The sequence below is a fragment of the Dysidea avara genome, chromosome 3 (genome assembly GCF_963678975.1).
Source record: "Dysidea avara chromosome 3, odDysAvar1.4, whole genome shotgun sequence".
In the NCBI taxonomy this organism is placed as follows: Eukaryota; Metazoa; Porifera; class Demospongiae; order Dictyoceratida; family Dysideidae; genus Dysidea; species Dysidea avara.
The window spans coordinates 48,989,229-49,237,467 of record NC_089274.1 but is presented as its reverse complement, the minus strand read 5'-3'; the positions used below and the strand labels follow the sequence as shown (position 1 = coordinate 49,237,467).

Below are 248,239 nucleotides of genomic sequence, written 5' to 3'. Positions count from 1 at the left end.
GGTGTGCATTACATTGTACGACTTATTTCAGCTGTGTCTACACTTCCTTGCTACAATTCCAGCGTGTATTTTTTATTGTGCGCTTGTTATACTTAGCTCATTATTACTTGGCGTGTACAATCCCTAGCTCTCTTGTTGAGCAGTATACTCGAATTCAATAACCTTGGTTGGCCCAAGTTGAAAGTAACCTGGGACAGTGTGAATGCATGGGGTGAAAGCTATGGTCTGACTATAACTCAGCGACCAAACTCAAGCCACCAACCTATGGCTACTTGATGCCATCTATGCTAGTATAGTGAAGGTATAGTTGCATGGCTAGCTTGCACTTGTCATGTACACAGATACAGTGCAGTGGCAGATTCAGTGGGGTTTTTAAGGTTTCCAGAAAGTAGTCAAATATATTCAGGCAAGTTTGCATTGGTTTACAAAGGTTCCAATTGAAACACTCTAATAGAACAGTCACATTTTGTACTTTTAATTAGTTTACCTGTACCAATGCTATAATTATAATAGTACAAATACACAAAAAATTGGAATTTTCCACTAGAATAGGGACATAGTACATTGAGAAAAAGTACTGAAACAAGCTGTAGTAGTGCTTCCAGTATAGTATCTTGAGCACAGGGATACAACACTTCTTATTGTTTCACTGTGATTTAATATCATGCACTATTCCAGCTTGTTTCAGTAATGTGTTATGGTCCCTACTCTAGTTGAAAATTCCAAAATTCTTTGTGTATAATACTTGTTTGTTAATTTAATAAAATTATTATGACTGGTGAACCCATGTATACCGCATCAAAAGAAAGAAATGGTGCTGTGCACCCCAGCTATCTGAAAAGTGAAGTATCCATTATGCTTCATTGTCAGCTATGTTCAACCTGTTACACAGCATTACAAATCAAGAACTGTTTGAAAAGCACCTCTGCAATCAAAGTAGCCATGCACTAAGAAAAATACAGACGATTTCTGTTACGAAATGCAGCCATCATGTGCTACCGCCAAATTGACACCTTTCACTGTCAGCAAAGATAAATGGGACGCAAAGGAGTACACTGGTAAGTCCATGAAGAATGTATTGTACGTACTGCGGTATGCTAAAAGGCATGTGTCCAGCTGAAGTGACATTGAACAGTGAAAAAATCAAGCCCACATAGCCTTAGCCATTGTCGAGTTACGCTTGTCTGAAGACATCAGTCAGTCAGTCCGTCACTAGAAAATTCTGTTTAATAAATGTTTTTTAAAAATTTCATAGCAACTTGTTGAAAGCATTTCAGGTTGATCTGAAGGCTTGTTTGGGCTTAGTTTTACTTAACTAATACTGTTTCATCGTCGTCAGGGAAAAGTGAGGCTGGTTTTGGGTGATGTTTTCTCATGGGCCATCGGGGGGTCAGCAACAAAGTAAAATTGCCTACGAGATTTTAAAATCTTGAGATTTTTAAAGATTTTGAGATTCTAAGGAGATTTTGAGATTTTAAGGAGATTTTGAGATTTTAAGGAGATTTTGAGATTTTGAGATTTTAAGGAGATTTTGAGATTTTGATAGATTCCGAGATTTTCTAAGATTTTCTCTCGAGATTTTTTCGTTGTTTCAGCGTGAGGCGATGTTCAGTAACTCTCCTTGTATGTAAGATCTCGTTCAATATTGTTAAATATTTGTTTAATGTCACAGGGCGAGGTCCAGGAGGCGAGAGAAGCTATTCAGTATACTCAGCCTAGTGATCAACGGTTATGATGAAAACTGAAACTGAGCTGTACAGCTGGTTGTAGCTCACCGACGCTAACTACAAAGCCAGCTAGTGAACTATGATGCTTGGAATGATCAATCATTAACTATCTACTGTAGCTATATACATCCAAAGCCGCGAGAAAAGCCATGGAGGACCGCGACTGTGTTATTGTTATTGTTATTATCTACTTTACCAGTTAGGCACTGGAGGGTGTACACAGAAGGCAGAGCCTGTTCGAGGTGTTTACCCATAGCCTGTGTCCGTGGACCCGGCGAGACCGAGACTGCTTCGATGGTTTGGTGGCTATTACTGCTTGTGAAGTGCCAAAGAAAACCATAAGATCCTTGTTTGAGCAGGCAGCTCGCATTGCTGTGTCCTGTTCTTACAGAATTTTTAATTCTAGAGCCTCCCCGGGCTGGGATCTTTTAGACCACCTTAGGTAAATTTTAAGTATTACGTATATGTAGATATAGATTTTTTTTTTTGGTGTATTGTAATTTAATTTACTTTTAGTTAATGTAAGTCTTGCCAGGGCTCCTGTACTGATCCATCAACACATGGTACCCCTGTGTCTAGGCCCCTGTATGCTTGTAATGTATATTTTGTCTTAATCATTAAGACGTTTATTCTCTCTTTAAGTAATAATTAAATCTTCGTGCTTATTCTGTGCTATTGAGTTGTATAATTATTATAGTTATTTGCATGCCACTGTATAAATATTAACTCTAAGTAGAGCTACGTATAGAGCTAGAGGTGATTGTAGCTAGCTATTCAGCACAATTTTTAACTTGTGCATGGATTAACATTAATGCATGATAGCTGTTTTAATAACATTACTGCTCCGATAAGAACGGCTATGCCGATTACTGTGACCATGAGGTTAAATAAAATAACAAATGAATAAGTGATGTGATCATTAAACTTGAGGCTACATAGCCTCTGCATGCTACAGCATATAGTTCAAAAATACAGTCTTGTTGACAGAAATTAGTGTACATAGCTATATAAATACCCCATCGATCAATTTTGACAACTCTTACAGTACCACTTCTTCCCTTTCTGAACTTGAGTATTGATACAGTTAAAATGAAACCACTCTTTACATTCTTCATTGTCACAGCGTACCATAGGAGCTCCATCATCTACACATCTGCAATAACAATAAACACCGATGTTGATGAGACTAGAACTTCCAGCTCTTCTTGCTCTAATAACTGGAAAGGGTTGAACCATTCGTTCGTCAAAGCATTTGATTAGGTGTTTTCTCATCACTCCTTGGTTATAAACATGGCAGCTTGGATCCTGTCCATAAACCAGAGACGTGGAGTAAGCAGCTGCAAATAATCCGCAGTCATCAGTACCAGCCTGCTTGTTTGTACTAGCAAATTTGACAGTGATAGTTTTCTTTTGTGATTTCAGCAGTTTGGCTAGCTGAGCTTTAGTGTCCTCAGAGATGGTGAAATGTAGAGAATCATAAATGGTGACATCAACACTGGAGTCAAGTGTGGAAACCGTAACCCAATGGTTGCCATTCACATGTAAGACCTGAACACTTCCTGGTAAAATTTTATTGCCTTTTTTCAAGACTAAAGCAGTGTCCTCTAATCCATTGACTAGCGGAAACTGCTCTTTCAGAAAAAACTGCATTGCACTTAAGTGTGTTCCATAGAGCCATTTGCCATCTGCAAGTATTCTTCTGTCAGAATTGTACAGACACATTCCTTTGATTTTGAGCCATGCATTTGAGACATTGCTATCTTCATCTTCACCTTCATGGTCTATGACAACTACATCCAGAGTTTTGGTAACATCATTATCACCTATAACAAAAGGCTCAACCATTTTAATTCCAGGTAAACTCTCTGAATAAGGTTGCTTACTTCTAACTCTGAATATTCTATCAGGGGATAGTCGCTCCCCTTCTTGGAGCAACCAGAGGGCAGTAGTTTTTCGAATTAAAACAGATTTGTGATTATGAGTCAGTACTTCAACAAAAGGATTAAACTTGCTCTGACCTGCACGCACAGATTTCTTTTGATTGTCATTCTGTACTTCAACACATTGATACATTGGTATTGTTGAAGAAGGCAGGCGCTGAAATGCTAATCTTTTCTTCTTCTGCTCAAGCCTTTCCTGAAGGGTGCTATCAATACACCCACTTTCAATACATGCTCCTATATCATCTGATATGTGTATAGACTCCTCACTAGTAGAGTCATCAACAGTCTCCTCTTCTGCTCTGTTGTCATTAACATCGTCATTTTCAGCATCGCTATCATCACCATCATCATCAACACTGCACAAAAAATTTTCCTTGCCACCATCTATTCCAACAATAGTTTTATCGGACCCCCACAATGTATGCTTCTCAAACAGCTCAGCCATGCCCAGCTTTTCAACCATTAATTTTGCTTTGTCCTTGGCCTTGCCGATTGCTTTATCTATTTCATCATTGGTGAAATCAAGACTATGAGAGAGCCTTTGAGCTTTACGTTGTTGTTTAATCACTCTTGGGAAGATTATTTCTTTATCTGAATTAGCCTGAAGGGCTAACTGAATATGCAAACGATGTAACCTTCGTAGCAATCCGAGCATACCAAAATTGATCATCGTTGAAAATATGCTACTCATACTTCTTGCAGCTCTGAAAGTAGCTTCACAGGATTGTGATCCAAGAAGCCAAGGTAAAAAACATTTGCTGTTATTGACATGATCTCGAATGGTAATCAGGAACACAATCAATGCATGAGCATTCAGCTCGATGCACATATATGCATTTGATGTAATAAAATTATCTCGAAGAGTAAATGATTTATTTAATATCAACCACTTTCGCCAATATCTCATAAAAAATACAACATACCACAGATCTTCGATTCGTTCAAGTGGGCCCAGCTGCTGATCTAAAAAGCTATTTGTGGCACATCTCATAAGCTCAACGTAGCATTTTGTGGCATCACTCTGTGGTACCTCAGACAACAAATGTGAAGCTGCTGTAATGTTTATAACAGCCTGAAAGTTCTGCTTATCTTTATGATTAATGTCTCTTAATCGCAATCCATGCTGATCTTTCTGGAATTTTCTTGTCAAGGCTTGTAGGTGACTTCCTGTTGCTGTATAATCTCCCATCCGTAAAGCAATATTTGGCTTCAGTAAACGGCTTTTCAACTTGACAGCAAGGTGGACAGTGTCTTGAACGAATGCTATATTTATTGGCTGAATATGAAACCAATTCTCCCAGGCGGTGGGTATAGTTGAAGATAAGTTATTGGTTGGCAGTGAATGAGATGATGGTACAAACGAGGAGGATATCTTCATACATTTCATTAACCTGCTATCACCATCAGCCCCAAAGCTTAATACCGTAATGCCACGCTTGGAACATTCATTTGTGATGTATGTCCACCTTGGCAGCAGATCTTCTGCACAAAACTTATTATCAGTACCAAAGCACACTAGGCAAAATGGTGGCACATTTTGCCACAATGGTTGTGCCATATAGACATAAGCATATTTTGCCACTGAAACTTTGCGAAACATGTTTTCCATAGCAGGAAATGACACTGCCACAAAAGCATCTATTACTGGCAAACCATCACTATTCAGTGGTAGCACAAATCCTACACATCTGTCAGTTGCACAGTCATATTCCACTCGTCCTACCACTCTTGTGGCATCTTCACCTATTGAAACAAATGGGGGTGCTTTGTAGCGGTCAATGTGCTCCTTCAGTTGATCAAATCTAAATAAGCCTTCATCAATAACTTGGTACTCAGAATAAATGGCAGTTTGAATAGTTCGAACACATGGTAATGCCTGTGGAATGTTTTGATGAATAAATTCATATGACAAAGGTCCAGCAAAAAGAAACAGTGCAGTTGCAAACTTTCTCATAATTTCTGAATGCCTTCGATGTGTGGGATATTTATAATGATTGCGCTCTGCATTCTTTATCAATTCTTGTAAGATATTGGAAAATGATATTGTGTTAGCTGAATTCACATAAGGAGTTGTCTCCGAAGATTGTACCTGTTGTAGCAATGCAGTCAGTGTGTCATTTTTGTGCTCTAATTGCTCTATGGTACTCATGATTTTCCAGTAACCTGTTATAAGAGATTGTGATGGATTAGAAGCAGCTGCTTCAAGATGCCTTTTCTTTCTAGAAGACCATGACCATTCTGGGGGGCATGGTTTTTTTTCAGCCCCTCTTTCCGTATGGAAAGAGGGGCTACCTAAAAAACCTGGTTCTCTGATTGATCACTGCTGGCTAAAGCTTGAGAATAATTATTTTTCAAGGCACTTACAGCTGTCAAATCAATTAAGCTATTATCAGCATTACTTGAATGTGTGCTTACTCTACTGCTAGAAGAACCATTGCCATCGCTAGCTGAAGACTCTGTAAAATAGCCCCCTAAGGAAGTTTGACTGAACTTTTTCTTATCCTTTTTCTCGCTTTTGTCTTTATTTTTATCCATGCACGAATCGACATGCCGGTAAAAATTGGAATTGGAAAATTACTGATAGGTTTTTTGCAGCAAAATGGAATTTCCACAATTGAGACACCTAATAGATACTTCAAAATCTCCAGGGCAACCTTTTGGTACAATATGCAGTGAATAATGTTCACCTTCTTGCATTTCCCGCAAGTAGCTCTTTTCTTGTCTTTTTGTCCATGTGCGTAAATTATGCCTCACCTGCTTAGAAACATCAACAAGTGTAGGAACTGTAACAGTTGAGTCATCAGAAGTAGTCTGCTTTTCTGTTATTTTCCTTTTCTTGTTTACCTTAGCAAACTGGGAATCCATTTTTCTTTTTGAGTAAACGTTGACATCACTCTTATTTCGGCATAATGTTTTCACTTCTCTGATAAAATGGCAAAGCCTGATTCTGTGCCCAGGTGAAAATTCAAATGGACTAGAAGAATATGGATTATGGTTTGGAGAGGAAACAAATTTTCGCTCTATGTATTTCTCAATCTTCTCAATAGAATTACCTGGGTTTTCACTAGTATCCATTGAAGAGAGAACTTCTATTTCATCAAACCCTGCTGACACAACACAGTTTACGATGTATGGTGGAAGCTTCTGTTTCATTAGTCTCATGACTCTTAAATTCATTTTATTTCTCTGCACCTCATCTGACGAGTCGGAGGACGAGTCATCAAGTGTATCACAATCAGGTACTTCACTTTGCGAGTCACTTCGTCTTTGATGAGAAATCTTGGAGGAAATGGAGTTCGTTGAAAGCTTACTAGTTTGTTGATGTCTAACCAACAAAAAATGTAATTATTACAGCTTGAAATTAGCTATTGTGCTCTTACTTTTGAGATAAAGATTCATTAGCTTCCGAATTTAATTCAGCTTCACATGGGGCTTCATGGGGTACCAAGTGATCTCTATTTGAACTTGCAGTACATTTTTGAGTCAGGACTTGATTCAACCTCGGATTCAACTGAATAATTGATGAGCTACAAACAGATAATTCCGCGGATAATTGAGTTGCAACCTCGCAGTCAAGACAGCGGCATGCTCGACTCAGTGATGGCATGCGTACTCACCTTTGTTCAGTTATTAGTCCTGATTGGATTGTTGCTTCATTCGGCCCGGCTTCACTGACTGCAGCTCCACGCTGAGTAGTAGTGGGTCCTGGGGTGCTAATCGAGGTGCTAATTGGCTTACTGCTGATATCACGCTCCTCCTCTTGTTCAGAAGGGAAGCTTGACGATGTTGAATTAATATCCATCTTAACCCCGATCTTAAGGGAAACTGATAGCCCCGTTGATAGCTAATGAACTCGATAACGAGATTAGCACGAGGTGAAACCGTGAAACACGTGGTCCCGCACATGTCACCACGATTAAACATCACGTGATACATAGTAAACAAACATTTACGGATAAAATACGGAAAAATAGGTGAAGATTTTAAGATTTTCGTTCAGATTTTCGGCAGCTCCTACGAGATTTTCAGCTTGTTGCTGACCCCTCGTGGGCCATGTACAAACCTATATGGTCCCAGCTATACAGTACTATCATAGTACCGTATGATGTATGTATCTACAGTGTTTAAGTAATAGTTAGACTTCAGACCACAGGGGTCTAAGTAATTTAGTAACCGATGGCCCTGTGTCGTGGCGCCTGAGCGAAGCGAAGGCGCTACTACAGGGCCTGAGGGTTACTAAATTACTTGGACCCCTGTGGTCTGAAGTCTAAGTTATTTAGACCCTTTATGTAGTTGTTGTACCTTAACATTGTTGACAGCTGCTTGTGACAGAGAAATGTAGCGTTCATTAGTAGAAACAAGCCATTACTCCACCCGTAACAACAGTTACGGGTTTAAAATTAATTTTCAGGTGGCGATGCGTTGCCAACGCTACCAGTCCGGGTGCGCGTAATAAACATGAAAAGGGTCTAAGTAACATGAAAGGGTCTAAGTAAACATGAAAAGGGTCTAAGTAACTTAGACACCTCCAAAATCCACCAAATTCACCACAAAAAGGGTCTAAGACCTGAAAGTTTCCCTGTGGGCATATATGCCCCCAGACCCCTAGGATGGCATCCATATCTGTGGTATGCTTCAAACTCCACATAGCCTGCTCCCAATACTATGCCTATCCCAGAATACAAATTTCCTGGGGGAGCATGTATGCTCCTAGACTTAAGTGTGTATGCAACAGAAAATTTGGAAGCCTGTCACCAAAATTCCTGGAGCTGCCCTTACACTATGTGCTAAAACATAGGTGGATCTAGGAGACATGTAGGGGGGTGGCACATGAGGGAGAGCAAGAAGTTTTAGGAAATTTATTCCAGAAGAATAGAACTTGATGGTTCACAAGTTAGCTATATTGTTTCTCACAACTTTGGTTGGTATAGCTTGATAAGATAAATGAGGACACTTACATTCTATGACTCCAATATTTTCTGTGTTAACGTAAACTTCTTAAGTTGTTTATTCTGACAACATTTTTGATAGTCAATTAACAAGTGGTGTATGCTTTGAAAAGCATGTGTTAACCTAGATCATACCGTAGAGTTGGGTTGTTAAGCGCATGTATCTATTAAGTGCATATTATTTGTTAAGTGCATGGACATTTCTTGTAATTAACCATGGATGATAAGTGCACATGGCAAAGTGCGATGATAGAACTACACACAGCAAGAAAAGCTGAAAGTACTGAAACATTAATGTCTCCTCAAGCACTTACCCCTCCCTTGAGGTCTCTCTTTGCTATGTATACAGCAAATCAGTCATCTGGATAGTGATAATCTAGTTTATCACAGAGGATTTCACCCAGAAATGGAGTCGAATAGTGGAGTAGTGACCGGCACAAACGACTAACTACTCTATTACAATGTAGTGATTCCGTGTTGCACTCACCATTATGTAGTATGATTTTTACAAAAGGTTTTCTCCGAACAACCCGACTTTACAGTAGTGAGGTGGGTTAATTGAAAAATACATAACAATATCAAGTATACGTACTGAAATAGCGAAGTGGCCATTACACTTCATTTCAGCTACTAGTATGTATGTTTGGCCCGTTAAATTGAAGAAACAGTAGGAGTTCTGCAATCAATCAGTCACAATGGAAAACTCAGACGATTCCCATCAAATGTAGGGAAGTCATCACACGGTGCTACCTCAAATCAACACCTTGCGCTGTCAGCAAAGATAATATAATTGGGACACAAAGGAGGACATAGGTAAGTCCATGAAGCATGCATTGTACATACTGTGGTATGCCAAAAGGCACCAGTTGGGCTGAAGCGATGTCAAACAGTGAAAGAATTAAGCCCATAGCCTTAGCTTTTATCAAGTTATACGCTTGTATGAATGCAAAGTTTTAATAAAAATTAATTGGAAAATTTCTAAGATTCGTAGCAACTTTTTGGAAGTATTTCAGGTTGTACTGAAGGCACTTTGGACTTGGTTATACCAAACTAATTAATACTGCCAAGATTCCATGAAGATATTGTGATGCTGATTTTTGAGTGATATTTTTAGCCAGAAAAGCCCAAATTGATCCCAGTATTGTACAATATTGCATGGTGTAAAAGTGTTAAAGCAGAGCACAGACACCGTAATGGATACTGTATATCCTAGGGGGTGTCTATTCAATTTTGATGTTGCCATTTCAAACTTTGCAATGTATTGAGTATACAGTGGCACAGACAAACCAAACCATCGTACATTCAAAAAATATAAAACACCACAAGCAGTCATGTACGTATGCAGACAAGCAAAACTGTGACCAGATCTGCAAGAATGGGTCTAGAGCCTTTCCAGATTCTCAAGCATAATTTCTCTCATTTATCTATTTATTATTACTGGGCAGGCAGCTCAGCTGATGTGCCCAGGAAAAAAAAGAATTACAGGTGTTAGCTAGCACCAATGATTTAATTAATGAGTCTGTAGTAATTCTAGTAATTTATTAGTAAATAAGTTCAGATCATCATGTTCAATTATTGCTGAGTGATTTTATTTTTAAATTGTTTTTGAGTAGAAGCTCTGTTGATATGCTACAGTGGACAAATATAGTATGATAAAATGTAGCGTGCATGTGTTTTGTTTGGGGGATGTAGTAGTGTGGGTAGGGACCCGCCGATTATGCTGGCATAATTTTGAGCATAATAGGTACCTAAAAGCATTGAGCATAATGCCAGCATAATAGGTTAAATATTTGTACGATAGTGTAAATTCTTGCTGGAAAAATGACAATTGCAAAATAAGATCGATATACTCTAATAGAGCAGTCAGTAACTCTAATAGAACAATCATCAAACTGACTGTTCTATTAGAGTATATCGATCTTGTCTCTTACATGCAGGCATGCAGCAAGAATTTATTATTTGCGTTCCAGCCACTCATTTTTTTTTCTATATAGTGTTAAACTAGTAGCAAAGCATATGAACTAAGGCATGAACATTGAACATAATCGAGCACAATAGGTAAATATTGAGCATTAATTTAAGCATAATAGGTGAATTTTTGAGCAGTGCAGCATAGCATAATCAGCGGGTCCCTAAGTGTGGGATTTTGAGTGTATACACCAACTAGCTGACCAGCTCGAACTACATTACTCTCATGCAATCTTTGGACGATCACATCTACATGTAGCTACGTACATTTTACAGATGTTATTGAAAATGCATGACACGAGTAGTTACCTAGTTTCTCAGCCTAACTAAAGCACAGAACAACACGTATAGTACCTCCAATTACCTTACAGTACAGCATAGCATTCGTGTTGTTTCGTACAGAAATGATTGTGGGTTCTATACGTACAGTATCACGTGTGTTGACAGTTGGCATTTATCTCGTGTAAGGCAGGTGCCTTCTTTGATTCTAAACCAGCACACTTATATCACAATTCAATCTTCATAAAATAATCATTAGCATTCCTTGGCTTGTCTCCTTTTACTGGGCGAAGGGCTGGCAGTGACAAACCAGACGACTCATTCTGCGGCAAGAAGCTGCACACCCATACATTACATGGTGGCCATCTGGATGAGATGTTGAGTAGAAATCACTCCTCTTCAACTACCCACTCGTCCTGTCGAGATACTGAGCAAACTCTCAGTCTCACCCACATCGCGCCATTTTTGAATACTGATTAGTCTCGTGACTGTCCACCAGTATAAATTATTTACGTGATGATCCGTTCACTTCATACAAGCCAGTATAGTAGTATACCGTATTTTTGTAGCTGTGTAGCTTTTTATTGTAGCTGTGTGAATTCACTGTATAGTAATTATATCCTAGCTAAAGGGGGCCATGCTGCATGGGTTCCCTGAGAAATTTGGGGGGAAAGTTGCTAGCTAGTTTTACTTTAAAATTTAGCATCAATTTTAAATTTTAAGGCATTTCAAGCCTTAAATTGCAAAAATTCTGCAGCTCCTGGGGGTTGCACCCCCAGACCCCCCTTGAATTTCTAATTGCTAGCTATAACTAAATGAACCATACAGCAAGCTTCATGCTGTGTTCCCTGTATGTCAGGTCTACATATAGTATAGAAAGTCTGAAGAACAACAGATAGGTTTGAGCATATTTATATAACTAGCTAGCAGTGAAATATCACTAAAATTGTATATATGAGTGTCAGGCTAATTTTCAAAAATTTCCTGTGGGGGCATGCCCCCAGACCCCCCTAGAACGCTCGTGCTTCGCACAATGTGCAACAGCTCCTCTCTCATTGGCATGCATATAGTAGCAATTTCAACATTATAGTCAATGGCCTGACCAACTCAATTTTCCCTCCTCCGGCCCTGCCTAGCCAGGAGAGTAGTTGCCTGGTTTTGATTCTTTTCTTTTTCTTGTGAGTTCATAGCTAGCTAATAGAGATATAAAGGCTACTTAACTCATCCTTTCGTAGGTTTACTAAATGAAGGCATTATTTGGAGTTAACTGACCAGGTTAACTTGACAGGAATGGGCGGTCCACTGAATCTGAGATTAAATTACTCAGACCGTGCTCAGACACAATGGTACGTACATTATTGTTACAGAGCAGACAGCACAGGTGGTATGGCTAGGGAAATTACAAAACAAATTAAATTTTATGTAATTACAAAATTAGAGTGCATTTGTAGATGGAAAGTAGCTCTTAAGAGTAGAAACTTTGCTGGTGTGAATAGGTAGATGAGTTTGGGAGAATGAAACAATGACATTGATGGTATAGCCTGGTGGATCTTCAGTGAATGAAACTATTCATCGTGCTCTGGTGTCTGGAGGTGTACCTGCTGTTTTGGAACCAGTCGGCGTGTGTTGTAATGATGGTAAGAGGCCAGATGGTATGTCATTGATTCCTTGGTCACGGGGCTTACCCTTGCTCAGGGATTTTACCTGTTCAGACACCCTGGCCCCATTTAATTTATCTACTTCTGCTAGTGGTGCCAGCTGGCTGGCAAACTCTGCAGTCAATTAAGTTCAGAAAGTATTCTTCTCTGACTCCATCATTTCACTTCTCCCCTCTATGTGTTGAGACCCTGGGTGCTTGGGGATCATGTGCACGCTCATTAGTGAGGCGGATAGGTTCCCGCAGGGAGGATCCCGGGTAATGGAACAGTCTGGTGATAATAGGGCCACCCAATTTTTGATTCAGAAGGTTGCTATTGATGTGCTACGTGGAAATGCTGCTTCTGTAATGGCAACAATTTCTTCATCAGACGATTGGGCAGAGTTTGCCTCTCTGCCCACTGTTTGAGCATTTATTATTGATTTATATTATCTTTTCTAAAAAAAAAAAGTATATATAATCTATAACATATCCAAACAATAAACCACGAAAAACTAGCAACATGGAAATATTGTACAGCGGCTGGTACAAATATATGGCGGTGGGGGTCTGTCCAAAACATGTTTATTATGGTTACTATGGAAATGCAAACACTCTATAGCCTACGCTATTCTATTTCATTCACACAATGCAGTATATTACATTTCAAGTGACTGTTACAAAACTTAGCAATGTATGCCATCTACCGAAGAGAACAATACATTGCATACTTCAGCAGGCAGCTCACATTGCCATCTCCTGTTTGTACAGGATATTTAATGCTTGGGCTTTAACATCATGTAAGGGGGTGACACAATAGTACTCACCATGGTCAAACTCTTAAGTCAAGGGTCAAGGCCACTATTTCGTGCCAAGTCAACAACAACAATTCAAAAGTACTGAAATGTCACAGGTCAAAGATCGAAAAAGGCTCTTAGTCAAAGGTCACAGCAAAATTTTGGTGGGTCAAGACTTTGACTGCAGTTGCAGATCTACCTACAGTGCGTACCTATGTGACACCTCCTTGATCATAGTCTGGTATCCAGACCACTTTAAGGGGAAAAAAGCGGTCTGGGTACGAGACCACCTTGATCATGGGACGTAGTTGATATATTATTTAGTGTTATAAGTAGCGCTACAATTCTATCTTGCTAGGGCTCCAGCTATTATTACTTTTTTAACAACCAGTTGGTAACCCTGAGACTAGATCGAGGACTAGATTCCTGACCCCGGCCTTGTTGTACATATATTAAATTGTCATTATAAGGAAAAAACAGAGCACTGGGATTAGACGGCCGGCCGTAACAAACACACAAACACTCACGTTAACGTTGCACTAAACGTTATTCTGATGGCTTTACTCGCCGCTCTCATGCCTACTTCACGTGCTTATATTGCGCGCGGGAACATTTCACTATGGTTACGATTATTGTGGGCTGTCACTGCTGCAAGAATACAGTCCGGCTTCCGTATCCTAGCTGTGTGAGGTATAGTAAAGCAATACTTTTAAAATATTACTTTTCCTCCCTTTAGCACACCTCGTGTAAAATCGCCTGGAATGGTACCCACTGAAACCACAAAACAAATTCACGAACGCCACCACTAAAGGTAAGAAAGTTTGTTTATTTCAGTATTTATCCCGGCCCTAAATAGTATAGCGGCGTAGCTCCCAAAATTGGCAATATTGTGCACTTTTTCATAAAATCATGAAACTTTCCACATAAATAGTACTCCTCGTATGCTTGACATGTAATTTTAGATATAGTGCCATCGCTGAGTTGACTTGGTGACTTTTACGGCCATTTTTGTACAGAAAATTGATCATTTTTGTCTTTAACTCCCTGAGGCAGTAATTAACTTGTTAAAAACATGATACCAAACAAAAGATCTTGTTGATAGAAACAACTTGGTTTTCAATAGGTAATTTCATTACAAAGTTATGATCATTTTTACTAGTTGCAAAATTTGATAAATTTACCTGCCCTTGAGGTGTGAATTACCTGTGGGCAGATAATTATGCATAAATTTATCAAATTTTGTAGCTAATAAAAATACTCATAACTTAAGAATGAAATCACCTATTGATTTCAAATAAAAACACATTGTTTTCTATCAGCAAGATCTTTTGTTTAGTACCATGTTTTAACAAGTTAATTACTACCTCAGGGAGTTAAAGACAAAAATGATCAATTTTCTGTACAAAAATGGTAGTAAACATCACCAAAGGTCAAATCAGCGATGGCACTATATCTGAAAATACATGTATTGAGGACTACTATTTATGTGGAAAGTTTCATGGCTTTATGAAAAAGTGCACAATTTTTTGGTTGTGCCGCTATACTAAAAGGTAAGAAAGTGGTTACTGAACCGAGAGTTTTTTATTTTCGCGTCTAGTAATTGCCCCTAGCGCGGCCCCTAGCATTCGACTTTAGGGGACGCGTCTTGTAGTTTCCCGACTTTAGGGGCCACGAAAAAGCGATAAATAAATGGCAGTGGTTACTGAACCGAAAGTCGGTTCAATAAGCTGGACTCACTATTGAACCGACAGTAAAACTTAGACAAAAAATGGTCACTAAACGAACAAAAACCACAAAACTCAACCTGGGTCGAACCCTGGACTGCTGGAACTGTAGGCAGTGTGCTAACCACTGTGCTACGGCTGCTAGCTACCCACTACTAGGGCTGAGCGATACTGCCATTTTAGTATCACGATCGATACTAAAGCCATTATTCACGATACTGAATAGTTCACGATACTTACAAATATGTAAATCATAGCTGGTGCCACATAGTGTATTCCTCAGTATTCCTGCAGGAAGTCTTTAAAAGTAGCATCAAACTAGCCACTGTCAACCTTGTTTACAGTAACAGTTATTGTAACACAAGCTTTGAAGTTATGTTATGGTGTTCACACCTCTCTGCAGGGGTAACCAGGTTTTGACTTACAAGGATTCTTGAGCCTAGTACAGCATAACAAATGGATTTTTAATGACAGTAATGTATAGGCATGGTATCACGATAGTTAACAAAATATTGCGATATCGATACTTTCAAAATATCACGATATATCGCTAAAACGGTAGTATCGCTCAGCCCTACCCACTACCCCTACTTTTCTACCTTATAAATGCTACTCACGTAGTAGTCTCACTATATACAGTAAGAAGAACGTAACCTAAAGGTGAAGAAGAAACCAAAGCTGAACCCAAGCCTAACCCTAATGCTATAATTCTACTTTTCGCATCCTCTAAAGTCAAATGCTCGGGGAAACTACTAGACGTGTTTCCTAAAGTTGAATGTTTGGGGAAACTACTAGACGCGAAAATAAAAGCCTTTCGGTTCAGTAACCGCTTCCTAAATAAATAGCACACTTGCTTGCAGTTCCAGTGAGTCGTCCAGGGTTCGATCCCTAACTGAGTTTTGTTGATTTTTTCTTTATTTAGTGACCCTTTTTTTGTCTAAGTTTTACTGTCGGTTCAATAGTGAGTACGGCTTATTGAACTGACTTTTGGTTCAGTATCCACTGCCAATATAATATATTGCTTACCTTATGTTATAGTTAAAGCGCCGCCGCACATGTGTATGAAAAATACAGCATGAGGGTGTGTGTCGAGAGGCTAGTACAGCACGAGGCGAAACCAAGTGCTGTATTTGCCTCGAGACACCCCTGAGTGCTGTATTTTTCCTACACACAAGCATAGGCAGTGCTTTAACTGTTATATTGTACTTCCTGGTCGTCTGGCTCGGAGTGATTTCTCTAGTACTCAAACCGCTGTGATTTTTGGTGATCAGGATATCAGTAAGTGTTTAACTAATCTATTTCTAGTTGTAGAACGAACCAATAGGATTAGTTTGGCTAGTTTTAGCGACTTACAATGTCACGCAAGTGATCAATCGTGCTGTCTTAGTGGAGTTGTGTTTAAAAAGTTTCATGATCAGACGATCAGTAAGTGTTCATACAATCTATTCCTAGCCATAGAACGAACTTGTAGGATTAGTTTGGCTGGTTTTAGCGATTTACAGTGTGTTGTTTACGTAACATTCCTTAAATAAATTCTCCGCATAACTGTGCTGTATTTGACCAACTAAGCACATAACTGTTCTGTATTTTACCAGTTAGCTGCATAATTGTACTGTATGACTCATACAGTACAGTTATGCAGTTGATTAGTACTGTATGGACAATACGATACATGGCATCGCTTCGATCCTCCCATGCAAAGTACAATATGTGATAATATATTAAACTGTATATTTAATATTAACTGTGTGCGTCTATTTGATGTTGTACACGTGATATAATAATAAGATTTGGGCAAGATTTGGGGGTGTTGTGTCATGTAGTGTCTGTATTGTTAACAAGCCAATATACAAAAACCGCTACATTTGGGGGCTTGTCCAGGGAGAAGAAACTGTACGAACAACACAGGAACAAGTCAGAGCGAGTAAGCAAGCAGATGACCGGAACTTGGAAGACGCCCGAACAGAAGCAGAGCAGAGCGCACTAATGGCCACTGAAGTGCTTAAAATCCAGCTGGAAACCCTGCAATTAGAATATCAAGCCTTACAAGTAGAGAATGCTAAACTACGTGGTGAAAACCCACAGACCGCACAGGAAATTGATACGGAAAGGGAGGAGCTGACAGTTTTGAAGAATGAAGTGGACGAACTTCGTCAGAACTTACACGCTAGCAGGGAAGTGGAGCTTCAGCTGAGTCAACAAGAAGTTGTTGAAGAAGAATTGAGTGAGGCTAAGATTAGAATTGAGCAGGCGAATAAAGATTTTGGAGGGAAAGAGGCGGCCGCGATACAAGAGATTACGGAGCTCCGGGAAGCAAATGGTAGGCTTCTATTAGAGTTAAAGTGTGCTAAACAACAAATTGAATTGTGTGAATTTCGTTTGTCTGCTGAACGTAATAAAGTCGAAAGACTGCAAGTTCAGTGAAGCGCTGGGCGTAGTAACGAGGCCTCGTTGCGCAGCGCTGTTGAAGGTACCGTCAGTAGTGGTAGCTCATCGTTTGTAGAACCTAGCTGTTGAACTTACTGTGGGCAAGAGTTCGTCTAGTGAAGATGTTACAACTACTGTGAACGTGGCAAAGTCTTCGGACTTAGTCTCTACTTTGAACTCGACTGTGTTGACGACGCCCAGTGTACAGTCTGCAGTGACGCTGCTACACCCTTCTCAAGTCCCGCCCTTGTCCAAATTTAGTGGGAGTAATGAGAACGAAACCTTCAAGGAGTGGCATGAGCAGTTTGAGTTAGTGGCGACTGTTTGCGGATGGGACTCTCACTCTAAGCTCGCTAACCTAGCGACGAGACCTGCAAGGACAGGCCTATTCCTTCTACAGAACTTGCACAACTCAGCAACGATCCACATATGACAGTTTAATGATAGCTATGTCACAAAGATTTACTCCAGTCCGAATACAGTTGATACAAAGTGGATTATTCCACAGTCGTAGGCAGAAGGTTAATGAGAAAGTGGATGACTATGCACAAGACTTGAGCAGGGTATATCAGAAGGCTTATCCCCAAGCTAACTAAGGTAGTCAAGAGACTGAAACCATGGGTAAGGCAGTATTGGTTTACCGGTTTGTGTCTGGACTCCTACCCGAGATCCAAGTGAAGGTGGCTGGTATTGAAGGATCATTTGATCAGTTGTGGATCAAGGCACGTTTTGAAGAGGCCAAGTTAAGGGATTTATCATCCCGAGACAGTAATAGTAAGTCGATCCAGTTGAAGCCTGACAATAACCACTATCGTTGCTACAGCCATAGTGAGACACTGAGTCGTAAGTGTTATGTGTGTGCTAAGGTAGGACACTTGGCTAAGGACTGTTCTCAGCAGAGAAGAGGGAAACCTGCAGAGTCTCAATGTCATCAGCAGAAGTCACAGCAGCAGTCTGGTACTACCTCTGGTAATGGTGCTAATCATCATGTAACCTGTGAATTGAGTGAAGTTAAGGGTAAGGTAGCCAGCCTTTGTAAGGAACTACAAGCTGCAGAGATGGAAGAGGCAATGACTGAGAAGAGCACAACAATGCACGTGCTTGAGCCACATGGTTCCGCTGATGGGCCTGTGCTCGGACCTACTCTGTTTGTTGATGTTATACTAGAAAGACAACCAGTCAAGGCACTGGTAGACACTGGATCGCCAATCGCTATTGTTTTTGTGAAGTGTTTGTTGGATACCCTGGAGAAGTTGAGGACTCCAGGACAGTCTGTTGAAGAGTAGAGGAAATGAGTAGAGAGTCGTTACAGTCCCCTAGCTTGTCAGTGAATAATTATGGAGGTGGTGGAGTGAATGTTATTAGTCAGCTATCTGTGCATCTAACACATGAGGGCCAAGAGTGTCAATCAACTATACTGGTACAGAAAGGAGCATCACTGGATTTATTGTTAGGTACTGATGTATTACTTAAACCTGGTTGTTCTGTAGTTCTACCACAAGATGATGGTAAGATGACTGATTTGTTACAAGGTCAAGTATGGGACAAGTCTCAGTGTTTGTCCCAGAGTAGTTGTTTGCGAGCAGAGGCTCCTAGTTTCATTCCAGCTGTTGTCCAAGGTATGGCATAGTAATTTGAAGTCTGGCGAGTCCAGCAAGTCTCAGCTGTGTGCTGAGGTTGAATCTATTGAGAGCAACAGTGAACTGAAGTCCAGTGAGTTGCAGCTGTGTGCTGAGGTTGGGTCTATTGAGACCAATAGTACACTGACATCTGGAAATTACAGTGATTCTCAGCTGAGTGCTTGGTTGGAGAGCAATAGTTTGAAGTCTGATGTTCCTAATGAATTTCAGTTGAGTACTGATGTTGATGAACAGTGATCCCAAGTCTGGTGAGTCCAGCGAGTCTCAGCTGTGTGCTGAGGTAGAGTCTATAAAGACCAATGTGAAACCTGGTGAGTCCAGGGAGTCTCAACTATGTGAGCCGGAAGTGAAGTTGTTACGGGTCACACGTTTGCCAGCCCGTCATGCTAAGGTAGTACAAGCTCAAATTTCAGCTGGTGCTGTTAGTAGTGGAACATATTTGTTTATGTTGGAACCTGGAAAGTGTCAGAGTGGAGAGTCAGATGTGATTGTATCTACCTCCGTTGTTCAACCTAACAGTGACGGATATTTTAAGGTACTTATAGAGAATCATGGTGTGTGTCCTGTTCACCTAGAAGCTGCACATGTTGTGGGGTCATTGTCATCCGTTACTGAAGTACCTAATGAGAACTTACCAGGACTGTGGGATAGGCAATTTGAGCCAGTGTGTGATGACAAAGTAGATGTTACGTTGTGTAACCTGCAACCCAGAGTTGAGTCACTTCTCCAGTCTGTGTCTGTGGATTGGCAGAGCTTGGATGAAGCTGATGCAGTCCAGTTACAGTCACTGATTAAAGACTACGCTAATGTTTTTGCAATGGATCACCTGGAGTTGGGAAGGACTGAACTAGTTCAGCATGTGGTTGTTACGGGTAGACGTATCCCGATTAAGCAACCTCCTCGCCGGATACCGTTTTCATTGCGTCCGAAGGTAGAGACTCTTGTGGTATATCTTGATGATATTTTAGTGATGGGACGGAGTTTTGCCAAGCGCTTATCGAATCTCCAAGAAGTGTTTAACAGGCTGCGAGATGCAAATCTTTGTCTGAAACCCAAGAAGTGTCATTTTGTAAAGAGAGAAGTACTGTATCTTGGTTATGTTGTGTCAGAGTCAGGGATCTCAGCTGATAAGAGTAAAGTTGAAGCTGTTGAGAAGTTTCCTGTCCCTACTAGTGTTAAACAGGTACGATCTTTTGTTGGTTTGACGTCCTATTACAGACGTTTCATTCCTGGATTTTCTAAGATAGCGGGCCCATTGTTTGCACTTACTAAGAAAGACTCCCTGTTTGAGTGGTCCCCAAGTTGTTAGCGAGCATTTGAGAGGCTTTAGCAATTGTTGACAACTGCCCCAATCTTAATCTTCCCAGATTTTACAAAGAGATTTATTCTTGAAACTGATGCCTCAGGAGTGGGCCTGGGTGCTGTGCTTTCTCAGAAGCAGTTGAATGGACAGATTGCTCCAATTGCTTACGCTAGTCGAACATTGCAACAGCATGAGACCAAGTGTGGAATATCAGAGTTGGAGGCTTTAGCAGTGGTCTGGGCTAGCTACCAAGCATTTCAGAGCTTATTTGTACGGACACCCATGTGATGTGTATACTGACCACGAAGCTGAAGCTTTGCAGGCTCAACTGAACACCCCACACCCTTCTGATAAACTGGCTAGGTGGGGAATGGCACTCCAAGAGATGGATTTACACTTGCACTATCGACCTGGTAAAACCAACCAGAATGCTGATACTCTGTCTCGTACACCCATTGACACTCAGTCAGAGATATTTGTGGAACCTGATGAAAAGTTAGTTGCCACACTGTCAGTCCCTGAGGTTTCGATAAGGATGGGGAGAGGATTGGTTTAGCGAAGAGTCAGATGGATGATGATGAATTAAAACCAGTCATAGAATTTTTGAAGAACGGAAGTTTACCTACAGATGAGAATGCTGCCAGAGAATTGGTGTTAAACAAGAAACAGTATGTTTTACTAGATGATGTTCTATATCATATGGTTATAGGTGGTACGCTACGTGTGATACCCCCAGTTAAGTACAGACGTGACATTATCATGGAGGCTCATGATGAAAAGTTTGGTGGACATTTGCGAGATTCGAAAGTCTTTGGTCAAATAAGCAAAACTTACTGGTGGCCTGGGATGCGTAAAGAGGTAACACTATTGTAGATCTTGTGAGAAATGTGCTTCACGTCATGTAGGAAAGGCTATTAAGCCACCACTAGCACCCATTCCTGTCAATGGACCGTTTGATCGAGTTGGTGTAGATGTGATCAAGTTCCCCCGGAGTTCAAAAGGAAATGCTTACGCTGTTGTTTTTATGGATTATCTCACTAAGTGGCCAGAGGTCTTTACCACCCCAGATCAGACTTCTCTGACGATTGCAGAACTGCTAGTGAAGAATGTTATTAGTTGTCATGGGGTACCAGCTGAACTCCTGTCAGACCATGGAACAGCATTTTTGTCTAAGATAATGAATGAATGATTGTTGTGTATAAGCTGTTAGGCATAAAGAAGGCCAACATAACTGCCTACCACTGATGGGCTGGTGGAGAGGTTCCACAGAACACTTACTGATATGTTAGCCAAACGTGTACAGCGTTCAGGGAAGGATTGGGATGAGCAGCTCCCTTATGTACTATTTGCTTACAGGAGCAGTGTACAGATGTCTACACAAGAGAGTCGTTTTTATTTGTTATACGGGAGAGACCCCCGTCTCCCTGCAGCTGAAGTACTTGCTGCCCCAGATGATCGATGTACTGTAGACCTGCGTGACTATAAGACAGAATTCTGTCATCGGTTTACCAAAGCTTGGAAGCTGGCTCAAAGTGAAATACAGAAATCACAGAAGTCCCAGAAAGAGTACTATGATCGGAAAGCTACACCTGTAAAGGTACATGTTGGTGATCGAGTGTTTGTATATATACCTGCTGAGAAAACAGGAAAGGCTAACAAATTTGCTTGTCCTTACGAAGGCCCCTACAGAGTACTTAAGCTATATGACAATGGTGCTCAAGTGAAGCTTGTTAGCAAGCCTAATTCACAGTCAATTAGAGTTGCACTGAACCAGGTGTGTTTGTGCCCTGCTGAGATAGTAGATGTGGAAAACGACAAGTCAAATGTTGCAGAAATGGAACATGTAGATCAGCCAAAGAGACATTGTGATACTGAGTACCTGACAGTCCATAAAGAGAGGACCTATAGTCCAGAAGACTATGTCCCAGAGATAAAACTGATCACCATGAATGCTGATCGGAAAGGATGGGGAATTGTGATAATATATTAAACTGTATTTTTAATATTAACTGTTTGCGTCTATTTGATGTTGTACACGTAATATAATAATAAGATTTGGGCGGGCGTTTAGTCTCGCTGACAGCTGGAATTTGGGTGTCATGTCGTGTAGTGTCTGTATTATTAACAAACTAATATACAAAAACCGCTACAAATATTTGTCGTTATGTGTTCTCCTTTAGTGTCTAAAAGGTGGTAGAGGATAAGAAGTTGTTAGTGAAGTGTATTTTTATTTAGGAAGTGGTTACTGAACCAAAGGTTTTATTTTTGCATCTAGTAGTTTCCCCAAGCATTCAACTTTAAGGGATGCGAAAAGTAACATTAGCATTAGGGTTAGGCTCGGGTTCAGCTTTGGTTTCTTCTTCACCTTTGGGTTACGTTCTTCTTACTATATATAGTGAGACTAGTACATGAGTAACATTTATAAGGTAGGAAAGTAGGGGTAGTTGGTAGCTAGCAGTGGTTAGCACACTGCCTACAGTTCCAGTAGTCTAGGGTTCGAGCCCAGGTTGAGTTTTGTGGGTTTTGTTTTTGTTTAGTGACCCTTTTTGTCTAAGCTTTACGGTCAGTTCAATAGCGAGTCTGGCTTATCGAATCGAAGTAACCACTGCCCATTATATTAACCAGTGCTACCATAGTGCTTCAGTTTTAACAGTGTGTGTGTGTGTGTGTGTGTGTGTGTGTGTGTGTGTGTGTGTGTGTGTGTGTGTGTGTGTGTGTGTGTGTGTGTGTTAGGTTGAAGCTACACCATATATGAATGGTATTTATGAAGGGTTTACATTATAGAAGCCCTGAGATTGAGAAAATATTTTAGGTGATTTTCACTATGTTATTACAAATAACAGTTTTTAAAAGAAATGACTGTACTACCTATTAAAAGATTAACTGGGCTGACTGCTATGTTAGAATATCTCAATCTTTCAAGTTCTTGCAAGCATTGTCCAGTGAAAGGGTGGGACACTTTTTACACACAGACTAAAATCAAGAGATAGCTACTTTCTTTAAAGAGTTGTCAATGGTGATAGCAATTTTTGCTACCACCTATGTTAGAATTTATTCACAACTGTATGCTATGTACTATTACATTAGCTGTTTGTGTTTACTTCTATGTGAAGTTTGACTCACACACGTCAACAGACATGGATGCCATTCTGGGGGTATAGAGGCATATTGTAAACACTAGGATTTTAGACAATTTATTATTATTATTATTGATGTACAAACCACAATCACGAGTATAATGTACATGATTAGTTAACAAACTAAACGTTAATAAACTTAATAAATTACATTTAAGTAAATTATCTATAATAGTAAATATTTAAAAGTATCGACATTATCAGTTTCCACAAGGTGATCAGGTAGGTGATTCCATAGTCGAATTGCTCTAGGAAAGAATGATTGCATGTAGGAATCAATTCTTGAGGGTAAATGTAGGTATTTACTGCTGGTGGTGCTTGGGACTTTATGAAGGATATGATCATAAGGGATATCTACATACTGATTAATGATTTTGTGAAACATAACTAAGATTGAGTCATCTCTTCGCTGCTCTAATGACTTCCAATCAAGTTCATTTAGCATTGCTGTAACACTAGAATGTCGAAAATAATTGTTGAACACAAACCTAGCAGCCTTCCTTTGAATCATCTCTAATTGGTGGATGTTAGTCTGTAAGTGGGGTGACCAGATGACTGCGGCATATTCACAGATGGGGTGGATATATGTTTGATAACATTTAGTTTTGATGGTTTGTGTACACTGACCAAAGTTCCTTCGAAATAATGATGGTAGAATTAGCTCGGCCAATGATTCCTGATATATGTGTGGACCAAGATAGGTTACCTGAAATTGTTAGAGTGCTTAGCTGATTGTACTCTCTGTATTTTGTAGTCATTCAACTTGTAGTGATACACGAGGGGAAGACTTGTTAGTAACTATGAGATATTCACACTTAATTAAGTTAAAAGGCATTTGCCAGATCGTGGACCAGTGAGCTAGTTTGTTCAGATCATTTTGTAGGGCTTGATGATCACTAGGATCCTTGATTTTCCTATACATCAAGACATCATCAGCATAAAGCTTAACTACAGAGTCAGTGCTGCGAGGTAGATCGTTAATGAATAGCAGGAAAAGTAAAGGGCCTAGAACTGACCCTTGAGGAACACCAGAAGTTACTGGGGTCGAGTCACTAAGCTTATTCTCAATAACAACCTGTTGAGTTCTACCAACTAGAAATTACTTAATCCAATCTAGGTAGGTTTCATGGATGCTATAGTAGTCCAGTTTGTGGAGTAGTTGATTGTGAGGTACTTTATCAAAGGCCTTTGAGAAGTCTAGAAAAGAACATCGACCTGTTCTCCATAGTTAAGACATGTGGCTAGGTCATGTATTGTTGTGATTAACTGTGTTTTGCATGAGTAATTCTTTCTAAATCCATGTTGAGCAAGGCCGTACGTAGTACATGGTCAGGCCAGTCAGGCTTTGGCCTGACTACTTCTGACATATCCAATGTATTACTGTATTATAAATAAAGCAGCGTCACATGCCATACAATATTTAACTAACCATTACTACACTAAGTGTAATTCACAGCCTGGTGTCACTATTCTGCTTGCTGGTTCGCAGCAAAAACTTCCTTGTCACATGATCCACGTGAATATATTAAAATACATACTTAATGAAGATCGAGTGGCAACGCGTGAGAGCATGGCTTCAAATTCAAGAACAGTGTTCTCTTCTGTTTCCCTTCCAGAAGTTGGGGACATGCCAAACCAGCCAAAATGCTGGGTATTTCTACAACATCAGTTTGGAAAGAAAACTGTAGTGAGGCGCTCCTTTCAACAGCACTGGTTTAAGAAGTCGTAAGAAGTGGCAGTGCAATTACCAGTAGGTGGTTGGACAACCTTTATTACTACATATACTCATCATAAAGTAAGGATCACTTGCATCTATGCATAGCTAATACAGACATTAGTTGTTTACTTAAATATGGCTATTTGAAATCACTCCAGATACCATCTTAAGGCATGTAAATTTCAAAATTTTCCTGGGGGGCATGCCCCCAGACCCCCCTAGAGGGAGAGCATGCTTTGCATGTTCTGCATGAGTGCGCTTCACACATTATGTGTGTCCTCCAAACCTTTATACCTTCCTCCACTACTGAATTGATGCTGCTACGGCCCTGTTGAACAATACACAAAATTCCATTATTCTCAAGGTGTTTATATATTGAACTATATATTATGTGCTCAAAGATCTTGCATGGAATGCTTGTCAGAGATATCGGTCTGTAATTAGCAGGATTCTTGAGTGATCCTTTCTTAAAGACAGGAGTAACATGGGCTGCTTTCCGATCACTGGGGAGATGTTGTTGGTGCTGTGATGCCTTAAATATTAATGTAAGTAGTGGAGCCATATTGTATGCAGTTTCTTTTAATAAGCGAGCTGGAATTTCATCAGGACCATGGGCTTTATGGCTCTGTAAATCAGCTAACAATCTAGCATCACCCTCCATGGTTATGTCTTCTGTGGTGATGGAATTGTATGGGGAAGTCCCTAGGTCAGGTAGAGTAGAGACATCCTCCTCAGTATGGACAGATAAAAATTGTGCGTTGATAGCATTAACCTTCTCTTGTGAATCGCTTACTGTTAGCCCATTAACATCCAATGGTGGAATAGTCACTTGGTCACGTTTTTTTGCACTTCACATAGGACCATAGATTCTTGTAACCTCTGTCAGAGTCAGGATTAAATATATTACATAAGTATCTATTGTGAGCTCTTCGGCACTCTTTCTGCATGAGTTTTTTTAGCAGCACGTTATTCCTTCCAGTCCTCAACTAAGTCACTCCTCCTAGCTCGATTGTGTAATCGTTTTTTCTTACTTGAGAGATGCCTGATTAAAGGGGTTGCCCAAGGTTGGTTGGATTTGTCTGAAGGGGCAGTTTTGGTGGGTACTAGTTGTAAACAGTTCATACACATTGACTTATACGCATCCCATAAATCTTGTATTGGGGTATTGATGGTATTATCAAGAAAAGAGTTGGCAAATTCTGTTACTAGGTGATTGATAGATGTGAAATCTGCCTTGTTCCACAAATGAAGTTTTCTTTTAACAGGTAATACTGACTTTACAGTTAGCTCACATTCAACACACACAGCCTCGGGATCACTTATTCCAGGTATAACTTTGACATCAGAGCTGGATAATTTGTGAGGAAAATATCTAATATGTGATTATGTCTAGTTGGGTGTAGATTCATCTGTGTAAAACTGTGGCTTGTGAGTAGGTCTAGAAAGATGTTACATAGTGAGAGTGGGTAATTAGTGCCGCTGATGGTGTTGTCAGCCCAGTTTATATTTGGTAGATTAAGGTCACCACCAAACTATATAGTGGAGTTCTTGTAATTATTTGCAATATAATTGATAGTATATATGTGACCGGATCTGTGAAAACAGGACATAATCGCATTTTTTTTCGAATTCCTGTTTATTACATATTTATAATCTACTTAGCCAAGTGTACCCACTGGCAAAGTTTCAGCTTCATATGCCAATAACTTTGGGAGTTACAGCCCTACAAAGTAGCAACAACAGAAAAATTGATATGTACAGCAAGTATAGAGAAAATAAATTACAGGTGCTTACAAAAACAGTTGTAACTTACCAATGGATTGATGACGGAGCTACAATTTTCGCCATCGTGTTTGCCATGAACAGGGGAATCAATTACTGGGTAAGTTTTTCCTTTATTCGCCCTTCTTCACTGCATACAAAGACAAAATTTGTGAAGAAAAATCGATCATGTACAATTGTTTTGACATGACGTAAACAAACGCTCATAACTTACGTATCCTTGGGTATACTGCAGCGAAACAAAGATTTTCCAACTCCTCTTGAGCAGGCGAATACGATAATATCCAGGTTTTTATTGTTAGTCCCTTCCTTCACTAAGAAAGAGGGGTTTAAAAAATTTACGGAATTTTTTCAATAATATGCAAGTATTTCACCCAATGTATTCAATGCTTTATACTGTAAATTTAGGCTTGTGCAATTATGTCCCTTTTTTGCAGATCCGGTCACATGTAGTGGCGTAGCCCCCAAAAATTGGAAATTTTGTGCACTTTTCATAAAGCCATGAAACTTTCTACATAAATAGTACTCCTCAATACATGTATTTTTAGATATAGTGCCATCGCTGAGTTGACCTTTGGTGACCTTTACGGCCAATTTTTGTACAGAAAATTGATCTTTTTGTCTTTATTTCCCTGAGGCAGTAATTAACTTGTTAAAATACGGAAAGATCTTGCTGATAGAAATAACTTGGTTTTTATTTGAAGTCAATAGGTGATTTCACTACAAAGTTATGATCATGTTTATTAAGGTTATGGAATAGTTTTAAAATGCGTGGGCAGAACAAATTACAAAACTTTCTTTAAACCAAGCAGGGATAAATAATTTCAACAACTGGGTTGTGTTAGCAATACAACTAATTGTACTTGTTTGTTTTTACTACAGAAACAATGACTGTTCTTGGGTGTGTAGTATGTTTTATAAAAACAAGCTGCCAAAAACCAGACTAACAGATTACTGAATCCTTATAATTTCAACACAAGTGACTGAACAACTAAAATATCTAGGTCCTGTCGAAGCAATTTTTAAAGTTATTGGTTGTATAGACGTTTTATTGAACGTTTAGTAGTTTTTTTGAGTAAAACAAGCTCTTTGAAGGCTTGTATCCGAGTCACTGGGAAGAAACACGCCAAAAACGCTTCCACAGGACCTAATAAATTTAATATACAGTATCACTATTCCCCAGAAATGCCAATAGAGCCTACAGCTTTTGCTGTATTTGGTGGAAAAACATGGTAGTGACAGCTGGAGCTCAGCAATGTATGGTCTGGCTTACTTGTGTTACTACAACAAATTGTAGTGTTCCACCTGCCTCAAACTACACTGTAGTTACATGAAAACATTAAATATGAAGGGCTTCACCTTTATTTAAAATATTTTGCTGCTAGACTGGTTCAATGGGCTTCTCAAAAAGTATCGATAGGCATTCAAAATTTTGAATGATTGCCCGTGACTATACCGTAACCTTAACTGCAAAATTTGATATATTTACCTGCCCTTGGGGTGTGAATACCTGTGGGCAGATAATTATGCATAAATTTATCAAATTTTGCAGCTAATAAAAATACTCATAACTTAAGAATGAAATCACCTATTGACTTCAAATAAAAACCAAGTTGTTTCTATCAGCAAGATGTTTTGTTTGGTACCATGTTTTAACAAGTTAATTAATGCCTCAGGGAAATAAAGACAAATATGATCAATTTTCTGTACAAAAATGGCCACAAAGGTCACCAAAGGTCAAATCAGCGATGGCACTATATCTAAAAATACATGTATTGAGGAGTATTATTTATATCGAAAGTTTCATGGTTTTATGTAAAAGTGCACGATGTTTTGGTTGTGTCGCTATACTATGATAGAGTCAGTGAGATTTTCCATGATCATTGTATGGGGGACGGTACACAGATATTATGACAAATGGGGGGGGGGGATGGGGTGACTGAACTTCACAGGCCACTAGTTCACATTCTGTGAAAATTTCAATGGGTTGCATTAAATATTAGATCTACTTGCTATAAATACCCCACCGTATCTACTGTCTCTATCCTTTCTAAATATTGTAAAGTTAGGGGGGAAGACTTCATTGTTTAATGCAGAGTTTGATAATCATGATTCTGTCCCAATGATAAAATCAGGATTGTGTTCAGAAACTAAGGAAGAGAAGGAATCTTTCTTAGAAAATAGACTTTGACAATTAATTATAATCAATTTTCTACTAGTTAAATTATCAGTACAAGGAGCCTGACTTAGGCCCTTCGCACTATTACCCTGTTTTTTTATCTTGTATATCTTATTGTCTTTGTTCATTTCAGCCAATTTCTGTCTTAGGATTTTGTATTTCTTTTGTTCTAAAGGAGTTAAATCAAGTGTGGCAAAAATGTATGTAGGGTTTTTACTATTTCTCAGTTTGTAGCAGTTGGGAAGGATGGTGGATTTTTCTTGAATTGTAGCAACAGAAACTTTAAGGAGCCTGGGTCTATCAGACTTTTTCCCCTGCATTAGAAATTGTAGGATTAAAATCAAGGTATTGATGCAACAAGCCATTAACTGTACTAATATCGTCTGCCTTTCTTTCGGGACCCATCTGCTTTGCTGATTCAGGCACGTTGCAGAAGATTAGCTTTCTTTTGTCTCGTTTTCTCTGCTCATCTACAACACCAACGGTGATGGTATTTACTGACTCGCTTGTAAGTGAGCTAGTAGTATCAGTTAAGACACCTTCCTCTAATTCCATCGTTGGACTTTCTTTATGTAATTCATCTAGCTAACTTTTCAGTGTCACGAGCTGGGTGCTATTGGAGGTGATGTCTTTTGCTAAGGCGTCAACCGTAGCACTGAGGTCAGAAAAAGTAACTTGGTGTTGCTTGCTTGATTCCTTAAGTTGACACTCAATAGTTTCAAGCTGATTGTTCTTTGCTATTTGCTGGACTTGATCAGAGAGCCTGTCTAACTTATTAATTAGGTTTAGCTCAAATGATTTTAGACTTTTATCAATTGTGGAGTTAACTTCATCAGTTTTGTCAGAGGCAGCTAAAGCACCAGGCTCCACAGTTAAATCTATTGCCTATAGATGCGTTGTCCGCCCTTTGTTGGAAGATGGATGTCAGCTATGGAATCCTTTTACTCAAAAGAACATTCAGCTTTTGGAAAACATCCAACACCGTGCTGCTCGTTGGGTATGTGGTAGTAGGTGGGATCCCTCTGTGTTTTCATGGACCAAGTCATCAGATCAATGTTTGGAACAGTTGAGATGGCCATCTTTAAAATCTCGCCGTGATTATCTTTCAGTTAATCTCCTTTATGATATTATTAACAATAAAATTGCTGTCAAATTTAGTGACTTTTGTTCTTTTGTGTCCTCTTGTATGAAACGGCATTCACTTTCCATTCTCCCACTGCAGTCTACCATCAATGCCCTCCGGTATTCTTTTTTGGGCAATACACCATTTATATGGAACAATATTCCTTTTGACATTTTATCGTCATCAAATCGTACTGCTTTTCGTCATGCTGTAAAGCACTACTTTTTTGATTCTGTGTAATAGTTTGTCTTGTGTGTGCATATGTTGTTTTCTTGCTATTTGTACATGTTCTCTGTGCAGTTATTCATTTTTTTGTATGCTGTATAGTAACTTATATGTATACGCATATGTGTAATATTTTGGGGAAGCACCTTCGTGCAGGCCTAGCCTTTTTGGTGCCATCCCTTCCTATTTGGATGAATTAGATAATAAAATAAAAATACCATGCAATTTGCAAAAGCGTGGTGTACAGAAATATACAATATTTGTGGGGAGATTCGCTAGTATACAATATTGGTCATCACTTATCTTAACACAACTCCTGTGCTCCAGACGCTCACACCAAACACATTCCAGCGAGTCACCTTCAGTCACTGAATTTTTGCATGATGTACACACACATTCGATTCTGGTTTGGTTGGCGATGTAGATTCTCCTCTAGGTCTTTTGAAGGGCAACATGATGTGCTTTAGCTTCGTGGATAGCCTGTTACAACAGATAACAACAAATGGCTCTTTAATTGGAAAAAGTCTTGCCTTTCCAGGTACCGTTTATGGTTACGTGCGTTTGAAAAACTGCACCACGGTACCAGGTATCTCGTTTGTGATTTCCAGACAGTTCTTGTTGTAGTTAATAGGACTACTTCTCTACCGCAAATTACACTACCATGATCACGTGATATTTATTGTGCTGAACAAATATTTTCTGTGTTGTTACAGGTAATTTTTATTTATAGATACCAGATATTAAATGAGACTGCTCTAATAGAGTATCTCAATCTGAGTGTTTGTACCTTTGTAAATCAATGCATGAAATTGCCTGAATACACTTGTTTCTGGAAACCTCATCCCCATCCCCCGCAGATTCCTTACAATCTTGAAACTTAATACAGTGGATCCTCAGTTATCTGAACAGCTTTGCTCTTATAGTTAGCCAGAAGTGTTCAGGTAAGTGAAAATGTTTAGATAACTTGATTTATATACAGAGCTTCGTTCAACTACTACTCTAATAGAACAGTCATTTACTGTAATATAATTCACACTGATGACACAATACTCTAATAGAACAGTCACATTTAGCATTCGGATAATCGAGGTGTTCGGATAACTGAGGTACGGATAAGTGAGGATCTACTGTACATGCATATATTCTTCACAATGGCTACTCTAGAATGCCGATTTTGATTATTCGTTCACCAGGATATTAAACCACAAGATGTTGGAACAACAGACCAGGGACAGAGAACAGTACTCCTTTTTTTTGTAGTTTATTTGTATAACTATACCTTTCGTTTTGTAGTGTGTATGTATATGTGTATACTCTGGTCTGGTAAGGAAGAACGGCTGCCAATTACTGTAAGGCTAAAAATCAAGTGGAGGGTAAGTAGTCTCATGTAACCAGACCACTTTTCTCCACACAGTGCATATCGATTGGAAATTATAAGCACCTGCTCTGGAACAAGTGCTAATTTCTAATTGATAAGTGCTGTGCAGAGTGACAGGTAAATAGAACTCTAGGAAAACAAGCAGGAACGGAAATGACCAACGGAAAATACCTGATAACAATTAATTGAAACTTGTGTAATACTGTGTATACGTACAAATTTTCGAGGAACATGTTTTTCACAGATTTTGTGGTGGCTTGGCTATCTACAAAATCTCTGTCCTCAAAAATTAACAATTGTCAGAATTAACTGTATAATGTACAATAGGTAACCTGTATGAAAAACGAGTCATCGAAACAGAATTGCAAAAATTCTTAAGTGTTTTAATCTACAAAAATTATGTACCTTGAAAATTAGTATGTATAATATGGCAAATGTTTTTTATGGAGGGGCTGTCTTAGGCCAGGCAAAGATGATTGATAGTTTTTCATCACTTTCCTGTCCCCCTGCTGCCTCTAAATTCATTACTGCTATAATTGATCACATGTGGGTAGCATTTTGATGTTTAAGATAGTTCAATATTAATTAATTATTGCAATATCAGACTGTTTAATTAGAGCTGGCTAAATATCGTATGTTCTATTGGAGTATTTCAATCTGTCTATCCTGCTATCTTCAAAAGTGGAAGGGTTAAAACGTCATCCCCTGACATTGAAGTCGGTTTTTAGCCCATTTTTCCTGCCTTCCTCAATGCCTAGCTATGTATATGACTTACCATATGAGCAGAAATGTTGGTGTGGAATTAAAATTGGCATCGCCAAATTAAAATCTTGCCATTAGTGTTTTTAATATTTTAACAAGTGCAATTGCAAGATCAAGCAAGAAGTCTAAATGTACTGGAGGTTAGCCTGCAGTTAATCAAACAATTCTATGATTGTCTATATAAATATCACAGATTAAGGAGGTCCTATACTATTTCGCCGTAAGTATAGTGAAACAAAGATACTACTCGCGAGGAAGATACACATCAAGAAACACGCAGCGGAGATCATAACTAGCTACTTGGCATGGAGAATGTTCCCAATCTTGCGGCCCTTGGGCGCATGCGTATATATCAGGCAAAGTACTCGTGCCCATGGTATAGTTCACGAGTGCTTTGCCTGATATATATGCATCCGCCCGAGGTCAAGTGCATTTATTATACAGACAAAACACAAGTGGCTGTGGTATAACTAATATCAGTGTTGGACCTAACACGCTACTTTTGTAACGCGTTATGTAATATTATTACTTAATGCAGTAATGAAATAATATAGTGCGCTACATTTCTTATGCTAGTAATATCCAACGGATAGTTAGTTTACATAAGTAATGCATTACTAAAGTAGCATGTTACTACTCGTTACTGTAATATTATTACCTAACGAAGCACTAACGCGTTACTTAACCAGCTCATGAAGCACTAACACGTTACTTAACTAGTGTGTTAGTGTATATTATTACCTAACGAAGTACTAATGCATTACTTAACTAGCACGTTAGTGTAATATTATTACCTAACGAAGTACCTTTATACATTGTGTAATATGTAATATAAAACTGAAGTAATATATAACTGTTACGTGTTTCATCACAGTGGTAGTAACGAGTAATATGTAATATACTACTTTTTAAAAGTACAGGCCCAATACTGACTAATATGTTCTACTTTAGCATGCAGGGGACTTACCTAATTGGCAAAATCTTTAGTTTTTATGTCCTTCTCTTATATAGGGAACCAAGTAAGCTGTGACTGTGGGATTGAATTTTAATACATCAAACTGTAGTTTGATTTTACTTTGGCTAAAATAGTAACTTTAAGAGACTAGTGTTTATTATGTTTCTTTAATTACTACATTTACAAAAGTAAAAAAACTACTGTTGATGTATTAAAGTTGAATTCTACAATCACACGTTTTTTGACAAAATTCAATCCCACAATCACAGCTTGCTTGATTCCCTATATAAGAGAAGAGGTTAACGAGATACCGTCCATATAGAGGGAAACTTTGGCAGGGAAAAACTTTGGCGAATTTGCTTTAAATTTGCCATAGTTTAATTTGCCAATTAGTTACAATCTTGCCAGCTGCAGAACCACGTTGTTAAGTTGTCCACTAAAGAAAATGTCTATTTTCAACTATTTTAGGCTCAAGCCTGGATTAAAAGTGGCATCGGCACCAAAGCCCTCTGATGATGTTCTCAAGAGTTTACCAGATCCTGATGGGACTTTGAGCAAGAGAGTTCCATCGTCAGCAATAAGAATGGCTAGCAGGATGATGAAGTGCTTAAACTAGGAAGAAACTTGGGTATATCAAGTGACACGGCCAGCACACACAGTGGTATATCACGAGGTAAACGACCGAATGGATATTTGATGTTATCATCAACCCAATGATGCGAGATTGGTAAACGAGCAGCTGCGCATGGAGTTACCACATCACTTAAGTATTACGCCAACAAGTATCAACGCCTTCCACTAACAGAGACCAGCGTAAGAAGGTTTAAAAACCTTTACAAGGAAGCAATGAAAAAGAAACTTGACGAAGTTGAAAAAGCTCAAGCTTCCAGTGTCAATAATGCATCAGGAAACCCTGATTGTGAAGTTCATGAGTTGCCTCGCATGACAACAGGTAGGCCATTATTGGTGAGGGACGAATTAGATGGCCAGGTACAAGAGTATATCAAAGAATTGCGTTGTGGAACAGCAGTGAGTAGTAGTGTGGTGATTGCTGCTGCTGAAGGTATTGTTATGAATAAAGATGCAAATATTCTGTGTGAAAATGGTGGGATTAAGTTGACTGAAGAATGGGCGAAATCCTTGCTGAGTAGAATGGGCTATGTAAAAAGGAAAGTGTGTAGCAAGGCAAAAATTGATGTGGATCATTTTGAGGAGTTGAAAAGAGTATTTTTGATGGATATTACAAACATAGTAAGTAAGGATGAAATCCCCCCTCAGTTGGTCATAAATTTTGATCAGACAGCGATCAACTATGTCCCCACACCATCTTGGACAATGGGGCAAAGAGGGTAGAGTTGATGGGGATAGATGACAAGAGACAGATGACAGCAGTTTTTAGTACATCCCTTTTGGGTGACTTGTTGCCACCTCAGCTGGTATATGAAGGAAAAACAAAGAGATGCCTTCCAAGTTACAGCTTTCCCTTAACATAGAGCATTACTTATTGGCGTTCGTTAAAACCCAGAACGGACTGGACCGGACCGGACCAGAATTTTATTGTTGAAGAGCGCGTATCCAACTAAAATAAAGTTAGGTGCGCTTGAAAGGGATACAGGACATGGAGTCTGCTCTTCATTTGTACGTTTGTACTGAGGGCACAATTCTCCACTGATCGCCAGAGTGACTGATGGTGATTTCGAAGCAAATATAGTCGTATATATACACGTTTGCGAAGCGGAAATGTAGTGTATTACACGGACTCAATACTGTCACCATAGCTAACAATGGTGGCAAGATAGCTAGCTAAGACAGGTCATAGACAATATACCTGGACTGATCTACATACCGTATGCAAGGAAATCAAGATGCAAGAAAAATTTGATTAATCAAATTGATATGTCAAATTCGTAAATTTTTTCTTACGTCTAAATTTCCTTTCGTACGGTAGCTATGTAGATCAGTCCAGGTATATTAACTGTGACCAGTCTTAGCTAGCTTGTATCTCGTCACCATTGTTAGCTACGGTGAGAGTATCGAGTCCGTGTAATACACTACATTTACACTTCGCAAACGTGTAGACTATATATTGTACGACTGTATTTGCTTCGAAATCACCATCAGTCATTCTGGCGACCAGTGGAGAATTGTGCCCTCAGTGTAAATGAAGAGCAGAGTCCATGTCCTGTATCCCTTGCAAGCGCACCTAAATTTATTTTAGTTGGATACATGCTCCTCAACAATAAAATTCTGGTCCGTTCCGTTCCGGGTTTTAACGAACGCCATTACTTATTCAGCCAATCACTGATCGAACAAAGAAACAATGAAGGAATACATAGAAATGGTCATTTTTCCATACATCAGTAAAATTAAAGAAAATCTGCAGCTTCCTAAGAACAGGATGCACTGTTAATTTTTCATAACTTTAAAGCACAATGTACGTCAACCATTTTAACATTGCTGGATAGTCACAACATCAATGTAGCCCTAGTTCCTGCCAACTGCACCAACTGGTTAAAGCTGTTAGACCTCAGCATTAACAAGCCAGCAAAAGATTTTCTTTGTAAGCAATTTGAAGGCTGGTATGCAAAACAAGTTTGCTTACAATTAGACGAAGGAAGGCAAAATGAAGGTGTTGATTTGAGGCTCAGCACTATGAAGCCTTTGGGTGCAGAATGGATGGTGGCACTCCATAGCCACATCAAGAACAATCCTGATCTTGTGAAGAACGGATTTAAAGAAGCTGGGATATCTGAAAAGTATTTTGTTGATTGCAATAGTGATTGTGATTAGTGTATTATACAAATCTCAATGAAAATGTACTGACATTGACCATATAAATATAAATAAATATTGAAACAAACACCATTGTTGATTATTTACAAGTATTTACATATTTACCTCAGTTTGTGCTGCCTTTATTTGCGAGGGAATAAAGACATTTCTCCTTTATTTAGGCATGTAACTAAATGGCTCCTTAGCTCTTCTTGAACAAACTTCAGTTTTGCTTCCCAAATGCTATGGCTGTAGCAAATGCAATAGCAAAGAAGCCACAATTGACACTTCCCTTTTGCTTTTGGCAACGGACAAACTTCAACACTACTTCTCTAGAATCCCACTGGAGCAAATTCATGATGACTCTTTCCATTTCCTTATCAGGGTAAGTAAACAAAGAATTGTACACTATTACTTGCTATTCACAGTTGAGGTGACAACCCAATGGTGTCTACCTTTACAGTGGATTATCTGCACATTATCTCTGATTGCTTTCTCTGTTAGTGCACACCTTTTTGTCTTGAAGCAGTGTAGATTTAAACCCATTCAGATTGGGAAACTGTTTCTTCAACAATTGTTGAGCCAAATTAATCTCTGTGTCGGTTAATTCTTCTCCCATTATGATACATTCTGCATTCTGAGTCTACTACTTTCATTCTACAGCATCATGTTCAGCAGCTTGATCTAAATCCAAGGACAAATCTATCAACTCAGCTCCATGACCTTGTACTTCAACAACTTGATCATTTTGGACTTGAACAAATTGATCATTTTGGACTTCAACAACTTGATTGTCACTAGTACTGGTATCCCCTCGGGTATCCCTAATCGAAAGTGTATCCATTGCAACAACAATGGATAAGGTTGCTTCGAGATGCTTTCTGGTCTTTTTTACTTCCTGTTCATTTTCAGTAGAGAACACCAACTTGCATGGAATCTCAAGGCTGCCTTGTTCCAAATCTGATGAGCAACAGCAACTGCCATTCATACGACTAATAATTGATCCACCTCGTCTAATAAATATTGAGCATATTGAAGAAATATCAAAAGGGACATGTCCTACAACAGCTGAGGCTCCTGAAATTAATTTCGTCGTGGCCACTGCGTGTGGATCATATGGATTGCAGGCTCACATTTACAATTCAGTTCTTCCCCGATATATGGATTACTCCATATGGTTTGATAAACGTGATAACCACGAATCTTAGAATCAATTGAAAATCTAAAGAGAGACATGACGCGTCACCTTGGAGATCAACGGCAAATAATTAGAACAACATTAGCTACGTTTCACGGAAACTCGTACTACAGTACTGCAAATTTCAGCTGGCGATTCGTCGAAGTTTAACACCACTAAAGTTTCCTCTATACGGCCGTATACAGGAAAACTTTGGCAAATTGCTACAAATTCGCCAAAGTTTATTTCGCCAAATGCAATTTAGCTGGCTATTCGCCAAAGGTTACCCTCACCAAAGTTTCCCTCTATACGGTATACGCACTGGTAGCAGTGCGTATATCTTGATAATATTTTGAGCCAGTGCAATATGTGATTTATGTGCACTGGCTTTCCTTTGATCTGAGGTGTGAAAGTGGTACATAATATAATACCATGGGCATGAGTGCTTTTTCTGATATATACGCACGCGCCCGAGGGAAAGTGCGTATATACAGGCAAAACACAAGTGCCCGTGGTATCACTAATATGTTCTACTTTAGCATGTAGATTACCTAATTGGCAAAATCTTTAGTTGTTATACCCTTCTATTATATAGGCAACCAAGTAAGATGTGATTGTGGGATTGAATGTTGCTAAACAAGCTGTGATTGTGGGATTCAATTTTAATACATCAAACAGTAGTTTGATTTTACTTTTGCTAAGATAGTAATTTTAAGACACTAGTGTTTATTATGTTTCTTTAATTACTACATTTACATAAGTAAAAAACAAACTACGTAACGAGATATATGCACTGTCTTAACGAGATATACGCACTAGTAGCAGTGCGTATATCTCGTTAACATTTTGAGTCAGTGCAATATGAGATATATATGCACTGGCTTTCTTTTGATCTGGGGTGTGAAAGTAGTACAAATAAATAATACATATATATATATATCATAAAACTTGTTTTTTACCACCATAAACTCACCTGAATCCAAAGTTAAAAGAGCAGTCAAAATTTCACCTGGCATCTTCATAATACTAAAGCACCTCTAAAAATAATTATCGTATTGCAGGTGTTTCAGAGTTTCATACCTTTTAACCCCCTCACCGCCAAATTTGTAGAGGCTCCAATCTACTGTTTCTAAACTGCTATATCTTACACACCATACTATATAATCCTATAAAACTATATATCAATTTACTTGCTATAGAACAAGGAATTCGATTATGAAGTTGTTGTTTACACAAGAGCAACCACAAATCCATTATATAACTTTAAAGTACGAAAATTGATCTAAGTGAAACCAAACGTGAAATTTCACCACTGTACAGGCTAGCACTGTTTATAATAACAAGTATAAGAAAAAATTGGGAATTTAATAAATTAGATTAGGGACAATGTATAATGCTGCAATAAAAAGTACTGAAACAAGCTGGATCGGAGTAGTACGTAATGTCCAAATACTGTAAAACAATAAGAAGTGAATATCCCTACTGTGCATTGAGTATGTATAATGCTGCAATAAAAAGTACTGAAACAAGCTGGATCGGAGTAGTACGTAATGTCCAAATACTGTAAAACAATAAGAAGTGAATATCCCTACTGTGCTACACTCAATGCACAGTAGGGATATTCACTTCTTATTGTTTTACAGTATTTGGACATTACATACTACTCCAATCCAGCTTGTTTCAGTACTTTTTATTGCAGCATTATACATTGTCCCTAATCTAATTTAAAATTCCCAATTTTTTCTTATACTTGTTTGTGAAGTTTTTTTGCCAGCTCATGACCACTAAATATCTGGTGAGTTACTCACAGCACTATTATACTAGATTATGACTCATACAATAACAACTGATCAGTGGGCGTGGCTCTACTTAAGCCTGCAGACAATAATGGACGTAGATTCATGCATATCTACATGGGCGTGGCTACTATATGTCTACAGACAGTAATTTACGTAAGTGGGCGTGGATTCGTGCATACCTACACACTGATGAATGGACGTGGCTACCATATGTCTACAGACTGTAATTTACGTAAGTGGGCATGGTTCACAAAAGAAGCAGATCTACGCTATGACGTGTGGTAATACATCCACATTTAGTTTAGCACGTAGGGTCAGACCCAAATAATCTGTAAAGCAGGACCTGGATGATCCGACTCGGTTTAACATTGTTACTACTTAAACTATATTTATTGACTTACACATTGCTATATAGTAGTTCGCCGTGAGTTGCTCTCTCTGATTGATATCAACAGCGAGTCTGACGTACGCGTGTGTTTTTGGTACAACCGGCGACCACGAGTATTCGAATAGTTTGATGCAATATACACTGGTATGGAAGCCGTACTGTAGTCTATTAACACTCAGTGGTAGAACCTTGACTGATGGCCATGGTAAAGAAGGATAAAAGGTAAGACAATAGCACAAGCATTGTATGTTTATCAATATACCAAAGGTTTTTTCTTAAGCGATCTAGAAACGTTTCTGCGAAAGAATTAGGGCTGTAGCTGTAGCCAGTTTTCCGCTACGCTTGACTGAAGGCGTCAGGCAGGTAGGCAGGCACATTCCATTGACTAAATTTTTTTTTAAATTCTGTAGCAACTTGACGGAAACGTTTCGGGTCGATCTGAAGACACTTTTGAGCTTGGTTTTACCCAACCAATACTGTCATGTCGCTGTGAGGAAAAATTGCGGCAGGTTTTTGGGTTATATTATATCATGGATCGCCCCCACACCTTCGATGTCCCTAATATACAGTACTATCGTACTGTATGATACAATAAACATCACTAACCTGTTTACAGTTGAAGCAATAATCTCTAAGTCTGGTTTTTCAGCATTTGAGCAAGTGCGCATGCACGTACAAGCACGAGGTCACTGTTTCGAGACATACAAAAGTAGCAACACGCCACTCCAACCTACTGTTTCTCTTTATTAGTAGCGCCATTATTATGTCGAAGAATCGTCTACAATGCTTGTTATCGACATTCCGAAAGTATGCGATTGCATCATCTAACCGCGCAATAGTGCGTGAGAGACCGGTTATCCCTGTTCCCGTTCACTTAAGGGCGTGCCCACTACAGGATAAGTGCAGGCAGGGGCGTAGGGAGGGGGGGTTCCAGGGGGTTCAGGAGCCCTCCCTGTAAAATTTAGACTTCTGCAAGCAGGATCCTAAGAGCAGACATGGGGCCAAGTACATGAGTACTTATACTTAAGTACACTTAAGTACAGATTTGAAAGTACTTGTACTTTACTTAAATACTTTCTTACTTTCCCAAATGTACTTGTACTTATACTCAAGTACTTTGCTAAGTACTTGTATGTACTTGAGTACTTAAAGTACTTGTAAGTACTTGTAAGTACTGCAAACATTGTACATAGTTTGTACACAGTGGGTATACAATGAAAATATCAAAATTGTATGAAGGTGCAGTTTACAACTTCTTGCGATTCTTCTACTGCCTTCCCCAACCTTACTGTGTATCATGTTGCCACGATTAACGATGTCGCCAATGCTGTTGTTCAAGTCAGTGCGTTTTAAGAGTTTAAGAGAGAGAATAGTTGACAAAAACCAACCCCCCTAGGCACACTTACATACTACAATACACTGAATACAGCATATATTTTACTACAGCAAAGTGTACTTGTACTTTACTTAAGTACTTCCAGCATGTACTTGTACTTTACTTAAGTACTCTCTTGATTGCTGCTGGAGTACTTGTACTTGTACTTGGAAAATTCAAAAGTACTTGTACTTTACTTAAGTACTTTTAAATGTACTTGGCCCCATGTCTGCCTAAGACACCATTTAGTGTGGCAGGACAAAATGAATGAGCAACATAGTGTAATGGCACAGCACAACAATTGATAAAACTTACATTCATCTCTCAGGGAAGGATTTACAGAGGTAACATGAGCCCTCTTCAAAACTTGTTAAAAAGATCGATATACTCTAATAGAGCAGTCAGGTATATACTCTAATAGAGCAGTCAGGTATACTCTAATAGAACATGCATGTAAATATCCATGTCCATATGAAGTTTTTCAGACATTCCAACATTAAATGCAAAACTTAGCCTGCTATAGCTTTGGTGTGCAGTGTTTAAAGATATAGATCACTTGTGTTATGCAAAATGAATTCATGCTATGCATATTTGTATAGTTATATTGTTTTGATCGTCATTTGTATCGGTGGATTCATGGCTCCTATACCACAGTGAGATATAACCATCACTTACAGATTACTATATATGTGTCTCTATGTGTTATGCTGTCTGTTTCCACTAGGTGACTTTATCTAGTACTACCTTCATCCCAGGGGCACTTAATGCATCATAATTAATGTACTTTTTGCATAAAATATAGTAATTTGCTGAGTTTTGATTTATTAAAATATTGAAAGTCTCTCAGTGGCTGGGGGCTGCACCCCCAGACCTCTGCTTCTAGTAACTCAATGCTGGTGCTGGAACCCCCCCTTCAAAAAAATCCTGGCTACGCCCCTGGCAGGGGCTACTAAAACACTTGACTGAAGTTTCAGAGTGTTTAGAGTGTGGTGCTACGGGTGTTTATAATCTAAACCGCCATATGGTGGTTGTGGCGGTGAGAGGGTTAAACAGTTTTTAGGACTTCACAACCATCATAATGACAAAGTCAACCTACTAAGGAGTGATCATTGCTGCTTAAAAAATATGGCAACTAGCAAGAGAATCTACTCTCTCCACTCACCTACAACTTAACCTGATTGTGCCCCTCCCCTTGCCAGCTCCTGGATCCACTCCTGAGGTCTGGCTTTTCATTGTAGATGGTGTAACCTATAGCTATGACATTGAGAATAATTTTTGTGATGCTGCAATCCTGTACAAACACTACAATCAGACATTTTCCCAACATTTTCCCATTACTGTTTGTTCAGCATAACTCACTTTAACAATGTCCAGCTGTCAAGTTCAAGCCACTCCTTGTAGCAAATCAGCTATGTAGTTACCCAACCAGAAACATTGACTTGTACCATTTTTTCTCTATTATTGCATAATGCTTATCAATTACATGTGCTATTATATAAATACCATGTCTTTCCAGTGTTTACTGATGGATTCTATAGTGACTACTATTGCAGTGTTGTTGTGCTGCATTCAACTTGCTGGTATGTTGCAGTTTATGATCATATATAGTTGCTAATAGTTTAACAAACTGAAATTGAACTTAATAATAATGAATTGGTAAACAGTTGAAATGCATTCAAACATAGACTGGGCAAACTTATGTGTATGCAAATTTCTTTTATCATTCAGTATGGTATAGTATTGTATATTAGGGATCATGAAGATTTGGGGTTTTCTGCCCAAAAGATCTCCTTAAAATCCAGTTAGTATAGCGGCACAACCAAAAAATTGTGCACTTTTTCATAAAGCCATGAAACTTTCCACATAAATAGTAGTCCTCAATACATGTATTTTCAGATATAGTGCCATCGCTGAGTTGAACTTTGGTGATGTTTACTGCCATTTTTGTACAGAAAATTGATCATTTTTGTCTTTAACTCCCTGAGGCAGTAATTAACTTGCTAAAACATGGTACCAAACAAAAGATCTTGCTGATAGAAAACAATGTGTTTTTATTTGAAGTCAATAGGTGATTTCATTCTTAAGTTATGAGTATTTTTATTAGCTACAAAATTTGATAAATTTATGCATAATTATCTGCCCACAGGTAATTCACACCTCAAGGGCAGGTAAATTTATCAAATTTTGCAACTAGTAAAAATGATCATAACTTTGTAATGAAATCACCTATTGATTTCAAATAAAAATCAAGTTGTTTCTATCAACAAGATCTTTTGTTTGGTATCATGTTTTTAACAAGTTAAGTACTGCCTCAGGGAGTTAAAGACAAAAATGATCAATTTTCTGTACAAAAATGGTCGTAAAAGTCACCAAGATTCAACTCAGCGATGGCACTATATCTAAAATTACATGTCATGAGGAGTACTATTTATGTGGAAAGTTTCGTGATTTTATGAAAAAGTGCACAATATTGCCAATTTTGGGGGCTACGTCGCTATACTAAGTCTCACATTATCTTCATAGCACCTTGGCAGTATTGGTTAGGTATAACCAAGCCCAAAAGTATCTTCACTGTGTCACTTTGCTAATTCAGTATTTGATAGTTGGGGTGCGTGTTCATGCAGACGAAAACAGTACAAGCCTGGCACTATTCCTTCTGTTCAGTGTGGTATGGATGGGTTCACCAGTCATAATAATGCTACTTTCAAACAAGTATAAGGAAAAATTAATGGAAAAAATGTAGTGAAACAAGGGACTGGAGGTTTCCCAGGGGCATAGCCAGGATTTTTTGAAGGGGGGTTCCAATAGCAGCACTGAACTGAGTTACCAGAAGCAGGGGTCTGCGCCCCCAGCTGCTGTCAATATTTTAATGAATCAAAACTCAGCAAATTGCTATATTTTATGCAAAAAAATAGTACATTAATTACTAAAATGCATATAAGTGCCACTGGGATGAAGCAAGTGCTACATATGCATAGTGGAAGCAGACAGTATAACACATGTACATAGAGACACATGTAGACATCTGTAAGTGATAGTTATCCCACTGGTATAGTATCGAACCATGAATCTACTAATACAAATGAAATGACTTACAATCAAAATATATTATAACTACAAATATACATAGCATATACCACTTTCACACCTCACTTCAAAGGGAAGAGAAGGTGTATAAGTGGTATAATAGCACTGCTAGCAGTGCTCAGGAATGCAGTAACGAGAATAGGAAGTAGTATATACAAGTTATATCCCTCCCAGGAGTGATATAACTTGTATATACTACCTCCTATTCTCATTAATGCATTCCAAGCATTCTCAGAAATCATTTGATTTCTTTGATGAAACTGTGTGATCTCCTCTCCTTTAATATAGCGACACTTCACAGGATCGATAGTGGGTTTTAGTTTTTGTAAAGTGAGCCAAGGCATAGATCATGGACTTGGGGAAGAAGATAGTTCATTGTTTTACTGAATGAAGAAGGTCACAGGTTAGTTTATATTAAACATGTTACATTCAATAGTCACATGGGGATGTCCCACAGACACTGGGTGTAGCGCTTAATTGATTTGGCCATTAGTGTTAATAGTATTCACTACTTTAGTTTATTCATGGCTAGTAAAGTAAGTACTTTAGTGTAGTTGAATCGTCTTTACATTGCCGTTTTGACACCTGGCGCGATGTCACACACGCGCAGTGACTGGGCGTGGCGCTTAATTGGCTAGGCCATTATAGCGTTGTAAACATATTCACTGCTTTAGTTTATTCATGGCTAGTATAGTAAGTACTTTATAGTGCACTTAAGCTTCATTATGAGCTGTTCAGCTTGTATTTGGGCCTCCTGTGTTTAATTGCGTACCCACAATCGAAGCGATCTGCATGCTAGTGATGATACACTTACGTTCGGCCTCTCAGCAGTGCCTTGTCATTGCTCTTACAACGTTACCCACAATCGAAAGTCACATGGTCCCATATAAATACACTCGCAAAGCATTCCTGCAGTTTCCATGTACACTTGCAGGTGATTCACCCAAGTGGAATATATTAGTTGTAACATGGGCACTTGTGATTTGCCTGAAATAACACACTCGCACTCGGGCTGCGCCCTCGTGCTCGTGTGTATATTTCAGGCAAATCACTCGTGCCCATGTTACAACTACTACATAGATTCATTTTGCATGCCCAAGTGATAAATTACTGGAATTCTTTATCTTTAAACACTACACACCAAAACTATAGTAATATAAGGTCCTGCTCAGTTTTGCATTTAATGTTAGAATGCCTGAAAAACTCAACTATTGAAGCATGTTCTATTAGAGTATACATGACTGCTCTATTAGAGTAATTACCTGACTGCTCTATTAGAGTATATCAATCTTTAAAACGGCTCATGTTACCTCTGTAAAGGCTTCCCTGAAAGATGAATGCAAGCTTTATAAATTGTTGTGTTGTTCCATACACTATTACTCACTCATTTTGTCCTGCCACACTAAATGGTGTGTTTATAGAGTCCTGCTGTAAACTCAGAAGTCTAAATTTTGCAGGGGTATGGGGTTAGTATATCTTTAGGTATATGCGACCTCCAGTCCCTTGTTTCACTACTTTTTTCTATAATCCTTAAAATTGACTCTTAATTTTTCCATAGATTAGGTTGTGCAAACTTCTTAAATGTCATACTTTCAAGCAAACTGAAATGCCACATTTATACAAGTATAGGAAAATTATTTAAAGTTCGATTAGGGATCATAGAAATGAAAGGTAGGGAAGTAAGGGAGGTTGCCTATTATTATTATTTTATTATTATTAACACTTTACAGTGACCAGCACTGAAGGTCTACAACAACACTATCTTTAGGTATAGGTGACCTCCCTTGTTTCCCTACTTTTTATTTCTAATTGAACTTTAAATTCTTAATTTTTTCCTTATACCTACTTTTTTACTTTTTGTGACATTATTTTGACTGGTGCATGAACCAATGCATATCACATTAGAATGAAAGGAATGACACCAATGGTTTTGAGTATTTAGTGTGTTGTAGCTCGCCAATGGTTGAAGCTATGTGTACCAAATTTTCACACGTTTTACACCAATTCCTTACCTTCCACAGCATCCACTGTGCAAGTAGCCAACAACTAAGTTTTCCACCATTTTAGACAGTTTAGACAGTTTTTAAACCGAGGTTGACTGTATCAGGTGAGCTGCAAAATGGGTGGGAGGCAGGGGCCTGGAAGGCAGGCAAGATGGTGTTCAAAAATTGAAAAGGAAGGCGTAGGGATGAAGTACGCCAAGCTTTGGTCACTGTGGTCTCAAAATTGGCTAAAATGAAAGGAAATTCACAGCAAAGGTACTTATTCAATACCATAGAACTGTACAGCCACATACAGTCATCCCTAGAACTGTACAGCCACATACAGTCATCCCTAGGCTAACCAGAGCTCCCCACACCGTATGTATGGATTGCCACTGGGCTTGGGAAAAGCAGCCAGCAAAACCGGACCACTCAAGTCTAGCTGATTTTGATTGTGGAATTAGATAGTTTATTTATGTAGCTTAGTGTCCTGGGTGAAAAATCGAATCTGCTGACATGGGCGATAAGACCGGTTTTCTCAGACTGGGTCACATATATTTTTGAAAATTAATGTTACATTTTTGTGGTTTGACCTTTTCCTTTGAACAATTATAAACATTATTTAGAAAATGGTGGTATAATATCTTTGATCTTTGGAGGATAATGAGGTCTTTAAAATCCACCAAGATACCTGCTAGCAGGTTCTTAAAATGGTTACAAACCTGCTAGCAGAAAAGACCTCAAGCATCACAAATCTCACATTCGATCATTGATTTGCAATGCTCCCTCCAAGCATGTTCAGGTTGATAGCCTGCAGTGGGCGACCAGTCACCCAGGCCAACATGTGGTTAACCACTCTATTCATTTTACAGCCATGCCTAATGGAATTTGATTATGGGAGGTGCAATCTAACGTTGTACATACGTTTGTTACGATGAACGGAGAAATCCAGAAATATCACGAAAATTCTGTTTAGTGCCCATTTGATTCTAGAGTGTTTTTAGGCTGTTTTTGTCTTATGGATGGACTTTATTATTACCTAAATGGGTAAGCTTCCTTGTAGAAACGTTATTTTTTGCTACGTGTAATGTGGGTGTGTCCATATTCAAAACCTCGTGCCTGTTATAAAAGCTACTGTGGCGCTGCTGAAGGCACAACTTGTGACAACTCATTTCCATTGTATAAATCCACACAAGCTACTTCTTCGACACATGTGTTCTTTACACTGCTGTGACGCCATAGGTACTGGCTACCGCTACCCGGCTCAACATTATTATCGATCGCTGCAGTTTCCCAGCTGTGCCAGATCCAAGTCTAACTTGTGAAAGGAAGTGGTGCGAGTTTTGATTTTTTCAACACTTCGACAAAAACACATTCAGTCTTCTGTGATTGTTTTAACATTGTGTGACGATTTCAGTATGACATATAACTCAATCCCACTATGACTCCACCTATATGCCCATATAAAATGCATACATTTTCTAAGTCAGTTAGAGACCATGCCCTCGGATCTTTGTGGATTGTAAAATCCATGAAGATCCTTGTGCTAGGTCTCTAACCTACACATATCACCTGAAAGAGACTTAAATGAGCATTTCAAAAATCTAAACCAGAAGTGTCTATGTCAGTCACAAACAAAGTTATGGTCATTTTATTGAAGAAATTTTCAATAGAAACTTTGAGTGGTCATAACTTAAAGGCAGACCGATGAAATGAGCCAAATTTTGGTGGGAAAAAGTTTCTTTATAGGGTCCATGTTTGTGCCAAATTTCATGAAAATCGAAAGTGGTCCAGATTTTTTTTTTGTTGATTTACGTAATATGGAATGGCCCAGATGTGTGTGTGTGTGTGTGTGTGTGTGTGTGTGTGTGTGTGTGTGTGTGTGTGTGTGTGTGTGTGTGTGTGTGTGTGTGTGTGTGTGTGTGTGTGTGTGTGTGTGTGTGTGTGTGTGTGTGTGTGTGTGTGTGTGTGTGTGAAATCTGTGTATAGACAGCTTTCTTGTTGTGTTGTACATGTCATGTTATACCATTGTAGCTGGACAGATTTGTACAGATTACATCTACATTCAGCAAAGAGGAGATGATCAGTTAGGAGAAAATGATATTGGCAGACTGGGGATTTTTCCACGTCTCAATTTCACTTGTAACGGAAGAATCACTAGCATTAGAGCTAGAGTGTCATTGCAAAATTCTGGTAGTAGTATTAGCTATTTTCAAGTGTGGCGGCCATCGTCTCCTAACTCTCCAATATATAACAAAACTGCTGAAGTAGTGATATTAGAGGACAATGTATTTACAGGCAGCAATGGCTTTCGAGAAACGAACATTAGTCTGTCAGGAAATAATAGGACTAAGATTCAGTCAGGAGATGTTGTAGGATTCTATCACCCTCCTAATGTACGATATGCATTAAGAGACTTAGAAACTGATGGATATGTGCTATACGGTTTCACAACAAATCAAACAGACTCAGTTGACTTAACTGATGCTGATGATACTATAAATAGACGACAACCAATAATCCAGTTCACAATAGGTAAGTGTGCTATCACTGTGCAGCTATCAAAAAGATTATAAAGCACAGGTGTGGTCGTAGAAGTTAGTTATCATACAGTACGATTGTACTGTATAGTAGGTACTCCAAAGGTTTGGGCGTAGCACATGAAAAAACTTTACCCAAAAACCAGCCTCACTCTTCCCTGACGATGATGCGGTAGTATTTGGTTAGGTAAAACTAAAACCAAACAAGCCTTCAAATTATTAAATGAAATCTTCTAGTGACTGACTGACTGGCTAACTGAGTAACTGATGCCTTCAAACAAGCATAACTCGATAACGGCTAAGGCTACGGGCTTGATTTTTTCACTGTTTGATGTCACACGTGCCTTTTGGCATATCGCAGCACGTACAGTGCATTTAATCGTGGACTTACCAGTGTCCTCCTTTGTGTCCCATTCATCTTTGCTGACAGCAAAAGGTGTTAATTTGGCAATAGCACGTGATGGCTTCCCTTCATAATGGAAATTGTCCGTATTTTTCATACTGGATACTTTGATTTCAAAGATGCTTTTCGAACAGTTCTTGATTTGTACTACCATGTAACGGGTTGAATGTAGCTAATAACGAAGCATAATAGATACTCCACTTTTGAGATGATAATTGATAGCTGGTGCGCACAGCACCATGTTTTTCTTTTGATGCGGTATGCATCGGTTCGCCAGTCGTATTATTTTATTTTACAAAAAAAGTTAACAAACAAGTACAAATTTTTTTTTGTAATTTTCAACTCGAGTAGGGACCATAACAGATTGGTAAAAAGTACTGAAACAAGCTGGAGTAGTGCATGATATTAAATCACAGTAAAACAATGAGAAGTGTTGTATCCCTACTGTGCATTTCCATTATGGTATCTTGAACACAGTAGGGATATAACAGTTCTTATTGTTTTTACTGTGATTTAATATCGTGCACTACTCCAGCTTGTTTCAGCTTGTTTCAGTACTTTTTATCGATGTTCTATGATCCCTACTCTAGTTGAATATTACAAAAAAAAAATTGTGTGCTTGTTAGAAAAATCACTAGAGGTGGGGGAATCAACAGTATTAACAGGGAGCTGAATTTATAATTTAATCTAGAAATGGATGAAATGACATTTTCCTATATGGTGAGCAAAATGAGTAGGAATCATCCAAATTTAGTCATCCACTTTTGGATGATATTTTTGCTGTAAAATAATCTCGAGGGGGGACCCAACATGGGCTCCTGTGATCTGCTAACAGCACCATATTAAAAGGCAACGTTTCTTTGATGTGTATACATTTACAAATTTCTCCAAGTGATCTGTTAACAGATGGCACTACAGCTCATCTCCACTTGTTCACTGACATCAATTTTCAAATTAAAGTATTGTGAATGTATATGCACAGTACATAACAGTGTGTTTGGGGTTTGGGGGGGAGGACACTTATGGATGACCCCTAACAAGCATTTGTATTTTGACTACTAAATACACTTGCTCTTGCAATTTAGGTCTTTGTTTGGAATGCCCCCACATTCATTCAACATTGACAAACAGTGCTGCGTTAATTATAAAACATTTTGCTGAGCTAACTAACATTTATTGGTAACTTTAGTCACCAAATTTTCACCACATATATACAGAATTACCTTTCAATGTATCCAGTGTTCTAGAACTCCCTTCAGATTTTACCAACATTTTAGATAGTTGCTTCTTCTAATGGTGTTGCTATATTACAAGTGCTCACATAGAGATGAAGGGTGGGAGCAGTAGCACTAGAAAATGGCAGAGATAGATGATGGAAAGCACACCACCAAAAATTTCCAGCCTTCCAGATGTGTAAAACTATTGAAAATCTACTTACTGACAAATTCAAAGATATCCCAGTCATTCCCTCCCAACTTGGAAACCCAAGGGGATTTTTAAAGCCATGCTTGTCTTCACAATTAAGCTCTTAGAAATCAAGATAAGAAAAATGCAGACTGTATAGACTAAGTTATACCCATGAAGAGATAGTGTCTGGGTGTAGCTAGCTACTTGTGGAAATATATTACTAGTGTAAATTATGCAAGTTTGCATGGGACAGTCACATATTACCCAAGTGAATAGTTGTGATGTTGTATTATTGCTTCATTTACCCATATAGATATTCGATGTGATAATCTATCCAATGGAGAGATAATGTTATGCAGTTCTGGTAGAGTAGGAGTGGGTTATGAGGGAGACACTTGTAGTTTCACATGTAACACTGGTTATGAGCTAACTGGTAGTGACACTAGGACCTGTCAGAGTGATGGGAGCTGGAGTGGTAGTGATGTGTGTAGAAGAGGTATGTTTTAATACTTTAATACTACCAGGTATTTATCAACTTTTTAGTTCCTTGTCCACCACTTACTGATCCTAATAATGGAATGATCACTTGTTCACTGGGAGATGATGGAGTTCCTTCCTATGAAGACACTTGTAGTTTCACATGTAACACTGGTTATGAGCTAACTGGTAGTGACACTAGGACCTGTCATAGTAATGGGAACTGGAGTGGTAGTGATGATGTCTGCAGTAGAGGTACATATTAATTGTTTATCAATCACCTTGCTGTAATCCAAGGTGCAACCGTTAAATATTGTGCATAGCAGTAAACAGAGGTTTCTTGGAATTATGAAAGGATGTCCAGTAGTAGTAGATCTTAGTCAGGGATCTGCTTAGTGCCAACATTAAAAATTATATTATAAAATGCAGAATCAGTATAACCACAATATACTTATTTATGCCCCATCCAGAAGTGGACTGAAAATGGCAGATATGGTGCATGGAGTGCTGTGTAGCTTTTTCTCAATACCATTTGCAGAGCTTTACTAAAGCCACACCAGTTTATTGCTAGATGGTTACAGCAGTACTTAATACCTAATTTATACCAACTGTAGCAGAAATTTGCATTTTATGCATTTCTTTAAAAATCACTTTCCAAACCTATTATGTAATTGATGTTTCCCAATTTTTGTTAAACTCATATGAAATAATGCCAAGTGCATGTGTAGTTGGGTAGGTAAAAACAGGGGACCCGGGGACCACAGATCCAACTCTTCTTGGAGCTTTTTACACTTCACAGTATTCTATACTTGTACTAGGTACCTCTGCAAGCAGTCTTGCATAGTCAATCCACTTTTTTCTCCCTCGTGGCGTCTCGCACGATGTTTATACCAATTAGAAATTATAAGCGCCTCTGAAAAAGTGTCTGAAGCTGACTGCATTACTTACAGGTCACTCGTTATTTTCCCAGAGTATATGTTTGCACAATATTTCTAAACTTTAGTAGCTAGGTGACATAATAGACTAGCATGCTCATTATGCAACAGGCGAACAATTACCAGCTAAGCCAAGCTAACCAAGTTCCAGCAGCTCTTCATACGTCATGATGCATTTGCACAATGTTACTAAACTACTCTAGTAGCTAGGCAGCAATGGGCATAATAGACTAGTATGCTTACTGTGTAGCAGGCAGTGGCCTATACCGTATGCAAGGAAATTAGACGTAAGAAAAATTTGACGAATTCAGACTTCAGCAGATTTGACAAATAAAATGTTGATGAAAATCAAGAAATTGTAGGCAAAACCTGTACTTTTAAGGGCGCTTATAAATATTTGACGAATTTAAATTTGACGAATTAAACCGATTGGTCAAATTGGTCAAATTTTTTGACATCAAAATTTCCTTGCGTACGGTAAATGCAGTCAGCTTCAGACACTTTTTAGAGGTGCTTATAATTTCTAATTGGTGTAAACGTCGTGTGAGACACCGTGAGGGGAGAAAAGTGAATTGGCCATGCAAGACTACTCGTAAAGGTACCTAGTACAAGTATAGAATACTGTGAGGCGTATAAAATTCCAAGCAGAGTTGGATTTCCTTGGTCCCCGGGTCCACTGTTTTTACTTACCCTGTGTAGTTAGCTATTGCTACCTCTAGTAGAGAGTTACACTCATAGTCAATGTAGTGATTTGGGGTCCCCAACAAATTGCAACAGAATTTTTTTCTTTGGGGAGTGGACTGAGGGCTTGATTATAGAACTGCCAGATCTGTTTTGCAGGCTGATAGCCTACTTTGAGTGAGTAATCACTCTTTCTGGCCAGTAGAATCAACCAACCAAGCCAGTGTAGGCTGATAGCCTGACTGCACTGCTGACCAGTCAACCCAACCAGTAAGAACAAAACCACTCGATTTAATTTATAGGCGCACTTGAAGATTTCAATAATGGTTGCTTGTGGTCAGTGGCAGTAAACGTTCTTACTACGTTTTGCTAGCATAAACGGACGAATCCTAGGAATATCACAGAAATATGCTTATTAAAGTACCACAATTGAAAACTATTAGTTGTTGAGAAGACGGACTAGACGCACAAAACAACTAAGGAAGGCACAGCATAGTGCAACACAGGCGAAACACAGGCACAATGCCTATTCTACTAATGATAACACTACTCTGTGAGTTTCTAATTGTTTCATGTGACTTGTGTGTACCTAAAGTTGACAGTTCTCTATGCCAGATAAAGCACTATCTTCGCTCGTTCACTTCGTGCTATATTTGTCTCTCGCCCACTCTTTTTGTGCTATATTTCCCGTATAGCACTCGTGGCAGTGCTTTATCTAGTACATGTATATATATATATGTGAGTGTAAATCCAAATTTTATTGCCACTTTCCAAATTTCATTTTTAATGTTTAGTGTTTGATCAATGTAATATCCGATATCCGATATATTTTTACCTATTTTACCGATAGTTAACCGATAATTAATGTCGGTCGTTTAATAGAGAACCACAAACAATCAGCCTTTTGTTCCAAGCTGATATTGTTCACTTGTCAACCGCCGTCCAATGATGGTGGTTGTTTTGGTAGTTGTGCAGGGTTCCATGGTTCTCCTATGCAATTTTTCAATAGGACCATTGATATGATCAGCCACAAATTGTAGCTCCCAATTGCATGAGGCTTGAGGACGAAATACCTGGAAGTTCCCAACTTTGAAGCCACAGGGATTTCTAAGGCCATCCTAACAATCCTAATGAAACCCTGCACTATCACACCCCAAGCTAGTTTTGGGATGGAAAAGCTACTCTTGGAATGTGGGAACACTGGACTTGAGTCTACCACACAAGACTCCCTTCAATAACTGAGTCTACCATACAAGACTCCCTTTTAATGTCTGTGCATTTCCTCCCCTGCTAGAATAATCCCATACCATAATGTTAATTCCCTCTTCTTAATCCTTTTATTTGGCAACAGTAATGTAATTGATTGTTTATGTACTAATTTCTGACATAGTTTCCTAGTTTAAGGGTGGGCTATGGGAGGGGACTTTTTGTTCCACCTGCTTACACATTTGAAGTGACCCATAGATGTGGTATTTTTCCTGCGCATGTGTTCGTAGTGTTTTCCAATTAATACCTACTATTCCATACTACATCTAGCATTGTGATGCAGGTGTGCTACGTACCTATCTAATACTGGCTAGCTGCAATGTGTTGCTACACCGCCGAAACACACGTAAATTATCTCCCTCCGTTAACTTTGTTTACAAGTTAAACTTCATTTAATGTCGGTCGTTTAATAGAGAACCACAAACAATCAGCCTTTTGTTCCAAGCTGATAATGTTCACTTGTCAACCGCCGTCCAATGATGGTGGTTGTTTTGGTAGTTGTGTAGGGTTCCATGGTTCTCCTATACAATTTTTCAATAGGACCATTGATATGATCAGCCACAAATTGTGGCTCCCAATTGCATGAGGCTTGGGGGTAAAATACCTGGGGGTTCCCAACTTTGAAGCCACAGGGATTTCTAAGGCCATAGAAAAGCTACAGCCTTTCCCTCCAAGCCACACATACATAGGAACCCCACACTGCACCACTAGCCAAAACACTGATCCCTGCATTGATAACAAGGCAGAGATGGGATGTAACCTATAAGAATGAATGATTGTGCAAGATGATGTGATAGAGGATTCACGAACCTGAGTCCTAGGTAGAAAATATCCATTCATCACTAGGCCACCAAGAGTAGGCAACGAAGTATCGATTCTTATTAAGGAGGCATCATGAACTAGCTAGGCCACAGACAGAAAACAATAGATGGGAGTGTTGCAACTATTCATTTACTGTATATATATATATATATATTGGGAGGGGGAATAGGATTGATGACGGGAGTTAATGAAATAAAGATAGGAAGTCCATGTAATTGTGTGCAATGTGTTGTAAGCACTGCACAATGGTGGCCAATATATATTATGTTTTATGCAAGAGTAAATATAACTTGCTGCATGTTTTTTTATTATATTTTATTTTTTGACTAAAATACTAATATGCACCCTCTTAACCACACCATGTGAAGGCTATGATAGTGAAAGTCCATCCAGCTAGCTGAGGTCTAATTCAGCACTGCCAACTGACAGTGTGCACTACTGACCACCAAAAGTGCCGTAACAGAGTTCCGGCCTATGGAGCACTAACAATCCCAACGGTGGACAGTCTTTACTGCACATACTAGGGCCGAGCGGTATTATTGTTTTAACGATATATCGCGATATTTTGAAAGTATCGTTATTGAAATATTTTGCCATCAACCATCGTGATACCATGCCTGCACACCACTACTACTAAAATCCATTTGTTACGCAGTACTAGGCTAAAAGTCATAAACTGCAGAGAGGTGTGAACACCATAACATAACCTCAAAAATGTTTTACAATAACTGCTACTGTAAATAAGGATGATAGTGATGTTACTTTTAAAATCTTCCCGAGCAATACCCTATGTAGCACCAGCTATGATTGACTTATTTGTAAGTATCGTGAACTATTCAGTATCATGAATAGTGGCCCCAGTATTGATGGTGATACCAAAATGGCAGTATCGCTCAGCCCTAGCACATACTGCATGTGCCTGCATCCCTGTCAATAATCCCAAAGACAAAGACAGGTATAGTTCATTCCTTAAATATGTCATGTGTCTTTGCATCAATGTGGTACACCCATTAGGACAATATACTAGCGATGTACTATATACTGACTGCTGAGATAATATTTGAAGAGGTATAATCCCAGCATTTAGTAACATTATTTAGAGGTATAGTGTATGTGATATTTTAAGCAGCCAGCTACAGAGAATATATTTGCAGTGGTGACTGTCAACTGTGTTTGTCTGAATAAGAATGGAAATTTAAACAACTACACAATACTCAATAACAATAACTGTGTGCAGCAGTGTTATAGCCTATTCCTGTTGGTATTGCATAGTGTTAAATAGTAGTGTATAATGTGTCAATTGTTGACCAAATATACTTTGCATACTCAATTGGCACCAGAATTCTACATTGGGTGTACACACACCAGCTGGGGTGCTTGTCAGTGACACAGATTGGTAATGGTGACAATTATTGAGCATGTATCTTTACTTAAGGAGTGTATGTATGTGCATTGTTTGGAGAACATGTTGACAGTTCCTGCCAGTGTCGGATTGCAGGTATCAATATATATTGTTAGGTATTTATGTAGGTACATATGAAGTGACCTTAATACATTGATTATGGTAGTCACACTTTACATATGCATGCATCCCCTCTGGGTACGCAATGTATGTGTCACATACGTACAAAGTGTAACCAGCGTTTAAAATAGAATGCTCACTGACACCAATGGCCAAGTGGGACTTTGGGTGATTGCTTTCATTCCTGAGACATAATAATGATTGTAGCTGTGCCTCCAGAATTTTTTTATAGTAATCCTAGAAGGCAGCTCCTTATTTTACCTAGATGGTACTAACATAGATAACCACAAAGGCGAGAGCTTTCTTCAAGTGTGTATGTGTTTGGGACACAGAGAGAAAGGGGGGAAAGTGGGTAAGATAGCACTAATTCATAATCCATGTCCTTGGCAGTCTTAGCCAACTAAGTATGAATAGTATGCAATAAGATGATAGTGGATAATGTCATACAGCAGTTATACGTACCCAGTGTTAAGCGATACTTGCAATACTGTAATATTGAGTAATAACTACAGATACTGTTATATATATCTTCTTCTTTTTTTGGCTCACCTTGGCCCTCTAAGTGCTACTAGTACTTTTACACTGTTGTTATATCCTTGCAGTAATACCCGTGTTGTATCATGTAGTGCTGGGTGGTATTGCATTTTTGCTCCCTGTATCTGGTATTAAGAAAATGATACCCTGATATCCTGGTAGTCAACTAATGTACCTTTTAAATCAAGCTGGTAATGTTTATTCATGCCCAAAACAGTCAGCAATTACTCTGTAATTGAGAGCTACCACAAGTGAAAGCTATCTGCATCCAACAGGTTATAAATGTATTTTGCCAACTGCTATAGTAGGCTAGTGCTACATTGTAATCAGTTCACTTTTTTGGCAGGGCTTGTGGTCATCAACACATAACCAATCAAATTCCAAAAACCTGATGTCTGGCTTCTCTCACAGCATAACACACCTAATGGCTTTCATATCAACACACCCGCATGTCCGAAAGTAAATACCTTCGACCAGCTCAGTGATAATACCGTGGTATCCTGGTATATGTATATATCATCCAGCACCAGCGCAATGTACCATTTTGTGCATAATTGTTGCCCAGTCTTATGGCCTCTACACTGAATATGAGTTATTCAAATACAGTTGACCTACAAACTGGGGAACCATCGAACTGGAAATGGACAAGCCAAGTAATATATAACCACTCATTACATGTGAAATTGAGAAACTGTAAATAGCTAGTAAGGAGAAACTTCAGATGAAGATAGCAGACCCACAAACTGTTGTACACACAGTATCTTTTGAGTCTGCTTGTCATTTATATTAAATCTGGCTCAAGGAATAGACCCATAGATAACTGAATACCTACTACTGTAACAAGCCACCCTTCCAGAACCATATGCACTACATTGTTAACGATACTTTATGGGTACGATAACTTATGGATACAATAATTATATTGCAATGAAAACCTGAAGGACCTCACCATTGTTGGACCACTGACACTGCTCCACCAGTGGTACTAACGTTTGCCATGCAATCTAAAGACCAAAGTATACTGAAAACCATTTCAACCGACTTCTCTAATAGAACATTCGCTCACTGTAATAGAACCTGCATATAGCTGAACGGTTTGAGTGGGAGACTGTATTATTCCCACACATATGGTACAAATGTACATACCAGCCCTGTTTCCTGCACCATTGTTTATGTTTGGTATGATACTGTACATATAGAAAATTGTAATTAAACAGTGGATCATATACAATGTAACCAGGTGGAGAAGGGGGGGAGAGGGAAGGGATATTTATTTACTTTTTTGTGGAAGGAGAGGAGTAGGGATAGGCTGCTTCATGACAAAAGGAATTGAAATGAGACCCCTGGAACACACACCACTTGCTTAATATTCTTTACTAACCCTTTTTAATACATACATATATATATATATATATATATATCAAGACACACGGTAGTGTGTCGTGCGGCCCAAGAAGCCGGCGCGCCACACCGTGAGTATATTGACAGGAAGAACGAAAACGTCATTTTCACACCTTTGTATCTCGGTGATCACTTATCTGATTGGAACCAAATTTGCTACACAGTTGCCCGCCAGCCAAGGGAGTCTACATTCCAGATTTGAAGGAAATCGCTCCAGCCATTTCCGAGATACGAGCTGCCAAAGTTTCGTTTTTTTTTCTTCGTTTTTTTTTTCTTCTTCTTTGTCTTTTCGCACACTTGCAAAAATTGCTATAACAAGCAAACGCGTACTCCGATCGCCTTGAAATTTGGCACACAGAAAGGGAGTCCAAAGGCGAATCCTAGCATCACATTTGGTACAACTCCGATGAATGGTTCAGGAGTTATGACCGATTATTCGCGTAAAACAAGATCGATTTGTTGTCACGCCTACAGGGTAAACCGCTTCATGGAATGAGTTGAAAATTGCTATGTAGATGGAGTAACCATCGTAGGAGTGCCTTTTGGTAGTTTGAAAGGAATCGAGATAAAGACCACGGAGATATGACACAAAACCCAACCTGTGTCACAATTACGCGATCGATTTTTATGAATAAAAAAGTATTAGTTTTCACGCCTACTAGGCAAACCGCTTAGAGCAATGAGCTGAAAATCGGTATATAGCTGGAATAATCTTCATAGAAAGTACTTGCAGTAGTACAGAAGAATCGGATTACAAACCACTGAGTTATGATTCGAAAGCCAACCCCGTGTAGCAAATGCGAGATCGAGATACTCTAATAGAACAGTCACCCTAATAGAGCATTCGGCTAATTTATTTACTCCATTATAGAATTTTATTACATCACAAGTTATTCTGTAGGGAGTTCAGCTGCAAACAGTTAATCTTATAGACAGTTCAGCAAGAAGACAGTCACCATGAGGAGAGTTAAGCAAATATATCACTATAGAGATTCAGAACATTACAAGTCACACTGAAGAAAGTTCAGCTATAAACAAGTCATGCACTGTGTAGAGAATTCAGCTACAATTAAGTCACTCTCTAGAGAATTCAGTTACACAGAATTCAGCTACACACAAGTCACTGTTGAGAGAGTTCAGCTACAAACAAATTACCCTTTAGAGTGATCAGCTACAAACAAAACACTTTTCAGGGTGTTCAACTGCAACAAATCAACCTTTAGAGCGATCAGCAATGAACAAATCAACACAAATCTACCTGTAGAGAGATCAGCTAGAAACAAATCACCCTGAAGAGAGTTCAGCTACAAAAAATCACCCTGTAGAGACATCAGCTAGAAACTAGACACAATGTAAGGAGTTCAGCTACAAGCAATCACCCTGTAGAGAGTTCAGCTAAAACAAATCAACCTGCAGAGAGATCAGCTACAAACAAATCACCTTATAGAGAGTTCAGCTACAAACAGATTACCTGTAGAGAGATCGGCTACAAACAAATCAACCTGCAGAGAGATCAGCTACACACAAATCAACTTGTAGAGAGATCAGCTACAAACAAATCACCCTGTAGAGAGATCAGCTAGAAACTACACATAATGTAAGGAGTTCAGTACAAACAAATCACCCTGTAGAGAGTTCAGCTAAAACAAATCAACCTGCAGCGAGATCAGCTACAAATAAATCACCTTTTAGACAGTTCAGCTACAAATAAATTACCTTGTAGAGAGATTGGCTACAAACAAATCAACCTGCTGAGAGATCAGCTACACACAATTCAACTTGTAGAGAGATCAGCTACAAACAAATCACCCTGTAGAGAGATCAGCTAGAAACTAGAAACAATGTAAGGAGTTCAGCTACAAGCAAATCACTGTGTAGAGAGTTCAGCTACAAACAAACCAACCTGTAGAGCGATCAGCTAGAAACATATCACCCTGAAGAGAGGTCAGCTACAAAAATCACCCTGTAGAGATATCAGCTAGAAACAAATCACCCTGAAGAGAGGTCAGCTACAAAGAATCACCTTGTAGAGAGATCAACTACAAACAAAACATTTTGCAGAGAGTTCAGCTACAAACAAATCAACCTTTAGAGCGATCAGTAACAAACAAATCAACCTGCAGAGAGATCATCTAGAAACAAATCAACCTGTAGAGTGATCAGCTACAAACAAATCAGCTTGTAGAGAGATCAGTTACACACAAATCAACCTGTACAGAGATAAGCTAAAAACAAATCAGAGTTCAGCTAAAACAAATCAATCTGCAGAGAGATTAGCTACATACAAATCACCTTATAGATAGTTCAGCTACAAACAAATTACCTTGTAGAGAGATCAGCTACAAACAAATCACCCTGCAGAGAGATCAGCTACACACAATCAACTTGTATAGAGATCAGCTACAAACAAATCACCCTGTAGAGAGATCAGCTAGAAACTACACACAATGTAAGGAGTTCAGCTACAAACTAGACACAAAGTAAGGAGTTCAGCTACAAGCAAGTTACCCTGTAGAGAGTTCATCTACAAGCAAATCAACCTGCAGAGCAATCAGCTAGAAACAAATCACCCTGAAGAGAGGTCAGCTACAAAAAATCACCCTGTAGAGAGATCAGCTAGAAACAAATCACCCTGAAGAGAGGTCAGCTACAAATAAATCACCCTGTAGAGAGATCAGCTACAAACAAATTGCCCTGTAGAGAGATCGGCTACAAACAAATCAACCTGCAGAGAGATCAGCTACACACAAATCAACTTGTAGAGAGTTCAGCTACAAACAAATTACCCTGTAGAGAGATCGGCTACAAAAAAATCAGCCTGTAGAGAGTTCAGCTAAAACAAATCAACCTGCATAGAGATCAACTACAAACAAATTACCTTATAGAGAGTTCAGCTACAAACAAATGACCCTGTAGAGAGATCGGCTACAAACAAATCAACCTGCAGAGAGATCAGCTACACACAAATCAACTTGTAGAGAGATCAATTACAAACAAATCACCCTGTAGAGAGATCAGCTAGAAACTACACACAATGTAAGGAGTTCAGCTACAAATAAATCACCCTGTAGAGAGTTCAGCTAAAACAAATCAACCTGCAGAGAGATCAGCTACAAACAAATCACCTTTTAGACAGTTCAGCTACAAATAAATTACCTTGTAGAGAGATTGGCTACAAACAAATCAACCTGCTGAGAGATCAGCTACACACAATTCAACTTGTAGAGAGATCAGCTACAAACAAATCACCCTGTAGAGAGATCAGCTAGAAACTAGACACAATGTAAGGAGTTCAGCTACAAGCAAATCACCGTGTAGAGAGTTCAGCTACAAACAAACCAACCTGTAGAGCGATTATAGCTAGAAACAAATCACCCTGAAGAGAGGTCAGCTACAAAAAATCACCCTGTAGAGATATCAGCTAGAAACAAATCACCCTGAAGAGAGGTCAGCTACAAAAAATCACCTTGTAGAGAGATCAACTACAAACAAAACATTTTGCAGAGAGTTCAGCTACAAACAAATCAACCTTTAGAGCGATCAGCAACAAACAAATCAACCTGCAGAGAGATCATCTAGAAACAAATCAACCTGTAGAGTGATCAGCTACAAACAAATCAGCTTGTAGAGAGATCAGTTACACACAAATCAACCTGTACAGAGATAAGCTAAAAACAAATCAGAGTTCAGCTAAAACAAATCAATCTGCAGAGAGATTAGCTACATACAAATCACCTTATAGATAGTTCAGCTACAAACAAATTACCTTGTAGAGAGATCGGCTACAAACAAATCACCCTGCAGAAAGATCAGCTACACACAATCAACTTGTATAGAGATCAGCTACAAACAAATCACCCTGTAGAGAGATCAGCTATAAAAAATCACCCTATAGAGAGATCAGCTAGAAACAAATCACCCTGAAGAGAGGTCAGCTACAAAAAAATCACCCTGTAGAGAGATCAACTATAAACAATCACCCTGAAGAGAGGTCAGCTACAAACAAAACACTTTGCAGAGAATTCAGCTACAAACAAATCAGCTTGTAGAGAGATCAGTTACACACAAATCAACCTGTAGAGAGATAAGCTAGAAACAAATCACCCTGCAGAGAGTTCAGCTACAAGCAAAACACCCTGTAGAGAGTTCAGCAACAAAGAAACCACCATGTAGAGAGTTCAGCTGCAAACAAATTACCTTATAGAAAGTTCAGCTACAAACAAATCACTCTGTAGAGAGATCAGCTAGAAACTGGACACAATGTAAGGAGTTCAGCTACAAGCAAATCACCCTTTAGTAAGTTCAGCTACAAACAAATCAACCTGCAGTGAGATCACCTACAAAAAAGCACCTTGTACAGAGTTCAGCTACAAACAAATGACCCTGTAGAGAGATCGGCTACAAACAAATCAACCAGTTGAAAGATCAGCTACACACAAATCAACTTGTAGAGAGATCAGCTACAAACAAATCACCCTGTAGAGAGATCAGCTAGAAACTAGACACAATGTAAGGAGTTCAGCTACAAGTATATCACCCTGTATAGAGTTCAGCTAAAACAAATCAACCTGCAGAGAGATCAGCTACAAATAAATCACTTTATAGACAGTTCAGCTACAAACAAATTACCTTGTAGAGAGATCGGCTGCAAATTAATCAACCTGCAGAGAGATCAGCTACACACAATTCAACTTGTAGAGAGATCAGCTACAAACAAATCACCCTGTAGAGAGATCAACTAGAAACTAGATACAATGCAAGGAGTTCAGCTACAAGCAAAATCACCCTTTAGTGAGTTCAGCTACAAACAAATCAACCTGCAGTGAGATCACCCACAAAAACGCACTTGTACAGAGTTCAGTTACAAACAAATCACCCTGTAGAGAGATCAGGTAGAAGAATTCACCTTGTAGAGAGTTCAGCAACAAAGAAACCACCATGTAGAGAGTTCAGCTGCAAACAAATCACCCAGTAGAAAGATCAGCTAGAAGAAGTTACCTTGTAGAGAGTTCAGTTACAAAGAAACCATCATATAGAGAGTTCAGCTACAAAGAAATTACCCCGTAGAGAGTTCAGCTAGAAGAAGTCACCTTGTAAAGAGTTTAGCTACAAAGAAACCATCATGTACAGAGTTCAGCTACAAAGAAACCACCTGTACAGAATTCAACTACAAACATATCACCCTGTATAGAGATCAGCTAGAAGAAGTTACCTTGTAGATAGTTCAGCTACAACAATTCACCCTGTAGAAAGATCAGCTAGAAGAAGTCACCTTGTAGAGTGTTCAGTTACAAAGAAACCATCATGTAGAGAGTTCAGCTGCAAACAAATCACCCTGCAGAGAGTTCAGCTACAAAAAAATCACCCAGTAGAGAGTTCAGCTAGACGAAGTCACCTTATAGACAGTTCAGCTACAAAGAAACCATCATGTAGAGAGTTCGGCTACAAAGACACCACCATGTAGAGAGTTTAGCTGCAAACAAATCACCTGTAGAGAGTTCAGCTAGAAACAAAATACCCTGTAGAGAGATCAGCTAGAAGAGGTTACCTTGTAGAGAGTTCAGCTACAAAGAAACCATCCTGTATATAGTTCAGCTACATTTCAAGTCACCCAGTAGAGAGATCAGCTGCAAAAAAAATCTTGTGGGGAATAATGCGCATGAAATAAATATATGTATATAATTTGTATAATTACTAATGAAATCAAAAATAATTGAAGTACTAAAATTCTTCTTTAAGTTCTTTTCTTCTTCCTGTGTTAAAGAAAAAAACACATGGGTTAAAAAAGCCCCAAAGCCAGCCATAGGCCGGCTTTGCAGTATACAAATACAAAAAGAAGTGATATCTAATCAAAAACAGCCAAGCTGTAAAAAAAGGTGCGGCCCCCAAAAAGGCCATGGTGAAAAAAGATGTGAAATCCAAGGTGGCGGCCAAGAAATGGCTGTGATGGTAGGTTAATGGTTACATTTTAATAACGACAATTCAGGTGAATTTTGTGCCGCTTGGTCTTGGCACCAAATTCACCTGAATTGTTGTTATTAAAATGTAACCATTAACCTACCATCACAGCCATTTCTTGGCCGCCACCTTGGATTTCACATCTTTTTTCACCATGGCCTTTTTGAGGGCCGCACCTTTTTTTACAGCTTGGCTGTTTTTGATTAGATATATATATTTAGAATATTATTCTGTAAACCGACTCACTGGCACCTGAACTACACAAAAATAAAATGAGAGTCATGCCAGTGCCAGACTGGAACAGCATTGTGCCACACACTATTTAATGCTATGAAGACACACACGGGGTGCCACAAAGGTGCATGGTGGTTCATCACAATGTAAACCCCAGGGGGTCCCCAAGACCAAGGTGTGTTAACTTGTCAATGGGCCCTTTGGTCACCTAAGGTCGAGTACCACTGTATTACTCACAGTATCTTTAGAGTCTGTTGATTGATGTCATTTATATCGAACTCAGCTCAAGTCATACCCCCATAGATAGCTGACTAGCAAGCCACACTTCATAGTATACGCTACATTGTTATACAAGTGGTACTATAATGGTATTACAATGAAAACCTGAAGTACCCTCCCATTATTAGACCACCCACCACACTTCGCCACAGGCATTAACATTTGCCAGCACATACCGACCTCATTGTCTGTACCTTAATACAAATGACTATTGTTTATATTTATTATGATACTGTACACATAGAAAATACGTAGTGATTCAGTGGTGGATTGTATACAATCAATGTAGCCGGTTGGAAGTACAGGAATATTTATTTATTTATTTATTTTTATTTATTTATTTTTTGTGGAAGGGGAGAATTGATCCGAAAATTAAAATGAGGGGCCTTGTCAATGCCAGCCAACTACTGAAGCACCCACCACTTCCTTAATATTCTTTACTGACCAACATTTTTGTCCTTCAGTGAACCAACTCACTGGCATCTGTACTACACAGAAATAAAAAAAAAAAAATTAGGGCCGTGTCAGTGCCGGCCAACTACTGGAGCGCTTAATATTATTTACTAACCAACATTTCCCCCTCAACTCACTGGCACCTGTACTACACAGAAATAAAAGAGAGCAATGCCAGTGCCAGCCAGCCAACTACTAGAACTCACATAGCACTTGCTTAATATTTGTTGCTAACCAACATTTTTTTCTCCTCAGTGAGCCAACTCACTGGCACCTCCAACATTTTTTCTCCTCAGCGAGCCAACTCACTGGCACCTGTACTACATACTATTAATGCTATGAAGGCACACACAGGGTGCTACAAAGGTGCACGTGACCATCACAATTCAAACCCCAGGGGGCCTGCGAGACCAAGGAGTGTTAACTTACCAATGGATCCTTTAGGCACCTAAGGTAAAGTGGTAATTGCTACAGCACAAATGATTCCTGGGTACACCCATTAACACACCTGTTGGTCAGCTAGACTTATACTGTCAAAAACATATGTAGCTTGATCATTTGTACTGCACATAGTAAATTCCAGCAGTTTATTTTATCTAATCCAAAACAGCCAAGCTGTAAAAAAAGTGTGCGGCCCTCAGAAAGGCTATGGTGAAAAAAGATGTGAAATCCAAGGTGGCGGCCAAGAAATGGCTGTGATGGTAGGTTAATGGTAAAAATTTTAATAATGACAATTCAGGTGAATTTTTGTGCCGCTTCACAAAATTTACCTAAATTGTCATTATTAAAATTTTTACCATTAACCTACCATCACAGCCATTTCTTGGCCGCCACCTTGGATTTCATATCTTTTTTCACCATAGCCTTTCTGAGGGCCGCACACTTTTTTTACAGCTTGGCTGTTTTGGATTAGATTTCATATCTTTTTGTATTTGTATACCCCAAAGCCGGCCTATGGCCAGCTTTGGCACTTTTTTAACCTATGTTTTTTTCTTTGCTACAGGAAGAAGAAAACATGAAGTAGATGTACCTTAAATATTTTATCAGTACATGTACAAATTATATATACTGTATAATACATATGTGACCGGATTTGCGAAAAGGGGTCTTCCACACACATTCAATTTGCCAACCTTGACAATTGATAACTTCAGATTGGAAAGAGCTATTGCCTTGAATTTTGGAAAGTCGTGAGCACCACTATAGCTGAATACGTGGTGAAATTTTCAGGTTAATATGTTACTTGAACACTGAGTTATGGTCTCCAACGGTTACGGAATTGGATGTGTGTGGAAGACCCCTTTTCGCAAATCCGGTCACATAATATTATATTGATTACAGAAATCTCCATAGTGGTTTCTTTGTAACTGAACACTCTACAAGGTGACTTCTTCTAATTGCTCTCTCTACAGGGTGAATTGTTTGTAGCTGAACGATCTACAAGGTAACTTCTTCTAGCTGATCTCTCTACAGGGTGATGTGTTTGTAACTGAATTCTGTATAGGTGATTTGTTTGCAGCTGAGCTCTTTACAGAATGGTTTCTTTGTAGCTGAACTCTCTAAAAGGTAACTTCTTCTAACTGATCTTTCTACAGGGAATTTGTTTCTGGCAGAACTTTCTACAGGGTGATTTCTTTGCAGCTGAACTCTCTACATGGTGGTTTCTTTGTAGCTGAACTCTCTACAAGGTAATTTCTTCTAGCTGATCTCTCTACAGGGAGATTTGTTTGTAGCTGAACTATCTACAAGGTAACTTCTTATAGCTGATCTCTCTACAGGGTGATTTGTTCGTAGTTGAATTCTGTACAGGTGATTTGTTTGCAGCTGAGCTCTTTACAGAATGGTTTCTTTGTAGCTGAACTTTCTCCAAGGTAACTTCTTCTAACTGATCTTTCTACAGGGTGATTTCTTTGTAGCTGAACTCTCTACAAGGTAACTTCTTCTAGCTGATGTATCTACAGGGTCACTAGTTTGTAGCTGAATTCTCTACATGGTGGTTTCTTTGTAACTGAACTATCTATAAGGTGACATCTTCTAGCTGATCTTTCAACAGGGTGATTTGTTTGTAACTGAACTCTCTACAAGAAAACTTCTTCTAACTGATGTCTGAACAGGGTGAATTGTTTGTAGCTGAACTCTCTACAGGGTGATTTGTTTGTAGCTGATCTCTATACAGGTTACTTATTTCTAACTGATCTCTTGACTTCTGTTCAGGGTGACTGCTCTATTAGGATGACTGCTCTATTAGAGTATCTCGATCTCGCACTTGCTACACCAAGTTGGATTTCGTGTTATAACTCCGTGGCTTTAAGTCTGATTTTTCTACACCATTGAAGTGCCTTTCTAAGATGATAACTCCATCTGTACAGCGATTTTCAAAGCATTACCCCAAGTGGTTTATCTGGTAGGCGTGGCAAGCATAATAATAATAATAATAATAAAAATTAGCTAATCTCGATTGCGTAATTGTTACACACTGTTGATTTTTTCACTCTATCTTCCTGGTTTTTAGCTCGATTTCTTTCAAACCACAAAAGGTTTGAGGTTCAATAGTTAACCTATTCACCCACCGATTTTCAGCTTCTTCCCATACGCGGTTTACCCTGTAGGCGTGACAACATATTGGTGTTATTTTTCGTGCATAATCGCTCATAACTCTTTGCCTGTTTATGGTATTCCAGCCAAAGTTGGTACCGAGATGTGCCTTTATACCCCCCCTTCTGTGTGCCAAATTTCAAAGCAATCGGATAACGCGTTCGCGTTTTATAGCAGTTTTTGTAAGTGTGCCAAAAGAGGAAGAAAAATAAGAAGAAAAAAACGAAGAAACTAAGCCAATTTTTGAAGTCGCATATCTCAGGAATTCCTGAAGCGATTTCGCTCAAATTTGGAATGTGGAGTACTGAAGTTGGAGGGAATGTACACAGCAAAATTTGTCTTGTTTCATCAAGGCAGCACAGAGCTACGGAGGTGCGAAAATTGCGTTTTCTTTCTTCCTGTCAATATACTCACGGGGTTGCGCGCCGGCTTCTTGGGCCGCACGACACACTACCGTGTGTCTTGATGATGGTGTTCAGTTATTACACCACTGCAATACAGTTAACACTATGTTGATTGCTAGCAAGTTTTATATTGCTAAGGATACCAGTGTCCCCTAATTCCAGTTGCCAACCTGGGTGGGAAACAATTACTTCCAATATCAGTGTGACTGCTCTATTGAAATCAGTGCTTGTCATGCAATATTAACTTTGCTCCCCCAGCCCAATTATTATTTGTGCATTAACTACAGCAGGCACATCCAGCTTAGTACCCTGTACCTAAACTAAATGATAACGTGATTTTCGCATCCGGCCATGCCCCCACTCAAGCCAGTTCAGCAACGCACGTGTAGACAAAATCATTTATGGTAATTATTGTCGAAGATTACCTTATTTAATGCCTAGTACACAACTCAAGACAAATAAATCTATCCTCTGCATGTCTACACTGAGTATCCCCAAATGCGTGGGGTGTTCCACACGGAGGTTTCGTGGCTTTTACAGCTGAGACGAATAACACATTGGTTTGCTGGCATACATACAAGTCGCACACAGCAAAGCATGGAAAGAACTCACCAGGCAGGCATTAAGGTAATTGGTTAATCTACCGTCTGAATAATGAATTACTTCATCGCCCACCGGCCACGTGTCTTGCCACTCAGGCCTGCTCCTGCCCACAACGCCGGTGGTGGCACAGCTTCCGAACTGAACTCTCCAGTATTCCCGTGACTTTCCCACATCACTGGTCCTTTCAGCATCCTCAATGAGACTGACTTTTTGTTCCACCTGCTTACACATTTGAAGTAACCCACAGACGTGGTATTTTTCCTGCGCATGTGTTCGTAGTGTTTTCCAATTAATACCTACTATTTCATACTACATCTAGCATTGTGATGCAGGTGTGCTACATACCTATCTAATGCTGGCTAGCTGCAATGTGTTGCTACACCGCCGAAACACACGTAAATTATCTCCCTCCGTTAACTTTGTTTAACAAGTTAAACTTCATCCGATTGTAGGTGTCTACAAGTTACATTTGTTCATACTCCACTAAAAGTAGAGCTAGTAAAGCCAATGCTGTGAAATTCTACACTTACCTCAAGTCAAAGTTGCTAGTCAGACAAGTGGGCTAGGGCCTGGACCATCACTGTTTATCTTTGTGGTTACCACATAACATAAACAAATTACCTAAGTACATACCAGAGCCTTTGACACCAGCCCTCCAGTGGACATGACTAAAACACTGAACAGACTGGAAAACAGACTCACAAACGGACTGGAAGGAATTTGCCTGAAAACATTTTTTTCCATAGAAACTCACTGTATTGCTGCTAGATTGAATGTAACATGTAACAACGGCCTGAAACCAACCTATGAACTCGAACACAAACCTATGAACTCGAGCTCAAGTCGCCATTAAGCCCTGTGCTTAAAAGTAGTCTTAAATTTAGTTCATTTTGTGTTTAATTAGAAGCACACTTCACATTTCACATGTAAAAAAGCTCGTAAACAACAAGCTTCAAGCCTGTTAAAGACACAATGTTACTTGGTTTCGTGGCCTGGTTAATTGCTGGAATTACTTCAGCGGCTGCTCTTCAGTTTTACAGGTGACAGCTCGTGACAGGTAGGCTTTGTGGTGAGACCACATTGTATTTAATCAGCTGGCAAGACGCTGGCTACTACAAATATAGTATGTGTTATTTTGTTTGTTAAAGTTGTTTGCAGCACTAACAGAGACGACTTCGCTGTCACAGGCGCTCACACTGGCAGACTGGCGCTCTGTGAATGGTAGCCCAGGGATTAATGGCGGCTCGACCACGTGTTCAGATGTTTGTTTCGGACTGTTGTTACATTTCTAGCAGTGATACAGTGAGCTTCTATTGTTTTCAGGAAAGTTTCTTCCAATCTGTTTGCGAGTCCATTTTCCCAGTCTGTTCCGTGTTTTAGTTATGTCCCCCTCTAGTGGTACTGCAGCTGCTGAAGCTGAATAGATTAATAATCTGCTGGTCACAGCCCATTACAACCGATTCTGATTATGGTAAAAACAGCTAATTATCGGTTTCTACTGATTACTGATCCGGGTATCAGTACAACTCTAGTTTATAGTCATGAATATCTTGTTTTATGTACTTTCTGTGCTGCTCACCAAGTTGGCACAACTTCTCATCTGACAATTTTGTTGGCTCATAAAATATTGGATCAGGTATACGTAGGTTATTTTAGGGTTTGTAGTTTGATAACAAATTATAGTCATCTCTGAAGCACAATTTGCGATGTGAGACTGTGACTCATCCAGACTTCTTGGAAATGGAAATGTCATGTGTTTCAGAAATTCCTTGAATTCCTGAGTACTTTTATTTTAAAGATAAAGATGCTCTCCATTGTCTGACTTGACTTGAGGTAAATACATGGCTCACTGCATATTGTTGTACAATATTGTCCAACATCTCAATGCAAAAGACATCTGAATTGTAAAAGGTCTTAGCAATAGAGGCGAACAGACGGTCTGGTGCAAACTTGGCGTAGCCCACTGTAACATAATAAAACGTACAGTATCAAACTTCTTCTGTTGCACCATTTCAAAAGCCCATGCTATTTAGCATTGATTTTAGTGTTATCAAGACAGAAGCAAATATGACTCACCCAATCATCAATATGTGCCTGGATAAAGTGTTGAAAAAAGGTGATAGTATGATCAGTTGATTTGGACCCAGCTGCCACTTTGTCACATAAGTAAGTTGGATCCATAGTGAACAATCCCAAAGACATTACAAACCAGCTTCATCATATAATAGGTCTTGGGGGGGTTGTGCAGATTCACCCCAGTAAGGCAAATTTTTCCCATCATATAGTCTGCAGTTACAAAGCACAGAAACTTATCTTGTGTTCTTCTAGGTGGGTTAATTGCTCGGTATCAAGATTTTGTTGCTGCAGCAAGCTAATTTGCATGTACACAGCTTTACTATCTGAAATGAGCTTTTGATAATACTCTAATCCAGCTTGGGCTTCTTCCTTGTGTTCCTAAAGAAGAGTTATGTAACATTTCATAGACTTCTCTTGTTCACATATAAATTCTTCACTAGAATTCCACTCTGTTTCAGTCGGTTAGCTATTTGTCATGCTCTCGCAATATCTTCATTGTATTCTTTGCATTTGTCACAATAATCCAACTGTGTAGGGCATATCCCAACGTATGGCCGATGTTGCTTTAGCCATAAATGAAACATGCCAACATATATTGTGGTCAATTCTTTCTCCTCTAGAGTACGGTTCAACTCATAGAAGACATTGTGATTGCACTTGTGTTCATACTGCGCATCATTAGTGTTGGGCATTTACAAAAACGAAAATTTCGTTCAGATTAAAGTAGTAGGTTGCTCCATGACTTCCTTCTTTCCGACCATTTGGAGATGAGTTGGTGTCTACAAACTCCAAGAATTTTTGTAATACAGCTTCACTTTTGGCATTGTTGGGTCTTTTCCCTTCATTTCCATGCCATGTTGGATTATTGCGACAAATGTTTTCAGGCTGAGAAAGAAGCCAAGTTGACGCTGCTGTGTTGCACCCTGGTGATAAAATCACGTCACTGTATCATGTAACTTGTTCTTTTTCCACTTGTAAAAAAGATGAGAATGCTGCTCCTGGACAACTTTATGAATGCGAGCCAGTCGTACTGTACCAACATTGAAGGCATTTTTAATACATTTGCAATAATAAATGTAGTTTCCTTTTCCATCAAAAACAGTCTTCATTAAGAAATTGTTCCTTGACAATGCGGTAGACGAATCCACGATACTTTGGATATGCATTTGCACACTTTTTCAAATCATTACCAGAGAGATACAAAAGAGTGAAATATATCATGCAAGTCTGTTAAACTGTCATAGTCAGCACAAACGCCATCAACTTTTAAGTTCCCACCCTTTCTTCTAGTTCCTCTGCCTTTGGACAAATCCAAGCCCTTAGGTATATCAAAGCCAACTCGTGGAGTTTTTTCTCTTCTTTAGTTTTTTCCTCGCCCTTTAAGTCTTTTAGTACCTCTGACCAGTCACGGTTACAGCGCTCTAAAAGAGAAGAACTGTTAGATATACGAGCAATTGTTTCCTCTACGCGTAGCTTATCATCTTCTAAGGTCTTCTCCTCCACTTCGGTGGATAAAAGGGTGGCAGCCTCCTCCAAGTATCTTTTTTCAGTCGAGTCCTGGTAGGGCCTATTAACTGTCGTATAGGACCAGACATCGCATCCCTGAGACCAGAACCCTGCTCACTGCGCCAACAATGTCACGAAGGAGACGCCGAGCCTCGTTGAAGGAGCCGTTAGTGTCGCGAAGAGTCTCTTTGCCAGCAAGTCAAAGCACTTATCGAGTCTTATCATTGACAAAGACTGATTTAATAATGTGTTTACAGCACCTTTATACAATTTAACATTACGTAATATTAAATAATGTCCATGATGCAATGTGACATAAAAATAAGTGTCAATGACTTAATTAACATCATCATGACCACGACAGCACTCGTACCCGTGGTGTAACGATATGTATATATACAAATGCACAGTAGGGATATTCACTTCTTATTGTTTTACAGTATTTAGACATTACGTACTAGCTACTCCAATTCAGCTTGTTTCAGTACTTTTTATTGCAGTACTATAGACTACTGATCAGTTGTTAATGTATGAGTCATAATCTAGTATAGGGCTCAAACGAATATTCGACTATTCGGAACCGAATCGAGTACTCGAAGCTATAATAATGTCTTCGAGTAATCGAAAGTACGTGGGATCCGAATTCTGTAATTAATAAGTTATCACGAGCTAAGCCGTTTGTTTCCTTTGTTCTGCGCTGAGTGACTACACGTGGCAATGGATAGTTCTAGCGACGACTCAGGTGAAGAAAGAATAGATGACGATGATGAAGAAGAGACTCATGAGACTGGCACCGTTGCCAGTATTTGTTCTCGAGGTAATTCTTCAAGACAACGCTGACCTCATTCAGTGGTGTGGAAGTTTTTCAGTGCCTTGCAAGGCAGAAAATCAGTTCAGTGTCAGTTGTGTCCAGTTGGAAATAATGATGGTTTACTTGCATATCACGGAGGGACATCATCAATGCGTGAACATTTAAAGAGACGCCACTATACTGCATTTTGTGAAGCGACCACGAATGATTCGAGTGATACTCCATCTACAAGTAAGCAAACCAGACTAGATAGTTTTACCCGTAGTATTGTGTGTTCTCGGACCCATTCAAAGGCTATTACAGACCGTATAACTGGTGTTATCATCAAAGATTTAAGGCCAATAAATTTCGTAGATGGGGAAGGTTTTCAAAACCTCATGAGCTTTGTTGAACCAGGCTATCATTTACCGTCTGCAACTTACTTTACGAAACTGATTGAGCTCAAATATGAAGAAGCTGTAGCCAAAGTTCAACAAACTCTTCAAGCAACAAATTACATATCAATCACTTCTGACATGTGGACCAGCCTTGCCAATGATGCTTACATTAGCCTAACTACCCACTTTATTTCTGGTGAGTGGAATATGGAATCAGTTTGTTTGGGTACCATGCCAGTATCTGAACGGCACACAGGTGATAATATTTCATCATGGATTGTACATAAGCCTGCAGACAATAATGGACACAGATTCGTGCATACCTACACACTGATGAATGGGCGTGGTTATCATATGTCTACAGGAAGTAATTTGTGTAAGTGGGCGTGGCTCACGAAAGAAGCAGGGATACGTTATGACGTGTAGTGACACGTCCACATTTAGTTCAGCAAGTGGGGTCAGACCCGAATAATCTGTAAAGGGGGACCTGGATGACCCGACTCAGTTTAACATTGTTACTAAATAAACTATATTATTGACTTATACATTGCTATATAGTTCACTGTGAGTTGCTCTCACTGATTGATATCAACAGCGAGTCACGTACGCGTGTTCACCTGGCGACCACGTGTATTTGAATAGTTTGATGCAATATACACTGGTAGATGGAAACCGTACTGTAGTCTATTAACACTCAGCAGTAGAACCTTGACTGATGGCCATGGTAAAGAAGGATAAAAGTTAAGACAATAGCGCAAGCATTGTATGTTTATCAATATACCAAAGGTTTTTTCTTAAGCGAGCTAAAAACGTTTCTGCGAAAGAATTAGGGCTGTAGCTGTAGCCAGTTTTCTGCTACGCTTGACTGAAGGCATCAGGCAGGCAGGCAGGCACATTCCATTGACTAAAATTTTTTTTAAATTCTGTAGCAACTTGACGGAAACTTTTCGGGTCGGTCTGAAGACACTTTTGGGCTTGGTTTTACCCAACCAATACTGTCATGTTGTTGTGAGGAAAAATCGCGGCAGGTCTTTGGATTATATTATATCACGGATATCCCCCACACCTTCAATGTCCCTACTATGATATATATATATATATATATATATATGTGTGTAGTGTTCTAAAGACCTGTTCAATAAATAAAGAATATTGATATTTTATTGACAGCAATATCAGTAATTAGAAGTAACAAAAAATAGTCAATTTAGTCCAATCTTCTGCTAGCTGCTGTATCTTCAGCCTGGCTGTACTGAGTCCTATCCTTCTCTAATCTCTATTCTGCAACAACAACAAAGCCTTTTACTCAAAGAACTATTCAAACAACACTCTTACCACTGGCTATAGACAGACTGAATTCCTGTTAAAAAGGTCCTTTTATCCTATCTGTTGACCTGTCATATGACATCACTTTTGTAGATTCTAGGTCATTTTATAAGGTTTCATCTACACATGTTGATGACTCAGTTTCTGTAAACAATTTAATGTTACCCTTTTCTTCATCCTCCCCCTCATTGTCATGATCCACATGACAAGTTTTTAGGTTAAATTACAACTTTAAAGTTAATTGACACATACTGAATTTATCGATTAATGTTCATAATTTTTAGATATGGCACAATATGAGGTATTTAGATGTTGTGAAAATTTATCTTGTAACTGGCTTCAGAAGTTACTAGGTTACAATGGAAATGAACTGAATGGCACAACAAATTGTACTGGGAAATTACAAATATTTGAAGTGATTAAAGCTGATGACAGTGGTCACAACAAATTACAATAGATTACAATGGGTAACAGTGGATTACGGTAGGTAACAATGGGTTACAGTAGGTAACAATGGGTTACAGTAGGTAACAATGGGTTACAGTAGGTAACAATGGGTTACAGTAGGTAACAATGGGTTACAGTAGGTAACAATGGGTTACAGTAGGTAACAATGGGTTACAGTAGGTAACAATGGGTTACAGTAGGTAACAATGGGTTACAGTAGGTAACGATGGGTTACAGTAGGTTACAATGGGTTACAGTAGGTAACAATGGGTTACAGTAGGTAACAATGGGTTACAGTAGGTAACAATGGGTTACAGTAGGTAACAATGGGTTACAATTGGTTACAGTAGGTTACAATGGGTTATGGTAGGTTACGATAGGTTACGATAGGTTACAGTAGGTTACAATGGGTTACGGTAGGTTATAATGGGTTACGGTAGGTTACAATGGGTTACGATAGGTTACAATGGGTTACGATAGGTTACAATGGGTTACGATAGGTTACAATGGGCTACAGTAAGTTACAATAGGTTACAGTAGGTTACAATGGGTTACGGTAGGTTACAATTGGTTACGGTAGATTACAATGGGTTACGATAGGTTACAATGGGTTACGATAGGTTACAATGGGTTACGGTAGGTTACAATGGGTTACGATAGGTTACAATGGGTTACGGTAGGTTACAATGGGTTACGATAGGTTACAATGGGTTACGATAGGTTACAATGGGTTACGATAGGTTACAATGGGTTACGGTAGGTTACAATGGGTTACGATAGGTTACAATGGGTTACAGTAGGTTACAATGGGCTACAGTAAGTTACAATAGGTTACAGTAGGTTACAATGGGTTACGGTAGGTTACAATGGGTTACGATAGGTTACAATGGGTTACAGTAGATTACAATGGGTTACGATAGGTTACAATGGGTTACAGTAGGTTACGATGGGTTACGGTAGGTTACAGTAGGTTACAATGGGTTATAATAGGTTACATTGAGTTACAATAGGTTACAATGGATTACAGTAGGTTACAATGGATTACAGTAGGTTACAATGGGTTACAATAGGTTACAATGGGTTACGGTAGGTTACAATGGGTTACGGTAGGTTACAATGGGTTACGATAGGTTACAATAGGTTACAATGGGTTACAGTAGGTTACAATGGGCTACAGTAGGTTACAATGGGCTACAGTAGGTTACTATAGGTTACAATGGGTTACGGTGAGTTACAATAGGTTACAATGAGTTACGGTAGGTTACAATAGATCACAGTAGGTTACAATAGGTTACAGTGGGTTACAGTAGGTTACAATGGGTTACAGTAGGTTACAATGGGTTACGATAGGTTACAACGGGTTACAGTAGGTTAAAATGGGTTATGATAGGTTACAATGGGTTACAGTAGGTTACAATGGGTTGCGATAGGTTACCATGGGTTACAATAGGTTACAGTAGGTTACAATGGGTTACGGTAGGTTACAATGGGTTACAATAGGTTACAATGGGATACAGTAGGTTACAATGGGTTACGGTAGGTTACAGTAGGTTACGGTAGGTTACAATTGGTTACAGTAGGTTACAATGGGTTATAATAGGTTACATTGAGATACAATGGGTTACAGTAGGTTACAATGGGTTACAGTAGGTTACAATGGGTTACAGTAGGTTACAATAGGTTACAGTGTGTTACGGTAGGTTACAATGGGTTACGATAGGTTACAATAGGTTACAATGGGTTACAGTAGGTTACAATGGGCTACAGTAGGTTACTATAGGTTACAATGGGTTACAGTAGGTTACAATGGGCTACAGTAAGTCACAATAGGTTACAATGGTTACGGTAGGTTACAATGGGTTACAGTAGGTTACAATGGGTTACGGTAGGTTACAATGGGTTACGATAGGTTGCAATGGGTTATGGTAGGTTACAATAGGTTACAATGGGTTATAGTAAGTTATAATGGGTTACAGTAATTTACAATTGGTTACGGTAGGTTGCAGTGGGTTACAACAGGTTACAGTATGTTACAACATGTTATAATGGGTTACAACTTGTTATAATGGGTTACAACAAGTTACGGTGGGTTACAAGAAGCTACGGTTGATTACAATAGGTTACAACAGGTTATGATAGGCTAAAATCTGTTACAAACAGTTACAGTGGTTTGCTTCCAGAAATTATCTAAACACTGATATAATTATAGTGCTTGAATGTTAACATTGCTATGGTGGGTGCAGTTACAACTGTTGCAGAGATAGCTACTAGTTCAGTAGAATGACTAGTTTAGAGATACTTGTAATATTAAAAACAGTACTATAGCAGAATACAACTAGCAACAATTTTATAACTGAGCAAAATCAGAGATAACAGCATACAAATGACAAGTCCTTTTGTACAAACTAAATCATCTATAGATACTACTGTTCTAGTACATTCTGCAATAACTAGAATGATCAAATTTTCTCAAAGTTCTAAATAGTTCTACAGAGTTCTAGAACATTCTGGACACGTATTCTTCCTTAAAAACAACTGCATGTGTTTGGTAAATAGTTCCATTGATTTAATAGCAAAAAATGTGTTGTCTAGCTGATGACCTAGGCATAAACTTTAGCTGATGCCCATGGCCTCTGGTAATGGTTGAACTACAGGGGTGCAAATAGTAGGTTCCATGTCATAGTAGTTATTCAATATTTTGTAGGCTTCAATCAAATTACCCCTTTGGCATCTATAGTAAAGGGATACAGACCTTATTTTTAAGCGGCTTTCATATGACAAATGTGAGATCATGAAGGTATTGGTGGCTTGTCTCTGAACTTTTTCTAGTACTGTATGTTTATATCTTTGGCCAGATAAGGGTTCCAAACCTGTACACAGTACTCAATATGGGACGTACATACATTTTGAATAAAAAGACAAGTATATCAACTAACACCTTCTGATAAAACAGAGAACCTGAGAAGCTTTAACTACAGCTCTCTGACAGTGTAGAGATGGCTGTAAGTCACTCCTACACATACGCCAAGATCTTTCTCCTCACTGACTACTTCTAAATCAGTACATAAGTTGGTGGTAATGCCCTCAACCATTCTAGTTGCTAAGTGTACGGGCAAGTGGGTTGAGATTTTTGGCAATTAATGCCTTGGAGCACCAGAGACTACAATGTCATTTTACCTTTTGTGTAAGTATACAAGGAATTCCTTATCACATCACAAATTCAAACAATCTTGTTGCACCATTTTACACTATTTCAATACTTATTGATATCAGAGGCGGTTGGACTCGATACAAGTGCTACTGAAAATTATTAGCATTAATTAAATACTTCAAGACTAAAATAAAGTTGATACAAGGCCCTAAGACACTGCCCTGTGGAACACCACTGATTACAGTAGACCAGAAAGAAGCTGATCCACTGACACAAATCCTTTGTCTACAATTACTTAAGAAATTTTGAATCCACTTAAGAATGTCTCCATTTACGCAATGAGCTTCAAGTTTGCAAATCAGTAACTTGTGGGAGACTTTATCAAAGGTTTTCTGAAGATCCAGGTACATGCAAAATATCAATATCTTTACCAGCATCAAAACAGTCAGTATATAATGGTTTACCACTATCAGTAGCTGCAGTTCACAAGATCTTCCAAAACGAAATCCATATTGTACATAAGATTACAACAAATTTGACTCCAGGTGTTCCATTAGGTGAATTTTTGTGATGGCTTCAAGCATTTTGCATATCACAGATGTTAAACTCACCAGAAGGTAGTTGCTGGGTTTGGCCTGCATCCCTTCTTGAATATTGATGTAACATTTGGCATCCTTACATGAGTTGGGATTCTTCAAGTGATTTATTACAAGCAGTGTCAAGGGTAAAACTAGACCATTACAAATGCTAAACAAAACATAAGGTTGACAATTGTCAGGATCAGCTGCATCTAACTTATTTGTTTTCAATCTACATATTTATTTTTGCATGGTTGAGAGCATATATACTTCTTCAGGTGTTACTGTAAATTTATCAAAAACCGTAAAAAATTAATCTGAAATTAAACGGGGGCATAAATTGGTAACCTGTTGTAACACATCGTAACCCGGTAACTTATCCTAACCCACTGTAACTTATTGTAATCATATGTGGTTTAATTGTAACCTATCGTATCCCACTGTAACCCACTATAACCCCATTGTGACCTACTGCAACCCATTGTAACCTATTGTAATTGCTACCCCATTTCAATCTACTGTAACCGACTGTAACCCATTGCAACCTACAGTGACACATTATAACCTAATGTAATACATTGTAACCTACCGTAACCCATTGTAACCTATTGTAACCCATTGTAACCTACTGTAACCTATTGTAACCTACCGAAACCCATTGTAACCTACTGTAACCCATTGTAACCTATTGTACCCTACTGTAACCCATTGTAAAACCTATTGTAACCCATTATAACCCACTGTAACCTATTGTAACCTACCGTAACCCATTGTAACCTATTGTAACTCACTGTAACCCATTGTAACCTATTGTAACCCATTGCAACCTACCGTAACCCATTGTAACCTACTGTAACCCATTGTAACTCACTGTAACCCATTGTAACCTACTGTAACCCATTGTAACCTACTGTAACACATTGTAACCTACTGTAACCCATTGTAGCCTACTGTAGCCTATTGTAACTCACTGTAACCTACTGTAACCCATTGTAACCTATTGCACCCTACCGTAACCCATTGTAAAACCGATTGTAACCCACTGTAACCTATTGTAACCTACCGTAACCCATTGTAACCTATTGTAACTCACTGTAACCTACCGTAACCCATTGTAACCTATTGTAACCTACCGTAACCTACTGTAACCCATTGTAACTCACTGTAACCCATTGTAACCTACTGTAACACATTGTAACCTACTGTAACCCAATGTACCCTACCTAGCCTATTGTAACTCACTGTAACCTACTGTAACCCATTGTAACCTATTGCACCCTACCGTATCCCATTGTAAAACTTATTGTAACCCACTGTAACCTACTGTAACCTACCGTAACCCATTGTAACCTATTGTAACTCACTGTAACCTACCGTAACCCATTGTAACCTACTGTAACCTATTGTAACCTACCGTAACCCATTGTAACCTACTGTAACCCACTGTAACCTACTGTAACCCATTGTAACCTACTGTAACCTACTGTAACCTACCGTAACCCATTGTAAACTACTGTAACCTACCATAACCCATTGTAACCTACTGTAACCCATTGTAACTCACTGTAACCTACTGTAACACATTGTAACCTACCGTAACCCATTGTAACCTATTGTAACCCATTGTAACTCACTGTAACCCATTGTAACCTACTGTAACCCATTGTAAACTACTGTAACCTACCATAACCCATTGTAACCTACTGTAACCCATTGTAACTCACTGTAACCCATTGTAACCTACTGTAACCCATTGTAACCTACCGTAACCCATTGTAACCCATTGTAACCTACCGTAACCCATTGTAACCTATTGTAACCCATTGTAACCTACCGTAACCCATTGTAACCTATTGTAACCCATTGTAACCTATTGTAACCCATTGTAACCTATTGTAACCCATTGTAACCTACCGTAACCCATTGTAACCTATTGTAACCCATTGTAACCCATTGTAACCTACTGTAACCCATTGTAACCTACTGTAACCCATTGTAAACTATTGTAACCTACCGTAACCCATTGTAACCCACTGTAACCTACCGTAACCCAATGTAACCTATTGTAACCCATTGTAACCTATTATAACCCATTGTAACCTACTGTAACCCATTATAACCTACTGTAACTTATTGTAACCTACCGTAACCCATTGTAACCTATTATAACCCATTGTAACCTACTGTAACCCATTGTAACCTACTATAACCTACCGTAACCCATTGTAACCTATTGTAACCCATTGTACCCTACTGTAACCTACCGTAACCCATTGTAACCTATTGTAACTCACTGTAACCTACGGTAACTCATTGTAACTCACTGTAACCCATTGTAACCTACTGTAACACATTGTAACCTACTGTAACCCATTGTAGCCTACTGTAACCTATTGTAACTCACTGTAACCCATTGTAACCTATTGCAACCCATTGTAACCTATTGTAACCCATTGTAACCTACTGTAACTTATTGTAACCTACCGTAACCCATTGTAACCTATTGTAACCTACCGTAACCCATTGTAACCTACTGTAACCCATTGTAACCTACCGTAACCCATTGTAACCTACCGTAACCCATTGTAACCTACTGTAACCTACCATAACCCATTGTAACCTACCGTAACCCATTGTAACCTACCGTAACCCATTGTAACCTACCGTAACCCATTGTAACCTACCGTAACCCATTGTAACCTACCGTAACCCATTGTAACCTACCGTAACCCATTGTAACCTACCGTAACCCATTGTAACCTACTGTAACACATTGTAACCTACTGTAACCCATTGTACCCTACCGTAGCCTATTGTAACTCACTGTAACCTACTGTAACCCATTGTAACCTATTGCACCCTACCGTAACCCATTGTAAAACTTATTGTAACCCACTGTAACCTACTGTAACCTACCGTAACCCATTGTAACCTATTGTAACTCACTGTAACCTATTGTAACCTACTGTAACCTATTGTAACCTACCGTAACCCATTGTAACCTACTGTAACCCATTGTAACCTACTGTAACCCATTGTAACCTATTGTAACCCATTGTAACCTACTGTAACCCATTGTAACCTACTGTAACCTACCGTAACCCATTGTAAACTACTGTAACCTACCGTAACCCATTGTAACCTACTGTAACCCATTGTAACTCACTGTAACCCATTGTAACCTACTGTAACACATTGTAACCTACTGTAACCCATTGTAACCTACCGTAACCCATTGTAACCTATTGTAACTCATTGTAACCTACCGTAACCCATTGTAACCTACCGTAACCCATTGTAACCTATTGTAACCCATTGTAACCTACCGTAACCCATTGTAACCTATTGTAACCCATTGTAACCTACTGTAACCTATTGTAACCCATTGTAACCTACTGTAACCCATTGTAAACTATTGTAACCTACCGTAACCCATTGTAACCCACTGTAACCTACCGTAACCCAATGTAACCTATTGTAACCCATTGTAACCTATTATAACCCATTGTAACCTACTGTAACCCACTATAACCTACTGTAACTTATTGTAACCTACCGTAACCCATTGTAACCTATTGTAACCCATTGTAATCTACTGTAACCTACCGTAACCCATTGTAACCTACTGTAACCCATTGTAACCTGCTATAACCTACCGTAACCCATTGTAACCTATTGTAACCCATTGTACCCTACTGTAACCTACCGTAACCCATTATAACCTATTGTAACTCACTGTAACCTACTGCAACCTACGGTAACTCATTGTAACTCACTGTAACCCATTGTAACCTACTGTAACACATTGTAACCTACTGTAACCCATTGTAGCCTACTGTAACCTATTGTAACTCACTGTAACCCATTGTAACCTATTGTAACCCATTGTAACCTATTGTAACCTATTGTAACTCACTGTAACCCATTGTAACCTACTGTAACCCATTGTAGCCTACTGTAACCTATTGTAACTCACTGTAACCCATTGTAACCCATTGTAACCCATTGTAACCTATTGTAACCCATTGTAACCTACCGTAACCCATTGTAACCTACTGTAACCCATTGTAACCTACTGTAACCTACCATAACCCATTGTAACCTACCGTAACCCATTGTAACCTACCGTAACCCATTGTAACCTACCGTAACCCATTGTAACCTATTGTAACCTACCATAACCCATTGTAACCTACCGTAACCCATTGTAACCTACCGTAACCCATTGTAACCTACTGTAACCCATTGTAACCTATTGTAACCTACCATAACCCATTGTAACCTACCGTAACCCATTGTAACCTACCGTAACCCATTGTAACCTACCGTAACCCATTGTAACCTACTGTAACCCATTGTAACCTACCGTAACCCATTGTAACCTACTGTAACGCATTTTAACCTATTGTATTCCATTGAAACCCATTGCAATTTGTTGTGGCCACTGTCATCTGCTTTAACCATTTCCCACTACAATTTGTTGTGCCATTCAGTTCATCTCTACTGTAACCTAGTAACTTCTGAAACCAGTTATAAGATAAATTTTCACAACATCTAAATACCTTTTTAACCAATTGTAGTAAGATATTAGGAGCTAAATTATATAAAGTCATAAAAGATTACTGAGATATTAGTAGTTAAAGTTGTAACTTGTGTAACTGGTTACAATGATTTTTTTCAGGATTTTTAAGGAGAATATTACCTCATATTAAGCCACATATGATAATTTTGGTCACTTTAGTACTTACGTATATGTAAATATTCTTAATCCAGCTCTAGTGGGCAGACCTTTACAATAGGCCTTATGTACTGTTTGTCCCCAACCTGTAGCTTGAGTGATCGAACATGTTGGTCTTTACTACGATACACTTCCAATACTCTTCCAAGAGGCCACTGACCACGAGGGGTATCTGAGGACACTAGCAACACTGTATCTCCAGGCTTGACATCTGCTTTTAACCTGAACCACTTCTGTCTAGGACTTAAGCTGGGTATCCACTCTTGGAGCCACCTGGGTCCAGATAAAATGGCAGTAAATGCACTTTTGTTCCTATATATATGGGCAAGATTTAGTGCCACTAAGCACTAAATCTTCCCTATAATACATGTGGGATGAAGCACTATACTCAAATATTATTTCTTGCCCTTATATGTAGGAAAGATTTAGTGCTAAGGTGCACTAAATGTTCCCTACAATGTAGTAGGCAAAATATTGTTCAATGAAGCACTAATTATTCCCTACATTGTTGTAGGCATAAAATAATACTTCATAAAATGATACTTCATTATTAACACTCCACCTTGTTTAGAGCTAAAAATATTTCTCTGTGTCCTGTTTACTCCTTGAATGCTAGTTGACATGTCTGGCAGAGAAAGGTGTTGGTATTAGCTAAAAATATTTCTCTGTGTCCTGTATACTCCTTGAAAGGTGTTGGTATTTTACAATTGGCAATACCAGTCCACTATCCAGTTGTACTGGTTTTAAAGCTAGTCTTACAAGTATGCCCAGCGTTGCATATAAAAGCAGGTAGTGCATTGCTACTCAGTCTCCTACCTTGGTCAGTTGCTAGCGTGCAGCTTCATGCTGCTTACGAATATTAAACAATGCACGACCAGAATTGGTAAAAGAAGCAGAAGAGAAGTCTTTCTTTTTTCACCACTTTTGTGAGCATTGGGCATTATCGCACATCAGAGATAACGTAGTTTATTTGTACGATTCTCTTCAACCTAAAAGCATCAACTCAACTCTTGCCGAACAACTGCATTCATTATATGGGAACCGGATTGTGAAAATTCCACAAGTTCAACTTCAAAAGGGAAACAAAGACTGTGGCTGCTTTGCGATTGCATTTTGTGTATCACTAATGTTTGGAGACGACCCCACCACTCTTTGTTATGATCAAAAAGAAATGCGAAAACACCTGATGCAATGTTTTGAGACTAAATGTTTTTCCCCGTTTCCATCACAAAGCAAGAAGTCTCAAATACCATCACCATTGGAAATTAAAATCTCTCTTTCCTAACTGGCGCATCTAGACTAAATCAAAAATATTGATTATATTGATTATTTTGCCTAAAGGTTTTAGTACAATAACTCAATTGAATTTATTTGAGGGTATTATCGTAGGTTATCACCCATAGTCTCAGACTTGGGTGGCAATTAAAATATGTTACTGGGATACAACTGCTTTGTATTCATAACTTGCTTGATTTTTTTTTCTATAACTTTATGCATGCATGTATGGAAGAAATTATTTAAACAATTATAGCTACAGCCTATACCAGCAGATACATATTGCAATAAAAATGTCTAGGTGCCTTTCGACTGATTATGGTTTTTGTTATAATTACCATATCTGTTGGTTAGAGCTTGCCATCTTGGCCCAAGGTGTGATTGTTCTTCCCTACTGTTCCCCGTGCAATTTGCAGGCGTGCACCTGGCACTGCAGGCTGTCAAGGGCGCACGCCTGGTTTACTATAATTGTTTCCAGAAAGAAACGTACATGCGTGTACATGTGTGTCTGTCTGCACCCATGTGAGCTAATGGTTTTGTGTCAAAAGCAGTCTATGTGTTAGAAATGGAGGCAGCATAAGAACTATACTGTACACCGGCAAACTTTGACGAGGGTAAACTTTGATGAATCTGTTCTTAGGCAAAGTTGACGAAATAAACTTTGACGAATTGTTTGAAATCACCAATAAGAACCTGGGCACTTATTTTATGTTGACGAAATAAATTTTGACGAATTCACTTTGATTCGTCAAAGTTTCCCAGTATACGGTATTAAGCGCCTATATAGTCAGGTAAGTTTTGCTCTTGCTCTAAGGCAGTTTAGGCATGGCAGCTTTCTAAAACTTTGTGAACGTTTTGTTGTGGGTTCTATGGGTGTTTAAAAATGACAAAACTACACTACCAGCTTCCTGAGTTACTAGGAATAGCGTAGCACTTTGAGTTGCAATTGAGGGCGTGTCCAGCTAGTATGTGTATGAAAACCAGGGCTGAATAGTTTTCTTTGAAAACACGTTAACCAAGCTATACTTCTCTTCATGCATTTGTGGGTTTAACTATATTGCAAGTTGAGCGTTCCTTAGTAACCATTTCATATTTTGTAGTAATTACAATTATTATGTAATTAGTATTATTATGTAATTAGTATTTCATGAAATGCTAATTTGTATTAGTTAATTTAAATGGTTTCTATGTAACCGTAATCCTGCTGTCCCAACTATGTTGGCCTTTATGTGTCTTGTGACATCATGGATAAGGTCCATAAGTGCAACTCATTTATATTTGTATGTATATACGCATAGCAAGAATCAACCATGGGATTCCATGCAACATTAAATTATGTATCCAAGAAAGAAGCAGACCTATATGCAAAGAAGTTGCTATAGTAATAAATATGCATACTTACAAGAAGTACTAAACTCTCATTTTTAAAACTAAGTAAACTACTATAACCCATAGTCACATGTTTACAATATGTTATACCAGGAATCAAAGGGTACTACTGCCTTAGCATCAAAGGTAGAAGGCTGTTATGAGGTTGTATGGAAAATAAAGTACAAGCAGTTGAAGTATTGCAACTAAAACAGCAACAATTCACTATGATCACTTCAATAGAATTTAGTGCCTGAGCACAATATAGTTCCTACACTAATGTAGGGAAGATTTAGTGCCTGAAGCACAATATAGCTCCTACACTAATGTAGGGAAGATTTAGTGCCTGGAGCACAATATAGTTCCTACACTAATGTAGGGAAGATTTAGTGTTGAGCACAATTCATCTCCTACACTAATGTAGGGAAGATTTAGTGTTGAGCACAATTCATCTCCTACACTAATGTAGGGAAGATTTAGTGCCTGGAGCACAATATAGTTCCTACACTAATGTAGGGAAGATTTAGTGTTGAGCATAATTCATCTCCTACATTACTGTAGGGAAGATTTAGTGCTTGTGGCGCTAAATCTCCCCTATAGTAGTGTAGGAAATGAACCCCTTTTAGTGCCATTTTGTACGGAACCGAGCCACCTATTCCAAAAATGTCTCACTAATTCTTGTATCCGCCGCCAATGTTTCTTAGGATTAAATCCCACTTCATCGATTACCTCTGGAGCAAATTGCCCTCCAACTTAGCCATGCAAGAAATTGTTTGGCGTGAGGGGAATGTTGTCCTTAACACTGGCTGACTGTTAGGTCAGTGGTCGTGAATTGATTAGTGCTTCTGCTCCACAAAATGCTGTCATCAGCTCTTCATCATTTACCTCAGCATTTTTCAAAATTGCTGTGATGGCTCTCTTTGCTGATTTTATCATAATTTTAAAGACACCTCCAAAATGTGGAGCGTAAGGTGGATTAAATGTCCACTTAATTCCCTTATCAGCTACAGCTGCTTTAGTTTTTGGATCCTTGTACAACTCACACAATTCCTTATTAGCTGCCACAAAATTTGTTCCATTATCTGACAGCATTTCCTCTGGGATACCTCTTCTATTAATCATTCTGCTTAAAGTATTTACAAAAGAGTCCACATCTAAACCATATGCCATTTCTAAATGTATGGCTCTGGAAGCCAAACAAGTAAACAAACACAAATACCTCTTTTGTCGTGGCCTTCCTCTTCCTTGCATTGTCATGAATGGTCCCCCAAAATCAACAGCTGTCTTGGTAAAGGCTCGTAACGATGTAGTAAGTCTGTTTTGTGGTAACGGTGCCATAATCTGTTGAGCTACCTTAGCTTTTCTCCTTTTACAAATGGCACACTCTCTTTCCCACTCTATAATTTCTTCTCGTGCAGAAATGATCCAAAATCTAGTGGACAATAAAGATAAAGTTTGATTTGTACCAGCACAATGATTCCCTAGTTCATGATGGTGCTTGACTATGAGCTTCGTTACCCAATTCTTGCGAGGCAGAATTATGGGATACCGACTAACAGATGCTTGAATTTCTCCAATCCTGTTTGCTACAAATGGCTTAAATTGTCGGCTGTGCCCTTTTATCCACCACAACACACTGGTACTGTCTGTCCAGAACGTTATAAACTGTTTGTCAATATTCAGTGCTTCTGCCACAGATAAAGCCAATCTCTTCCCTGTCACTGCCCCCATTAATTCTAAACGGGGAATGCTTGTTGACTGTAAAGGAGCTACTTTGGTTTTAGATGTTACAAATGAGACTGATACCTTTCCATCACTGTATTCTGATTTCATGTAAACAACTGCTCCATAAGCATCCTGAGATGCATCAACAAACACATGTAATGAAACAGATACAACATTTCTACTTAACTGAAGGCTTCTAGGAACCTTGATCTTAATCAACATAGTTAACTCACTAAACCATGATATCACCTTGGATGACAACTCATCAGGTAGGGTGTCGTCCCAATCTAAACCACAAATTCAAATTTCCTGTATCAAAATCTTGACTCTGATAATATATGGAGACAAAAGTCCAAGGGGACCAAAAAGGGTCGCTATTAACTTTAGAAAACTTCTTTTAGTTGGTATAATTACCCTGTCATTGACCTGTGACTTAAAAGTAAACACATCATCATTAGCTAGCCACAAAACACCCAAAGTTTTTACTGGTAAAGATTTATCACTGTCCAAATTCATTTCAGATGCTCTGCACTGTGTAGAAATACTTTCCAACACCTTCAGAGAATTTGATAACCATTTGTGAGTGTGCATGCCTGCCTTATTCTACAATTCAGACAATTCCTTATAAAGCTCAATCCCTTCTGTTTCACTACTTACTGAGTCCATACTATCATCCATGTATGTTATTTTAATATAACTTCTGCCGCTCTAGGATACTGTTTTTCATAAACCCTTGCATGATGCTGAGAGACAAGTTGGGCTTAAAAAGGTGATGAGTTTATCCCAAACACTAAGCGATTAAATTGGTATTCAGTTGGTTTCTTCTTAACATCCATGTCTCTCCATAAAAATTGATGATATGGCCTATCCTTAGGATACAATTCTACTCTTAAATACATTTCTGCGATGTCGCAAGCCAAAGCAATGGGATACCTTCTGAACCGGAGTAAAACATTAAACAAGTCATTCTGTAATTTGGGACCTTGGTGTATAACATCATTTAGGGCAACATTATTGTACTTAGCTGAAGCATCAAATACTATTCGTACCTTTGTGGTTGATCGATCCTTCTTCACAACAGGAAAGTGAGGTAAGTACAATCTCACTGCTTGGTTATCCTCCATTAAAGGTACCTTTGTCACATATCCCTTTTCAAGATGTTTACCAATTATCTTCTTGTATTCTTCAGCAATTTCTGGTTCTCTAAACAATCGTCTCTCCAGGTTGTATAGTCTCTTCTCTGCCATCTCGTAATTGTTTGGTAAGTTAATAAATTCTTCCTTCCAAGGAATAGCAACTGTATATAACAACCATTGTTGTAGGCTATAGATGTTTCTGTCATATTTAAAACCAGATTATCCTCAGCTTTCAATATTGAAAATTCTTCTGTCCCACTAGTATCAACTTCCCAAAACTTTTGTAACATCAAATTTACCTTTTCAGTATCTGTCTGACCTACAGAAAAGAAGGTACAAGCAAAGTTATTACTCAGTTTTGTTTGTTTATTGTCATCCATGGCACTGATACATGTCCAACCTAATGGGGTAAGACGTGCCACTGGCTGGCCAGGTGCTCCACGAATATCTTTGAATGAAAAATGGAGGTCTGCACAATCAAGGCCAATCAACACATCCACTGTTGGTTGTGATCCTAGTTTAGGAAATTCCAAATGTTGTAAATGAGCCCATTTTGCAGCACATGATTTCCAATCAATGGCCTTCAACTCCCCAGTAACTCTGTCTGCTGTAAGGGCAGTAATTGTCACAGCAGCTCTTCCATCCAAACTTTCAATAGTACATTCCACAGGAGATGTTTCAAAAGCTTCAACATGACCATTTAATACGCTAACATTAACCTTTTGTAACTGTCCTTGTAGACCAAGTTCTGCTGCAACATCTGAGTTGATGTAAGTTTTTGTACTAGCATCATCCAATAATGCGTTCACCTTAATCTTTCTATTACCATTTCTCAAATACACTGGAATTGTCCTCAGAGCAATGGTACCTGGGTTTGTTGTAATTGTGGTGTATGATTCGTTTTGACCTGGGTCACTAGTAGCTTTTGGCTCCCCCTCATTTGGAGCACAAATCGTCTTCTCACTGGCCACATCATGTTTACTCAGTAACTGTAGTTCTTCCTTCCCATGTACCACTCCTTTATTTTGACTACTGGAACGAGGACCTCGATCTTTGTGTAGTAATCTATGATGAACTTCTTTGCAGTTGTCAATTCCACATATTCTTGTTCGGTTACAATACTGTCCCAAGTGACCATCGCCTAAACAACGGAAGCACAATTTACACTGTTTAGCACAGTCCCACCTGTTCTGTAAATCCATCTGTTTAAAGTCAGGACATGCCCATGCTCCATGGGGTTTACTGCACACCCTACAGACTCTTGACCTCTGTCTGTCTTCACTAGTAACCTACTTGACATTGGATTTACCAAAGAAACTATACGGTACATCTTTCTTAAATTTCTTAACTTCATACCTTCCTGATTTAACTGGAAAATCCATGGACTGCTTCCAGGGCTTTTGTTTGAAACTCTACTTCCTGGATAACCCACTCTCTAAAACTTTCAACTGACTCTCGTTTGTGGTTTTCAAATATCCACCTATGATAACCTGATAACATTGTTGTGGGTAGTTTCTTCTGTAATTTCAAATATAACAGGCCATCATTAAGTTCTTCAAAGCGATTGGCTTCCTTTAGGTTAACAATGGTAACATCTAATAAATCTGCAAACTTTTCTATATCCCTGTGACTGCCTGGATTAATAGGCCTGAAGTTATCCACTTCTTCCAAATACAAAGCTATTTGGCGATGCTATCCTCCGAACTTTCTTTCTAGCCTCTCCTTAGCAGTGTGGTATGCTGTTGCTGAATGTCCCAAACTATCAATGGCCTTTAGTGCCTCCCCTGCCAGACACTGCCTCAACTGTAGCAGTTTGTACTCTGGTGTAGCAGGAGCATTGTCCACACAAGCTGTAAATGCAGCTTTCCAATTTTGATAAGTCTTTTTGTCACCTGAAAAAAACTGGGATTGTTACTCTTTTTAGCTGTTTCCACAAATCTAACCCAATAAGCCAGGGGTCTGTACAATTATTCTGACTAGCATTACTCACGGAAACTGACTCAGGACAGCTTCTCTCTTGTGGTGGCTGGTGATCTGGAGGAGCTTCTTGTTGAGGTAGCTCAGGTTCCTTTCTATATGGCTGTTGTCTATCTTCTTTTTGTTGTTGTAATCTATTTAGGAACTTGTCATACCTCCTTGGTGTGCTTAGTGAATCCAAGACTTCCTGCGCCCGATTCTGCACGTTGCTATATTCTATTTCAATCTTTTCTATTTCATCACTAAGCTTGTCTGCACTCTTACTATCTTTGTCTAACTTGTACCTATCATATAACCTCTCCATAACATTCATAGCACATCCTAAAGCTACATCTAACTCCTCACAAATACCTTTTATTTCTACACTGTCTGTATCCTCTCTCTGAATTACTGTCAATAAACACCTTCTAACCGTTGTAAACCCTGTCTTTGCTGTTGCCTTTTCCCTCTTTAAGTCACTTACTGTTTGTTCAAGCTGTGTGGTCTGAAATCCTCCATCAGAAAGGCCATTCTCTGGCAGTAAAAAAACTTCTTCTTCTTGACCTTTTTCCTGACCTTCACTCATCCTTAACCATCCTCTGCTACCAGAAAGTTCCTTGTTCTAAAGACCTGTTCAATAAATAAAGAATATTGATATTTTATTGACAGCAATATCAGTAATTAGAAGTAACAAAAAATAGTCAATTTAGTCCAATCTTCTGCTAGCTGCTGTATCTTCAGCCTGGCTGTACTGAGTTAGTCTCGCGTGGCCAGACCCTTTCTGCGCAGCCGCTTATCGATTGGAAATTATAAGCGCCGTGCTATAAGGGTCTGGAATAGTTCATGTATTTAAAAAAATCTACAATCCCCAGTGGTTGGGGAGTGTTAATTAGCTCACGCGATCCTTTAAGCACCTAAGAATTGGAATTACTGAAGAAGATCCGCAACGAATGACTTCTACCGACCCGTGTGGGTTTTGCCTTGAAGCCACCAACACAACAAGTGAGTATTTAAAAGCCAAAGGGGTAAGTTCAGTTTTATTTTCGTTTGAATATAGGAAAGAATAAGCGAAAGCTTTGAATCGACCTGCATGTGAGGTAGAAACAGCCCTTCTGAAAAATGTATTGTCACAATTCCGTGGTGGAAGGAATTTCGGTTTGTTCTGGGACGTGCTTATGCGCTCGTCTACTTATCTGTGTGATAAGTGTCAGAATCTGTTAAAGAAGCAACGTTCCTTAGAAACAGATCTGGCTGAAGTTGATGCAAATATTAAATCCAAATGTGAAGCTTTGTTTAATGCCAGAAGGGATGTACCACCACCACCACCACCATCAGGGAGATCTTTAACAGAGGATAGAAGACCTAGATCTGAATCATTAGTAGAGGCTACTACACCAACCAGTTCTTCATCACCATCAGATTCTGTAGATGTGTCAGTAATAGTTCACAATACTAATTTCTAGGGTAATTTATTGTTTATGCATCTATAGGTAATTATCAAGCGAAGGGCAGGGCCAGGCCGTGTAGCGAAGGTAGTTAAACACACCATTACTCCTAGCAGGAAGAAACCAGTAGTATCACTTGCCACTGGCCGGTATAGACTAGCTGCTAAAAGTGTTTTTTTCTTTACCAAGACACACAATTATCTAATAACATCAATGGCTAGACAAATTCGACTTGAGATGAAGGAGATCTGTGGCCTCAAAAACAAGTCTCTTCTGCGTAGTGGTCATGATGGCATTGAGCACTTTTGTTGGTCAGCAATCTGGGAAGAGTTTACTCTTAGAGTCCCAACCCTAGTGTAGATTTTGCAGAAGCTTTTGCCACAGTCTAGCAACATGTTTTTGTCCTGTATTATCTGCCTATTGCTGAAGGAGAGATGCAAGCACATGTCGTTGCTGCAACAGGTTATATCTATACTTCTTTATGGACATGGAACAAGCCAACAGGTATTCATACTTTTAGCCAATCTTCATGTGTAATTGTGTCAATTTTAGGTATATAGGTATCTACAACCACTAATGATGTGTATGTCACCATCTTCGACTGTGGATATTATTACAAAGATATCGAAACAGTATGACAGCAGAGTTTTAAACTGGGCTAGTGAATTGAAAATGGTGTGTGACTGCATAATAAACGTTGATGCAATTATCCTTTGTTTGATATAGAGATTGGTGCCGACACAGCAGTCGCAGAGTACCATGTGCACACTTGTAGATCTGTCAGCAGATGAGGACAGTGACTACTCTGTTGGTGATATTTCATTAATTACTGAATGCGAAAGTGTACAAGTCGGAGATCCTGAGGATGACGATGATGATGATATGAATCTTGAGGAAGAGGTGGACATTTTTCAACTTGGTGCTGGTGATCAAGGGGTCAGCGAAGATACTGGAATCAGCGAAGATACTGGAATCAGTGTTGTGGAGCACAGCTCAACTGATATCCCAGATGACATCATAATGCAACTGTTTGAAGAAGTGGACAATCAACAATGCACAGAGGTAGATCTGACACCCACATTGCCTAATGTAGAAGGAAATGTACAAATGGAATCCGAGGCTCCTGTAGAGCCTGTGGCTATTGCTAATACTGACACCTATGGGTATGTGTTGGCCATCGACAATCTGGATATGAATGTGAGATGCAGTTTCCAGAGAGTAGATAGAACAACTCAATCAATGCACTTGTGCCATGCATATGCTGCATTAAATCGCATCGATACATCAGGATTGGAAGATGGGTCCATGTCTGGTATATTGTCGCCTGCAGTTGTCCTTCCAAATGCACAGGACTTGCAGAGATTGATTGATGATTTTAAAGTGTTTATATCATGTTAAGCCCAGGTTATAAGTTGATGTATGTTGTTATTAGCTCCTTAACTGTCACAGGATGCTTGTTAGACACCATCCAGATTTTGCTGTGCATCAAGTGTTTGTCGATTGGTACATTGACAGTGAACACAGTGATAAAATGTCAAAGAAATCTGTGGTGGTATGCTCAGCAAATAATATCTTATGCTAATGCATAGTGGTAATTTCTTTAGGTGCCTTTGGGTGTACAGCTACATAACGAGAATAAGTTGAATGAGATGACTCAGATCTTGCTTGCCCTCAACAAGTATGTCCCTTGTAATACTGTGGAAACATCAGTACATGTGGATGGAGAAAAATACACACAAGAAGAAACACAGTTGGGGCCCCGTTTGATCTTTGCAGATCAGCTAACATCAGCTCGTGTGCGTGGTGCTACTGCTCTATGTTGTTTCCATAAAACAAGCCTGACTCATTTGGAGGGGTACATACCTGTTACAAGTGACTGGCATGCAAGGCTTTGTTATGTCACGGTAAGTATGGTTTAGCATTAATGCTGGCTAAACATTGTTTTGTCTTAGGTTTTGCAAAACAGATTTTATTCAACTACACCCCAGGACAAAGGAACCTTATTTCAGTTGAAGCAAATCATAAATAGAACATCATTTGGAAAAGTACCCAAACAAAACATGAAGGCAGCTGAGGACTTCTTGGATGTTGTGTTGTGTGCCCATGTTCTAACAGCAGCTGAGCAGGTGATGGAATCACCAGAGAATGGTAGTGTTCATTTGGATTGCAAGGCTGTTGCAAATTTAATCACAGAACAATTTGTGAAAATCTCCATTCCTCAACTTGAGGAAGAATCAACTGATGCCACTAGTACTACTGGGAATGATGAAAACCCAATATCTGTTCCTCTACTATCCACTGATGCAACTCCTGGAGACTCGGTTTATACATATGCTACAGATTTTCTAACAACGGCACTACTGTGGTATGGGTTCCATGATGCCATCAAAATGGGTGATGGCAGTCGTATTACTACCTACTGGAAGTTTCTGACTGCCATTTTCAATCAAACAGGCCATTGTAACTATGCTAAAGAAGGTTTTCTGATGTTGGCTCAGTCTTCTTTGCTTCCCCCCGAATGTCAGCTGAACTGAAGTGGTCAAGGACCATTAACATCCGTGGCCGGAGTGGTACCAATGTGCCAGTAGATCTCCACATGGAACATTTGAATAAACGATTAAAAGGCATGATGCGTGGTCTTGGTTCCAACATCACTCCAGAAAGTGTCCAGCGAGCATCTAAGGCATTAGGAATCATTGAAGCAGTATGCATCAATTTTGAAAACATTTCCAATGTTACTGCTACAAAAGACTACCATTCAATGCCATCATTTGAAAAGGACTTGCAAAAACTGAAAGAACAGTTAGTGGCACAGGAAGTCTTCTCTTTTAAACAAGACAGGCACCACAAGGGGTATCGAAAGCATAAACAACTGATGACGTCCATTAATTGGGAAAATGTAAAAGGGATGTGCCAATTTTTCCGGCAAAATTTTTGGAAAACTACGTTGGTAAAAGCAAAGAGCAAAATGCTGGAAAAATAGGCAGAAAATTGGAAAAATGGGCACCAAGGAATGGCAACTTGGCACATTTTGTATGATAAAGATCGAGATACTCTAATAGAACAGTCACGCATGGTATTAGGACAACATATGCTCATAGGAAATGGTGACTAAAGATCGAGATACTCTAATAGAGCAGTCACTACGTACGAAATATTCTAATAGAGCAGTCACACATACTTGTAAGCTAGAGATACTGCAATTAATTTTTACTGATGCTCAGCAAAATAGAAAAATTTAGAGCAAAATATTGAGCAAAATACATGTAGGTAAAAATAAAAGAATTGCTGGAAAGAAAAATAGGTGGAAAAAAAGCAAAATAGGCTCATCCCTAAAAATGTTAAGGAATGGGTAAAACAACAGATACTAAATTATGACACTTACTAATTGTAGATACTTTATTAGTGACATTGTACATTATAATACATTTTGTTTACAATTATTGTAATCACATAACAAAACACATAAATCACAGCATTTGCATGCAGTAATATTTGCATGATTGCCATAAAATAAGAAGTCCTTGAATAGCAAAGACCTACGGCAGACACTTTTGTTTTCTCCATATTTCTTGGCAGATTCAGTGACATTATTTCCAATTATTTTGTGGTATAAAATAGCTTGGGCATTTTCACCATTTCTTCCTGCTCAACCTATCTCTTGCACTAGTTCCTCGAGTGTGTTTGGCGTGCCATAATTGATCACCCTCAAAATATCCTTGTAGTCAATTCCAAGGCCAAATGCAGTAGAAGCAATTATGAGTCGTAACTTTGTGTCTGACTTACAAAACTCCACTATGATTTCCTCACGTAGATCCGTATCAGACGCTGCAGTGAAAACATCAATTAGTCTGAAGGGCAAAAAGCTATCTGGAAGGCCAGGTGGTTCAGTAATATGTTTCCCAGTAACTTTTTAAGCATAATGCACATATTACCACAGTCCTTTAATGACCTGCAGAATACAACTGTCTTTATAGTATTGCACCTCTTCTCTAGCAGCTCTTTCGTTAAAACTTCACAAAGTTTACGTAACTCTGGGCAGGGTTCCGTGATCAGTTTGATATTTGGTCTATCAGGAGGCAAACCTACAATCACAAGATCCTGCATAGCAAGTCGCTTCTTTACACTAGCAAGGGTGTCTTTGGTGGCTGTTGCAGTTAGTGCCATAATAGGAATATTGGTTGGTAGTAAACTCCGTATGCCTCCTAAGTCTGCAAAGCAGATCTAAATTCATCTCCCCTAAAGGAGAATGTAACAGTCACTGTAAACAGTTATAACATAATGCTTACCATAATTTCACACAATGCGCTTCATCTACAACAAGTACTTTTAATCTCTCCTGGTAAGGTACGGTTGTCAACATTCCATGATATCGTCGATTCAGTAGTAAGCTCTCAGGACTGATGTAAACTAATTGAATATCACCATTTAGCACCCTCGTAATAGCATCATCATCTTCTTGAGCTTCCCCCAGAAATTCTACTCTCAAACCCTTCTGTGAAAACTTCTCCCTCTGGTCAATCATCAATGAAATCAATGGTGTCACCACCACAGCAATGCTTCCTGTAATTCCTACCATAAAAAAGCACAATAATACTATTCCCAACTTAATGAAATATGGCCTAGGAACTTAATCAAACCAATCACTTACCGAGCAACAAGTCAAAGAGTAAAGGTAGTATGGCAAAAATGATGGACTTGCCATACCCTGTTGGTAAAGACACAAATGTATCTTTTCCAGACATAAAACCTTCCACTGCTTTGAATTGTTTTGGCTTTAAGCCTTGAACACCAATTTGCCGAGTAACTTGTTCCAAAGCACGTGGCAAATCCATATTATTCGGGTAGGTTCTATCACCACGCGACTAATTCTTAGACAGAAAGTATAGCGCATATAGCATACTTGAGCTTCACCACAATCGTCACCTATGAGGTGTCGCTACAAAGTTTAGTCCATGAACTATTCCAGACCCTTGTAGTGTGGCGCTTATAATTTCCAATCGATAAGTGGCTGCGTGGAAAGGGTCTGACCACACGAGACTAGTACTGAGTCCTGTCCTTCTCTAATCTCTATTCTGCAACAACAACAAAGCCTTTTACTCAAAGAACTATTCAAACAACACTCTTACCACTGGCTATAGACAGACTGAATTCCTGTTAAAAAGGTCCTTTTATCCTATCTGTTGACCTGTCATATGACATCACTTTTATAGATTCTAGGTCATTTTATAAGGTTTCATCTACACATGTTGATGACTCAGTTTCTGTAAACAATTTAATGTTACCCTTTTCTTCATGTAGTATTAATAACCAAATTGCAATTCCATGCACTATGACGCCTGATGTGAGGCTCTAGCTTCATACTAAGAATCTGCAGAATATCACTATCAAATATTCTGCACAATGATAAGATGATTTCCAGAGCAGAGTCCAGGGTAAAAATAATCAGTGTAATCATATCTAATCCAATACAGCCAAGCTGTAAAAAAAGGGTGGAGCCCCCAAAAAAAGCCATTGTGAAAAAAGATGTGAAATCCAAGGTGGCGGCCAAGAAATGGCTGTTAATGGTAAAAATTTAATAACGACAATTCAGGTGAATTTGGTGCCACTTGCACACCCATTTTTTACAGCTTGGCTTTTTGGATTAGATATCACTTCTTTTTGTACTTGTATACACCAAAGTGGGAGCTTTTTTAACCTGTTTTTTTTCTTTACCACAGAAAGAAGAAAAGAGGTAATTAGATTTTTAATACTTTGATTTTATCAGTAAGTATACAAATTTTATATAATATTTATTACATGCCAATTCTTCTCTGCAGGATAACTGGTTTGCAGCTGATCTCTCTACCGACTGACTTGAAATGTAGCCAAACTCTCTACAGGGTGTCTTGTTTGTAGCTGAACTCTCTACAGGGTTACCGTATTGCCTCTAATTATGGGCGGTCTTGTATAAACACCTGGTCCCGTTTAGTCGCCGGGGTATAAAGCATCATAGCAAAAATAAACGCCAGGTCTTGAATAAATGCGGGGTCTCAAATAAACGTCTAGTGCAGTCATTATTTTAAACAATTCCAGGCAGTGTTACTAACGATGAAGTGAAGAACATTTTATAGAGTTCTTTGTAAGCTTGAATCTATGAAATATGCTGAGTAATAACAATCAAGCACCAAGACCACACCTCTTAGCTATCTATCATGTTGACACACCCCATTATGGCCTATATAACTGTATTCATAATGCTAGCACAATGAAAGTATGAAACAGTGACACACCCCCTGGTAGGTGAAATATGACAATCACTCGGGCATGCTATAACAAAAAATATTAACTTTAAAATCAAGTAGGGATCCAAGCGATAAAAAAATAGTATAAATGATGATATTACAGCATAGCTTGGTGGGAATTTCCTACTCTGGAAATGATTGTTATAAAATGCAAATGTAGGGTATCACACCGAGCTATGCTGTATTATCATCATTCATCTCTTGTTTCGCTACTTTTTATCACTTGGATCCCTACTTCATCAAACAGTACGATAGTATCGTTTAAGTAGGGATCGCCTCGAAAATTTCACAAGCCGCCAAAAATCTTGCCTTCAAAAATCATCCTAGAGACATTTCACGCAATGAAAATCACGTAGTACTAGTTCATATAATACATAATATATAACAAAACACTTTATAGAATTTTTTTTTAAATTGCCAAAACTCAAATTTTAGTCTCACTGCCGTACTTCCTCACCGCCTGACCACAGTCGCAAGGCTAGAGGCCAAACAAAGCAGCACATGGTCACCATTTTATGCCACAATAACAAACTCACCAGTGGGATGTGCCTTTTGGGGTTCCGACAATATTATTGCTAATTTCCAAATATCAGTCATCTAAATGTTACCATTTTAACAATTTTGTTGTTCCACCAGTGAGTCTATCACTATAACAAAAATGAGTGATATCCACCCCAAAAACACCTTCGCTGTAAAAAAAAGGCACGTCCAAGAAACTACAAGTACCTATAATCCAATATAATTAAAAACAGCTCAGTTGTAGGGAAAGACTTCATGAAAGTAAGAATAACTGGTAACGTAAAGAGCTAATATCTGGAGCGTCCAAGAATCAATCTTAATCCAACTACTTATACTAATTTTTTTTATCATCTGTGCAAAAACACCTAGCATTGGCTATAAAAAAAGTGTACCCATGAAAGTAACTGGCAATTGAAATAGCTGATATCTGAAGCGGCCAAGAATGAATGCTGATATGCAACTAATTGGAATTAACAAAAAGTTTAACATCGAACCTTTATCTTTCAGCTGTGTTCTACATTCACTCTTGCTGCATCATAAATTGATTTCTTTTAACTCTAATTGGCTGCTAATTTGGCCGCCTTTTTTTTGCTCTATACACTGAATATTAAAAAAGGCGGCCAAATTACCAGCCAATTAGAGTTAAAAGAAATCAATTTATGATGCAGCAAGAGTGAATGTAGAACACAGCTGAAAGATAAAGGTTTGATGTTAAACTTTTTGTTAATTCCAATTAGTTGTATATCAGCATTCATTCTTGGCCACTTCAGATATCAGCTATTTCAATTGCCAGTTACTTTCATGGGTACACTTTTTTTATAGCCAATGCTAGGTGTTTTTGCACAAATTAAAAAAAATTATTATAAGTAGTTGGATTAAGATTGATTCTTGGCCGCTCCAGATATTAGCTCTTTAAGTTACCAGTTATTCTTACTTTCATGAAGTCTTTCCCTACAACTGAGCTGTTTTTAATTATATTGGATTACAGGTACTTGTAGTTTCTTGGACGCGCCTTTTTTTTACAGCGAAGGTGTTTTTGGGGTGTATGTATACAGTGACAGAGGAAGCAGTTGATGTGAAGGGGAGCTAACCAGAGTATAGAATCTTTAGCAGCAAATGAGTCTGGGGGCACAGCCCCCTAGAAGCTGTAACCATTTTAGCTTTTACAATGTCTCAAAGTTCACTAGGATTAATTATTTGGTACAATTTGAAGCATTTCAACTAAAACACCAAGTTTTTAAGTCAAAAGTATTTAAAACAGGTAATTTATAGTTAATGAAACTCTTTTGGCAATGTTGACCACCGGGTTAATCAATATACAGAATTTGTTAGTGGTACTAAACATCTGGAGACATTTGGCACAGTGGTAGTCAAGTAAGAGGTCAGTGGCTCCATTCCTGCTGGAAGTAATTTTTTTCATTTTTGCCTCACTCCAAGTAGGATTATTTCAGTGAGATATCATTCTAAGGGTGGACTAAGCCCCCCCCCTCCCCCTTTCCACCACCTGGTAAGACTATACATGCAACTACAATTAGCCAGCTATACAAGTGTTACTGTTGCATGTTACACAGTATGTTTATTGCTATGACCATTCCCTTTCCTCTATTTATTAATTCTTGCCACTACTCAACTATATATATTTTTTAATTTTACAATTGTAACAATCAGTAGACACCATAATGCTGTCTTCTAATATAATACAATTACAAGTGCATAAAACTAACATTTGTGATTTGGAGTGACAAAAGAGTATCATTTCTAAATTATATTAGCACTATCAATTATATATACAGTTCCTTGTAATGAGCTATCACAACCTGAACATGGAATAATCACCTGTGACTATGGAGATGATGGAACAACATCATATCAAGATGTCTGCCGATACACTTGTGTGGATGGTTTTGAACTAATAGGTAACAGCTCAAGGACCTGTCTCAATACTGGGATGTGGAGTAATGATGAACCAATGTGTACAAGAGGTGTGGTGAAACACCTGTTGGTTGTAAAGTAGTTTATCTTTATTTGTGTTATGTTATTAGTGTCCTGTCCAACCCTCAATCATCCTGCTAATGGAACTATTTCTTGTTCAAGTGGAAGTAACCAGGATGTTGTGTATGAAGTGACATGTAATTTTACATGTGATACTGGATACCAGTTGACCAGTGGTAGTCATAGTAGAACTTGTTTGAGTGATGGAAGGTGGAATGGTAGTGAAGCTACTTGTGGGAGAGGTTTGGTGATTATATAATGTACACTGTAGTTAAATAACAACTCAATAGTTACTTGTGTTCCACTCTCTCAACCTACTAATGGAGCAATCAGCTGCTCACTTGGTGATGATGGGGTGGCTTCCTTTGAGGACATATGCACATTTACATGTAACAGTGGTTATGAAGTTAGAGGTAGTAATTTGAGGAGTTGTCAGAGTGATAGAAAATGGAGTGGCGTGACAACAACATGTGCAAGAGGTGAGTGTTGAAGAAATCATTTTTCACCTGTGATGTAACTTTACTAATAGTATCCTGTCCTGACCTCCATCAACCTGACAATGGAATGATTGATTGTATGTTGGGAGATGATGGGGTGGCTTCATACCAAGACACCTGCAGATTCAGTTGTTCTGAAGGTTATGATCTGAGTGGTAACACATCTAGAATGTGTCAGTACAATGGAACATGGGATGGTACATTGGTCACATGTCATAGAGGTATGTAAAGTGATAGATGTGTCATGGGCCTGAGTGATTCCCTCAACCTAAGCTTGGTTGTAAGCTCAACAGTGAGGGTGTGCATATCAGGCAAATCATGAGGACATGTGATTCAAATGATATGTACTATGCCTATTGCAAGTATAATATGCCTGGGGAAAGCAACCAATCCAATATGTGTGTATCCACTGGATTCATTATATGGGCATGCAGAAAAATTTGGGTATCAACTGTTGCTACGTACATTTTGCTAATGCAATGGACAAGTCCTAGAGATATCGCATAAAAAATGCTCAGATTAGTGATTTTAAAACTGTTTTAGTGCTGTTATTCAGAAAAGTTTTTTGGAAGTTCTTTGCTGAGTGACTTGTAATGCAGCTGAACCTTCCACTGGGTGACCTGTAACATAGCAGAACTCTCTACTGGGTGACTTGTAGTGTAGCTGTACTCTCTACTAGATGACTTGTAATGGAACTCTCTAGTGGGTGACTTGTTTCATAACTAAACTTTCTACACAGAAAGTAGTAATGTAGCTACGTTCTCTACAAAGTGACTTGACACAACTGAACAGGTTGACTTGTGATGTAACTGAAGTCTTTACAGTGAGACATATTGTAAAGCTGATCTTTCCACTGGGTGACTGGTAATGTAGCTGAACTCTCCTTCAGGATGACTTGTAATGTAACTTTCTTCAGGGAAACTTGTTCGTAGCTGACTTCTCTATAGGGAGACTTTTGTAATGTAGCTGAACTCTCTACTGGGTGACTTGTAATGTAAATAATCTCTCCTACAGGGTAAGTTGTAATATATAGTTGAACTATCTTTAAGGTGGCTTAAAACATATAGTATAGCAACAACGCAAAAAAAAAAATCATGCAACTTTTCACAAAAGCATGAAACTTTTCACATAAGTAGTACTCCCCGTGACATAAATTTTTTGATATAGTGCCATCGCAGATTTGACCTTCAGTGACTTTTATGACCATTTTTTCCCAGAATGTTGGTCATTTCTGTCTTTATCTCCCTTAAGCATTAATTGGCATGCTTAAAACATGGCACTAATATAAAGATCTTTTTGAACGCTTAGTTTTTATTTGAAGTTAATAGGTGATTTTATTCCAAAATTATGATCATTTATATTGCCCGTGAATTTTGAGATAATTTGGGAGATACTGTATAGCGGGTTATTTTCAAAACAGAAATTTTTGCACAAGAAGCAAAATCTGAATTTCGAAAGATTTTAATTTTGAAGAGTGCATATTTCGAAGTCCGGATGGATTTCAAATAAATGGAAATTCGTGTCACAAATTATGAAGATGCATGAATATTTGTCGAAAACTGACTTACTGATGGAATAATCCCCATTCCTGTGCACTGGAGAGAAGACTGAAAGAGTCTCGGGTGGAGTGAATTCACTGGCACAATCACGCTCGATCATAGCTATAGTCCTACCATAGATTCTAGAGCAGACGGCATCAATTCCCATTCTGGATCACCTGTTTTCTGGATATTGGTACAGTAATGATACAGTTTACCCATTATCATCAGCAATACTGAGCTAAAACTCGAGGAATACACGAACGAATCGCCGAAAGTTGGACGGTTGCTTTCACTTGTGGGAATTTATTTTCGAAAAACAACCGGACGTGGGAATTTATTTTCGAAGAGAAGGGCCTCTTCAAAATATCCTAAAATAAAAACCTTTCGAAAATTACCAGCTATACGGTAATTTACCTCTCCATGGGTAATTTACACCCCAAGTGCAGGTAAACTCAGAGAATTTTGGAGATGATGAAAACAATCATACCTTCAAAATGGAATTACCTATAAACTTCAAATAAAAACCAAGTTGTTTCGTTCAACAATACCTTTAATTTTGGTACCATATTTTAGCATGCCAATTAATGCCTCAGGGATATAAAGACAGAAATGATCAAATTTCTGGGCAAAAATGGCCATAAAAGTCACCAAAGGTCAAATCTGTGATAGCACTATATCAAAAAGTACATGTCATGAGGAATACTATTTATGTGGAAAGTTTCATGCTTTTATGAAAAAATGTACGATTTGGCTAATTTTGGGGGCTACGCCGCTATACTAATAGTTGAACTCTTTACAGGGTGATCTGGTTGAAACATAGCTGAACTCTCTACAAGTTGATATGTTCATAGCTGAACTCTGTACAGGTGACTTGTTAGAACTCTCCACAAGGTGACTTATTATTAGCCTCTACATTGTGACTTGTACTGTAGTTGAGTGCTCTAATAGAATGCATGGCTGACTGCTCTGATAGAATGACTGCACTATTAGAGTATTTCAATTTGCACATTTGCTACAGGTAATTGGTTTTCACATTAGCATTTTTTAAAATAATGCCACTATACTGGCTTATGTGCCTTTAAGGAATGACCAGCAAACCAGTGATTTAGTTTATTGACATCAACAAGGAATATATCAGCAATTTGAGCAAGAGAAACAGTTGGTCCTTCCTAAGATAATTAATCTACTTATAGTTCAATTTTTGGCTTATCCCCTTCAGAATCTTGTCTGGATCTGGTAGACATGACATAAATTTATTTTATTTTATGAAACTAGATAGCACGCATGATTGGTGTTTTTGTTATCACTCGATGGTCTTTACTTCAATCATTGTCAGACCACCTAAAGGTACTCCTATGATGATTAACTATACAAGTATAAGGAAATCTTAGGGATTACATGTCCACTAGTATATCTGCAAGTGTAGGCGACCTCCCTTGTTTCCCTACTTTTTTCTATGATCCCTAATCAAACTAATTTTTCCTTATTCTTGTTTGTTTACTTTTTTTGTAATATTATAAGGTGCCCTCTGCAATCAATCCGATCACCATGAAAAATACAGACAATTTGCGTGCCCCAACTATCAATTACTGACTCAAAAGTGAAGTGGCCATTGCGCTTCGCTTTCGGTCATGTTCAGCCTGTTACACAGCATTACAAACAAAAAACAGTAGGAGAAGCACCTCTGCAATCAATCCAGTCACCACGAAAAACACAGATGATTTGCATGCCTCAACTACCAAGTACTGACTCAATGATAATTACGCTTTGTTTTCAGCTATGTTCAGTCTGTTTCACAGTGTTACAAATGAAGGAGAAGCATCTCTGTAATCAATCCAGTCACCATGGAAAATATGTATGATTCAAGGATTTTCTGTTTGTTCGAACATTGCGTATTGCATGCTGCATTATTGTCCATGGAGCACTCAGTACGCAATGTTTGAAAGGGCATAAACTCCTCAGTACAAACATAGGGAAGCCATTGGGCTGCCGTGAATCAACACCTTGAGCTGTCAGCAAAGGAATTGGGACACAAAGGAGGACAAAGGTAAGTCCATGATGTGTGCATTGTAGGTACTGCGGTATACCAAAAGGCACATCTCAGGATAAAGCAACGTCAAACAGTGAAAAAATCAAGCCCATAGCCTTAGCTGTTATTGAGTTATGTTTGCCTGAAAGCTGGCAGGCAGGCAGATTAGTTATTAGAAAATTCCATTGATAAATAAATTAAAAATTTTGTGGCAATATATTAGAAGCATTCATGGTTGTATTGAAAGCACTTTTGGGCTTGGATATACCTAACCAATACTGAAATGCCATTTCAAAGTATCAAGACACATGGTAGTGTGTTGTGCAGCCAAGAAAACCAGTGCACCACACTGTGAGTATATTTACAGGAAGAAACAAAACATTATTTTCACACATACGTAGCCCCATGCTCCCTTCTCGAATTGGAATCATTTTATATTACAAATGCCCTCCACCTTCAGCATCTCACATACTAAATTTGGGCAAGATTGCCTAATACAATCATGAAATATGAGCTTTCAAAGTCAACTTAATTTTGTTTTTTCTTCGTTTAGGGGCTTTAGGGCTTAAATTATTCTTTTTGCACACTTTACAAAAACCATTATAAAATGCAAATGCACAGCTTGATTTTCTTGATCTTTGGTACACTTTAAGAACGTATTGTGGCACAATTACATACCAAGTTTGGTGCAAATCTGATTAACAATCACAGAGCTATGGATGATTGTTTGCATTTTTAAAAGCCGGATCGTTGTCACGCCTACATGGTAAACCGCTTATGAAAGTGACTTAAAAATCAGTATGCGTATAGGCTAACCATCATAGCTCAAACCTTTTGTACTTTAAAAGAAATCACAGTGACAGCTATAGAGTTGCAAGGCAAAACCCAAACAACTGTAAATCGCGGGGTCGAAATACTTTAATAAAACAGTCACCGCTGGGTAAAAAAGGTGCATGAAAAATGTTGCCAGCGTTTGAACCAGGGACCTCCATACTGAACATCCAAATCCTTAACCACTTAGCTGCTGCTATCATGGTTGTTCACCTCACTTAATTTATGTTTTATACTGCTTTATAAATGAAAATTGTAGCTAAAATCTACTCAATAATAAAAGCTCATAGTTTCATAGATCTACCAATGGAAGTGTGTTCTATTAGAAATCTTCCAAAACAAGTTGATGTTGTGCTACTTCTAAAAACCAGGCACCCATGCAATCAATATTATCCCATTCTAACTAAATTAATCAGCCATGTATATACTTTAGTTTATATTCATGTTATAAGTATTATTAATTCAGCTAGATAATTAGAATTTGTAAATTCTGTAATTCAGCGTATTTTGTAATTCATGAATTACTTTGTAATTCATGAATTACTTTGTAATTCGGTAAATACATTGCTATGCTCTGCTAAGGAAGCGTAACTATAACAAACCACTTTAAACCGCACAGAAGTATCTTCTCAACTGTTTTATAGAGTGTCTATTGTGTTTTCTCGTGCGAATTGTATAGAGAAAGCCTCGAGGCTGCCCTTCATTTTTGTTCGCGTAAGTACGGGTAATGCCCCCCTTTCAACCCGAAGGATACGCTACCTCTGGTAGCCTAAGAGGCATTCAGTGTTGTTTTAAAGTTGTTAAACGTCTACAAAACCGAAAGAAAAGACCGTTTAAGAAGTATATGAAGAGTTGCCATACCCGTATTTCAGACCGCCAAGAAGAAACCACCTCAGAGCAAAGTTTATGTGTGTGGAAGTTTACTACAGACTTAATTTAGCTCTCAATTCTTACGTGCTGGCTGCTTTTTATTTTAAACGTTTTTGCTCACGTGGGTGCATACGGACAAACAAACATAAGTAGGTAGGTACACACACACACACACACACACACACACACACACACACACACACACACACACACACACACACACACACACACACACACACACACACACACACACACACACACACACACACACACACACACACACACACACACACACACACGTTTTTACGAAAACAATTTCAGTAAACCAGGCGCACGCCCACAACCGGCCTTCGGCCAGCTGTGGGCACGCGCCTGGTTTAAAAATGTGCACTCTATCAACTTCTACTGTTAGTAGCTTGTGTTTAAAACATAGGCTAACTTTTGGTATAATGGGTGAGGAGCAACTTTAACATTAAAAGTTTCAAAGAGGAGATTGAGGCATACAGCAGACGTGGATGACAATTCTAGGAGAGAGAGGCTTGGTGCATTTCCTTGTTGTTGTTTTTTAAGTATAAATAGGATAAGTTTTTTTTCCCCGGGCTGGATGGACTGCCCTTGCCTACCACCCCCAGCACAAAGAAAGCACGTGCTGGACAACTGAATAAAAAGGACCAGATTGCTGAAAGTTTAAAAGTCCCTGTGCTCATCAATGCGGCCCATCTCAGGAGAGGCATCAGAGGAGCGATGCGAGATGGACCTACTTCCACGTATGCACATTGTAGCTGACCAAAGTAGAGAAAAAGACAATTTGCATCGGATAAAAGCCAGAGTCTGACTGTAACTAGTAGAGCCGTGGCGAGATAGATGGTCAGCCAAATGACGGTAGAAAACTATTGCCTCCCTTCCCATACCTCCAGTGGTCGCAAACACAAAGGGAGTGAAGGAGGCCTGCTCAACCTCTCTGACACGGTCACCATACTCACGTTTCTTCTGTGCCTCGTGACGTCGATACAAAGAGGGGACACTGGTGTTGCAGTAGCTTGGTGCATTAGGATGAAACACCCTTACGTCAAAAAAGGCACTTTGCCGCTGCCCCCAGAATCCCCTAGCATGTATGTCTGCCCTAGCCTCATCCTGACGGTTGGCAGTCTTAGGTGCAATGATCTCCCCAGTAAGTGGCTGTAAAGGTGGCTCAAGGGCCACACCATGACATGTCTTGGAAAGCAACGCTGCAGTGATGTTTCGCAAACCATTGTGGCGAACAAATGTGAGGCCTCCATGTCTGCAAATCATAGCATGATCCGCAGAAAATGGGACCCCACAAACACAGTGACTGGGTATGTTCAGGAGCTTCCAGCCGTATCTAAGATGCAAGGAATCCCAAAATTCTTGCTTCATCAGATGGAATCCCTGCTCTGCTAAAGGCAATGCTGTCAGCCAGGCAGAAGCACCCGGTTCACTGTTCAGGTCTAAAACTCTTTGGGATTGTGACAAAAGATTAGATTTGATCATAGAAGCCCTCCCCCTCAAAGTAGAGCAACGATCCTGATGAATCTGAGCCTTGATAGAACTAACGTCGGGTAGAGGAGCTAGTAGATTCTGAGCAACAATCAAAGATCTCAGAGAGTGTGTGATTTTGATAGATGTAGTAAACTGAGAATCAGCAATGTCTACAGGATTGACAATACCCAAGCCACCTAGGCGGCAGGGTAGAGAGAGCACATCACGCGCTAAGGCAGAACAAGCACCATGGCCAGTGAGGGCAGGGATCAGCTTCAAACGGATGGCATCCTCTAGAGGCTGAAACAGGGGCCCGACATTGGGGATGGTCCTCATGATGTATACCCACCGGCCTATCATCCCATGAGTGAAAGCACAAAAAGTCGCATGAGGACAATTTGTAGCAATCTCAGCCAAAGCAAGCACTTCACTGGACCAAGAACAAACCTTCTTGGCCACAAACCCCTCTGCAAATTCTCGAGAGCCCAATGCAGCCCCAAGATGGCGCTGGCCCTGATCAGTAATCTGCATACCAGTGTCAGCAAAGATAGATTTTGCAATAGTTAACAAATGAGGCTTTACAATCAACACTGTATTAGATGCATTAGAAAAATACCCGAAATTAGGTCCCAAAGAGGATAGTATCTGCCACCATTTATGCAAAAGTTTCAGTTTCCCCACCGCAGTGGCATCATCTGCAAACCATACCTGCCCAACACTGGGGACTGCCACACAGAGTCTTTTAATTAAGGGGGGCATACATTGCCATTGCGAGAGGATCTCCTTGAGTTGTTCCTTCACAAGATGGGATTTCACCCTCTCCAACTACAAACAATCGGACTGGCTGAGCATAAGTGTTTTTCAGGATAGTAGAAAATGCAGGACAAAAGATGGATATATTATGTAGGGCAGCTTGGCGATTCACACAATTGAATGCATTAGTAGCATCCACTAAGAGTGCAGCTTCACAATCACTGTCATCAAACATATTCTTCATAGCATGTACAGCAGCCTCACAGCCAGCTGATTGTCCCGCACAGGTCTGTAATGGGCCAGCAGCCAGTGCAATATCATCACCTATAACATAAAGGATTCAATTGCATTTCCTTCATATAATTTTTACATTTTAGCTATTATAGTATTGTAGATCAATTTTACCACATTGTAACAAATACATAAATGATAAATGTGACTGTTCTATTAGAGTATCTGATCTTAAGCTACAAGTATTGGCCAATAAAGTGAAGGGATCATGGCCTATGATTTGATACAATGCACAAATCACTAAGCTAAAGATTTTACAAAAAGGGATAGTTTACATGTTTGTGAAAATGCAAAGTGAAATAATGATAGTAATGTTATACATAATGTATATTTAGTTCCTTGTGATGAAATACCACAACCTGAACATGGAATGATCACCTGTGACTATGGAGATGATGGAACAACATCATATCAAGATGTCTGCCGATACACTTGTGCGGATGGTTTTGAACTAATAGGTAACAGCTCAAGGACTTGTCTCAGTACTGGGATGTGGAGTAATGATGAACCAATGTGTACAAGAGGTGTGGTGAAACACCTGTTGGTTGTAAAATAGTTTATCTTTGTTTGTGTTATGTTATTAGTGTCCTGTCCAACCCTCAATCATCCTGCTAATGGAACTATTTCTTGTTCAAGTGGAAGTAACCAGGATGTTGTTTATGAAGTGACATGTAATTTTACATGTGATATTGGATACCAGTTGACCAGTGGTAGTCATAGTAGAACCTGTTTGAGTGATGGAAGGTGGAATGGTAGTGAAGCTACTTGTGGGAGAGGTTTGTTGATTATATAATGTACACTGTTGTTAAATAACAATTCCTCAATAGTTGGTTGTGTTCCACTCTCTCAACCTACTAATGGAGCAATCAGCTGCTCACTTGGTGATGATGGGGTGGCTTCCTTTGAGGACACATGCACATTTACATGTAACAGTGGTTATGAAGTTAGAGGTAGTAATTTGAGAAGTTGTCAGAGTGATGGGAGTTGGAGTGGCGTGACAACAACATGTGCAAGAAGTGAGTGTTAAACAAATCATTTCACCTGTGATGTAACTTTACTAATAGTATCCTGTCCTGACCTCCATCAACCTGATAATGGAATGATTGATTGTATGTTGGGAGATGATGGGGTGGTTTCATACGAAGACATCTGCAATTTCAGTTGTGATGTAGGTTTTAATCTCAGTGGTAGCACATCTAGAATGTGTCAGAATAATGGAATATGGGATGGTACATTGGTCACATGTCATAGAGGTATGTGAAGTAATAGTTGTATCATGTACCCAAGTGATTTGCCTGATATGTACACCCAAGCTCGAGGGCCGTTAGGCCCGAGAGCGTGGGTGTACATATCAGGCCCTCGAGCTTGGGTGTACATATCAAGCAAATCACGAGGGCACGTGATACAACAGATATGTACCATGTAGGCTAATAGCCTACTGTGGTGGGCGACTAATCACCCAAGCCAATACGAGGCAGCCCGCTGGATTTATTATATAGAGAGTCTTGTAAAATTTGATTATAGGTCAGCAGCAAGTAACGTTGCAGTTACGTTTGTTAACATGAACGGGAAAATCCTATGAATATCACAGAAACACTCAATTTTGCGATTTAACAAGTGTTTCAAAGTTGCTACATCGTTTAACAGCTGTTTACAATGTTTTCTAAACATCCAGAGGGGTAAGCTTCGCTGTAGAGTGGTTACCTCGTGATATACAAAAAGTGGGCGTGGTATGTAATCAAACACGCGGACATGCGACTGTAAATTAACCATGACACTAGTTCTCACCTTAAACTTCCGTTTGTCAACTCATAGGGTGGTGAGGATGTCGAATCGCCTTTGTATGAGTGCTGTAGAATGCAAAATCAAGTTCATGGTTTTCATCACGTGAGCAATAATAAACTCCCACAATCGAATACTGCCAGGATTCTTATAAAAACAAACAACGTTACCTCATCAGATATCAAGGCCATGGTACATTTAAATGTATCATGGCCAGCCATGGTTTATTTTAAATGTACCATAGCCAGCCATGGTTTAACTTAAATGTACCATGGCCAGCCAGGGTTTATAAGATATGTACCCAGGAATTTGCCTTTGAAGTTAGGTGGTTTCATGGTACATGTGATAGTTATATCATGGGCTCTGAGTGATTTGCCTGATATGTACATCCAAGCTTGGCTGTATCCGTGTTCAGGAAACCTTCTTTTGGAATAGTAATTCCTGAACTTTAAAACAGTAATCCTATTGCCCAGTGTGCTTAAAGTAACAACATTCAGTTCAGTATAACAATTTATAGTTTCATTCATCTGATCTACAATGGAAACATACACCCTCTTTGAAATTTTTTTATGAACGATTGAGATATTCTAATAAAGCAGTCAACAGTACTCTAATAGAGCATTTAAATGTATTTATTATAGTATGGTGGCATAGCCCCAAGTAATAGCCAAAGTGTGCACTTTTTCATAAAACCATGAAACTTTCCACTTATGTAGTACTTCTCATGACATGTAATTTTAAACTCAAAGAATTTTTCAGCTAATAAAAGTGATAATGGAATTACCTATTGAAAATCAAGTTGTTTCAGCAAGACATTTACTCTGGGATCAAAGTTAATAAATGCCTCAGGGAGATAAAGATAGAGATGGTCATATTTCTGTGCAAGAATGGCATAAAGGTCGCCAATTGTCAAACCTGTAATGGTGTAATTTAAGGATAATCATCTTTAATTTGGAATAAAATCACCTGTTAACTACAAATAAAAACCAGGTAAGTTGTTTCGCTTAACAAGACCTTTTCTTTGGTACCATGTTTAACAAGTCATCAAGGAGATAAAAATGGTTAAATTTTTGTAAAAAAAAAATGACCATAAAGGTCACCAAAGATCAAATCTGTGATGACACTATATCAACTAGTGTAAAAATATAAATTAAAACATGTCCCTATTTATATAAAACTACTCTTTTTCCTTAGTCTCTAGCTATACCATACCCATTGAGTCCAAATAGAGATCTCTGTGTGTTTAACATACTGGCTTTTTTGACCCTTGTTTCTTTACTTTTTTCAGCGATCTCTATTCCCAGATAAGTACTGAAAATAATCAGTAAGCACTGAGAATGCTTCTTTATAAATGTTTATTTGAGTCCAAATAGAGATCTCTGTGTGTTTAACATGCTGGCTTATTTGACCCTTGTTTCTTTACTTTTGTCAGCGATCTCTATTCCCATGTTTTAATTTTTGAAAATTGTTTTTACACTAGTTTGTTTACTTTTTATGAATCCATTAATGGATAGCTAACATGATAATAAGAGGTGCTGGTGGTGCTTGATATTACACAGTACTAAACGTGTATATCAAGCTAGTCATCATGTACAGTAGCTATTAAGTAGTCAGCTAATATTATCAGTTAGCAAACATGTTTCCATACTATTGAATGTACTATGTACTATACAGCTTTGACATATCCAACTATAGGCAGTGTATAGCATGTTGTGCTCAGCAATAGTATGGCTTCTGATTTGTGCAGTTATGTGATCACAATAAGTCAAGTACACAGTGGTACGCAACAACATTGTTGTTCTGGCATGATGTGGTTAAACATAGGTAATGATGTAGGGTTTCCATCACACATTTGGACTCTTGTTTCTTTACTTTTTTCAGCGATCTCTATTCCCATATTTTAATTTTTAAAATTACTTTTTCACTAGTTTGTTTACTTTATATAAATCCATTTATGGATATCTAACATGATAATAAGAGGTGCTGGTGGTGCTTGATATTACACAGTTTAAACAAAGTCAGTCATGTACAGTAGCTGTTAAGTAGTCAGTTAATATTATCAGAGTTAGCAAACACCAGTGTATTGTTTCCTTACTATTGAATGTACCTTGTACTATATCGCTCTAACATATCCAACTATAGGAAATGTACAGCATGCTGTGGTCAGCAATAGTATGGCTTCAGATTTATCATATAGGCATGCATACTTGTGCAGCTATGTGATCACAGTAAGTCAAGTACACAGTGGCACACAACAACATTGTTGCTCTGGTATGAACTTAATATACCGTGGTTAAACCTACGTAGGTAATGATATAGGGTTTCCAAATGAATCTGTTAACTCTTCAAGGACCAAAGCCCAATATATTGGGTGCAAGTACATGGGCTATAGTACATTCGCGTTGAGCTGAACCCTCAAAAACGATTAATAACTTACGATTGCTACATCGCATGGGCCTCCTGTATTGCTCGATACGTAGCGCTTCTCGATCCGCTAAAAATATATTAAAAGCGCTTCATTCGAATGTAAGACACTCCAGTTATGACACTGTAAAGTTTCGCCATACATTTTCAATGGGGAAGCCTCTAAAGCGCGGCCCTTTGATGGTCATGTTGACACATGTTTGTGGCCAAGCCAGATGTCACACACCCGCCCTCAACACGCATGATTTCACCATCCGTTATGTAAGAGGCTGTAATACACTTTTACAAGAAAAATAAAACAGATTTTGTGTGTGTAAAACAGGAGCTGGGGCCACTGTTGCACTATTTAGAAGATAAGTGGCCTGCTTATATTCAGATAAAAAACTTCTTCAGCCTCAAAAGAGAAAAAAACCAAATTATAACAGCTCAAAATCTGTTATTCTGCATTGGTGTTCCTGCAAGTGAGCCAAACAACGTGTATTTTATTTCACATTCACCACAGCTGACTATCGTTTTCTGTTCCCATTTAGTCAATTTGTCATTTTAATCCTTTTCTCATCACTTCACCACACATGTACACAGTTTTTACAGCCAGCAATTTGTTTTTGAAGTTACATTCCCAAAAAACTCTAAAATTTTCAACAAATGAAATAATACTGTTTGTATGAATTTGGGCTGATAGTACCTGTAGTGACTTCCAAACACTCCTGCACTGATTTCATATACAAGGGATGGTATGTTCAACTTCTGCTAGCACAATAAAGCAATGGTATTTTTTTTATTAAAGTGCACACACTTACACTTCATCTGTATTTTCATGTACTTCACAGAGTTTAATCCCAGCTACCCGATGACTCCTGGGGAACAAAATCAAGTTGTAACACCAATGCTGCAAATATCAAACAATCTTACATCAGATGAAGTAAGCCCAGAAGAAGACTTGGACCCGTTGCTGCTAGTGGAAGATTCATTAATACCACCATCACCATCTTCACTATCACTGCTGATTTGGATGAGGAATTGCTCTAGAAGTTCTTCATTACCCAAGTCTCATCCAAATACACAACTGGTCTTCCTTCAGTTCTGTTGCACCTTGTTCGTCTTTAATATTTATGATGCTGATGGACTGTGCAGGGCTGCTCATAGCATACCCTGCATATACGTGTAGTGACATTAAAGCACAAACAGTTTCAATTCTAACCTCTTGTCATTAATCGTCTTGTACTTTAATCCCATATCACTCAACACTCTTTAAAGCAATGTTCTACCCCCAGAGAAAACACCATCATTCTTAAGTTTGGCCTAAGACGGAGTACGTGACAAAGTTCCAGGTTTCAAAATTTAACTTACCAAAATCTTTGAGAGCGATAGATTTCCTTCCTTCCGTACAATGAATGGATCTTGTCTGATAGTATCTGGGTCAAAACTGTCTGCATCACCATGGACTTGTGAACATTTGTACCTGACGATTACAATTGAGCGGGCTTGTGCAAAGTGCATTTTGTACCTTTTTCTTGGCGTAAATAAACCACCTTTCTTGCGGTGCTCCATTCTAATAGATGTCCTTGAAATCCCTGCATGGCGTAATGTATGCCAAAACCCAGCAAAGAAGGCATTACATACAATACCGGTGGCCTTCGAGATTCTCTCCGTGATGTTGATAGAAATTTTACATTTCTTCGCTTCTTGCTTAAAGTACTCCCATAGTTTCATAAGTAGATACTTCGTTTGGCTGTTTAACTTCTTTCCAAGGGGGGTTCGCTCCGCACTCGCTGACGGTGCACTGGACGCCATATTCACAACAATTAAGTGCGCGCCCGTAACATGGGCTTACGAATAAATGCGTCATAAACATTATGTTTAAGTCTTTGATCTTGTATGGCTTCTTAATCAACAACCCAGGATTCAGCTCAACGCGAACGTACTATAGTATAAGCCGTTATAACAACTTATCAGTGTGCAGTAGAAAGAATTTGCTAACACCACGATACTCACCATGAAATTTAGAACCACGTGATTGTGGGATTCGCTGCATGATTTTTCGCGGATTTTTCCTACTCTATTTCCTCCGTTTTGTACGCTATTGTGATTTAAAATCAATACCTAGACGATTATTCTAAGGTACAAGAGTTCTGGTTGACCACAACACGAGAATGGGGAGAGGTAAAAAGAGACCTATCCCCGTGACCTCTCAAGATGATACCTCGGATGGCACTGTTACATCGAAAAGAACTAAAAATCTCAACTCGTCCTGTCCTATCTGTGAACGAGCTTTCGAACCTGGGCAAGAATCTATTTTCTGTGATGGCGACTGTCAGAAGTTCATTCACCGGCAATGTGCAAGCCTAACCAAACATCAATTCAAGCAAGTTGGTGAGTCAGACTTACCTTATTTTTGTGTTCATTGCACTTTGTCTAATCAAAACTCAGAAATAACTAATCTCAAACAAGTTATCACCGAGCTCACTGACAAAATCAATTCCCTTACACCGATGAAACCTGTTAATGTACATTCTGCTGTACAATTACCTGTACGCATGTCCACAAATCCTGCTAGCCAACCTCCAAACACTGCTACCACAACAGTGCAACCAGCTGACCGTAAATTTAACTTGGTCGTATATGGAGTTAGTGAGTGCCCTAATGGAACCAGTTGGCCAGACAGAATGAAACATGACATAGACAAGTCTGTTTCTGTTTTATCAAAGATTAACAATGACATCAATCCCAACTCAGTCAGGGACTGCCTAAGATTGGGCAAATACAACAAAGAGCAGTATCGTTCTTGTCCACTTTTATTAAAACTTAATCGAGCTGTTGATGTGATTTCAGTCCTTTCAAACCTGGGTGCCAACCAGGACAAGTCAGTTTCCATCAAACCTGACATGACCCCAGATGAAAAGCAAAAGGAAGCGTTGTTACTTAAAGAAAGGTGGTCACTATTGCAGTCTGGTGTCAACAAAGCTGATGTCAAAATCAGGTCGGGTTCTATTTACGTTAAGGGTAAGAAACATGGGTATGCCTCCAATTTAGTCTTCCACCTTGCAAATGCTAGTCCACCAACTATGTCTGTGGACAGTGATTCTACGGACAATGCTAGCCCACTGACTGTGTCTGTGGACAGTGATTCTACAGACAATGCTAGTCCACTGACTATGTCCGTGGACAGTGATTCTGCGGATAATTCTAATTGACCAAAAAAGATCTATATTTGTGTTTGCATAATTATAGAAGCCTTGCAAATAAGTTGACAAAATTTCATAACTTTGTCTACACTTCTCACTACAATATTATAGGAATAACTGAAACGTGGTTGAATTCTACGATAGCAGACAATGAAATTCTTCCTGCTGGCTTTACAATATACCGTTCAGACAGAAACACTAGAGGTGGAGGAGTACTACTAGCTATCAGGAATTCTGTTCCCAGCCAACTTGCAGACTGTCCTGTGAACTTAGAACTAATCCTTGTACATGTTGGCCTAAACAATCCAATTCGAATTTGCTTACTATATAACCCTCCAAATACTACTACTAGTCATAGACAAAACCTAATAACATACCTTGAGAAACTTACTGCTGATCCCAAGCCACTTGTCATAATGGGTGATTTTAATGTCCCAGATGTAAACTGGGCCACTTTAACTGCGTCAACTAGTTTTTCATCCCAACTGTGTGATTTAGTATTCCAGTCCAATTTGTTGCAGATAATTGACTGCCCCACACATATCCATGGCAACGTACTCGACCTTGTTTTTACCAACTGTAATGATGCCATCAATTCATTTTCTGTTTATACGGATAACACAATATCTGATCATTATTTAATAACCTTAAAAATGTCATTTAACTTTACTCATTCCGATCGGCAACCATCGAATTATGTATATGATTTTTCAAAGGCAGACTATGATGGCTTTTGTCAATTTCTCCTAAGCTGTGACCTTACTAGTTATTATAACTGTACTGATGTCAACGAAGCATGGACCTTCATCAAGCAACTAATTATTACAGGGATGAATCAATTTATTCCAAAAGTTAGGTTGAGATCCTCTCAATATCCTAAATGGTTTAACGCCATATAAGACACTAAATTAAGTGTCTCTGAACACTACGACGAAAGTTAAGACGACGCTTTTCTATACCTGCCCTTAATCGCTTGATCTGTGCAGAAGATAACTTACAATCGGAGTTACAAACTGTTAAATCTAATTACGAGCAAAGTTTATTAGACAATTTTGCCAAGTATAAAGACCCTAAAATATTTCACTATATCAAGAGTCTGTCTAAATTGAGATCATTGCCTACAGTCCTGAAATACAACTCCATCTCAGTGGAGACTGACAAAGAAAAAGCAGATATGTTCAACAACTACTTTTTCTCCGTGCTTACAGATAGTACTTCTGACTTACCCATGTTGCCTGAGCTAAATAGCTTAATAACCGATATATCAATCAATCCGAATGAAGTATTTGAAGTGCTAAATGCCCTCCAGATGAACAAAGCGTCTGGTGCAGATAATATTGGCCCTTCTGTATTAAAGAATTGTGCTGCTTCTCTGGCTCAACCATTACATTTCCTTTTTTCCTTGTCTCTAAGAAACGGTGAGGTGCCTTCACAGTGGAAGCACCACACAATTATACCAGTGTTCAAAGCTGGTGACAAATCCAGTGTTAATAATTATAGACCAATTTCACTTTTAAGTAATATCTCAAAGGTCCTCGAACGGATAGTTTATAATAAAATAATGGAAGTTTATTCAGACTTAATATGTGACAGGATTTCATATAACAAGGCTTCCACACACACAAATCAAACTTACGATTTTACCAGAAATGGATTGCTGGTCTAATACACTATCATATTTCGCACTGTACTTCCTTCAGCACTGGCAAGTCTGGTTTCTGTAGCAGCTTTCTTTCGACCCTGTCAAAGCCACGAGTGTGAGATTGGCACCATTAAATGGCCATGGCTTTGTGATAATGGTGTGTAGTGAGCTGGGACTTCACAGAGAGCTCGCCAATAGTGTTCTCAGTCAATTTGGAGTAATTTGAGGGCCATGGAGGGCCATGGAGAGCCCAAACTTGGCCTCTGGATTCCAATCGTCTTCTTACTCCATTTTATACCCGTATATTAAGACCACTGTCCACCCCCACCCTCCCACCCTATTACTACCATCTGTGATATTATTACCCGCTCGAAAAAAGCTGCTCAAAACAGGGCAAATTTTGGGTATCAGAAATGTATACACCCACTCAGTGATAGCTAGTGAACAGATGAACAATTGGTGCAAATTTTGTTTGCACAGCTGTAGGCACTGGGAAGTTATTACACAATGATTCCTTAAAATCGCCATATCTCCTAACAAAGCTTTGTGCATCGAAGCCTTGTTTTGTCAAATTCAGTCACATATCACATCATCGGTTTGGATTTTGTAGTAACAAGTCCACGTTACAACAATTACTGCTGTATTTTAATGATCTTTGCTCCTCTAAAGCACAAAAGGACTGTATTTATTTAGACTTTTCTAAAGCTTTTGACAGTGTCCCACACAATAAATTGTTATCAAAGCTATGGTTTAATGGGATCACCGGCAATTTATGGTCTTGGTTTCGTTCATATTTGACTTCTCGTTACCAATGTGTGTCTGTTAATGGCTGCCTTTCCAATGTCCTGCCTGTTAAGTCTGGTGTTCCACAGGGCAGTATACTAGGACCGTTACTATTTTTAATCTATATAAATGACTTATCTCATGTTGTAGTACATTCAACTATATTCAAGTTTGCCGATGACCTCAAGTGTTATCTACCTATAAGAACTCATATGGACTCCACTCATCTCCAACATGACTTGAACCTATTATATAAGTGGAGTACAGAGAACCTTCTTTCTTTCAAAGTTAACAAATGTGTTGTCCTACAGTGTTTACCATCATCAACTTCAGCTATCACTGTTTACAATCTTGATAATTTTGAGCTATCTAAAGTACCTCAACACAAAGATCTTGGCATCATATTTACAACAAACTTAACTTGGCAATCCCATTACGAAGCCATTACAGCTAAGGCTTATAAATCAATTGGTCTGATACGGCGAACATTCAAAAACACTATATCAATCCAACCCAAAAGAACTCTTTATTAACCTTAGTCAGATCAACCTTATTGTATTGCTCTCCTTTGTGGCGGCCCAATCTCATTAAGGATATTTCGATGTTGGAAAGCAGCGACGTGCCACCAAATTTATTTTAAACGATTTTACTTTGGATTACAAGGAAAGACTTATGAATCTCAAACTATTACCCTTAATGTACACATTTGAATTACTAGACATTCTATTTTTCATCAGATCATTAAAGTATCCTACTCCTAGTTTTAACATCTCCAATTATGTAACCTTCAATAATTCTAATACCAGATCATCAAATATCAAACTACATCACAAGATTTTAAGTAATTCAATATGTGCCAATTCTTATGTTTATAGACTTCCCAGATTATGGAATTCTCTGCCAGTAATTGACCTTACCCTCTCCTTCAACACAATTAAGCAACAGTTAAAGAGCTATTTATGGGAACATTTTTTAAGTAATTTTAATTCAAATAATAAATGTGACCGGATTTCACATAACAAGGCTTCCACACACACAAAATCAAACTTACGTTTTTACCAGAAATGGATTGCTGGCCTAATACACTATCACATTCCACACTGTACTTCCTTCAGGACTGGCAAGTCTGGTTTCTGTGGCAGCTTTCTTCCGACCCTGTCAAAGCCACGAGTGGGAGATTGGCGTCATTGAATGGCCATGGCTTTGTGATAATGGTGTGCAGTGAGCTGGGACTTCACAGAGAGCTCACCAATAGTGTTCTCGGTCAATTTGGAGTGATTTGAGGGCCATGGAGAGCCCAAACTTGGCCTCTGGATTCCAATCGTCTTCTTACTCCATTTTATACCCGTATATTAAGACCACCGTCCACCCCCACCCTCCCACCCTATTACTATCACCTGTGATATTATTACTCACTCGAGAAAAGCTGCCCAAAACAGGGCTAATTTTGGGTATCAGAAATGTATACACCCACTCAGTGATAGCTAGTAAATAGATGCATACTTGGTGCAAATTTTGTTTGCACAGCTGTAGGCACTGGGAAGTTATTACACAATGATTACTTAAAATCGCCATATCTCCTAACGAAGTTTTGTGCGTCGAAGCCGGGTTTTGTCAAATTCAGTCACAAATGTACTTTCCATTTTGCATGTCCTTGTTGTAATTGTGCTAAGCTCCCCAACCCTTGTAACTATCATTTATTGTAATAACTAGTTTCATAGGCTTTTGGTAATTAAGTTAAGTATAAGTAGTTAGTTTTATAGGCATCTGGCATTGATTGTCATTTGTCCTTCAGATCACCTTTCCAATCATACTGTCTTATTATTGTACCTACCATCCTTGTAATTTTGCTGTGTATCTGTAAAGCAATGAAATAAATAAATAAATAAATTCTTGACAAAAGTATCACTTTGTTTGAAAAGAAACTTCGCTGCTAGGCTGCCAAGAAAAGTAGTTTTTCTATTATCGTCTGCCATTACTCTACACCTGCTACTTTGATTGACCATATCTCATTGGTACTTCATCGTAGCGCATACAGCTATAAACATCATTAGACTCAGCACGGGATGGCAATTCGATTTGTAAACAAAAGATCACGTGACTACCTCATGAATACATGATAGAGAAATAACAAAGCAGACATTCAGTGGAGATGACATCACCCGTTCTTTGCTTCATATCACAAGTACTGTTTTGTGTAGAACAAAACTGTTATGGTATTATTGTTGTGTATGAAATTACCATTATATTTTTTAATGCATATTACAATGACAACACCTATTCTCAAGCAATTTTGCTTCTTGTAGGTTCACTTTGCCATTGATCTTCTGACTTAGTTTCTGCAAGGGTAACCAACGTGTTAATTGTGTTAATAAGTATCCAATCTATTCATGTTGATTAATTAATTAATTAACCCTTCGAGGACCAAATTAATTTTCAAGTATGGAGTAACGCGTAACTTTGTGTTATAAGGAAGGCAGTGGCCTTCTGTAAAACGTAGACAGATTATTGTTTGGCATTAACTGGCTATGGACGTGAAGAAAGACATAGGAAGGAAAGTTATGTAGTTTTTATCCCCAAAAAGTACTCACATTTTGCTGTAGCCCAGTGAGAAAAAATAATATATATAATATGAACAAAATGACTGAAAATGGCAGATTTTGGTTCTTTAAAAGTACTTTTATCAAGTCCTTTTGGCTTCATCTTTGCTAGTGGACCTAAACTTCTTCCAAGTTAACTTCTAAGGCTTCTTTTGAAGTTGGAAAAAGATTCTAAGGTGGTGTTTAGTTGAGTGTTCTATTAGGATTTTGGAAAGAACACAGGCAATCTCTATTATGAACCACTACCGTGGTTCATGATTACATGTACAACTTATGTGGAAAGTTTCATGGTTTTATGAAAAAGTGCACAACTTTTGCATTGTGCTGCTATCCTTTATTGTTGGAAATGATTCAGAGTGTTGACTTTCAGAGTTTTTCATTAAAATGAATATCTGTAGACCAGACATTGTAGTATTAATAGCCATACATAAATGTGGGCAACACAAAACTGAGTGTGAGTTATAGTTTTTAGCCATGGGAATAGATAGACCTCATATATTTACATCATGCACTTAGGTAGGTGTATGAGACATGTTGTTAGAATTCAAAATAATGTTTTGATTGACCATAAGTCATTCATGTCTTATTCATGTCTGCATGTATGATTTATGTCAGTATATGTAATATGTGTATCCCTACGACATCAGTGTACTGATTCATCCATGGAATATAGCAACCTGTTGAGTTTTGAACCATCAATGTCTCTAAATGGCTGGAGGCTGCACCCTTCAGACCTGCTGTTGGTAACTTAATGTTGCAGTTGGAAACCACCCTTATCTACATCCCTGGTAATGTCATTTAAAGGATATGTTTATAAAGTTTACTAAAGACCATAACAGGTAGTTCTAGATAATCAAAATTCAATTCACATATTCCTAGATTTTTGGACCTCACACATGAATTGTGAATAAACTTATGATTTAAGAACTGATGCACCATCAAAAAGCCACTTGACTTCAATTACATGGCTAGCTATGGTACACATTTTAATATACCATGGCCTTGATGTAGGAGTTACATGTTACTGAAATTCTGTAATTAAGTAAACATGCAGTGTTTTGTCCAACTCATTTAGATTTTAATGTTTAATTATATCAAAGCACATGTGAAAGTATTGTTTGGTTTACACAGGTTTTTCAATGGTTAGAAATTTTCTGTTGAAGCTTTTGGGTTATTTGCAAGTTTAAACTGCACAGACACAAAACCTACAATATAGTAAAGTGCCATCTCAGAGTATCGAGACACACGGTAGTGTGTCGTGCGGCCAAGAAAGCCGGCGGCCAAGAAAGCCGGCGACCACACCGTGAGCATATTTACAGGAAGAAAGAAAACAGCTTTTTCACGCATGCATAGCTCCATGGCCCTTTCTCCAAAGCACATTATTTTTGCATTATAGCTGTCCCCCAGGTAGGGTACACCACACAGCAAATTTGATTAAATTCGCAACAGCCATTTGCGAGATATGGGCGTCCAAAATTTCGCTTTAATTTCTTCGTTTTTTTCTTCTTATGCCGTACGGGGGCTACGGGGGCTTCGATTTATTTTTGCACACTTTGCAAAAATTGCTATAAAATGCAAACGTGTAACTCGATTGCCTCGATCTTTGGCACAAATGAAGAGCGTGTAACGATGGATTCACGTACCAAGTTTGTTGTAAATCTGAGTAATATTCAAGGAGTTATGGACGTTTATTCATGTAAAAAAAGATCAAACTTCTGTCACGGCTACAGGGTAAACCAAGTATAGAAATAACTTGAACATTAGTGTGTAGATAGGTTGATCATCGTAGCAGTGCCTTTTGATAGTTTGAATAGCAATAGAGTTACAACGACAAAGTTGTAAAGCAAAAACTAAGCAAGTGTAAAATCACGGGATCGAGATACTCTAATAGAGCAGTCACCACGGGGTAAAAAAGGTGTGCAAAAAATGTCGGGAAAAAAACTTACCAGAGTTCGAACCAGGGACCTCTATACCTAACACCTGCATCCTTAACCACTGAACCACTGCTACCTTGACCGATCACCTTACTTAATTTCTGCTTTATAAATGAAATTTCTAGTTGAAATCTGCTTATAATCAAACGTTTGTAATTTCATAGATCTACCAATAGAAGTACTAGATTGTTCTAGAACATTCTGTGTATGTTCTATTAGAAGTCCTCAAAAAAATGTGCACTCTATTAGAGTATTACAATAATAATTATCAAATATTGAATTAAATCATGCAATGAAATACATTTATAAATCTGTCTTCAATAATCATCATTGTATCTACATAGAAAAGAAGAAATGTGAGTAAAAACAAACCTCAAAGGCAGCCATAGGCTGGTTTTGGGGCCTTATAAAGTACAAAAAGGAGTGAAATCCACACAAAAACAGCCAAGCTGTGAAAAAATGGTGCGGCCTTAAAAAGCCTGGGTGAAAAAAGTTGTGAAATCAAAGGTGGTGGCCAAGAAATGGCTGCAATGATGTTAATGCTAAAAAAATTTAATAATGGCTGTGTGCATTGTTAAAATTTATTAGCATTAACATCATTGCAGCCATTTCTTGGCCGCCACCTTTGATTTCACAACTTTTTTCACCCAGGCTTTTTAAGGCCGCACCATTTTTTCACAGCTTGGCTGTTTTTGTGTGGATAGTAACTATCAATTATAATAGTTGTTGCACAGGTTGTTATTAATAGATGACACATTTACGTAATAGTTAGACTTCAGACCACAGGGGTCTAAGGCACCTGAGCAAAGCAAAGGCACTACTACAGGGCCTGAGGGTTACTAAATTATGTACTTAGACCCCTGTGGTCTGAAGTCTAACTTATTTAGACCCTTTCTGTGGTTATTATACCTTAACACTGTTGACAGCTGCTTGTAACAGAGAAATGTATAGTTAATTAGTAGAAACAAGCCATCACTCCACCCATAACAACAGTTACTGGTTTAAAATTAATTGATGCATGGATTGCCAGTGTTAGCTACCAGTGCAGGTGCATGTAATAAACATGAAAAGGGTCTAAGTAACTTAGACACCTCCAAAACCCACCAAATCCACCACAAAAAGGTCTAAAGTATGGTAGAAGTTTACTCATTGTTTACAATTTTGATTGAGGCACTTCTACTCATAGTAGCTTGTGTTTGGAGCATAGACTATCTTTTGATACAATGGGTGGTAGAGCAGGCCAAAAACAACTTTAACAACAATAAAAGTTACAAAGAGGAGATTAAGGCATACAGCAGACATGGATGACAATTCTAGGAGGAAGTGGGGCATTTCCCTCAGACAATTTTCAGATTTTAGCTCAAAAAGTATTTTAGATCATTTTCATTGTGTTGTAACAGAGATAATATTATTTAGTAGATACTTGCAGTTTTTATGAAATGTGACTGTTCTATTAGAGTATCAGACCTTAGTTACTAGTATTGGCTAATAGTATAACAGTGTAGCCCCCAAAATTGGCAATATTGTGTGTTTCATAAAACCATGAAACTTTCCACATAAATAGTAGTACACTCCTCATGACATGTAATTTTAGATATAGTGTCATCGCTGAGTTGGCCTTTGGTGACCTTTTCAGCCATTTTTGTGCAGAAAGTTGACCATTTTCGTCTTTAACTCCCTGAGGCAGTAATTAACTTGTTGAAACATGGTACCAAAATAAAGACCTTGCTGATAGAAACAATTTGGTTTTTATTTGAAGTCAATAAGTGATTTCATTACAAAGTTATGGTCATTTTTATTAGCTGCAAAATTTGGTAAATTTACCTGCCCTTGGGGTGTGAATTACCTGTGGGAAAATAATTATGCATAAATTTATCAAATTTTGCAGCTAATAAAAATACTCATAACTTAGAAGAATGAAAATCACCTATTCACTTCAAAGTTCAAATAAAAACCAAGTTGTTTCTATCAGCAAGATCTTTATTTTGGTACCATGTTATAACAAGTTAATTACTGCCTCAGGGAGTTAAAGACAAAAATGATCAATTTTCTGCACAAAAATAGCTGTAAAGGTCATCAAAGGTCAAATCAGCGATGGCACTATATCTAAAAATACATGTATTGAGGAGTACTATTTATGTGGAAACTTTCATGGTTTTATGAAACAGTGCACGATTTTTTGGTTGTGCCGCTATACTACAATGAAGCATGGCTTATGATTTAATATAATACACACGACTAAAATAAAATTCTTACACTTCACTGTGTTTAAGGGAAGAGCTAGTCATTTGTAAAAAGAGATAGTTAGCATGCTTGTGAAAATGCAAAATGAATTAATGGTATCAAGACACACGGTAGTGTGTCGTGCGGCCCAAGAAGCCGGCGCGTAACACCCGTGAGTATATTGACAGGAAGAAAGAAAACGCAATTTTTGCACCTCCGTAGCTCTGTGCTTCCTTGATGAAACAAGACGATTTTTGTTGTGGACATGCCCCCCCAACTGCAGCACTCTACATTCCAAATTTGAGCGAAATCGCTTCGCGCGTTCCCGAGATATGCGACTTCAAAAATTGGCTGAGTTTCTTCGTTTTTTTTTTCTTCTTCTTCTTCTTCTTCTTCTTCTTCTTATTTTTCTTTTTCTTGTCGCACACTTACAAAAACTGCTATAAAACTCGAACGCGTTATCCGATTGCCTTGAAATTTGGCACACAGAAGGGGGGTATATAGGCGCATCTCGGTACCAACTTTGGCTGGAATACCATAAACAGACAAAGAGTTATGAGCGATTATGCACGAAAAATAACACCAATATGTTGTCACGCCTACAGGGTAAACCGCGTATAGGAAGAAGCTGAAAATCGGTGGGTGAATAGGTTAACTATTGAACCTCAAACCTTTTGTGGTTTGAAAGAAATCGAGCTAAAAACCAGGAAGATACAGCGAAAAAATCAACAGTGTGTAACAATTACGCAATCGAGATTAGCTAATTTTTAATATTTTTATTTTATTATTATTATTATTATTATGCTTGCCACGCCTACCAGGTAAACCGCTTGGGGTAATGCTTTCAAAATCGCTGTACAGATGGAGTTATCATCTTAGAAAGGCCCTTCAATGGTGTAGAAGAATCAGACTTAAATCCACGGAGTTATAACACGAAATCCAACTTGGTGTAGCAAGTGCGAGATCGAGATACTCTAATAGAGCAGTCACCCTGAACAGAATTAAAGAGATCAGTTAGAAATAAGTAACCTGTATAGAGATCAGCTACAAACAAATCACCCTGTAGAGAGTTCAGCTACAAACAATTCACCCTGTTAAAACATCAGTTAGAAGAAGATTTCTTGTAGAGAGTTCAGATACAAACAAATCACCCTGTTGAAAGATCAGCTAGAAGATGTCACCTTGTAGATAGTTCAGTTACAAAGAAACCACCATGTAGAGAATTCAGCTACAAACTAGTGACCCTGTAGATACATCAGCTAGAAGAAGTTACCTTGTAGAGAGTTCAGCTACAAAGAAACCATTCTGTAAAGAGCTCAGCTGCAAACAAATCACCTATACAGAATTCAGCTACAAACAAATCACCCTGTAGAGAGATCAGCTAGAAGAAGTTACCTTGTAGATAGTTCAGCTACAAACAAATCATCCTGTAGAGAGATCAGCTAGAAGAAGTTACCTTGTAGATAGTTCAGCTACAAACAATTCACCCTGTACAGAGCTCAGTTAAAAGAGGTTTCCTTGTAAAAAGTTCAGCTACAAACAAATCACCCTGTAGAGAGATAAGTAAGAAGAAGTTACCTTGTAGATCGTTCTGCTACAAACAATTCACCCTGTAAAGAGATCAGCTAGAAGAAGTTACCTTGTAGAGAGTTCAGCTACAAAGAAACCATCATGTAGAGAATTCAGCCGCAAACAAATCATGTATAGAGAGTTCAGCTACAAACAAATCTCCCTGTAGAGAGATCAGCTAGAAGAAGTTTCCTTGTAGAGAGTTCTGCTACAAACAAATCACCCTGTAGAAAGATCAGCTAGAAGAAATCACCTCGTAGAGAGTTCAGCTTCAAAGAAACAATCATGTGAGAGTTCAGGTACAAACAAATTGTCCTGTAGAGAGATCAGCTAGAAGAAGTTACCTTGTAGAGAGTTCAGCTACAAAGAAACCATCATGTAGATAGTTCAGGTACAAACAAATCACCCTGTAGAAAGATCAGCTATAGAAGAAATTACCTTGTAGAGAGTTCAGCTACAAAGAATCTATCGTGTAGAGAGTTTAACTACAAACAAATCACCCTGTAGAAAGATCAGCTATAGAAGAAATCACCTTGTAGAGAGTTCAGCTACAAAGAAACCATCATGTAGAGAGTTCAGCTACAAACAAATCGGCCTGTAGAGAGATCAGCTAGAAGAAATTACCTTGTAGAGAGTTCAGCTACAAAGAAACAATCATGTAGAGAGTTCAACTGCAAACAAATCACCTGTAGAGAGTTCAGCTAGAAACAAGTCACCCTGTAGAGAGATCAGCTAGAAACAAGTCACCTTGTAGAGAGTTCAGCTAGAAGAAGTAACATTGTAGAGCTACAAAGAAGCTACCATGTAGAGTTCAGCTGCAAACAAATCACCCTGTAGAGAACTCAGCTACAAACAAATCGCCCTGTAGAAAGATTAGCTAGAAGAAGTTACTTTATAGGGAGTTCAGCTATGAACAGATCACCCTGTAGAGAGTTCAGCTACAAACAAATCACCCTGTAGAGAGTTAAGTTACAAAGAAACCACCATGTAGAGAGTTCAACTGCAAAAAAAATCAATCACTCTGTAGAGAGTTCAGCTAGAAGAAGTCACCTTGTAGAGAGTTAAGCTGCAAATAAATCACCCTGTAGAGAATTCAGCTACAAACAAATCACCCTGTAGAAAGATCAGCTAGAAGAAGTTACCTTGTAGAGAGTTCAGCTACAAAGAAACCACCATGTAGAGAGTTCAGCTGCAAACAAATCACCTGTACAGAGTTCAGCTAGAAACAAGTCACCCTGTAGAGAGTTCAGCTAGAAGAAGTCACATTGTAGAGAGTTCAGCTACAATGAAACTCCCATGTAGAGAGTTCAGCTGCAAACAAATCACCCTGTAGAGAACTCAGCTACAAACAAATATGCAGTGAAAAAGATCAGCTAGAAGAAGTTACCTTGTAGAGAGTTCAGCTACAATGAAACCACCATGTAGAGAGTTCAGCTACAAACAAATCACCTGTAGAGAGTTCAGCTAGAAACAAGTCACCCTGTAGAGAGATCAGCTAGAAACAAGTCACCTTGTAGAGAGTTCAGCTAGAAGAAGTCACATTGTAGAGAGTTCAGCTACAAAGAAACCACCATTTAGAGAGTTCAGCTGCAAACAAATCACCCAGTAGAAAGTTCAGCTATGAACAGATCACCCTGTTGAGAGTTCAGTTAGAAACAAGGAATCCTGTAGAGAAATCACCTAGAAGTATCGCCTTGTAGAGCTCAGCTACAAACAAATCACCTGTAGAGAGTTCAGCTACAAACAAATCACCCTGTAGAGAGATCAGCTAGAAGAAGTTACCTTGTAGGGATTTCAGCTACAAACAAATCACCCTGTAGAGAGTTCAGCTACAAAGAAACTATTCTGTAAAGAGCTCAGCTGCAAACAAATCACTTGTACAGAATTCAGCTACAAACAAATCGCCCTGTAGAGAGATCAGCTAGAAGAAATTACCTTGTAGATAGTTCAGCTACAAACAAATCACCCTGTAGAGAGATCAGCTAGAAGAAATTACCTTGTAGAGAGTTCAGCTACAAAGAAACCACCATGTAGAGAGTTCAGCTGCAAAGAAATCACCCTGTAGAAAATTCTGCCAGAAACAAATTGCCCTGTAGAAAGATCAGTTAGAAGAAGTTACCTTTTAGAGAGTTCAGCTACAAAGAAACCATTCCGTAAAGAGCTCAGCTGCAAACAAATCACCTATACAAAATTCAGCTACAAACACATCACCTGTAGAGAGATCAGCTAGAAGAAGTTACCTTGTAGATCGTTCAGCTACAAACAATTCACCCTGTAGAGAGAGCAATTAGAAGAAGTCACCTTGTAGAGTGTTCAGTTACAAAGAAACCACCATGGAGATTTCTGTAATCAATATATGTGACCGGATTTGCGAAAAGGGGTCTTCCACACACATCCAATTCCGTAAATGTTGGAGACCATAACTCAGTGTTCAAGTAACATAATTATTAACCTGAACATTTCACCATGTATTCAGCTATAGTGGTGCTCACCACTGCCCAAATATCAAGGCAATAGCTCTTTCCAATCTGAAGTTATCAATTGTCAAAGTTGGCAAATTGGACCCCTTTTCGCAAGTCCGGTCACATATGTATTATATATATATATAATTTGTACATTTACTGATAAAATATTTAAAGTACATCTACTTCATCTTTTCTTCTTCCTGTAGTAAAGAAAAAAACATAGGTTAAAAAAGTCCCAAAGCTGGCCATAGGCCGGCTTTGGGGTATACAAATACAAAAAGAAATGAAATCTAATCCAAAACAGTCAAGCTGTAAAAAAAGTGTGCGGCCCTCAGAAAGGCTATGGTGAAAAAAGATGTGAAATCCAAGGTGGCGGCCAAGAAATGGCTGTGATGGTAGGTTAGTAGTAAAAATTTTAATAACGACAATTCAGGTGAATTTTTGTGAAGCGGCACAAAAATTCACCTGAATTGTCATTATTAAAATTTTTACCACTAACCTACCATCACAGCCATTTCTTGGCCGCCACCTTGGATTTCACATCTTTTTTCACCATAGCCTTTCTGAGGGCCGCACACTTTTTTTACAGCTTGACTGTTTTGGATTAGATAATACTTTTGTTAATGATGCATTTAGTTCCTTGTAATGAGCTACCACAACCTGAACATGGAATAATCACCTGTGACTATGGAGATGATGGAACAACATCATATCAAGATGTCTGCCGATACACTTGTGTGGATAGTTTTGAACTAATAGGTAACAGCTCAAGGACTTGTCTCAGTACTGGGATGTGGAGTAATGTTGAACCAATGTGTACAAGAGGTGTGGTGAAACACCTGTTGGTTGTAAAGTAGTTTATCTTTGTTTGTGTTATATTAGTGTCCTGTCCAACCCTCAATCATCCTGCTAATGGAACTATTTCTTGTTCAAGTGGAAGTAACCAGGATGTTGTGTATAAAGTGACATGTAATTTTACATGTGATACTGGATACCAGTTGACCAGTGGTAGTCATAGTAGAACTTGTTTGAGTGATGGAAGGTGGAATGGTACTGAAGCTACTTGTGGGAGAGGTTTGGTGATTATTTAATGTACACTGTTGTTAAATAACAACTCATCAATAGTTCCTTGTACTCCACTCTTTCAACCTACTAATGGAGCAATCAGCTGCTCACTTGGTGATGATGGGGTGACTTCCTTTGAGGACACATGCACATTTACATGTAACAGTGGTTATGAAGTTAGTGGTAGTAATTTGAGGAGTTGTCAGAGTGATAGAAAATGGAGTGGTGTGACAACAACATGTGCAAGAGGTAGGTGTTAAACAAATCATTTCACCTGTGATGTAACTTTACTAATAGTATCCTGTCCTGACCTCCATCAACCTGACAATGGAATGATTAATTGTATGTTGGGAGATGATGGGGTGGCTTCATACCAAGACATCTGCAGATTTAGTTGTTCTGAAGGTTATGATCTGAGTGGTAGCACCTCTAGAATGTGTCAGAATAATGGAATATGGGATGGTACATTGGTCACATGTCATAGAGGTATGTAAGGGGATAGATGTATCATGGGCCTGAGTGATTTGCCTGATATGTACACCCAAGCTTGGCTGTATGCCAACAGTGAGGGTGTACATATCAGACAAATCATGAAGACATGTTATTCAAATGATATTTACCATACCTATTGCAAGCTGTATAATAATAGCCTGTGGCAAGCAACCAATCAACCAAGCCAATATGTGTGCCATCACTGGATTCATTTTATAAAAAAATTGGTTATCATTTGTATATAGCTACGTTTGCTTCTATAGAGGTTATATGTTTAAGTTGGTAACAGTTACTAGACACCATGTTTTTTGAGGCAAAAATCAATGGTACCCGTTCAAGAAAACGAAACTTTTTTTCAATTGTGACTCTGCGGTACAAGCTTACAAGCAGCTGGAGTTCAATGACCTGTTGTAAAGCAATACTGCTAAGCAATGAATAACATAATAGCTTCTTATTTTCACCAGTGTTCTTCAGCTTGTAACTCATGCATTCACGAAGGTATCCTTTAATTATATGGTAAATATTTAGCATGTCGTCAAATGGATAACCTCCATAGTATGTATGATCTTCAAAAACATTTATGGATGCAGGTCTTGAAATTTGGTTCATTTGTAGCACTGCTTGACTCACTAAAAATACTTTTTGGTCAAATTAGTGCTGACAGATAATTTAGATAAAATGCTTATCAAGATAATTTTCTATTATCATGATAAAGATAACAGTTTTTTTACTATTGAGATGATAGTAAACTTCCGTAATTTTTTTTTAAATTCCAAAAATATTCGGATGACATGTTTATGGAATTGTCTCTACTCTCTTGCCAATTCAACTTATAGACTGTTTTAAATTACTTTTAATGTACAGCTATTTGCTAAACTATCCTTAGATGGTCTGTACACCTGTATACTAATGTATGAAAGTGTAATTATATTTTTTTGTGCAGATCACTCATTATTGATCAAGATAAAATCATTATCGAGATAAAATTGGTCTTCATTATCGAAGATATAGGTATTTTCATTATCGCACAGCCCTAGTTCAAATGCCTGACACAATATTACGGTCAACCTAAATTTTCACCATACATTTCCTGTGAGGAAGCCAAAAGTGTAATGTCTATTACAACACTCTGTTGAACTTGTAATGGAGCCAAACGACACCTTTTCTGTCACCTTTAATCATCTGGTTGGCTGAAATATTATTTCTTTTGAGTAGACAATGCATGTTTCATTTTAGCTGCCAGCTCAACTTGTACATACTATACAGATATCACAAAAAGTGTGGCTTAATGAATTTACAACTGTTTTAGCGTTGTTATGCAAGCATGCAGATAGAGTTTTCCCAGCATTTTTTTTACGGTATCAAATACAGTACGCACATCAAATACATGATGGCTGCATACAAAAATACATACATAACAGTCAAGTGTTAGTGACATGTTGCTGCAGGAGTTGGCGAAGGGCAGACCATCCCTCATTAACACACCTCTTTCCCTCAAAGTCAATGGGACAGTGACCCAAGTAGAAGGAATCATGCCCAGATTTCAAGAAACCTCCCTTTGAAATAGCGATTCCTAAGTTTTTTGCAGGAACCCTAACACCCAATAAGTTTGGCAGCAGAAAAGACAGCATACAGTATGGCACAAGTAATTAAATTCATCTCTTAGGACAGGTTCTACTATTGTAAGTTTTATTACAAAAGATTGAGATACTCTAATAAAGCAGTCAGCTATACACTCATATAGAGCTGTCAAGTATACTAGAGCATTTATATAAACAAGTAGAAGGAAAAATTAGGAATTTCAAGTTGGATTAGGGATCAAAGAAAAAGTAGCCATTTTAGCTTTCAGCTAAATATATTTATAGCAATTTTATAGGTACAATTTAAAGCATTTTAACTAAAACACCAACTTTTAGTCAAAACAGGCTATTTGCCAGTTTAAAACTTTTTGGCAAAGCTTTTAACTGTTGACTACAGGGTTAATGAACATATAGCATTTATATGCAGTACAAAACAGCCTATAGCCACCTGGAAACACTTGATACAGTGGTAAGACACCAACTCTTAAAGTAAGAGGTACCTGGTTCAATTCCTGCTGTACTAGGGGCAACCTTTTTCGGGAGGGGGGGTTAAGCTACTTTTAGGAACACGTTTTTTATGAAGGCCTTGACTGCTCTATTAGGGTATTTGAGCATTCTATTAGAGTATATCGATCTTTATCACGATTTTCAGCCCCACTCCAAGAAGGGTAATTTTGCGTGATATCGTTCTCAGGGGCTTCAGCCCCCTAGCCCCCCCCCACCACCTATGAAAATAAGGAATATTATATTAGACTAGTAGGTGATTTTCATCTACTATTCCGTAAAGGTGATTTTCATCTTGTAAGATGTCTCTAGGATGATTTACAAAAGTGGAATTTTGTGTGGCACAAAATTTTTGGGGGACCCCTACTTAAACGGTACGGTAATACCGTTTGATTAACATTTTTACAGTTCCTTGTGATAAACTGCCACAACCTGAACATGGAATGATCACCTGTGACTATGGAGATGATGGAACAACATCATATCAAGATGTCTGCCAATACACTTGTGTGAATGGTTTTGAACTAATAGGTAACAGCTCAAGGACTTGTCTCAGTCCTGGGATATGGAGTAGTGATGAATCAAGGTGTACAAGAGGTGTGGTGAAACACCTGTTAGTTGTAAAGTAGTTTATCTTTGTTTGTGTTATGTTATTAGTGTCCTGTCCAACCCTCAATCATCCTGCTAATGGAACTATTTCTTGTTCAAGTGGAAGTAACCAGGATGTTGTGTATGAAGTGACATGTAATTTTACATGTGATACTGGATACCAGTTGACCAGTGGTAGTCATAGTAGAACTTGTTTGAGTGATGGAAGGTGGAATGGTAGTGAAGCTACTTGTGGGAGAGGTTTGTTGATTATATAATGTACACTGTTGTTAAATAACAATTCCTCAATAGTTGGTTGTGTTCCACTCTCTCAACCTACTAATGGAGCAATCAGCTGCTCACTTGGTGATGATGGGGTGGCTTCCTTTGAGGACACATGCACATTTACATGTAACAGTGGTTATGAAGTTAGAGGTAGTAATTTGAGAAGTTGTCAGAGTGATGGAAGTTGGAGTGGTGTGACAACAACATGTGCAAGAGGTGAGTGTTAAACAAATAATTTCACCTGTGATGTAACTTTACTAATAGTATCCTGTCCTGACCTCCATCAACCTGATAATGGAATGATTAATTGTATGTTGGGAGATGATGGGGTGGCTTCATACCAAGACACCTGCAGATTCAGTTGTGCTGAAGGTTATGATCTGAGTGGTAACACATCTAGAATGTGTCAGTATAATGGAACATGGGATGGTACATTGGTCACATGTCAGAGAGGTATGTGAAGTGATAGTTGTATCATGGGCCTGAGTGATTTGCCTGATATGTAAATTAACCCAAGTTTGGTTGTAAGCCCAACAGTGAGGGTGCTTTTATCAGACAAATCATGAGGACATGTGATTCAAATGATATGTTCCATGCCTATTGAATAGCCTGTGGAAAACAACCAATCAACCAAGCCAATATGTGTGCCATCACTGGATTTATTTTAATAGTTATGCAAAGAAACTTGGTTATCGTTTGTATACAGCTACATTTGTTTATGAATGGACAAGTCCTATATGTATGCATTAAGCTGATTGTTCAAAAATATTTAACAATTATTTTGTGGATGTAATTATAGTAACCTTTTCATTCAAATGTCTAACACAATACTTATGGTAGTGCTGAAACGAATAGCAATTTTTACTATTCGAATAGTTGCAAACAAAATGACCGAATATTAGATTATTCTTTAAGCTTATACTTCTATTGAATAAGTACTGAAACCTTTTGTTAGGGAGCAAGGTATAGCCTAAAAGCTATTTCTATCTTTTCCAAAATAGAATTTTTTACAGCATAGATACATACATCACTTCATTCACAATCCGTTCAAGACTGGCTATTTCATCTGAATGCAGTGTACAAAGTGCTAACAATTTTTCAAATAGTGTATTGACAAATCGAATAGTGTCATGCCGACTGAATAGTCAACTAACCAAATAATTGTTTCAGCACTAATTTACGGTTAATCTACATTATCACCATTGCCTATGCCGGGTAAAGCCACAAAATGTAGTACAACTTTTTCTTGAACTTGTAATGGAGCCAAGCCACATGTGTCTGTTGTTGATACCTATAATGTCACTTTTATGCTGAAATGTTAATTCTCTTAAGAGAAAACATCTACTTTTAGCTTTTTTTTTCAGAATCCAGCTTAACTTGTACATCTATATGGATATCACAAAAAAATTGTTTAGTGGCCTTACAACTGTTTTGGTGCTGTTATGTAGGCATGTAGATAATTTTTCCCAACGGTTATAGGAAACCTCCCTTTGAAATAGAAATTCCTCTAAGTTTTTAGCAGGAACCCTAACACCCAATAAGTTTTGCAACAGAAAAGTTAGTGAATAACAGCATTCAGTACAACACAACAATTTATAGTAACATATAACTTAAATTCATCTCTTTGGGTAAGATCTACAGTGTAAAGTTTTTTTTACGAAAGACTGAGATACTCTAATAGAGCAGTCAGCTATGCTCTAATAGAGCTGTCAAGAAATATCTGTGTATTGCTAGGTTTATTAATGTGAGTAGGAACTTAATTGTTAGAGAATGTTGACTTTCAGGGTTTCTCATTGATATGGGAATATTTGTAGACCATTGCAGTAAGTAGTCATGGGAATAGATAGACCTCATGTATTTACATCATGCACTTATATAGGCGTATAACACACATTGTTAGAATTCAAAATTATATTTTGATTGACCATAAGTCATTCATGTCTTGTTCATGTCTGCACTCATACAGGCATGTCTGATTTATGTCAGTATATGTGTATCCCTACTAGCTGGTTGTTTCCAAGAATCATAATGTAACTGATATATTATCACATTAATGTACTAATTCATCTGTGAAATATAGCAATCTGTTGAGTTTTGAACATCAATGTCTCTCAATGGCTGGGGGCTTTGTATTGCAGTTGGAAACCACCCTTGAAAAATCCTGGCTACATCCCTGTTATGTCATTTAAAAACTTTTCCTAAGTTTACTAAAGGCCATATGAGAATAAACTTCATTACTGGCCAAGAATGAGTGTCACTCATTCAAAACAGGCTATTAGCCTGCAAATAGGCATGACAGTTCTATAACTACCTGATATAGAACTGTGGGTCTATAAAGTGTTCTATAACTGCCCAATATAGAATAATTGTGCTTGTATGCCAAATAAAGAATACTGTTTTGATTTGATCCTCCCACACAAAGTTCTTTATATATATATATATATACCACTTTCACACCTCAGATCAAAGGAAAGCCTGTGCACATATATCACATTGCACTGGCTCAAAATTGAAACAAGTTACACACACTGCCTTAACAAGATATACGCACTGCTACCAGTGTGTATATCTCATTAACTCGAGACATTGCCAGGGGCATAGGGAGGGAGGGCTCCAAGGGATCCCCCCTGTAAAAATTTAGACGTCTGAGTTTACAGCAGGACCCTAACACACCATTTAGTGTGGCAGGACAAAATGAGTGAGTAAACATATAGTGTATGGCACAGCACAACAATTGATAAAGCTTGCATTCATCTCTCAGGGAAGGATTTAGAGGTAACATGAGCCCTCTTCAAAACTTGTTTAAAAGATCGATATACTCTAATAGAGCAGTCAGGTATATACTCTAATAGAGCAGTCAGGTATACTCTAATAGAACATGCATGTAAATAGTCATATGTTAAGGAACTTCATTAGTGAAGTTTTTCAAACATTCTAACATTAAATGCAAAACTGAGCTTACTGCTATGGCTTTGGTGTGCAGTGTTTAAAGATATAGAACTCCAGTAATTTACCACTTGTGTTATGATTCCATTAGTATCAGTGGATTTATGGTTCCTTTACCAGTGATATAACTATCACTTACAGATTACTATATGTGTCTCTATGTGTTATGCTGTCTGTTTCCACTAGGTAGCACTAGCTTCATCCCAGGAGCACTTATAATTAATGTACTTTTTTGCATAAAATATTGCGATTTGCTGAGTTTTAATTCATTAAAATATTGAAAGTCTCTCAGCAGCTGGGGGGCTGCACCCCCAGACCCTGCTTCTGGTAACTCAATACTGCTGTTGGAAGCCCCTCCAAAAAATCCTAGCCACGCCCCTGATTGCACACCTAATAGGAGTGCACACTATATTTAGAAATCATTAGATTTCTTTGATGTTATACTGTTATTTCTCTTCTCTTATATAGTAGTCTGGTAGACAGCAGGGTGAAGTTTGCAAAATGGTCTATAGTTTATTTTAATGCACTTTTGGATTGTCCTGTATACCTAAAACAATATTCCACCTGCTGGACAAGCGTCAGCCTTGGGCATTTTGCCATAGCAACCAAAGTTTAATTAGCTGCATAGCAACCATACAAATTTCACAAATTAGCTTCTGTGGGTTTCAGTTTTACCCAAAACTGTTTGATAACCTGGCCATTTAACAAATCTGAGGTCAGAAAAAACTGAATAATTAAATAGTCCCATAAACCCCTGAAGGAATCGTCATGCATACTGTAGTTACGTATGTCTCAATGACTGTCATAGGCCCTGCTGGCACAAACTACACCTTGTCACACAACAGGACGTAACTCAGTATTGGAGTAACATATTTGCATCCTGCTACTTGTATTATAAAGCCAATCAATTGCTGAGAACCTGCTAAAAATTTTCAAAGCTATAGTACATTGGTACATAAAGTTATGGGCGATTAAAGTTCGAAAAGTAGGAAAATTTTATGTGCCCACATTCCCTTTATTCACAGGCCCAGTCACATTTTTCTCTTGACTTTCTTTAGTCTGCTTATTAAAAAAATGTTTGTTTCAGCTTAGCTATACTATAATGGTTACCATTACTTTTATAACAAACACAGTTTTCTGGTAGGAAATTTAATTCTGCCATTTTCCTGTTGAATGCTTCTAAATCATGATAGAATCAAGTGTCTCGGTAATAATGATTTGCCTCTTTTTGGTTTTGCTGGAGTGGAAAAGCTCAGTTAATGTACCCTTTCTCCAGCTAAAGTACATGAAGTGCAAACAATTTATCAGGTGCAGTATTACAAAATGTTCCATAACATTGGTGCTAATGAGTTTTATATACATAAAGAAGTTAATGTACATGTATGTAGATCATCAAAGGTAAGCTCAATAACTAGCACTTGCTATATACTTGCAGAGTATGTCACAAAGCACTCACTATACAGTAAATAGCATATGTGTGTTTTTCATCTATGCTTATTAACTGCCTGGTGTTTAGATTCTTCACACCTGTTACACTATCTTCTAGCTCACTTAGCTTGTTTTCAAGAAATAATGGAAGTTATGCCTTCTTTGGGGCATCATATGTGGTATCCATGCAGTACAGTAGCTGCCTCTTGTAACCCCCTATATACCCTGAAATGTGGACACCGTGATAACTAGAATATTATTTTGTCTAAGGTTCCATTTGTATAAAACACACATACAATTAAGCCTGTAAGATCAGGACAACTTTCTAATAACAGCAGTATAGTGGGGTATTGTGGGAGCCTCTAGCTATATTTTATATAGCTAGAGGCTCTCACCATACTATTCTGAAGCCTCTGAGATCAGGACAACTTTCCAATAAGAACAGTACAGTGGAGTCTTAAGGTGTCCAGAGTATAGTGTTGTGAGAGCCTCTAGCTATATTTTATATAGGATACACATGCACGTATGTATGACTGTGTGCTACTCCTAAACAATATTTTTTATGTACAGTAAATAGATCATAGCATGCCCTTTGTACTGAAGTTATGTCTGTTCTCACTAACTTCTGCTCAATCACTTCTGGCTGTACCTTTTGTTATTTTCACTGAAATGGCCATCAAATCAAATTCTTTAAGGCGTGCTATTCTCCTACACTTTAATGCTGTTCCTTTTACATGAGAATTTTGGTAACCTTACAATTTGGCATGCAAGAGAGAACTTTCAATGATGTAAAAGTGCTCAGTGTACATTTTGTAACCGAATTTGCAAGAAAGGTCTTCCACACACCAATTTTTACCACTTTAATGATACATAACTTAATTTAGGTTGGAAATAAGTTATTGATTGAAATTTTGTCAGTTTTGAGCTATAACATAGGGCAATGGAAGAAGAAAAATTTCAGAAACAAAGTTATTCATACAATTGGGAATTGCATGTGGAAGACACAAATCCAGCCTATAAGAGCATTCATCACATTATATTGCATAAACAAAATTTGACTTAAAAGTCTTTCCTACTGCCACCTATTTGCTCCACTAATGATTTCTTCTATCGGCATTTATCAACAGCATATATTGGGGTCAGCAACAGCCTGCCATATACACACACATATGCGGTACAAATTTAGTTTTACAAATAATTCATAATAGTGCATGCTGAATGCGCACATGTATGTACATATACAGCCGGTGTTCTATGGAATGCAGTGGTAGACAGGGACACTGCTCGGGTACAACAAATCCATAACAGTCAAGCTGTGCAAAGAGTGTAGTGGTACTATAACTGTAGTTAGCTATAAACTTAAAGTAAAAAGTATTGGTCTAGCTGAAATTTTAATTTTTGGAGCAATTTCTTGGTGATTTACTTCACAGTTTGGCTATTCTGTCTGCAGCTTGGCTATTTTGGCATGGATCCCATCATTTACTACTTTACATGTTCTCTATTCAAGGCAGAAAGTGAAGCTGATGTTGAAAACAGAGCTTAGACAATTTACTTATATCTAAAACCATTTAGTTATTGCTCAGCATAAAAGTAATAGTGAACGTGTTCATTCCGGTCACCTCTGTAGGCCTGCCTTATTAAGGAGGTGGTTGCATTAAACATGTTAAAGTCACTGTGGACACAAATGACACAAATGACACAATTAGGAGGCTGTTACAATGGTCAGCTTAAATCAGGTGACCTTATTATACAGTGATCCAGATGGACAGGTTTCACTGTATAGTAGAACATTAGAAGTATTGTACAATCACAAATGCAGTAAAAATGCCAGTAAAGCAAACAGGCATAACACAGAATGTGATCAAAGGAATCAAATGAAATTTGGTGTATGACTTTGAATCATGATGCACTGTCTTTGTGCCAATTTTGAAGAAATTTGAAAAGAGTGGGTTAATATTTTAATTTCTTTGAAAATTTAGCATGGAATGACCAAAATACTAGAATTTCCTAAGTTAATATCCCATTTTGCCCAATGCTGACAGAGGTCCAGCAGGTGGTTTTGAGTAGTCCATAGTATGGAGAAATATTATGCAGCATAAAATAAACTATAGACCATATTGCAAGGTTCAGCCAAAAAAGCCACTTACTGGACTATAGGGAATCAAGCAAGCTATGAGTGTAGAATTGAAATTTTGCCAAACAAGCTGTGATGGTGGAATTCAATTTTAATACATCAACAGTCGTTTTTTTTTTTTTTTTACTTTTGTAAAAGTAGTAATTAAAGAAACATAATTAACACTAGTCTCTTAAAATTACTATATTAGCAAAAGCAAAATCAAACTACTGTTTGATGTATTAAAATTGAATCACACAATCGCAGCTTGTTTAGCAAAATTCAATCCCACAATCACAGCTTCCTATATAAGAGAAGGGTATAACAACTAAAGATTTTGTCAGTGGACTATATCAGCAATGACGAAATTTTGATGTCATAATTGACAAAATGGCTGTGTTAGTGTGGGGGCTTCGGAGACTTTAGCAAGCAGTATTTGAAATGAATGTTGTCTGTAGTTTTCTACACTTGGAACCATGAGATAATAAAGGTAAGAAGTAGTACACGTACCGTAACAATGCAAAACATACTCCAACAAGGAACACAGACCGAAAATTTTGAATTCGGACACAACTAGGCTTATTTCTATTGCATTGCTGTATGCCTCACCTTTGCCCTTTTTCGAATTTATAAACACTATCATAGGGAAACGCTATCTCTCCCAATACCTTCCTGTACAAAGTCCCCACACTAGCACAGCCATTTTGTTTTGTGACGTCAGAAAATGTCATTGTGGATATCGCCCATTAGGTGAGTTTGCATGCTAAAGTAGAACATATTAGTTATACCATGGGCACTTGTGCTTTACCTGTATATACGCACTTGCCCTCAGGCCTGCGGCCCTCAGGGCACGTGCCTATATATCAGGCAAAGCACTCGTGCCCATGATATAACTATTACATATATATATTATATATCATTAAGTACGGTAGTACTGAATAAGTAGGGATTGGTAAGAAATCATATGACTTTGTAAATCTTCGCACTTTAAAAACAACCTTCCAATACATTTTTCCAGAAAAAGCCACCTGGAATGTATTAGTACAGCTGTATTGATGCCGTACCTTAGGTAAACGAAGTGAAAAGTTGACTGTTTCGATGTACAGTGAATTTTAAAATTTTTGAAATTCACCTGCATTTCATTTGCCTGCCTGCCTGCCTGCCTGCCTGCCTGCCTGCCTGCCTGCCTGCCTGCCTGCCTGCCTGCCTGCCTGCCTGCCTGCCTGCCTGCCTGCCTGCCTGCCTGCCTGCCTGCCTGCCTGCCTGCCTGCCTGCCTGCCTGCCTGCCTGCCTGCCTGCCTGCCTGCCTGCCTGCCATAAGACCCCGTAGCGCTAGGTGTACAGCTCCAGAAATTTCAGACAGCCAAAGGAACGACAGAAGATTCACAAATCTGTTGTTTTGATTACATTTTGTCTACTATACCATGCTGTTCACGTTCGTCATTCATTGGCCTTCCTTCTTCCCGAAAGATAATTGATAGTTGTGGCGCACATTACTTCCTTAACACGTGATTATTGCATGTGATTTTAATGAAGGTGCCCTCGTAAGACAAGTATGAACTGGTGTAGCAGTCAAGGAGCCGCTATCTTCTAGTTGCTTTATGGTCTTACCAGTTTAGTTTTTGGCGGGGTAATCATGTCTTTGAATGGAACGAAGGAAAAAGCTACAACTAAAAGTACTACGCGGAAAACAAAGAGAAAATAGTTGAGAAAAAAGAAGGAAAAACAAGGCACTATATGGCCACTACAGCAGTGGCCATAGTAGGTTACGCTGAATAAACAGTACAGATCAATATACTCTAATAGAACAGATAAGCAATAAAATACTCTAATAGAACAGTCATCAAATAAACCACTGATTTCTGTCTTGAAACACTCTTCAGAGTGGCTATTTGAATTTTGTCCCAGATGGAGGAAATCCAGACTCCTAAAAAGCATGCATGCTTAGTTTTGCATGCAGCTTTAGTAGTAACCCTATTTAGTGGTAACCTGACTCAAGCCATTACTTTGTCTGACCAGCCCTGCAAAATATCAAGAAGAGTTAGGAGGCCATGAATTCTATTCTATAGCGTTAAAATTCAGTGAAAGGATGTGATTGTGTACAATATAGTTAGCTAGCTAGCATAAAAAGTTAACAAACTAGTTATTTAAAAATTGAAAGTTTTAAAAGAAAATAGAGATCGATACAATACACATGCTATAAAAGGTAAGGTAGGCATTAAAATGTGTCTCATTTTAGCAAGTAGTTATCTAATCTTGTTTGACTTGTTTCCTTACTTTTTGTTGCATGGATCATTCTCATTTCAGCTGTAAGCTTGTTTCCTTACTTTTTATAGCATGTGTATTGTATCGATCCCTACTTTCTTTTAAAAATTTTAATTTTTTAATAACTAGTATTTATATATATATATCACTCTGGGCATACTCATCTGATATGGAAAGAAATACAGAACACTCACCCTGTTACACACAACACCAGAAAAACTGTGATTATGGGATCCGGTTTTTTAAATTTTTTTATTAATTTGCATTTTAAGCCTATTAACTTCGTTATTGGGATAGCAAGTAAGTTAATATATTACGTTAAGTATCTTTGAACTGGTTCGGTATCAAAGCCATGAGCAAACCACATTCCCATGATCTTGCCCAGGCAGTATCAAGATATTTCCTGGGCAATGTGCAAGTTAAACCCCAAGCAGTGCCTTTATGCATGTATATTTATTTTTATAGTTATATACCATGGCCACTGCGGCCCGAGGGCACAGGTGTGTGTATCAGGCAAATCCCAAGTGGCCATGGTATATACTAGTTAAAGCACCGCCGTGAGTGCAATATGAAAAAAAAGCACAAGGGCATGATCATATTAATGCTTCATCCTTCACCTGGCATGCTAGCTGAATTAGTATTTTCCACCTTCAGCCTTGTCAATAATGCTTTGCTTCACTTGATACACTAGCACTACTAGCTACAATAATGTAAAGCTGTCTGTTGTAATTCTGTCTTTCCTGGGCACTGACACCAGCTGTGCTGTCTGTCCAAATATATAATATCTTCTGTGTGCTGTGAATGCATATGCCATAGTGTGTACCCATCACTTTGCCATTGTCACACCACTGATGTACCAGTCTTTAGCTACTGGAAGTGGCAATAAGGTCTGTAATCAATGTGCCATAATATTGTATTGAAATCATAATCTGATTGTGCTGGTCTTCACCACCTTGTCGTGAATTACCTCACTTCTTGGTTGAATCATCTTCAGAGACATCTCAAACCTACAATGTAAGCAATACAATGCAAGTATGCAATACAACTAGTATCACTGCCATACTTGCTTTTGTGCATGTCAAATTTTAATTCAAAGTTGTAGTGTTGTGATCGTCAGATATCCATTAAACCGCTTGCCCGTGTATGTGTATATTTTCCACTAGCTAGTGCTGGCTATGGCGGCACTGTTTGTACATGTCCCATTGGTAGGTTGTTGTATGTGACACAGTCCTAGTAATAATAACAATATGATGAAAATGAACAAAATGGCATATTTCAGTTATTTAAAAAAGTACTTTTATTGGTTGCTTTTGACTTTATATTTTCCAGTGGATCAAACTTCTTCCAAATCAACTTCTAAGGCTTCTTTAACTTCTAAGGCTTCTTTTATGGTTGGGCAGCTTCCTGAGGTGGTGTTTAGGTGTGTGTTCTATTAGGATTTTGGCAAAAATAGGTGATTGCTATTATGAACCACTACTATGGTTCATGATAATATTTCTTTTGATACAACTTTTGTAAACTTAAGGACTGGAAAAAAGAGAATGGTTTTATACTTGTGAAATTGAAGACATCTTCTATTTTATAGTTCCTTGTGATGAACTACCTCAACCTGAACATGGAATGATCACTTGTGACTATGGAGATGATGGAACAACATCATATCAAGATGTCTGCCGATACACTTGTGTGGATGGTTTTGAACTAATAGGTAACAGTTCAAGTATCTGTCTCAGTACTGGGATGTGGAGTAATGATGAACCAATGTGTACAAGAGGTGTGATGAAACACCTGTTAGTTGTAAAGTAGTTTATCTTTGTTTGTGTTATGTTATTAGTGTCCTGTCCAACCCTCAATCATCCTGCTAATGGAACTATTTCTTGTTCAAGTGGAAGTAACCAGGATGTTGTGTATGAAGTGACATGTAATTTTACATGTGATACTGGATACCAGTTGACCAGTGGTAGTCATAGTAGAACTTGTTTGAGTGATGGAAGGTGGAATGGTAGTGAAGCTACTTGTGGGAGAGGTTTGATGATTATATAATGTACACTGTTGTTATATAACAACTCATCAATAGTTACTTGTGTTCCACTCTCTCAACCTACTAATGGAGCAATCAGCTTCTCACTTGGTGATGATGGGGTGACTTCCTTTGAGGACACGTGCACATTTACATGTAACAGTGGTTATGAAGTTAGTGGTAGTAGTATGAGGACTTGTCAGAGTGATGGGAGTTGGAGTGGTATGACAACAACATGTGCAAGAGGTAGGTGTTAAACAAATCATTTCACCTGTGATGTAACTTTACTAATAGTATCCTGTCCTGACCTCCATCAACCTGACAATGGAATGATTGATTGTATGTTGGGAGATGATGGGGTGGCTTCATACGAAGACATCTGTAGATTCAGTTGTTCTGAAGGTTATGATCTGAGTGGTAGCACCTCTAGAATGTGTCAGTATAATGGAACATGGGATGGTACATTGGTCACATGTCAGAGAGGTATGTGAAGTGATAGTTGTATCATGGGCCTGAGTGATTTCCCTAAATATAAGTCTGGCTGTAAGCCCAATAGTGAGGGTGTACATATCAGACAAATCATTAGGACATGTGATTCAAATGATATTTACCATACCTATTACAAGCTGTATAATAGCCTGTGGCAAGCAACCAATCAACCAGCTAATATGTGTGTCATTACTGGATTCATTTTATAGACATGCAGAGAAATTTGGTTATCAGTGTTAACATTGTAGCTACACTTATGAATGGATAAGTGCTAGGAATGTCACAGAAAGTTCAGTTTAGTGATTTTACAAGTGTCTTTTTGCTGTAACACTGTACGTATGTCATTTAAAACTTTATTGTAGAGTGGCTAATTTCATGTGCTGTAAGTGTAAAGTAGGTGTAGTCCATATTTGACAATGTGTTGTAAATAAGCTGCAACCCTAGTTCTCACCTTGAACTAATGTCTCTGTACTCGTAGGGTGAAAAGTATGACAATATCCATCTGGGTGCTAAAGGTTTTTAAAGTTCTTGTGCGACAAACAATTTTAAAATGAAAGTCAGATGTAGGTTGAGCTTTAGAAGACAGAACATGATTAACTGTCTTGTGAGAGTGTGGCTTCCATTTGTTGTTGTAGCACAAGAACTATTAGATCTTTAGATCTTCTGTAGTATATGGTATGCAATATCAACTCCCACAATTGATTTTAGCCTTAGATTTTACATACACCCACATCCAGGTCATGGTTTATTAAATGTGTACCAGTACCATAGCTAGCCATAGTTTATGTCAAGTGGCTTCATGGTACATCAGTTCTTAAATCATAAGTTTATTCATATATCTAGCAAATTTATGTGTGAGGCTCGGAATATGTAAATTGAGCTCTAATATTTTGAGTAAGCAATGTTTTACCAAACTCTTCTAGATTTTAATGTTTCATAATATCATAACATACAGGGGTATGTGAAAAACTGCTTACTTCTCACAGATTTATTGATTGCAGGAATATTTCTGTTGGAAGCTATTGATGCTTTACAAGTTTAAACTGCTCAGATTAAATTAATCATACAAAACAATACAGCACTATTTCAAAATACAATAAGCAGAGTCTAACAATTACAATAGTTGTTGCTCTAGTTGTTAGTAAGTACAATGCAGTATGGTAGACATTGTTTACATATCTGACTGAGATACTACTACTCTAGTACTCTTAGTAGCTTTTGTTTAAAACAAATATAAGGAATTTTAAATTAGAGTAGGGACAGTGTATAGTGCTGCAATAAAAAGTACTGAAACAAGCTGGATCAGAGTAGTAATGTCCAAATACTGTAATACAATAAGAAGTGAATATCCCTACTGTGCATTGAGTACAGTAGGGATATTCTCTTCTTATTGTTGTACAGTATTTGGGCATTACGTACTACTCTGATCCAGCTTGTTTCAGTACTTTTTATTGCAGCACTATACACTGTCCCTACTCTAATTTAAAATTCCTAATTTTTTCTTATACTTGTTTGTGAAGTTTTTTTGTAAGCTCATGACCACTAAATAGCCTGCTTTTTCACAAAACCAGTCACAATATTTTAAAAGAGTTGATCACAGCACCATTATACTAGATTATTACTCATACAATAACAACTGATCAGTGGGCGTGGCTCTACATAAGCCTGCAGACAATAATGGACATGAATTCGTGCATACCTACAGACTGATGAATGGGCATGGCTACTATATGTCTACTGACAGTAATTTACGTAAGTGGGCATGGCTCACGAAAGAAGTAGGGCTACGCTATGACGTGTTACTACACGTCCACATCGGGTCAGACCCGGATAATATGTAAAGCGGGACCTGTATGACCCAACTCGGTTTTAACATTGTTACTAAATTATATTTATTGACTTACACATTGCTAGTTTGCCACGGGTTGCTCTCACTGATCGATGTCAACTACCAACTTTGAAAACCAGCGAGCCACGTGCGTTCAAATAGTTTAGTGCAACGACCACGTGTATTCGAATAGTTTGATACAGTGTACACCGGTAGATGGAAGCCCTACTTTAGTTTATTAGCACTCAGCGGTAGAACCTTGACTGATGGCTATGGTAAAGTAGGATAAAAGGTAAGACAATAGCGCAAGCATTGTATGTTTATCAATATACCAAAGGTTTTTCTTAAGCGAACTAGAAACGTTTCTGCAAAAGAATTAGGGCTGTAGCTGTAGCCAGTTTTCTGCTATGCTTGACTGAAGGCGTCAGGCAGGCAGGCAGGCAGTAGAAAATTCCGTTGAATGATTTTATTTTATTTTAAATTCTGTAGCAACTTGACGGAAACGTTTTGGGTTGATCTGAAGACACTTTTGGGCTTGATTTTACCCAACCAATACTGTCATGTTGTTGTGAGGAAAATTGAGGCAGGTTTTTGGGTTATATTATATCACTGGCCACACCCACACCTTCGATGTCCCTACTATACAGTACTATCATATTGTATGATACAGACTATCTTTTGATACAAGGAGTGTTGGAGCAGGCCAAAAAGTTAAGGGACAACTTAAGCAATAAAAGTTATTGTTTGTTGGTTGAGTTGTTTGTTTTAGTGTTGCACCGATATGCATTTTTTCACATTTACCGATACTGATTATTTGCCTATCCCTGTAACCGATATGCCGATATTTACCGATATTCTTCAATTCTTCAGAACAGGGGAGGAGGAGCAGAAAATCACCTAAAGTTTATGTGTATAAACTGCATTTGAAATGACAATGTAATTAATTGCGTAGGTGGCCAACTTTTACAATGTTTTCTACAGTTTTGCCACTAACTCCTTTCATGGAAAAGGAAGCCAAGTAAAACATCTAAGCCAGCTTATATCAAACAGTGTTTTTAGTGGGACTCCAGACCCTTTGTGAAGAGTGATCAACTAATTGCGTGGGCGGCCGATAAATATACACAGCCTTGCAACCATACTTGTGCAAGCAAACAAGCCAAAACAGTTACAAAACAGTTACAGCAAATCACTTACTGCTACATTCACCACCTTCTTCACTTTCACCTGTTCATTGCCGTCATTAACGATTGATTGTTAATCGGCAAATTATTTCCACTTCGTAGCCGATACCGATACTTGTAAAATTAGCTAATATCGGCTGTTACCGATAATTCAACCGATTATCAGTGCAACACTAGTTTACTTATTTGTAACATTATTATGACTGGTGAACCTACCCATATGCATTAGAACAAAAAGAATGGCACCAGGCTTATTGTTGTCGCTTATAACGAAGTGGCCATTACAATTCATTGTCAGCTATGTTCCATTACGCAGTATTACAAATGAAGAAAACACTAAGAGAAGACCCCTGCAGTCAAACAGTCTCATCGGAAAATTCAGATGATTCCTGTCAAACATAGGGAAGCCATCACGTAGTGCTACTGTGAATTGACACCTTGCACTGTCAGCAAAGATAAATGGAACACAAAGGAGGACACAGGTAACTCCATGAAGCATGCATTGTACATACTGTGGTAATATGCCAAAAGGCTATAGCAACGTTGAACAGTCAAAAAATCAAGCCCGTAGCCTTAGCCATTATCAAGTTACGCTTGTCTGAAGGCGCTTGTCTTTTCTCAGTCAGGCAGCCAGTCAGTATATATTTAAACAGGCTGTAGGACCAGGTGTGCTGTAAAGTCTTAATGAATAAAAAATAACAGTATAAAGTTCCACTAAATAAAAAATTTTAATTTCATAGCAACTTTTTGGAAATATTTCAGGTTGTGCTGAAGGCACTTTTGAGCTTGGTTATACCTAACCTATACTGCCATGGCACCATGAAGGTATTGTGAGGCTGGTTTTGGGGTGATATGTTTGGCCAGAAAAGTCCAAACCTTCATGATCCCTAATATACAGTATGACAAATGTGTAAAAGCTATGCATTGTATGCAATACAAAAATAAAAAGGGCTTGTACACAACTATAATTATAAAATGGTAAATTTGCATAAAATCCTTTGATCTTTGGGAGATAATGAGGTCTATATAATCACTAAGAGTGTAGAGAAACCATTTAGTAGAGTGCTTATCATCTGTGTTAGATCTAGAAATTTTCAGAGGGGTTTCATGCAAGTTTGGACAACAGGGGCAGATCTTGGATATTCTTATGTGGCAATTAGTGGAAGTTACCCAACAAGTGTGCAAAGCACACTCGGCGTGCAAAGCATGCTCTAACTAAGGGGGTCTAAGGGCATGCCCTCACAGGAAAATTTTGAAAAATTAGCCTTCTGATATTGTAACACTTTTGATTGAATGAACACTATATGAATTATTGTATGGTGTTATTTTGTTACAACTCTAACAGTGACAATTCTAAAAACTGACATTCAGAGGGCAAAGCAAACCAACTGAATATTCACCACAAAAAATTTTTGACATTTTAGCCGTATCAATTTTGGTAACAATTTTGTCTGAAATTGTTAAATAAACTTTGTAAAATGTAAGTGATTACTGAAAGAAAGTTCAATACCAGTCTCTAGAAGTGAAATCTGCATGATATGCAATGGCCTGCATGGAGCACAAAATAAAATTAATGTAGCAGTAATATGACTTCACATGTCCAGCAACCTCCTGATTTCATTCCACTCTGGAATGACAGAGTTTATAGGCATAGGCCTACCAATATAAAATAAGTTTTGGAGAATTGTTCAAAACAGTTACCAGGGGCGGATCCAGACTTTCAAAAACAGGGGTTCCACTTTGGAACATGGTAGCTAATCGCCGGTAGCTTCAGTCTAGTTAGGTAGTAATATTTGATAACAAAATAATCACTCTCCAGCAATGTTTCAGTGTTAAATTTTACCATTAAAGTCATTAGAAAATGCAAGCAAAGCCTATATCAGTATTGGAAAACATTAAAACAATAATTATTTTTAGAGGCACTTATTGCGTATGAAGAAGCGCCTTTCAACAGGTGATACCAGGCAGAATGGCATCAAAATATTAAAGGGTCGTTAGCTATACATGTTATAGTGTATGTAATTTGCACTCTTGGCTGCTGATCTACAGGTAGTTTCACCCACTCCGTAAACTGATTTCGGGTGCATGCCTTATTTTCAGATGGGGTTTCAACTGAAACCAATGCAACCCCCTGTATCTGCCACTGTCAGACCATTACCAAAGACCAAATCAGGGAACAATTACCTGCTTACTATTATATGTGTTTCCACCAGACTTCCCGAGGCTATTCATATTTGGAATGTCAAAGCCTGTACTATGATCAAAGCACTTGTTGGATTCTTCACACTTGCCGGTGGGTCTGTCTAAATTCTTCAATCTGACCAAGAGTCTTATTTTATGCTGACAGTTTTTCAATGGGTAAAGCACTAACACTCAGCACAGATCTTCAGCTTATCACCCCCAATTGTAAAGTGCCACAGAACAATTTCATCAAATGCTTAAGACCATGACGAGAAGCTATTGTTTTGATAACCACAAGGAATGGGATGAGGGAATCCACCTGTTTGCAGCTTGAGAATATGTTCAAGAGATATTAGGTTTCAGTCCGTAAATTACTTTTTGGCCATGTGGTTCGAGGACCATGAAAATACAAAAAAAAGAGTTTGTTAGCTGTAGATAAATAAATGACCCTGTGAGTCTTTTGAAGTACCATATTTCTATATTTATAAACTGTTAAAAATATTTCGTCAAAGCTAGCATCCAACAAAAAAATTAATTGTGCAAAAATGTAATATTAGAGAAGTTGAATTAATTCAGTTAACTGCTTTCTGGCCATTTGTATCGAGGCTTGGCCATTGGGGTGTCAAGCGTATGTCTTTGCTGCAGTATTTTAAAAGCAAGAATGGCCTCCTTGATCCTAGCCTCATCTATTTCACCATGAGCAATAGCATGATGCCATGCCATGATAGACAGCTACTACAGGACACATTAAATGAAGTATATATGCAAATGTGCAAGTTGCATAGAATAAGCTTCTAGCTACAACAATTCCACTCCAGTCCATTGCTTGATTTATGACAGACAACTTCTAAATCTGGGGTACAGCCTCCATGGAACGGAGACACCACACTTAAGATTCACTGCTTAAAAATCACCCTGTAGAAAGTTCAGCTAGAAGAAGTTACCTTGTAGAGAGTTCAGCTACAAAGAAATCACCATGTAGAGAGTTCATCTACATTTCAAGTCACCCAGCAGAGAGATCAGCTGCATTCTGTAGGAAATAATTGGCATGTAATAAATATATGTAATTTGTGTAATATTACTGATAAAATCAAAAATAGTTAAAGTAATAAAAATCTGCTGTAAATCTTGATTATGATTATAATTAAATCTTTTTCTTCTTCCTGTGGTAACAGGGGCGTAGGGAGAAATTTTTGAAGGGGGGTTCCAATAGTGGTAGATCCCAGATGCAGGGGTCTGGGGGCACAGCCCCCAAGGTGTGGGTTTTGAAATCATCATGTTCTACTTAAGATTTGTAGTTCACTTCAATAACATAGTTTAAAGACACATTACAACTGTATGGTACATTATACAGAACAGTACACTTACTACTGACGTGTATAATTAAAATACATATAAATGATACTCAGCACATTTTATAATCTCATGTTAGCTACCCAACTAGCCATGTATAGGTGCATGTGATAGTCAATTACTAAAGAGTTCTTGATTCCATAATACGACGATGTTTCTGTAAAAAAAATGATTTTATCTCAGATGTTGATGGTATGTAAGGAGAAGAATTGTGTATAGATAAAAGTGACAAGGAGTTCAATCTGTTTTGAGTCATTGTTGTCCGTAAATATGTCTTAATCCTGCGCAATGCACTAAATGATCTTTCTGCTTCACAAGATGTGACTGGTAATACCATTATGCATATTAACATCTTTCTAATATTTGGGAAAAGCATAGGAGTAGCATGTTTCAGAGCAGACTGAGGTGTATCTGGAAGTTGTTCTTGCTCCTTGAAATGAGCCCGCCAGAGGTGAAGCTCTGCTTTAGCAGCAGAATTGTATTCTAAATCACTACTACTAAAGAACTCAACTATTTCATCATCATTAGCCATTTGATGTGAAAAGCATGATGGTATGATGCATAAACACTTCATAGCCAAAACTGTATGGCTAGCAAATCTACTTTCAATTTCAGATTTTAAGAAGGGAATTGCTAGAGATCTGTGATAATATAATATTCTTCTGGACTGCCAGGGTGGTTTTCTCTAGCAGTTTGTCTGGCACATCTCCTAGGAGCAGATACCAAAATGCCATGTTTGCTTGCACATTTTGAGGCATTTAAAAATAAGCAATTAAACTGCTGTTCTACTTCAGATCGAGCATCAGTTAGTACCTGCTTCAAAACACCAATATGCTGTACAGCTTGGACAATATGTAGTGCCCTAGCCTGCAAAGCTCGAGTTAAGCTTTCAGTGTATGACATATACCTTTCAACTACATGCAATGCAATGATAAACTCAAAATCTAAAAGACACTTAGAAAGTGCTATGGCATCAACTAAAGCATCACGTGACCATCCTGACTGGTCATTAGTAATGGAATCAAAACACTGGACAATGCTATCAAACATATCCATAAAAACATGAAAGGCATCAATGCTTTGCAGCCACCTAGTCTTGCATAATGATTTCACTTTCATTGAGGAACATTCATTCAAAGCATACTGGCATTTGGGATGATTATCAAAAAACTTATAAACCTTATTCATAACACTGAAGAGATTTTGCACTATAACCAAACTACATGAGCTAACCATAGCTATATTTAATTCACGAGAGCAACAGTGAGAATAAAGAGCTCTGGGATGTTTATTTTGTATGATTGCTGCGCAACCTCTATACTTTCCAGCCATATTACTGGCTCCATCATATGCTTGTCCCCTCAGCAAAGAAAGATCTAAATGACAACTACCTAATGCTTTTTCAATGGTCACTGCAATAGACTCACCTGTCACTCCATCAGACAACTCAAATGGTCACTGCAATAGACTTACCTGTCACTCCATCAGACAACTCAAAAAACCCAATAAACAACTCCTTCACCTTATCATTAGCTACATACCGTACTGATACAGATAGTTGCTCCTGATTAGCACAATCAGTACACTCGTCACAGAGTACAGTGCATTCTCTCTTACCTCATTCTCTATTTTATCCAATATGTGGGATTGACAAATCTTTAATATTTCATTTTTGAGTGTCTGGACTTGTGTATTGTGCATTTTTGTCACCAAGAGTGAGATGCTTGTGCAATAATTGGTCACCTAAAGCTCTGTATTCAAGGGTGGCTTTAAAATTCCCTTTGTTATGTGTAACACTAGTGTTAGCATCAGTGTGCCCTCGAAAAGGTATATTCTGAGTGCCACACAAAACAACACATTCAATCATTGCATCTAATCTCTGGCAGTTGGTTTCATAAAGCTGCTGCCTGCGACTGTCACACGCTGTATCAATTGTAGGCTGCCTACCAGACAGGCTTTCCTTAAAGCTTTTTAAAGCCTGAACACATCTTATGTGGATGTGGGAAGCAAAATGAGATTTCACTTTGTCGCTTAACTTGGTCCAGTTGCGAAAGGGTTTACAAACAAAGTACTCTATTTGATCAGATGAAGAGCAAAGTAGACAACATGGAAGACATAGGCAACCATCTAATTGAATAGAATACCCTAGCCATGCAAAGGACGTTAAGTAGTGATACTGAAAAGTGCAGTTCTTACCATGTTCAACTTTTGATGGAAAATTATATGTGGAAGCAGGATTGTATGTAGGAAAATTCAAAACAATGTCTACTTTTCTCTCATCAGACAAATCAGGCTCTAACAATGCCTGTACATCCTTACTTGTTACAGGCACCAACTCTTGCCCACCAACTGAAATCAAAGCCCTTGACTGCTCAAATTCTTGTTGCCCTGCTGTACTCTGGTCATGATCATCAACTGGCAAAGTTTGATCTTGAGTTCGTCTAGAGCACCAACAGGACAAAGGAAAGTTCAAACATGGCTATATTTTATTATTAGTTAGCTATCCCTCTATCTCTCCAGGGACAAGTCAATAACATGTTACTAAAAAATATTTGCTATCAGAGACCTCGTAATGCTATAGCTAGTTGTACTACAAATGCATGCCAACCTTGTTACATAAAAAGTCTTTGGACTAAGTACAGATGTCTTGCTATGCCCAACCTATACTAACCTCAGATGAAGGAATTTTGCATTCTTCACAATTTTTAGTTTAATAGCTACATGTTTCTCAGTCCCAGTTATCAGCCTAGCCTTCTCACAGGTCCCTAGTGGGATATATATAAGGAATTTGTACAGTGTTGATGAAACTGTTAGCTACAATAGGGTGAACTCTTGTACAAGCTAGATCATACTCAGTATATAGTCATGTTTCAGTAAATCGTAGGGCAGTGTAAGATGAAGTTTCTCAGCTTGAAAAAAATCCTGTAAGTACTGTAGTTGATAATTGTAATGAAATCAATTACAAAATCCAACTAACTAGCTAGCTAGGAATAGCAAAGCAAACCGAGTCCCTTAATGCACAGCCCCACTTTTAACCTATAGCCACTGCAACAGCTCATAAACAGACTAGCAACTCACAATTCCTTTCTCTGTTCTATGAAACCATCTAAGGTGGATTGTTTGTGCTTCATTTAACCACACATCTAATTCATAATTATTTTGCTATTCTAAATAACGCCCACCTGACATGCGCTGTATGGATCAATCCCTAAACTGATAGTAAAGGTGAGAACCAGTGGCCATAACTACTATAGACTAAGCATGCTGTGTATTTGTATGTTGCACATTGTTTGATAATTAGCAGTATACTATAGCACTTAAACTTGTAGCTGATAGCTTGTGGCTAACTAACTCTATACTGAAAATTTCCAGGGGGGTTCCCGGAACCCCCCCTCCCTACGCCCCTGGGTAAAGAAAAAAAGATAGGTTTAAAAAGCCCCAAAGCTGGCCTTAGGCCGGCTTTGGGGTATACAAATACAAAAAGAAGTGATATCTAATCCAAACAGCCAAGCTGAAAAAGAGTGCGGCCCCAAAAAAGGCTATGGTGAAAAAGATGCGAAATCCAAGGTGGCGGTGGTCTTGGCACAAAATTCACCTGAATTGTCGTTATTAAAATTTTTACCATTAACCTACCATCACAGCCATTTCTTGGCCACCACCTTGGATTAGATCAAGACACACGGTAGTGTGTCGTGCGGCCCAAGAAGCCGGCACGCAACACCCGTGAGTATATTGACAGGAAGAAAGAAAACGCAATTTTCACACCTCCGTAGCTCTGTGCTGCCTTGATGAAACAAGACGATTTTTGCTATGGACACTCCCTCCACCATCAGCACTCCACATTCCAAATTTGAGCGAAATCGCTTCAAGCGTTCCCAAGATATGCGACTTCAAAGATTGGTTTAGTTTCTTCGTTTTTTTCTTCTTATTTTTCTTCCTCTTTTCGCACACTTACAAAAACTGCTATAAAACGCGAACGCCATATCCGATTGCCTTGAAATTTGGCACACTGAAGCGGGGTATAAAGGCGCATCTCAGTACCAACATTGGCTGGAATATGATAAACAGGCAAAGATTTATGAGCGATTATTCACGAAAAATAACACCAATATGTTGTCAGGCCTACAGGGTAAACCGCGTATGGGAAGAAGCTGAAAATCGGTGGGTGAATAGGTTAACTATTGAACCTCAAACCTTTTGTGGTTTGAAAGAAATCGAGATAAAAACCAGGGAGATACAACGAAAAAACCAACAGTGTGTAACAATTATGCAATTGAGATTAGTTAATAAAAAAACGATTACTTGCCACACCTACCAGATAAACCGCTTGGGGTAATGCTTTGAAAATCGCTGTATAGATGGAGTAATCATCTTAGAAAGGCTCTTCAATGGTGTAGAAGAATCAGACTTAAAGCCACGGAGTTATAACACGAAATCCAACTTGGTGCAGCAAAGTGTGAGATCGAGATACTCTAATAGAGCAGTCATCCTAATAGAGCAGTCACCCTGAAGAGAATTCAAGAGATCAGCTAGAAACAGGTAACCTGTATAGAGATAAGCTACAAACAATTCACCCTGTAGAGAGATCAGCTAGAAGAAGTTACCTTGTAGAGAGTTCAATTACAAAGAAACCATCATGTAGAAAGTTCAGCTACAAACTAGTGACCTTGTAGAGACATCAGCTAAAAGAAGTTACCTTATAGAGAGTTCAGCTACAGAGAAACTATCATGTAGAGAGTTCAGCTACAAGCAAATCTCCCTGTAGAGAGATCAGCTAGACGAAATTTCCTTGTAGGGAGTTCAGCTACAAACAAATCACCCTGTAGAAAGATCAGCTAGAAGAAATTACCTTGTAGAGAGTTCAGCTGCAAACAAAACACCTGTAGAGAGTTCAGTTACAAACAAATCTCCCTGTAGAGAGATCAGCTACAAGAAATTATCTTGTAGAGAGTTCAGCTACAAACAAATCACCCTGTAGAAAGATCAGCTAGAAGGAGTCTCCTTGTAGAGAGTTCAGTTATAAAGAAACCATCATGTAGAGAGTTCAGCTACAAACTAGTGAGCTTGTAGAGACATCAGCTAAAAGAAATTGCCTTGTAGAGAGTTCAGCTACAAAGAAACCATCATGTATAGAGTTCAGCTGCAAACAAATCACCTGTAGAGAGTTCAGCTACAAACAAATCTCCCTGTAGAGAGATCAGCTAGAAGAAGTTTCCTTGTAGAGAGTTGAGCTACAAACAAGTCACCCTGTAGAAAGATCAGCTATAAGAAGTTACCTTCTGGAGAGTTCAGCTACAAAGAAACCATCATGTAGAGAGTTCAACTGCAAACAAATCACCTGTAGAGAGTTCAGCTACAAACAAATCACCCTCTAGAAAGATCAGCTAGAAGAAGTCACCTTGTAGAGAGTTCAGTTACAAAGAAACCACCACATAGAGAGTTCAGCTACAAACTAGTGGCCTTGTAGAGACATCAGTTACCTTGTAGAGAGTTCAGCTACAAAGAAACCATCATGTAGAGAGTTAAGCTGCAAACAAATCACCTGTAGAGAGTTCAGCTACAAACAAATCTCCCTGTAGAGAGATCAGCTAGAAGAAATTACCTTGTAGAGAGTTCAGTTACAAAGAAACCATCATGTAGAGAGTTCAGCTACAAACAAATCTCCCTGTAGAAAGATCAGCTAGAAGAAGTCACCTTGTAGAGAGTTAAGCTACAAAGAAAGCATCATGTAGAGAGTTCAGCTGCAAAGAAATCATCTGTAGAGAGTTCAGCTACAAACAAATCTCCCTATAGAGAGATCAGCTAGAAGAAGTTTCCTTGTAGAGAGTTCAGCTACAAACAAATCACCCTGTAGAAAGATCAGCTAGAAGAAGTCACCTTGTAGAGAGTTCAGTGCAAAGAAACCACCACGCAGAGAGTTCAGCTACAAACTAGTGACCTTGTAGAGACATCAGTTACCTTGTAGAGAGTTCAGCTACAAAGAAACGATCATGTAGAGAGTTCAGCTGCAAACAAATCACCTGTAGAGAGTTCAGCTACAAACACATTATCCTGTAGAAAGATCAGCTAGAAGAAGTCACCTTGTAGAGAGTTCAGCTACAAAGAACCATCATGTAGAGAGTTCAACTGCAAAGAAATCACCTGTAGAGAGTTCAGCTACAAACAAATCTCCCTGTAGAGAGATCAGCTAGAAAAAGTTTCCTTGTAGAGAGTTCAGCTACAAACAAATCACCCTATAGAAAGATCAGCTAGAAGAAGTTACCTTGTGGAGAGTCAGCTATAAAGAAACTATCATGTAGAGAGTTCAGCTGCAAACAAATCACCTGTAGAGAGTTCAGTTACAAACAAATCTCCCTGTAGAGAGATCAGCTAGAAGAAATTACCTTGTAGAGAGTTCAGTTACAAAGAAACCACCATGTAGAGAGTTCAGCTGCAAAGAAATCACTCTGTAGAAAATTCAGCCACAAACAAATTGCACTGTAGAAAGATCAGTTAGAAGAAGTTACCTTGTAGAGAGTTCAGATACAAAGAAACCATTCTGTAAAGAGCTCAGCTGCAAACAAATCACCTGCACAGAATTCAGCTACAAACAAATCACCCTGTAGATAGATCAGCTAGAAGAAGTTACCTTGTAGATTGTTCAGCTACAAACATTCACCCTGTAGAGAGAGCAGCAAGAAGAAGTCACCTTGTAGAGTGTTCAGTTACAAAGAAACCACCATGGAGAGTTCTATGATAAATATATGTATTATATTTATAATTTGTACATTTACTGATAAAATCAGAAATATTTAAAGTACATCTGCTTCACCTTTTCTTCTTCCTGTAGTAAAGAAAAAAAGACAGGTTAAAAAAGTCCCAAAGCTGGCCATAGGCCGGCTTTGGGGTATACAAATACAAAAAGAAATGAAATCTAATCCAAAACAGCCAAGCTGTAAAAAAACACAAAAAGGCTATGGTGAAAAAGATGTGAAATCCAAGGTGGCGGCCAAGAAATGGCTGTGATGGTAGGTTAATGGTAATAATTTTAATAACAGCAATTTAGGTGAATTTTTTGCCAAGATCAAGTGGCACAAAAGTTCACTTGAATTGTCGTTATTAAAATTTTTGCCATTAACCTACCATCACAGCCATTTCTTGGCCGCCACCTTGGATTTCACATCTTTTTTCACCATAGCCTTTTTGAGGGCCGCACTGTTTTTTTACAGCTTGGCTGTTTTGGATTAGATAATATTAACGAAAGTTTAATTTGGTAACGATTTGTCAATTTGCTAAATTTAGTTTTTCATCAAAATCTGTTGTAGTATGGTAGTTTGCATGCTTAATGATAGTAATGTTGTAATGATTCATTTAGTTCCCTGTGATGAACTACTACAACATGAACATGAATCAGTGATGTGTGACTATGGAGATGATGGAACAACATCTTATCAAGATGTCTGCCGATACACTTGTGTGGATGGTTCTCAACTGATAGGTAACAGCTCAATGACTTGTCTCAGTACGGGGATGTGGAGTAATGATGAACCAAAGTGTACAAGAGGTGTGCTAGTTGTTGGTTGTAAAGTAGTTTATCTTTGTTTGCGTTATTTTATTAGTGTCCTGTCCAACCCTCAATCATCCTGCTAATGGAACTATTTCTTGTTCAAGTGGAAGTAACCAGGATGTTGTGTATGAAGTGACATGTAATTTTACATGTGATACTGGATACCAGTTGACCAGTGGTAGTCATAGTAGAACTTGTTTGAGTGATGGAAGGTGGAATGGTAGTGAAGCTACTTGTGGAAGAGGTTTGATGATTATATAATGTACACTGTTGTTAGATAACAACTCATCAATAGTTCCTTGTACTCCACTCTTTCAACCTACTAATGGAGCGATCAGCTGCTTACTTGGTGATGATGGGGTGACTTCCTTTGAGGACACATGCACATTTACATGTAACAGTGGTTATGAAGTTAGAGGTAGCAGTATGAGGACTTGTCAGAGTGATGAGAGTTGGAGTGGTATGACAACAACATGTGCAAGAGGTGAGCACTAAACAAATTATTTCACCTGTGATGTAACTTTACTAATAGTATCCTGTCCTGACCTCCATCATCCTGATAATGGAATGATTGATTGTATGTTGGGAGATGATGGGGTGGCTTCATACCAAGACACCTGCAGATTCAGTTGTGCTGAAGGTTATGATTTGAGTGGTAGCACCTCTAGAATGTGTCAGTATAATGGAACATGGGATGGTACATTGTTCACATGTCATAGAGGTATGTAAAGTGATAGTTGTCCCTTAGTATTTTGCCTGATACATAAGAGCCACCTTTCATATCACAATGTTCTTCACCCAGGTTATTAAAGGCTGCACCCTTTTTTTCACAGCTTAGCTGTTTTTGTGTGGATTTCATTTCTTTCTGTACTCCAAATCCAACCATAGGCTGGCTTTTGGGTTTGTTACCCTTATGTACAGACACAATGTTGATTATTGAAGAGAGAGTTCATATATTGTTGTATTGTTTTATTTGAGCTTTTGGTAATATTCTACAGAGCACACAGTTTATTGGCGCATAGAATGTTCTAGAACAATATATTTATAACTCTGTACCTGTTACTTCTTTGATTTTCTAATCATCCAAAGGCACTGCTAGCCTATATGTATGCACTAAATTTCAAGTTAACTCCATAAACAGTTTACTCTATAGCCGTGACAAAAGTTTTTTTGCGTGAGTAAACATTCATAACATCATGGATGCTTAGTAGATTTCTAACAAACTTATAGTACAGTAGAATTTCTGTTATCCGGCACTCGCTTATCCATACCTTCATTTATCTGAAATTGGAAATGAATGTTTTATTAGAGTATTTTGAGTACAATTAAATGTATGTTCTATTAGAGTATTTCAACAGGGCTCTGAATATTAATGTGTGGGCTTCAGTTATCCGAACAATTCACTTATCTGAACACTTTTGGGGCTCAGATAACCAAGGTTTCACTGTACATAATATTACACTGAATTTCAAGCTAATCAAATTATGCACTTTTGCTTTATAACAATTTTTGCAACATTATTTTAACAATTTTTGCAAAGTGTGCAAAAAGAATAATCTAGATCCCCATAGACCCTTAAGAAAAGAAAAAAAAGAAGAAAAAATCTCAACTTTGACCACCCATATGTCACAAATGGCTGTAGTGCAAATTTAATCAAATTTGCTGTGTGGCTAGTCTTACCTGACAGACAGCTATAATGCAAAAATGGAGACTTCCTGTCACTATACACATGTTGTGATGTACTGGATTTCTTGGCCATGTGACACACTAACATGTGTCTTGATCATGGGCCTGCCTAATAGTACACCCAAACCCAAGGGTTGGATGTACACATTTGATATTTCTGCCACATTATTAAGTAGTCACATTTTGTTATAGTGGCCTTCACTACATAGTGTTGAAAAATATGTGTCAGAAAAACTTAAGAATTTAGTTATAAAAAGTACTGAAACAAACTCAGGCATATTAGTTCATTATGAACCACAGTAGTGGTTCATAATAAAGATCGCCTAAGTTTTTTTCCATAATCCTAATAGAACACTCAACTAAACACCACCTTAGAAATCTTTTCTATCCTCAAAAGAAGCCTTAGAAGTTAATGGAAGAAGTTTAGGTCCACTAGCAAAGATGAAGTCAAAAGGACTTGATAGCAGTACTTTTTTAAAGAACTGAAATCTGCCATTTTGAGCCATTTTGTTCATCTTATTATTATTATTTTTTCCACAGGGCTAGAACAAAATGTGAGCACTTTTTGGGGATAAAAACTACATGACTTTCGTTCCTATGTCATTCTTCATGTCCATGACCTATTTTTAAATGCATATTACAATGTTAACATCCACTCAAGCAAATTTGCTTCTTGTAGGTTCACTTTGCCATTGATCTTCTGACTTAGTCTCTGCAATGGTAACCAATGTGTTAATAGATATCCAATCGATTCACATTAAGGTGGCGGTTACCTGGAAGTCGTGGTTTTGAAGCCATTGCAAACAAAGCCATACGTCCTGCCACAAAAATTCATTATTGCGTCATGTGATTAGTGTTTACATAATAATTAAAATGGTAGCTGCGCGTACTAAAGCCCATTGCCTTGTAACAAGAAGAAATTTGTTACTATTGTGCGAGTATTATTAAAGAAGGCAAACACTAAAGTAAGTAGAGTAGTTTAGAAGCTTTATTCACGGGGATTCGGCCGGTGGTTCACGCGAAACTTCGCCGGCATACATCATTTGTGGTTTTGTATGGTATGCTAAAGTGTTAGTGCAACTTTCTGCGTCAGTTTTTTCTTGTATACTAGTGAGGGAGACCTCTGTATTAGCGTAAAATAAGCGATTAGTTATTGTAGCAGGGCCGCATGTCGAGAAAAAAAGATTTTTGTACTGCCTGTCGATGTTACAGCAGGTTTTAGGTCCCTTCGCGGTGGCCAAAAGCGTTTCAAAATCCCATGGCTGTGTTTCAGCCTGGCATAGGCTGAAGTTGTGTTGATTGCACCCTGCTTATGCTGCTAAAGAATAGATTACACGTTTTACTTTGCCATAATGTGCAACAAGCTTTGCGTAAACTGACGCCGAAAATATTTTTGCATGCTCTTACAATCGGCTCTATAGCGTTATAGTTCAGCATCTAATGGCCGTACAAATCATCATGTAGGTAGAGGAAGAGCTGGTCTACGATGTAACGGTGTTTGCTTTCGCGTAGCTCTACAAATGTGTTCACAACTGAATTTTAAAAATATCCTTCAAACCGGAAATTGTGAGGTAACCGCCACCTTAACATGTTCATTTGGAAACCTTATCATTACCTACATTTTATTAACCACAGTGTATTAAGTTCATACCAGAGCAGCAATGTTGTTGTGTACCACTGTGTAGTAATCACCTTACTGAAGCCATACTACTGCTAAGCACAACATGCTATACATTGCCTATAGTTGGATATATCAAAGCTGTATAGTACAAAGTATACATTCAGTAGTAAGGAAACAATACACTGGTGTTTGATGATAACTGACTTGATAATGAGTAATATCAAACACCACCAGCACCTCTAATTATCATGTTAGGTATCCACATTTATAAAAAGTAAACAAACTAGTGTAAAAAAATAATTTAAAAAAAATTAAAACATGGGAATAGAAATTGCTGAAAAAAGTAAAGAAACAAGAGTCAAACAAGCCAGCATGTTAAACACACAGAGATCTCTATTTGGACTCAAATAAACATTTATACAGAAGCATTCTCAGTACTTATCTGTATTGACAGTAAGCGGTAGTCACCAAGTAAGGATAGGATCAGGTGTCATTTTAGGAATCATGATGACTCCAGTGCACATTTAGTTGGTTAAATTCCAGCCCCTAATTTATGGAAAAACTACTGTTTTTTCCTTAGTTTCTACCATATCCATTGAGTCCAAATAGAGATCTCTGTGTGTTTAACATGCTGGCTTATTTGACTCTTGTCACTTTACTTTTTTCAGTGATCTCTATTCCCATGTCTAATTTTTTTAAAATACTAGTTATTATATGTTGAAGGAGAATACTATCAATATTTACTAGTAAAACTTCGGGAGAGAATTTTCCTTATTTATTGCTATGACCACTCCCTCTTCTCTATCAGAAAATGGTATGCATAAAATGCTTTGATCTTTGGGAGATAGTAAGGTCTTTAATATCTACTAAAAGACCTGCTAATAGGTTCTTAAAATGGTTAAAAATCTGCTAGCAGAAAAGACCCCAAGCATTGCAAATCTCACTTTCGATCATTGATTTGCTATGTTCTCCCAAGCATCTTACAGACTGATAGCCTGCAGTGGATGAAATCACCTAAGCCAACATGAGTTTGACCACTCCATTCCTTTTATAAGCATGCTTCAATTATGGGAGGTACCGTTTTACGCTGTAGCTATGTTTGTCAGGATGAATGGAGAGGTTGAATAATATTACAGAAAATTCTGTTTAGTACTCACCTGTTTTCTAAAGTGTTTTAAGCACATTGCATCAATTAAACTGTAGATGCTCTTTACCAAAGACCTATATGGGCAAGCTTCTTATTTTGTGTTATTTGTAATGTGGGTGTGGTCTGTACACGAAACCAAGCCTGGTCTTTATACTACTGTTGCACCATAAATACAGCAACTTGTGACAACTTGTCATCATCGTAATCACTCAAGCCAACTGTTACAGTAATTCACCTGTTTATTACACTGTTGTGATGCCATGGTGCATGTAATGGCAGCAACTGTCAGTTTCCTTGTCAAGACGACTATCTTAACTAGCATCTGTCACCAGGAAGCAGCAGTGAGGTGCTAGCTTCAATTCTTCAGCTCTTCAACGAAAATATGTTCCGTATTCCACACTCATGTAAAGATTGTGTGATGATTGTAAAATGACATCCAATCCCACAATAACTCCACCTATGTGCCCACATAAAATAGTTTCATTTTCTAAGTCAGTTAGTGACCACGCCTTCTGATCTTCACATTTTAAAAACCTCGGCTTTGCCTTGATTTTTAAATCCATGAAGATCCTCATGCTATAGGTCTCACTGTTCAACTATGTTTTTTTAATTTCCTTACTATCAGAAAACACCATAGTGATGCCTATACAATTACAAGTGCATAAAACTAAGATTGTAAAATTAAGAACTGGCAAAATGTGTGATTTTATACTTGTGAAAATGAAATCATCTGCTATAATAAACAATAATTCATTTAGTTCCTTGTGATGAACTACCACAACCTGAACATGGATCAGTGATGTGTGACTATGGAGATGATGGAACAACATCATATCAAGATGTCTGCCGATACACTTGTGTGGATGGTTCTCAACTAATAGGTAACAGTTCAAGAACTTGTCTCAGTACTGGGATGTGGAGTAATGATGAACCAAGGTGTACAAGAGGTGTGGTGAAACACCTGTTGGTTGTAAAGTAGTTTATCTTTGTTTGTTTTATGTTATTAGTGTCATGTCCAACCCTCAATCATCCTGCTAATGGAATTATTTCTTGTTCAAGTGGAAGTAACCAGGATGTTGTGTATGAAGTGACATGTAATTTTACATGTGATACTGGATACCAGTTGACCAGTGGTAGTCATAGTAGAACCTGTTTGAGTGATGGAAGGTGGAATGGTACTGAAGCTACTTGTGGGAGAGGTTTGGTGATTATATAATGTACAGTGTTGTTAAATATCAACTCCTCAATAGTTCCTTGTGTTCAACTCTCTCAACCTACTAATGGAAGAATCAGCTGCTCACTTGGTGATGATGGGGTGACTTCCTTTGAGGACACATGCGCATTTACATGTAACAGTGGTTATGAAGTTAGTGGTAGTAGTATGAGGACTTGTCAGAGTGATGGGAGTTGGAGTGGTATGACAACAACATGTACAAGAAGTGAGTGTTAAACAAATCATTTCACCTGTGATGTAACTTTACTAATAGTATCCTGTCCTGACCTCCATCAACTTGATAATGGAATGATTGATTGTATGTTAGGAGATGATGGGGTGGCTTCATACCAAGACACCTGCAGATTCAGTTGTGATGGACGTTACCATCTCGGTGGTAGCACATCACGCACTTGTCAGAACAATGGAACATGGAGTGGTAGTAGTACAACATGCACCCAAAGTATCGTATCCAATGATGTAGCACTATTATTATTATTATTGTATAACTCATATAGTTGTCTGTAGTGAGCTACCACAATTGGAACATGGATCTGTTGCTTGTAACTTTGAAGAGGACAGATTTACAACATCTCCATGGATTTGTCAATACACTTGTATGGATGGTTTTAAATTGATTGGTAACACATCAAGGACTTGTCAAAGTGATGGTTTATGGAGCGGTAGTGGTGCAACATGTTACAGAGGTGTGCACAGTATATCAGCTCTAATTAACTACAGCCACAAGTGTAAAGACTTTTACAAGCTAGTAGGAATGATTACAATAAAAAGTGCTTAAACAAAGAGGATCAGATGCAAGTTTAATTCCTAGCAATGAATTAAATTTGCACTTCAGGTGATGTTAGTCTGGTGCCGCCTTGCCTATTGCTAAAAGTAAGAGTCTGGTGAAATACAGATCCCAGATCAATTCTAGAGTGATAGTTCCATGCTAGCTGATTAATGCATGCCAATGACATTCAGCCATACGCCAAACAGAAATTGCCTTGGCAATGCAATGCCTTTATTCAAATTGCGGACAATCTTTCATAGGACACAGTTATGTGTGCTAATTGATATGGGATTTGTATTTCACCAGACCCTTGAAGGGGTGGGCAGCACCAGGCTACTCTTTGTTTAAACACTGTTTATTGTAGTGATTCCCACTAGTAAAATCCTATCACTTAATTGTTTCATAATTCATTGTTAGTATTAACAATGCATCAAAACAATGAATGGCACCAGACATGTGAGATTGTAATTATACAACAAAACTTAAGCCCTACAAGCAATGCATAACTACTTTTGACTACAGTAGGACCTCACTTATCTGAATCTCAATTATCTGAACCCTTGATTATCTGAACAGCATAAGTGACTGCTCTATTAAAGTATTTAGTCTTTCATCATTAGGTAAACATTCTATTAGAGTAAGTGTATGTTCAATTAGAATAGTTGAATGCAACTCTATATGTGACCCAGTCTGGGAAAACCGGTCTTATCACCTATTTAAAAGTATCGAGAAATGCCGGTTTTAAGTATTTAGTGTGTTGTAACTCGTCAATGGTTGAAGTTATGTGTACCAAATTTTCACACGTTTTATACCAATTCCTTACCTTCCAGAGCATCCACTGTGCAAGTAACCAACGACTAAGTTTCCCACCATTTTAGATAGTTTTTAAACTGAGGTTGACTGTATCAGGCGAGCTGCAAAAGGGGTGGGAGGCGGGGTGCCTGGAAGGCGGGCAAGATAGTGTTCAAAAATTGAAAAGGAAGGCGTAGGGATAAATTAGGCCAAGTTTTGGGCCATTCAGGTCTCAAAATTGGCTTAAATGAAAGGAAATTTACAGCAGAGGTACTTATTCAACACCACAGAGCTGTACAGCCACATACAGTCATCCCCAGGCTGACCAGAGCTCCATTAATTCCCCACACCGCACGTACAGATTGCCACTGGGCTTGGGAAAATCAGCCAGCAAAACCAGACCACTCAAATCTACTGAGCTGATTTTGATTGTGGAATTAGATAGTTTATTCATGTAGTTTTGTGTCCTGGGTGAAAAATCGAATCTGCTGACATGGGCGATAAGACTGGTTTTCTCTGACTGAGTCACATATAATTGAATGAGCTACATTTATTCGAACTAATTCACTTATCTGAACGCTTTATGATTGAACTGGCACGCAGGTGTTCAGATAATGGAGGTCCTGCTCATAGGTGGAAGGGGGGGTTGGCCCCCCTCAGAATAATATCACGCCGAAATTATCCTTCTTGGAGTGGGGCTGAAAAGCATGATAAAGATCGATATACTCTAATAGAGCATTCAAGGCCTTCATAAAAACATGTTCCTAAAAGCAGCTTAAAAAAAGGAAAAAGTTGCCTACAAATGGAATCAAATCAGGTACCTCTTAGTTCAAGAGTTGGTGTTTTACCACTGTATCAAGTGTTTCCAGGTGGCTATAGGCTGTTTTGTACTGCTTATAAATGCTATATGTTCATTAAAACCCTGTAGTCAATTTTCCAAAAAAGAGTTTTTAACTAGCAAATAGCCTGTTTTAAATAGTTTTGACTAAAAGTTGATGTTTTAGTCAAAATGCTTTAAATTGTACCCATAAAATTGCTATAAATTAATTTGGTGAACTTTGAGACATTGTGAAAGCTAAAATGGCTACAGCTTCTGGGGGGCTGTGCCCCCCAGACTCCCTGCTGCCAGACTCTATACTCCAGTCAGCCCCCCTCATATTAACTACTTCCTCTGCTACTAGTCCTACTGTATGTTCTGCCTGTAATATAGCCCTGCATACTGTAAACAATACATGAAGCTAGCAATGAAAAGGTCTGAGCAAAGAAAAAGGTCACCCTAATTTTGGAATTAAACCTTTGGCCACTGTGTTAGTACCTCATGCAGACACTTTACCCACATACAATGCTACAAGATCAGCCATGCATAACACTGAGCAATTATAGTACTTACAGACAAACAGACACACAGAGACAGATGAACTATCTCCCAAAAAGTAAATGTTTTACTGAAATCGGCTGATATTTGGAGCACTTCCTAAAGGAATAAGAACCTAACTTACAAGATCTTAATAACACAGAAGCGGTCAATTTCTGTGTTACAGGTCATATGTTGAGATTTTATTTGACTTGTGTCCAGAATTTTGTGTGTAATCATCTAATAATAACTGTGGACAGAATGGCAAACAGACCACAAATTTTATAAGTTTAATTACAATTTTAAATACTAAATTTTAAAGCAGTGTACAGAAAATACAGGTTGTCAAGTGGCTGATACAGCATGGGGCAAAGCTGAGTGCTGTATTTGCCTCGAGACACCTCCGAGTGTTCATACACCCAAGTGCATTAAGTGTTTTATTGTACTTACTGGTCATCTTGCTTTGAACGCTTATCTCGAGTGTCCAAACTGCTTCAATTTTTGGTGATCAGAATATCAGTAAGTGTTCATAATCATACAGTACAGTAGTACTGTATATTGGGGATCATGAAGAACTGGGCTTTTCCAGTCAAAATATCATCCTAAAATCAGTCTCAATTTCCCTTCATGACAGCTTGGCAGCATTGGTTAGGCACAGCCAAGCACAAAAATGTTTTCAGACCAACCCAAAACCCTTCCAAAAAGTTTTTATGGAAATTTTTTTAATTAACAGAATTTTATGCTAATCGACTAACTAACCGATGCCTCCAGCCAAGCATAACTCTACAATGGATAAGCATAAGGCTATGGGTTTGATTTTCTTACTGTTTGAGGTTGCTTTGTCCTGAGATGGGCTTTTTTGTCAACCACACTATGTACAATGTGCGCATCATAAGACTTTCCTTTGTCCTGTGTGTTCCAATTCTTTTCACTGACAACACAAGGTGTCGTATCACGACAGCACGATGTGGCTTCCCTGTGGCTGTGTTGGCTATTATGCTTATTGCCCGTATTTTCTGTAGTGACTGGATTGATTGCAGGGATGCTTCTATTGTTCTATGTTTGTAACACTGTGTAATGGGTGGAGAATAGCTAAAAACAAAGCGTAACAGCCGCATTCCTTTCTGATACATAACTGATTGTTGGGGCACGCATTCTGATGCAAAATTACTTTCCTGGTGCCATTCTTTCTTTTAATGTGGTATACACTGGTTCATTTGTCATAATTATGTAGAAAAGGCAGTGAAACAAGGAAGATTGCAGATATAGCTACTTGTGGACATTAATCCCTAATTTAGTCATGGTTATAGTCTGAAGTTTAGGGATTTAATGTCCACTAGTAGCTATACGTGTAGCCTTCCTTGTTTCACTACTTTTTAACTATTCGCTTGTTCTACTACTTTTCCCCAAATCCAACTTAAAATTTCTAAATTGTAATCCATTTCTAGTTGTAGAACAAACAAAAAGGTTTAGCTAGTTTTAGTGATTTATATAATGTGACACACGTGATCAATTGTGCTGTCTGAATGAGTTGTTTTTGTAACATCCTTACAAAACTGTACTGCATAACTGTACTGTATTTGTTCTAGTGTAGTGTATTTGACCAATTATCCACATAACTTTATTGTGTCTACCCAATTATCCACATTGCTGTACTCTATTTTCCCAGTTATGTAGATAATTGGTAGTGTATGGAAAATGCAGTACGTGTCGGCACTTCGATCTGTCCACACAAAGTATGATATATAATATACTAGAAAAAGTACTGCCGTGAGTGCAATCACACAAGGGCATGGGCGAGAGACCAATACAGCACAAGGCAAAGGCAAGTGCTGTATTCGGGTCTAGACCATGCTAGAGTGCTATTAGTTTCATATTGCACAAGTGTTGCAGTGCTTAAACTGGTTTAAAGTGCTTTTTGGTCATCTTTGTTCAGAGATTCACTTTGTAAGCCCGCGTATAGTACAAATTTGGTCATAAATAGCATTGTTTTAGCTACTTCTGGCAATTTAAAATGTTACGTTCGTGATCAACAGTGTTGTATTTTCTGTACACAGTGCTGTAATTTAGTGATGTATGGAAATAACAGCACTCTTATTTGTTTGATCTTCAATGCTTTAAGGTATATGTAAAGACCCTTCCATTGTTACTGAAGGTTACAGGATAGTGAGCAACTGTCAAACAAACAAAAAATATTATATAATTAAGACAAGCTTGGTGTTGTTGCACTGTGTATCAGCTGGTAACAGGCTTAAAATTGTTGGGACTATGTATGAACAATAACAAGGTACAAGAAAACACAGATAACAGTGGACATGACTAAAACATGGAACGGACTGGGAAAACAGACTCGCAAACGGACTGGGAAGAACTTGCCTGAAAACGTTTTTTGGCCATAGAAATTCACTGTATAGCTGCTAGAAAAAGTATAACATAAGGCACTGGCTACTACAAAAACGGTCTGTGTTATTTTGTTTGTTTAAACTTGTTTACAACACTAACTGACAACTTCGCAGTCACAGGCACTCACACTGGCAGACTGGCACTTTGTAAATTATCCCAGTGTTTAATAGCGGCTTGAGCACGCATTCAGAGGTTTGTTTAAGGCTGTTGTGTCACCTGTAAAACTGAAGATCAGCTATTGCAGCAATTAACCAGACCACGAAATCCAAGTAACATAGTGTCTTCACAGACTTACAGCTTGACAGTGTCTTGTATTGTTTACACATGCGAAACAGAAAGTGCGCTTTTAATTAAATGCAAAATGAATTTAACTTCAGACTATCTTTAAGCGCAGGGCTTAATATCAGCTTGTGCACACTTCAACATCATGTTCAGAGTTTTGTTTCAGGTCATTGTTGCATGTTATATTCTTTCTAGCAGCTATACAGTGAATTTCTATAGCCAAAAACGTTTTCAGGCAAGTTCGTTTGCTAGTCCGTTTTCGCAGTTCATTCCATCTTTTAGTCATGTCCGGATAGAAAACAACACACTTAGCAATTGGTGCACCTGTAAGTACATGTGTAGTTTTGTTCAGCAATAGTGATATGTGACCGGGTTTGTGAAAAGGTACCTTTTCACTCACAAATTTTGACCCATTTTTTGATCTTTGAAGCTTTAGTCATTGCATAAAATCCTGAAATTTTCCATGAACACAGCTAAAGTATCTGGCTACATTTTGACACTAAGAGCAAGTTGATCAGTATACAGAGTCAAAAGTTACATTGTTTCTCACCTGTAAAATGTGTGGAAAAGGTACCTTTTCGCAAATCCGGTCACGTATTTTCCTGAACCAAAAGTCAGGGCTGTCAAACAAGTTGTTACATTTAACTACTAGTTTGGTTTATTGTCTACATCTTGATGGAGCCATTTGTAAGAGTTATAGTTTCTAGTGCTTGTGATACGAATTTAAAAATTAATGGTGTTACCACAACATCTTGTTTTGGGCCTTATTTAATAGTTATAGGATGGCCACGAGGGATTTGCCTGATATATATGCCGAGGACCGCAGGCCCAAGGGTGCGGGAATATATATCAGACAAATCCCGAGTGGCCATGATATAAGTAATATATACCACTCCAGTATGCTCACCTAATAGGTGAAGGAAGACAAACCTGCAGTCACCACAGTACTTTTATACAGAGGTTTGTAAACATCGATTGTGGGTTTAAATTGTGGGCACAAAAAAGAAATGATTGTGGGTTTCACTGGTTGTAGTGATACCTCACTCAATTCTTTTGCTTCACAATAAGTAAACATGTTTAACTCAACCACAATGCAAAACATCAAGCAGCTCTAATTCAAACCCACAATGCAAAACTTTAAGCAGCTCTATATTATAAATAATCAAAGGGAACTGATGCTTTGTAACTGCCTCAGCATCAAAGGCAGTGGTGGTCAGGGCTATATCATGATATTGCCCTAACCACAGAGCGACATGTGATATATATATATATATACCACTTTCACACCTCACTTCAAAGGGAAAAGAAGGTGTATAAGTGGTATAATAGCACTGTTATCAGTGCTCAGGAATGCATTAACAAGAAATGGAGGTAGTATATACAAGTTATATCCCTCCTAGGAGAAATATAACTTGTATATACCACCTCCTATTCTCATTAATGCTTTCCAAGCATTCTCAGAAATCATCTGATTTCTTTGATGAAACTGTGATCTCTGCTTTAATATAGTGACACTTCACAGGATCGATAGTGGGTTTTAATTTTGTAAAGTGAACCAAAGCATAAATCATGGACTTGGGGAAGAAGATAGTTCGATGTTTTACTAAATGAAGAAGGTCACGGGTTAGTTTATATTGCTGTTTTGATTGTATAGTCACGTGGCGATGTCCAGACACTAGGCGTAGTGCTAAATTGATTTGGCCATTAGTGTTAGCAATATTACTCACTACTTTTAATTTATTCATGGCTAGTAAAGTAAGTACTTTAGTGCACTTGAATCGTCTTTATGTTGTTGTTTGGACACCTGGCGCGATGTCATACACGCATAGTGACTGGGCGTGGCGCTTAATTGACTAGGCCATTATAGCGTTGTAAACATATTCACTGCTTTAGTTTATTCATGGCTAGTATAGTAAGTACTTTATAGTGTCACTTAAGTTTCATTATGAGCTGTTCAGCTCGCATTTGGGTTTCCTGTGTTACAATCGAAGCTATCTGCATGCTTGTGTCGATACACTTACATTGGGCCTCTCAGCAGCACCTTGTCGTTGCTCTTACGACATTATCCACAATCGAAATTCACATGGTCCCATATAAATACACTCGCAAAGCATTCCTGCAGTTTCCCCCACACTTGCAGGTGAATCACCCAAGTGAAATATATTAGTTGTAACATGGGCACTTGAAATATACACACTCGCACTCGGGCTGTGCCCTTGTGCTTGTGCGTATATATCAGGCATTTCACTCGTGCCCATGTTACAACTACTACATAACCCTGTGGTTTCCTTTGATCTGAGGTGTCAAAGTGGTATATTGTAGCCATATTTCAGCAACTAGATACATTATTTACAAATCCTTTCATCAATCTCTCACAAGTAATGTTCTAACCATAGAATAGTTGTTAAGTTCTCATAATTCTTCATTGGTCTGATTTTTGGTTCATAGTTGTCATTGACATGTAGATAACCCATGTTTCCATGGAACATTTAATTTCATGTTTATTATTAATGTGTATTGTAAAGTTAAGAAGGCAAAAAAATACTTAATAATAGATTTAATAAGAAAAATCAAACTCTAAATCATGCAAAATGATTTATAAGTATGATGATTTCCATAGCAGTATGTTGGGATGCCATGTATTTTGTTGTCAGGGGATTCCTACACTGTTAATTGTATAAGTACTATCAAGTACTACCATACTTTATGGTCTTGTTCTGTTACAGTACCATGTGTTAGTCTAAGTGATCCAGAGAATGGTAATGTGACTTGTCCCTCTAACACAAGTGTCTTCCAGGATACATGTACTTATTATTGTAATCGTGGTTATCAGTTGGAGGGTAACAGACAAACAAGATGTAGTGCTGATGGGACCTGGAGTAGTGAGCCAGTGACTTGTACCATGTCATCATGTAATGATCCAGAAGTGGAGATAGCAAACAGCCAATCAGTTGGTGGTTGTAGTAGTATGACATATAGATCAAATTGTTCAATGAACTGCTTAAGTGGTTACACTGCTAGTGGAAATGGAATGCTTGTGTGTGACATGAATGATGCTGGGATGATGAAGTGGAGAAGTGTTACTAAAAGTTTTGATTGTGTTAAAGGTAAATGCAACTTTGTAGAACATTTACTAAAACTGCATTGTAAGTCAAGACTAGTGGTAGTGAGTCACACGACCAAGAAAGTAAAAAGCACACACCCTAATAAACAAGTGTGACCACTGCAACAAGTTATTTACATGTAGCAACGGTTTTGCGATCATCACCGTGATTTACATGATCTGCACCATTTTAAACACCTCAGCTGACGGACCAACCTACGACAAGCTTTCAACTTTATACTAGAGACAAACAATCTTTGTAATCATACTAATTCATTCACCTTGTATGAGGCAAATTGACACCAAGGATCTGGGGTTGATTGAATGCTGTCATGCATTCCCTAGTTAGTTAGGATGGTTAGATTTAAAATTATGAAACCATATGATTTTGCACTTCATTTCTCAAGCTCTCCTATTGTTATTACAATATAAGTGCAATAAACCTTTCGTTATGCTGCAAAGTACTAATATAAGTGGTGATTAGAATTTTGGTAGATTTTTGTGAAGATGGAACTTCTTCTACGAACAATACCTTTGAAAGGCACTGCCTAGGCATAATTGCCATCATCATACTAAATTATTAATTTAAAAATGAAGTAGGGATCCAAGTGATAAAAAGTAGTGAAACAAGAGATGAATGATGGTATTGCAGTATAGCTCAGTGGGAAATCCCTACTCTGACATGTTATAACAATCATTTTGTTCAATGCTAAGGTAGGGATTTTCCCTCCGAGTTATGCTATAATACCATCATTCATCTCTTGTTTCATTACTTTTTATCACTTGGATCCCTACTTCATTTTTAAATTTGCAATAATTTTCAACATGCTAGTTGTTTTGTTTTTTTTGTTATAACATACAGCTATACATGTATGACTGTTCTGTTAGGGTGACTGCTGTATTAGAGTATCCTCTCACCTACCAGGGGATGTGTCACTATTTCATATTTTCATTGTGCTAGTAGTGTTGTTTTGGTTCTAAAGTACTAGAACTAAATACACTTTTAGTACTGCTATTTAATTTTAGTTTTGGTACACTAGAACTAAACTAAATTTATGAATAATTTTGGTTCAAAAACTATAACTAAACTAAAATTCTTTAAACTTCTGGTTCAAAAACTAAAACTAAACCAAAACCTTTTCAACTTTGAGTTCAAGAACTGGAACTAACTAAAAGGTTTCATGTAATCCTATGCCTAAAAGATTATTCCTATTAGCACCTTTCTTTGAAGATGCTGATGCTTGCAAATGATACACATACCACAAATGTGTTACCATTGATTCTGCTGATTAAGCATTTTTCTTTCTGCTATTTAAACTTAATTATTTAAAGCATTTGTTTATTTGTATAAAATGGCAAGTGGAGGTGGAAGACCAAAGTCAACTGGAGTATGGGGCTACTTTAGGTTTGATAAGATCAATGACAAAAGTGTATGTGGTGTAAAAACTAATGATGGTTCAGTTTGTGGTACAGAATTTAAAGGCCAGTCTTGATGAACTTGCCTGGGACAACCTTACTGCAACACAGTGGAAGCATTTAGAATTCATTCAACAACTACTTCAGCCATTTGATCACCACACTAACATCACTTCAGCCGAAAACAGCACAACCATTGCAATGGTTATTCCTGTCCTTAAAGAACTAAACCTGCACTTAGAAGAAATGTGCAAAACCAGTGGAGTAGCTGTAGTATCCAGGAGAATGCTTATTGATTTAAACTGAAGATTTATGTTTGCTACCAATCCTGATATGCCTAATTTTGATCCAGTTTATGTAGCAACCACTTTGGTAAACCCTGCATATCGTAAGATACTGAATGATAAACAGCTAGAAAAGGCAAAAGAGTTCATATTACAACTAATGCATATTAACAGACACGCTGAAGAAACGGAACAATCGTCACCAGGAAGTCAAGAAAATGACAATGAAGAAATTAATTTGCCAATTTCAAATGATGATCAAGATGGACAGCCCCCACCTGCAAAACGCTTTAAACATTTAGATTGAGTCAGTAGACTGCTAGATGAAGAAAACGATGAACAGGACCATCAAGAGAACATATCAACCACAATATCACTGGAGGAGCAACAATTGAATCGGTACATAGAATCCAAAGTTAGTAAAGATGATAAAAAATCGATCCTTTTGAGTTTTGGCAGAAGAAAAAAATGAGTTTCCAGATCTGGCTTTAACTGCTTGCGAAATTCTCGCAACACCTGCATCATCAGCTCCTGTTGAGAGAATTTTTTCTTCAGGGGGAGAGGTTACCAGAGGTAAAAGAAATCGTTTAACAAACCGTAATCTAGAACGAGAGATATTCTTGCGAAAGAACAAAATGTACATTCAAATATAATTTAAATTCTTGCTGTGCAATAGATGTGTGAAAGTGTGCAACTGGGTATATTAATAGCCTCTGTATGGCAAGGGTTGAATTTGGTTTCACTGATTCAGATTCAGATTGTAATCTAAACTGAACATACTAGTAGTACACTAACTAAAACTAACTAAAATTGGGTACTGCAACTAATACTAACTAAAATTACAGAAGAGCTGGGTACTAGAACTAATACTAACTAAAACTATAGTTAGCTGAGAGTACTAGAACTAAAACCAACTAAAATTGCAGGTATTTAGGGGTACTAGAACTAAACTAACTAAAACTACAGCTAACTAATTGTACTAAAACTAGAATCAAACTAAAATGATTTAGCAGTACTAAAACAACACTAGCTAGCATCATGAACCACGATAGTGGGTTCATAATAGGGATCGCCCATGTTTTAGCCAAAATCCTAATAGAACGCTCACCTAAAAACCACCTTGAAAAGTATCCTTCAACTCAAAACAACCCTCTGGTGGTTCTTTGCAAGGAGTATAGGTCCACTAGTAAGTATCAAGTGAAAAGCAAACAGCAAGTGTATTTCAGACAAAACTGAAATTTGCCTGTTTGTTCATATTATATTTTTATTATTATTATTACTAGGCCCGGGGCAAATACAACCAAGTACAATCACAGCTGGAAACTGCACCTTCTTCGCACAATGGCCTGCCAGGTGAGGCTTTCTCCCATCCCATACACGAGTGAAGGTAGCCTAGTTACGCGAGACTAAAGAAACAAGACTATCAAAGTGTTTTAACCAACACTAACTAACCTCCAGTGATTAGTAGCAACTTCCAATCATGCTTTTATCAAGTAGGAGTAGCAACCACTCATCTTCCAATCGAAATAGTTGCTGTCGCCCACTTTCAAACGTAAACGAACAGTAGTTCGCTTGCCTAGTGGGCATCACGTGTTAACTGTTTTGATTGGCGTTAAATAGAATCGTTGTACGTTTCTATCACCTCCATGAGAACACCCGCCCATTATACGATTGTCTCTTCATACAGCATGGATTCTATTCCAGGTGAGTGCGAAGCGTTAGGCCTTGTAGTTTTCTCAAACATTTATTTATTATTATTTATTTCATTATTTATTTATTTAATGACGTAATTTCAACCACGTTTCGTATTATTCTTAGTACTTGGTTGTATAATTAATATTATTATTATTCTTTCACAGGGATAGTGAAGTTTACAAGTAGAATCCTGGGATAAAAAGTAGCAAGGCTTGCTGAATGGATCATTGTGCATGTCCATGACCTATTTTTGATTTCATTTTCAGATGGAAACAACCCAAACCGGGCCGTTTCTTCTTGCCAAATGCCATTACGCTCGAGAAGCCATACAAGATCACACTCAAAGTTAAGTTTTTTGGGTGTGCGCTGCTTGTGGCTAATAGAATCTGTCTTTGTTAAACTCAGTATAGGCCAAGAAGCTTAATCTGGGCTGATGACTTTGTTGCAAGGTGGTTTTTTGCTCCGTGATTATTGTACGTGGGCGGGTTATCCTGATTAAATACTCTCATGTAAATACTTTAACAATGCAGTCAAGTAACAACAATCCTTGCACTGAATTTGACAGCTATTAAAGGTACGAGTAATGTAAATTGTAGCTCATATTGGGAGACTCTTAGTCTGTATGCACATTGTAATTTAATCAGTTTCATGTTTGTACTGAAACATTGACGGCGTTACTATGCAGAATGCAAAATTACACTATTCACCACAGTCTTCATTATCAATCAAAGAAATCCATGTTAATTTGTACACATGATATTGTTGTCAATAGCGTGAGAAGATATTGCTGAGGAGATGATATGTTCCAACAACTTGCAGCAAATACTAGTCAATGATATAGGTCTATAGTTCGATGGATTAGTACACGGGCCTTTCTTGTATACTGGTGTTACATATGCCCTCTTCCAGTCTGAAGGGAGTTCACCCTGATGTATAATGCAGTCAAGTATATAACAACAATCCTTGCACTGAATTTGACAGCTATTAAAGGCACCAATAATGTAAATTGTAGCTCATATTAGGAGACTCTCAGTCTGTATGCACATTGCAATTTGATCAGTTTCATGTGTTTACTGAAATGTTGACGGTGTTACTATGCAGAATGCAAAATTACACTATTCGCAAAAGTCTTCTTCATAATCCATTACTGGATTAATAAAAAGTACACAAACAAGATGAATAAAAAATTGGAAATTTTAAAATGGGAATAGGGATCGCTGAAAAAAGCCACGAAACAAGAAGGGATCGCTGGGGTGGTAATGTAAACCACAAATCCCTATTTTGTCTCACTTCAAAATGACAGAGCATGTAACTAATGATTTATGACAGAGAGTCAAAATAGGTATTTGTGGTTTACATTACCACCCCAGCGATCCCTTCTTGTTTCGTGACTTTTTTCAGCGATCCCTATTCCGATTTTAAAATTTCCAATCTTTTATTCATCTTTATGAATACATCTAGGCCAATAATAATGGGGTGTGTCATTGAGATAGATTGTTAAGAGGTTTTGTCCTCGTACTCAATTGTTATTAATCAACCGAGGCGTGGCATTGAACCTATCGTGAAGTTACAGGTATCTACCTAGCATATGCACTAAATACGTTTGCAGCATCTAAATATGCAAAGTGTTGATAGGGAAAATTAATGCCTTGATATGGATTCATTGCAACAACAAGAAGGTGATCAGCCTGATTGCAGTGTTGTTTACCTGTGGCATGAGGATGTGTGTGAAATTAGCTTAGGGCAGTAATGGGGCAGAAAATGTATACATGCTATTAGAGCATGAGTTTACTTACCAATTCCCACTTTTTAAGCTAAGCCAATACCCGATGTATTGTTTACCCAATTTTACAACCAATACCTGATCTTAAGTTACACTTGTGCATAAAAGTACAGCTTATAAAGCTAATTCTGTGAGCTTGTGCGCATACCTTAAGTCAAAGCGGCTAATTAGACAACTGGGCTGGGCACAACTTGCTTGGATATCTGATGACACTTGGTAATTTGACTGCCTTTTTTACTCTATACACTGATTACTAAAAATGGCGGCCAAATTACCAGCCAATTAGAGTTCAAAGAAATCAATTTAGGATGCAGCAAGAGTGAATGTAGAACACAGCTGAAAGATAAAAGTTCAATGTTAAACTTTTTGTTAATTCTAATTAGTTGTATATCAACATTCATTCTTGGCCACTTTAGATTCAATTGCCAGTTACTTTCATGGGTGCACTTATTTTACAACCAAGGCATTCTTGTATGGATTAAAAGCTTTAGTAATTATATAGTTAGTTGGATTAAGATTGATTCTTGGCTGCTCTAGATATCAGCTCTTTAAGTTACCTGTTATTTTTACTTTCATGAAGTCTTTTTCTACAACTGAGCTGTTTTTACATTGGGTTACAGGTACTTGTAGTTTCTTGGACGCACCTTTTTTTACAGCGAAGGTGCATGTTTTGGGATGTATACCATATATACCTGTTTCACTGCCCATGCAAAAGTCCCTACACCAGCAGTGAAATTAATCCCAAATTTCACTGATATCAGTGAAAAGTTGTAATTGCAATTTCATTGACTAGAGTATGAGCTATGGTGTAGTGATGCTGCTCAGTAATGCTTATGGTTGCTATGGCCCAAATTCTTATTACCTTAGGAATGTTCTCCATGACAACTGTTGTTAAGTGATGGATGCCTAGCAATGGTTGCTATGGGCTCTTCTTTTTCTCCATTTGAGCCATAGCAACCCTAGCAACTGTTGCTTAGCAACTAAAGAACAAGTATGGTATTAACTTGGAATAGCATGATTTCACTGCTACCCATGCTATTACTGGTACAATTAGTTACTTTACCTCTTAGGTATATACTATCTGATGGTCACAATAATGAGTGAAATCCTCATACAAAAACAGATTGGCTGTACAAAAAGGAGTGTCCATGAAAGTAAAAGTTAAAGGAAGCCAAATTACTTGGGTTACTATTCACTCTTGGTGCACCAGATATTAGCTATTTTAGTTATCAACTACATTTCTTTTTGTGGACATGCCCTTTTTGCACAGCCAAGCTGTTTTTGCATGGGGATTCATCTTACACCAGTGCAAGTATAAGAGAGTACAGTGTTATCATTCTGTATAAATTATCTGCTGCACTATTGTTAATGTTATGAATTTTATTTAATAGATACAAATGATCTAATTGAAAAAGTTGGTGGTGGATTTCCAGTCTTTTTTGTAGCTGCTTGCATAATGCTAATTTCAGTTGTTCTATTGTTCATCGTGGTACTGTTGATTAAACGTTCACGAAAGAAAAGAAAATACTATGTCCGTTCGCTGTCCAATGGTCAGTTACCTATACTACATATTTGTATTACACTTTGCATAATAATAATTACATAGATTACTGTGAAACAGATATGTCACAAGAATCTACATTTTATAATACGAACTACATAACTACCAAAACAGTGAGCTATGAGGCAATTGTAAACTTTTAATTTACATAAATGTGTATAATTATGTGTAGTCTAGCGAGCATTACATAAACTTGAATGCACACAAGTATTCTATGTTGGAAAGAGCTGTGGATGGTATTGAAGAAGCATATGTGCCAGTTGGATCAACTGGTGATGTCATACACCTAATGGAAGAACAGACAATATATGACACACCATGTGAAGATGCATTCTGTGGTGTGATATATGACTTTCCACCAACTAAACTTAAAAAAATTTACAATTCACTAGAAGACAATGGACTCCAAAGGATTTGTCATACTGATATATAGTATGTGTATCAACACATGTTTTAGAGGAATTCATATCTTTCCTTCCTATTAGCACACTAGATCATCTTGGGTCTGGTGAATTTGGAGTTGTTACTCATGCAGTGTTGCATACACAGTCTGGTGATGCTGAAGTGGCAGCAAAGACATTGAATACTAATGCTAGTGGAAATGACAAACTACGATTCCTCCAAGAAGCATTCATGATGTGCCAGTTTGATCATGAAAATGTAATCAAACTTTATGGAATAGTACTGGAGGAACCTGTGATGATTTTACTTGAGTACATGCCCTGTGGTGATCTACAAAACTTTTTAATTCTATTTCAACTTTCGTAAGAGTTGTATTTACATGTATTTGTTACAATGTATTGCAAACTTTTAGAAGTTCAAGGGTTCACTCAAAGTTACCAGTATTGCTTCTGAAGTTTTGTCGAGAGATTGCAGCAGGAATGGCCTACCTCAATGGTAAACAATTTGTTCACAGAGACCTGGTAGCCAGAAATATTCTTATATCTGACAAATTTATTTGCAAGGTGAGTTTAACCAGTATGATAATCTACCTCTATATGATTCAATTAAACAGATCGCCGGTTTTGGAATGTCTCGTGATCTGATAGATGTAGACAACTACATGACATCTGGAAAGAAAATACCAGTAAAATGGACAGCCCCTGAGGTAAATTGATTTTTTCAAGTTCAATTAAGGATCATACAAATAAAAAGTAGTGAAACAAGGGAGGTTGCCTATACCCGAAGATGTACTAGTGGACTTATTAGGGATTAAAAGTCCACTAGTATATTTGCAGGTGTAGGCGACCTCCCTCATTTAACTACTTTTTATTTTTAAGATCCCAAATTGTACTTGAAGATTTTTTCATTGCACTACCGTTTTATAACATAATTATGACTGGAGAACCTATGCATACCTCATCAAACAAAAGAATGATAACTGTGATAGCTAGTCGGCAAAATAATGGGGAAGCCATAATGTGCTACCGTGAATCAACACCATGTGCTGTCAGCGAAGAGAAATGAGACACAAAGGAAGACAAAGAAGGTAAGTCCATTAAGCATACATTGTAAATACCAAGAGTTCATTAATATATATATAAGGGAGAGAGTATCCAGCTCTCAGTATACCCCATGCAAACACACTGTGTCAAATACATCGTAAATCTTTGTATGTCTAATCCAAAACAGCCAAGCTGTAAAAAAAGTGTGCCGCCCTCAAAAAGGCTATGGTGAAAAAAGATGTGAAATCCAAGGTGGCAGCCAAGAAATGGCTGTGATGGTAAAAATTTTAATAACGACAATTCAGGTGAATTTTTGTGCCGCTTGGTCTTGGCACAAAATTCACCTGAATTATCATTATTAAAATTTTTACCATTAACCTACCATCACAGCCATTTCTTGGCCACCACCTTGGATTTCACATCTTTTTTCACCATAGCCTTTTTGAGGGCTGCACACTTTTTTTACAGCTTGGCTGTTTTGGATTAGATTTCATTTCTTTTTGTATTTGTATACCCCCAAAACCGGCCTATGGCCGGCTTTGGGACTTTTTTAACCTATCTTTTTTTCTTTACCACAGGAAGAAGAAAAGATGAAGTAGATGTACTGTAAATATTTTATCAGTAAATGTACAAATTATATATATATAATACATATATTGATTACAGAAATCTCCATGGTGGTTTCTTTGTAACTGAACACTCTACAAGATGACTTCTTCTAATTGCTCTCTCTACAGGGTGAATTGTTTGTAGCTGAACGATCTACAAGGTAACTTCTTCTAGCTGATCTCTCTACAGGGTGATTTGTTTGTAGCTGAATTCTGTACAGGTGATTTGTTTGCAGCTGAGCTCTTTACAGAATGGTTTCTTTGTAGATGAACTCTCTACAAGGTAACTTCTTCTAACTGATCTTTCTACAGGGCAATTTGTTTGTGGCAGAATTTTATACAGGGTGATTTCTTTGCAGCTGAATTCTCTACATGGTGGTTTCTTTGTAGCTGAACTCTCTACAAGGTAACTTCTTCTAGCTGATCTCTCTACAGGGTGATTTGTTTGTAGCTGAACTCTCTACAAGGTAACTTCTTCTAACTGATCTTTGTACAGGGTGATTTGTTTGTAGCTGAACTATCTACAAGGTAATTTCTTCTGATCTCTCTACCGGGTGATTTGTTTGTAGCTGAATTCTGTACAGGTGATTTGTTTGCAGCTGAGCTCTTTACATAATGGTTTCTTTGTACCTGAACTCTCTACAAGGTAACTTTTCTAGCTGATGTCTCTACAAGGTCACTAGTTTGTAGCTGAACTCTCCACATGGTGGTTTCTTTGTAACTGAACTTTCTACATGATGGTTTCTTTGTAGCTGAACTCTCTACAAGGTAACTTCTTCTAGCTAATCTCTCTACAAGGAGATTTGTTTGTAGCTGAACTCTCTACATGATGGTTTCTTTGTAGCTGAACTCTTTGCAAGGTAACTTCGTCTATTGATCTCTCTACAGGGCGATTTGTTTGTAGCTGAACTCTCTACATGGTGGTTCTTTGTAGCTGAACTCTACAAGGTGATTTCTTCTAGCTGAACTATCTCTTTCCATAGTTGCGTGAACTCCCTACAAGGTAGCTTCTTCTAGCTGATCTCTCTACAGGGTGACTTGTGTGTAGCTGATCTCTATACAGGTTTCTTGTTTCTAGCTGATCTCTTGAATTCTCTTCAGGGTGACTGCTCTATTAGGATGACTGCTCTATTAGAGTATCTCGATCTCGCACTTGCTGCACCAAGTTGGATTTCGTGTTATAACTCCGTGGCTTTAAGTCTGATTCTTCTACACCATTGATGAGCCTTTCTAAGATGATTACTCCATCTGTACAACGATTTTCAAAGCATTACCCCAAGCGGTTTATCTGGTAGGCGTGGCAAGCAGTCGTTTTTTTATTAGCTAATCTCGATTGCATAATTGTTACACAGTGTTGGTTTTTTCGTTGTATCTTCCTTGTTTTTAGCTCGATTTCTTTCAAACCACAAAAGGTTTGAGGTTCAATAGTTAACCTATTCACCCACCGATTTTCAGCTTCTTCCCATACGCGGTTTAATCTGTAGACGTGAAAACATATTGGCGTTATTTTTCGTGAATAATCGCTCATAACTCTTTGCCTGTTTATCGTATTCCAGCCAATGTTGGTACCGAGATGCGCCTTTATACCCCCCTTCTGTGTGCCAAATTTCAAGGCAATCGGATATGGCGTTCGCGTTTTATAGCAGTTTTTGTAAGTGTGCGACAAAAGGAAGAAAAATAAGAAGAAAAAAAAACCGAAGAAACTAAGCCAATTTTTGAAGTCGCATATCTTGGGAACGCGTAAAGCGATTTTGCTCAAATTTGGAATGTGGAGTGCTGAAGTTGGAGGGAGTGTTCACAGCAAAAATTGTCTTGTTTCGTCAAGGAAGCACAGAGCTACGGAGGTGCGAAAATTGCATTTTCTTTCTTCTTGTCAATATACTCACAGGTGTTGCGCGCCGGCTTCTTGGGCCGCACGACACACTACCGTGTATCTTGATTCCTGGAAAATAATCAACACTTACAACCAATCACACACCCTGTTGATAGGCGATGATTGGATTGAGGAATCCGTAGTTAAACAGAACGGTGCTTAACTTTAAGCATGCGTGTAAGGAAGAACAGTACTCCCATATATGTGTGTGTGTGTGTGTATCTGTGTGTGCGTGCGTGTGTGTGTGTGTGTGTGTGTGTGTGTGTGTGTGTGTGTGTGTGTGTGTGTGTATTAGATAAAGCACTGCCACGTGTGCTATACGGGAAATATAGCACGAAAAAAGTGGGCGAGAGACAAATATAGTACGAGGCGAAGCCGAGTGCTATATTTCATCTCAAGACCACTCTTTGAGTGCTATATTTCCGTATAACACAAGCAAAGGCAGTGCTTTATCTGGTATAGAGAACTATCAACTTGAGGTACACACAAGACACATGAAACAATTAGAAACTCACAGAGTAGTGTTATCATCCATAGAATAGGCATTGCACCTATGTTCCGCCTGTGTTGCACCGTGCTGCACCTTCATTAGTCGTTTTGTGAGTCTAGTCCGTCTTCTCAACTACTAAAAGTTTTCAGTTGTGGTACTTTAATAAGCATATTTCTGTGATATTCCTAGGACTTATTCATTTATGTGAACAAAACGTAGTAAGAACGTTCACTGCTGCTGACCATCATCAAAATCTTCAAGTGTGTCTATAAATTAAATCCAGTGGTTTTGTTCTCACTGGTTGGGTTGACTGGTCAGCCAGTGCAGTCAGGATATCGGCCTACACTGGCTTGGTTGATTGGTTGTACTGGCCAGAATGTGAGTGATTACTTACTCAAAGTAGGCTATCAGCCTGCAAAATAGACCTAGCAGTTCTATTACTACCTGATATAGAACTGTGGTCTATTAAAGTGTTCTATAATTGCCCAATATAGAACACTTGTGCTTGTATGGCAAATATAGAACACTTTTTTGCTTTGATCCTCCCACACAAAGTTATGTATATATATGATGTAACACTTTCATACCTCAGATCAAAGGAGCTTCCCGGGCTACATTTCATATTGTAGCCCAGCTAGCCAGGCTACATACGAAATGTAGCTGGCAATTACTGGGCAGTGATTATATAGACGGTAAGACAGAAATCAATTGTGGGGACTCACATGATTAGGATACACGATTTGGATTTCGCCATGAAAACCACTCAGGCAGAGAACGTTTTGTTATCCTCACCACCCTACAAGGTGAAAAACATTGGACTAAGGTGAGAACGAGTGCTATAGCTTATTCACCAATCATTTCCACACGTTTTCAAACATGGACATGCCCCCATCACGAAGCTACCACTCTGCATGGAGTAACCACTCTACAAGAAAGCTTACCTATCTAGGCCTTTAGTGAACTCTGTACTTTTTCCATAAACGATTCAATAGCTCTGATTAAAACATTAAACTCACGTAACCGAAATTCTCCGTGATATCTCTAGGATATGTCCGTTCATCGTAACCTAGCGTAACCAGAGCCCTGTACAGGCTATCAGCCTAATAAGTGTTACATATTAGCTGTAACATGGGGCATTCAGGCTTTGTCTGATACATATGCCCTTGGGCCTGCGACCCCCGGGCAGTCAGGCATACATATTGGGCAAATCCCTCATGCCCGTGTTACAACTATTACATATATATATATATATATATATATATTATGAACTCTTGGTACTACTGTAAGTTGATTTTTACTACCTTACATTTCAAATTCCCATTATAGGCCTTATACTATAGAAAGAACTCACGGTTAATCTACAGTGACGTGTGGAGTTATGGATGTGTACTCTATGAAATATGGAGTTTGGGATGTAAACCCTTTGAGGACTTTACTAACACTGAGGTATACAACCACCATAAATTGTTATATTTTAACATGCAATCTGACATTGAAGGTAGTGAAGCTAATTGACAGTGGATATAGACTCCCACCCCCTCCTGGTTGTCCTAAAGTGATGTACAGAATGATGATCAAGTGCTGGTATGTGTACAATTTTATTATTAATATTATTATTTGTTTGCACTGTGCAGAAATCATAGAGATGATTATAATGTACAAGGATAATTACTAAAGTTATTACAAAAATTATCCAGGGAAGGGTAGTTAGCTATATAAGGGTTAATCACAAAGGGGAGTAAAATAAACTTTATTCAAGTCAATCATTAGTTTGCCTGCACGTGCAATCTTTTGTATGAATATCAGGAGTCTATGGAGTATGCACAACAAAACATGTAATTCCCTAAACAGCAAAATTCAAACTGTCTGTAAAAGCAACTTTTAAATTCCTAATTATTACAGTAAGTTATACAGAGGTGCACACACTTGAATACGTAACATTATTATGGAAACAAAGTTGAATAGCACAATAAAGGAATAGTAGCTCAGAATTGTAAAATGGCTTTTGGCTATTACTACCGATAAATAAATTACTCTAGTTGACTGCTGTAGTTTTTGACATCCTTCATATTGAATCAGTGTCATTCCCTTTACAACTAGTCTGAAAATAATTTTAAACATTAAAACATGGGAATAGAGATCGTTGAAAAAAGTAAAGAAACAAGAGTCAAACAAGCCAGCATGTTAAACACACAGAGATCTCTATTTGGACTCAAATAAACATTTATACAGAAGCATTCTCAGTACTTATCTGCCCCTGATATATATATATATATATATGTACCACTTTCACACCTCACTTCAAAGGGAAGAGAGGGTGTATAAGTATATGTTAAAGTATAGCCGCGAGTGCTATATGAAAAATAAAGTACGAGGCGCGCGGCCGAGATGCTAATAAAGCACGAGGCGAAGCCGAGTGCTTTATTAGCATCAAGGCCAAGCACCGAGTACTTTATTTTTCATATAGCACGAGCAAGGCTATGCTTTAAATGATTTATGGAACTTTCTAGTCGTGTAGCTTCACCATACACTAGGACTCGTAATTAACAAGCGTTGCACGAACTATTAGCAGCCTGAACGCACACAAACTAAATTAACAAAGTAACTCACGCGTATTTCACCATAGTTTGGCATAGTAGACGTTCATTGCGTCTTTTGGCAGGTTTTGTTCGCAACCCACAATCGATTCTATTGTGAGTCACATGGTGAAGTATTTCCGTGATATCTCCAGGACTTGTCCGTTTACATTAACAAACGTAACAGCAACGTTACCTTCTCCCACCCATCATCGAAGCATTTAGGTATGTCTATAAAAGCAATCCAGTGGTGGAACTCGTATTGGCTGGGGTGATTGATCACTCAGCGCGACGAGGCTATCAGCCTTCACCGGCTTGGGTGATTAGTCGTACTGACGCGAGCCCCGTAGGCTATTAGCCTACACTAAGGCACGTGGGCAACTGTGCTTTATTGCCCAGAAAGAGTGCTTTATTGCACCGCAAAGAGTGCTTTATTCGTTCTGCCCACAAAGAGTGCTTTATTGCACCGCAAAGAGTGCTTTATTGAACGAATAAAGCACTCTTTGCGGTGCAATAAAGCACTCTTTCTGGTCGATGAAGCAGCTGGCCGGCTAAGAGTGTACTTTATGAAATTTAAAGTACACTTTTTCCTTTGATCTCGCCCACGCAAAGTTCTATAAGTGGTATAATATCAGTGCTCAGGAATGCATTAACGAGAAATGGAGGTAGTATATACAAATTATATCCCTCCTCCCTCCTAGGAGGAATATAACTTGTATATACTACCTCCTATTCTCATTAATGCATTCCAAGCATTCTCAGAAATCATCTGATTTCTTTGATGAAACTGTGTGATCTCCTCTGCTTTATTATAGTGACACTTCACAGGATCGATAGTGGGTTTTAGTTTTGTAAAGTAAACCAAAGCATAGATCATGGACTTGGAGAAGAAGATAGTTCATTGTTTTACTAAATGAAGAAGGTCACAGGTTAGTTTATATTGATCATGTTGCATTCAATAGTCACTGGGCGTAGCGCTTAATTGATTTGGCCATTAGTGTTACTAGTATTCACTACTTTAGTTTATTCATGGCTAGTAAAAGTAAGTACTTTAGTGCACTTGAATCATATTTATATTGCTGTTTTGACACCTGGCGCGATGTCACACACTGTAGTTACTGGGCGTGGCGCTTAATTAGCTAGGCCATTATAGCGCTGTAAACATATTCACTGCTTTAGTTTATTCATGGCTAGTATAGTAAGTACTTTATAGTGCACTTAAGCTTCGTTATGAGCTGTTCAGCTTGTATTTGGGCTTCCTGTGTTTAATTGCGTATCCACAATCGAAGCGATCTGCATGCTCATGACGATACACTTACGTTTGGCCTCTCGGCAGTGCCTTACCGTTGCTCTTACGACGTTATCCACAATCGAAATTCACATGGTCCCATATAAATACACTCGCAAAGCATTTCTGCAGTTTCCATGCACACTTGCAGGTGAGTCACCCAAGTGAAATATATTAGTTGTAACATGGGCACTTGTGATTTGCCTGAAATATACGCACTCGCACTCGGGCTGCGCCCTCGTGCTTGTGCGTATATTTCAGGCAAATCACTCATGCCCATGTTACAACTACTACATATATATATATATAAAACTACTGCATTTTACTTAGTCTCTTGCAACCATATTCATTGAGTCCGAATAGAGATCTTTACATGCTGGCTTGTTTAACTCTTGTTTCTTTACATTTTTTCAGCAATCTTTATTCCCATGTTTTAATTTTTAAAATTGTTTTTACACTAGTTTGTTTATTTTTTATAAATCCTGTTCCTTATGGTTTTGATCGTGATTTACTGGATCAAAGCACCAAATTTGGTACAGTGACTTCTTAGGGTATACAGAGTGATTTCAGAAGGGGTGCCACCATGAACTTGCCCTGCACCCCTTTGTACGACAGCTATGTTGGACAATTCGCAAAATTAAAACCTATTATATTTACCCTATTGAATAAGTTGTCTTTTCCTTAGCACATTCCCAATTTTAATAAATCCTTTTTGTGAGTGAGCAGTTCATAACATCTTCATAATCAGTTTCATCGAAATATTATGGCTCTGTATAAAGATACATAGCTTAAGCAAAACTATAATACATTTAGCGAAAATTAAAATCGCTAACATTTGAACACGGTTATTCATGAAGAACTTTCAAATATTAGCTTGTTACTTATTTTCTATTGAAAACCATGTACATGTTTCCACCACAATGGCTAAGCTCTGCACACAGAGCACCACCTGTTAATGATACAAATAAGTAAGGTACACGTTGCTTTTCTCTGCTTTCCTCACTCTGTGCAGCAGCTTCATTATTGCTTCTTCAATCGATGTTGAAGGTACTATTTTACTTATTGAACTAAAAGGGTCCGGTAAAGTACTACTTTCTTTAGTTCACAGACTCAGTTTTGCTGGAAGTACTTAAGCAGTGCCATAATCTTGTCACACCCTCTAACACATTTTACATCACATTAACATATCAGCATAAATAATTGTGTATCATAATAATACTAGAATCCCTGTGTTGATTTGTAGTCAATGGTTATAAACATGTTGTCTATAGGCATCCTGATCCAATGTCAAGACCACAGTTTGGACAGATCACAAAGTTACTAGCTGGTAATGGTAACTACCTGTTGGGTTGGTCTGATGAGGATATACAAGTTGCTGGTGAAGATGGTATGAAGTTGGGAGCTCCTTTGGAATGTGGCAACAATTTATACCTTAACTTGCAGCAGATTTACTTGTAGTGAACCATACAAGAATCTTTAGAGATTCCTATATTTATATTATAACATGTATAGATTGATCAAACTAAGTGATCATGACTATAGGTATAACTTTAAAAGAAAGTGTATTGTGGTACTTGTATACACATAAATTCATATGTCCATATGTGACCAGATTTTACAAAACCGATCCAAATCGTACATCAGGCAAAATCAAACTAACACCACCAGTGGATAGCTACACTATCGTACTACTAGTTTTGACCCTCAGTACTACTCAAACTACTCAAGGCTGGTTTTAACAGACGTCCTTTCTGGGTGGTGTGGAGTGCTCAAATGGCGGTTTCAGGCCTTGTGAAGGACCTGGCTTGGCAAGAATCAGTGATTTACTGGTAGACAGCCTTATAATGTTGGCCAGACGTTTTCTCTGTTGATTTTGCTGCATATCAGCCACTAAGGAGCTAGCACAGCCCTGTAATCTCGTGTCTGGACTCCAATCATGGTCTGCCTTCATTTTGAGATCTATCTCTTGCCCTCCCCGCCACCCTCCACCCCTTTGAGAGCACTCATGATACTACTTCGCTCGTCCAACTGCTCAGATTTTCTATCTTATTTGGCGGGAAACTCTACAAGCAGCTACAAGTACTGGAAGTGGCCTGAAAAGTAACAGATTGATGCATCTTTTGTGTAAATTTCATACACATGCTTGCTATCCTTGGAGAGTTATGCTGGCTTCAATTCTGTAAAACCGTTTATCTCGAAACTTCTAATGTGCGATTTGGATCGTTTTTCCAAAATCCAGTCACATATTGTCTTGAACAGTTACTGCGCTATTATGCTAACAATAAAGAAATAAGTATGCACTTTAAATGTAACAGCAATCAGGTAGACTAGATGGTTTCTCCCAATGTCCTGTGCTGCACCTTCTACATAAATTTCATGACTGTCATCATCTAAAAGCCAATATGGCTTGCACTTGTATCTATCTGATATCATACTAGAAAATGCTTAAATGAGAAAATTTGATACAAGCACTAATATTGAGTTATGAACGGCTTGGTCTGCCTAGCTGTTTGCCAGCCTGATCACAGTTGTAAGACTAGAAAACTAAACTACTATGCTGTGCATGTCAAAATAACAAACTTCCTTGTGACATGTGTGTTTTCTGGTTCTGACAAATATCTGCCTTTAGTGCCTTATCTCCAAATCTTTCATGTCATCTTCTTCATGTACCATTTAAGGTATTGAAACTTGGCAAAGAATTATTTGAAGCTATATAGTATAGTTTATATTAGTCAATTGCCAGTTACTAAAATACTCTTATAAAGCAGTCACCCATGCAAATACAACAGTCAGGTAATTTGATAGATATTCTGATAGAAAATAGAGTCACAGCCCACAAAGATCTATTAATACAAGTGCAAAGAATAATTAAGAATTTTACATTATAGCAAACACAACTTGAATGCTCTGTTGTGTTGTGGCACCTGAGTGAAGCATTTCTATAAATTCTGAATTCCATAGAACCACGCATGCATTTCGAAGTCTAACTTTGGCCACCAAATTGTTGAATATGATACTCTTATGGGGACCTTCCTACATACCTGACAGTCAAAAAATAGTATAAAGTAAAAAAATTATTGCATTTATTAGCCTTTTACCACCATACCATGACGGTTTAGACACTAAAAACCTCTCTACTACCTGTATCAAATTTTCAAAAGCACCTATGATATCAAAAATTAATTTATTCCATCCACTTCAACTACAAAAGATCACACAAAAAATTATTGCAGCATCATACAAATTGTTATTATTTTGATGCTGTATAGTAATTAGTATAGCTAAATTATGTAATTAAATTTTGCTTATTATATGGAGCAGCTTTTATCATTATAATTCACAATAATTATAGACCACAGTTTGTTGTTGTACTTTCACAGTCTTTTGACAACTCCACACAAGAAAAGTAGTGTTAGTATAGCGGCACAACCAAAAAATTGTGCACTTTTTCATAAGGCCATGAAACTTTCCACATAAATAGTAGTCCTCAATACATGTATTTTTAGATATAGTGCCATCGCTGATTTGACCTTTTGGTGACTTTTACGACCATTTTTGTACAGAAAATTGATCATTTTTGTCTTTACCTCCCTGAGGCAGTAATTAGCATGTTAAAACATGGTACCAAACAAAAGATCTAGCTGATAGAAACAACTTGGCTTTTATTTGAAGTCAATAGGTGATTTCATTCTTAAGTTATGAGTATTTTTATTAGCTGCAAAATTTGATAAATATATGCATAATTATCTGCCCACAGGTAATTCACACCTCGAGGGCAGGTAAATTTATCAAATTTTGCAGTTAGTAATAATGTCCATAACTTTGTAATGAAATCACCTATTGACTTCAAATAAAAACCAAGTTACTTCTATCAGCAAGATCTTTTGTTTGGTACCATGTTTTAACAAGTTAATTACTGCCTCAGATCAATTTTCTGTACAAAAATGGTCGTAAAAGTCACCAAGGGTCAACTCAGCGATGGCACTATATCTAAAATTACATGTCATGAGGAGTACTATTTTTGTGGAAAGTTTCATGATTTTATGAAATTTTGGGGGCTACGCCGCTATACTATGTTATTAGTAAGAGTCCGATTGGTCTCTAGCCACCATACCATAATAAGGATTTGTGTGACTTGCAGTGTTCTTCTCATCTAGCTTTTATAGGATCATGTAATTAAGTCTGGGCTTTGGTGTCTTGCATATTATTAGTAGAAAGTTTTGATTCCACTCTGTCCAAGAATGTGCTCTCTTCTTTATCCATTCCTGCATCTCCTAAAATAAACTACAGGCTGCTCTTGATGATTAGTTATTTACATATAGCCTTTGAATATATACCTCACGATCAAGCACCTCTGCATGCTGTCTCTCATGATCATTCTTCTGGCACTAGCAGTGGCTGGAATTCCACAACCATGCATCATTAGGCTTGGCCTTTTACACATAAATTTGACATCACTGTTTGGGTGTTCCTCTGTTTCCCTTGTCAACAATTTGTACATGCTTATCTCACATTGATCAATTTAGTGGTCATATATCTCCTTAGTTGTCCACATAGTATAGTGGCACAACCAAAAAATTGTGCACTTTTCATAAAGCCATGAAACTTTCCACACAAATAGTAGTCCTCAATACATATATTTTCAGATATAGTGCCATTGGTAATTTGACCTTTGGTGGCCTTTACTGCCATTTTTGTACAAAAAATTGATCATTTTTGTCTTTAACTCCCTGAAGCAGTAATTAACTTGTTAAAACATGGTATCAAACAAAAGATCTTGCTGATATAAACAACTTGGTTTTTATTTGAAGTCAATAGGTGATTTCATTCTTAAGTTATGAGTATTTTTATTAGCTGCAAAATTTGATAATTATGCATAATTATCTGCCCACAGGTAATTCACACCTCGAGGGCAGGTAAATTTATCAAATTTTTCAGCTAGTAAAAATGGTCATAATTTTGTACTGAAATCACCTATTGACTTCAAATAAAAACCAAGTTATTTCTATCAACAAGATCTTTATTTTGGTACCATGTTTTAACAAGTTAATTACTGCCTCAGGGAGTTAAAGACAAAAATGGTCAATTTTCTGTACAAAAATGGCCATAAAGGTCACCAAGAGTCAACTCAGCGATGGCACTATATCTAAAATTACATGTCATGAGGAGTACTATTTATGTGGAAAGTTTCATGGTTTTATGAAAAAGTGCACAATATTGCCAATTTTGGGGGCTACGCCGCTATACTAAAGTGCTGAAGCTAGATCTGTAGGTATACCTGTCTGTTTAAAGTTGCTATATATAAAAAGTATATGTTTGAAAAGGTGCAGAAAGGAGAAAAATCCATGACTGGATCGGCCCTGGGCAGCCTTGAACCTGCAGCCATCCGATTAATGCTCTTTACAGCATCAGTTATAAGCCCATGCATTGCACGTAATTGCTGTGTAGGGATCTATTGAGATGAAACAAAGATAATGAAATTTATATCTTGCTGTTGTCTAATGACCAGTAAAGATCATTACAATAAAAACAAAGAGATGATCACTTAAAGCACAAATTTAATACTTAAGTATGTAGCAATAGACCCGATACTTCCAAGGCATCGTGGGGGTGCCTGGTTTCTGGTCAATATTTTTTTGTATATATAGTATGTACTGGATTCTGAAAAACAGCTATAAATGAAAAGTGGGTGTTTTCTTAAGACAATTAACACTTCAGCGACCAGATGATTAGTGCATGGTGACAGTAGAAGTGTTAAAACAGGCACATGTGGTTTGGCTCCATTACAAGTGGGTTGCAATGAACAGTGCACTTTTATGGCTTCATCATAGAAAATGTGTAGTGGAAATTTTGATTGACCACAAATATTGTGTCAGACATTTGAGATGATAAAATATTTTAGGAATCAAGCAGTGCTACAAATGAGCCAAATTTCAAGATCATGTGTAATTGAATCCATAAGTTACTAAATATTCTTGAGAATCCAGCTCAACGCGTATATACTATAGTGTATCATATTATGATACTAGCTGTACCAAAAAAATTATTTTAAAAGTGTAAGTAGTGATACATGTGCTAAAAGCAGTGTAAAAAGAGACATGTATACTATATGTATGTGGGAATTTTAGTGTTGAACCAACAAAAATGTTATACAATCATGTCAGTTATATCTAGCACATCATGCTGCACATGGCTCCCTACTTCATAAAGTTTGAATACTGCAGCAACATTACTAGTTAAGATCAGTTATGCTACATAAATTCTAACAGTTCAATTGAGATTATGCTTAACTTTACTATGTACGTACATGACAGAGTGGTGGATTTCTGTGGTTTTAGTCCCTTTAAACTCAACAGTCTATAGCTAGCTAGCGTTTTGTTATTGTTGTGTTGACTATTTAAAACACCCTATATGCCACTAGTATACATGGACTAACATCCATTATAACTCACTTTACTGTAATCATACAGAGCAATCATGATCACCTGAGCTAACCATTGCAACAGTGGAGCAATCAATGCTCTACAGTCACTTGGTTTTACTTCACAGTGTAAAGTATTAGATGTACTGTGTTTATAAACTACCATAGTTCTTTTAAATCCCCCAGACCTCTTCATTTTTTGTAACACTAAGTTTTCAGAAACCCTCTTCCTAAAATCCTTAGCTGACAAAATGTATGCTGACAACCTCTGTTGTATAGACTGACTAACTATGTATTAATATAGTGAATTGCTGTTATCACATAACATAATTTATGGTGTGCTTGCCACATGGCGTCTGTCTCTTACAATGAATTTTGTCAGTCACTTTTTGCTTAAGAAAAGGAAAATGCTGATTTCAGTAATACCAACAAGTGAATCAGAAAATGGTAAGTCAGTCTCTTCCTATATAATTGTCTTGGCAAAGATGTGTCACATGCATCTATTAATATTATAGTGTTTCACTAAGGAGGATTTAACATAATTATTGTTCTCAGTATCAACCAGGCAGCTGTCATTCAACAATTACCAACATTACAATAGCTCCAGCCATAGCATTTGGCAAACTGACACAGCTAAACCGCACCAAAGTTCCTGGGTCCTGAGGGTTGGCCTCTTAAAGAGTCTGCACAAGAACTAGCTATATATTCCTGTGTCCATCCTGTTTAATAAGTCTTTGGAGTGCTCAACACTACTAAACTGCTGGAAGGAAGCCCTGGTAACTCCAGCATTTAAAAAGGGAGATTGTTCTCATATTGACGATTAGCGTCCTATTAGTTTGACTTCAGGCCTTATTTTTATTAGTTTAACCGAGAGGTAAGGTAAGTACAGAAGGAATCAAGGCCTATAGGGGTATATGCCACCTAGACTTGGTGTTGGTTTCCAATAATTCCAGCTATCTGTTCGAACTAACTATCGCCACCAATACTCAACAATATTATTTGGCCACTAGAGCTTGGAAGGAAAATCAATAATAGCTGTTTACAATATGACCTTCAGCTTTCTGGCTTAGCTATCTGTTAATCTCATTTCCATCAAGATTGCCATTTTATGCTGGACACAATTGCCCAAGTGGCCAATGCTTGTGAAGTGATGAAGAAGACTATAAGATCCCAGGTTGCTCACATTGCTGTCTCCTGCTCATACAGGATTTTTAATTCTAGAGCTTCCCCAGACTGGGATCTATCAAACTGAACTCTTCTGCATGCCATGTTATTGTAATTTAATATCTATATAATAATTCTGTAACTCTTTTCCGGCACTGTCCCGTCGTTCTTGGTCGGATTCCAATCGGATCGGTACCATTCAAATCTAAAATTTGAGGCGAATCTTTTGATCCGAGATTGGTGGCGATTCGTTAAACTGCGGGAAATATCCTTTAAACCACCGTAGCTACCCGAGGAAGACACGAATGTGTCCAAAACTTTCTGTAGACCTTTATCGTGTTACCAGTCTTCCCCATCCCAGCTTACACCAGACGTTTCTCTCCCCCTGTGGACGACAGAACGAGAAACAGAAAATCGAGGCCATGAAATTTTTAAACAAAAACTCCTCCCTGGTTTTTCCCCCGATTAGCTTCAAACTCGCTAGACCAACTACCCGTCCAAAACAATGTGTCATAAGGTGGTTTTCGTGTCTGTCATTACGTGCTAACCTTGGTTGCGAGATACTTATCACTGTCAATGGCCATTATAAGTTTACGATACGCGTGTACGGCGTTCCGGTATACACGCGTTGCCAATAGAAAATCAGATGACGTAATGGTCTAAAAGCTTACCATGAAATAGGATCAATCACTTTTTCATGATTTAACCAATCACATCAACTAATTTGATCATGTGATCTGGTGTGTACGCTATCATCCGGCAACTAAAAAAAATTTTTTTAACACACCCACCAGTATAAAAGGAGAGTTTCGTAGTGGGAGTGGCAAGTCTACGAGCTATGATCGGGCTACTTGACAGTCTACATAGGGAAGACTCGCCAGGAATACACACTCTGCACCCTGCTGTGCTGTCCACTACAAGGATAGAGAAATGTCAGCTACTGCGACACGAATATAAGCAGGTCAGGGACTACAGACAGAACTAAAACGGAGGATTACCAGCAACACCACTGTAAGGGAGAAGGAAACAGTCGTAGTAGGGGTGGCAATTTAAGGAGCTATGATCACTCCAATCAGGCTACCTAACAGACTAAACAAGGAAGATTCGCCATTATGAGAGATGAATAACGGAAGATTACGTTCAACTACTCTAATAAAACATACATCTACCTTACCAGGCTACGAATCGTGGACAACATCATGAAGTGACTGTTGCAGTCTTCAATGTGTAGGGAGACATTAGATACGTTTTCATTCCTTGGTAACTCCACAGGGACAGCTGAAACTTCTAGAAGCTCCGTTGAACTACCCTAATAGAACATACATCGCGATATCTATACCCTAATAGAACACACACAACCTCTCTACCAACAGTCAATCTCTCTCTCAACCCCTCTAGCTTCATATGAAGGATTCATCTTGGTAATGCACCTTGATTCAGAAAGCAACAAAAGAACTCTTCTCTATCCAAATCCACATGGTTGTGTTGACCTTGCTCAGTACAGCTGATAAACTTGAATACCCATACTCAATACTGTACTGCATACATGCTTGGTCATGCGATAAGTAAACATTACAATACCATGATAGGATGTAGAAATGGAACTACAATTCAGTTACTCAAAATTGACTACATAAATATACAAAATGCAAGTTGAATTAGAACATAGCTCATTGTGGTGATGCACCAACTATTGGTAAATTGATCCTCATATCACACTCAAAGACTTTATGTTAGTTCATGCAACATCATCAAAATGAAGTTGAGTACATCCCTGCCATTCAAAACTAATATTTTTCATGTATGTGCATGGTTGTAATGGGACACATCTTGATACGCCACCTTCACGAGAACTGTGTACTGCATGAATACTGTACAGATGTGCAGAAATTCCAGTGCACAAGGCCACCAACATTACACACAATTGAGGAAATTATGTATGCACATCAGTAGCTATGCGTAATCATGTCTTTGTTGGTATGTAGTGATGTGAAGTAATGTTCAAATTTAAGTGTATTCACACAATAGGACATAACAATTGTCTTAGTATCACGCGCATTTTGCGCGGGTACCACTAGTTGTAAGTATTGCCAGAGCTTACACCGGTGATACCCACAGGGTGGACGGTAAGTCTGTTTGAGCTGGCTTACTGTCCACCCTGTGGGTATCAGTGCATGGTATATACCCCTGAGTCTAGACCCCTGTAACTATTTATGCTGTATCAGTGTTTATTCTAGGGCTGTTAGGGGGAGAACTTTCCCCCCCTAAAATCTCAAACTCACTCCCTAAAATTGTGAGTGACTACTACACTATACTTAGGTTATAAGCTTGTTTTAAAATGACACATGAAACTTATTTAAAATGCTCTCAGATTCAATCTCAGAGTGGTTAATACGTAAAATTTTCCCAGGTTAAAAATTGCAAATGCAACATTAAAGTGCTCTCAGATTCAGTATTAGATCAATTTTTTAAAATTTCCTATATAGTATACAACTAACAAAAATTCATGCATATAGTGAATTAGTGATGGCTATTCAATATCGGAGAGCCCAAGTTTACCCAGTTTAGAAAAAATAGCATGCTTAATTAGCTCTCAAAATCGTGCTTAAATTCAATCTCCCCTAGAAAGTGTAATTTTGTTAAAATTTCTGCTTTCAAAATAGCATGCACAGCCAGCACAAATACCCCCAGGTTTAATATTTTTAAAAACCTGATTTTTAAAATAACTTGTTTTGCTATGACCATGAAAATGCCCTAGTATTAGTAGTATTAGTATTAAATTATGGACAATGTACAATCATTACAGGTAACTTAATAATAGGCTGAGGGCCTTTTAGTCTGTCCATATCCAATTTGATGCCAGTAATTATCTAAATTGTTCTTAAACTTATTTAAACTATCTGACGCGATCACATATAGGGGAGGGAATTCCACTGATTTACAATTCGGTTAGTAAAGAAATTTAATCTTGGGTTGATCCTGGAGTGGTGCTTAAATATTTTCTGATGATGTCCTCTAGTAATACTGTCAACAATGGTGAAGAATGGGTCTGGTGAAACTCTATACAAATGGTTAACTATTTTATATACATCTATTAATTCACCTCTTTGTCTTCTACAAAACAAAGAAAGTAAGTCAAGGTGTTGTAGTCTTGTTTCATATGGTAGTTGTGCTAATTCTGGAACTAACTTAGTGGCTCTCTGCTGTATCCGTTCTAGTTTGTCAATGTTTTGTGCTAAAAATGGGTTCCAAATTGAGACACAATATTCTAGGTGTGGGCGAACGTATGTCTTATATAGTATCAAGAATGATTCTTTAGTCAGGTGGGTAAACGTTCTCTTTATTAATCCAAGGGATTGCATAGCTTTAGCCGACGCTTTGTCACATTGTAGTGCGAAGTTTGGCTTAGATGTTATCCACACTCCCAGGTCCTTTTCTGATGATACTATACCAAGTTTAGTATTTGTCCCTTCATCATTCATATAGTATTCATAAGGTGAGGCATTATTTCCATACTTTAAGTGCTTACACTTAACAACATTGAAATGCAATAACCATTCTTTTGCCCAATCACAGAGTTTGTCCAGATCATTCTGAAGAGATAATGCATCACCAAAACTTGTTATCTGCTTATAGATCTTTATATTGTCGGCAAACATTTTGATCTTAGATTCCACTAAGTCAGGGATATCATTAACATATAAGCTAGATAAACAGAAGAGGTCCAAGCACTGAGCCCTGAGGAACACCGCTGTCAACAGGGTACCACTTAGATGTCTCGCCATTCACAACAACTCTTTGGTGTCGGCTGCACAGAAAACTGCTGATCCAATTTAAACAATCATTTGCTATACCATAACCCCTTAATTTGATTAACAACCTTTGATGGGCAACACTGTCAAAGGCTTTTTTAAAGTCAAGAAATACTACATCAACATTATAACCTAGATCAATAGATGTTGTCCAATCTTCAAATGTTTCAAGTAGGTTGGTGAAACAGGATTTCCGGTAAGTGAATCCACGTTGTTGGATGGAAAAAATTTTTTGCATGATAAAAAATCAATCATTTGGTCTCGAATGATTGACTCTAATACTTTACAGGCTTGAGAAGTTAGACTGATTGGGCAATAGTTGTTAGGTAAATTTTTTTGACCATTTTTGAAAACGGGAGTTACATTTGCCAGTTTCCAATCCTCGGGAAGTTGTTCTGACTGCAATGACTGGTTGTAAATCGAACAAAGGGGCTTACATAAGTGTTCACAAAAAGAAGCAAGTATGTAAGGATGTATCTCATCAGGGCCTTGGGCTTTGGTGGTTTTGAGTTTTGAAAGTTTATGATATACCAGTTCTTCAGTAATGACAAAATTAGGGATGTCTTCATCGACTCTCCTAGAAAAATTGGGGAGTTCCTGGAGATCTTCATGAATAAAAACTGACTTAAAAAAGGAGGCTAGAGCTTCTGCAGATTCTTCATTTGTTGTAGTTGTTGACCCATCAGGATTTTTATTCGTACCAATAGAATGTTTTACCTTTTGCTTTTGCCTAATATATTTATGCAGCTGTTTTGGATTAGATTTAAGTTCAGATATAATAGATTGATTCATGATCAATCTTGGCTTTGCGAATAACTTGTTTAATCTTGTTTCTCTGTAACTGATAACTGCGAAGGTCACTATGTGACTTGGTACTAAGGTATTGTTTAAAGGCTGCTTGTTTTTTCTTAATTTCTTTATGAATACTCTTCTTGAGCCATGGTGGTTTATTGTTTGACTTAGTAGGTTGAAGGGGAACAAATTTACTTTGGGTATCCAATATGATGTTCTTGAAAGTAAGCCAATTATCGTTAACATTGTCACTAGATAGAACATTTGCCCAGTCGATGTCAGTAAGGAACTCATTCATCGCTGGTATATTAGTCTGGTGATAATTCCATTTCTTCCTTACAGGATTGACAGTGGTTGCATCAAGATAGCAGATAACATTCCACAACAAAACTTCGTGGTCACTACTACCTAGGGGAGATAAGTGGTTGATAATGCTATCTTCTATCATTTCTGGGTCTGATGTAAATACAAGATCTAGTAAGAAAGAATTCTGGCCATGTCTGTGCCTGGTTGGTTTGGTGACGTGCTGAGTTAAAAATCCATCCTCACATGCATTTAAAAAGCTGGCTGTTAGTGACTGGTCACCTTTGAGAGTTGTTATTGTGGCCCAGTTTATATTAGGGAAATTGAAATCTCCCATTAGCAAGCAATTGGAATATCCATCATACTCTGAAATCTTTGGAATAAGGTTGATTATTTTAGAACTGTTTTCAAAATTAGAGTTTGATGAGCGATAAACAACACCCACAAGCATCTGGTCATTGTTTCTCAATTGGATGGTACACCATACAGCTTCATATATATTTAAGTCAATAAGTGGGGTACATGATTCAGACTGTAATGAGTTGTGAACATACAACAGAACACCACCACCAGTGGTGTTACATCACATCTATACAAAACATAGTCATGTAAACCTATCTCAGCATCACCAATAGACTCATTACACCATGATTCAGTTATAGCAATTATCTTGGGTCCAAGGGAGTTCACCAGACTTGTAAATTCATCCATTTTATTCACAATACTTTGAGTATTAATCCGCAGTAGACAAGGGAATTTAAAAGCAACATTATGTGGTAAATTATCAGGTAAGGTTTGAGTAATTATAGGGTTAAAACTATTATCAGTGCATGAGGGGGGATCTAGTCCTTCCTCTGCACTATCTTCCCGTTGTTTATTTTGTATAACTTCCCATCCTTATTCATTTCTTTGAGTTTCATGTGTAATTGGTGGTAGTATTTAATTTCAAACATCCTAAGTTTTAAATTATGTCTTGGAAGACATCCACCCATGCAGATATTGTATAGTTTTGTGGTATCATACGTACAATGATGATCAATACTGATCTCACACAAATTGTAAAGATTCAACACTTGATATGCAGTGCATTACTAATAGAATATGTATACATGTAGGTAGGGTCCGCAATCCGAAAAATCAACTTTCACAAATCAATCCCCCTACCATTGTGGGATGTTCATTGTAGTATCCCATTGCTAGATCCACCATGAAACCGGAGGCACGATTGTTGTCTTCACAGAACTATCGATTTTAGTATTTCGTGAGATGCAAAAATTATTTTTAAAATTTCGTGCTCTACACAAAGAACAGGATAGAACTTGCTGCTTAGCTAGGTATTATCTAGAGTTAATGTAGTTAAAAAGTACGCACAGTAATAAGCAAATGATTCACTGGGTTACCGGCACAGGGTTGCTTTCTCTCAAAAATCAGAAAACAAAACACGAATTTTCAAATTCAAAGTGCCCTACCAGCCAAGATAAGAAAAGCCAACTCTTCCTCATAGTGATGTGATAAGGTTGGATGCATAGTCTGTCTATGCTGTTAGTCTGGAAAGGATCTGAGACTTCTCACCATCTGGGTGAAGAACGTCAAAATTTTCGTGCGTCATTTCAAGGGATTCTCTCAATGGTACCAAAGGGTGGGGACTATTCTACGGAACGGAACGGAATGATGGACTAAACTGCGGAACGGAATGCTTTCTCAGATTGAAGCTTGCAGCTTACCATTACTGTACAAGTTATCAGTGGCACTTCCAGCAGGTAATCAAACGTACCCCAAGAAAGATAAAACGAATTTAAGGATCGATTGTGGGTTCTTGTTGGTTGTCATTAGTAACGAAGTACTAATTGTGGGAATAGCTGACTCAGTGATTTCATCTTCGGATATATCAAGTAGGGAACTTAATGCATGACTTGTTTTTACTAGTATGTGAGTTATTTTTACTTACTTGACTTTAGAATGTACAGTCTGAGGCCCAACCTTTCTAATCGGCATAAATCAGTATGTGTATAGCTACACTACAAAGGAAACAAGTGTGGTGACAAGCTGAATCAAGTAGAATCTAAAGGAATTTTGTGCAGTGTGTGAGGAACAAACATTCAGATACCTCAAGGAGGCTATATTGTGTGAACATCAATGATTCATTAACAGAGTAGTGGACTATTGTCAGATATCTCAGCCTGAGTACTGAGTTGAATTCTGGATGGGGTCTATTATACAGAATGGAATGCTTTCTGAATCAACTTGCAGCTTGGCTAGCTGCTATCATTGCTGAAATTGCATTTTATCAGTGGAACCTCCAGGAAAATGGAATAGGATAATTATAAAACATTAATTAAGTGATTGTTTAGGTAATCATGACTTTATTCAGTTCAATAAACAGATTATATGGTTGATTGAGTGAGGTATCACTTTCAGAATGTTCAGACGACCAGTGATGAGATGCATGGATTCATCGAATTATTGTTGTGGTTGGAGACATTAAATATCCAAAAGCAAACTGACTGTATAATATTAATTCACTTTCTTTATATTTTCTCAATTTTGAGCCTGTATACAAATAATTGAATTTTCCTTGTCAATAGAAATCCTAGAATAAGATGGGAGAGAAACTTATCTTTGTTTACCTATACTGTACAACCAAGAGTTTGTAATACTGATTTGTATGGGGGAGAGTGTCTAACTCTCAGTATGGCCTGTACAAACACCCTGTGTAAAGTTCACCTTTCATCAAATCAACACCTTTACTGGGGGATAGAAAACTGTTGATTAGAGTTGCTGAAGAAGGTAAAGCCTTTGTTCTGAAATAAGGCCGAGGTGTTACTTTAAGCAAGGTGTTTGGTGAATGCATTCAAGTTAGACACTCTCCACCTAATTATGAACTCTTGGTACAACTTCAAAGGAAATGAAGAAAACATACAGATGAATCAATAAAATCACTACAGTAAGGTGAATTACAGACTAGTGAGATCTTGGTTAATTAATGACAGTGGTTGGAGATTAAGTGTGGTAGCTTCTTGCTCTTGAATATGTTGCAAAGTGGAAGTACAAATCAAAATGGGATATCAATTTCATTATGAAAAATTTGTATACATAAATAATCTAGCATTACTATTTCATTTGTCCTCCACTTAAACATGCTACAACAGTACTAGTGTCAGTACATTGGCAGTGAGTCTACCTTGAAATCTCAACTCTAGAGTAGATCCAACACAGGACAGCCCGCACTGTAACAAATACATGTGATCCCATTGTAATTTCATGGACCAGCTGGACTGGGAATCACTTGAAAATAGACGAACAAATTTAACCTGTTTTGTTTGAAGTAAAGCATGTGAAATGTTACACTTAAGAAATCCTAGGATTCTTAGGTAGTATGTAATTAATGTAAGTGTTCCATTTCAGGTCTGACTAGATACATTGAAATTACACACACATCCTGGTCCAAATCACGTTTGCCTGGTGGCTACGAGCATGGTTTCACATGCGGCTTATAATAGAGATTTGGCTGATCTTGGAGTTTTGACATTTAGCCTGATTCAAGGCTAGCAGTCAGACACATCCTTGAATTGTGCAATAGATAAAATCAGCTCACTATTGAATACAGCATTAGTCCACTGCACCAGCTGTTAATATATAAATAACTCCATGCATACACTTCAGTGATGTTTGCAGAATATACCCTCCTTGCGGTATGCCAAAATATTTGCTCCTCACACACTGCACAAAATTCTTCAAGTTTTAATTCAGCTGGCTCTTTCCTGTTACCAGTATCTTCCTGCTTGCTTTATTTATACACTGACTTATGACTTGAAAGACCGGCCCAGACTGTTTTCTAAAGTCTAAATAAGAAAAACAGCTCACATAAAGTTCCCTTCCGTATGGATGAACATCACTGATACAGCTCATCCCACAATAATACTTCGTTACTAATGACAACCAACAAAAACCCATAATCGATCCGTTAATTTTTTTTATCTTATGTTTAACCACCCACTGGAGATTCCACTGCTAACTTATAAGGGAAGTTTCAGCAATGGTAAGTTGCAAGCTTCAGTTTGAGAAAGCGTTCCGTTCCGTGGTTTAGTCCATCATTCCGTTCCGTTCCGTTCCGTTCCGTAGAATAGTCCCCACCGTACCAAAGTGCTTTCCAGTACTTCTGATGCCACACTGGTCACTTAATTTTGTTCAGAATGATGATAAATGATGGTTCAAAACGTTTGGTAGTAGTAGTAGTTGGTATTTCTATGATTTCATATGATGTGGTATACCAGCAGCTCACCAGGAGCTCCACCCAGCTCGAATCAAAAATGAAAGATTTTGTGCATTTTTCGGTTTGTTTTGCGATGTTTTGAAGCATAATGGTGATGTAGGGTGATCTAGTGAAGATTTGAAGCTGCTGTGGAGCGTGAGAGGTGAAGTCAAATTTGGACGATTTTGCTGCCTCTCTTGATGCATAGCTTAGAGCGAGGCGTGGAAGCTGTGGATGAAACAATGATTGACAACCGCTGTTACCAAACGTTCAGGGACATCTTTTTCCATAGTTTTAGTTTATAATTGATGATTGTTGTGGCTGCAGAAGCGCTGGAAATGGTTAGAAAGCGCGACACAATTCTTTGATGCTGCAGAAAATTTTGACGCTCGTCACCCAGATGGTGAGAAGTCTCAGATCTTTTCCAAACTAACAGCATAGACAGACTATGCACCCAACCGTATCGAAACACTATGAGGAATAGTTGGCTTCTCTTGCCCTGGGTGGTAGGGCAGTTTGAATTCGAAACTTCGTATTTCTTTGTCTGTTTTTTCAAAGAAAGCAACCCTGTGCCGGGCACCCAGCAAATCATTTACTTATTTCTGTGCGTACTTTTCAACTACAACAACTCTGGATACGATTTGGCTAAGTAGCAAGTTTCATCCGGTCCTTTGTGTGGAGCACGAAATTTTAAAAATAAATCTTGCATCTTGTGAGATACTGAAAATGATATTTCTGTGAAGACAACAATCGTGCCTCCGGTTTCATGGTGGATCAAGCAATGGGATACTACAATGAACATCCCACAATGGTAGGGGGATTGATTTGTAGAAGTTGATTTTTCGGATTGCGGACCCTAATGTAGGTACATAAAAGAAGGCAAAAATTTTTGACCGACTGTCACACTTCGTTGAAGTCTGACACGCCTCTTGTACGCGATTGGATTACTATTTGCAACAAATCGGAGGATCACTTATAAAGAAAGACGCATCTATACCCAGGTTAGTGCTGTTAGTGAAAAGCTGGTCGTATCAGATTGCACTACCAGTAATGCACTAGTTTTTTTACCTGCAAATTTTGGCAGGGACTAGCTCTGAAGGAGCGATCTAGGGGTGATAGCTATACTACTTGTTAGTAGGCATGGCTTAGTAACTAGTAGAGTTAGCTACAGTGGTCTCGGGTTTTTTCCTTGCTTTAATATAGGAAAGATTAATTATCAGTTACATGCAGTTTATCGTCACCGCCCCGCATCATGGTACTTCGTTATTTTATCACGTGATATTTTGAATTTCGTGTAGTACACTTTTTTACAATAAAGTAGTTCTATGATGCACGTAAGATTCCACTTCGTTAAAGATAGAGTAACCTTTCGTGAGCCACGCCCGCTTACCCGAAAAATGTGTTGCTGTCTGTACCGCCATATGTGGAGCCACGCCCATTTATCTTTAGGTACGCATGAATCCATTTTCAAGAATAAATGTGAGAATTTTATAAAATGCTAGTTTGACTACTGTTAGACTAATTAATACACTTGTTTAATTAACTTCAATGTTTACATTCACGTCATACTCAATTCTGAGTTTTGTACATTATATTTGTTACTGTGCAGAAATCAAAAAGATTGTTGTGCACAGGTGTGATCATAATGAATGTTATGGGATGTGGGACCTTATCAAAAGTCAAGTAAAAGTACTTCACATTGGCCCTTCTGATTCAAACACTTGGCAAAGTCATTTACCGTAGAAATTAATTGTGTTTCACAACTTCTTTTGTGACAGAAACCGTGTTGTTCATCACATAAAATGTTAAAGGATGTTAAATGATTAGACACACTTAAATATACTATATGCTCTAATATTTTGCAGCAGGTACACATAAGGAACACAACGGGTCTGTAGTTGCATGAGTCTGATTTATCACCTTTCTTATAAATAGGGACTACTTTAGCAGTTTTCCAGATACTTGGTAGTGTACCTTGATCTAGAAAAGCCTGGAAAATCAATGATAAGGCAGTCCATCTAGCCCGGGAAAAAAATGATAAGGCTGGGGAGACTTCATATGCCACTTCTTTAAGAAAACGAGCAGGAAGATTATCAGGCCCGGATGCCTTATGCTGTTGGATATTTGATAGTATTTGGTATATGCCATCCACATGTATCTGAATTGGTGGCATGTCAGGTGTTGGATCAGTACTTAGTGTAGGAATGTGAGTGACATCTTCATTGGTGAAAACAAATGAGAAATAATCTGCTAAGAGGTTTGCTTTGTCTGTAGCATCCACAAATGTTTCACCCTGATGTTTCAACCAATGAGGGTGCCAACTCCAACATTATCTTGCCTTCTATTCTTAATGAAAGATCACAAACGTTTAGTAATTATGTTCTTGTTAGGATCAACAAGGTTGAATACATATCTGTTAAAAGCTGTATGACATTCACGCTGGGTGATAAAACTTATCGTTCTGATACTTTTCTGTTTACAGGAGGTAGTACCATCTTTTCTAGTGAAGGAACTACCCAGGGTGATCCTCTGTAGCTGGCTATGGCCATGTACACCATTGGAACTTTTCCCTTGATTTTTCATCTTACTGGTCTCGTAAAGCAGCACTGGTATTTATTATTATTATTAACGCTTTACAGTGACCAGCACTGAAAGTCTGACAGGTTTGCTGATGACTCTACTGCTGGTGGCAAGCTTTCTAAGCTTTAGCAATGGTGAGACTTGTTATCAACTGTAGGGCCCTGTTATGGCTATGCTACTAAGACTGTCTTGATAGTTAAACAAGCCATTACGACTTATGCTAGAACAATCTTTGGAGACTGCAACATTCAAACATCGGAGGTGTAATTGGCACCCTTGTCTTTGAACAGTCATTTTTGAAACGTAAAGTAGATGTTTGGATTGATCTTAAGACCTTAAGCCTCTTTGCTCAAACACAACCTCTATGCTGCATTATGTCATAGTCTCTCTTTCCAACAGAATTACTTCTTTCGTGTTTCTACAGACCATTTCCTTCCACTTGGACATTTTATTAGATCTGTTTTCCTTCCTGATTTATTGGGTTGAACAGTCCCTGGTGAGATCGAGAGAAAACTGTTTTCCCTGCCTGTGTGGTTAGGGGGCCTTGGTGTTTTTGATCCTTTTGTTGCATCTCAGTAGCATTCCTGCTCTGTGGAAGTAAATGCTTGTCTTGTTGGCTAGATAATCACTCAAGTACATCAACTTGGTGACTGTATATATGAACAGTTTCAGTTAGGGTCTAGAATTCACTCTAGACACTATCAAGAGCAACTTCAATTTGCTCATCATTTGTTAGATGAACTTCCTCCTAGCATGTGTTCCCCAGTTAATGGCTCAGGAGAAGGCTTAGGGTGCATTCAATTGGCTGTCTTGTCTTCCATTGAAGTCTCATAACTTTGTGCTTCATAAAACTGCTTTTCGTGATGCAATTGCACTTCATTATCATTGGCTACCATCTGCCTGCTCTACCGCCTGTGCTTGTGGTCACTCTTTTACCATAGAACATGCTCTGTCTTGTCCAAAGGGTGGATTTCCCTCTATGATGTAACTGCAAACCTACTTTCTGAGGTCTGTAACAATGTTGTCACTGAAGCCCACCTTCAGCCTCTTACTGGTGAGACCCTTCAATACAAAGCTGCTAACCATTCACATGATGATAATACAAGGCTTGACATTGCAACTAATGGTTTTTGGGGAGGAAGATTTGAGAGGCCATACACTGATGTCAGAATTTTTAACCACAGTGCAGGGGCGTAGGGAGGGGGGGGGGGGGTTCCGGGCGGTTCAGGAACCCCCCCATGTAAAGTTTAGACTTCTGCAAGCAGGATCCTAACACACCATTTAGTATGGCTGGACAAAATGAGTGAGCAATATAGTGTAATGGCACAGCACCACAATTGATAAAACTTATATTCATCTCTCAGGGAAGGATTTACAGAGATAAAATGAGCCCTCTTCAAAACTTGTTAAAAAGATCGATATACTCTAATAGAGCAGTCACGTATATACTCTAATAGAGCAGTCAGGTATACTCTAATAGAACATGCCTGTAAATATCCATGTCCATATGAAGTTTTTCAGACATTCCAACATTAAATACAAAACTTAGCATGACCTTATACTGCTATAGCTTTGGTGTGCAGTGTTTAAAGATATAGAGCTCAAGTAATTTATCACTTGTGTTATGCAAAATGAATTCATGCTATGCATATTTGTATAGTTATATTGTTTTGATTGTCATTTGTATCAGTGGATTCATGGCTCCTATACCACAGTGAGATATAACCATCACTTACAGATTACTATATGTGTCTCTATGTGTTATGCTGTCTGTTTCCACTAGGTGACTTTATCTAGTAGTACTACCTTCATCCCAGGGCCACTTAATGCATCATAATTAGTGTACTTTTTGCATAATATATAGCAATTTGCTGAGTTTTGATTTATTAAAATATTGAAAGTCTCTCAGCGGCTGGGGGCACAGCCCCCAGACCCCTGCTTCTAGTAACTCAATGCTGGTGCTGGAACCCCCCTTCAAAAAATCCAGGCTACGCCCCTGCAGTGTACCCTCATATCAACCTCTCCATTTTGCATATGAATGTCATGATAGGGAAAAGAGACATGAATACCAACAGCGGGTTCATGAATTAGAGAATGCCTCATTTACTCCTTTAATTTTCATAGGTGATGCTGCCACTCAGTTTTATAAGAGACTAGCATTGGTACCTGCCCTATGTGCAGGACCATCTCCACATTAAACATTTTAATGCCACGAAGAGGGACTAAGCTTTAAACACCAGCACTGCTAATGTAGCTATGTAGGGTACATGGCGATGTCACATTTTTTAAAGAGCATGAGGTTTTCTTATGTCATTAATGATGCAAAACACTAAAGTTTATTGTTTGTGGTTTTGACAGGAATGTAGTTTAATTATTCAGTGCATCTTCCCTACCAGTGACTTCAACGTGCTGTATAGAACAAACGAAACCTTTGCTGCTTTACATGAGCAACAGTAATTAATATATTGGGAACCAAGCATAAATATTAGTGTCCTATATTTGCTGTGTAGCATATATGTCGATAGTGCTTTAAAGTACATGATCCTTATGCAGTACATAATAATTTATAGTGAAGCATGCATGCAAGGCTAGCTAATTAGTTAAACTGCATGCGAGCTAAGGCAATTGTATACAGTATACCCTACATTACATACAGGTTGTGTACACACGGTACAGTTTCAGTTTCTACATTTTGATGTTTACCTTACCGACTGTCACAAAGAGAAATGAACTTGAGCATAATTTAAAGTCAACACAATTTGCAGTTATAGTTACTGCATGGCAAGCAAAAGTTCAGAACTTGTCCTATGCACTTTCAGTTCTGATGTTGCAGTGACACATATACCTCTTGCCATACAAAAACCCAGTTTTGAAACACCTGCAGTGTAATTGACCAATAAGGTATTGTATGAATCTTTAGAGTGAAAGCATGTAAGCAGGATAGTGAAACAGTTGTGCCAGGTCAGATGCAGTTCCTCGGTGTAAACTATGGATCTGCATGGTTCCAGTATTATCATTTTTCAGATGCACAGTAGTATTTGTTCAATCATGCAAGCTGCCTATTACTACAGCAGTATTGAGGTAAGTCTGAACAAACAGTTTTTCATGTCAGTGCACACCTATGTGCTTAAAACAAAGATGTAGATATTCTGGATACTGGTGAAAGAAGCTTTTACCTACTCTAATACAACACACTGGACCAACACACAGATGGACAAATATGTTGGCAATTTGTCTGCCCTGTCCCAAAAGTACTATAAGAGTCCCTATTATGTGAGGTAATTCAGTGCCAGTGCTGAAAAACTGATCATAAGAGTTTGTAGATGAAGACTTGCATGGAACAGATAGAGCAAAAAGGTGCATCAAAAAGGTCCCAAAAGTGAAAAAAAAGTTATGACCTATATAGGCGGGGATTGAACCCTGGCTGGTTATAATAACTTGGGGTTAAGGGAGGTGCACAAATCGCCACAGTTGTTTATCAGTGGTTTTGACAGGAATGTAGCTCAACTTTTCAGTGATCCTTCCCTACACCAGTGCCTTCATCGCCCTATAAAGAGCGAACAAAAGCACGTATTGATTTGCTACAACAACACTCGAGTTGCCAGATGATGGGCGTTTAATTTCGCTAAAGTCCCGCCTCGATATGTGCTTTGCATGCCAAGATATGATGAGCTAAAAGTCGTGTTTTAAAAAGGTGCTCACAAAAAGGTACTGAGTAGAAAGAAAAAAAAATCTGTCAACACGTGGATTTGACCCCACGACCTCTTACACGCTAGTCAGGCGTTCTACCACTTGAACAATATGTGCTGTGGTTTTCAAAGGAATGTTGCTCAAGTTTTCTCTACACCTTGGCCTTCTACGCGCTGTAGAGACCGAACGGAAGCACGCGTAAACTCGTGATAACAATCTTAGAGTAGGCGGATGATGATCGCTTCATTATCAGCACAGACTATGTCGATTCGCGCCAAGTCTGGTGAATAAGCAGCGACGGCAGCGTGACCGTCAGACAGACAGACAGCTTTATTGGGGCGAGCCTGAGCGAGCCCCACACTAGCGAGTCGCCCACGTAACTTTCGTCTCAGCGACCATGCCCAAAAAACTACAGAAGAAATCGGAAAGAGACCCTGAAATAAACGGACTTACCGTGAAATAAACGGCGTAAATCACAGCACTTCCATATATGTTCGTCTCATCGACCATGCCACGGAGAAATATACGATGTAGATTACAGCACTTCCATATATGTTCGTCTCATCGACCATGTCACGGAGAAATATACGACGTAGATTACAGCGTATGAAACACGTGTATCAGCGCGTGAATATGAAAATCACCTAAGGTTGGCTAAATGAATGCAGAAGAACGGCTTAGAAGAAGGAGACAGCTGTACAGATTGAGAAGGGACCGAGAAACACCAGAAGAAGCTGAAGAAAGACGAAGGAGAAATAGAGAATACTCAGAACAAGATATGCTCGGCAAAGGGACACAATCTTGCAGCAGAGAAGGCAGAATTAGTATGTAAAATAATGAATCAGTCACACAACAATAACATTGATTTTTCTACATAATAATTTTGTTTGCTTGCTTATGCTTTACGTTGTGTTATCAGATTTGTATATGACCACTATTGCTGCTATGCATACTCCCATTAAATATGTTCAGGCTCGCCCCACGATGCTGTTTGCATCTGTCTAGTATATATAGATTGGCCAACACTCTTGAGTGTAAGCATGGTCTTTCTTTTGGAGTAGTGATGGGATGGGTGAAAGGTGAATTGAGTTTTTCTTTGCTGAGATCTGCATTCACGTTGCTTGGTCCAGTGTCCATTGTTCAGTTGCTGAGGCGCTAATTGCTGTGTAGGTCACATGCAGAAGCTCGTATTTAGGTCTCTTTTTGCTTATTAGTCTGTGATCAATGACTAATCATTGGTATACTAATCATTAGTACACTAATCATTGGTATACTAATCATTGGTATACTAATCATTAGTACTTAGTATACTAATCATTAGTATACTAATCATTGGTATACTAATCATTGGTACACTAATCATTGGTATACTAATCATTGGTATACTTACTGTAACTGCATGTATACTCTTTCAGAGTCCTGCAATTGCACATGTCAGCTGCTGCCTGCAGGCTTACGTGGAGCCATGTATCGATTGTTATTGTATGCGTCTTACTTGCAGCAGGCCAGCTTCTTTCATGAACCACTTCCACTTATCGGGTATAAGCATATGTGGAGCCACACTAATTATCAGCAAGTTAAGGTGTGATGAATTCAAAGTTTATGTAGGTATGCACACCCACTTGTAGGAAACACGTTTTACTGTCTGTATACTTATGTGGAAACAGTATGCCTATTAACTGATCATTATAGTTTAATTGTCATATAGCTATATCCCATTTATTTCACTTAGCCAATACACTTAAGGAGCACCCAATGCCTCGGGTTTAATTAATCCAGTTCTGACCTGGATTACTAAGTGAGTCATTCATACTGACCCAGACACCTAATAAAATAATTAAGTCAGACTGTGCTGTCTTGCATTGTAAGACAATTAGCAATACTCAGTAATGCATAACATAGTCTTAGACTCTATTTTGTTTCGTAGTAACTTATGATTTACTCCATGCATTCATACATGTGCATCACATATTGAAGACATGAATTAGGACTCGCACCCAACCAACCAAGGTACATTGTAATAGCTTCTGGTTTATGTTTTGATTGAAAATGTATTTACTATTGTAAATATAGCCATTTGCTTTTATATATATACCATGTTTCTCCAGTGTTTACTGATGGAGTCTACTGGATTGATAGTGACTACTATTGCAGTGTTGTTGTGCTGCATTCAACTTGCTGGTATGTTGTAGTTTATGAATGCATATAGTCCTGATACTTTAACTGTCTCACCAAACTAAATTTGCACTTCATTTGCAAGGGATGCCTGAAATGACAGAATATGACTGTTTCTGCATTGCATGTAATGATTTGGAATGCATTTTTTCAAATATACAGATATAATAGGCAAGCATATATTATATACAAGTGGAACAAAAAATTAGGAATTTTCAATATGAGTAGGGATCAAAGTAATAAAAAGTACTGAAACAAGAGAGATTATCTACCACCTGAAGTCATGCTAGTACACACGTAATCGCTACTTCAGTTGCCAAGATTTAAGATATAATGGCACTGAACAATGGCGGATCCAGGATGGGGCATTTGGGGCAAATGCCCCCCCCCCCAGCCCTCACTTTGTTGAGGAGCCAGCCATACTTCTAGCTACTTAGCTAGCTTTATGTCAGGCCTAGAAACCCATGACAATATGCAGCATTTATTACAAATTCACCTGAAATAAAAGCGAATCAAAGTGAAACTAGCTGTGAACATATGCTGTGAAATTGCCACCCGAACCTCCTTACGTACTAAGCGCCTCTAAAAATAATTATTATGTTGCTGTTATTACAACATTCAGAGCCTTTTAAACAGCTTTTAAGACTCTGAAAAGGCCAAAATAGCTAATAGCAACAGTGAGACACTACTAAGAGGTGATTATTTGCTGCTTCAAAAGTGCAGCACTGAGCAGGGGTTCTGGCTCTCCCCAATCATTTACTGTTTGTGCCCCTCCCCTTGCCAGCCCCTGCTGAAGTAGGGATTACGTGTGTACTAGCATGACTTCAGGTGGTAGATAATCTCTCTTGTTTCAGTACTTTTTATTACTTTGATCCCTACTCATATTGAAAATTCCTAATTTTTTGTTCCACTTGTTTGTGTACTTTTTACAAGCATTGCATGAATCTTATCTTTTATGTGCATGCAGTTTCTATTACACAGGACACTAAAGTTACTTTTCCAAGTCTTGATGGTAGTATTCCCTTTGCCTTTCCGCTGATTCAATGCAAGACTTTGCTAAATCTTTGTTAAATGATGTTTTGGTGGCTTCAGCTGATTTCTCACGCGACGCTGTTACATTTTTGTAGTACTCATTAGCATGACGCTGTGATCGGCATTCACTGCTGTACTTGTCCTTTCTCTCTGAGAGTATAGACTCTGTATGAGCTTCATAGTACGCCCTGTTATTCTCCTTCTTTCTACTCTTCCGTGCCGCTTCCTTCGAAGGCATTGCCGCACCCAAAATTGCCTCAGAGAAAACACACAAAGCAATAATAACCACTAGCTAACGCTATTTTGCTACGAATTATTTCTAATATCGCTCAAATACTTGAGGTAGATACGTTGTTTACAGCAAAGAAATGTGTTTACAAACGCAAGCAATATTAATTTTGCCAGTTAACTTTGCCAGAAACAAAAGATATAAGTCGCTAAATATATTCACTTACACGTACAAAGTTTCCCGATTGTGAACAGCTCGCTCTTCCTGCTCAAAATCAACTTCGAACTTTCAACCACGTGTATTCGAATATTTTACCGCGAAGATTATGATTACTCTATTTAGCGAGCACTCTTATTGAAAAAAATAAGAAACGGACGGCGCCGTACATTGAAGCCATTTGTGGAGTTATTAACACTACCTGTAGTGAATCCAGGATGATGGCGACATTAAAGAACGATGAAAGGTAAGACCCTAGCGCAAGGATTGTATTTCTATCGGTGTAGGAAAGGTTTAATCTATAGGCAAAGCGAGCCGTTTTCATGCAAGAAGTAGGACTGTAGCTGTTGCCATCTTCCCCCTAGGCCTGGCTGAAGGCATCAGTTAGGGAGTCAGTCACTAGAAAATTCGATCAGATAGAATTTTTTTTTAAATTCGTGGAAACTCATAGGATGCATTTCGTGTCGTTTTGAAGGCGAAATCGTACTTCACTTTTGTAATACAATACTGCTGAATCGCCGAGATGGTTTTGCAAGTCTGCTTTTGGTGTGTAATTTTTTGGCGGGAAATCGTGAACCTTGACGATCCCTACCATTAAGTACTACCGTACTTAATAATATGCAAATTTCTCTGGACATTTATTTGACAAGTTTTAGAATGAACAAAATTCTTTAGGCAAACCGAAATGCTACAAGTACTGAAACACTACAAGTATACTGTATTCATCTCAAAGTATATAAATGCCTGGTCCTATTTATAGTTACTGGAGGTGATAGTACCATAGGCATAGGAAACAGGCAGGACCAATTATATGGCTAGCTATTTCAAATCATCTATTAAGTACTCAAGTTACTCAACTGTCTACTTACCACCAGTATTTCAGATTACTCCAAGCAGCAATTCATAAAAAATTATACAAAACTACTCAGCAACACTTCAGATTGATGATTGTGACAAAAACACCTCTATAATTAATTCTTGTACAAGCAATGTTGTTTGTGACTGACATAGAAGTGTGTTACACAAGTAAGAATGCACTGCTGGAATGATTCAATCTACTAAATATACTTTGAATTTCAATCTCAGAGTATTAGTTTTCAAAATATTTCCTGGGCATGTCCCTACTCAGCTTTTATTTTATCCTTACTATCATGTCTGGCTTCTCTAACCATGAGGTGCTTGCTACACCTATGATACCAGTACTGTAGTATGTACAAGTTGAGCTGGATCCTGAAAAACAGCTAAAAATTAAAAGTGGATTTTTTCTCAAGAGAGTTAGCATTTCAGCCAACCAGGTGATTAGTGGTGACAGCAAAGGTGTCAACAGCAGACACATACGGTTTGGCTCATTGCAAGTTCGGGAACGGGCTGTGATGGACACTGCACTTTATGACTTCCCCATAGGAAATGTGTGGTGAAATTTTGATTGGCCATAAATATTGTGTCAGACATTTGAACGAAAAGATTTTGAAATGTTTTTAGCAGGTCAAGCAGTGCTGCAAATGAGCCAAATCTCAATATCATGTGTAATTGCATCATCCATGAATTATTAAATGTTTTAGAGGATTCAGCTCAACATGAACATACTATATCGCAGGTATTAGAAACCTATGAGAACGGTCAATTAGTTTATGGTAAAATGGCGCATGAGTACTGGTTGCTTGATACCCAGACAACATATAGGTAAGTGCCTAAAGGAGCACCACAGGTGGAATCTCTGTATTTGATCCGAATTTAGACAATATGGTAATTTGTTTTAAACTAAAATCTGAAATGTGCTGAAGAATGAGGAGGGTACAGCACAGATAAGGAGGGTGCACCACACTATGGGCATAAATTTGATTCTGTAAAATTAATGCTGATCTCATATATAAATACTGGTCACATATAGTCGCTGGTCTATAACTGGAAAGAAACAAGCCTCATGACCATTATAGACAATACAGTACTTCTACCAAGCAGTTTGCATTTTTTGATTCACTGATAATATATTGTACAGTTGTACACACCTCTGTCCCATTTAATTATCATCCAGCAAACATGACATTTTGATAATAGCTTTCGCATACTGCTTTCACTTTGTATCTATAGTTTGTGCTTATCATCATTGTTGTTGATCATTGTTGTTGTTGATCATTGTTGTTGTACACTGTTATGATGTGTGTAGCTGGACAGATTTGTACAGATGTTGTTGAAATTCAGCAAACTGGGGATAATCGATTAAATAATAGCAGATTGGGGATTTTCCCCCGTCTCAATTTCACTTGTAATGGAAGAATCACTACCATTAGAGCAAGAGTAGGAATGCAGAGCGGGAATCGTAATGGTGTTAGCTATTTCCAAGTGTGGCAGTCATTTTCGCCTGACTCATTAATATACAACAAAACTGCTGAAATAGTGATATCAGAGGATCATGTATCTACAGGTAATGATGAGTTCTTAGAAGTGAACATTAGTCTCTCAGGAGATAATAGGACTGAATTTCAGTCAGGAGATGTTGTAGGATACTATCATCCAAATGACGCACGTTATGTGATCAGGGATGTACTAACTGATGGATATGTGCTATATTCCTTTACAACAAATCAAGCAGACTCAGTCGACTTAAATGATGCTGATAATACTATAAATAGACGACAACCAATAATCCAGTTCACAATTGGTAAGTGATTACAGTGATATACTACAAGTGGTTTGTTGGATTCACTTATAGTGGAATTGAACAAGTGTTCTCTTCCTATTCCATGTGTCTGAATTGTCCCCAATCTATAAAGTGTCATAACTCAGAAATATTTTCTGTTCTAACATTTATTAGGTTTTAAAATGTTTTGCCAGCAAGTTGGTGTGAGTGTATATTAACGAAAAGCCGGGACACAGATGAACTTGAACATACATATACCTGTCAATTCAAATAAGTGTACTAAATTCCTAACAAACAAACATATTGTTTATAGTGGCTAACTTCCAAAATTTCATTTATTAGTTGAGTTCAAAATCAAATGAGAATTGTAATTAATTATGGTTGACAAACTTACAGATTCACATAGCCTATGATATGATATCTATGGTTGGTTGGTACACATTTCCTTAGCTAGATAATCAATGATGATATAACTTGTTATGATATACAAATTTACTCACCTAGACTTACGATGTGATGACCTATCAACACCATCCAATGGAGAGATAACATCATGTAGTTCTGGTAGAGAAGGAGTGGGTTATGAGGGAGACACTTGTAGTTTCACATGTAACACTGGTTATGTGCTAACTGGTAGTGACACTAGGACCTGTCAGAGTGATGGAAGCTGGAGTGGTAGTGATGTTATGTGTCAAACAGGTACAACATGTAATCATTAATTATATGTACAGTGCTGTATGTGGTTTTTGTGATGAAATTACTGGTCAGTCCTGTGAATGAAAAGCTGTAACAGACCGTATTACTAAAGCATAATATAGTTATCATGCACATTTATACCTACACAAAGTAAGCATGTGATAAGCATGTGATATTTATATATATTGCATAGGCAGAGAAAATAAAGAAGAATGGGTAGCCATGGCCTTCCCACTTTTAAGACAACAATTGTATGAGATGATCAATTATTATAGAGCAATTCTAATTGTATGATTATTTTTTGAATTGCAAAGGCTTTGTGAAAACACAGTAACAAGGGACTTAGTATATAACAATGGCGGATCCAGGATGGGGCATTTGGGGCAAATTCCCCCCCCCCCCCCAGCCCTCACTTTGTTGAGGAGCCAGCCATACTTCTAGCTACTTAGCTAGCTTTATGTCAGGCCTAGAAACCCATGACAATATGCAGCATTTATTACAAATTCACCTGAAATAAAAGCGAATCAAAGTGAAACTAACTGTGAACATATGCTGTGAAATTGCCACCCGAACCTCCTTACGTACTAAGCGCCTCTAAAAATAATTATTGTGTTGCTGTTATTACGACATTCAGAGCCTTTTAAACAGCTTTTAAGACTCTGAAAAGGCCAAAATAGCTAATAGCAACAGTGAGACACTACTAAGAGGTGATTATTTGCTGCTTCAAAAGTGCAGCACTGAGCAGGGGTTCTGGCTCTCCCCAATCATTTACTGTCTGTGCCCCTCCCCTTGCCAGCCCCTGGATCCGCCCCTGTATAATGCCACATCAGACCTTCTAAAATCTTAAATATTCACATTCAGGATATTGGTTGGTACCTCATTATATACTCCAACTACTTATGCTTGCTCTATGCTAATTGTATACTTTTAACACTACTATTTTATTATGACCTGATTTTTTTAAAAACCATTATTTCCACACATAAATAAGTTTTGAAATAACACCAGTACAAGGGTGACTTTGTCTAAAGCTTGTCAGTCTGCTTTCTGGAACTGGTCTCCTGTGGGCATGTGAAAGCCCTCATAGCACATTAGTGACCTTGGGGAGGTACTAGTTTGGGTAGAGATGCATAATGTTAATGGCTTGCCCACTGGAAAGTTATTATATAAATGTGAAATCTGTGTATAGACAGCTTTCTTGTTGTAATGTACATGTCATGTTATACCGTTGTAGCTGGACAGATTTGTACAGATTATGTTGACATTCAGCAAATGGGAGATGATCAATTAGGAAATAATGATATTGGCAGACTGGGGATTTTTCCACGTCTCAATTTCACTTGTAATGGAAGAATCACTAGTATTAGAGCTAGAGTAAGATTACGAAATTCTGGTAGTAGTATTAGCTATTTCCAAGTGTGGCGGCCATCATCACCTAACTCTCAAATATATAATAAAACTGCTGAAGTAGTGATATTAGAGGACAATGTATTTACAGGCAGCAATGGCTCTCAAGAAGTGAACATTAGTCTCTCAGGAGATAATAGGACTGAGATTCAGTCAGGAGATGTTGTAGGATACTATCACCCTACTAGTGTACGGTATGCAATAAGAGACTTAAGAACTGATGGATATGTGCTATATGGTTTCACAACAAATCAAACAGACTCAGTTAACTTAACTGATGCTGATAATACTATAAATAGACGACAACCAATAATCCAGTTCACAATAGGTAAGTGATTACAGTATCTCTGTAAAGCAGAAATTTACATTATTATACAGTATAGTAGTATTGTTTAGTAGGAATTGCCCCCAATAACGAATGATGCCCAACAAAATTCCGCCTTTAAGTGGCAAAAAGGTATCATATCTAATGGTTAAATCTGAACTAAACTCCATACATGCGCCAATATTGAATTTTTTTTTTTGAAATTGCCAAAACGCAGTAAATTTTGCCTGACCACAATCATAGGTGATTCTAAGGGGGGCCATGGCCCCCCTACTGAAAAATAACTTTTTAAAAATCTTGGGGAAAAGTTGGAGCATAGATTGGTATTAGCATATTTCATGTTTTTATACAGCCACCATTTTTTGTGCAATACTCAACTAATGTGTGGCATGTACCTTTTGGGGTTCCAACGAGTGTTTTCCCTCTGTGCCCTGCCTTTCCTTTATTCTTCAATCATGCTACCCATCTTCTTCTTCATGAAATGAAACTGTATCAAGGTGTTAATTTTCTGCATTAATATTACACACCACAAAATTATTTAAAGCAGTGCTCACGTTGCTTTAAGAGGTATTACTGGTAGACATTGTACCTCCACAATAGAACCTTTTACAATGACAGTAAAGCAACACATCCCTTTATGATTTAGCTGGACCAATAACAATTGCCCCTTTAATGGCTAAATGTTTCATTATAGTAAAACCACATAAGCTTTCAAACTAAACTACATGCTACTTAATGATCTAGCTATACTTATAGCAGTTGATCATTAAATACATACCTCTTATTAGTAGCATCATATATAATATACGTAAACATGGATTGGAAACGCGCATTAAAATATTTTGTCTATCCTCATTACGGTGCGCTAGTTGTCAAAATGTTGGCAGGCTGTTCACAGGCCGATTATTTAGTAGTGTAGACATTTCTTTTACTTTGTCAGTGTGTTGCGTTATGTCTGCAGCTATTGACCTTGTTTGTGCAGAGGGTAGGATTAGCTCATTTGACTGACTTTATCTTTTGTTAAGTAATAGTTATAACTTCTCAATGTTATGTACTCGGGCAGGTGTGTGGTGATGTTGGAGGGAATATCATTGGTGACAGGTGGATAGTGGCAGGTGAGCATTAGCGAATATTCCAGCAGCATAGCTTTAGCCAACTTTTCATGGCTTCATTTGCACTATCCATTAAATGCTTGGCACGTTACAATAAAGCTTTAACTACAGTTTTAGTTTGCGTGGGAAAAATAATTACAAAACTTAGAGCCTATTTTGGCTTAGTTTTATCGAAGTAGTGGAACTATACAGTAAAGCAACAATACCTAAGTAGCCTAATAACATTCTACCTGTTACTAGTGGAGCAGGCAACAGATTAGAAACGATGCTGAGGTTACAGTTTCTTCAGTGAAATTACAAAACTGTTCCGAAACACCATATTCCTCTTAAACAATGAGAATTTTGTATCCCTACTGTTTGCTAGGAGTCAGCGTGTCTAACCAGTCCAACCTCCAGTTAGTGTAGGTGGTAATTAATCCAGCTGTAAACAACAGACATCGTGTGGTAGCATACAAGAAAGCGAAACACTCCACCTGTACTAACTATACTTTTTCGCGCACCGTAACGAGGATAGGGCACAGTTATTGTATTCATTTGTATGTGCGTTTCCAATTCATGTTTACGTATATTATCTATGGTAGCATGGTAAAAAAAATAAGGCATGCTACAACCACACTCTGTGTATAATCCAGTTGGCTGAGGCCCACTTGAGATACTCTAATAAAGCAGTCACCTTAATGCAACAATCAGTCTTCTACTAAAACAGTCACATATGCACTATAATAAAAAAACTAGTATATTAATTTTAAAATGAAGTATAGGAATCTAAGCAATAAAAACTAGTAAGACAAGATTAACCAAAGATCAAAACTATATCAAAATCTCATAAGGAATGAAATTTGTGTGGAAAGTTTTATAAGTGTATCACAAAGTGCACCAATTTTTAGTGGCATGCAGTAGCTGGTATGATCTATACATGGGACAGCCACATAATTTATTACCCAAGTGAATAATAGTTGTGATGGTATAGTATTGGTTCATTTACCCATACAGAAATTCGATGTGATAATTTATCCAATGGAGAGATAATGTTATGCAGTTCTGGTAGAGTAGGAGTGGGTTATGAGGGAGAGACTTGTAGTTTCACATGTAACACTGGTTATGAGCTAACTGGTAATGCCACTAGGACCTGTCAGAGTGATGGGAGCTGGAGTGGTAGTGATGTGTGTAGAAGAGGTATGTTTTAATACTTTACTAATACTATGGGCATTTAATAGCTTTTCAGTTCCTTGTCCATCACTTACTGATCCTAATAATGGAACGATCGCTTGTTCACTGGGAGATGATGGAGTTCTTTCCTATGAAGACACTTGTAGTTTCACATGTAACACTGGTTATGAGCTAACTGGTAGTGACACTAGGACCTGTCAGAGTGATGGGAGCTGGAGTGGTAGTGATGTTGTGTGCAGAAGAGGTATGTTGTAATATTTTAATACTATGGGCATTTAATAGCTTTTCAGTTCCTTGTCCATCACTTACTGATCCTAATAATGGAACGATCACTTGTTCACTGGGAGATGATGGAGTTCCTTCCTATGAAGACACTTGTAGTTTCACATGTAACACTGGTTATGAGCTAACTGGTAGTGACACTAGGACCTGTCAGAGTGATGGGAGCTGGAGTGGTAGTGATGTTGTGTGCAGAAGAGGTATGTTGTAATATTTTAATACTATGGGCATTTAATAGCTTTTCAGTTCCTTGTCCATCACTTACTGATCCTAATAATGGAACGATCACTTGTTCACTGGGAGATGATGGAGTTCCTTCCTATGAAGACACTTGTAGTTTCACATGTAACACTGGTTATGAGCTAACTGGTAGTGACACTAGGACCTGTCAGAGTGATAGGAGCTGGAATGGTAGTGATGTTGCGTGTAGAAGAGGTGTGTTATGATGTTTTAATACTATCAGATAATATTACCAAGTATTTATGCATAGTTCCTTGTCCATTGTTTACTGATCCTAATAATGGAGTGATCACTTGTTCACTGGGAGATGATGGAGTTCCTTCCTATGAAGACACTTGTAGTTTCACATGTAACACTGGTTATGTACTAACTGGTAGTCCTCAGAGAACATGCCAGTCTAATGGTAGCTGGAGTGATTCACCAGTGTCCTGTACCATCATGGAGTGCCCCTCATCATCACTACCAATGAACAGCATGTTGACTGAGTCTTGTAGTAGCACATATCGGTCAATATGTGATCTGAAGTGTGAAGAAGGCTTTAATGGTAGTGGAAACCCATCATATGTGTGTGGTGTGTTGAGTGATGGGCCATCAGTAATGTGGATGAGTAGTGGAGGAGGATGGAGTTGTGAAAGAGGTAGTTTGTTAAGACTTTATTATGTGTATTGTGTGTATATTATCATACAATACGGTAGTACTGTATATTAGGGATCATGAAGGCTTGCACCATCTCACAAAAATAGAGATGGAAACCAGTTGTACAATACTTTCATGGCACCTTGACAGCATTGGTTATGTATCCAAAAATGCCTTCACTATGACACGAAATGCTTCCAATAGGTTGCTACAAAATTTGAAAAAAAACTATTCAGTGGAATTTTTCAACTGACCGACCAACCAACCAACTGACCGAGTGAGCGACCGAATGACCAACTGACTGATAGCCTTCAGACAAGCGTAACTTGATAATGGCTAAGGCTACGAGTTTAATTTTTTCGCTGTTCAACATCACTTCAGCCTGACAGGTGTCTTTTGGCATACTGCAGTATATAAAATGCATGCATCATGGACTTACCTGTGTTTCCTTTGTATCTCATTCATCTTTGTTGACAGCGCAAGGTGTCAGTTTTTAGCAGTACCATGTCATGGCTTCCTTACATTTGTAATGGGAATTGTCCAAGTTTTCAGTTGTGACTGGAATGATTGCAGAGGTCCTTCAAAAAATAAAGTGTTTAGTTGGGATGTGTGTTCAGATGAAAACAAGAAGCCTGGTACCATTTTGTCTTTAAATGTGGTATGCACGGGTTCACCAGTAGTAATAATGTTATAAAAAAGGTATACAAACAAGGAGAAGGAAAATTAGGAATAAAAAGTAATGAAACAAGGAAGGTTGCCTACACTTGTAGATATACTAGTCAGTGTTAAGGCAATTACTTTTTAAAAGTACTTCATTACATATTACATATTACTTGCAACTAAAACTATTTAGTTACAGTTACACATTACCCATAAAATAAAGTAACTATATAATTATATTACATATTATATTTCTTTGTGTCCACAGCCTTAAACTGTCACATGTGCAACTACCATGCACCTTATCACATGACACGATTGCATTGTTAAAATCTTGGTTATAATTGTATTCAAGAAAAAGAAATTTGTTCGTTAATTCGTTACTTCTAGGCGTTACTCAGTGACTTTGTTACTTGTAGTAATAATATTAGATTTGTTACAGTAACTCCATTACTTAGGTAACACATTACATTTGTAAGTAAAGTAACTTGAGTTATATTACTAGCTTTTATAGCATATACTTAGTTACCGCAAAAAGTAATAATATTATGTAACTCGTTACATAAGTAACGTGTTACCCCAACACTGATACTAGAGGATATTTAATCCCTAATTCAGTCACGGTATAGACTGAAGTAGGGATTAAATGTTTTCTAGTCTATCTTCAGGTGTAGGCTACCCCCCCTTGTCTTGCTACCTTTTATTTCTTTGATCCCTAATCAAACTAATTATTTTTCCTTTTACTTATCCACTTAGTTAAGTGCATTGTAACTCATTACATATTGCTGTTACTTGCAACTAAAACTATTTAGATACAGTTAAAATATTACCCATAGAATAAAGTAACTATAATACTATTACATATTATTTTACTTTGGGTCACCTTATCACGTGATATGATTGCGTTGTTAAAATCTTGGTTATAATTGTATTCAAGAGAAAGAAATTCATTCATTAATTCAATTTGTTACTTTGTTGTGGCTAGGTGTTACTCAGTGGATTAGTAACAAGATCAGTAACTTCATCACTTGTATTCTTATATAATAATATTAGATTCATTACAGTAACTCCATTACTTAGGTAACACGTTACATTTGTAAGTAAAGTAACTTGAGTTATAGTACTAGTTTTTATAGCATATTTCGTTATATTACTTAGTTACCACAAAAGTAATAATATTACATAACTCGTTACATAAGTAACGTGTTACCCCCAGCACTGATAATGGTAATATCTCATGTAATTCTACTGGTGTACATACCACTTTGTGAAGATCATTATGCGATCTTGGATATCTAGTCTAGGATGTATCACTGACTATATTGCATTTGGCAACAATTTATTTACTTGTTGGTGGAGGAATAATGTTAGTGGTGGATCCTTCCAGTATAATATAGGTATTGCTACTATTTGCAGGTTTATCATATGGTACAATAGTATTGTACAGTATGGTAGTTCTGGATCATGAAGGTTTGGGTTTTCTGGCCAAAAATATCACAATACTTTCATGGCTCCTTGGAAGTATTGGTTAGGTATAACCAAACCCAAAAGTCCCTTCACTAGTATGACTTTAAAAGCTTCCAATAAGCTGCTACAGAATTTAAAAGGAATGTTCTGCTGACTGACTGACTGACTGACTGACAGACTGATTGATACCTTCAGACAGATAATGGCTAAGGCTGCCAGCTTGATTGTTTTACTATTCGACATCACTTCTTGAGCACAACAGCAACAGGTGCCCTTTGGCATACCACAGTTCATACAATGCATGTTTTATGGACGTAATTACCTGTGTCATTCTTTGCATACTTAAAATTAAAAAATTACCATGTAAGCAAAATCAGAGGTGGATTATGGAAGAGGAGAGGGGTGCTTTGGATAAAGAAGGATCAAAAGTTTTCCATGCTGGTAGAGGCTACTGATGTGAATGTATGTTAGGATTGAGCTCTTCAAATGAATGAAAATTATAGGTATTTAAGTTTTTGGAGTGTGACTTAAGTCCATTTAATACATAGATTACATAGCTTTGATCCTCGTATTTGTAATTTGTACATTAGATCGCTTCTGTTGTATAGTTGGCAAGTGGCAGTGGTGAATTTGTAGGACTTGATTCCAGCAAAAATTTTGTTATAAGGAAATAGAAAAGGACAGAGAACTGTTTAGAAAGACATGTTATAATGCAACTCTTTGTGACTATATTTTGGAAAAACAATCCAAATCGCACAGTAGAAGTTTCAAAATACACCCTCTAAACATTTTTTTAAAGGAGTCAAGTTAGTATAACTTGCCAAGAGTAGTAAGCACGTGTTTGAAATTTGCACAAGAAATGGATCAATTTATTACCTTTCAGACCAGTTCCAGTACTTTGTAGCTGCTTATAGAGTTTCCTGTCAAATAAGATAGAAAATCTGAGCAGTTGTATGAGCGAAGTAGTATCACGAGTGTCAATCACAAAGGGGTGGAGGAGGGTGGGGATGGTGGGGCAGGCAAGAGATGGACTTCAAAATGGAGGTAGACCACAATTAAAGTCCAGACAGGGAATTACAGGGCTGTCCTGGCTTCTTAGTGGTTGATAAGCAGTAAATTGACACAGAAAATGTCTGGCCAACCATATCAGGCCATCCACCAGTACATGCACCATTGATTTTTGCCAAGTCAGATCCTCCACAAGGCCAGAAATCGCCAAAATCACCACACCACCCAGAAATGATCTTAAAACCAGCCTTAAGTAATGCCGAAGGTCAAAACCAATAGTACAAGTATAAGGGATAATTAAGAATTTTAAGTTTGATTTAAAAACCGTGACTAAATTAGGGATTAAATGTTTGCTAGTATATCTGCAGATGTAGGTGACCTCCCTTGTTTCCCTACTTTTTCTATGATCTCTAATTGAACTTAAAATTCCTAATTTTTCCTTAATATATACTTGTTTTTTACTATTATTATGACTAGTGAACGTGCACATATTGCATCAAAAGAAAGGATGGCACCAGAGTAAATGTTTTCATCTGAATGCGTGCCCCAGGCCAGCTATCAATTACTGACTCTAAAGTGAAATGACCATTACTCTTCACTTTCAGCTATGTTCAGCTCATATTACACAGCATTAAAAACAAAGAACAGTATTCTGAAATCAATTCAGTCACCACATAAAACATGGACAATTCCCATTTACAAATGTAGGGCCATACATTGCGCTACTGTGAATCAACACCTTGGGCTAAAGGAAATGGGGCACAAAGGAGGACAAAGCTAGGTAAGTCCATGATGCGTGCATTACACATATTGTGGTATGCCAAAAAGCACATCTCAGGACAAAGTGATGTTGAACAGTGAGCCAGTAGCTTTAGCCGTTATCTAGTTATGCTTGCCTGAAGGCATCATTTAGTCAGTAGAAAATTCCATTAAATAAAATAATTTTAAAATTTCATAACGAGCTTTAGGATCATAAGGGAGGCACTTTTGGGCTTGGTTATACGTACCTAACCAATACTGCCAAGGCACCAGCATGGTATTGTGAAGCTGGTTTTGGGTGATATTTTTGGCCAGAGAAACCCAAACCTCCATGATCACTGTATGATGATAGTATAGCTATCCACTGGTGGAGTCAGTTTCATTTTGCCTGATGTGCGATTTGGATCAGTTTTGCAAAATCTGGTCACAGATTGCGTGTGCATTCATAACAAAGTTTTAATATTTTTTAAAACAATGTATCTTGGAGGTCAGTATAAAAGAGGCTATCCAGGAAATTCCAGCTTCAGTCTGGCATACTCATTATGCATGGGGAGATGCAGACTTTCACACCAGTTGTTGAGTTCAGTAACTAGGAGATCTACTTTCTCTCCACAGTACAAACAAACCGATGGGCATAACACACAATATTCAAACTCTTCCACTAGCATACAAGTGCCAGCATACAACAAGGTATGCCATTGACAAAGATGGCATCCTGCAGGGATATCCCTATGTCAGTATGACTCGGTAAAGTAGTTTCACACCTATATATGCACATTATGTGGGGATTGCAAATTCCACCTGAGGGGACCCCTGCCCAGACCTTATCTGTCACAGATAGGGGACACAACCTAACACCAACACATGGGAAGTATTTCCAGGCTTAGCTACCATGTGGACATACACACTACACACTCATTATAAAAATGTATCTGTCTCACAGTGAATTGTCCAGATTTATTTAATCCATTAAATGGGAGGATATTATGTTCACTGACAAATGATTCACTATTTTCTTATGAAGACACTTGTAGTTTCACATGTAACACTGGTTATGAACTAACTGGTAGTGACACTAGGACCTGTCAGAGTGATGGGAGCTGGAGTGGTAGTGATGTTGTGTGTCAAACAGGTATACAGCATGCAATAAATGACTGTCTTGACTGCACATATTTTATAGTTAGTGGTGAGTCATCATCTTCTAATTCACCAGGTAAGCTGTATAATATGTAACTATATACAGCCAGGAGATACATGTTATATTGTGCATGAACAGCACAAGTGCTTTTTAATTAGAAATTGTTGGCACAAGCAATGTTGGCATTAAAAAATTCATATGCATATTTTCTTAGTTTTGTATTTATTATTTTATAAGATCTCGTGATTTTTTGTTAGTTAATTTAATGGTCCACTTATTAAAAATGACAAGTACGTACATGTAAATAGCTAGAGCACAAAAATTATGTATAATAGATTCCACGCTTAGAGCTGCCAAGAGAAATTAAGGGGGCCCACAGAGTTAAAGTGGGGATCCAGTGGCAAGGAGGGTTCCACTCTGAATCACAACTTCAGCCTAGCTGTAAGTCATAGACCAAAAAAAAGGTCATTACATGCTGACAATGACAATAGCTGCCCCTCACCAACTATATCTCCTTATTTATAACTACATACATAGCTTGCTACACAAGAATACGGTGAGTATATCAATCTTTTTAATAGGTATTCAAGAGGCCCTCTGGGAATGCCCCAGTTGCCCCTCTCCCCTATACCTCCATGGGTGGCTCTGCCAATGCTTTCATATACAGTACACAAGCTCTTGTGAAAGTCAAAGATATAAACATGTGGTCTCTATTCAATATTAGAGAAATTTCCTTTTCATGTTTACAATATGGTCACTATACTGCCCAAACTTGTCCACTACTATTATCAAATAATAGTTCTGGTATTGTGCTTCACAGCTCTACTGAATGTTTAGTCAGGTACCCTGTATACCAGATAGGCTTGCACATCAAGCATTATAAAAACATGTAGTTTTATTGACTGATTACTTACAGAAACAAGATCTGCATACTCTAATAGAGCAGTCACTAATGCAACAGTCAAGAGTACTGATTCACCCTAATAAGACAGGGCGTAATTTTAAAAAGCATAATTTTGAGCTTAATAAATAGGCTTGATTTTGAACATTGTTCAAAAGTATAATACTCTGTTTTTCAAAGTTTAAGCCTATATTGTAGGACACTAGGAGGATCAAAATGCTGACACATACTGCATTTCCATACAGTACCAATTAGCTACATAACTGTACTGTATGAGTCATACAGTACAATTATGTGGATAATTGGGCAAATACAGTACAGTTATGCAAGGAATGTTACAGAAATAGTCCCACTCAGACAGCATGAATGATCACGTCCTATATGTGTGACATTGTAGATTGCTAAAGCTAGCCAAACTAATCCTACCAGCTTGTTCTATGACTAGAAATAGATTATAACTATGAACACTTACTGATAGTCTGATCACCAAACTGAAAACTGAAGCAGTTCAGGCGAGATGAACTCTCTGCAAACAAGATGACCAGGAAGTACAATAATAACACTTAAAGGCTGAAAAAATACAGCACTCGGAGGGTGTCTTGAGTTGAATACAGCAAGTTGGCTTCACCTCATGCTGTATCAGCCTCTCAACATGACCCCTTTGTGCTATATTTTCCATACATGCATATGTGCACAGTGATGCTTTAACTAACTTTCAGTACAGCTGGTGGCATAGTTCACATATCTCAACTATACTTTATGAAAAATAAACCTTTTCATTTGATGTTGCCTATTAGTATAGCGGCGTAGCCCCCAAAATTGGCAATATTGTGCACTTTTTCATAAAACCATGAAACACTCCACATAAATAGTACTCCTCAATACATGTATTTTTAGATATAGTGCCATTGCTGAGTTGACCCTTGGTGACCTTTATGGCCATTTTTGTACAGAAAATTGACCATTTTTGTCTTTAACTCCCTGAGGCAGTAATTAACTTGTTAAAACATGGTACCAAAATAAAGATCTTGTTGATAGAAATAACTTGGTTTTTATTTGAAGTCAATAGGTGATTTCAGTACAAAGTTATGACCATTTTTACTAGCTGAAAATTTTGATAAATTTACCTGCCCTCGAGGTGTGAATTACCTGTGGGCAGATAATTATGCATAAATTTATCAAATTTTGCAGCTAATAAAAATACTCATAACTTAAAAAATGAAATCACCTATTGACTTCAAATAAAAACCAAGTTGTTTCTATCAGCAAGATCTTTTGTTTGGTACCATGTTTTAACATGTTAATTACTGCCTCAGGGAGTTAAAAACAAAAATGGCAGTAAAGGCCAAATTACCAATGGCACTATATCTGAAAATACATGTATTGAGGACTACTATTTATGTGGAAAGTTTCATGGCTTTATGAAAAAGTGCACAAATTTTTGGTTGTGCCGCTATACTATATGCAATGTTTTATAAAGCTATTGAAAGTTCCTCCAACACTTACCATATTGTATCACAAATATTTTACCCTTGACATTACAGGCAGTGGTCTGGTGGGAGGTGCAGTAGGTGGAGGATTATTCTTGTTGTTTATCATTGCTCTCCTACTAATTGTTATCATTGTATTACTCTATCGAAACACGAAGTCCAAAGGACAACTAGCCATCACTGATAACACAGTGGCTTACACAGTAGGTGACCAGGATCAAGGTGCTAATGTCATCATCAATCCTAACCCATCATATATACCCTCAAAACGAGAAAGTAATGTGTATTCAGCTGGTCCAGACGGAGACTATGAGGAGATAGGCCAAGGATCCATGGTTGTGTGTAACCCAGCATTTGATGATGCCAGCGGCTCAGGATATGTGATTAATGCCATTGACTACACCAGACCAAAGTTTGAGACTAATAACACTTATGATTATTCATATGTTCGTAAAGTGTAACTGTACTACAAAGGCACTATTTATATATTTTGTACCATTGATTATGTACTATTAATAATTGACTCTGCTAGCTAACTCTAATAAAACAGACACATACTAGATTGTAAAGAATGAACTGCCCACTCGCATTGGTTTAGGCTAACTTTGGTCTCTTGAAAGCTGTTACAAATTGTTAGTTGATAAACTAATTTTGGCCTTGCACATCAAGCTATGGCTTCTCCTAAAAAGAAAGGGTAACCTTCTGTTAAGAAAATGTATCACTAAATACATTAAACAATGGCAACTGCATGTTCCATTTGGTTGTAAAGATTTTAGATTATAAGGTCCAACATTAATCCATTGACCAGCTACATAGTGGTTACAACAATTACAATGGATCACATAATGGATCACGTTGCAAGGACAAGTAGACTCTTTCTTAACAGAATCAAAATTACATCATTACAGTGCAAAAGGCACAACATGTGGGTAGCAATAAAGTCTGCTAAAAGGTAAAGCAGCAGTTGCAATTAGATTAGTTGTTAGTGCTGACACGAGAACCTGCTCCTCTTCTTCCAAATGTGGTCAACTCAACATAACAAAATGTGCTAGCTCCCACAACAGCCATGATTGCCTGTAATGATAACAACATTTGTGATATTTCATAACAGAGTAACAACATAGTCATAATGACCATATACAGTCATGAAGGAATAAATCCATCATGGTTCAGTAATGAACCCAATTCCCGTAACTAAAATGGACAGATGAACAACAGAGGTACTGGTGACACCATTATCAGTATAACACAAGAGTGGATCCAGCTCAGTAACACCCTTGTTTCTGGCATTGGCAGTTTGGTCTGTTCAGTTACTCTAATAGAATGCACAACTGCAATTAGACTATGGTACGCATAGTATGCTTTGAAGTTTGGTCGTTAATGAGGTATTTAAAATCCAATAGATACCCACGGGTAGGTATCTAAACTGGTTAGATACCTGTAACAAAATTTTTTGTCACATGCGTCACGTGTTTAGCTGGATTCCAGTCACAACAGCCATCAGAAATCATCACTAGAGTGTGAAGAAAACATCACTGGATAATAGAGATGATCATATTCATCTAGGAAGCCTACCAGTGAGTTGTTTTAACACTAATTCGATCAGGAAGCTGCCATTATTGGCAGTGACCAGAGCTGTATGAGCCATAGTTTAAATTGGTTATCGCCCAAATCCACAGTATCTTTGCTATTTTAGAGACCTTTGGAATGACACATAATCACCTTGGGCTTTGCCCTCGGTGATTATTGTGCCATTCCTCAGGTCTCTAAAATAGCGAAGATACCTGGATTTGTGTGATAACCTACACTTAAATTGAACAGTTATTTGTACTTAAGGGTGACTGGAAAATGAAGGTCATGGTCCACTGTATTAATTGATAAGTAACATCAATCTATAGTAAGAGATGACAATACTAGTCACTTGTTTCATCAACTGTGCTGCACATTTTCAATGTACATAGTACCATATCACAAGGTATGGAGCCAGAGGGTATTAGTGCTGGAAGGAATGATCAGATTTTGGTATGATTAAAATACTAATTGATATTTATTAGTACCTTTTAAGTTGTACTCAGATGGATGCAGCCAACCTTATGGTGAACCAAGTGGTATATATTCTTAATGCAAAAATCTATTTTCTCTAACTCCCTAACAAAGGTTTCATTGAGTGTTTATAAACATTCAGTCATTTACTCCACATAAACAACACTAATCAGTTCCACAGTGTTGTAGCCCAGTACATGACCTTGTATTACATCAACATCCTTTAGGCAGGAACCAGCAGGGATGCTTAACTAAGTGTGGCTTTTATTTGGTACAGTACATTATAACAAGGTGGTTAATAAAGTATACTTGGGACTAACAGCAGATGTGACCACTAAATGAGGTCATGTTACTAAATGAGATTGACATAATAGCAAACACCAAACAACTCACCACAATCAAAAGCTGCCACTCCAGATTAATATAGCCACTGTAAGCAAACCCCACCATAGCTGCAATTGACTATAACACAAACTGATAACCAGCTGTCAATGAGAATTAATCTATTACCTGAAAGAATTTGAATAGAGCCATTGCTGGAGCACTCTTCTCATCCTTGTATAGTCCTCCCAAGATGGAGTATATCTATGACGACGTGTGATCAAGGTCCAGTGAATTAAATGGAAAATTATCTTATAATTTTATTGATTTTTAAGTAGTTTGTATCTTGCAATGCACAAAAACACCTTAATAATTGCTCTGCTGAAATATATTAAGCTACAGTCACGTCCCAATGTGACATCAGACCCACAACTGCTATTACACACTTTATAATGGGAAAAGCTGATGAAATCTAGTAGAGGGTGGCATTAGTTGCAATACCAAGTACTTCATCGAAGCATTCTGGTGAACAGTATTAAAAGTTGTTGCTGTAGTGCGTAGTGTTTTGCACTATCTGAGCACTATCACAGCTCAACTAAACAAAGCAAAATCTGACTACACCACATGCACCAATCTACTCTAAAAGTAGCAAGGATTGATAATAGATAAAGTGTATTTCAGTGGACCTCTAAATTACTGCACAAAACAGACATGACAAATGTGACTACACAGACATGACAAATGTGACTACACAGACATGACAAATGTGACTACACAGACATGACAAATGTGTGACAGACATGACAAATGTGTGACAGACATGACAAATGTGACTACACAGACATGACAAATGTGACTACACAGACATGACAAATGTGACTACACAGACATGACAAATGTGACTACACAGACATGACAAATGTGACTACACAGACATGACAAATGTGTGACAGACATGACAAATGTGACTACACAGACATGACAAATGTGACTACACAGACATGACAAATGTGACTACACAGACATGACAAATTTTACTACACAGACATGACAAATGTGACTACACAGACATGACAAATGTGACTACACAGACATGACAAATGTGACTACACAGACATGACAAATGTGACTACACAGACATGACAAATGTGACTACACAGATAGCTATGGGGAAGTGCCCACCAAAAACTTACACTGCAAACTCTTACTATTAGAGCTGGTGGTATTGAAAAATAGCAAACTGTATATCTTCCATAGAAAGTATCACGGTATTACTAAATATCACGGTATTACTAAATATCACAGTATTACGAAATATCACAGTATTAATGTTAAAGCTATTGGTAATAAAGTAACTGCCATTTACCTCAACAAAAGCACCAAATACCCATGGTAGTTCAGCAAGCCTCAGGTACAAATTACCACAGACAGGGATCAAGGACCCACAGGGATCCAACTCTTCTTGTCAGTCCAGCAGCTCAACAACCAGACTTTGTACATCGTGGTACATTTGCATAATGTTTCTAAACTTCAGTAGCTATGTAGGTGACATAATAGACTAGTATGCTCACTGTACAGCAGGTGAGGGGACTATAAATGCATTCAGCTTCAGACACTATTTCAGAGGTGCTTATAATTTCTAATAAGTTTAAACATTATGTGAGTGGCCATGCAAGACTACTTTGCAGAGATACCTAGTACAAGTATAGAATATTGTGAAGTGTATAAAATTCCTAGAAGAGTTGGATCCCTGCGAGTCCCTTGGTCCACTGTTTTTATCTATCTCCTCCCTACAAACATTGTCACATGTCTGGTTACTCTCCAAATAGAAACAGGCCTACAGGGAGGCCATACTGCCCAGACGGTATGACAGTATCGGAAAAAATAAATTGGTGGTACTGTGGTATCAAAACTAGTATGACTGAAATATCACGGTATACCAACAACACCAGGACTACCTACAATGCATTAGTGTTGCACAGTCAAGTGGTATAACCTATCAGTTGTTAGTAACATGAGGTATAGGAACATGCTAAACTGGTCACCCGTTAATCAAAATTTTGGCCTTAATAAGCAGGTGGTGGAGGTGGATTACTGTACCTCAATTGGGAAATTGTTGGCCTTTTTGAACAGGTGGCTGCTAAGATAGGTTCCATATTCATTTGGAAATACATCCACTTAAACATGTTTGCAAATAGTGGCATTTCTATGCCTGACATCCAAGGGGGTGCACAGCACAAATTTATAGTATAGCCAGCTGCAGTAGGAAATTAGAAATGTTGGGAAGTCTGTGGTTGCTACCCTAAAATCATAAAAAATGCTGAAACTAAGTCAATCTATACTGCAACTCTTCTCCAATAGTCTTAAAACTTATTTTCGATGGGAGGAGGGACATGCCTCCCTCCTCTTTAGAATTGCCTATGTTTGAGAATGTGTCTTTTACATTTTGAAATACTGTCAGTACAAAAGTTTCAAATTGATCTTTACAATTTGATGTTAGAGCATTAGAACAGTGTGCAATACTATGTACGTGTGTATTACCTGTTGGAAATTCTCATATCAGTACAACAATATTAAACAGTCAACGACAGTACAGGGAATATTCACCTGTGTATTGTAGCAGCTGTCACCAAATCCTATCATAACAGCTAGTACTAGAACTATAATGAGTCTACAGAAGGACACACAATGATGCTATGTACCATCTGACATATACACACTATAGGAGAACCATTCTGCACTTTTGTGACTGAGTTTTAGGCACATTTTTGCTGCAATAGAGTCACTTTCAATGGAAAGTATGTATGGCTCTTTGTATATTAAAAAAGTTTTGAAAATTAGTATTATGTTCATACAACCATCCAGCAGGGGAGGGTGGAAGCGGTTTTAGCACTGTTAAAATGAATTATGCAAAATGGATGACTAAAATGTGAGTAACAAAGCTTGGTATCATTGTTAAGAATATACACACTTGTCTAGTGCTAGAATTACTACTAATATGTGTGAAAGTGTTTAATCAGTTTTTGCCTAGAAAACTAAAAACACTTTTATAAAACAAAGCACATTCACCTTAATCCTCACATGAAACGTAATCAAGAGAACTAATGATCCCCACCGCTTGCCAATTATGTATTGCAACTTTTGGGGTCCATGTGATGTTCCAAACAAAACGTGTGGTGATATTTTCAAGTAGAACCTAAACGGTTCTGCCCTCCTCTCACAGTTCAGTACATGACACAACCAGGTCATACAATATTTCTTTGGTAAGCACTCTACCAAACTTGGTTTCATGAAGGATATACAAAGAAAGTAAACTACAAATTTGACATTACCACACTTAACAAATGAAAATAGTGACAAATTCCGGTTCCACTAGAAGGCACTACTGAAGCTTGTACTAAACTACCGTGTGGAACTAGATCAATGTTTGTGCTTAATTTGGAGCCTTAAGAAAAGTACACACCACTAGATCCCATAACAAATAAACTGAAGGATGAGAGAATAGATATGAACTGTGAAGCAGAGGTGAAAGTTAACTACCATGAACACAAGCTTTGGACATTTAAATTGATATAATTTGTATTGATGGGTACTGGAGTTATTGACAAAATTTTAGTTACACCACAACTTGACGTTGTTTCAAATTGTATAAACAACCATTAGGCAAGCAAATTTTCTCCCTTATAGAATGGCAGATACACAGATGGACAGACAGACAAACAAACATACTGGTGGGTGTGGTTATGGTCAATCAATGCACCATCAGACAAATCCTTGTCCACACGGTGTATGGGACATTCCCCAGGGAAAACATAATACATGCCAAGGAATGTGGCAAGATGGATGACCATCCCAAGCATCACAATTGGGTCTCTGCCATAACGAGATGTCAGCCAGCCAAACACTCCAAACAGACCTCCACCTGAAATAGACCAGTGATGGAACTTGTGATACCGTGTGTGCAAGGGTGTCAGAGTAGGTGTTACCAGTGAGGCCAGTGCCTCATGGCTCAGTGTAATTAAAAAAACAACTTTTAAACTCAAAACTAAACGTAGTGAACATGCAATATTTAGCCAACAACTGATAGAAACTACAACTTATCTAACTTGTATTTCACCCAGAACAGCTTCATGTCTACTTCCTTTGTATTAGACACTTCTAAAAATAGTTACCATATATTTAGTTTTGGCTTTGTTTCTCTTTGTAACTACTTTGCAAATGTTCTTTACAGTTTATATCTTAATTGTTTAAGCATTATGGAGGTGATTTTTGGTCCTACAGCCTGTTTAAAGTTGTTACATGAAGACTGGACCTAGGCAGCCTCGAACTTGCAGCCATCCGATTAACGCTTTTTACTTGTCAGGGGAGCTAGCACATTGCACACATGTAGTGTTGCAGCCCAAAATTGCCTCCAAAATAGCATTTCAAAATGTGAAAAAAAATTTCCTGGGGAAGCATGCCCCCAGACCCTCCTAAACTAGCTATCTTTGGACTGAGCCTTACCACTTTCACTTTTTACTCTGACACCCCCTGGTGTGTTAACCCACCTAATATCTCTCCAATACCAATAAACATTCCAGCAAGAGCTAGATAAGTGGCCCCAAGTGTACCAGTCCTTCCTGAAAGTTGATAACAACACTACATGAACAGCTGTGTGACTTACTTACCAACACAAGTCACAAACACTCCACTCCACAACTCAAGTTCCAGCCCTAATAATGAGACGTAAGCAATAAAACAGCAGCTAATGTTTTAACCCCGTGTAACCAATCTGAATAGAGGCTTTGAAAACAAAAAAAAGTATTGGTTTGGCAGAAAAGGTCAGACAATGTTGACCACCATTAGAGCCAGTGTGTATAGCTCACCAGTGTAAAAGAAGCAAATAGCCAGCAATACCATGTTTGGAGTCAACAACAATTTGAATGAGTTCACTGAAGACATAAACAATTAAAAACATGATGGTAACCATGTGCACTCACTCATAGCAACCAGTGGCTTGGACACAGCTCTAAAAAAGATTAAAAGTTGACAACATCTGTTAGTAGCTCATTACAGTGGTTATCTGGGAACCACCTAGTATGCATGATATGTAACTAGTCCATAACTCTGAGGTTACGTGTATAAATCACCTTAAAACAATGTAGATTTGCAAATACCAAACGTAGGCTAATTAAATAGAACACTCACTACTCTAATAGAAAAATCATTTTCAGATTTAGGTTAACTGAATATTAACAATAGTTGATTCTACTGTATGCAACACACAATAACAACAAGTTAAATTACTCTGGTTGTTGTGTAATTTTCTTTGAAGTATTTAGAAGAGAAACAGTATCCTCTGCCATCTGTTATAGTAGCACATGGAACTAACACCAAGATGTGCAAGTTACTAGCAAGCCATACCGTATCCTCTTCAGCCTTGACTGGTCGAAGAAACAAAAATATAGCTGTACCAGCTATCCCAAATGCAGTGAGAACGATGAAGATTACAGTGTTCTGTGATGGTTCTAGGTGGAAACAGTAATGGACTCTTGATACCACATGATACTAATACACTCCAAACCTGTGGACCAGTTGGACAGCCCACAACACCGAAATTGTTTGTGTGGAAGTGATGCAGAAAAGTAACTCATATTTACTGGACTCTTACATAACCACCAACTACTCTATAGCATTTGAGGCTGAAAAACAGAAGCCATAATTAGTAGACTAACACACTATCACTAACACACTATCACCCACACACACACTACACACAAACTCACTGATGCAGGTGGCACTAGCAGTATGAGTCTCATGGGTATAGACAAACACAAAGAGGTTACCAAATACCAAGCTGTGAAGGGACTTGGTAAGGTGTGCTCTAATAAGGTTAACCACTCACCTTAATTGTAACATAAACCAAAATATTCCACTGTTCCTGCCTATTGTGTTGTCATTGGAGTTCATCATGAGAAAGTTTCCTTGAGCAGTCCACAAGACTAGCGGAAACAACACAACACCATAACAGTACAATTAGGATTGAGATCAAAGAAAAAAAGTGAAACAAGGGAATAAATAAAAGTGGTGAAACAAGGAAGGTTGCCTATACCTGCAGATATACTAGTGGACATTTAATTCCTAATTCAGTCTTGGTTATAGACTGAAGTTTAGGGATGTAATATATAGGTTACCTTCCTGTTTTACCACTTTTAGCTAATCCTTTGTTTCACTACTTTTTTTTCTTTGATCCCTAATCCAACTTAAAATTCCTAATTTTCTTCTACTTGTTTAATAATGCTTTGCTGTGGTTAAGTATGCAAAAATGACTGCTCTATTAGAGTATTTTGTCAACAGGTGTTTGCGCTATTGGAGTAATTGAACAAAGTTCTTAAATGACTGTTTGATTTTTACGTACTTTTCAATTATACTAACATTCTCCCCGTATTAGTTGTTACTTGGAATTTCATGTGGTGTTCCTTAACTCTGAAACTTCTTGGCGAATTAGTTGATAGTTCGTACAACTTTCATCTAGCTAAGGTGATGTAAATTTCACACCTGTACATGTGTGTTGAATTCTGTTTCATTACTAGAACACACACTTGTCCCTAACAGTAACTCTGTATTATGGGGGGTTGTAACCAACTTAAAATTCCTTCTACTTGTTTGTTTACATTTTTATAACATAGTAACGACAAATGAACCAGTGCATACCGCATTAAAAGAAAGGCAGGTCCATGATGCATGTATTATACATACTGTGGTTGGCGAAAAGGTACATCTTGGGACAAAGCAATGTCGAACAGTGAAGAAATCAACCTGTAGCCTTATCAATTGTTGAGTTAAGCTTGGCTGGAGCAGAGCTTTCCCCAACAAACAATAGAGCAGTAAAACTGTCAATTTTGCTACCAATTTCATACATTCTTTTTACCACATCACAAGAATTTCGAGTAAAGTAGAGCGGTGCTGCCCTGCTCTACCACTCTTCAGGGAAGCCCCTGCTGGAGGCATCAGTTAGCTAGTCAGTCAGTCAGGCAGTATAAAATTCTGTTAAATATAAAATTTTAAAAAATTCATAGAAACTTTTGGGAAGGGTTTGGGTTTGGTCTGAACACATTTTTGGGCTTGGCTGTGTTTAACCAATGCTGCCAAGCTGTTATGAAGGGAACTAGTTATTTTGACTGAAAAATCCCTGTTCTTCATGATCCCTAATATACACTACTACTGTACTGTACTGTACGATGCACCAATAGCAGTAAATTACAGGTCCACTGACTTGTGTAGCTGAGTGCATCTTTGTCCCAGCTTAACCCTCTCACCGCCACATGGCGGTTTTGATATATAAACGCCCACATCACGTTCTAAAGGCTCTGTAACTTCAGTTGAGCATTTTAGTAGCTTCTGTGCTTATCCTGTAGCGGCCACGCCCTTAAGTGAACAGAACAGGGATAGCCGGTCTCTCGCACACTATCACGTGCTTAGATAATGTAATCGTATACTTTTGGAATGTCGATAACAAGCATTGTAGACGATTCTTCGAACTGATAATGGCACTACTAATGAAGAGAAACAATAAGGAGAAGGATTATATAGGTTGGAGTAGCATGTTGCTACTTTTTCACGCCTCGAAACAGTGACCTCGTGTTTTTATGTGCATGCGCACTTGCTGGAAAACCAAACTTGGTGATCATCGTTTCAACTGTAAACAGGTTAGCGATGTTTATTGTGTTATAAACAGTCCTAGCCTGTAAAGTAGTGAAATTTCACATTTGGTTTCACTTAAGCCAATTTTTGCATTTTGAAGTTATATAATGGATTTGTGGTTGCTCTTGTGTAAACAGCAACTCAATAATTGAATTCCTTGTTCTATAGCGAGTAAATTGATATACAGTTTTATAGGATTACAGTGGAACCTCAATTATCCGAACCCCTTGGGACCAGGGGTGGTCCATAAGTCTGAAAAGTCCATATCTCTGAAACTCAGTAAAAATAGCCTTAAAATAGCATAAAGAACATTTTTTTTAAATTTCAGTATTATCAACTACCCTAATAGAACAGTCACTACTCTAATAGAGCAGTCATTTCCGTAGTTTGGTTAACCGAGAATCCGGATAAGTAGGGTCCGGATAACTGAGGTTCCACTATATATGGTATGGTGTGTAAATTATAGCAGTTTAGAAGCAGTACATTAGAGGCCTCTACACATTTGGCAGTGAGGGGATTTAATTCATCAATAGTTTTTGTGGGGACCTTGTTTGTTTATTGTATGCCAATGACATTAACATACGAACCATCTTGGTAAGTTTTCAGATGTATAAACCACACCCATACAAAAAGGGACTACCTATAATCTATTTCCTTACAAGTTTTCAAATATGATGGTTTGTCCAGGCAATAGCAAATCAATTATGGGAACAATCAGAAGAAGTTTACTCTAGTCCAATTTAACAGTATGTCACTATTGATTGTCACTTCAAAAGAGATTATACACACACATTGCTACTAGGACCTAAGGCTCCTGTTTAAGATGGGCTATTACTTGAATAATACTTAGCATTTTCGAGGGACAAAATTTTAGTACAAACTTTGCATTTTATTAAACAAGACATTTTGTTGCAGCCACAACGTTCCACGATTATCAGTGATACATTAATCTCAAATATAATTTTCACAAAACTGTCATCTCTCGTGAAATTCAGAAAATTTATTTCCCTCAAAAATTTCCAACTATATTTGTTTTAACTAAAAAACAGACAAAAATTTTGAAGTTTGAGTTATTGTTGTTCTTCATGTATGGACACTTTTAAATGATTCGGTACATAACGTCTGCTATTTTAGAATTTAGCAAAGTACAAAAACAACAAAACAATTCTTCCTCAAAAATTACTTGTCATACATACACAGTACTGTACTACTCACAGCCAGCTGCAAACCCCAGCACAGCTGCTGCTATAAACACTGCATAGATTATAGGATGAATCAGGGCTCCCATGAAGAGGCTAAATGGAAACCATACAAACATAAATACTCTGTACATGTATGATCAATTAACAAATGATAAATCTAATTAGGTATAGACAACTTATAGTCGCAAGTCATTTGTACATGAACTCTGCACCGTAAAACTTGACCGGCTGAGAACAAACATATATTTCTCAAATGTCTCTTTGTTGTATCTGTTATGACTATAAATGTGACCATCTCAGCAAAAACCCAACTTGTTTGAACACCTTCCAATTGTTTTTCTCAGCATTATCTACAGTGTCCAAGGAATGGATCGCTAAAGTTTCAGCCTTCTGTGGTGAGTAGCTTTGGAATTATAGCGCTAGACAGTAGGAAGAGCAAAATAATTGATTTGTACAGCGACCATACTGAAAATAAAGTACAGTCACTTACATTCGCAGCCATAACTTCCGTTAGTCTACAGCGTTGCAAAATGTTCACCATGGATTAGCAAATCAGCCAAAGTATAGTGTTAGCCCTGTATCACTTATACATATGAGTATGAAGGCAGTTTAGTTGAAGAAATGATGACGATCTTGCTTACGTTTACCGCATCATAAACAAACGCACGTGACACACACACACTGTTGAGGCTACAGAAACGACACCAAGATTTTCAAACTCTTGACGAGCAGGCGAATAAGATGGTGTACAGTTTTACTCAATTTGTGTCTTCCTTCTCCAAGTAATTAATAAATAAAATAAATAATGGTCCAATAAAAACTTGCATTTTTTTAGCATGCATAAATTTAACGATTTTTTTTTGATTTTCTCAATACGCATGCTTGTGTGAACAAGTCGGGTTTTTGCTGACACAGTCTCAAATGCTTCAGGCACTCTAATTTATTTAATAGCTTCAGTTGTGGAATAGCACTGTACTGCTGGAAAAAAAAAGAAATTTGATCAATTGGTACAGCAACTACAAGGAAAAGGCAATTGATGGACATCTATTTGTAGCTTAAAATTGTTCATAGTCTAATAACAAAGTGCCACAACTCTATCCCCCCATCCCTACTCTACAGGATTACATACTAGAATTAGAGAATGTAAAAATAGTTTGTTTAGCAGATTTAGCGTTGTTCTTGAAACAAGCCAGGTCACAGAAAGGCATCTGTTTCTATTTTTAAACTTCAATATAAAATGTAACATAAATAGATATAGTACACACAGAATAATCGATACATTATCTAAATTGACCATGCAAAAAATTCTAAGTCAGTAAAATTCAGTGAAAAAGCAGCTCAAAATTTGTTTTTTTTAAAAAGAGAAACATATTATTAGTAATGGGACTAAATCAGTGAAAAGGGAAAACGATCAAATGACTGTTTATTTCTAGCACTAAACATACAAAATGACTCAACACAAGTTTCTTGGACAATATTTTCTCACCAATAAGCAGCTGCCCCAATCACCATTGACCACTTGGGAGTGAGGACGGCCACAATTGGTGCAGCCACCCAGTTTGACACGGACAACATTCCATAGATGATAAAATAGCTGCAGTGGGAACACAATTGTAACGCTGACAAACTCTAATCGCTCACTTGATGTATCCAATCTTGTCTGAAAAAAAAACAAAGACAATGAATTACAGAGTACAATCCTAATTGGTGCTCACCTGCATATTTAAGAGGGTGTGACGCGTTCTACGGTATAAAAATTGGCGGTTAATACACTTGTTCTGTCACGATCCTAATAGATCAAACACTTACACAATCTTTTGAAAAGTAACTGCTGAGTGACGTGGGCTAGAGAGGCAAAATATTAGCAGCGTAGGGTACGTTGAGTCAAAAAAACTGAGCGTACAGCTATTATCTGTTTACCTGCAATAGTCCTGAAGTCTGAAATGCTGTAAATAGAGAGAAGAATCCAAACCCTAGCACCAAGATGTTGATAAACTTATTAGTATCCGAACTCGGCATCCTGCTCTATATATTTCACTAGATTGCGCCACACACCGTATTCTATCCGTACATTTCCGGAGTTTGATATTGCACCACCTGGTGAAAAATTCCGGTTATTTGGATTTACGACAGTTTCTATACAGACACGGGGGGTAGTCTTATGAGTGCCTAATGATGCTGTCTATTTTTTCATCATGTTACTGAAAGTTGGACAACAGCATGCATTAGTGAAGACTCCACACACTGATGTGTGTGAAGTGATAAGAACACAGATACTCTTCAGCTGATGTTAGCTATCCTGTGTAGGTAACAAAATTAGAAAACCCGGGCCTTGTCAAAAACAATGCAGGAGTCTGGACTTATGGTAAAGGTTCAAACAACGGACAAATTCCTGACAAATAGCTAACCCATTTTCTGGCCGATTTGGCAGGACATTATGTCCTTTTAAAGGGAAGCCTACCAGTGTCTGAGCTCTGCATGCCTGACTGTCTAACAATGAGCTATTCAGTCTCTATGTGTTTTCTATAAAATCCTAAATGGCCTAATGATTGATTGATTGATTGATTGATTGATTTATTGTTTATCCTCACAGTAGTCGGCAGAGCCGTTCTTCCCTACTGGAGCACACATACATACAACAGAGTACAAAAACATAGACACAAGAAACTAACTACTCAAACAATACAAACACAAGAAACTAACTATAATCACAATTAATTGATTTGAGTATTGAGATAAAAGTCCTTAACAGAGAATACAAAGGAATTGTAATTACAATCAATTGGAATAGATTTCATAAGAGAATTCTACCATGTTGTAGCAGAGGAATGGAAATAGTTTTTAGTCGGTGATAAATGGTAACTAGGTGGGTTGGCAAAACAGTCTTTACACCGTGTGTTGTAACTATGCTGTACTCCAAACACAATAGGAGGATCAAGGAACAAACAAGGCTGTTTATCATGATGGTAGTGGTGATACATGGCACAGGCTGATTTAAACATAATCTGGTGTGAGATCGGTAGCCAGTTTAATTGGCGACAATGTAAAGAGACATGATCACATTTTCTCAAACACATGGATATTCAAATCGCTCTGTTTTGTAGATGCTGTAAGACATACCACTTGTGATTTGTTGAGAAGTGGCCCCCACACAGGCAAAGCATAATCAATTCAAATAGACGTTTCACTCCCAGGGTGTGATCAAAAACTTTCTCACACAACAAAAGATTCATTACAATATCCTCAACAGTTGATAGCTACAAGTTCAGGTTTTTTCACACATATATATAATCTTCAATGGAATACTTTGCCAAGTGACACTGTGAACACAGCAACTCTAGAGCAAGTCTCACCAGTGATCACTTTACTTAATACTTAATTAATTATTTAACTAACCACTTAGTTACTGATTAATTACTTAACTATAAGTACTTATTTAGTTATACTATACTTACGCTTGCTTGCTTTGCATCATACTCATGCCGATATGAGTTTTACAATTGTGAAATAATAACAATAACTACCAGTTGGGTGCCACATTCTTGCTGTAACAACGTATTGAGAATGATCTCATGATAAAGCATGTGCAATATTATACAAGATCACAGCATGGTTATCTAATTACATTACATCTCCATTGTTACAAAAAGGAGTGTGCAATAATGGTACACTCAACCAGACTGTATAAAACTATTGACTTGTGCTAATTTAATAAATACTTTCAAGCACCCTCCTTAAAGTCCTCCACAATCCAAGAACTTATATAAATGATACCCTAATCACATACTCCCCTTTTTTTATATAAAGTTATTTACACACTTCTTTTTGTAATGATGGAGATGTAATGTAATTTATGGGGTACACAAAATCAAAATTCCTCCTTACGTTGACAATTTCCTCAATGATCAATCATATGGCAGTGATCCAAAGAGAAAATTGTGATAACCATGAGTCAGTTTCACCAGTCATATCAGATCCAACCTTAAGACGTTACCAACAAACTATCAGGGCGCCAGTTACCAAAACACATAACTGTAATGCATACACATCACACACTACACAGTTTCACTTAAATTTGATCAGAGCACTGTGAGGAATTTTGATTTTGTGTATCCAATAGCAAACTCCTTTTGGTAATGATGGAGGGACAATAAATATACCAATGCCAACCAATGGTTTTGTGGCTATAGCAAACAACACTCAGGCTACTTGGCAGCACAACAGGCAAAGTGTAGTACATTTACTAAACAGTGTATTGGTGTGTCCAGTCAACTTCATGTCAACTTCATGTTTGTCCAATTTTGTCAGGAAATTTGTCCTGACACTTAAAAATTCTTATCATAAGCCAGCCTGAACAATGTCCCTGTATGGAGTAAGAATCTCATCTTAGGGCTACATATGTAGCTATAGCTAGCATAAATTTGTGAGCTGGCTGCAATATTCAAGTCATCTGCTGTAGCTATTGTTTAACTTGAAAGCATGCACTTATTATTAACACTTTACAGTGTTTTGGCACATATATTGTAGTTGAAATTATAACTGGAGTAGTGGAGTGGAGTGACTGTAAAAAATGTCCATGTTCCTTGACATTTTATGATGACAAAGATACATACACATCAAGGACAAATGAAGGTAGCAACAACTTTCAGTGTAATGTGTGAGTCTGTGAGAGTATGGGAGATGCTGACTATAATGATGACTAACTAATTTGACTGATGCTGTCAAGATAGCAGTCATTAAACAGAAA

General features: G+C 38.1%; 9 protein-coding genes and 2 long non-coding RNA genes across 12 annotated transcripts; 7 read left to right on the top strand and 4 right to left on the bottom strand.

The window, feature by feature from the left end:
* Positions 1-13,905: 13,905 nt before the first annotated feature.
* Positions 13,906-101,714, top strand: LOC136248589 (E-selectin-like). The gene is made up of 7 exons (XM_066040358.1): positions 13,906-13,989; positions 14,036-14,110; positions 48,266-48,766; positions 50,895-51,077; positions 51,125-51,313; positions 101,257-101,445; positions 101,506-101,714. The coding sequence occupies exons 4-7, from the start codon at positions 50,930-50,932 to the stop codon at positions 101,712-101,714; spliced, it is 735 nt and encodes a 244-aa protein (XP_065896430.1). The 5' UTR covers positions 13,906-13,989; positions 14,036-14,110; positions 48,266-48,766; positions 50,895-50,929.
* Positions 20,961-21,582, top strand: LOC136248590 (protein NYNRIN-like). Its single transcript, XM_066040359.1, has 2 exons — positions 20,961-21,243; positions 21,299-21,582. The coding sequence occupies exons 1-2, from the start codon at positions 20,961-20,963 to the stop codon at positions 21,580-21,582; spliced, it is 567 nt and encodes a 188-aa protein (XP_065896431.1).
* Positions 92,318-93,600, top strand: LOC136251456 (uncharacterized). Its single transcript, XR_010699099.1, has 3 exons — positions 92,318-93,164; positions 93,213-93,335; positions 93,387-93,600. It is a non-coding gene; the product is annotated as an uncharacterized lncRNA (long non-coding RNA).
* Positions 93,681-95,194, top strand: LOC136251626 (uncharacterized). The gene is made up of 4 exons (XM_066044083.1): positions 93,681-94,040; positions 94,093-94,212; positions 94,265-94,564; positions 94,613-95,194. The coding sequence occupies exons 1-4, from the start codon at positions 93,681-93,683 to the stop codon at positions 95,192-95,194; spliced, it is 1,362 nt and encodes a 453-aa protein (XP_065900155.1).
* Positions 101,715-101,814: 100 nt separating the features above from the next.
* Positions 101,815-145,683, top strand: LOC136248588 (P-selectin-like). Its single transcript, XM_066040357.1, has 16 exons — positions 101,815-101,934; positions 101,985-102,173; positions 110,103-110,291; positions 110,352-110,543; positions 110,595-110,783; positions 110,832-111,020; positions 131,011-131,199; positions 131,257-131,448; positions 131,500-131,688; positions 131,737-131,925; positions 134,424-134,612; positions 134,673-134,864; positions 134,916-135,104; positions 135,153-135,341; positions 145,226-145,414; positions 145,475-145,683. The coding sequence occupies exons 2-16, from the start codon at positions 102,020-102,022 to the stop codon at positions 145,681-145,683; spliced, it is 2,829 nt and encodes a 942-aa protein (XP_065896429.1). The 5' UTR covers positions 101,815-101,934; positions 101,985-102,019.
* Positions 114,231-115,817, bottom strand: LOC136251453 (uncharacterized). 2 transcript variants are annotated; one of them, XR_010699095.1, is made up of 8 exons: positions 115,597-115,817; positions 115,481-115,547; positions 115,324-115,435; positions 115,175-115,275; positions 114,886-115,125; positions 114,774-114,830; positions 114,659-114,720; positions 114,231-114,602 (listed from the first exon to the last, which is right to left on the bottom strand). It is a non-coding gene; the product is annotated as an uncharacterized lncRNA (long non-coding RNA). The 2 variants fall into 2 exon arrangements; XR_010699094.1 differs by having other exon boundaries at positions 115,602-115,815.
* Positions 145,684-153,325: 7,642 nt separating the features above from the next.
* LOC136248587 (52 kDa repressor of the inhibitor of the protein kinase-like) lies at positions 153,326-155,881 on the bottom strand. Its single transcript, XM_066040355.1, has 5 exons — positions 155,875-155,881; positions 155,364-155,457; positions 154,962-155,133; positions 154,166-154,256; positions 153,326-154,104 (listed from the first exon to the last, which is right to left on the bottom strand). The coding sequence occupies exons 1-5, from the start codon at positions 155,879-155,881 to the stop codon at positions 153,326-153,328; spliced, it is 1,143 nt and encodes a 380-aa protein (XP_065896427.1).
* Positions 155,882-160,054: 4,173 nt separating this feature from the next.
* LOC136248586 (CUB and sushi domain-containing protein 3-like) lies at positions 160,055-191,242 on the top strand. The gene is made up of 19 exons (XM_066040354.1): positions 160,055-160,235; positions 160,291-160,482; positions 160,534-160,722; positions 160,771-160,959; positions 165,451-165,639; positions 165,700-165,891; positions 165,943-166,131; positions 166,180-166,368; positions 166,424-166,612; positions 174,253-174,633; positions 181,199-181,357; positions 181,414-181,481; positions 181,541-181,800; positions 181,854-182,132; positions 182,183-182,333; positions 182,384-182,476; positions 187,111-187,230; positions 187,283-187,368; positions 190,920-191,242. The coding sequence occupies exons 1-19, from the start codon at positions 160,088-160,090 to the stop codon at positions 191,104-191,106; spliced, it is 3,450 nt and encodes a 1,149-aa protein (XP_065896426.1). The 5' UTR covers positions 160,055-160,087; the 3' UTR covers positions 191,107-191,242.
* An 8,953-nt stretch (positions 191,243-200,195) lies between these two features.
* Positions 200,196-201,018, bottom strand: LOC136248585 (uncharacterized). The gene is made up of 2 exons (XM_066040353.1): positions 200,337-201,018; positions 200,196-200,293 (listed from the first exon to the last, which is right to left on the bottom strand). The coding sequence occupies exons 1-2, from the start codon at positions 201,016-201,018 to the stop codon at positions 200,196-200,198; spliced, it is 780 nt and encodes a 259-aa protein (XP_065896425.1).
* Positions 201,019-207,291: 6,273 nt separating this feature from the next.
* LOC136251443 (CUB and sushi domain-containing protein 3-like) lies at positions 207,292-232,787 on the top strand. The gene is made up of 13 exons (XM_066043900.1): positions 207,292-207,393; positions 214,771-214,843; positions 218,482-218,976; positions 219,460-219,654; positions 220,886-221,386; positions 223,489-223,671; positions 223,721-223,909; positions 223,956-224,144; positions 224,191-224,379; positions 224,435-224,821; positions 229,658-229,846; positions 229,895-229,927; positions 232,298-232,787. The coding sequence occupies exons 2-13, from the start codon at positions 214,780-214,782 to the stop codon at positions 232,702-232,704; spliced, it is 3,021 nt and encodes a 1,006-aa protein (XP_065899972.1). The 5' UTR covers positions 207,292-207,393; positions 214,771-214,779; the 3' UTR covers positions 232,705-232,787.
* A 311-nt stretch (positions 232,788-233,098) lies between these two features.
* LOC136251444 (UNC93-like protein MFSD11) lies at positions 233,099-245,572 on the bottom strand. The gene is made up of 19 exons (XM_066043901.1): positions 245,413-245,572; positions 245,302-245,337; positions 245,208-245,235; positions 245,134-245,152; positions 244,979-245,086; positions 243,506-243,585; positions 240,492-240,588; positions 240,373-240,443; positions 240,011-240,114; positions 239,894-239,952; positions 239,587-239,615; positions 239,473-239,538; positions 239,275-239,319; positions 239,155-239,226; positions 238,337-238,529; positions 237,215-237,278; positions 234,797-234,871; positions 234,680-234,748; positions 233,099-233,317 (listed from the first exon to the last, which is right to left on the bottom strand). The coding sequence occupies exons 1-19, from the start codon at positions 245,509-245,511 to the stop codon at positions 233,219-233,221; spliced, it is 1,413 nt and encodes a 470-aa protein (XP_065899973.1). The 5' UTR covers positions 245,512-245,572; the 3' UTR covers positions 233,099-233,218.
* Positions 245,573-248,239: the final 2,667 nt, after the last annotated feature.

Coding starts and splice junctions, on each gene's coding strand:
- LOC136248585 (XM_066040353.1), bottom strand. CDS start 201,018: ATGGCGAGACATCTAAGTGGTACCCTGTTGACAGCGGTGTTCCTCAGG. Junction 200,294..200,336: donor GTTTTGTAGAAGACAAAGAG/GTGAATTAATAG, acceptor CCATTTGTATAG/AGTTTCACCAGACCCATTCT.
- LOC136248586 (XM_066040354.1), top strand. CDS start 160,088: ATGTGTGACTATGGAGATGATGGAACAACATCTTATCAAGATGTCTGC. Junction 160,236..160,290: donor TGAACCAAAGTGTACAAGAG/GTGTGCTAGTTG, acceptor TTATTTTATTAG/TGTCCTGTCCAACCCTCAAT. Junction 166,613..174,252: donor TGGTGCAACATGTTACAGAG/GTGTGCACAGTA, acceptor GTTCTGTTACAG/TACCATGTGTTAGTCTAAGT.
- LOC136248590 (XM_066040359.1), top strand. CDS start 20,961: ATGGATGATGATGAATTAAAACCAGTCATAGAATTTTTGAAGAACGGA. Junction 21,244..21,298: donor TTACTGGTGGCCTGGGATGC/GTAAAGAGGTAA, acceptor CACGTCATGTAG/GAAAGGCTATTAAGCCACCA.
- LOC136251626 (XM_066044083.1), top strand. CDS start 93,681: ATGCAACTGTTTGAAGAAGTGGACAATCAACAATGCACAGAGGTAGAT. Junction 94,041..94,092: donor GATTGATTGATGATTTTAAA/GTGTTTATATCA, acceptor TGTTGTTATTAG/CTCCTTAACTGTCACAGGAT. Junction 94,565..94,612: donor CAAGGCTTTGTTATGTCACG/GTAAGTATGGTT, acceptor GTTTTGTCTTAG/GTTTTGCAAAACAGATTTTA.
- LOC136248588 (XM_066040357.1), top strand. CDS start 102,020: ATGATTGATTGTATGTTGGGAGATGATGGGGTGGCTTCATACCAAGAC. Junction 102,174..110,102: donor ATTGGTCACATGTCATAGAG/GTATGTAAAGTG, acceptor ATGTATATTTAG/TTCCTTGTGATGAAATACCA. Junction 131,689..131,736: donor GACAACAACATGTGCAAGAG/GTAGGTGTTAAA, acceptor CTTTACTAATAG/TATCCTGTCCTGACCTCCAT.
- LOC136251443 (XM_066043900.1), top strand. CDS start 214,780: ATGGAGTCTACTGGATTGATAGTGACTACTATTGCAGTGTTGTTGTGC. Junction 223,910..223,955: donor TGATGTTGTGTGCAGAAGAG/GTATGTTGTAAT, acceptor ATAGCTTTTCAG/TTCCTTGTCCATCACTTACT. Junction 224,822..229,657: donor AGGATGGAGTTGTGAAAGAG/GTAGTTTGTTAA, acceptor TCTGTCTCACAG/TGAATTGTCCAGATTTATTT.
- LOC136248587 (XM_066040355.1), bottom strand. Junction 154,257..154,961: donor ATTTGTCTGATGAGAGAAAA/GTAGACATTGTT, acceptor TGTGCTAATCAG/GAGCAACTATCTGTATCAGT. Junction 154,105..154,165: donor GTTGTCTGATGGAGTGACAG/GTAAGTCTATTG, acceptor AGTCTATTGCAG/TGACCATTGAAAAAGCATTA.
- LOC136251444 (XM_066043901.1), bottom strand. CDS start 245,511: ATGCCGAGTTCGGATACTAATAAGTTTATCAACATCTTGGTGCTAGGG. Junction 240,115..240,372: donor TGCTAGTGCCACCTGCATCA/GTGAGTTTGTGT, acceptor GTTTCCACCTAG/AACCATCACAGAACACTGTA. Junction 239,539..239,586: donor CAAGCCACTGGTTGCTATGA/GTGAGTGCACAT, acceptor TTATGTCTTCAG/TGAACTCATTCAAATTGTTG.
- LOC136248589 (XM_066040358.1), top strand. CDS start 50,930: ATGTTATGCAGTTCTGGTAGAGTAGGAGTGGGTTATGAGGGAGACACT. Junction 51,078..51,124: donor TAGTGATGTGTGTAGAAGAG/GTATGTTTTAAT, acceptor TCAACTTTTTAG/TTCCTTGTCCACCACTTACT. Junction 51,314..101,256: donor TGATGATGTCTGCAGTAGAG/GTACATATTAAT, acceptor TTATATATACAG/TTCCTTGTAATGAGCTATCA.